Source organism: Pholis gunnellus (genome assembly GCF_910591455.1).
Source record: "Pholis gunnellus genome assembly, chromosome: 14".
Lineage (NCBI taxonomy): Eukaryota > Metazoa > Chordata > Actinopteri > Perciformes > Pholidae > Pholis > Pholis gunnellus.
Window position 1 is genome coordinate 22,579,578 of NC_136541.1, and position 288,358 is coordinate 22,867,935.

Here is a 288,358-nt window from a genome sequence, read left to right on the forward strand (position 1 = left end):
TCTGTCAGCTCCATGTGGATGTGCACAGGTGCTCTTTCCACTTCAACTGCAAACGGATTGCTGAGCAGTTCAAATTTAAATTGCTGAGCTGCAAAGTCGGCAAATCGCGAGTGAACTCTGTTCCAAGTGCGCCCAGTTATCAGCAACATGCGCAGTCGGAAACACAGCGGTGGAGACTTTTACTGCATCACACATGTTTGTGATCACACGACTGTGATCCCTGAAGCTGGAGGTTTAGCTCAGTGAGATGCTTCGTTATGTTGCACAAAAAGCCAGCTCACATCGCCACGTTTCGTCCCGGAGCTCTGTGGTGTGGCGGGCCAGTTATGATAAACAATGATATGTTCTGGCGGGCCGTTGTACCGAGGGCCGGATATATGCTGACAATTTAATGACAAGTCTCTCAATGTGTTGATCCTTACGAGGCTTTTCATCTGGGTTAGAATGTTGTCCAGGGCCCAGTTCAGAGTCTGCATTTTTCCTTTTCAAATATTTCTCCATCGCTGTTCATCTTGTCACCGCAACCTCTCCCGCGCGTCACTCAGTGTGGCTTTGTCGCACAAAGGCAGTAAAACTGCCTGTGCCAAAGCACACTGACTGTAATCCTGCGGGCTTAATTGTTGGAATGCTAGAAATACAGAAATGGGAGACTACCTGTCTGAAAAATGTTGTAGCCCGAAAGCATTTAAACTGCACTGCTGAAAACCCTTCTAGTTGAAATGTTTAACTATGGTGTCTGTAGCTGAAAGTATGAGGAAGAAGAAGGCTTTGAAAGTTGAAGAAGTTTAAGAGGATTTAAAGATTTTCTCCATAGATATCCCATTCAAAAAATTTAAAAACTTAATATTTCAAAAGATTTAAAGATTACAAATGTGAAAAGTCATAGCACCCTTCTCCTGAAAGAGCTGAATATTTTAATAGTCGAACGGTTTCTGTAGCTTAAAAAAATGTCAGCAGTAGTGATATTTGTTGTAGTAGTAGTAGTTGTAGTTGTAGTAGAAGTATTAGTAGCATTAGAATAAGTACTAGTTGTAGCAGTAGTGATATTTGTAGTAGCAGTAGTAGTTGTAGTAGAAGTATTATTAGTAGTAGAAGTATTAGTAATTAGAAGTAGTAGTATCAGTAGTCGTAGTAATAGCTGTAGTAGTGGTCGTAGTAGTTAAAATAACAGTAGTATTAGTAGAAAAAGTAGTAGTAAAAGTAATAGCAGTATTTGAAGTAGTAGTAATACCAGTAGTACTAGTAGTAGTTGTACTAATAGCCGTAGTAGTAATAGTATTGATAGTAGCAGTAATAGTGGTAGTAGTAGTACCAGCTGCAGGAGTAATAGTAGCAGTATTAGTACCAGGAGTTGCAGTACTAACAGTAGTAGTAGCAGCAGTAGTTGTATATCAACAGTAGTAGTAGCAGCAGCAGGTGTAGTCGTAAAAGCAGTAGTAGTCTCAATGTTGTTGCAAGTATAAAGCAGACAGTGACCTCATTACAAAATTGTTTTATTTGTTTACATTTATAATTACCATTTTGTGAATTAACAATTTTGAAGTAATTTACTCAGTAATTAGTATCAGCAGCAATAAATTACAAGAAATCATATCACGACAAACAGACAAGCCTAATATATTGATCATACATGAATAGAAATCACTATATTTCAAAGAGGGAAAAAATAGTAAATACAGAAACGTGCACAACTAGTTGGTAATATGTTCTGTATGCATAAATATTGTGGAATGGAAAGATTGTCTTACTGGCAATGTCAAAAAATCTTGTCTTTGCATATTTAACTGTCCAAGCAAGGATGACTTGTTTATTGAACTGCATTCATCTGAAATCAATTAATTTAAATGAATTGATCATAATTGAAGTGAATTAAAACTCTCTCTGCAAAAAGCCTTAAGGTTTTCCCCAAAGATCTCAGAACATAGAGGCACTTTGGCAGACCAGAACAAACGTAAAGGGCCTTTTGGCTGCACTTTGGTGGTCAATGCACTAACAAATGCATGTAGAAAGAGGAGAGATTCTTCAAAACCCTCTCAATCAAATTTGACTGAAAAAAACAAATGAGTTTTAAGACAGAATTGAACCCAACATTTACTATCCCCTTTAGTAAAGATTCATGGATGAATAGTAAAGGGATACATCGTTGTAGTTGGTAAATGACACAATTTTACATATTTCATGCCTAAAAAACTCATCATAGCAAGAGCGACAACTTTGTCAATACAGACCTTTCTGTACATTAGGCCCTTTGTTATATATTGCTAAACAAATATATCACAATTTCAATGGTTTACAATATTGTTCATTTCCTACAATCAAAGGCTTTTCACATCGTGTTTAGACCTTAATACTCCCAGTAGTTCAAGACTTCAATTTCCAGTAGCCCTGGACGGCCAGTCTTGTCAACATTGTCATTTAAATGATCCCAACATGAAGCTCAGTTTACTGAGCCTCACTGAAACGCTGGGTTTTCCTTAATTGTAAAGAACATTTGGTTAGAGTCACTAGTTTGACTCAAGGTTAGCAGACGAGCTTGGGAAGATTTGTTTTCCAATTCAATCTTTTGACAAGGCTCTTTGAACCAAGTCATGTGTTTTAGACATTCTGAAGACAATACCTCCAGCTTGGATTCCACAGTCTGACATTTTAACACTGGGCTTACATACAGGACTGTCTCAGAAAATTAGAATATTGTGATAAAGTTCTTTATTTTGTGTAATGCAATTAAAAAAACAAAAATGTCATGCATTCTGGATTCATTACAAATCAACTGAAATATTGCAAGCCTTTTATTCTTTTAATATTGCTGATTATGGCTTACAGCTTAAGAAAACTCAAATATCCTATCTCTAAATATTAGAATATCATGAAAAAGTATACTAGTAGGGTATTCAACTAATCACTTGAATCGTCTAATTAACTCGAAACACCTGCAAGGGTTTCCTGAGCCTTGAAAAACACTCAGCTTGGTTCAGTAAACTAAATCACACGTATGGGGATTATCACAATATTCTAATTTTCTGAGACAGTCCTGTATATGTATTTTCAATAGGGTTTAGATTACCCTAAGGCTAGGTATACACATGTGAAACACCTTGAATATACCTACCAGCTGAAACCCCATACCAATGACTCATGACATGAGGATAAAAATATGTCCTTTCCGCCAGGTTAATTAGTTCATATGCATGTAGCAATTGAAGTAACTGACACATTTTCATCCTTAATCTTTCATATATCTGTTAGAAAAGTGATTAATAGGAAAAGGGAAGGATGACATGAATAAATAAATACAATAAAATAATGTAAAAGATATAAATTGTGTTGAAACATAAAATAAACATACATTGTTGGACCAAATAAGGTAGAGATAAAACAAACAAAATAAACAGGTGTCCAGTTGTTTTGAGAGACAGTCATTCTGTCCATGTGTCAGTAGTGTATGTTGCTGTTTGTTGAATCTGTCTGTTCTTAACACAAACCAAACTGTGAACAGAGCTCAGTGTCAGTGTGATAATATAAAGAGCTGAAACATTATGACCTTTGACCTGTCCAGTGGCTGTAGAAGCACTTTTTTTGCTGTGGCCAAAGAGAGATATTGTACTATGGAAGTAACAAAAAGTGTTACCTTTACAGCTTGTTTAGGGAGGAGCTTGATGCTGGACAAAGGAGGAACTGTCACTGTGACAGTGATGACTGACTGATGATGGATCTGCAGCAGTTTGGTTCCCTGCAGCCGTACGTACACCTGATCACTTGCTTAAGGATCAACTGTAGTTAGTCTCTACTGAACTGAACTGTGCACAGCAATGGATGCACAGATGGTGATGTTGAGGAAGGAGGACGAAGCTGGTCCTGAAAAGAGAAAACAAAAAGTTATTGTAATAAACTGAAGACTGAAACAAAACATGTTAAAAAGTTACATAATTCACAATAATCAAATGCCTTGAATTCTGCTGCAGGGCAGGACAACATGTATATCCAGTGCCATTTCACACAGAGAAGTTTAGGAAGGCTGCATGATGTTCAGCTTCTTCTGTATCTGCTTCGGGAAGACATTCTTAATGTAAACCAGTGTAATATTAGTTTAGTAATAGCAAAATCATAATTCATGTGTGTGAACTTACACTTCAGAGATCGCAAGGAGTCACAGTGATGGTCTGCAATCAGAGACAGAAAGGAGGGGGATAGGAGGAGGAGAGGGAGGGTGAGAGAGATTTAGTTAAGGTGGTGAAAATGACTTGTTTTATATTAGCAATAACCCGTTAATTAGCTTACTGGTTTGTTGTCAGTTAATAGAGAAATGAACAGGGGACATTTCCAGTGTCCTGTGGGACTTTACTTTATAACTACCATGTATAGCAGCTAACGGCGAGAGAGAAATGTTTATTTCATCCAGTTTGAATTGTGCCATGAATTACACATGTTTGTGAATTTAATATTTATTTTGCAAGTCAAGAAAGTCTCAGATAGTCATACATTTGTCGTATCATTTAGTTTTGTGTGAAACCGATCAGTGTGCTACAACTCTGGTCATATGTCAGCCGCACGGCTATTACCTTGGCTAGCTAGCTCGCTAGGTAACTTAGCTATATCCATCCACACATGTACCTTATCTTACATGACGTGTTTTATCCTGTTACTGTTCTTATCAGCCGCGAAGCAGAGAACTTGTTCATGCAAGTACAGTCTTCCACTTGAACAGTTTGAAAACAAAATGCTATTTTCTTGACTTACAAATTAATCTTTTAAATTCACAAACATCATATGTGCAATTCATTCAGAAAATTCCGTAATCGCGGCCGCTCATGTACCGGGTTTGTATAAAGGTAATACAGTAGTCCAAGAATATAAGATATGAGTTTACAGATCAATACAAAGCCTCCTCTTCATTCTGGAGGTTGGATGATGGCATTTTTGTTACACCTACAGTCTATGAGCATGTCAATGAGTTAAACTCGTCTTTTTAATTCTTCACGGTTCATTTAGTTTGTTCGCCCTCTGACGTGTCTGAGAATAATGCAGCACACAGCACAGAGTATAAACAGCACCATTCATGCTACGAGCTAACGCTACAGCGCGAAGCGAGAGTATAGGTGCCATATTCAACCGGACAGAGCCTGACTTCGCTATTCTGTATGACAAACGTTAGCGTTAGCAGCTATGCTAGCGTTAGCACTTCGCTAGTATTAGCAAGTTAACAATAAAGTTTTACTTTGGTTCACCGGGAAAATGTTTGCTCTTCTTGCTAAGTTTGAATCCTGTTTCAGTTAGAAACCACTTGTAATGTCATTGTCAAATGTGAAAGCTTCATTTTTCACGTTGAGAATTGAAAAATAAACTCAGCTACTTACCACTCAGGACTCAAGAGCACAATGTAGAACAGGGGTGTCCAAACTTTTTTCAAAGAGGGCCAGATTTGATAATGTGAAGATGCCCAAAGGCCAACAGTCCCTGCTGACATTATTTTAAACAATACAAGTTGCCTATACATACACTATTATTTAATAATTATATTTTCAATGACACAGCAGGGATAATTTTATTTTAAATATGATCTTTAAAATGTAGCATTCTGGTGTACTCTGAGAAGAAAATTAAGTGATAAGACATTTACTTTAAGCAAAAAACTAATTTATTATTCAGTTATTAATCAGTATTTCAGCTCTGGTTGAACAGCTGGATAGTTTTTTTCAATCTATTATTATTATTAACCTTTTATGTAGACAAAATCCATTGAGAACGAGGTCTCATTTTCAAAAGTTTGTCATTTAAAAACAAAGATAGCAAGAGTAGCGAGAACCATCGCCTGTACAAATAAAGTGATTAGTTTTCATTGAACCCCGTTACTGTATTAACTTCCACTGTTACTGTAAAGCTGTTAGAATTGTGGCCTATCTTCTATTTGCAAATAATATGCATTCAATCCAGTTTAATTATTTAAATTAGAATGAAGAGTAAAGTAATAGCTGTGATCTATACACACCTCTGCATTAGCAACCCGCTGAAATGAAGATACAGGCACCTTAACCCTCTCTATCATTACTTCAGGGCCCTGTTGGGACCGGAAGTACCCTGGCTGTGGTCATCACAGTGAACAGTGTCTGGGAGTGTGATGAGAGGGCACGTGAGCCCTTGTTACTGTAGTTCATCTCCTTGGAGCAGAGGCAGCATTTAGCATACCCTGCCTTGTCAATATTTCTAAAACACTGCGACAGCAGGAAGCTGTACTCACGTCTGTTTAGAGTAGACCTCCACCTTTATCCAAGCCCAGCTCCACCTTTATCCAGGCCCAGCTCCTTCACATCTCAGCCCTGCATCAAGCTGCGCTACACAAACAGCGTCCTCTCCCTGAAGCTCTTTGACCTCATCATCTCATCAGTATCTGGGCCTCATCATCGTGGTCTTAAAAGTTATTGTCACCACGAAATCATCCTCATTCTACTTTGAGTTAAGAAAAACAACCTGCCAGCAGATCCGCCGGTGTTCCGGTTTAACGTTAACGAGTGACCGCGTGAACTGAACCGGGCATGTTTCATCGCGTTACGTTTTTTTCCCTCCTAAATCGCGATAATGACGAATGTTAACAAACAAAGTTCCGCATGCAGTGGACGTTATCCTTAACCGAGCAAGTCTGAACTGTAACGGAGGGAAAGACGGTGTAGACATCTTAACGCTGATTGGCCAAGACTCGACACATCAAAGATGTTTTATTGCGAAGATCACGTCATCACCTTTTTTCCTCGTCACAATCCAATCTGAGAAACGCTGGCTGGCCAGATGAACCCCCCCCCCCCTAAAGAGAAAACATCTACGGATCACGTGGATGATATATTTTCATTCAAAACGGCTAATTTCGCTGAAAAGCAACAAGTTTGCAGGTATGCATTTGACTCGTGGGCCCGCGAAAAAGACCGCTGCTGTGTGGCCAAGTTATCTTGGATTTGCTTCGCTTTTCTAGCACGGTCGCTCTCTGATAGCTTGTTGATTAGCATGTTTTTTCTCGTAGTGTCTCTTTACATTATATCACTTAAACAAGGCAACAGTCTCATGACAAACTAGGCAGACACAGTTGTTTCGGTTTTCGGTGAAAAACTATGAAAGCGGCGGCCCTTGGTATCGACTTTCCTTATTTTACTTGCCGTAGCCATGACAGTTGAAGGGTCAGAGACAATTAAAAAAAGCCAGACAGTTACAGAGTGGTGCTGCCACCATGAGGTGAAAAGAGGAATTGCATGTTGAATTTGTATGATTTATTCATTCCGTTTTGACTGTGCTGGCGGGCCATAAATAATGCATTTTAAGACAGAAGGCGCAGGCCGTATAAAATCTGACCTCGGGCCGTGATTGGCCCGCGGGCCGGACTTTGGACATGCCTGATGTAGAAGGTCTGGCTTGTTGCATAGTGAGGGAAAGATGAGGCGTTTAAGGGTACTTGGAGATTCAAGTGTGTAACTAAAAATGTATACATCGTGTATTTTATTTTTCACACAAAATGTACACAAAGTATCACAGTTAAATTTATATACTTTCGCTCTGGGTTTATAATATCTAATATTCACCTAATCACTGCTTCTACTTGACTCAGCAGTTTGAGGTGGATTATCTTTTAGAAGAATTTGGGGAATTCTTTCAATTTTTTTTACTGTTTATAGAGTCAAACCTTATATTGTTTTAGGCCCTAGATTCATTAACACACAGCTGAGAGGAAAATATTGTACTTTTACTGCACTACCTTTGTCCAACATCTTCACTTTCTTTTCAAATTAAAAAGCATTCAACTGTACTGCAGAAAACCCTTCTAGTTGAAATATCTAACTGGCAGACATGGAAGCTAAGCTGTGTTATCTAAAGAAGCTAAGAGCTGAATTACAATGCAGGAAAAGCTTGAAACTAAACAATTTTACTGTCAAAGTAATAGTAGTAAAAGTAGTAGTAGTAGTAGAAGTAGAACTATTGGTATTAGTAGCAGTATTTGTACCAGAAGTTGTTGTAGTAGCAGCAGTAGTAGTATATCAACAGTAGTAGTAGTAGCAGCAGTAGCATGTGTTGTAGTAGTTGTTGAGTAGTAGTACTAGTACACGGTCACGCAATACTTCCCAGTGTGTTATCCTTTTTAAATAAACAGCATGCATTTATGTCTCAACTCTGACAGATGTACTGGTTTTCCAAACATCTGTAACAGTAATTAACATCTGTGTATTAGTGACTGCAATCTACTAAAGCAAATGTTCCATAACTTAAAGCAGTCAAACTGCATTGCACTTGAATATTCCACATTCCATGCCTATATAAACATAGGTGTAACACATTGATAATCAGATGTCCATTGTTTTTAATTCTTACGCTCCCTAGTATTTTGCATTATATAGGATAAGTGTATCATCATTGATGACAATAAACAAATACTGTATAACTCCCAATATGTACATGATGAACATAAGTTATAAGTTGCTGTCATTGGCTCTTTGTCTCTCTCTTTGAGGATTTGTTTGACTGTTTTTTCAGTTTTGTCTCCATGTAAAGGCTGCAGGCACAGGTGTTTCAGCTAATTAGTGAAGTTCATAAACACACAAGCATACACACACACACACATGACTTGGAAATATTCAGGCAAAGATTGTTAGAACTCCTGTCTGTCTCGATGTCATTCTGTCTCTATCTCTTTTTCTGTCTGTGTCCCTCAGATAGAGATACACAGAAAGAGCGAGAGAGAGAGTGTGTGAGTGAGCGAGTGTGGGAGAGGGATATTGAGGGAGAAAGACAGATGGCCTGAGTAAGTGGGATAGGGAGACAGACAGAGAGAGAGAAAACAGAGAGAGAGAGGGTGAGACAGACAGAGAGCCAGAGGGAGAGAAGGAGAGACAGAACAATCTTTGCCTGAATATTTCCAAGTCATGTGTGTGTGCGTGTGTGTGTGCATGCTTGTGTGTTTATCAACACTAATGAGCTGAAACACCTGTGCCTCAAGCCTATACATTGAGTCAAAACTGTGAAAAAACGGGTCAAACAAATCTTCAAAGAGAGAGAGACAAAGAGCCAATCACAGTACGATTTGTACATGTCTGCCCTCTGGTTGCTATGTCCAACATTGTGGACTGCGGACACACAAACAAGAAAAAATATATAATAAAATAAAGCACTAAATATGAATTAAAAATCTATGAAATACGCATTTTAGATATGGAAACTGAAAAGAAAGAAGAAGAAAAAAAAATGTAATAACAAAGTGATATGACAACGGAGCTCGCGACAATCTGACAGTGGAGACAAACAATAGCCCCAGTGGCGGGAAGACGCTAGTGCTGTCCATCCGAAATCACGAGAGGTAGGTTGCGTTTTTCCTATAAAAATTTGTGTTGTATTATAATAACTGTTATATTGCTAATTTCGACTTATGGTATGAAACGCTGGCACTTATGAGGTTCCACTATCTTTATGTTTTTAAAAAGCCTTACTATTTTAAAACCCTTCTTGGCTAACTTATCAAACTTGGTCAAATGTATGAAGCTATAAGTGAAATGACTCAAAGTATGTCTATAAAGGAAGCTATACGAGTTTAAAAGTGTTGTGAAGAGAGTTATTTTAATATAGAGAAGACAAAAAGCGGTTTAACGTTCGTTCAGGGCCACCATAAAACAGTAGTCATCAAAAAATGCATAGCCTAAAATGAACAAACAATGAATACACAGACCTATTTAATAATGAATACATGTTATAGAAAATAAAGAAATGTCCATACAGCAAAGGCTTTCTGTAATTTGTCTATGTCTTTTTATTCATTTCAGAATGGCACTTCACAAATTATTGTCCTCCAAGCCCGAAGGTCCCTATTCGAAGCCACCGCCACTCCACATTCGCGTTATGGCGGTAAAGGACCAGCCCAGGGTGCTGAGCTGGGAGTTCAGTGATGGGAAGGCCAAAGCGGCTTCAATAAAAAACAACTCCGTTATGGTCATTTCTGACGGCCACTCGATAAGCAAAGTTACCTTGTACGAGAAGTACAGCACGAAAGTGAAGGAGGGGGGTTCGTACGTAGTCGCCCCCCTCCATTATAGCGAGAGACTGAAGGAAGAAATACAACTGACACTATGGAAAACGTGAGATTTAAACGCTTTGATTGGTTTTTATGTGTTTTAGCGTCGAGACGTTTAGCTAAAGCTAACGTTTTGAGCTAGCTAAGATAACGTTTAGCTAGCTTAAAATAAGTTTTTTTAAGCTAGCTAAACTTCTATCGGTTCTGCCATGAACACTCCCTCACTGAAACAAAAAACTAATAAAACTAATTCATATCATCATAAATATGATTCATATCATCATAAACATTGTAGAAGATGCTGTTTTTTACTGTAATGATACACACTGGCTAATGGATCAGGTAGACTACAGTACTGTACTGACTCAGTTCATCTAGTCATTATAAATACATTAAAATCACTGCCTGACTTACTATAATGTTTTATCATATTATTATATGTCTTTTATCAAATAATTCTTATCACAAATTCATGTCAACCAGCTCCAAATAATTAATTGTTGGAATGCATTCCAACAATCTTGATATCTTGTATACTTTTTGAACTGTCCCATTTTAACTTTTATGATTTTTTCAGTCCTTTTCTGCCTTTATAATGGGTGTGTATTGCGCAGCTTAGAGTGCGCGATGTCACCGCTAGAGTAAAGAGCAGCTTCAGATTCTTGTGAAAAAAATATTTGTCTTTTGCCTTCGACTCCACAACTTTCACTCTTCATATATATTTTTTGGATTTTACAGTAGCTAATCCTGTTCTTCTCGTTAAAAAGTGATTGTGGAATCCCACAGATTTACACATTTGGCAGAAAATGACTTAATTGAGAGGAAAACCAACTTTCTGCTCCATAGAGAGCAATGTTAAATCTGACCACTCATTTCTCAAAGAAAACAGACGGTACCAGTTTTGTATATTGCGCTGGAGCTCACATTTTTAACACCACAAACATAAAAAACACATCAGCGCGTTCGGCAGAGTCTTATCTTAGTCTTAACACACGCGCACATACACTTCTCTCCCTCTATCTCTGTGTGCGTCTCTCATTCAGTCATTCATGTCTTGGATACTTTTAGAGGACCCCCCCCACACACACACTTATTCTAATGCTACTAATACTTCTACTACTTATAATACTTCTACTACAACTACAACTTCTACTACTACTACAACAAATATCGCTACTGCTGACATTTTTTAAGCCACAGAAACCGTTCAAATATTAAAATGTTCAGCTCTTTCAGGAGAGGAGTGATATGATTTTTCATATTTGTAAGCTTTAAACTTTGAATTATTCAGCTTTTTGCAATCTTTTTTTAATTGGATATCTATGGAGAAAATCTTCAAATCCTCTTAAACTTCAACTTTCAAAGCCTTCTTCTTTCTCATACTTTCAGCTACAGACACCATAGTTAAACATTTCAACTAGAAGGGTTTTCAGCAGTGCAGTTTAAATGCTTTCAGGCTACAACATTTTTCAGACAGGTAGTCTCCCATTTCTGTATTTTCAGCAATTTGTAATCTTTAAACTTTTTGAATTATTAAGCTTTTTGCAATTTTTTTTTTTAATTGGATATCTATTTTCAGCAATGTTTTTGCAATTCATTTCAGCTTTCAGCATTCCAACGCATTTTCAGCAGGAAATGCATTTTCTATTTTCCAAAGGCTTCTCAAACAAAGATGTATATGTCCAGTACAGAAATGACGGGAGCCATTTGTGGACTGTCAATCCAAGAGTATGAATCTAAAATGCAGAAAAGAGAGTAGCACTATCTCAATTGAACCTGAACGACACTACCAGTAACATCGGCGTGTGTGTATATTGCGACGTCTTCAGGCAGTAGAAGCCACACTGTCAAAATTTTTTGCGAAATGTTCTAGTTTAATTCTACTGTTTTAAATTAACTGTCATTATTGCGCTACCTACTGCCACCCACCGGCATGGAAGAGTATTATTACTTAGCCAGCCACTATATTGCAGCTCAGACGCTCAACAATGGTATTTGCACCAACAAAATAATATTGTTTTGGACTCATTAAGTGAAATTGGACATTTTCTCACGGCACACTGGTGTGCCGCGGCACAGCGGTTGAAAATCACTGATGTAGAGCACGATGCCTCCACGCTGGCTCCACAGAGACATATGAGCCGAGATATTTTGTAGTTCTTTACCAACAGCTATGTCACTGAGCTGGATGCAGGATTTACAACAGATGTTACAGCAGGAAAACTCTGCTATTTGGGTCAAATATAGCTCGCACTGAGGAACTGGCAAATTAATCTTTTAACAACAAAAAATCCAGTATTTGGAACATGAACAAACCATTTACAGTAATCATAATTTGTGCAACCGATGTATATGTTCAGACTTTTTTTGCAGTATGCTGCGTCAATGTTCAGCGAGGGGTGGAACTTTCCAAAGTTGTCAAGTAGAGATAATAAGAACCATGACGTTCAGGTTTGAATGTATTAAACAGCAGCTCTCTCTCTCTCCTAAATGGAAAAGGACTGCTCTTCTAACACACTGCCATTCTCAGTGTGGACACCAGGTGGACAGCTTTCTGTGTGCTTCCCGCGTTACATCATGTGCGAAGGCAGCGGGAATGAAGCAGCGGGAAGCTGAAGGGGATGGGGTTTACTGTGTCGGGCGAAGGGGAGGGAGGGAAAGGTAATGATTATTTGATATTTCTTCTCTCTTTCTCACACACAGACACTCTAAGAGACGCCGTCTCCCTTTTTTCCATCTTCTCAGCCGCTATCATTTCTCTCCGTGGGGATCTCATTGTCAATTCCTCCCAAGACTCATAATTGCTTCGCCGGGCCTCTCCACGTAATGGCCCCATACCGAGTAATCCTGAGCACCGGGGCCTGTGCTATGCCTATGACTAAAGATTACTTTATTGATCCCTCCCTCTCTCCCCCCATTCCCTCTCTCTGTATCTCGATCTCATCTCTCCACTTTTTCATGCCCAGAAGTAATTTCCTCACTGTTGTCCACTCCTGTTTCCTACCACTGGGTTCACATGACCCCATGCAGCGCAAAGCGCGAGGGCGGGGGGGATGGGGCCCGATGATCGATGCTTTGCTTTTTCTTCGCCGTGGCTGACTCAAATGGCTAAAGGTTTCTAGTTCTGTGAAGCAGCTGCAGAATCTCCAATCAATGTAGGTGGTGAAGCAGATAACGAAAAAGGTTGAAGATAATGAGGTGACATGTTTGTTTGGATATAGAAGGCCGTTGTAGTGCTCAGGGAGGGAGGAACAAAGAGGAAGAGCTCAGCACGAGCCGGAGCTGGATTGACAACCTGATTGCGTCAGAGCTGAGGATCCCCTCGACATCGGGGTCGATGTCTAGATCGCTGCCCACTCCCGCTTTCTGTGCGGCATCCGCTGGACGCCCCTCAGAAACCCATTTCACAGTCAGTTTAACAGCCCACTCCAGCAGGAAATATTCATACACTCGTTTCCCTCCGAAACCGCAATCTCTTCAGGGGGAAATTGAAGCTCAGATTCTCTGGAAAATGAAGTTCATATTTCTTTTGTTTATTGTGGAGAGACAGAGGAAAGTCATAAAAATGACTATATCATGTTCTCGGAGTGAGTGCGCGTGGGACAATATCTGTTTTCTGTTCCGGGCCAGCAGTAATCCAACAGGCGATTCCTCTTTCATTTTCTGTTTTACTGCGAGGCCATAAACAGCACAGTATATTACATGCAATGCTGAGCAAAGGGGGGAGGGGGGCGCAAATTACACAAGTTCTGAATCTGAAAATGTGGGAAAAAAAACAAAAATGGATCTTCACAGGGGGAATAACACACGGACATCTTATGTATGAGGAAGCGGAGCCGAGCAGGACAGTTAACCACAATAAAAGGGACATTTATCAAAATGAAAGAGGGCTGTGGCGGCTGATAAACGCAGGCGTTTCATTCATCTGGACTGGGGGCCATTTGTTACTGACTTGTGCGGTGACTTATACAGTTGTAACTTTAGATTCAACAAATATAAACCGAAGGTGGTCGTTGAGTGGAAGTTTTTTACCTGCTCTTCTTGTCTATGAATTAGAAAATAATCTATATCTCAAATAAAAATGTCCTCATCCTCCATTTTATTGTATTGTGTGGGCTGACTTACTAACTTTTCATTATTTTCTCAATAAAATCAAAATGTTATAGGGTGGATGCTTTATGTTTTTATCGACACAAAAGGGATTAGATTGCCGTGGTTTAAGTTTTTCAGCCATTAAAAGAGACATGCAAAAGTTATTTCTAATCTAGTTTTTAATGCGGTTGCCTGATGTTAGATGACCTGAAATGAAGAACAGCTGGTTATATTTTTTTATTGCATGCACTAAAAAACTGTGTGCTGGGATAAGTTCTGGGCCCTTTCACAGAATATGTGGGGATGGATGGGTGCAAGGCTCATGGATGATGGATGGGTCGATGAATGATGGAAGGGTCGATGAATGATGGAAGGGTAGATGGATGTCTGGATGTATGGTGGATGGGTGTGTGGATGGATAGATGGATGATGAGTAGATTGAGGGATGGGTGGATGATGGATGGATCGATAGATGGTTTGGTGGATAGGTGGGTGGGTAGATGGATGGATGAATAGATGGATGGGTGGATGATCAACAGATAGATGGATGGTTCGGTGGATGGATGGATGAATGATGGATAGGTGGATGGATGGATGAGTAGATTGATAGGTCGATGGATGGATTGATCGATTGGTAGATGGATGGATTGATCGATTGGTGGATGGATGATGGATGGATGCAATAAAACAAAAAGAACAGTGGTGTTGACATCTGCTGTATTGCATTAATAGCAAAGAAAACACTCAAGTAGTCAACCAGTCAAACACCAAGGACAAAATAAAGACACTCACCCAAAGGAAACACCATTCAAATACCAAGTGGGAATAATTTATCCAGAGTAAACTCTGTGACATAGTTCAGTCTGCTGCCACACTTCCATGGTACACTCATCACTGCAGTATACATCCAACAAACCCTTGTTAACAATGAGACGACTATTGAAAGCTGTGCTGACACCTGCTGCTGTTAATGCAAGCTTTCAAAAGACTCCACCTCCACCACAGTATCCACCTGTAGGATGTGAGTCTACGTTCCCAGAGGGGGAAGTTAGTATTATAACTCCCTGCTGTATTTAACTCAGTGTTTACTCAGAGGGTGATGAGGTCAGAGTTTAGACCATGTACTTATTCTACATTCACACATTAATCTATTTCATGTGAGTTGGCAGACTGAAATACAATGGTGGAAATTAAAAGGATGTTTTGACAACCAAAATTAGTTTTACACCACTTGCACACATCTAAATCTATACCACGTTGTTAAGATTAAATTATTACTCATTTCAAAAAAGTCTTAACATACTAACAAAATGTGTTTGTCATTCTTTTAAAAAGCATGTTTCCATAAATACATGGTTTATTATAGCCAGAAGCTTTAAAACAGACATCGTCAGATTTCAACTTTCCGACAGTCCTTGAACACATTGCATGCGACAAACACGTCTGTCAGATAAAAGCCACCAAATCGAAGCTTAAAATTGTGTTATTTTATCAAAAACACGTTATTCTTCTTGTGTCGTTTAAAATAAACTGTTGCACATCCTGTACAAGAACGGTGAATTCTGCACTCCTTAGCACAACTGGGAAGCCATGATTGACACTTGAAACACTCTTAGAAACTCCGTCTGACCTGCAGGCTGCTGTACACGGGGCTGTGAAGGCGGACTAGTCAACCTGATGACGTCTCTTTTTAAAACACGTACAAATTCACATATTTATTCAACAATTATTTTTTTTAATCATAGAGAAAAACAATTACATATTTTAAGCTTAACCACAGATTGTATTTCAGGCCTCTGACCAAAAACCCATTCAAAGAACACATTAAATGGAGGAAACCTGAAGAGTAAAAATGGTTTTAGGACTCATTCCTGGAGCACTCTATACTGCTGCTGTGCCAGTCAATCCCACCATGCTACGTGTGGTGATCTTGTATGTGTGTGTTGTGAATACACCACATATTAGAGGCTGCAGAGTTATCTGGATATTATTCAGATGGATTACATTTTCATGTACAGACTGTCGTCCACACTGGATGAGTTAGCACTTTGCATACCCTCCACTTCACCTTCTCCCGCAATGATAGAAACGTGGGTGGGGGGGGGGGGGGGGGGGGGGGGGTTTATCTGTCAAGTTGTGCTGTTGTATGTGCTTTTCTGTACTTTTGAAAGTGGCACAATCAGCTGTCCCAGACAGCTTGCAACGTGCGGACAACAGAGGAGAGGGAAGCTGCTGTCGTGTCAGATGAGGCTCGTGGTACGGTAACTGCATGGATGTGGGCAAAAAAAGATGAGTAAGATCCAGCTATGTAATTATTGTGTGTTACTAAGTGTTTGCAATTTCCGCTACTTTAACCTTCTACTCCCGTATTTCATGGGGACATACTTTTATTCCACTACATTTACTTGACACCTATAGTTTTCAGATTAAAGGCTAAAACACAGGGGGCGTGACCAATAAATGACACGGAAATGTAAAATACTAACCTGAGAAAATTCTGCATCAAAGCCAGTGGCGGATGATCCATAGAGGGCCATGGGGCCTGGCCCCACCTTGAGCCCCGAAAAAAAAAAAAAAATCCTGCGCTTTTAAATTTGAAGGGGATTTTGTATGCAGCCTGTCTGCTCGTCATCTCCGCTTGTGTGCACGTCTGAGAACGCCCACCGAGGTGGGCCTATGAAGCAGTTTAGCCAATTGCTGATTAAAGATATAAATGAGTGACATACAATTTAGCCAATCGGCGTCCTCAAATAGATTCAGAGTGGGGCCAAATCGTTTTGGCCCCACTAGCTGCACTTTCTCGTCAGGAGAAGTCTCTACAGGCGAGCGTGAGCGCCAGCGCGAGCACTACTCCTCCAAGACCCGTCTGAGAGGAGAAGTTTGAGGAGAGGCCAAAGAGCTGATCCCATATCAGCCTGACCTCACAGTCAGACAGCAGACTAGCGGGAAAGGGAAGCAGAACATGAAGCTTCTCTACTAGCTGCACCAGACAGGTTTGGCTAGCTGGATGCAGTCATGCTAACAACTTATTTAGCTTTTTAAAACACCGGGGACAGATCCAGCACGGACAGTTAGGGAGTGAGGGATGAGGAGGTAAGGAAACATGAGAACACCAGGGCACACATGAGAACTCTGTCAAGCTACATATTAGGCAAAGTGAACATCTTTTCTTCTACATAGTTTCATGACAACTTGGTCATGGAGGCATCAACATTTAATTGAGATGGTAAATTAAAAGTGAAAACTCATCATAGCTTATATCTATAAGCGTGTGTTTTATAGTATACTGAATATTATATGATATATATTATACTGTGTGTGTGTGTATATATGTATGTGTATATGTGTATATATATATATATATATATTATACTGAATTCCCTGTGAGGGTGACTAAAACAAGATATCCTGACGTGTTTATCAAAGTGTCATTTACTGCTTTTTTGTGTTGGAATAAATGTTGAATATTTAACTGCAAAGTAGTAATGCATGTTTGATACCTTCATTGTTTTGCATTAAATCATACTGGGATGTTTGCTGAAATTGATTGGATGGCCCTACCTAGAACATTTTCCACCAGCCGCCACTGATCAAAGCTGTTCATAATGCCAGCGATGGAAATTTGCCACAGTTGCAGAACTTGATCAATAAAGGGTTTGAATGGATTCACACAGGCAAAGGAAAAACTAGCAGGATCCTGGTGACCCAGAGCAGGAGTCTGTCTGAGGTCATTTTTCTTTATCCCAGAGGGAGCTCAAATTCACTCAGTAATGCAGTGTAAATAAACATGGAATGAAAAATAAGGACATTTCTGTTCCCTTGTAAATGGAGCCACATTTCTAAGGAACATGCATTTGTGGGATGAGCAGCAGAGCTGAGTATGTGGGTTGCGGCCATGAAAAATTTGCCAAATCTTCTCTGCCAATGCTAACAGCTTATTTTGCCATTGACTCTTGTTTGGTGGATTGGATGATTGAAGTCTGAAGAAACAAGACTTATTGGCAATTTAACAATTTATTCATTTAAGAAACGGGAGCCTCAGTAGCGTGTGGAAGAAGCATACATAGCCACAACAGCCTGGCACCTCCTCCTCATGCTGGTCGCCAGCCTGCTCACACACTGCTGTGGGATAGCATCCCATTCTTCAAAAAGCATTTGTCGCAAGTCAACCAACGTGGTTGTGTTGGTCACTCTGGCATGAACAGCACGCCCAAGCTGATCCCACAAGTGTTCAATGGGGTTGAGGTCAGGACTGCTGGCAGGCCATTCCATCCTCTCCACTCCCAAATTCTGAAGGTAGTCTCTGACTGCAGCTGACTGACTTTCTGTTGAAGACACTATGGCGTTAGTATTAAACAGCGGATTGTATATTTTCACCTTTTCTGTTTCAACAGTTTTTGTAAATTGAGGAAAAATGTGTGTTGACAGCACATACAGCAACCGTCATTCTCAGACATATTGATGCTACACCATCACAGCTCATCTCTGCATGCTATAAGCTCTATACATTTTGCCGTCGTTCAGCGGTTTGTTGTATTTTTATTGAATTGCGCCCAGAGGCATTCTGGTCTACTGCCATTGATAACGCATTGGAAACAGGAAATGAAGGTTCCAGACCAAAAGACAACATCCGCCAGAGTGAAGAAAGGCTCAATCGTAGTGGTCTCTTATCGGTCACAAACACCTAGCAAAGTCATCTCTAATGTAAACCTTGTGCTCACCACGATCACCGCTCCCTATCACAGAGGAGACAATACAAATATGACCTTTGTAGTCTCCTATTCAGTAATGAGACCTCATTTCTATGTGCAATGTATCCATCTAGTGTTGCAGGGATGCTATTAACGGGTGAAATCTGATGTGCCATCAATCCCTTGTGTGAGGTAGGGATGTTCTGATCAAGTTTGTTTGGCCTGACCATTAAAGATCTGAGTCATTTAATTTTGCATACCTGCCGATACAGTGTTATCTCAGGTACTTATATTTGCTTGCATTATTGATATTGATGCATACTTGGCACTCCTTGTTTTTCTCAAGCCGCATAATCCAACTAAAGTTTCTAGTTCAGAATGATAACATTTCTAAACATTTCTAAAATCAAAGATATGACATGAGTGGGGGATTTACTGGGAGAATGTGACTCTAGAAATGTGACTCTTGAAATTGTCGTGAAGCATTCAGGTCGATTATTTCAGTAGAGAAATCACTTTGTTAGCGTTGTAACTACAGAAATACTTGGGGGCGAATCACCAAAGAATGGATTGCGGCTACTGATACCACCCTGAATTGTGCATTGCTTGCAACCGCTGCCTCAAAGTCCAATTCACAAAAGACATTGCACTAATGATACTACAGCTTAAACACGCCTATAAAATTTCACTGCTGAGCACAATTTAAGTCTGATCGCAATTATCCATGTGGCAAAATATAACTGTTGCCTTTGAATCAAGAACATAGTAGGCCGAACAATGGCAATGTTAAGAAGTTCTAATTGTGAGCTAAAGGTCCTCACTGAGGAGGTGCAGAAGCCTTCCTCGAAACTTCAGGCAAGGAAATTAAACGTGACAGAGAAGAGAGAGGCTATTAGCACCGATTGTTGTCAATTGGACTGTTTTTGCAATACGGTTCATATGCATAGAAAGGGGACGGATTTGCACCACATGTCTGCATATAACCTCATTTAATTATGTGCAAATAGCACAAGAGCATCAGGATGCTATTTGCTTGGAAGCGCATCTTCATACAACAACCTATCCTTCTACAACATATCCTCCTACAACAACGTATCCTCATACAACAACGTATCCTCGTGCAACAACGTATCCTCGTGCAACAACGTATCCTCAAACAACAACGTATCCTCGTGCAACAACGTATCCTCGTGCAACAATGTATCCTCAAACAACAACGTATCCTCATACAACAACGTATCGTCATACAACAACGTATCCTCAGACAACGTATCCTCATACGACAACGTATCCTCATACAACAATGTATCCTCAAACAACAACGTATCCTCATACAACAACGTATCCTCATACAACAACGTATCCTCAGACAACGTATCCTCATACGACAATGTATCCTCATACGACAACGTATCCTCATACGACAACGTATCCTCAAACAACAACGTATCCTCAGACAACGTATCCTCATACGACAACGTATCCTCAAACAACAACGTATCCTCAGACAACGTATCTCCTCATACGACAACGTATCCTCATACAACAACGTATCCTCAAACAACAACGTATCCTCAAACAACAACGTATCCTCATACAACGTATCCTCATACAACAACGTATCCTCATACAACGTATCCTCATACAACAACGTATCCTCATACAACAACGTATCCTCAGACAACGTATCCTCATACGACAACGTATCCTCATACAACAACGTATCCTCACACAACAACGTATCCTCATACAACATATCTTCCTACGACAACGTATCCTCATACAACATATCTTCCTACGACAACGTATCCTCATACAACAACGTATCCTCATACAACAACGTATCCTCAGACAACGTATCCTCATACGACAACGTATCCTCATACAACAACGTATCCTCAAACAACGTATCCTCACACAACAACGTATCCTCATACAACAACGTATCCTCATACAACAACGTATCCTCAGACAACGTATCCTCATACGACAACGTATCCTCATACGACAACGTATCCTCATACAACAACGTATCCTCATACAACATATCTTCCTACGACAACGTATCCTCATACAACAACGTATCCTCATACAACATATCTTCCTACGACAACGTATCCTCATACAACATATCTTCCTACAACAACGTATCCTCAAAACAACAACATATCCTCATACAACAACGTATCCTCATACAACAACGTATCCTCATACAACAACGTATCCTCAGACAACGTATCCTCATACGACAACTTATCCTCATACAACAACGTATCCTCACACAACAACGTATCCTCATACAACATATCTTCCTACGACAACGTATCCTCATACAACAACGTATCCTCATACAACGTATCCTCATACGACAACGTATCCTCATACAACAACGTATCCTCAAACAACGTATCCTCACACAACAACGTATCCTCATACAACAACGTATCCTCATACAACAACGTATCCTCAGACAACGTATCCTCATACGACAACGTATCCTCATACGACAACGTATCCTCATACAACAACGTATCCTCATACAACATATCTTCCTACGACAACGTATCCTCATACAACAACGTATCCTCATACAACATATCTTCCTACGACAACGTATCCTCATACAACATATCTTCCTACAACAACGTATCCTCAAAACAACAACATATCCTCATACAACAACGTATCCTGATACAACATATCTTCCTACAACAACATATCCTCCTACAATGACGTATCGTAATCCAATAACGCATCCTCATACAACAACATAAAGATTTGTAGATAACATAAAAACATTTCATGGGATATCTGTGAATTACGAGGCATTCCTTTTCGTAGGTTTAGCTATGAATGCTGGATGAAACCATCCTGGGCAGTGCAGTTAGGGCTGCGTTTCAACCAATGCTTGTGCTTTTTTCATATTTGTGCAGGTTTAGCGGCCACAAAAACTGGGCAATCTTATTGGGAGTATGCCCCCCAGGTCTACAGTTGTACAGTGGTGTTTTACAGAGTGGAGCCTCTTCCGCTCTTGCAGAGATCCCACAAACCCAACTGACAAGTTTTATTTTGGCCCGTTATCAAGCTACTCACAGCATTAATGTTTATTAGCGACATCTGATACCGTCTGCTCCCAGCAACATTTGTCACTTCAACCGGTGAATGTGACAGTCAGCGGCGGCTGAAAAGGAGAAGCAACACAGGCAGGGTGAGGACAAAACTCAGTAGAATACAGTAAAGAAATGATCAAGAAAGGTTTCTTTTTGCCAATATTGATCCATTGAAATATGTCCTGAAGGGCCCGAATACAGATCCTTAGGATATTAGTTATCAGGTATAAATCCTGCTGAAGCTATTTCCCTCCATGGTTGCCTCTTGATGCTGCAGAGGAAACACAAGCAGAGAGCCCGGTGCCAATCCAATAAAAGATCCAGTTACTTTTATCTCGAAAGGAACCATTTCTGTCCTGAGACAAATGAGCTATCTTTCAAAAGTTTGATTCTCTTCCAGCCACACTATGTTTTCACTGATCCTTTGAGCTCTACTTTCTCATAACAATTTAGTTTTTATAAAATCATGTGTAATGCACTTTTTTTTAAATTTCACTGCGAACATAATCAAAACAGGACCATGTTAAAAATGAGTATGAGAAAAGATAACTATCATGATGTCTAATAAGCCTTAGCTAATCTACAAGTATTAGGGTTCATATATATACAAAATACATGTAAAACAATTATAGTGTTGACATTTAATGCGTGTTTATCTTCACATCTTGACCCAAACAATAAGGTGACCAGAGAAGTTTGCAGTAGGTATCATTGTTGGTGCCTACATCTTGCAAAGGAAGAAGCCACTTCATTTAGCTGAATGTACACAGTGTTTTCCTGTCATCGTGGCTTTTACATACAGTGTGGGTGACTGTGGTTCAGAAGGTGGAGCGGGTCGTCCCTCAATCAGAAGATCGATCCCCGGCTCCTCCAGTCCATGTTGATGTGTCCTTGAGCAAGACACTTAACCCCAAGTTGCTCCTGAAGGCTGTGCCATCAGTGAGTGATATGTAGTGTAAAAAGCATTTTGAATGGTCGGAAGACTAGAAAGGCACTATACAAGTACAAGTCCATATTTCCTATTTGTATGTTTAGTTTTATCAGGTTCATCTCTGCTCTTTAACATTTTATTTGACTCTATTTTTGCTCAACTATCTCTGCGAATTATATTTTAATCCAAACCGATCTTTCTTTAATGTTGAAAAGAAAACAAACCGATTCAGGCAGCAGCATATAAAGACAATGCACTTGACAACAACACAAACTAGACTCATCATCTCTCTCTCTCTCTCTCTCTCTCTCTCTCTCTCTCTCTCTCTCTCTCTCTCTCTCTCTCTCTCTCTCTCTCTCTCTCTCTCTCTCTCTCTCTCTCTCTCTCTCTCTCTCGCAACTTGCTGCCACTGCTGCCCGAGAAGCGGCGGCAAGCTCAGAGATTGATTCCATACATTCTTCATCCAAACAGCCCCCAATGTTCCCCGTGGCAAAATGCAGCCAGCACGCAGCACCCTCACAGTAATACCCTGAGAAAGACGGATCATCAGACAAAAAACCTCACTGAGGGCAACTTGCTCCAGCTGACAGCTCTCCCCTCAGGAGGCTCCACTCACTCACTGTTGCTCCCGTCCTGTTACAGAATCTCAGCTGTCCGCTTTAATGTTATTGTGCATTACAATCCCTCTCTGGTTCAGATTCCTCTCCTACTATTTCTTCCAGCAGTGAAGCATCCATTCTGTTTTCCCCCAAAGCATGTTTTACAATGATCTTTTCTTCACATCAGATCACTGACATTGTAGACTGCTAATGTACAGAAGCAGTGGAACGACAACTGGTCTGAATCAGGTGGCAACAGTGACGTGAAGCTTTGTTCATACTATGCCAGAAAATAACGTAATCACGGACGGCGCACGGATCAAGTCATTGCAAGATCATGCATTTAATACTTTACTTGTTTCTTTACAGGGTTTGTATGAAGGCAATAAAATAGTCCATGAATATGAAATATGAGTTCACAGATAATTACAATCCTTCCTCGTCATTGTGGAGGTTTATGGCTTTTTACGGGTTACACCTACATGAGTTACAACCGTTGTCATTTTGATTCTTCACAGTTTTCTTTGTTCGCTCTCTGGCGTTTCAGAGAAGAATGCAGCGCACAGCGCATTGAGCATAAACGCCTCCGTTCATGCTGGGAGCTCATGCTACTCGCCAAGAGTGAGTATAAACAAAGCTTAAGGTAGTTACATCGGGCCCAAAGCTAGTTATTAGTTAGGAAATGCGCACACCGTGGGCTGGCGTCTTGTTCATAAAAAGGCCAAAAGAAACTCATTTAGGGAGACATGCTACCTTCTCCCCTTCTTTTCTTTCTGCCTCTTACAGGTTTGTCCTTTCACCTCGTCACATGATCAAATAGAGACTTGACATTGGACAACATCAACATACATATTGCCTAGCCATAATCATTGTCTATCTGTTTATGACAAAAATTCTCGTGAAAATAAATGATTTATTTCATTGTCCTCTTCTCTCACTTGACTTAGATCTTATAAATTCAGACTTTTCTCCCCTCGCAGTAGATCTATATGGCCCTCCTGATCTTTGGCACTTTAATCAATAGCTGTGAGCACACACAAGCCTCTCCCAAAGACAGAAACTAGAGATCCAAAAATCTCTTGGTAACAGCACCAGTAAACAAACCCTGGAGCCGCTTCACTGGCAATTAAGGGGGACAGGCTTTGTGGGTAAAACTGAGCCTTGTTTTTTTTTCCAGTTCTAATCTGTAGAAGAAAGTTGTTAACAAGCACAGGAATTGATCCAAGAACAAACAGGAATGGCATTATTCTGCATGTGCAATATAAGTATGTGATCCACAGTCTTATAGAGTACAGTGCGTGTTCATAGCAGAGATATGGGCAGGTACATTCCTGCTTTCTTTCTTCAAGCCCTCTAAATTCTCGGCTAATGATCGTAGAAACAGAGAAAGTCATCTCGGTTATGTCAGAGTTAAACCATCTTAAAGGAATGGACCTTTGTCTCACGCTGAGCTCCCACCTGGAAATTGATTGCAAAGAAGAATTTTAAAATACCAAATCGTTGCTATCCCCGGGGGTGAACACATTAAAAGTCTGTACCTGCTGTGATTTTGTTCACTGTCCATTTTAAGTATTAGACATTAAAAAGCCGCAATAATGAAGTGTTTCACTTGTACCTTCAGGCTATTAATGGCTAATCAAAGAGGCCACATGCAGGGCTGCACGCACGCACGCACACACACAAATGAGTACTGATTCATTTGTACTTACACAGGATGCAAAAAGGAAGATTGAAAAGGAAACTACAAACCTTATTCCAACAGAATGAAGCTTAAAGAAGGTTCAATGACGAAACTATCTTCACGGCAGGCACGGTGACAGTATTTAAATTCTGGATTGGCCAAATTAATTTCGACCTTTTAATAACACAAGTTAATACTGTTTTCTTTTGATGTTTTTTGTTACTGGTAGTCTGGCAAAAACAAAAGTGACTGATACCATGCAGTGGAAGGCGGCTAGCGCGTCTGATTGATTATAACTGTTTTTGAATTTGAAGAGTTAGCTTATTATTTACCCTCCACACTTTGTAGGCTATTAATTCAAGCAGCTCATGCAGCTATATTGCTCAAAGTGGGGGAAAATGAATGATATCCATCATGTATATATTTTGCTTTGGATTGTTGAAAATACCATCTTGTTTGGAGGATCTAGCTCGATTAGTACTTGGTTACCATAAATCGATTGCAAAAAAACAAATCTTAAAATGACCGTTGATGTATTTATATCCAGTTCTCAATGATAGGTACGGAGTCCGTATTGTGACGCCACATCAATGGCCTGTTGTGATTGGGCCAGACTAATTAAATGTTGTGTTTTACTTTACTTTTTTTTAGGAAAGGGAAACAATTTTGTATTCTTTTTGTACTTAAATGTTAATTCTCATCAGAGTTTAGAAAATATATGTTTTCCCAATCATAGGGGCCAGTTATACAAGTGGGTGGGCTTTGGCATTGGCCCACACATAATGTCGTGCCTGTTTCAGTGTTCCTCTATTTGTTTACTTTCTTTCTCTTTCTAAACCATTCAGATGTTGCCATGAGCCCTGTGAGCCAATCATCTTGTTGCTTTCACACTGTACTGTATAACGGTCTCTCTTTTCTGCAGCTGTCAGCTGGCTTTTCAGTGTCACTGCGTGGTGACCCTCCTCCACCGATATAATATCTGTCATACCCCTGACTTGTAAAGGCCTTAACTTTCACACACTGAAAGCACATCAGAAGGGTTTAAATTGCAAGACGAAAAAAAGCGGACAACTCGAAGACGTGGTAGCAATCTGACGATCACCGTGTAGCCCCGCCCTAAAGCATCCCCTGCTTTATGATCTGTTTGACTCTAAATTGACCATAATTTACTAAATGAACATCATGCTGTATTGAAGAAGACTTGAAACTAGAGCTTGAGACCATAAACTCATGTTTACAATGTTTACTGAGGTAATAAATCAAGAGAGAAGTAGAGTCATTTTCTCATAGACTTCTATACAACCAGAGGAATCGCCCCCTGGTGGACACTAGAGAGAATGTAAGTAAGTTATAGGCACTTCTGCATTGGCTTCACTTTTCAGATGCAGAAGATGCAGCCTAACCTAACCCACCAGATACTTTATTACACAGAACCATCCAACAAGCTCTCACTGGAAACTGTTTGGAAAAGGGCAGTTGCAAAAAATATGTGGCAGGTGATTGGATGAACAATCTGTCAATCAAACTCTTAACATAGCAGATTGGGAGAGTATCCATTGAGAAAAGTTTTCAGAGCCGTTCTTTGCTCTTCTTTCAATGAAGATAGAACTGATACTTTTGAAACATCTACGCTGCTTTTTTTTGTCACGAACAGTTGCCCTTCTGACAGTAGCTCCTAACAGTATGCTGATATGTCCATTTTGTGGCTTATCTGAGAATATTGCATTACTTGAAGCCTGTTCAGATAGATTTCCATGTGATCCTGGGATTATCGTGTTATACTGTGACATCGTGAGAATCTAGCTGCTGTAAAGGTAAATTGCCGCTTTGCGGGTAACAAAAGAATACTTTATCTACTGCAATCTAATTAAAGATAGTGTTGCTGCTAATAGGTCCCACATCTATTCATATATGTGTACTTAAAGTAATATTTACAATACACAAGTTTGTTCAGTGTCATGTTTATTGGCAACATTTTACAATTGGGGGAACCAGTGCCCATGGGCCTTTCTCTGAGCTCATTAAAAGCTATGAAAAATGGATGGATGGCTGGCAGTTGATTAATTGAACAAAATCTTCTAATTTCTACACAGGTGATGACCTGAAAATAATTAGTTTTGTAAAAGAATCACTATTATAAAGTGTCAAGTCAGAACCAGATAAATATTAAACAGTAAAATGCATTTCATTGTCATTAAATGGAATGCTCCACCAAAAGCACTGAATTCATTCAACCACCTTCAGTGGTATGTATTCATTTTGTTGTCAGTCGGTGGTGCTGTTTTCTTCATTCTGACTCATGGTTGGTGTCACTGATAATAATGTTTTCTCAATTCTCCCTTTAATTCCAAACAAACTGCTGTTCCTGCCACGGGATCATTTCTGTGCAGCAGAGGATGTGTCACGGAAGAACTCAGCATCTCGATGGGATCTGGGACCTTCTTGTTTTACATAATACTGTTTCTTCTGACATTTTCTTTTTTTGAGACTCAGGAGTTGTTTTTGTAAACACATCCGAAACATCACTTGTAGCAAACTGAAGTTTTTAGAAGTGTTTCAAAGACACAAAAGGTGACTGTCAGGTTTTGTAGAGTGTTTTGGGTATTGACATTTTCAAGCTGTCAGTATCTGCAGCAGACTGCTGTCATTGTACTATGAAACAATCCCTAAAGCAATGAGAGTAAGAATTAAAATGGGTGCGAAACAGAGGGGGATCTTCACTTCATAGTGATTTAGGCGGGAACGTTATAGGCCAGGCCTGTATTAATCTTTGATTACTCATTTCAATCTTCATTTTTTGATGAACCATTTTAAGGTGGTGTCTGTGATTCTAACCAAATACACTTATTGTCAAATTCCAAGAAAATCTCCTCACGGTACGTCCATTAGTAGAGGTGCGAGCTTTCCTCTTATGACAGCAAGTGGGAGATCAAAAGGTTTTTGACCTCAGTGAAATAGTTGTTCTTGAAAGGAAAAACGCCAACAGATATGGATAGAAGCAGGACACTAGATTAAAACATGTTGTGAATTTGGTGATGATTACATCTATCATTTTTTTCAGTAAACTTTTGAACTGAGACAATTACAGAGACAAGGACAGAGCGTTGTGGCGGTGTGTGTTTTTAAATACTTAAACAGAACAAGCTTATAAATTATTAATATTATTATTATTATTATTATTATGTGATTGGCAAATCGGCCAATCACAGGCTGTGTTAGGTTCAAATACATCCCGTAAAACTTAAATTCTGACGAAAATTAGCCATATTTTACAGGTTTTTATACAGCCCGGGCTCTCAAAATGATGCCAAACTGCTGTATTAGATAGATTGAACACTATTAGTGATAAAAGAAGTGAAATAAATAGTTATATAGTATTTAAAAGTACAATAAAACAGCTATATCGACTGCTTCCAAAATAGGAATTGACGTTGGCTGACCTCAGCCGACCTGTACACCTGTACACTCTATCAAAGCCAATTTTTTTTTAAAAGGACTGCTGACATGTTGTGATATGATTTGAGAGAGTTTAAGCCTTGGTCTGCATCATTTCAAATCAATAAAAGTATGTTTTCTTTCAGGCGAACCTGAAATTTCTTTATTTGAGCTGTGTGTTATATTCATTCAGCATTAATTAGTAACATATACACTGATATGTACATATATAAAAAAAAACTATCACAAGTGTTAGTGTTATAATTCCATTGAAATTATTCAAACAGACCTTGTAGTTAGCGAGATAAGCCCCTTTCAGCAGAGGTCTCAAAATAAAAAAAAATAGGCTTTTATTTCCGTTTCAATTTTTATCAAAATGAACAGAAACAAAGGGCCACACTTGGTTGGAGTAGTTTGGTAATCCACTGTTGGTAATGTAGACATGTATATGTGTGTGTGTAAGCCGAATGGATACCATATGCGTAAGAGTATCATAGCAGTTGATTAAATATTAGTATTGATTGAGAAGTGCTTGGTTATCAACTGTGATAATACTGCATTAGGAAATAATAAAAAGAAGGAGCAGAAGGATATCTATACGAGTTCTATTTCTGGGGACTGTTAGATGAAAACGTTGACTGTTCCCGTGTGCAATATATCCATTCTTTTTCTCAAGCTGAATTATTTTAACACTGCCAGGAAACAGTGATGTTGTGTGTGGGATTGTGAGCTGGGAACCCACTGTATCATACCCTGGAGTAAAAAACTGACAGGCTTAGTGTACTGTATAGTTTCACGTCTCTATCTCTTCCCTTTTCTCTTTCTTTGACCTTTCATTATTTCCTCGACCGAGGTATTTTCCACTTCCTGTCACCTGTCTCTTATTCTGGAAATGCTGATATATGGATATGTCCTGTAGGTATTTGGGTAAACAAGCTTTGAACGCCTTCAGAGAGGCAATGAGTTTTGAGGCTTGAAAGGGTGACTTTTTTTAAAGACGGCCGTCAGTTTGTGACTCAGACTTTTTTGAGGGTGTCCAAAGATTTTTTTTGGCTTTCATGAAAGCGTTTCAGCCTCTGCAGTGCATTGACAGCAGTCTCTGCCAGCATTTGTTTTCAGTGCCAGTGTAATTCTTCACAGAAGCAGAGGAAGTCTTTCAGAAGCACATGAAAGCTATTTCATTTATTTCCACAAGCTGCAGTAAGAGAAGGAAGGAGTCATTTATTAGAACCCATGGAAGTTGTTGTTGACAGTTAAAATAGTTTAACAGGAGACAACGAACTGTAATTATGAGGTATTTATAACAGGATATGTTTCATTCCCTTGTTGTTATGATTCCTCAAGGATTTTTACAGGACGGCTACCAAACCTGGAGCAGACAGGGAATGGAGTCAGACAGTTTTTAGTGTCTGGGACAGTGATTTTCAAAGGGGGGCATGGAGATCTTCATTTACTCTTAATATGTGCAACGACTGTCAGATACACTGTACTTTGGAGGAAAGTGACTAATAGTTTACACTACAGCCATCTCTATTAGAAACTCATTTCAATATAGAACAGAAAATATTCTTTTTAAAGAATTTCCCCAGAATATTACTGGAAATGTGCTTTTTAAATTGTTTTTAAAGCAATTGCCAAGCAAGGACTTGCATCCTTTTATGTGGACGCATCACTGTTAAAAGGCACTTCAGTACATCTAAAAGTAAGCAGGACCGCTCATACGGCCTAAAGCTCAGCACTGAATCTCATTACGTACAGTGAGTTGGTGGTCCAAGCTGTCATGCCTACACATACATTACAAAAACATTCTGTCATATGGTCAAAGGAGCAATATGTAATACCTGGACACATGTACCAAATAATTGGGGGGCAGCATTTAACCTCCACTACTGGGTCGATATATGTGTGTATATATTACATTACATTACATTACATTACAGCAGGGGTGGGCCATCAGGGCCTGCAAAGCCTTCTCTGCTGGCCTAAACAGAATCAAAGTTATAGCTATTTTATAATTTAATAATTTTTCCCATTATCTTATTTTCTCATTGCACAGCTACTGTGTTCTTCAGTTGCTCTGCTTCCAGTGCAGCTTGTTTTAAGTAGAGCTTTTATCCAATCAGATTTCACCTCTGTGTCTCCAGGTAGAAGAGAGGCCCCAGGCCTGCAGACTCACCAGTGAATCCATGTGCAGGTTAAGTGAATGGCGACGATATTGTTGATTGGCATAGTGTTCAACCAATCAGATCTTTAGTTTGAGATTCTTAGACGCTCCAGAGCGGCCTGCAGGCCTACAGCTACGTCAGCATTAGCAGCAGCGCTGCAGTGAGATTCTGTGCTGTGATTGGTCAGTGGGCGAGCATGTGACTGTCTTGAAACGAAACTTACAGCAGAGGCTTAGTTGGAGTAGTAAGAGTTAATATTGAAAGATATGAATGAAATGATATTTTTTGCATTTTGCTTTGTGTAGATTTTTTATTTCTTTTTACCTAGCTTTGTTTTTTAACACTCAATGGCTGAAGGAGGAGAAACGGATTTGTGAGTTGGGATTTAACCGTGGGATTAATCTTTGTCAACAAAGAAAAGAGGATGTGATCAGCATTTGGTAAGTCAACTGGTTCGTTTTTTTACATCTAATATCTGAATGGCCCTTGAGTGTGTAGCAGAATGCGTGTTACTGCTGTTGTTTTCCCGTTAAGCTAGTTAGCCTAGCCTCCCGGAACATTTGCAGAGACTCAGCTGTTTTTTGTTATGGTTCTTTTTGTTCCGGTTCAGAGGTCACACAGACCGCTGTCTCCTAGTGAGTGCAGGAAACATTATATTTCCTAAAATTTAAGCTTCTGTGTTTTCCAAATGCACTAGTATTATTCAAACGTATTGTTCGGTTTGTAAGCCTCGTACCAAACGGTTTAATACAAATACGTGACGTTATATAGTTACAGCCCAAGAAACGAATAATAACCGGAGCTGTGGCGCCATCATGTGGTCATAAGGTGGTATTTCAGCAGTGAAGGCCCAGGTATAAAATGCACGGCCCGCCACTGCATTACAGTCATTTAGCTGACGCTTTTATCCAAAGCGAGTTACATTCAGATGCTATGATACCGTACCGATACCAATTTTTGGGGTTAAGTGTCTTGCTCAAGGACACATCGACATGCAACCAGTGGTGCCGGAGCCGGGGTTTGAACCAAACTGTAGCGATTCAAGGCCGTTAATGTAACCAGCTGTCATCTATATTAGTTTTTGGCTGAAAATATCCTTTCTGTGGATGTTGTAATAACCATTTTACACATCAGGCAAAATATAAAAATATAGTAACTACATTAATTACATTTTTCAACCATACTTTATACACCATTTATTTTTATGTTGATGTATGATGTACATCTGTGTGGTTTTGCTCTTTGTAAGTTATTTTAATTTTTAAGGGTCAAAACAGAATACATTCATGATTAATGTAAAAATTATTATTTAATATTATTTAGCTTATTTACTGTGACAAAAGCAAAACTCAAATGTAGAGAGCCACAGTTAGAGATACAGGAAAACACAAAATGTCGGAGGAGTTTCCTCTGGCTCCCAGATTCAGTTCAAATTTAGCATCTATAAGTGATTGAATGTTCTGTTTTTCTCTCTCGCAGTTGCTGACAAGCCCTAATACCAATGTATACATTAGTTTGACTACAATCCTGCCATGTTGTACAGTAGCTCTGATGGAGGAACTCTCTGGTGTAGTGAAAGATCTGAAGTGTATCGGGTCATCAGAGAACCATTTGTCCAATTCAGTGGGATATCACAGGGTATGCATTGACCGAAATGAGCTGTTGTACACGGGGTGTACGTATCTGTGATTCAGTGCTGCACAGACCCATTGCCACTGCTGGCTGTGTTTGTAAGCAGCCTGCATTGTGCTCACAAGTTGGCAGACACACTTTCACTTCCATTACGGGCGTATTAAAGCATGTTTGGTCCATGAAGAACATGTTAAGGAGTCTGTGTCACTCTAGAGCCGCTAGCTGGAAACAGCTGTTTGAACGCGCCTACCTTGCTGATTAGGAATGATTTTATGTGAGTGCTCTAAGAAATGTATTATTTAAATAGCCTGATGTTGTTATTCACAATCAACATTTTCCGAGGCTATTGTGTATTCATCCTGGCACCGGGCCTGTATTTGTCAGGACTGGGAGCGTAGAGTGATGGATATTTACTGAAATGGATTTAAGGGGATGTTATTTACAACCTTATGTCACATTATTAATTTTACAATTTCTTGAGATCCCTTTAAACTGCACCATCAATTGATAAAGTGAACACACACACATTTTAATTGCTCCTCAATTAATTTGCTGTAACAACCATTGTATGATGTTAGATAGCTCAACACTGGGGACTTATTTACCACCACCTCCAGCAGTTTCAGGTTGGGCATCAGCCCCGTGGGGAAGATTGTGAGGGAGAACTGTGACAAAAAAAATCTAGCAGCAGATGCCAGCTCCAACAGAGGAGATCTGAAATTACACAGCATAGATTTCCAATGAGAGATGGAGCCACCCCCTGTCCATTTCTGCCCTGTTCCTCTCTCATGTTGCAGATGTATGTGTGTCCCGCAGGTTTTGCCATAATTTCTTCACTGCTTCAACCAACGGCATACAAAAGCAGGCTAATTATTGGCTGGCTACATGCAAACCGCTACATAGTGTGAAGAATTTAAGTATTATTAGTAGAATTTATAGCACCTGTGGACAGGTGTTGTAAATTAGCATTTTGCTACAAACACTTAACACAGTGCATCTGGGCTTTGTGCATAAATGTATGTTACAATAATTCTAATGCTACTGTGATGTCCATATCAAATAAAATAAACATAACGTAACATAACATCCCACCTCAAGTGGTGAATAAAAGTGTCACAATAATAAAAGGTCAAAATATGTTAGAGTCACAATATATTTACGAAAGAATGAATTATGTTTGTAATATGTTTACATAAAGGATATTATATGTTACAGTATATTTACACATTGAATGTATTAAAACCATAAAAGCATAGTCACTGGAGGACAAACACTGAAGAATAGCCTTGAGGGAAAGTTAGGGATAATTCAAAGCGAGGCTTTTCAGAGACAGATGAGGAGAAGCAGAGACGGGAATGCAGAGACTGCCGTAAAACAACAGGAGAGGACTCCTGGGAGAGGCCATGCGGCCGCAGAGCAGAGGCGACGACAGAGGGAACCTAGCCACAGAAATGACCAGCGGATCGATGAAGGAGGGGTCAGAGCGATTACAAGCCAATCACTGACCCCAGAGGACATCCTTTGTGTTTTGCGACAGGTTTCGGACGCTTTCCGTCCATCAAAGAACATAAAAAGAATGTTTGAAAGAGCGTGCTTGAGATCACGGCAGTTTAATTTTTCAGAACCCGACTAATGGGTCAGCCCTGTGAGTGAAGCTTGCACGTGGTCTCTGCTCTCGAGAACATGACCATGCATGGTGTATTTTAGTTTGCATTTGTTAGCGTCAGTTTGTATTTGTTACCTTCGTGGTTGCAGTTTTATCTGCTATCATTTTTATTAAATTACTTTTTTGACTTTAAATTGGATCCAGTTCGTTTTTGGTCAGACTTCATTGCTGAAAGTTTTGAGGCCTGCTCCTTCTCCTGAAGTTTTCCAGCCTCCACAATAGGCCACTACTGGCATAAAACACCGGGGTTGAATTGCAGAGTAGGTAATGTAGGCACCAGGTTGACAAAAAAAGACTATATATATATATATATATATATATATATATATATACATACACACACACACACACACAGTATATTTATATATATACATACATATATATATATTTTTAAACCGTCCATTAAGAATCCAACAATGTCCAGGGCAGGACCCCAGAGACCAGGACTCTGGAATCACGTTTTCTCGGTTGACCAGCACATAATTCAAGCACACCCACAATTTTTCACCACTTATTTTGGCGCCACAACCGTAAATCTTCAGCTTCACCTTTGCTGCCTGTTTCAAATTCCTCTACACCTTATGGAAATTATTGTTAACAGGACTAAATGTGCATAAAAATGCACAAAGGTTTTGGGTTAGAAAGCAGCACTAAATTTCAGGCTCACCGGTGCGACCAATGAAAATGTTCAGTCGCACCTGACAGATTGGTCAGCAGACAATGATTGCTCTCATCAGCGGGCTAATGTGAGATTCTTTGAGTCTCTGGGACAAAAAACTATTTAGAGCCATTGCTGCAGCAGTTGCACGTTTGTGTATTTGTGCAAGGAGCCGTGTCTCTTTGGGTGATCCTCAGTTTGTGCACTACTTTGATATGAATTTCAAACAAGTCATCTGGATTCCCAATGAGAGTAGTACTTAAAAGGCACTGTCCATAAACCCCAAAGGGGCCAACCACGTGAAATAAAGAAAAAAAGACTGAGGGCTCCTAAAATGTGCAAGGATGAATTATTTAATTAGTTAAAGGGCAGTATGACATCAGTATAATCTGGAAAGTGGAACTTGAAAATAAAAAACAGGATCGAGCAGATAAAGGAGAGGTGGTGTAGCTGGCCAGCTGGCATCAAACCGAACAGTTTGACAAGCAGCAGCATGATGGGAGACCTTGGAGTCTGTAGAAAAGCAGTGAACTATGTCAAGGGGGGGTCAGAGGGCGAAACAGGCACATGAAGGTCGTACCAAGGACCATTTCTTCCTTCTAACATCTCTGTTTTCGACATGTCAAAAAGAGATTTAGAAATGATTTTATTCCCTTTTTCCCTGATCTTTTTACTGTCCGACCCTATGTTTCAACCTTAAACATCAAAGGAATATCAACTAAGACAGTGTAACAACTATCTTTACATCAGAATTTGATTTTGAGATTTACAGTTTAACTTACTGAGATAAAAAGCTGACGGCCATGATAATTTGGATTTGTCATTTGAAAATTACTGGTATATGACTTAACTTATTTCCAATAAGCTCACAAAACACACATTCTCAATCCCAACCGGCCGAATACCACAGCTTGGTCACCGGCCCTCCTCTTCAAGCTATGACGCTCTAGGTACCCGTCTAGCATCAGTTTGATCAGTTACTGCGCGTTACATGCATAGCGTCTTTTCAAAATAAACTTCCAACATAGCTTTGCTTAGTTTCTAGGTTTATTTACACAACAAAACTACTTGGTTAGGTTTATGAAAAGATTGTGGTTTGGGTTTAATAGTAATAAAGATACGTACTTAACATTAAATGTTTAACGCAGTGTTTGATTAAGTCAACGTTGACTTCTGGTTGAGGATTGGCCAGGCGTCCATGCTCCTATGCCCTGACCAATGGGCTATCATGATCCTAACTAGTCAATACCCAACTTTAACCAATCGTCTCTACCTCAACCAGCTGTTGAGTCTTGCAAAAAAATGCAGTGGGATTCATAAATATGTGCAAAGGACATGCAGACAGATTTTATTGTTGGATGAGACCCTTTTCTATCCAACATTTATTGTAGTTCTATTATTTATTTCCCCAACATGATACAACCTACAATGTACACTTGAGGCCTGTGTTGGAATTGGTGAGGCAATTTAGATATGAAAAATAAAAAAATGTAACCAATGTCACATTGGATGCATGAACAGAAAAACAACAAAAAATGACTTTCAATCCAATTATCAGCCTAAACTAAGCTCATCACCCACCTAGCACACACAACACACACACAGAGCATGCCCCTGCTTGTCAGAAGGCTAGTGGCAGTACAAAGAGCCCTATGAAACATCAAGTGGTGACTTCCACACTAGCTCAGGGGTTACATTTCTGACCTTGGAGGAGCTCTTAGACGCTTCCTTTTCTTCTAGAATATCACTGACAGCTTCTGCTCTTTTCTTCTCCCCTCTGCTGTCTCCTCACTTTATGAATCACAAAGCCCAGCCCTGATTGTGGAATATGCTTTCACACATCAATGATTTCTCTTCCGTCTAAGCTCTGTCACAGTTCTTTCCTGTTTCTCACTCGTCAATCTCTCTTTCTCTGCATCTCTTTGACTGCGAAAAAAAGAATGGTAGCTGGGATCAGAACAGACAAGAAGGAAATGTACGTCCGGGAAAAGTTAGGTCTTTGAGTCTGGTGGAAATTATTTCTCAGAACTGATGACCGGCAGTAAAAAATGCACTTTAAAACAAGGCAGCTCATTTCATCAAGTTTTGATGGCTTTCCTCCACTTGATTGAATGAGATACTTGAGTTTTAAGTATTTCCATAACCACCTGATGGAATTAACAGAGTGAGCAATCTCATTTTGAAGCACATTTGGTAGTCCATTTTTATAAATAATTCCCACATGACATGGGATGATTCACTTTAAAGCACTTTAGTTATGCTGGTAGTTCGTCAATAGATAGCAGAACTCTGACCCCACTCACTTGAACATGGTTTTCATAGATGAGGTCTTCCACTCTGGGATGAAGTGTTGTTCCTGAGAATCTTTTGTAAACTGTGCCAAAAAAAATTATCAGTTTGGTATAAATTCATAGCATGTTATATTTATGACTCCGCTAGACTGCTTTATCTACATTATCTCATTGCATTTTTTAATAGGTATACAATGCTGGACGTGTCCCAAACAAGACCAAGACGCAACCTCTAAATAACCACCTTTTTCACCCTAGCTACCACAATGGAGACCTTAAAAGGGAACTGCATCGATTTTAGACACCAAATTGTGTTTAAGTGTTGAGGACAGTGGCGGGCCGTCAGGGCCTGCAAAGCCTTCTCTGCTGGCCTAAACAGAATCACAAATTTATAGCTATTTTATAATTTAATATTTTTTCTTAAATACATTTAATTTTTTCTTATATGTATTATAATTTATACAAATATTTTTCCCATTATCTTATTTTCTCATTGCACAGCTACTGTGCTCCTCAGTTGCTCTGCTTCCAGTGCAGCTTGTTTTAAGTAGAGCTTTTATCCAATCAGATTTCACCTCTGTGTCTCTAGTAAGAAGAGAGGCCCCAGCCTGCAGACTCACCCAGTGCTGGCATATGCAGTTTAAGTTGAATGGGGACGATATTGTTGATTCAACCAATCAGATCTTTAGTTTGGGATTCATGGCCCCACCAGAGCGGTTTGCAGGCCAAGTTACGTCAGCTCAGAGTCCAGATGCCAGCAAGGTGCAGAGTGTGCTGTGATTGGTCAGTGGGCGGGCACGTGACTATGTGCCCGCGAAACATGATTGCTAGCAGAGCTTTGTAGCAGACAGAGTTCAAGTGGAAATATTTGAAAGACATTTTACCTAGCTTTGTTTTTTTAATATGAAATGGCGGAAGGAGGAGAAACGGATTTAGTGGCGGAGTTACTGGGAACGCTTTTCTCAAGAAGGACATTTCTGAACAAACTGGACAGTAAGAAATTACCCCACAGCTAGCAGCCCTGACCCAGCCAGGAAAAGGATTTGTATGCAGCGTCAGAAGCGTTGCACATGTTATGGCTGGGAATGCGTTTCATTTTAACTGAGCGTCGGTACTTTTGGAGAGACTCGAGTGGATCTACAACTCACAACCGCGGCCCGCCCTTCGCCGGTCCACGGCCGAAGACGACCACCGAACGCGGTCGAAGGCGACCACCGAACTGCGGCGGAAAACGGAACACCGACCCGCGGCGGATCCGGTTGGACTTCTTACTGGAACTGATGTACTGGGATTAAACTCTTTGTCAGCATAGACAGCATTTGGTAAGTGAACTTCGTTTGTTTACCTCTACTGTTCATTTGTCGTTTTTATGAATAATATTTGAATGGCTCGTGCTCGTGTGGTGGAATGCGTGGATCCGCTGCAGGTCTGCTGGATTGATTTGTTGCTTTGTTGTCATATGAATATATGCGACTGCTCTTGTGAGTTTGTCATTGTGTTACATTGATATGGACTATATTGTCCGTTAATGACGCAGCGTATAATATGTGCTCGTATTCATGTATCTGCACATTTATTTCATTTGTCAAATGTTGCAGTGTTATGTGAATATGCGGCTTTTACACGAAACAAATAATAACCCGTAGCTGTGACGTCATAATGAGGTTATTAGAAGTGGAGAACAGCACTGAAGGCCCAGGTATAAAATCCACGGCCCGCCACTGGTTGAGGAGAACTACTGCATATGTGAAGCAGGCTTGAATTCGTAATAGCTGTGACCACATTCTACCAATCAGTGTTTATTATCTACGCCATTCATTTACATGAATTACTACGAGCAACCAGGCATACATTCAGCTGAAAGTCACCAGTTAACATGGCGTGAAGTGAATCACCTGTTGATCTGTTAAAGACGGACACAATCTTCCTGCTGTGGACTGAGGTAACATTTGCCCACTGGCAACTTTTGTAAACTATTTTCATTATGTAAATAAGGAACATTTCCAATATTTCTGAATTACATAGGAAAGATTACTGAATAAACACTTTCCCATAAAACAATACGTCGCACCAGGATGTAAGACTGAACAGCATCTCTTATGCTATGACATGAAAATACAAAAGACGGATTGCTTTTTTCCTCGTCCCATGGATCGGCACATCTGGTGATTTGTTAGCATGTTAGCACTCACATCCCCTACAATGGTTGAGCAACATCGACAATCGACATTGACGACGTTCCAACTCTTTGCTCATTTTTTGATTAGCCGGGAGTTAGGCTGTGTCGTCAGTGCTAAGATGGCGACGGCCGGAGCCACCCACTTTGAGATCCGCAACGGCCCTTTAGAAACCTATGGGTGACTTCACCAAGACATTGTCCATATACACAGTCTATGGTATTCTCCTGAGGGAGAAATCTATTTTTTTATACACTCATGTTCTCCATGTGCATGATTGCACCTCAGTTAGTTCACTGTAAGGATGGATTGATATTCAATTCATTGCTGCCGGCCTTTTTGTGTCTGAAAGTCAAAAGGTCTAAAACATTAGGATGGAACAATGACTGAATCAGAGTGCTGATGACAACATAAGACCACCAAACTTTTCTTTAATGTAATTTTCTTTACTATCTAATTTGAAATGCAACCATGCCATGGTTCTTTATGAGAAACATGGATCTAAAAGACCTGCGTGGCGTTTTGAACCTCAACTGACACAACTCTCTAAGACTCTAAGGCTCTTGTTTGTGGTTCTTGGGCAACCAGCCATCATTTTATGATATGCAATTGTGCATTTCATTTGGCACTTAGCACAGTATCAATAAACGTTTTCAGTCCATAAATACAGTCCCTTGTGACTGTGACTTCACATGACTACTTCTCTAACTTATAACTTTTGTCTGAATTTCTGGGGACCTCAATTGACCTCACAAAATGAAGAATGTATTGCATACAAAGTGAGGTTGATGAAGCTATTTGAACTTTCATATGCATCAGGAGTTTTTCCATCAACAGCAGGACTTTGGCCATGCAGCTGATTGCTGACCCAGAAGTATTTGTGGTGGACCAGCAAGCTACATGCCAGCCAATTCCCTGCTGGTAACCTTCAGCATGCAGCCAATGTGCTGTTCACTGTTTTATTTTTTTAAGGTCTCCAAGGAAAGTTGTGTTGCTGATCAATTCTTTTATATCTAGAATGTCTGATGAATGTATAATTTAACTTTTTATTAATGTACAGAGACATTTTATTGTGCTCAGGGAATACAGAGAATGTGATGATTGAATGTTGCCTTTGTATTAGAAAAGATTCTGTTCCATGCTTCCTCCACAGAACACTTGCTAAAAATAAGATTGACATGACCACCAAGTTTCCTCCAGTACAATGTTTTTACGGGCCATGTGTCTGCAACAGATTTTTGCTGCGAAACAAAACAATAACCAAGTGTAGATGTATTACAGGATGGCACTGTAGTCCAAAATCACAGACCTGCAATATATCCTAGCTTTGTAAAACGTTTTTTCAGAACTAGGTCAGAGAGGTGTTTAAATGCACTGTGTTATGTGTACATATCGGTCCCCTCATCTTTATCCTCTACATGCTTTCCCTTGATCACATCATACGCCACCATGGCCTCCATTTCAACTTTTATGCTGACGACACCCAACTCTACATCTCCACCAAATCCATTACTGCTGCCACTCACTCCACCCTCATAAGGACATGGATTTGTTGTACACTATCCAAAATAAGTCATTGACAAGTAAGTCTTGAGTCTATGAAGTCAACAAATCCCAAGCCAAGTTCAAGGCCTAAACTTTGCTTCTAAACTTTGTCTTAATGCGCCCTTCACGAAATTTAACACCATGTTGATTCTTTTAACAGAGTTGCAGTTACATAGTGTAGTAAATTAAAACAAATTATTTGAAAGCCATTGACATATTTATATATTATTTAAATTAACTTTATACCATTGAACCACAAAATTAACAGGTTGTGTAATTGTGTAATTGTCTGCTGACAGATTGATCAAAGTATATACGTTGTCAGCAAAATGAAGAGTTGATTTGCCTCTGTACTTCATTTTGAAGAAAACCCATGCTCATTTTCAGGTTCATTCTTGTATTTTAGCTTTCTATTAGAACATGTTTACATGTTATTTTTTCATACTTTCTATCTGAATTTATCTTGTGTGTCTATGTGTGTAAGATCTGTTGTTGTGCTGTAAGGTTGTCCCTGACTAAGAATTGAAATAGTCAAAACTGATTGGTGATGTCTTGCCTATCGTCAACACAGAGACAGACAAACAACACAGTTTCTAAGCCTGCATGCCTTTTGCTCCTTAGAACTGTTGTTGATGAAGACATGTTAAATGTTTAACACACGTGCATTCAGTTGGATACCGGTTGCAACTATTTGTACTACGTGTGTGTGTCTGTGCGTGTGTTCCTTTGCGTTACATCCTGTTGCTAAGCTTTGATTAAGACCTTCCATCCCCCAACCTTGTACCAACAGACACTTGGCAAACATCCTGTGAGAGTACAAACTTTTACATCTCCTACATCCTTAAAACTCCTCAGAGACACCTCAAAGATTTCTGGACCTTTTGTTCTGAGCTTCAAAATGAGCCGTACTCATTAACAGAAGTCTCGTTGCTGGTCCTCTCTGCTCCATGTGCAATAGCCTGAAACAGATTGTGGAGATTTTAATTTTATTTCATTATTTTCAAGACAGCTGTGCAAGCCTCCTCCCTACTCCATGTCCTCAGGAAATTGTGATGGTGAGTTAATTCCCTGTGCATTCCCATTTTCTGCTTGCTCCCTTGTTTCTGACAATAGTAGCTCTGTGTTGCTCTTCACAGTCTTGGTTTCCCAGGTCTCATTCTTCCTTTAAGTCTTAATTCCGTTCCTTCTGCAACTCTTTCGCTTTCGCTCCCTCACAATTTTTGTTAATAAATCTACATAAAATAAACATTTCTACACACTGGTCCAAGAGTATTGAATATATACAGTATATATGTATCCACAGGAGGTCACATTTGTAATTTGTCGCACAATTTACATGGTCCGGAGTCAATGTTTCAATGGAAGGGATTTTCCCCTGGTATAGGAAATTATACTGTATTATAATCTGTCATTTTTTCCCCAAAGCCCTTTATCGATGCAAACTCTGCTGCCTGAATGGAGAGGGTGTGGACAACCACATACAGTTTTCCAGCCTAACTCAAAACCCATCCAATTCAATAAAACCCAAAACCCCGGCAAATGTTGACAAAAGCAGACCAAATTTCATCTACCAGCCCAATGCTTTTTTTCAAAGCCCATCTTTTTTAAAAGACCAATTGGAAAGAAACCTGCCCAATCTGGCAACACTGGCCACATGTCTCCTCTTACCAAGAGTAAGCAGTTCTACCCATATACTCTGACACACACACACACACAGAGGTTTACACTATCCGCCCAGATTCCACAAACCCTTTTATACAAACCAACCAGCAGGAATTTCTAGAGCTGTGAGAAGAACATGATCCCGCACTGGCTTCCCAATCCTCATTCTTTCCTCTTTCCTTTCCTAATAATCAAGCGTTATCTCTGCCGTGTCCAGTTTAGAGTAATATGGAGAGTACCCAAATGGCCATCCCTATCTCCTATTAATTATACTCCAACCACTTTGCATTAGCAATTTCGATTCAGTGGCAACATTATTAAGTGCTCATGCAATAAGTAGGGTGGCATTAATAAGTGCAGTGCAAAGCAGAGGAAGTTGAGCATATTGTCATATGGATAAGAACAAGAAAATATGAATGCGGTTGCCAAGGTTAAGAATAAACTATCAAGCTGAACTTTTAAGTCAACTTGGACGAGAAGTCACGACAGTGCTCGGAAAAGATGGAAGTTACAGTCCATGACAACTGGCCAAACTCCATCTGCTGATGAAGATCATGACATGATCAAAAGTTCCAGAACAACTGCTAAAATGGTCTTTGGGGTAAGATTATTTTGTCAAAATAATCTTCTCAACTGGGCGGCTTAAACTCACTTCCCCTAAGGAATTAAAAAGAAAAATCAGCAATGACAAACATTTTTAAAAAACTCAAAAATGTTATAAAAATATAATTTTTTAAATTATTACTATGAAGTTGGGGAGTTTGTTTTTGCTGCCCATTGCTGGTATTTTAATGCATTATTTTAGTAGATGCCAGCCCTGTGGCAGCAATGTGTGTCTGTGTGTGTGTGTGTGTGTGTGTGTGGAAGCTGACAGGCGTGACGCTGATGTGTAGAAGCCTGAAGAAATGACTGGGGTGAATGTTCCCTCCACAAACTGAGCTCCCCCACTTGATGAACAATTATCATTCATTACCGCTAGCTGACAGCCTCCCTCTCTCTCGCTCCTACCTTTGCTAACACACCGTTTCTTCACCCCCACCTCCCTCTCCAACTCTTTTCGTAGATGTCCTTCAGCAATCGGCATGGAGCTGTCATCCTGTCAGCCCTCCGTCAGCCTATCGATTCGCCTATCTTTGCCCGACCATGGACAAATGCTTACATGCCAATTCCTCTCTGTTTTCTCCCGCACTTTCCCTCTCCCCCAAACCCTTCTCTCTCCCCCTCTAAGTGACTTGTTCTTTAGCTCTAAGTAGTTTTGGCAGGGGGGGTAAATAATCCATTCTAAACTTTATTTCAGGGTGACAAGAAATATTGCTCTTTCAGACTGAGGTAAAAGGTGGTGTGCCAGTAGCGTTTAGAAAGACTGATAAGGTGGGCAGTGTGGTGTTGCAGATACTCAGAAGTGATCTTCCCATGGCTCAGGGAAAACATAGCCAGATATTCAGACTGAAAGGCCGTTTGGTTTCCACTCATTACTCTTGCTGACTTTGACTTTATGTTCGCCATTTGATGTGGGAGGATTTGACTTTGTCCCAAACCAATCACTAATATGCAACCACTCTGATATTGTTTTCCTTCGACACTGAGGGTGTTAGCTAAAATAGAGTTAGCGTAACTTAAGAAAGTTTCATAGACAGACAGTAGATAGGTTATTAGATTTCTGTGATAGGACTTCCCTTTACCTGGCTCAAGATCTCACAAGACTGACAGCCAGGCTGATCTGAAGGCACTTGGGCAATGCATTGTGAGGCAGTTGATAATGTACTGTAAGCTCTCGTCTCATATTTAGAAATGTTCTATTTTCTCTACATCCAGAAATGTATAATATAGTATACATTTCTTGTGTACACAAAATCTACATACTATACAGTGTAAATGCACTACATTATCCAATATTTGACTACTAATATTCTAGGTCATCCTTAGTATGAATGGAATGTTGGCATGCAATTTTGGACAAAGCAGCTGTGTGGTTGTGTTATTACAATTCATTTGGTGGGGTACAGAAGTATAAACATTTCATAGCAATCCATCGGATAGCTGTTGAGACATTTCACCATAAAAACTAAATATCAATCTTATGGTACTACAGGTGAAGTCAGGGGGATCACCAAAAGTCTTATGGATTCATCCATATACAGTGGGTACGGAAAGTATTCAGACCCCTTTAAAATTTTCACTCTTTGTTTCATTGCAGCCATTTGCTAAAATCAAAAAAGTTCATTTTATTTCTCATTAATGTACACTCAGCACCCCATCTTGACAGAAAAAAACAGAAATGTAGAAATTTATTAAAAAAGAAAAACTGAAATATCACATGGTCATAAGTATTCAGACCTTTTGCTCAGTATTGAGTAGAAACACCCTTTTGAGCTAGTACAGCCATGAGTCTTCTTGGGAATGATGCAACAAGTTTTTCACACCTGGATTTGGGGATCCTCTGCCATTCTTCTTTGCAGATCCTCTCCAGTTCCGTCAGGTTGGATGGTGAACGTTGGTGGACAGCCATTTTCAGGTCTCTCCGGAAATGCTCAAACGGTCAGGGCTCTGGCTGGGCCAGTCAAGAATGGTCACAGAGTTGTTCCGAAGCCACTCCTTTGTTATTTTAGCTGTGTGCTTAGGGTCATTGACTTGTTGGAAGGTGAACCTTCGGCCCAGTCTGAGGTCCAGAGCACCCTGGAAGAGGTTTTCTTCCAGGATATCTCTGTACTTGGCCGCATTCATCTTTCCTTCAATTGCAACCAGTCGTCCTGTCCCTGCAGCTGAAAAACACCCCCATAGCATGATGCTGCCACCACCATGTTTCACTGTTGGGATTGTATTGGACAGGTGATGAGCAGTGCCTGGTTCTCTCCACACATACCGCTTAGAATTAACGCCAAAAGGTTCAATCTTGGTCTCATCAGACCAGAGAATCTTATTTCTCATAGTCTGGGAGTCCTTCATGTGTTTTTTGGCAAACTCTATGCGGGCTTTCATATGTCTTGCACTGAGGAGAGGCTTCCGTCGGGCCACTCTGCCATAAGCCCTGACTGGTGGAGGGCTGCAGTGATAGTTGACTTTGTGGAACTTTCTCCCATCTCCCTACTGCATCTCTGGAGCTCAGCCACAGTGATCTTTGGGTTCTTCTTTACCTCTCTCACCAAGGCTCTTCTCCCACGATTGCTCAGTTTGGCTGGACGGCCAGGTCTAGGAAGAGTTCTGGTCGTCCCAAACTCCTTCCATTTAAGGATTATGGAGGCCACTGTGCTCTTAGGAACCTTGAGTGCTGCAGAAATTCTTTTGTAACCTTGGCCAGATCTGTGCCTTGCCACAATTCTGTCTCTGAGCTCCTTGGGCAGTTCCTTCAACCTCATGATTCTCATTTGCTCTGACATGCACTGTGAGCTGTAAGGTCTTATATAGACAGGTGTGTGCCTTTCCTAATCAAGTCCAATCAGTTTAATTAAACACAGCTGGACTCCAATGAAGGAGTAGAACCATCTCAAGGAGGATCAGAAGAAATGGACAGCATGTGAGTTAAATATGAGTGTCACAGCAAAGGGTCTGAATACTTATGACCATGTGATATTTCAGTTTTTCTTTTTTAATAAATTTGCAAAAATTTCTACATTTCTGTTTTTTTCTGTCAAGATGGGGTGCTGAGTGTACATTAAGGAGAAATAAAATGAACTTTTTTGATTTTAGCAAATGGCTGCAATGAAACAAAGAGTGAAACATTTAAAGGGGTCTGAATACTTTCCGTACCCACTGTACATCCAATAGTAGTTGAGATATTTCAAACTGGACCACAGTTGCGGATCGACCAATCATTGAGAAAACTCTACTGCGTTGGGGGGAGATTGCATCAGGTACAAGTTGCAATTTGTAACTCGAGAAAGTAATTACTGTCAAAAATGACTTTGCCTGTCTCAATGATTGCGAGGTTAACAGTAGAATTCGTTCACAATAAAATCAGGGATGTGTACTTAGACATGGTCGGCAACCACAGTTCATTGCCAGATGACATTGCTTTACAACTCTATTTTGTTTCACTGAGTGCTGTTGTTAGTGTGGGCACTGCCTTGGCAATGTAACACAACTGAGGCAGGACTTCATCTTTTTCAAGCAACAATACCAAACAATCAATCGCTCAACATGATTTGAGATATATGCTCTAACTTAGAGGTCAGGAACCAGGCTATGGATAACTAACATCAGTGGAAAAATAATAGCAGGGAAATGGAATTTAGAGGCTTTGAAAATTAGATCCACTTTTCTGGCCAGTTCAATTGTAACTGTACTTGAATAAGAATAAACAGCAATATTTTTTTCTATATGTGAATTTATCTAACTTTTTATTTAGTTGCCACAGTTATCACCCCTCTGGATAGATTTACTTTTGAGTTCAATACCTTTGAGTCAAGCATTTGTCCGATTTAGCCTTCCCCTCCTACACTTTATAGGTCAGGGGTTTTTAAACATTTATCACCTTGCCCTTATCCACACTCACACACTCACACGTGGCCTAGTCATATGGGGATCCGAGAGAAGGTGGACTGACTAAAACCTGACTTCATTTGTATTCTATAATGTTTTCGCACAGTGGTTGCTTTTCAGATGACATGACAATGGGGAAGAGAAAATGTGAGAACTGCAGCGTTTTGAGTGTAGACTTTTCTCTCTGAGCCTTTTAATAAGTTAAAGCAACAGAAACAGTTTTTCTTTGTGCTGTTTGGGATGGCAGCATATATATATATATATGTATTTAAGGTGGTTTCCCATCTCCTTGAAAAGTAATATCCTTCATATTTACATGTTGGATTTTAGAACTCTGGGAGCTCTGGTATGTTAGAGGGGATGAAATATCTTTTCAGTATGGATTAACCCATGGGTGACCAACTGCAGCCCATTTTCAAGTGGCCCATGGTGAATTTTGAAAAAAAATAAAGTATTATATTGTTAGAAGACGCCATGAAACTAAATATGGCTTCTTTATACACTGGCACATGGGGGTCTTCATAGTCTAAAAACACTGATTTACTTGCAGTGTAACCAGCTGAAAACTACTTATTTACTATTGTTTGACCCGTGACTCCTTGCATTTTTCTTTATATGGCCTACAATCAAAAGAGTGTGGCCACGTCTGGATTAACCTATAGATTATAGATGTGAAGTGGGAAGAGTTATTTTGGGTCTTGTAGGTTCCAATAGTAGAAATCCCACAAAAAACTTCTTTCCATCTGATTACAGGGCAAATTGTGGACAACATTTCCAAGAAATCAGCAATAGAAAATGTGAATGAATGCACATTTCCATCCACTACTGTAAATATTAGAGGTTGTAGTCATCGACATAAAGAGTTGGTGGTGCTAATTCTCCTGTTGGGGACCATTAAACCACTGCAAAAGAAGAGCACCAGTCAAACCTCAAATGATTGAAAACAATGTGGAAAACATGATGGAAATATGACATCTGTTTGTTTCCTGGATTAATTTAGTAGGGTTACAGTCTCCTCATCGCTTCACGCGGATCCAGATGCTTTCATCATTTATTCAATAAGTCTGTTCGTCCCATTTAATTTGACCGATACATCAACTTTTTCATCAAAAGTTTAATAAAAACGTTTCCACTCAGATCTGACTAGTGAATGGAATGCAGTTAATGAGATGTGACTGGCCATTTGACACTTTCCAGCGCTTGAATTAACACGAAACTCTCCCAGTTGAATCATCAGAAAAAAAGATGAGCAACTGCAATGGGAAATGTCAAAGGAGTTAAACCAACTCTCAAGGTGCATTTTAACTAAAAACATCCAATCACAGAACTTTTCATTCATGATAGATGGTTGATTGGTGGATAAAGATTATACTTTTTAGAAAACTTAAATTTCAATGTAATAATTGCACTTGCAATGTCAAGGTCAATTTGAGATGAAATTGTCAAATATGGGGCTTTGGTTTTCTTGTCATCTCCAACAACAAAGCATTCTGAACTCCCCATCACTCTGACTGGCTTCTTCATCATAACAGAGGCCGAGGCTCATGGGCATCATAATATTTAGAGCCATCTATCTAGACAAACGGACATAACACCATTTATCAGAAACAAAGCAGAAATTACATAAACGTATAGACCCCTACGTTTTATGTTGTTGAGTAATATTAAAGATATCAATACAAAAAAATGTGGAATAGCAATTCAGTGTTGGTCAAAAATACATCCAGAACAGTCAAAAGCTCATAGGAATTCAATATACAATCATATCAGAGAAAACAAAAACATTTTCAGATTTTAGTAGCTAAGCAGTGTATGGTGGGTATTTTTGCTTAATAAATGATATGAACGGATAATACATATTCAAAACTGTTAATTCATTTCGTGATTTATTGTCCATAATCACCATAACATTTGATATATTTCCCCATGAAAGAGTGCCACACATTTTTCAAAGCGATAATTAGTATGACAGGAACTATGCTAACAGATGCTAATGCATCCCCCCCCCCCCCCCAGTGACTGGGCCCGTTTCCCTCAGCAGTCCACTCGCTCTGCCCAACAGGATAAACTGTCCCGTTCTGTTGTATGCCACCCGCTTCTGTCCAGGCTCTCGCTCAAACGACAGGATCGCTATCACAAGGGACAGCTACTTCCGCTGGGGAATGCATGTCAGCCAGCCTGCGAGCCTCTCTGCCTGTCTCAATTTGTCATCCCTTCATTGTCTTTCTCTTACTTTATGCTACCCAACATACTCTCTCCGTCACTCATTCTCTCACTGTGTGGTGGATGAAAAGCAATGGATTGGCTGCTAGGAACGAAAGCGGTAACAAAAAGGGAAAGTCTCAAAGGAATGCAGGGTCCCGGAAGATGACAAACTTAATCTTTCCTGTTGCTGTGTATTTATTGTAGGTTCCAATGAATCATCACTTCCCAATAACCTCTGGCTTTCAATACTGTAGAGAGCACTGTATGTTCTTCTCAGTGATTTCAGACAGGTGTATCATTTAGGGAACTCAAGAAGTAAAATCAGCTGCTGTATAATCAGTATGGTTTCTGTGGTTGCCATGGACACAGTATCAGTCGCAGCAATAAGTTGGAGAAAGTTAAACTATCATCAACTCTGATTGAAGGAATTAGACAGGGTGTGATGTAGTCCTGGCTGGTTAAAGACGCATTCAAACCACTGAGACTCGCGGGATGGCCCACTATCCTGGACAAGATTCTTCTCTTCAGGAAGCTGTTGTGGGCTCAGCCTCCCTCAGCTTCAAAGCTAGTGAATATACTGTACGGTACCATCCGTGCCATGCTAGCTTTTCAGGAATGGGGCTGAATAATGCTCCGAAGTTTGGCTACATTTGGAGGGAAAACACATGGCGATCTTCGAAGGATTCCCTTGACTTCTCACCTCAAGATAAATGAATGCAAATGGGTCCAGTTTGTACCCACGAGTCTCCCCTTTACATAATTGCTCCCTGAATGATAATCCCATACACTGCCAACAGGCAGTTGTTTGCATGCAGTATAAATGTGTTATTTCGCCAATTCTAAAAGTGTTTTATTTGAATATTTCTGCACACTGGGGTCCTGAAACAGCCTTGGACTTGCATTCATTGGGTATGACTGGAAAGCTGAGACTTGTTTGTCCAATGAGCCCAATTAAACGTATGTGTTATGCTATTAGTCCAATAGTCCAAAGGTTTTTGATACCAAATCCCAGCATGGATTTTTCTTTGGTGCTCATGAAGTTCTTGCTGTCTTAATATGGTATTTTGGAGGGATTTTTAAAATCCTTTTTTATCCTTTATCGAGTGGTAAAAATATGTTAAATTTAGCACCAAATCTCTGTAACAAATGTATCAACACAAACATTGCTGCAACAACTTATGATACATTATAGCGCATGAGAATGACTGTCATATACTTCCATCATAATGTTATAAACCCTTTTACATGTTTAACATTTTTTTTAATTTCTTATTTTTTTAATTTCTTATTCATAAACTAGAACAACTTGACAAATAAATCTTCCGGTTCCCAGCTTTCATATGATGTACACCAGTACTATGTGGCATATACTGTTCTCCACGTGTTCTCCCACTAAAGATCTCCCTGTCCCATGCTATAAAAAGACAAAACAGGTCCGTCAGGTTCTCAAATGGTTAAGAGAATGGGAAGAGCCACAAGTGTTCACAGACAAGCGCCCCAGCACTTGTTATAAAGGTCAGCCTGCTGGCAAAATGCAAGACAGAGCCAAACCAGCTGCTCAGACACCAGCTGATGCCAATCCTGAAATCAGCCATGTCAAACTTATTATTATTATTATTATTATTATTATTATTATAATACTTAGTTATTATATGGTGAAGTGAAATAAAAACATCTCTCCTGATTTATATCAGGACGTTTTCCACATCTCTTGGGATATAGACAACCTGTGGCGGCTGCAACTAGCCAGACCATCAACCAGGCATAGTGAAGGTGCAGTTTCACTGTTTTTTAAATTATGATGAGAGAAATGAAGACACTTGTTTTGACTGACTTTATATTTCTAGATTTAGTGCACGCAATCAGATAATGTTGAGTTAGGGTTGATAAAAGTGTTAACTTTCCTGTCAGTGTTTTGCAGCCGACCAGCTGCATCACACCTCCCTAAATAGATTAGCCTGGACAATGGACTGTACCATTCTACAACAGCAAGAGGGTTGTTGTCAGGAGCCTTTACATCTGCACCACAGTGGAGGAATGTCTTCACATCCCTGTAATTAACTATGGACTGGCCAGCATAGTGTATATCATGCAGTCAGGAGATGGGGAGGCAGTGTCCCTTGTTCAGAAGAGCACTCACTATGTTGTTTTAAACTAAGTTCTGTTTAATTACGTTGTACTTAGACTTTAGTGCAATTATGTGAAGTTTATATAGTTATTCTGATTTGTCACTTTGGCTTGATTTTGTTACCCATCCTAATTATTGTAAATACTTTGGGTGAATAAAATCCCTATTTTTCCCACTTTACCTGCTCTCCCAGCTGTGTACCCTGGTCCCTCACACAACCCTCTTTAAGTCTACAAACTCCTTTAACTTAACAGAGACCAATACTTTCCTTTTATAGGTCATTCTGCAATGTCGGCCCTTCTACCGTCTATTGTAAAACACCAGGCCAACACCTGTCCTGAAATAGTGTTAACATCTGGACCAAAAAAAACTATATATATATATATATGTGGCCTGATTAAAAGGATGAGACCAGCCACTAAGATACATTTCTTTTTCATGTGGGTCTTTTATTTCCCCCGACTGCACTCTTGGAGCACAGCGTTAATTTGTCAAATTTTGAAGGTACAGAACAATTGACAGCAAAATGAAACAATTGCTTTTTACTCAATTAGGATTGAATGACAACTGGAAACAACACAAAATTCGAAAGCTACATAGAAAACAGCAGTAGTGGCTTCCTCCTGTTAAGCAGAAACAAAGAACCTCTGCGTCTGTCTCATGCTGTTCAACTCTCTGAGATATGTAGGTCTGATTGACCTTTGTTGTGTTTTTTCTGTAATTGCCACCCTCATGCCTACTGGAGAGTAGTCATATGTTAGTGTATACATGGTTAACGGATGCAATGTGTAAGATCTGGAAAGTAAAAAAAAAAAATTAGCAACAGGATGTGAAGAGGTTACAGTGTTGCATGCTAACCAGCTAGCTGCTGCCCGTCCTGTCTTGTAATACCACTTGTACCTGTAGAGGAGATAGTGAGTCACTGAAGCGTCCAGTCTGTCCTCGGTCCAACATTAGAGGACGAAGACGTAGAGCTGCCCCGAGGGCTCTTCAATCACGTTGAACTTTCAGCAAACTTTCTGTTGATGCCGATACAGAGGTTAGACCCGGCGCATCAGCGGCCCGCTGTGGACTCCCGGTGCCGCGGTTTTTGCTAGCTAAATCAGAGCCGCCAACTAAAGCTTCACACCACGGAGTCACCGCAAACGATCAAACGTACACGGACTGTAAAGCCCACAGTTAGTGTCACAACCACACGGATGGCTAATGGAAACTATAGGCATTGATGTCTGTAAATTTAGATTGTATATGTAGTAGGTTGGAAATGCTACAGGGTTAATTTGTATTAAAACAGACCCCCCCCACACACTTTTTGTTAATAATTGAACTGTTCTAACTCTTCAGACTTTATATCAAGGTAATACACGATCACGTCAGTAGATGGCGCTTTGGTGCTGCTGTGGATCCATTAGAGACGAACGTAGCTACAGGCTCCGCTCATGCGCAGCTCAGAATTAAACTAGCTCTGGCCTGAGCGTGATGCTAACATCGATCCCGTCTCTGTATTAATCCACAGGTATTCTAAACTTGTTTCTGTCTGTAACATGGGTTGTGATCGAATGTAAATACAGTTAAATGTTTTGTAATGTTGTAACCTGATTAGAGATGTGTGATAAATGTAGTTAGCTATATTTTGTAGTTAATTGTTCTGACGAACGTTGTAATGCTACCTAGCTAGTTCCGTCCGTGAACTTCAGTGTTACACCGTGGTTGTTACATGTTAGTAGGACTGGAGGTGGAATATATTTGTATTTGTTCACACCATGTCAAAGTAAATTGTGAAATGTTATGATCTGCAAGGCAGCTCAGAATTAAACTAGCTCTGGCCTGAGCGTGATGCTAACATCGATCCCGTCTCTGTATTAATCCACAGTGAGATCAGTTGGCTACACAGTGCTCCCTAGCCTGTGTAACCTTTGCTGCCGGTCCAGATTTCCCCTAGGTCTGGTGCCGGTAACATATAGATAGATAGGTAGGGGTGAAATGCTGCCCCATATTTCTTTAAAGTATGTGGCTAGACATTACACAGTGCACCTTTATGGTAAGGGGAAGATTGCTTTCAAGGTTTAAAGAAAGCAACATTGAATGTTTATGGGAAATGTGAGACAATCCATCCTTTCCATTATGGAAGACTGTGACCAATCACACTTTGTTCAGCTAAAATGAGAAAAAAAAGCATTGAGCACAGCAAGTACTTCAGGTCCAAGGGTGCTGGCAACTGCCAGATAAACACGTAAGCAGAACATTGTTCATAAAATACATATCCTCAAAAATATTTTGAACAGGTCGAGTATGAGGTTTCCTTCAACGCAGGAGGTCGCTTAGGAGGAAAACATACTGTAAAGGGGTCGCAGTGAACACTAAACAGTCGTCGTTTTTCTGTTGAGGACAGTCTTCAGTAATGGCCCTAAACCCTGTACACAGAAAAGAGGAGGTTAAAAAAAAGTCTGTATTCCCAAATACAGACTTGTATTTGGGAATACAGGCGTACAAATTGTGGACTCTTTGGCACATGAAAAGCCTGTGCAGTAAGCCCGGTAAGATACCCCATGGGCCAGCCAAAACACAAAAATAAGGAGCTCTAAATGATGTCCCCAGCCTTGATTCCTCTCCTGGAGCGAAATGGTCAGAAGGCCGTTGAACGCCTCTCTTGACACCCTAAAGCAGGTCTTCAACAGGGAGTATATATATATATATATATATATATATATATATATATATATATATATATATATATATATAGATAGTAAACTACTACAGATGTGTGTATGTACAATACAAATGACAAATATACAGACACATTAAAAGTCACAAACTAACAGTTTTGTCTTTATATATGACAGTGAAACACAGCCAATTAGCGCTGATTGTAAGAGAATGTTCTTATTGATATAAGAATTTGACATCTGCAGCTGTTTGCACTTAATCATGTCATGATTAAAGCAGTTAAATTGGATGACGCCTACATTCAAGATAAAAACATAGAGGAATGAATCAATGAGGAATGTGGAATGTGGTCAGAGCGGCGCCGTACGAGGCGCTACACAAACGGTGAATGGCAGAAAGTTTGAACGTGCATCTGATCATCCTAAATAACTTCAATTTATGAAGACAAAAGGACCAGTTACATGTCTAGAGTCCTGCTGTGGTTTGAGATTCTTCCAGCTGTGTGTACCGTCTCGTTTACGTCACGGGTGCAGAAAAGACTTTCGCAAAGGATACACTGGTGTTTCCTCGCTTGTACGTAGCTCCTTCAGCAGGCCTCCTCCATCCTGAATCCTAGCGTTGCAATTTAGGAATTGGGAAGGCCTTCAAGATGGAGTAGGGAGATTGATTTCAGGGTCACAAGCTGGAGGAGCAAGGAGACGAGGAGGCAGATAATTGGGAAATGAGTAAGTCCTCCTGCTGGTCTATTTTTCTCTATGCGTGGCAATCTAATCCATAAAAACTACATAGAACGAGTACCTGTTTGCAACCAGCTCATCAAGTGCACCTGCCTCTCTTGTCGTATATTTATACTGGCTTCATAATCACTTGTTGCCAGATTGTTGTTTCTCCCTCGGTAGAAGGTAGAAACAAGTGTGGATTTAATGTGTCACATATGCAGTTCACATGTGCGTGAAAAAACAACATGAAAAACACATGACCAAAAATCACATGAGATTTCACTTTACATAACCGTTCACATGGTGTTTTTCAAATGTGACCTTTCTTTAAGGGCGACGCTACATAAGAGAGACAATACAAATCTGCCATTATCGAAGTGTTAATATGATTTATTTGACCGTGTTTGGTTAACTAGAAGGATGTTTGAACATATATTTTTGGGGATGACAAATAATTTCTCCCTGTGTGGTTTGTCTTCAGAATGCTGACAAAGAGAGGTCTACTGCAACAGCAGTGAATTTGTAATGTGACCTTGTCTCTTCATGGTTGGAGGTAATGAATGAGTTTGCCAAGTGAGTCTTGGGAAAGCAGCATGAGAAATACATTATTTCTGTTTATTTTATTTTTTGTCGTGTGAAACTGACGAGCTGTATCAGGATTCGTCCATGATGCCGCTGTTGATACAGTTCTAATCAACCACCTTTTTATGAGAACGACTCAGTTTGCCTCTGCCAAGGTCAAACAAGCTCCCAACTTTGCATTTCAATGTCCGCCTTCCGTCTCACACCGTCTCCAAACATGAATCATTCCTCCTGAATACATTTGTATTAACGGTATTTGCATGTAATTTCAAACCTTGAAGTCTACACTGTTATTGATGAATATGTTAAATGACCCTCAGGTACCAGAGCGCGCACACGCGTGCCATTCAATTTCACCAATTCTACCTCATTAATTCAAACAGTCCAACTTCCTAAACATCATAAATCACAGTGAGACTAGCAGCCCAACCCCTCTCACCTTTCCTCTCCCTCCCACTTTTTTCCCTCAACCATATCTTCCCTCCATCGCTCTCTCTGTGATTTGCTACCTTTTCAATCCCTCTCTCTTTCCCCCCTACGCTTCTTTGGGAGGTCCACAAAGTTTTGCAGTATGCAGTCTAAATAGCGCTCTGATGGATTAGCTGTCTGCCACAGGCCTGAAGATTAGCCCAAGGGCAAACCCACTCCTGTTTCCTGGGTGCCACGCCGAAGATGAATAACTGTTTATTAACCCGATGCAGAGTGACTCCTTCCCCACCTCATTATGGCGTCGGGGAATGAAAATAAATAAATAAAAAGGGCCGCCGAAGTTGGCCAACGTGTCTCTCTCTCTCTCTGTCTCTCTCTCTCTCTCTGTCTCTCTCTCTCTCTCTCTCTCTCTCTGTCTCTCTCTCTCTCTCTCTGTCTCTCTCTCTCTCTCTCTCGCTTTCTGCAGCAGATAAACCAGCAGCCTGATGGAATGTGACAGTGTGCGTTCGGTTCTTGTTTGTTCCCTGACAACTCAGGAAATTGGCTTTTCATCTTACAAAAAAACACTGCACTCCGTATATTAGAGGACATTCATCTTATTATGAGGGGCCGGAGGTAATTGGAAGTTTATGCATTCATTTCCGTGTCAACGCAACCAGGGCATTGTAGACTTTCGTAGCGTTTTTTTTGGTCACAATAGTAAATTGTAGAAAAGCCGTCGGCGTGATTTTCATGAAACTTGGTGGAAGAACCCATAAGATTTCAGATCTGATCTGAATCCTGTGGCTCTCATTAATCTTGTTAACATTGCGAGCCCAATGCCCCCTTAGCATCGCCCCTGGGCCGTGATATCGTGCCATCCAACATCCAATAAAAGACGAGTTGGTTGGGTGGGTGGGTTTAGGCATGAGGAGTGGTATTGGTTACGACATAAAATCAGGCTAAGCCTATCAGAGGCAGAGTAGGGCGGTTCATGCCTTTTTGCCATAGTATGAAAATAGGACGGCGAACAGGGAAAGTCCGATGTCATTATGGTTACTATGCATAATAATAAGGGCCTTCAAAATAATTTCCGTTTGTTTTTAGGATAATGGGTTGTCGGACAAATGGTATTTCTGTCCAATGGGGTATTTTTCAGACTATTGGGGTTCAGAATAACACGCCATTGGAAGAATTACATGGCAAGGAAAGGAGAAATATGGACTTGCCACTAAAATATCTAGAGCTGCCATAGTCGAGACCACTTAATATTATGCCCCGTGGTAGTGGGCATCAGCTGCAGGGGAGAGGTCTGTGGGAGTGGTTTAGGGGAACAGTGTCAGGGTTAATTGGCACAGCTGTAACCTGTTGCTAATTATCCCTCATTCCTTTAAGCAGTAGCAGGCTGGCGCTCAGGTGGCCGGTGACACACAGAGAGAGGACAGCGAGAGCGAAACACCAGCCCGTGAGGAGCGGACTGAATTGTGGACGCTGGACTGCGTGCGCTCCGAGGAGCCGGGCAGCGTGAGAGAGTGCACAGCAGTTTACATTTTCTGTTTGGAATAAAGTAAGTTTGTGTGAACATTGGCTGCTGTAAAGTGTGTTTGTGTTGAAGAGGACCCGCGAGTAGCAGTGAGACGGCTACATTATGTTTTTCTTATTTCTAGTTACTTCCACTCCTCGCCTGTGTGATTGTTTATTTTTAAAGTTTGCAAAAGATTCATGTCATGGTTAAAGGAAGGAAGGAAGGAAGGAAGGATGGATAAGCACTCACAGCTGTGCGACATGTATGAAGCTGGAACCAGCAGTGGGAAACAGCAAGCCTTGCTCGCTACAAACTTCAAAAGTATGCCTACACTGTCAAAACTGGGATTGGTGTTAATTAATATCTCCTCAATAAATAATAGTAACCTTTACATAATAAAAAAGACTATGTGAAGTTTGGAATTATATTGAGCTGAATTCAACAAATTTCAATAATTTATTAATTACATTTTACTTAATTTTGTTTGAATAAAATCAGCTGTGAATCACTGAGTAGACTTTAATTATATTTTATCAGTAAAGTCAAAGATGCAGTGAAAATGATGAATTTTACTCATTGGGAGGTCTTTGTTTTTACTCAACTTACACTTCCGCCCATCATATTTTGGCCACATGGACATCTTCTGCCACATGTTGCAGCGGCTACCATTTCCCCAAAGGTAAGACCTGTTTTAATTATGCTCTTTAGAGATACCACCTCATCTACTTTTACGAACTGTCATGGACTCTGACCGAGTTTCGTGGTTTCCACCCATCCCCCACCTTAACAAGCTAAGTTAGGTTCGCTAAGAAGCAGCAGAAGGTAGAGACCGCATTAAGGTAAATGCACAAATTTAGGAACAAACATTCTTGCTCCCAAAGGTAAGTAATGAGGCATACGAGTTATATTAACATCACTGCATTTCGTTTTCTCAAGTAATGTTAACCTAACATGCTGTTAAAAGCAGTAAGGTTAGACCATTCGGTTTTAACGGTACCGTGAATTTCTGGAGAATAGTCAGTGAAACAAATAAACAAGGAGCGCTATTTCACCTTTCTTTATTTTAAATGTGACGTTATATTCTGCTAAAGTCTCGTATTGTGTTTTGTGCAGGCTTTGGTCGGTGTTGAGCTAACGTTAACCCAAGTTCACCTTCGTTAGCAGTCGCGCAGTCTCCGTTCACGGTACTAAGATGCTGCAGCAGGAGATTCAGATCAGTGTTCCTGCAGTGACGATGCAATAAGATCAAGAAAATAATGGACCTCTTTGACCATTACTATGGACCGATAAACAGATGTTCTCTGATTATCCTCATGACACCTGGATGTAGTGGCTTACATCTGATAAATTGATGTCTCCAATTCACTTGGAACTATTTCTACCTCAGTTAGCCATGTTTAGTGTCCTCTGTACTTCAATTCATACAAGTTAACATTTGGTTAGGTGGAGGAAAGTTTTAGGGATAGTATAACACAATATAAATGATACTCTTTGCATATATATTATACCTGTTTGACAAAATATTTACATTATCAATGCATATTTTTGTGGTAATTTATTTAGTATGGAAATGTTTGGTTTGGTAAAGGAAACAGGAACAAGACAGAGTTGTGCCACTTTTCAGCTTCTTATGGTTACAAGTTTTCATTTGCTGCATGAATGTTTGGTACTTTCCTGACTGAAATGTGCATGGTAAACTTTCCAAAATGCTTAAAATATTGTCTGATACCTGAGTGCCAATGTTAGTAAGTCTGTAGTCCTGCGATTTTCATCATAAGTGGACAGGCAAATGTAAACTTTTAGTGTTTGTGTAGTTTTAATATGTTCCCTGCTTTGTGTGTTTGTGTAATATATGAATCTATCCAATTGAGTTAAAGCTAATAGGTCTTTTTTCCCCCAGGTGCATCAACAATCTTTGACTGAAATTTATCAACAGGTATGTATCATACTTTTATGCAATACATACTATGCTGTGATACCACATTTCACACACAGTACATGTTGTGTAAACAGTTTGTTCTGCAATACAAAATGTGATTATTACTATTACTACTTTTTGTATCAACTTTTGCTGGTTAAAAAGCTGTTTTTATATTTGGATTGTCAGTGATGTTCAAAATAAGCAGTTCCAACCTGGATTTGAAATTAAAGCAGCAGAAAATAGAGAAGTACTGATCACAAATGTCTCATAAACATGCAATTAAGTGATGATGACACATTGTGTTGTGGTTTTGTGGGAGTTCATGTGGCATGCACTATTTATTTTCTGGGACCAATGGCTTCCTGGTGTCACAGCTGGTTCCCTGGAATTAATGATCAGAAGTGTTTCACTAGGCTGGACACTGAGACATAATATCAAGGATCCTTGATATACATATATTTTTTAACAGTAATAAAAGTCACCTAGTTTCAGATCAGTGGATGACTTTTTACTCATGTTTACTTTTGTTATTTCAGGCTCCAAGCAACCTAAGCATCAACATGACCCGAGATGCTGTCATTCGGTGTTTGATGGTGTACCTTGGGGAATCTCCAGATCAACTCTTAAAAGAGTATGATGTAAGTTAAAGTACATGTTGAAATATAAAGAAAGTGATCTCTCGCTCATCTCTACCTGCTGTCTTAGGATGGTCAAATCACGAAATACAATCCTAACTTTATTTCTCCCAGTAATTTGTTGTCTCATTGAGTCATGTAAATAATCATTGTCCTCTGTAAATAGGGTGCATAATGTGCAACAGCTACAGCTACAGGTTTTCTTGTCCAAAGGGATGAAAGTAATTTGGGAGACGTTCAATTAGGACCTCATCTTTTGACTGTACAGTACGTAATACACAATGTTCTTTCTATTTCAGCATGCTGATGAAGACAGTGTGTCGCAGGACCTTGCTGTACAACGCATGAGAATCTACACCATCAAGACTAATACGTCAGAGGGTCCCGACGACATCGGTATCATGGTAGAGGGCACACTTCTGGGGCTGGACTGCTCAAAAGTTGTCCCCAAAAGTGAACAGCCTCAAGAACAAGTTACTAGCTTCTGAAAAGTGAATTAAGTCACTGTTAAAACTGTCCTATGTGGTTACTTTCAACTCGTTGTTCAATACTCAAGTTAGAAAAGAAAAAAGAATTGCAGTTTGAAAACGTCGTGTTCGACATTGAATTGCATTTGTTTCAGTTTTATTTTTCTTATAGCCCTTTTCACTATTTATTTTTAGACATTTTGCACATGGAAAATGTTTGATAAGCATGTTTAAACAAATTTGCACAAATAAATGTTTACCTGCTGAACTGTATATGTATGGTGATCTGTTGGTCCAAGTCATGTTTACTGTGGCACCAAGATGGCATAGTATTGAGTGAATTAGACTTTTTTTTGAGGCAACAAAGTGACAATCAATATTATTGAATAGATTTAAAGCAGTGGGAATGTGTTGAATTAAGTAACAATGTGCTAAAATGTGAATTGATATAATTTATTTTATTTAGTGAATCCAACTCAATTTCACCCAGATAATTAATAAATATGAATTAATTATAATATATATATATTTTATATATATTATAATAATAATATATATAATATATTATTATTTATTCAATACTTTTTACTCAAAGTTGTAGTACTTAAAATCTAATCCATTATATTACGTGTCACTTTGTTGCCTCAATTTTATTAAGTAGCTATTGTTCAGAGTTTTTGCAGTGTACCAGCACCTCTAAAGCAACAGCAGCGCTGTGTGTTGAGCCTGAAGCCAGGTTTCCATGTTATGAAGGCAACTTGTTGCTGCAGACCAAACAAGAGCCCTGTGCTACGGAGCAGCATTTGAGATGAGCGAGGTCATTTAAAGGTGAACCCTGGTTTTACAGACCTACGGTGGTAGATTGCATGGTAATTAATGCTGCACACCTAACCTGTTCTGGAGCAGTCTCAAATATAATACAGAGCGTTGGATCATACTAAAAGTGTATTACATTATAGAAATAGGGAGATATGCAGACCATGATTTTGAAAATATTTTATATGAGAACATCTGGTGCCCAAATGCAGCACTGAATACAGGGAAGCAGATACAATAGTTTGTATGTGCGCTAGGTACTTCCACTGTAGTTAGTGCCTTTGATGTAAAAGTACCCTGAACATGCCGAGTTTGACATTTCAACCAATGTTAGGAAAAGCACAAGTCCAGATTGTAAAACCAGAGAGCTCTTTGTTTAGTTTTGTTACGTGAATGAATGGCTGAGAGGTATGTGCTTACGAGTACATTGTTTACATCTTGTAATACATATTGATATGTTCTTGATCACTTTGTGTTTTGTCTTTTTTGCCTTTTCTGTTGAGAAGATAACTGAGACTTTTGTCGGTTTTAAGGCACTGATGGCCTTTCAATGTCATTCGTTAATGCTAATTAATCATGAATTGCAATATTAATACGAGTCTATAAAGCATATACTAACATAATCCATTAGTGCATATCTATATCATCATATGTATAAATGTATGAATAATGTACATCTAAATAAGTTCTTAATCATTTACTTACACTTTATAAATTATTAATCTACTGCAACTATTTCATAATTGATTTGTAATATATATATAATACTAATTTTACAAATGGGGAATCCATCATTTATATAATATGAAAACACAATCATAACACATAATAGACGAGCTTATTAATCAAGAATAGAACATTTAGAACTGCGTTTATGAATTGCATACTAATAAGTGTTAATGTAGGAACAATGTTATATAAATGATAAATAAGTGTTTAATCACACTTAACTAATGCTTCATAGCGTGTAGTTATTATAAAGTGTTACATTTTAGTGGCTGAGTTTAGGGGTCCAAGAGGGTTTTTTGTAGCACTCATTCAGTTGCTTATGTCTGTAAAATGTTAAGTCATTTGGACGTACGGGCTGAGGGGGCTTGCCTTTCCATCTTCTAGTGGGTGCTAGCGACCCATAAAAATGTTATGGGACCCATAAAATAGACAATTGTTCACCAGTCCTGATATGCAAGCCACATTTTTAGATTTTTGGGATATGATAAAGGCAATTAATTTGAGTGAAAAATAATAATAATTCATTCAGTTCCAATAGGGAGAAAACATAATTCAATGTAAAATCAGACAGCCAGCACCCCTTACAGCCAGAATGAAATAATCCTCTGTTTAATAACCACATGTGTGCGCCACTGCGATGATTCAACTGTGAAATTAGCAATCCAACGAGGCTTCTTAGATCGAATAGTCGTCTATTTGGGGTTTGCTGTGCCATACTCGCGTGATGTTGCAGGACCTTTTTCCCCCTTTTGGCAGATGATGATCCTGAATCTGTGATCAGCATTGTTTGCTTCCCTGTTGACATCCGCACGGTGCTTGTTGTTATGGTCGATGTGCTGACATTATCAGGTGAGCGTAAAGTTTCTTGTCTATCCTTTACTCAGGTGAACTGCCCTGGATATGAACAAACTAATATAACATTTGTTTCTTAATAAGACAGAGCCTTCTCCTCTTCACCTCTAATACAAAATAATAAAATCAGCAGCTGTGGAAACACTGATATAATCAGTTTAGTATTATTATTAATAATAAAACGAGCCGTCGCCCTAACTCTGATTATTAGGGAGACTGTGGCTAAGTGGAGAGCAGGGCCGTCCTTCAATCAGAGGATCAGTGGTTCGAGCTCCGGATTCGCTAGTCGCATGTCGATGTGTCCTTGAGCAAGACACTTGACCCCAAAATTGCTCCCGTAGCTGTTCTACGGTGTGATAGGATCAGAAATGTAAGTCACTGTGGATAAAAGCGTCTGCTAAATGACTGTAATGTATTAATATTATTACTACACCAAATAATCAAATTTAAACCAAATCAAATGTAATTTGTTGAGAAAATAACATCATGGTGAACAGATGCTGTTTCTGTGAGGTGGAGGATTTACATCAAGCTGAGGAGAGAAGCTTGTGGTCCCATCTGCAAACCACCATGACATGTTGACTGGAGTTCTCCTGCCTTCTTAATGGGCTCCTCTTTATATGTTTCTGACGCTAAGCTGCCAGGATTCCCCAAGGCCAAGGGCAACTTAGCAAGCTAAGCTTTTATGAAGTGTTTAAACTGACCCTTAAGATGTCGATGTCCCTGCTTTATTATACAGTCTTACTGTTGTTCATACTGAGATTTAAAGGGAGACATACAGAACACACGGGTGCCAGTTCATTAGGGATACCAAGCTAAATCTGATGCAGTTCGATGGAAAGCAGTCTTGCAGTAAATCCTACCTTCATTAAAGTTGTAATTATCAGCATTTTAGTTTGACAATGTTTTAAAAAAAAAAGGTGTTTATTCAACTGTATGGTCTGTACATTACAACACAGATCAACAGCAACACAAATTACAGCCTGTGAAATGGACGCATGTGTGTTAGCCAGGTGCACCTCATAAAAAGGCAGCAGTTCTGTTATTTGATTCAGACATTTTTTCATGTGATAGGGTAGGGAGCCCGTGATACATTGTTGTTATATGTCTAAGAAAAGTGTCACATATCTACACACGCAAAACTCATTCCCACAGCCCGGCCCGAACACAAGGGGCACGCAGGAGGGGCGGGGTCGTGTTTTCAACCTGCTACACTGTCTCTTTGTGGCATGTGGGTCCGTGCCAGCTTCACTGTGTGCATGGTTACGTTTTGCTGCTATATTAACTGGTACTGAATTAATTAACCAGATTGCTAAAATTAATCTGATTTTATTTATTAATGTGAAATGTAAAAAAAGAAATCACTGGATGAGTCAAACAAATAAAAAAAACAGGACTTTAGTCCAGAAAACATCTGTGTCCCATGTAGAACTAGATGTACAGTCATTTTGTCACTCGCTAGTGAGTCATTGGTCAAAGTTGACGTCTTTTAGAAAAAGTGGTTTAATTTTCATCTAAAACCTATCTTCCTGAAGTTTAAAAAAAAGACACTATGCACAATATATATATATATATATATATATATATATATATATATATATATATATACTGTATATTGACACACTACCTGATGACGCGTAGGGCCACTGGTCAAACTGCAATATTTGACGCATTGGTGTGAGAACGTCTGTGCCGTCACTGCACTTCAGCCTATTAATTAGCCTCATTTATTCATTAGTTTGAGTCAAATTTCTAAAAGGGGCCAATGATGAAGCAATGATTATCTGTACTTTTGAGTTTTGAGAGATTTTGTGTTGATTAAACTTCCATTTTAATGTGATGTTTAATGAACCGTGAAGGCGCTACATGCTAGAAACTGCTCTGTTTGTCCTCCACCGGCACACACTTGCATTGCACTATTTTCTTAGTAAATCTGACCCTGTATCTCTGCTCACACGGCGAGGACAACGGGAAAAATCTGACCATGAGCTGCAAACAAAGCACACATGTTATACCAGTGAGGATTAAAAGCAAACAAGGACGAGGATCCCAAATAGATAAACCACTTTGTTTTTACTGAAGCAAGCTGAGCACAGAAGAACTGCAGGAAATGACATACAAGGTTTACTGACTTTCAGTGAGAAATTAGTGGAGTAAATGTAGAATCATATCAAGTATCATCCTGGTAAGTTGGCAGCTCTCAGGAGTACCATCGCTGCCCTACAGAAACCTTGTAGCTCCAGTCGCCGCGGTAACCAGCAGCTGACATTGGACCCACAAGTAAAGAAAAAATCTAAATAGTTTCATTGACCTGAGACTAAACCAAACCATTGAAAAATCTTTTTAAAACCGTAATGAGATCCACCAGGTTCAATCAGTTGCTGAGTGTTTGTCTAATTGGAGATTTTGCAGAAGAATTACAGTATGCGAGTCCTGGCGTCGAGTGTGACTAGTGACTCAAAGTTTCACAACACCAAATCAGAACAAATCGCTGCAGAAAGTGTCTGGCATTTACATGGAAAAACAAGCTACAATACCACATATTGTGGAGAATGTGTCTGTCTGTCTTGGTAGAAATATTGAAATATAAAAAGCAAAATACAGGAAATCAAACACGGAAACTAAATGTGCTTCTTATCTTAACATTGACTCTCCATATAAGGCATGAGTTTGTTTTTGTTATAAACATTTTTTTGGTCTTTGCACTCAGTTATCTAAAAAGCAATGTGCACTTGTCCACACCTGGGGTTAGATGGAGCGTTATTTACAGCGCTGTTTCCTCAGACCTTTTTGTTTCCACATCAGAAGAGTTAAAAAAAATAACTCAACACTTAAGATAGTTTGCAATTCAGTTTGCCAATGTGTTCACCTTCTTTTGGTATAGACACGCCACCAAGGACAGAACATCACTAACGGGCTTCTCACTCGGATGTTAAGCATAGATACTGTACTTACACGTTTTCAAATGCCAGATAAAATGGAAGGCGGGGATTAAAAAGAAATATTCAAAGACAGTAACAGGGTTCAGGATTATCAAATTTTAAACTGTTAAGCATAACATAAGTCATTCACCACATATATAATATTATCTTGTTTTTCCCCTTCCCACGAGATTGTTCTGTAGCCAAAGAAAATAGGGATAGAAAAGGGAAATCTTCTCTTCCACTTACTCATTTTTGAAGACCCCTTAAGAGTTTCTCTTTACATATCAAAACCCCCTTTATCTTTGCAAGGCAGATGTCTTAGGTTTACTTAATGACGTCGGCTCTCTGAGGTTCTAAATAAAAAAAAAAAAACTGTCTGTGTGTGGGAGTCTCTTAACTTAATCCAGTCGTACAGTTTGCCAAAAGCAGGGCAGTAATAGCAAAAGTAAGCCTCCGGGCTAGAACTTCTGAAAGAGTCCAAGTATCAGCTGTTCTCTCAAAAGTCCACAACATCACTCCACTGTTCATCAAGGGGCTCTGGTAGCAATTTCTGACAGAAATATGACAACAGAAATCCTGCCAAGTGTAACTGTAAGAAAAGCTCAGCAATCAGCCTTCAGAGTTGGATGTTCTATTAATCCAGAAGCTTTGGGTCCAAGTGGATCATTCTGTTGAACCTCCCCTGTTTAGTCCAGCAGCAACTCCACTTTCTAGCATCACTTCCGGAACCTGACCTGTATGCTAAGATAGCTAGCTGCAAAGCTGGGCCAGCTCAGGTTCAGGAGAGGCATTGGGAAGCTTGGAGTTGAAGATCTGCAGAGAGTCCTTGATGCGTGCCACCTCTCCGGCGGACAGCTTGAGCCGGTGGCGCAACAGACAAGAGAACAGGTCCAGGGGCTGCGGCGCTGGCGGAGACAGCCGATTAATCCGGTCCCTCATCTCCAACAACATTAGAAAGGCAGCGTCCTGCGTACCCTGCGTGTAAGGGTAGTCCAGCTGGAGGATGAGATCCTTGATGCCCTCGGGGTCAAAGTGCAGGCTGTATCCGAACACTTTTAGCGTGTTGATCTTCATGTACCCGAGGTTGGACGTCTGGTCGTCCAGGTCTAACGGCTCATAGAAGAGAGTTTCGTTCACTGTCGGATCATCTGTGAGTATGCGGCTTCGCAGGTAGATGTGCACCGTTTCAAAGAAGGACTTCCATGTGTTGCCCATGGTCAGTGTCCAGTTGTAACACTGTGCCGTGACGACGGCATCCAGTCGAGTTCTCTCCCAGTCGGGGAAGTCAGGCTGGTTTACTGGCATGAACCAGCTCTCTGAGTGACTTCCCCCAAAAGGATTGACATAAATCGCAGGGACGGGCTCCAGTGTCGAATTCTTAGTCAAGCATATCTGGAAAGAAATGCCCATCAGCATGTGGATGAGGTTGGACTTATTTTTGTTACTCTTGAGGGTCAGCAACATTCTCTTCCTCCAGGCGGGGTTGAACCAACTCCCCAGGCGGACGTCATTGCTGATGTAAATGGCGTGCACCTCGATTCTGCTGTCCAGTCGCTGAAGCAGGTACTTCACCTGGAGAGAGATTTTAGAAATGTGAGATCACATTCACTCTTACAGGTAGACAGATAATAATAGACAGATCACTAAGTATGCTTTCAACATGTAGTCTCTTTTAATGGAACTGTGGTGCGGTTGTCAATGCAGTAATCGTATTCTTGTGTGGACCAAAAAAACAAGTCTGAGAGCACTTAGAGGTAGTCTTGGACCGTTTTTTTAGGGAACCCTAGTGCGGTTCCATTGCATTGAGAACATAACCCGACAGAATCGCAGCAATTGAACCAAAGCATGCGTTTATTGGAACTCAGGTGTGGGTTGGTAGCACAGTTGTGAATGCAATAACTGTTGTGATCAGAATACAAATGGTCCTAACAGCTTGCGAGTGGTGGTCTCGAGCCCCTTTCAAGCAAACATTTGTGAGGCTCGATTGCATTGCTAACATAATTGGACATAATTGCCGGAAGTGAACCAAAATGTTCACAAACTCTGGTGTGGTTCAACGCCTGGTGTGATCCTTTTGGGCAGTTGATAAGGCAGTAATCGTACTCTGGTGCAGATCAAAACAACCATTCCGAGATCGCTTGTGTGAGGTTTGTTAGAGAACCCTAGAGCGGATTGATTGAACCTGATCCGACCCAATTGCAGGAAGTCAATTTCAAACACAGGCCTGCATGCAGGGGCATTTTTTAAGATGGACACGACAGGTTAACATGAGAGAAAGACGTTGTAGAATACGCTAAATGAGGGCCACAAAAATAGTGACGTTTTTTATAATGTAATTTAAGATATATTGGAGCAAGTGAAATTGAGAAAAAAAGCCATTCACTGCATAGAAGTGACAGCTCTCGAGACAAGAAAGATGAATTCACTCCATCATACACGCCCCTCAAGCCAATTAAAATGGTTATTTGCTCCGATTTAAATTTTTGGACTATGAAACCAAACCGGACTAAATGAACGAACCAAAAGTATTGATTTCACTCTCAATCAGACAACCCAAACTGGACTAAGGCTTGTAAAGCCACCGTACACATTGTGTGTATGTGTGTGTGGGTGTAAACTCTACAGATCTATATTTGAAACTCTCTTACAGCTGTTATTAGAGTTATATGTTTGTGTCGAGGCATTAATACAGCGTAATAATAGACGTTTGAGGATCTAAGGAACACATATTAGAAGCTTTGAGAACCTCAGCATCCGGCATGTCCAAGTCAAAGTTCAGGTAGTGGTCCAGGGAAGCGGCGATGCTCGGCCGGCAGGAGCCTAGATGGAGGAGGTTGCCGTGGTGACAGGCTCCGCAGCGGGTCGCGTTGTCGGCGGCGCAGGAAGAGCAGGAGGTGGAGGAGGTGCCCACGACGCAGGGAACGGCTCCCTGGCAGGTGGGCTGCTCCGCGGGGCAGCTACAGCTCTTCACCTCCTCGGAGAAGGAGCCCTGCACGCCGTGCTCATTGCAGTAGAGCAGAGACTGAGCCCTGCTCAACCAAAACCCGACAGGCCTGCAGAGGAGGGAGAGAAAATAACACAGTGATGTGTTGTGTATACAGTACAGTATATTCAAGGAGAGAATACACCAAGCTGACAATGAGTGTTTCACTGCCCTGATTGGTTGATCGTTCCAGTCTGTTTCACATTCTGACCACATGATGTTTAAAGTTAAAGGAACACTTTTAAAGCTTTCAATATTTTGAATTTGGACTGCAGTGCCAGTTCTAAACTCTAGCTGTCTGCGTTCAATATGATATCCTTTAACTGAGACTATTAATAAGTTATATTTGTGGCTTGTTCGAGCCGTTAACGACATGTTGTGTGTGTGTGTGTGTGTGTGTGTGTGTGTCACAGATGTGTGGGAGAAACTCTGTCTGTGTGCACTGCTACTGAAATGTCTCCCCGATCTCCAACCGCACCCTAGCCTGGTTCCAGGTCTATGAATTGCTTCCATACCACGAAGACTCTTTTCAGCCATACAAGCAGGCAGGATTAAGAATAGGGATGTTACGGCGTCCTGGTGGCCTAGAGGTCGTAGCAGGCGGAACCTCCGGTTCTGAAAAGTGTAGCCAATGCATAAGTGCCTCACACTTGCATCCTCTCTACTGGCCATCAGGGGGCGACTATTCTGGTTGCAAAAAGAAGTCTGATTGTGTAGAAGTCGAGGAGAAAATGTATACTTCTCACTTGATTTATTATCTCTGTACAAACCAAGATGGCGACGGCCAAAACGCCTAACTCGAAGCCTCAAAATAGCAGTCCACAACGACTACATCCTTGTCTTATGTACAGGCTATATGGGTTGAAGGCACTGCAAATGTAGAGCGATGTGGAAATCATCTTCCTGTGCCAGAAACATGAAGTGTTGCTGTTAGTTGACAACAATCTGTATGGCTTAATTTAAAGTAATAGTTTCCCTTCTTTCTGAAATGAAATGAAAAGATCGATACCAATCTATGTCTGGAGCTGGGAGGCAACCAGTCCAGTGTTTCAAAGACTAGACACAGGAGGTCCATCTATTATTATAATATAAGCTGACCACAACCTCTACAGCGCACTCATTAACACACTCTATCTTGTTTGTTCAATCTGTACACAAACAGTTATATCAAATCATCAATTTGTTGTTTAAAGGATAGGCTCAAATGTTTTAAGTCTTAATGTCTTAAGACAACAGTAAGGTGCACAGCTGTTCTGTATATACTGGCCGTGAAGAGAGCCCTGAATAAAGCCACAACGTTTATAAAGTATATATGCTGTATATTCAGTTAGATTTATGATTAGGTTTTTGAGGGATGAATTATGCTCCAGGAAGCTGTAAAAACAGATGTTCTGAGCACAATTACCAGTAAGTGTTCCGTCTCCAGGCTGTGGTTGGAAACTTTACATCTTTCTTTTTATTCTTTATTTGGCATTACGTCACCGTTTGAAAAGAGAGACACTGAAATGCAATACACCCAGTCACTGTATTGACTGGGTGACTTGTAATCGAATTCTAATAAAATTAATGTCGCAACAGAAAAACTAGTCTAATAACTTGTTTTTTAGTGTATTCATGTCACTACAAATCCATAGATAAAAAGGAAATATGCAGTAAACAGTAACAACTTGTATTGAATTTCTCTTTATTTTTGTTTGAGTTGTTTTTGTTTTGGTGTTTTACATCTTTAAAACAAAATGTCCTCACTCATTTGTTAATAAGTTCTCAATATGTTCTGTACCTCATTGCAAAATGCTATTTTCATTGTTATGGGGGGGGGGGGGTGGCGCCCTTCCCCCATTTTACATCCCATGTGCTTCTTCCATTCGCTCACCCCGCCGTCTTTTAAATTCTTCTTTTTAGAGGCACAAAGTTAGTTAAACACCAACGTTAAAGGGGCAACGTTTATGAAAAAGCTTTGATAACTGTCTTATAGGAGGATTTGTCTATAGACCACACTGAAAATGTCATTTGCCGTCCATAGTACTTCAAAATTGGAGTTTATCCGTGGCAATTTGACACCTGTTTTTCCGTTTATAGAAGGGTGAGTGTTTGGTATGACTGCAGCGAGAGATGAAAATGCAGACATACATAAATTACCATTCACTTTGGCACGGTAACAGCAGCAACAAGTTCAGACTGGAAATTGGCTCAGCAGAGAGATTCTATCCCCGGGCTAAGTTCAGGAAATCACACACAACATTGCTCAAATGCTCCAGCAATTCCTACCCCTCAGGCCTATGTAAATAGAAAAAAAAAGAATGATGATAAAACAAATGGGTTTGTGCAGTAGGAAGCGGTGGAGCTGTGGTGGCCCCTGATAACGTCTTGTTGCTTGTACGGTCTGTGTTACGACTCCTGAGTGACGGGGGTGAGACAGAGAGAGAGGAAAAGACGACAAAAAGGTGACTGAAGACAGAACGTGAGGCAGAGGGAAATAGAAGTTCGCTGTAAGCAAATGCCGGGCTGTCAGTCCGGGAGAGGACTTGATTACAGCGTGCCACAATAACGCGTACCTTACCACACAAAGGCCTCCACCAACCGGTAACTACACCCTTCATCCCTCTCCCTCTCTTAGTCTCCAATCCGCCGTCATATCTCTCTTCCACATTCTCTTACTCTCCGTCCTCCCTCGTCTCACCTGCTTTTTCACTTTCCCCATCGGCGCGGCAACAAACCTGCCACGGAACGACGGGTGAGTGAAGCTTGCGAGGGTGTTTTTGCTCAGATGAGTCAACCGCGGCTGTAGAATTGACTCCGGCAAAGGAAGTCAGTCAGCCTTTCAAATTATTAGTAGGTGGTGGTTTCAACAACAGCCTTGCTCTTTCTCTTTGTCAGTGCAGCTGCAGTGGCAGCGCGGTATGTTTCCAAACATGTGCACGTTTGTGCATTAAGAACATCTTGACCAGTATTGCGAGGAATTACAACCAAAGTGGAAGTGAATGTTGATGGTGTTTGTACGTTCTCTTGAACGATATTGTCCTGCTGACAGGGGCATCAAGACACAATGCACTTCTACCTGTGTCTTCCTAAACTACACTAATTTCTGATGATGAACAAGTTAGTTTTATGGTTTGACAGTGCTATGGTCTGGTTAGGTTTAGGCCCCCAAAAAACCCCAAACATTTTGAATGTTCGGAAACATCATGGTTTGGTCGCTACTTCAGAAATATGGCTGAGCAAATTGAAGTAGTTGCACCATAATATGATTCTTACCATAAAAGACTGTGGCTAATACTGGAAGTTATTAGTAATCGTCTAATCTGTCTTTCTGAATTATTTGATGTCTTCATTTTTTACTCACATTTATACTCCTTACATATCTATAAGTTTCGCTGTCAATAAAACAAGATATTTTAACAGGTACCCGTACGAATGAAATAACGAAAGAGGATTTGTATCTGAGCCTCACTGAGTCTAATTAGTCTTTAAAAGCATGAGATTCTGTATATAATGGTCGGTCCAGATGTCCCTAGTTTCTGTTCTTCAGTTCCCTGTCTTCTGTCCAGTCTCAAGAAGTGCCAGGCTTCAATATCAGATCATGAGGAAAATATAACACCCGTGGTACATTGGTGTATTTACAGTCTCTAAACTGATATTTCTGATGTCAAATGTTGATAATTCCTTTTGCATGAAGTTTCTTCGAGGCCATTCCATCTGGGAGTGTCACTGGTCATTGATGCAGATGATTCATTCAGGTGCATGCAGGCTACAGCTATCTAGATAGTGTTGCTACTACTCTGTCATGCCCAATGGTTTTACACAGTTAGGATGTTTCTACAACATGTTGACAGCAGAGACAGCCCAAAGCTGAAGCCAAAATGCCAGCAATCTACAAATACATGTTCTGGATGGAAATCGGCTTAAAGGGAGCAATTGTGTACCCCACTGGCATGTTTCCCACCTTTCCCGTGTGTATCACCTTTGGGGGTTTTAGCCAAATTCAAAGCTGAGCTCTTTCCCGATAGATGGCTCCGGGTTTTCCCCAGTGTGCCTCACATGAGGTGGGCTGTTAGAGAGCCTACAGCTGTGATGAATCGGCACAAAGCAGCCTCGAAAACTCCTAGTAATAATAAATGATGTCTTCGGTTCATTGTTTTGTTTGTCAGCAGGATTACAGAAAAATGACTGGCCCCATTTTCATTAAACTTGGTGTGTACGGCCGAGAAAGATTCAATTACATGTTGGAGCGAATCTGAATCACGGGGCGGATGCTCCCACTATATTACAGTTATGGAAACGGCCTTGGTGGAGGCCTGCGCTCTACGAGTGCCTTTGTAGTTGGGTTTGATTCCTGTTCGTGTATTAGTGGGTTACCTCTCTCTGGGCAGACTGATGCGAGGGTGTTTGGGGCAGCGTTTGCTCAGGGTGAACAGTTTCCTGACGACCTTCTGGGCTTTGCCCAGGACCAGGGCGGTGCTGGACTCCAGCTGGGCGTAGCGCTTCTGGAGGGACAAGTCGGCTGCCCAGAACTTGGCGACCGTGGACACGTTCAAGAACCGGTCGGTGGGCAAGCGCTTCAGCAGGGCTTTGAATTCATCTGCAGGAAGTTCAAGGGGGACAGAAAGGGAAGGTGGAGAAAGAGAAAATAGAACAAATTAAGATGAGCTCTCGTCATTTCGATGTTAACAATACCCCTTCTGAGAAAACCCAGATGACATCGATCTACATGGTTTTCTAAGAACGAGTGGAATTTTGATAAATTGTTATCTTTTGCCATTTTATACTGAATAGGTGTGTATGAGGTGCTTTTATTTTACCTACTGTGAGAAAATTTTTGCTTTTATTTCAAATGAAAACTCCCCATGTTTTAAATGTAAGAGCCCTGAGCTATTGTTTGAAAAAGAAGAAAATGTTCCAGGCTTTACTTGCCTCATGCTGTTCTGAAAATGTTCAAAATGTTCTGTCCCTGATGGGTACCTTAGACAGAACAGCACTTACTCTGTAGTACCAGACACATGGACATCTACTGCCCCAGCCAAACCGAAGAGAGACATTCAAACGGTGATCAAATCAAATGGATAATATTTCTGTGTGTCTGTGTGTGCTGAATCTCCTCCATAAAAAAAGACCATTTGAGTAAATTACACTGAGAATAACACCGGCGCAGAAGACACAGCTCGTACCCCGCGCTGGGTTTGCCAAGAGCGTTCCGGTGTTCAGATCATTGGAGTTCCATTATGAACCAGAGGGCAAATATTATCCCAGTATGAAACCTCTGGGAAACTGGAAACCTATTATTTTCTTTTTCTCCCAAAGCCAGCTAAGTGAGACCTTCTAGGATTGTTCTGGGACTGCTAAAGAATCCCATTCCCATGCGCTGTTGTTGGCTGGGAGACAGGGAGGTAAATCTGCAGCCAAGCCGACCCGAGCTGAGCCCAACTGATGAGACTCAAGCCTATTACAGTGTCCGGTGATCCACGGTCACACGACGGTCCGTCTCTCTCCGGCCTTCTCGGCCTCTGTTTCTCTTCCGGACGATAGCGAGTCGGGGTTGAGAAACATTTATTCACTTGATATGAAAGTATGGTGAAAGAATACACACATTTATTAAAACGTTAAATAGTATCTGTTGTTATATTTTAAGACACTAAACAGTTATTTTAACTAATTACTCAAGATCTTCCTCGTTGCCAGTGTTTTGGTACATTTTGTAACAAGAAAAAAAAATAAGTTGAATGAAATCTTAAGTAAAGAGGAAAGAATAAAACACCAAAGTATGGGTTACATTTTGTACTACCTTGTCATCATTTCCACTGTGGAGTCGGTTTCTGCATCTCTTGTTACTCCCTCATCTCTCTCTAAAGCCTCTCTGTACGGACCTGAGGCTGAATTAGTAGGGCAACATTAATTTTATCGTTCTGTTTGCTGGCTGCATTCCTCAGATGGTCTGCTTTTACTGTTTGTGTCATGTCACCTCTACTGATCTTAACAAAGCATTAAAAGCTACACTGAGCTGAGCGTGCAGAGTTCATTGTTTGAAGGACAAAAAAAAGCAAGCACAGTGTACAAACGCCTCCGTTTTAGAGGTCAGACGTCCAAATGCATGCCATGGGAAAGTTGCTGAATATACTTTTGATCCACCAGAACAGCTGCTGTTAGAGACGGAAGATGCTTCAGATCTGAGTGGAAATCATTAGGTACAGAAGTGGATGAATATAAAATGAGGAAGGAGCTATAAAAATATTGCGCAATAGAAATATTGCGCAATACACTTTACTTCCTGACACTAAAGTTAACACATATTTTTGTAATTTGATTGATAGCTAAATGCAAGTTTTTATAAAGCAAATAACTCTGTTTAAATCATATCTACAAGCCTTTCAGCCCAGGACTTTTCTTCAACATGTGTCTTTGATGTTGATTTCTGAGCATTTATTCCTCTGACCACATGAGGCATTTAGACTGCAGTATATAGTAGCCCACACATTATTACCATGCACTCGTTTTTTAATCTCAGGTTATTCCATTGGGCAATAAGATCAGATCAACCACACACTCAAAAGCAAAACCTCTGATTGACCGACAAGTCAGGACCACAGAACCCATCATGAGTTAGATTTATCATCATGGATTTATTTAACAAAGTGTCCAAAAAGACACTGCTGGATTGCAAAGCTCATGAAAGTGAGACTCTGCATGGGAGCGACTCACTTATAGCCGGGATGAGAGCTATCAGAGTTATTAAGAATATCGTATACGGCACACTTTGACCTACAAGTTGTATATTGGTGTATTTGTATTTTTGCATTGTAAAGCAGATTTGTCTGTTTTGATGGGAGACATGCAGCAGCCGTAAATAAATCAGTGCACGTTATGACAAAATCTTAATATTATAAATTGGCACGTCGAACGGGTTGCCGATCATTTCTAGTAACTTCATCAAACAGTTGCATTGTTGATGTGCTTGTGAACACAAACGATGGAATTAATTGCTGCAGCTGTAGGAGTCGCTGAAACCATAAAGAATGTCGCCATTACTGTTCCCTCCTGTAAATATGGAAATACAGCCTGTTATCCACAGCTACTTTGTTTTAATATGGCTGCCGAGACGCCAGGTAACCTCATCTCAAACCCTCTTATGAGTAATAGAGTTATCTCATTACAATACCCCATGTGTTCTGTTTCAAAGTTGGTTTTTTTCCTCACATGCACAGAGACATGCAGTGAGTCAATGTGACCATTCCCCTCCATCAGTGATGAACGCAGAGTGGCACATTCATACACATCCACCAACCACCTCCCCCCTATTCCTTGTTCTCTCTCTCTCTCGCTCTCTCTCTCAGAAGTAATCATTAGCGCTGCCATCACGCTGGAGGAATTTGTCTGTCTGTTTTTCTCCCTTTCCTGACATTTATGACTCTGTGTCCCAAATTTATGGACAATTTGGCTCACTCCAAATCCATCAGATAAAGAGGCCATTTTTTTTTTCCCCACCATAACGGGTGACCACGCTGCCCTGAAATCTCCATCTCTGTGCTGAGTTAGTGATTCATGACATCATCAAGCGGAGGCGACAGCTAAGTGACTGGCTGTGCTGAGGCCTGTTCATTTAACTCCTCACAAGTCGGGATTTGAAGAGGCATTTACAGCGTAGTGGAGAAAGAAGTCGACCAAAGTCAACTGCTGTTTGGTTTTAGCCAAGCCAGTAGTGTGGCTCTAGAGATAATAAGGGCGGCTAGTCTGCCCATCTCTTTGGTCCAGAAGCAGGTTTAACTATTGGAAAACCGATGTAACAGACACTTATGTCCCACACCAATTCCTCATTTTGCCTGAACAGGCTCTGCCCTGTCGCTCAAGTTGGACATTAGAGGAAAATAACTTTTCATACGATATTATACGACCACACTGAGATGGTTTATGACCAAATCTCGTACCACTGTCATTTCAGTGCATAATTGTTTATGAATTTATGAGTTCAGGCCCACAGACGGCACTCTCGTCCTCTTGAAGGATTTTCGACCAATTACGGAAGATATTTCTGGAAAAAGTCTTTAGAGGATTATTAGCTAATCTGAAAAGAAAAAGCTTAGTTTATTAAGAAGCAACTGTAATGAAGTGCTTTTTGTGATGAATCACTCACTACTGAATGAAAAAGTTTTTTACCTGATTCTTTTTGACACGATTCACAACTACAAATGTTTGACAATCCAGACAGACACTCTGAACATTTACACCTTTCAGGATGTACTATACGTGCACATATACACACACACACACACACACCTACACACACACACACACACACACACACACACACTTGGGATTTGTACAATTCAACATAAATAAAAATATCAAATATATTAATATTCAAATATTCTAAATGTTGTCATTTTATTCTGTTACTGTCATCTGTAGTGGTTGTTTGCATGAAAAGACACAATTCAAATGATTGAAAAGATTGTATTGTTTTTATTAAATGTCTGGGTGGGGCATTGTTAGTTTGAATGACGCATAATCAGCTTAGAATTATGACCTGTTTAACTTCCTAACACATCATGACAAAGTTATAATTTACCTCTCGCCCACTAATGTTTACTGAGTAGTTCTTCATCATAACTTGTGTTAAGCAGAGACCTTATTTCAGGCATCTACACAAACCATTTGAGACGAGGGAAACGTTTTAGGACTCGTCCTGCAGCACATTTAAACAACACAGATATCAAAACATGCCGTTTCCTTCCTGTTTCCTTCTCATGCTTCAAAACTATTTTGTCCACAGATTTTCTGACAGTGTCGGTTTGGATCACAAGGATGGAGGCCTCAGTGGAGCTTATTGGGAGCTGGCATTCTGTCTGATGTGAATTCTGAGCTTGCCTCGTCGTACTAACGTTCACCTTCCTTTATAGGGATAATGTTAATCTTCAAGTGCACATATTTAGTTGCCAGACTGAGGTTTGTGCTTACTGAATCGTATTATATTGCAGCATCAGACACTCTCATCTCTGTATGCTTTGAAAAAAAACATGTCTCTCTTTCAGTTTCTTCTTCTATATTTTTTTTATGCTGTGTATAATTAAAATATTCTGCGACATTTACACAAATAAGCTCTAACCCCTTTCATACGCTCACTGTCAGCGTCACTGTCATAGATGGAATTAGAATTGATGGGTTTTACAACTACCTGTCATATGAGCACCGCTACCTGGAACATCTCCTTTCTCTTAAGACGATTCTTGTATTTTCTTCTCTGTGCAGTGGCCCTGTCTGCCAGTCACATCTCACATCCTCTCATTAAATCCCACATGATTCCTCGCAACAACAACTTCAATAATCGCCCTTCTTCCCCCCGCTCCTTTAACTCAGTTGCAAACATGACAGACAATAAGGTTGGAGTTGGGATGTCTGCAGGCGAGCACTGAGACGCCCCCCCCCCCCCCCCCCCCCCCCCCCCCCCCCCCAATCCGCAGTGACGGCGGCTGGGGGAGACAGAGCGGAAAACAGAGGGTCCAGAGCTGTCGAGTGAGCTGCTATCTCCATCACTTCAAAGTGTCTGTGCCACATTAAACGCACCATCCATCATACGGCGCTGACACTGCTCCTCACACAATAGTTAGCGGGAGGATTTTGTTTCTGGCAGTCTCTCTACAGAGCCCCTGTGTTAAAGAGGAGACTCAGAGAGCTCTGATCCATCTCTCAGAACACTGACTCAATACTTTAAAAACACTTTACTTACCATGAATCCTTTAAGTCAATTTGTTCATTTGTATCATTCATATACAGTATATATAGTTTTTTTTTATTGTTTTTAATTTATAGACAAAGCTGAACAGTGTGTAAATGTTAAAAGCGTCCATTGTCACACATCCAAAAAACTAAACACAACAAGCAAAAATAGTGTGTATATATATATATATATATATATATATATATATATATATATATATATTCTTTTTTTTAAATATATGCTGAAAAGTGTAAATGTTCAGAGTGTCCATTTTTACACATCTGTATCTGTGAATCCTGTCAAAAAGCTTAAAAAGAAGAGTAGAAACTCTTTTTTCATTCAGTAGTGAGTGATTCATCACAATACGCACTTAATTACATTTGCTCCTCAATAAACTAAACTAAGCTTTCTGTTTTGGGATTAGTCTATAATACCCTAAAGACTTGCAGTTTTTCCAGACACATCTTTCATAATTAGTTGAAAATCCTTCAAGAGAACGACAGCGCTGTCTGCGCTTGACTTGGGCTGAACTCATAAATTCATAAGCAACTATAGACTGAACTATTTATTATTAACAGCATATTATTAAAGTTTGAATCTATCCCTGTAGAGGCGTAGGCTTTGGGTGATTTATCAAACATGCTACAGCTGTGTTTTATCATGTTTATTAGAAAGAAGAACATATAAACCCACACGATAACAGTAACGGTGCAGGAAGTGGCTTGTGTAGTAATGCTCTTTTTATAAATCCACTCATTTCATATTTGACTAAACTTTGTTTTGGTGTGTTAAACCTACATTTGGAGCTAGATTACATTTGAAATCCCAGCAGCACAAACTTCAGAGCCTCTACATCAGTGTTGCCTCTGAATATGACCTGACTGACTCTTTTTCAGTCATAGATCAAGTGCTGGCCTCAATTTGAGCGTTGTATTTTTAGAACACCATGCTCCAAATGCAGAATGTGGTCAGTGCATTTACATAGAGAACATTAATAGAGGTTGTTGGAGGGAAGCGGTGGGAGGAAAAGTTCATGCTTTCCACAGGGTAGCAGAGTAGCTCAGTAAAGATGTCCGACTTGCCTTCGTGGTTGTATTGATGCGTTTATTACATCCCATGTATTTGCTTTATGATGGATTAAGTTTCCACTTTTAAAGGCTGCAAACATCAGTATGCTTCCGTCTTTTTCACCTTTGATGTTTGCAGTTCTATATCCGCGGCATATTGCCTCCGCTTAGTGATTTTAATAGACAAAGCACTCAAAGCAGCAGACTCACTAGATCTGCTTCAAGAGGTGATTTTGTCATTTCACATAGGTCAAGCTCGTTTAGCAAATCTACATTCTCTGTGAAGGCAGCTCACTCGTGGAATGCTCTGCCACCACACATACGCGCACAAAACACGCACAAAACATTCAAGCATAACCTTAAAGAATGGCTTGTTGCCAATCAGGTATGGGAGCATTGATGTGCTCTCTGTCCTGTCTGCTTGTTTCGCCTATATGTGCATTTGCCTTGTTCAGTGTTGCTATTTTCCATTTTTTTGCTGTGTATGTTATGTGCTTCAGTGTTATACTGTGTGTGTGCTTGTACTGTAGGAGGGTTTGTTCTGCCTGACGCATGCTGCAGCCTGTTATGTCTGCTCTGCTATAATGGCGTACACTTTTCTTTTGCTGTGTATTGGTTTTGTCTATACTATTGCTGTCCGTTTGTCTATGAATTTTAATTCCGTTGCCATTTGATATTTTGTTATTTTAGGCTGCCTTGAAACATCTGCAGATGGAAATGAGCCTCTCTGGCTAACTCTGGCTCACTTACAGTTCTACTGTTGATTGGTGTGCATTGTCCCTGCAAAATAAATAAACAAACAAACAAACAAACAATATGCACGAAGAACCACTTTTTGCCGTTTCTAGGTAATTCCATGATCCTGAGTTCATATATTGTTGGAAGAGGTGGGACAAGTTTGTTGTCCGCTCCTCAGCTTTGCTAGAGGCTACATTAGCCCCTACTAGCATCTTTTTTTACGCTGCTATCACAATATACCCCAATCTCCGAACTTAACTCTCTGCCTTCCATTTGCATTGTGGGTAATGCTGGCGTCTGGTCGAGACTGGGTAGAAGATATATCTAGTTCTGCTGCATCAATTTTGATCTTTTTTATTTTTAAACTGCCCATAGAGAGTCACACAGTATTGTCCTTGAGGAGTGCACTCCCCTTTAGAGCACACTTGTGTGGGACATTTCTTTGACTTCGGCACCTCTGAGTGGAAGCATTAAAAAGACACCTAAGCAGACAGCAGGGTACACAACTACTGACCATGGATTGGCAGACAACATCCCATTCACTGTCATTTTACCACAAACAAAATGCTTGCTAGTCACTATAATCACACTGAGAGTTATTGGCAGACCAACTCTATCTAAGTAACACTACTTCTACCTCAGTGAAAGTAAAGTGGTCTTCTCGCTGTCCTGCAATGCCAGCCCCCGTCCCCCAATGAGCCCTGAGGACACTGTGTACCAACAGCTCTCATTCAAATTCTTCACCCAGGTCACTAAGCTCCAGCTTTCAGTGGAATACAAATGGACCAAATGACAGCCCAATTCCCTTCACTGTCAGGCGTGGCTGCTGGGGGGGTCCTAAGCTGAGGAATCGTAACTTTGGGCAACTGAAACCCACAAAGGACAACGTACCTTTTCACCAGCGTAGCATCGGCCTGAATGGAACTGAAGTGTGTCTCATTAAAGCCTTTCGTGTCAATATCACACACACACACACGCAAAATCTCAACGTTTGTGAGGGATTTAGACGTCTCAAACACATCTCCACGGCGTTTCATTTTCAAAGCCATCGCCTCAGTGAGAAATGGGGGAAGCAATGCTATCAGGATGTGTGCTCTTATTGGCCTATGGTGGGTGATTGTAACATGAGGAAAAAAATGCTCCAGCGTCATACCTTCAGCCTCCACCGAGTCATAAAGAGGACCGCCGTTTTCCCTTCACTTTCAAGGTTGGTGAGGGGGCATAAAAGCTTCGTCTTGAAGTAGAAGGCAGAGCAAAATGTAGAAATAGTTTAAGAGAGGAGGTTTGAAAGCCAGAGTGAGGATCACACCAGCCAGTGTGGCATCCTTGTGGGGTTTAGAAATGCACAAACAGGCTGGTTACAGCTCCTCTTTGTTGAGGAATGACTTGATTTGTTTGCACACATTAGGGAAAATGTTACTTTCATTATGCAAGTTGCATATTTGCAGTCGTTAAGTCGTATAAGAGCGCCGCTCGCACTAAATCACACACACCCAATACTTTCACAGGACTAAGAGGTGCTGTTATTCCAGTCCCTGTGAAATGGTGCTATGTTAATTCTGCTAACACACTGAATGTGAAGCTCAGTAGAAGCATCCGGAGCCCGACAGCCTGTTTATACAGTGCGTCAAATGTCTACACTGACTGCGAGGCTTATTTCACAATCCCAACCTGATTATGCAAATCTGTCTGGTGCCTTCGATAATTATTGTCAGTGTCAGTGAGTGTGTGCATCTGGGTGGGTTTGCTTGTGACTTTATGAGCATGTGTGTGCTAGGGTTGACAAAGGTTCAGAATTCACATTAATTCCAAGTTTACCAGGAAGACTTAACACATTTTGCCCTCAGGGATCTAGCGGAACTATTTCTGATTTAATAACTGTACTTTTTATCATCATCAATTACAAATGTGTCCATGCAGCTTCTATCCGTGCTGTCCCTGAAAACGTAGCTTACACAGCAGATTGAGTATCGCGATGTGGACTTGATCACGCACGAATGGGGGAATCAAATATCACACAAAAATCCGGCTTAAGTAATTTGTCTGTGACCAGTAGTCCAGAGCACGGACCAATCAGCATGCTGTGAGGAGCTACTGGCAGCGAGGGGCGTGGCTTGGGGGTGTGTGAGAACACTGTTTGTTCTTCACTTCACTTAACTCCTGAACAAGTTAGCATAGATGCTACAATAGCATTACTTCTATCAGAACTGGAGAGTATTTCTTTATTGAAAGAAGAACATAGAATGCTTTTAATCAATGAAAAGTATGATTTTTCTCCTCTCCCAACTGGGTTTGTTAAGCATTCGATTGACGGATGCATCCAATCACCTGCCAAGACTCATTTTGTGCCTGCTCTTTCAAAGAATATTTCCAACGGCGGCTTCTCGGATGGTTCTCATCAATATGAAGAGTCCAGTTAAGTTAAGAAGATACAGTACTAACCATCAAACAAGAGGAAGTAAGCAAGAATAAGTGATTGTATGAGACACATAACAATAAGTAAAGATTGGTCGGTCGGTCAGTTGCTCGGTACTGTTTTAAAGAAGGAACCACACAAAGAGTAATGCAAAAGCAAAGTCCCAAACACACGTACGAACATAAAAGTAAAAAAGCAAAGTCCCTTTTAAACTGTGATACTGGTGTTCATAGTTCATAATTATACTTCTGGCTCAGTGCAATAGGTCAATTCTAAAGTCCAGTTCGGAGTGCAATACCTCATCAGTCTCACTGATGTAAATGGCTGTATCATAATTCAGTTCTATACAAACAAAAGCAAGGCTCAAACTAAATATGAATTTATTCAGTCTATTCCCTAAAATGTTTAGTAAAAAATCTTCCACAGGCACTGGGAACTGGTTTAAGGATGAATAAAGTCCCACTCAGAGCCCAGTTGTATGGGGGTTGAAGTCAGAGCGAATGATTCTGGGAACATGACCACAATCAATACCAAACTCAAAAAGGCCCAAACTTACATTGACCAGGTACCCTGCAGAAATAAAAAAGAAATCAAGTTTAAAGGCACAATGGATAGGATTTCCCCCCTAAAAAAAGTGTCAATAATCACTTTAGACCGACTAGAAGTGTGCGGCGGTGTATTTCCTTATCTTAGTTTCCTTAAAAAAATATATTGACCTGATGCCTGATTGTATCACATCCAGGAGGAGGCTGTGGAAATTGGCGGACAAAGCGGCAAAAAAACCGCAAATGTTAAGCCGGGGAAGAGGGGTTAACATTAAAATACATTAGGTATATACATTCAATACATATCACAGCAATATGTAACACTGATATTATTTTAAACATAATATAAGTGTTAACAGTGTTGGATGATCAAGAATAACATCTTTTCAGTTGTTAATAAAAGCATTGCATTAGAACCACTTCATATATACACAACTCGTTAAATTGTTCATTTATTATTCCCAGCCCTGTGAATCTTAAGTTCATCACTTTGCTAGCTTTTCCCCCTCATGACTCATCAAGAAAACACACAGCATAAACAAAAAAAGAATCTCCTTTCAACCAATCCACCTTCACTGGAAACCAACACAGTAAGCCTGAGGACCTCCGTAGCGTCCTTCAACTTCTTGTCTTGCATGAGTGAAAACCACGACTCCTGTTCCTCACCGGGGCACTGTGTTATCCTCCGGGTCAAATCCAGCTGCTCTCAGCTGGAACAAACACCTCAGGAGGCCACCGTTCTTTTAGCATAGCTGTTTGAAGATGAACTCCCTCCCGGACTCCTGCCCAGAGATCAGAAATGGATAATGGATTTAGGCTATTACCGAGGTGGGGGCGTTGATATCCAGCAAGCTATTTTCAAGTTGCTTCCACCTGAGGGGAAAAAAACCCTCTCACTATTTCATTTAACTGTGGAGAGGGCTTACAGAGCACATATGCTCTTTACAGCAACGTCCCGCTTCACAATGGCACGGTGACGAGCGGAAATGGCTGACTGGCGCAGTCGGACTTCGGGAGCTGCCCATTAAAAACCACAGCTCTTCTACCGTCGGCTCCAGCTGAGGCGCTGCAGCCGAACTGCCGGAGGTTGCTCAAGGACATTCTGACAGCATTTGCTAAAAGAACAGGAGGACGTCATTCTTACTTCCACTGTCATACACCATGATGGAGGTGTTGTCTGTATCGCTACCGGCAGAGTATAGGGTGTCGCCGTGGGGGGGGGGGAGTAAATTGGAGGCTATTTGGATGAAGGATGTGGGAAATCACTGTCAGGCAACACTGAGTTCTGTGATATAGACAATTCCATGCGTGTTTTACATTCAAGTCGTAAGCTACTTAAATACCAACACTTCAGACGATGCTGGCATTTGTTTTAAAGAGACGTCTTTTATGTGTGCAAGGTTGACATCTTTGATTCAAACTGCATAAGTAGCTCCAAAACAAAATCAATCTGTTTCCCCAGAAAGAACGGAGAGTAATTTAAATGTCACTGTTTTTATCGCAAGTCAGCCACAAGAATGATTTTCACAGTGCAGAGGAAACAGCCTGTGCTTGGGCTGTGTGCTATTTCATCTATTTCAAAATGAAAACATATACTCCTCACTATGCTTCAAACCGCTGCTGAAAAACCCCTTTCCAACAATGGAAGCAGCAGGCTGCGTTCAACTTTTTCTGGAAATTTTGGAAACCGACAATCACACCTACTTGTGTGCAGATCAATTTTCTCTCACTCTCATTTTACACACATTTGTAGTTTGTACAGCAGATGGACAAGTAAGGAAAGATCAGGGCAACAAGTTTGTCAATGGTCCAGTTCCAATCCGACCCTCTTCCACTGCGTTTGTGAGTTTGCGTGGAGGCTCCACCATATTAACTGCCATCGCAAACCAATTAGAGAAGAGTGAAAATGGGCTAAAAAAAACTCAAACAGAAAGTCTACATCGATGCAGCGTTAACCAGATGACCCTACTGACCACTTGCAACGGCGATTTGTGTTCATCATGGACTACCCGTACAAACATTTACTCATAAACTGCTCAAACTAAAATGGACATTTAATGTTGTAACACAAGACGCGAACACATTAAAGGTTACATTGTATTTAGTATATCAAATATGCTCTGCTCTAGTGTAGAAAATTGTGGAACTTTTAATTTGACAATAAAGTGTTGTATATTTACAGGAACTCATGCAAAAACCAGGCAGCTCATTAACATTAGAGTTAAAAACGAGAAGCTGTATACAAAAAGAAATAAAAAATGCCACTTAAGCCGATTGGGAGTATTTGTTTTCTCCATATGTGACAATTGCCGCTCCCGAAAGATGCTGATACAAAACCATGGTTTCATGAAACTTCCTTTTTCCGCCAGAGGGAAAAGCTTGTCCTGGAGCTCGCCATGTGGGACAGATGTATCGCCTGTAGTTGTGGTCAGTTGTACAAACTAGTTGGTTTGAAGCACACTGAGGCCTGAAGTCACGTTACCGATTACTCAGCCTCGCTCCATCAAGGTGCCTTAAAAACAAACAAAAATGTCACATCTTTGTAAATGAGACAATGTGGCTATTTTAACCCTGTGTTTCAAACATTTTAAAACTCAGACTGAATACAGTTTAGTTGTATGGGAATGTTACTTTGTAGCAGACAGGGTTGACACTCATTACCAAAATAAGGAACCACATGCCTGACCAGCACTGTCTGGGTATCATGGTACAACAAACGATCAGCTCCATAAATCACAGCCTATGTGTGCTGTCAACAGCGGAGGCGTTAGTCATTACTCCTTTGACTCTCTTTACCTTTATGAGCGTACCTGCTCTGTTATTCCATTACTCAATTCATCATCTATTTTACTTCCTGTCTCTTATTGTTATTTGCTTGTTTATGTTTGCTCTTTAATGGTTTATTCTTTTTTTAATCTGCCACCCTTAGCCAACAATATGCAGTATTCAATCAGGCACGCAACCACAGTCATTTTAACAGCATGCATTGCGCATCAGTGAATTGCAATCATTTCTGTTGCTCTGCTCGCCCAAAGGAATCTGGAGATTGCGCCTTTACTTTCTTTTTAGCCGTAATGAGGATTTTACCGTAGGTCTGTTGGGTTCTGCTCATCAGCTTGTGAGCAAACCCTGCAGCAGCCTCCCCATTATTAATAAAGGATAAATGGAGGACAGGTGCACGATGGCGAACCCCTACTTAACCGGTGTAAGGCATTCCTTAACATGCAGACCTCAGACATTAAGGGGGAGCCATTCCGGGGTCTGATGGCTTTGCCTAATAAGGGGGCATTAACCTTCAATGCTCCCAAGGTCTCGGATAGCAAAAGGAACCCAGATGGGCCGGCGCCGCGTTTGCCTGCAGACAGATGGGTTTTAACGGTGCACCCGCTCAAGCTGCAAATGATCCCGAGTTAGAGCAGCACTCTGTTTATGTTTTTTACACCTTTTACATTATCGCTGAGGTTCCTTTATGTGTGAAGGTTATGAAGCCAAATGGATAAGTAGGCGATCCGTGTTGTCAGTGATTTACGAGAACGGCATCACCAAAAATGATTTACAGTTGGAGCCACTTTACATGCTAATATTTGGATTTTTACAAACTACACTTTCAATATTGAAATAAGACCTGCCATATGTTCAGGTAAAGCAACTGGAAACCCAATCGTCAAATCCATCTCCAGCAACAAACAAGAAGATTTCACCCAGTGCTCTTCTCCCTTGTCATTTATATTTCATTCAACAATGCGACAGGACTCTAGGGATTGCATTGTCAACTAGTTGTTTGCACATTATACATCTGCCTGGTCGATAGTCACAATATATTGTGCAGACATTCATTGTCCCCAGAAGATGAATCCCCTTATTATTCATCCAGCCCCACTGTGAGGTGTTTGATGTTGCTTATGTCTCAACATGTGAAATGTCTCTACAACTATTGGATAGACTACCATGCAATCTGGTGCATCACATTCATGTTCCCCATGGGATGAATTGCAATAAGTGCGGCTTACCCCTGGCTTTGCGTTTAGCGCCATAATCAGGTCAAAATGACGTTGCCATGTATCATGTATTGACGTTCTTATTTTCAATATAAATTGTAGGCCTCCTTTAAAAACACATAACTGCATGTCTGTCTGTCTGTCCTGAAACACGGATCCATCATCGGTTGCTCATCCTGATGTTTCTTCTCTTTTCCCTTATTCCCTGTGCTTGTGAACATTTGGGTATCTGGAGTGCCTACCAACCTACAAACTTTGAAATACGACAACCCAGTCAGTTTTTTGTGGGTCTGCCTAGACCCGAAAACGTGTTTCAACGTTCAGATCTGGCTCCCCGTCCTATGTCACATGCAAACTCATCTTCTGAGTATCCATAATTGAGTATCTCCACCAATGGCTTGACACCTTCCTTTGTAAAGATGCGCCATATTTTTGTCGCAAGCCAATCAGAGCGGACTGTACTTTTTCGAGAGTGGGTCTTAAAGAGACAGGCGCTAAAACGGATTCAGACAAAGGGTGAACACAGCTATATTCAAACAGACAGTATGAGACAAATAATGTATTTTTTTTACATTTAAGCCTGTAAACATGTTCAAGTAGAAACCCGAAATACAAGCAAGTACCTGAAAATTAGCATAATATGTCCCCTTTAAAACAAATGAATTAAGGATAGAGGGTGCAGATTATGAAGCTCTTTAGACTGTATGAATAAGTAGGCGTCAATAGTTTTATTTTCAACGCTGCCACTTCTAAAATCTGCCATGCATTAATTCAAGCCTTTGGGAGAAAGTAATCCGGTTAATCTTGCAACTAAATTAACTCAAAATATTACATCATGTTTCAATTTTTTTCTTATCGACATAAAGACCTATCTGCAGTGTTTCCTTTCCCCTCCCTTGTGTTTCAAGTGTTCTCTGAAGCACGCTCTTCCTGAAGTGACTCGACACGCCGAATAATATGACTTCCTCCTCTTTCTGCCTGAAGGAGAGCCATTTTGTTTTTCAATCCTTGAGAGCGTTCACCTTGTGATTACATGTTGTGCTTTTTGAAACTGACTATACTTAAACACACAAAGTGAAATCACTCCCTCGCTCACACTTTGTAGTTTATATTTGATGTTTTTTGTTATCCTCTATCTGTTGCTTGATAGCAAAGCTTTTACAGAATGCTCTTGAAACCCCAGCAACCCCCCCACAGTCAAAGACGTGGAAGTATCAAAAGACGCTAATGCAGTCACAGTTTGCCTCTGCGAAAACACTCACAGGGTGCTGACACAATAATCACCCTCTTGGTGACATAACTCATCCTCTTTATGATGGTCAATGATATGGCGATTGAAGTGTTGACAGCCTGAATGTGCACATGCAATCCCGAGATGCCAAATTGAGCCTCGGATCAAAGCGTCTATTTCCTGCCGAGCAGACGGTGTCCTGTGGCAAGCGTGTCAGTAATTACAGGTGAGAACGTCTCTCCTCAACGAATTGCTTGTACGAGTAATAGATCCTTGTTCTCTTAGTGCAGCAGGAGCAGAGCAGCTTCTCCTGTCTGAGATGTTTTTTGGGCCCAGGGAAAAGTAAAGGTGGCCGGTGTTTGCATGAGGCTTAGGCTGCACCAAGCTCACCTGTGTTTGGGCAAAAGGGAATCGTTTTGTTCCTCACTGGAGGGGACGATTTAAAGCGATTGGCCGAGATACGGGTCGCTGTCATGAATTTGGCCAGCAGTCACTCGGAGGCCAAACTTGTGCCGGAGAATTGAAACAGACTTTCCTCCCTCCTCCCCACGCTTAACCTTTCAACACAGAAGGGAAATAATTAAAAGTTCCAAATGAAGAGCCCCATTGTGAATTTATGAATAGCAAATTCGGTCCTAATCATCTCCGACCAATAAGGTGTCAACTGCAAAAAGTGAGTGATGAGGGGTCGTAAATGTCTGATGTCATCTGGTGTGAAATGAAAAGGTGATCATCGTCCCATCATGAGGACTTGTGTCTGCTGACTGGCCCTGGCTGAGTTACCGGCTGATGTAAACAGATATAAAGTGGTTAATGAATCGGCTGCTTCGTTAATGAAATCACAGCTTAACTGAGTGACTGAGACACTAATTGTTTAAGCTGTCTTTATAATGGGTTTCGGCTCGAGATGGAACAGGCGGTGAATGTAGATGACTCGTTGGAGAGTCTGCTCCTCATGCTAAAGCTACTTCGAGATACTTTGAACTGCTTATGTAACCGTCTTAATATCATACTGATACCTCTATGACAGTGGTTCTCACCCAGGGCCCCTTGAGGGAGTTTCAGGGGGTCCCCAGAAAATGGAGAATGTTTCATTTTCACTATTCAATTCACAAAAGAAGTGAGCCAAATGTGAGTTATAACAGTGACTATTTTCATTTCTACAAAGTTATCTCCTTATCTGTTTTGACAGCTATAGAGTTGTTATCATAATCATATGTTTCCCCTACCATGTTATCGGGGGGAGGCCCCCATATCTACACTACAAATCTGAGCAATAGGAACACACTGTGCAATACAAATACCCTGTCTGTATATATAATATTTTAGTATTTTAGTTCTTTAGTTATACTTAGTTACTGTGGATTTTGTACTTTTTGACAAAAGTCGTATCTTATCTTATCTAACATCTAAAATCTTGAACCCTGAAGCAATATCTTATCAAATCAGGGGTCTGACACGAAAAAAGCTTGAGAACCACAGCTCTATATGATCTACAGCTCTATATGATCTACAGCTCTATATGATCTACAGCTCTATATGATCTACATAGGTAAACAAGATATTCTTGTAATTGAGTTCAATGAAGCGATTGACCGGCAGCCGGAGCTCCAGCAGAGAGTAACTTCATTTCTAACTTGAGTTACGTAATAAACTTATTTGAACCCAAACTGTGATGTGATGTTTGTTATATTTGTAGTAAGACGTAATCAAGAATGCAGTTCAATTGTATGGGAACATGATTTTTAGTAGGCCGTATTGTAGAGGTGCATGATTCAAAGTAGTTGCTTAGGGAGACAACTACTTACAACTTATCAGGCTAGAGGGCTACTCTGTATTATGAGAACTATAGATCTGAGCCTGTGTCTCTGAATAAATGGCATCTTTTTGAAATATGACTAAAGGTGTGTGTCCCTGTCTGACTCTCGAACTCTTCACCTCATAAAAGTCCATTCCAAAAAAAGAAAAAGCTGTGAAGTCTCGTTTAATGAGCACCTCATTAACTGGGAGGCCTGTCTGCATGGCCACAGTTGACTCACACACAAACACACACACACACATGCACACCGATGCAAAAACACTTGCGCAATTACACAAGGTTGCACACACACACACACACACACACATTTGACAGGCTGTGTGTGTCTGTGTTCTAATTGAGTCTCCAGAGATTCCTGTTGGCACATGGCACCAGAAAAGTCTCGGTCCAGCCAGTGAGGCCAGCAGATAGAAACACACGGCGGCAACGGCAAGAGGTACAACACACTCTCTACGTAAGGGTTGCTTTACAGAAGAATTCCCCGACTCCGCCAGCCGGAGTTTGGTCTGATTAATTTGACCAGTCCATCTTGACTATTATTCTTTTAGTCCATCCATTATAGGTCGCAAAGTTAGACGGCTGTTGCAAATGATGCGCAATTCATCGTTCCATCAGCGGCCGCGATCTATTTCATGTGAAATTGCCCTTCAGTGTGTTATCTTTTATTCATTTACAAATGACTTATGAGTAAGATAACATTTTAATAGCGTAACATTTTATTAAAACACTGAACTGCTAATTTTTGGGAGCACTTGGCGACAGCAGTTGATAAGGCAAACACTTTTTCCTATTTACACATCTGGCAGCAGACAAAGAGCAACAATTAGATGTGTTTCTAGCCACCCGATCAATGTGACTCCAATATCCATTCTACTTCTGCTCTGGCTTGGTCTCCACCAACTCCTGTGGAAATGATCAGGTAACTCTGCTTGCTGGGCGGTGGTACGGCCGCATGTGTTCCCTGTGCTGTTGTACCTTTTCTCTTTCTAGGAGCTCTGCCCAGCTATGCTGCATTGCTCACTGAGGTGCATCTGGCCTTGGAAGGAAGTGCTTGAAAAGCTCCTGAACCAGCAGCAGAAGAGAGGGGCCTCTGGTGGATGGACTGCTACAATTGATTCATTGTTAATATCAAATGATTAATTGGTGCAGCTGTAAGTGCAACATGACAAAAATGATAACATTTAAATAAATATCCATTCATAATCCTGTTTACATAACTAGCGTAGACATAATAATTATGTCGGAGCTCAGAATCCTCTGTCACCTGTGCCTGCTTCTCTTGCCTTACTAAATCCTCACTTTGCTGTCCCAGCATCCATCAGCAGCACGAAACAAACCCCTTTGTTAAGTTCAAAGCGCATGTTCACCAGTTATCAACCTCATGGTTTAATCTCACGGGTTTAGATCTCCGTCCGACTGCGAGGTCGAGCTATTCATGGCTCGGTGTAGCGGTGAGAGATTTCAGCCAACTCGCACCATCGTAAGTCCCCAACTGCTTCTGTTAAATGATGCATCCCCATGGCACCTCTATGCCAGCGTCTTAGTTCCGCTCCACGGAGGTCATCTCCAGGAAGTGAGCCGGGCGAAGCGATAAGAGAGTGTTCATTACACCCCCCAACACTAGAGGAAAGGATGGCACCTTCTCCTCTTATCTCTATCTTCAAGATGAGGGTGAGTTTTTCCTCAAGACTTGAGGAGTAGGGATGAAGAGTATAAATGTACAGGCTGTGTGCATTCTCGTGTTAGTGGAGGTGTGTCCAACAGCAAAGAGTCTCCTCTTATCCCCTGCTGTGAAAGAAAATAAAGTCTCAGGCTGCTTTAAAAGAGCTTGATTTACTGTAAAACAAATCTAAAAGTACGGCCCTGTCACTTCAACCTTAAATGAGGAAGAGCCTGAGATACCGAGAAATAAAAAATAACTTGACTCTCCCGTCTCTCCTCCGTTTGATCATCTCTCTTTTCGCTTGTCATTTCCTCCCCTTCCCTTTTAATATTCCGCACTTGCCTTTCGGTGAATAAGACTTTTTTACTTATTCACCTCCTCCGTCTTCGCATTCCTACTCTCCTCCTCCCCAATACTCCTTTTTTATGATTTCCCTTCCTCCATCCCCTCCGCTCTCTCCTCCTCGTCTGCTCCCCCCCTCCCTATAATCTTGTCTCTTTCCCCTCTTTACTTTCATGTCCTCTCCTCTCCACTTGCCCCTCTCTCTCTCTCTTCCTTGATTTACTCTCCTCCCCTAGTCCGTCTAATCCTTTTTCTCCTCTACATGTGTTGAAGGATTAATAGCTACCGGGTTATGCCTTGCAGTGCCACGGTGTCGTCACCTCCTCTCACCCGGAGCAACGTCCTGAGACGAACTGCTGGCTGCTGCCTATTTGTCAGCCTGTGGCTCGTGCCCTTGGGCTATTTATAGGCCCGGGGTGTGATAAGAAAGGAAAAAGGGAATATTGAGCGCCACTGATGAGCTGCTGTCTTTTTATGGGAACATTTTTTTTGCTTCTGTTTTCCTTCACTTTAGGCTATTTTGTTAATGCCAAAAAAACAATGTCCGTCACTCCAGAGTACATCTCCGCCTCTATCTTTCTCTAAAATCCTCCATCCTCTCCATCCCCCCCCGCCAAACCTCCTCCACAGACATCTGTGCTGGTTAGCCAGTGCCAGCGGTCAAGTCTTCTGGGGGTTCATCCTTTTTTCCACCGCAACACACAGACGAAAGAAATGTGACTGCCCACTCTTTCTGTCCTCCTCCTCGTCCTCTTCCCTCCTCAGCCTTTTTCCTTCTATGCCTTCACTTGTGTTGCTGTGATGAAGAGTTTTTATCAGCTGGGAGTCGAGGGAGCTGTCGAGGCAAGACGTTCGACTACAGATAGATACAACCGCTGACCTCTGAAGTCAGACACAAGGAAGCGAACGTCAAATAAGAAAGATGAAGGGAGATTACGTAAAAGAGATTTTTTAAAAAGCAAAAGGGGAAAATGAAATACACTCATTGTAGAAAAAAATAAGATTGTTTTTTAATCAGTCGGAGTTTTTTTTTACCAGTTTGAGCATATGAATATAATTTTGTACTTTTTCCAACAGATTTGAATTGTGATATCCATTCATAAATATGTATTAGAATTCAATTGAAACTATGTAATGAACCAAATATATTTTTTATTCACAAGCTAAATGTCAGCAACAAAAATCGACAATTTTACATTAAAACCCAATTTCAGCGTTTTGACAGTCTAGATTTATGTTTGTATGTTTATCTGAAAGTCCCTGAATATTAATACTGAGCAAATGCTTCTCATACAACACCTGGCCTAGCAGAAAACTAGCAACACTTTTACATTAGACAACTTTAGCATACCATTCTATCAGAAGAAAAGGGTTATCTCCTTTGTTATGGAAGGAATAACTGCTGCTCAACATGACCTATTCACCAACAGGCAGTAGGCCATTTGAGGGGTGTGCCAAACCCCTTGTTAGCATGACCTCGATGCATCCCCGCTTTGATCCCGGCACATCCGTGATGCTGAAGAAGCAGACGGATTTGTAATAGCAACTAGTCCCGCTAAGTTTCATTAAAACAATTATGATTCCAATACCAAAACCAGCACCCTGTAGGTGATACTGATACCAAGAGAGTAGCTGCGGCAGTAGTGGACCAATCATAGGTGGCATTAAATAGAAGAATGCTTGTGGTGATTGGCTGCCAGCAAAACCCTACAAATAACCTTTTATTTCTTGATACGGGCAAAGAAATTGTAGATTGCAGGAATCGTTTGACAGAAGTTTCTTTCCTACTTGGTACTGGGTTACTTTGGTTGAGAATATATAAACATTACAGGACCAATAGTCAGGGGCTAGGTTTAGCAACTCATTTAGCATGCTATCATGACCATACACGCAGCTAAAGTCAAATATCCTCAGACAAACACAATCCCAAAAGAACTGTCATAATGTGAGTATGGTTCTCTCAGAGTGAGAGAGTAGGTATGAAGAAACAAATAAACAGATGGAGGGTGTATTTAGTATGGTTAATGGTTTTCATTAAACACATTTTAAGTTTAATCAAAAACGTATTTTATTGAAGCATCATCAACGCTTTCCTGAGCTCATGCCATCGTCTCTTTTTTCATATCGTCAACTAATCCATTTTCTGGTGGATACATATTCACAGCATTTATTCATTTACAAGATGTGTGATTTAGACATTTCCCAATATTCATCTTTATTGGTCGAAATAAAAATAAATCTGTATGTTATTCTAGTGACTGGGAAAAGTGTGTTGGTAGAAGTCCACGTGAGTCCATCATCAAACAGACACGCACATCCACACTGCGCGTACTGCCTAATCCTCCATTGACCGGCCCCTTTAAATGCTTTTTCTCCGCTGCCGGTTCCTATCGCAACTCTCCAACAGTGACCAGCAGCTGCTCTCTGTTTGCAGGAGGGGTCGAAGCAAGTGAGCCAGAGAGGGAGACGCTACCTGCCAAACTTACTGACTGAATTTTAGACTGAGATCACAATCATCTGAATAAACTTCAGTTCCACAATAATCAAACCGGTTGTCAACATCAGCAAAACAAAAACCAAGACCACTTAGCAATCTAAGTTACACCAAATAAATGTACAATATGAAAGAACAAACATACTGTAGTTTATACTCAACTTGCCTAATTAGCTGTGCAGATAAACGGTGGAGCATCTGGATATTAGACGCGGGTGAAGCAACGTCACATGTAGACTGGCTGTACTCTATGGCTATGAGATTTAGTTTTTTTTCACGTCTGACTGTAAAGCTTGCCTTGGTGGTTGTGTTACAAGAAAGGTCAGGGAGTCACCAAAATATCATGAATCCTCTGAGGGAGAGGAATATACACAGTAAATGTCATGGAGCACTTTAAATTACCAGGTACGTCAGAGACCGAAGTGTTGGTTGAAGAGAAACATTGCCTTCCCAGTGGAGATACGAGGGATCACCAAAATGATTAGGTGCCATCCTCTGGAGACCATGAATATCATTTAATGGTAATGCGGCCTGTAGGATGTTTTGTTTCGGACCAATGGTCTTCTCATGGAAGAGGTACAGTTATCTACAAGTTCATCAATCCATATAAAGGTAGCACAGTGTCAGTTTCAGTTTATTACTATTTGGGTCTTGTTTTTGTTGTAGAATTGGTCATAATTCCCATAACTAAAGTAATTGCTGAGATCTGGGAACACAGCAACCCTGTTACAAAAAAGTCCGATGGGGCAAGAATCATGAGCAGTTAGACAGTTAAACAGTTCATCTTTAACAGTCATATCCAAAGACGTGGGTCGCAGAAGATTTTATTAGTATACATTTGGAGAATGTATTCCATCGTCTTTTATTCAACATTTATATCTGGAGTACACATTGAAGTCACATGAGGGAGCCTGAATGTTTGTATTGTTCTGATAATAATAACCTATAACAATGTGAAGTTGAGATTTATAAGAGATAACTCTTCAAAATAGCTGTTTTATCTATTCAGAAATTGAAATGTCAGGAATGTATATTTACGCATACATTTTTACAGTCAAGATTCATAGAGAAGGTCTGTTGTGAATTGGGTCGCGATGGTTTGTCATTTTAAAGAAGTGGGTGTTCTGAGGAAAAGTTTGGGAAACACTAGTCTGAACCACTTCGTTTGGAGGTTTGATGGGAAGGTAACATTTCTTTATTGCAAAGGAAAACTGTGGCCATACAAACACAGTAAGTACCGTAGCTTGAATCCTAACCAGGGTTTTTAAACGGTGATGATTTTTTTACGACAGAGTTTGGGTGAACCAAGTTGACTTTCTTTCTCTTTTTTAAAAGACATTTTGTGTAACCTGTCTGCTCAATGTGTCTGCTCATGGTTTCTGCCTTGTTAAGACGGCTTTTTTTTTAGCAATGTTGCTGCATTCCCAGTCATTCACCTCAGCAGTTAAACTGTTCAGTATAATGCAAATGCATAATGTCCACAAATATGAGATTCATTAAGGGTGATCAGAAGAACACCATCTTAAGCCTCTATGGCAACAGATGTATTCATTCAGTGCCAACAGGCAGACTGCTCACTGCCTCCAGAAAAGTTTTGTTTATATAATCAATTCACAATGGACTGATCAGAAATACAGAGTTCAAGTGTGGTACTCCTTTGTCATCATCAGTAACCCACCCACAGACTGCTGAGTAACTACAGAGCTGTCAATAACAGTGTGCATGCCGTGTGCCGTATTTGATACAGCGCCTCTGACTATAAATATATATATATATATATATATATATATATATATAAGTGCTGGGCAAGTTAACGCATTACTATCGCGTTAACACATGAATTAATTAACGCCGACAATTATTTTATCGCGCGTTAACGCAGGTTTTTATTAATTATTATTTTGAAAGTCCGTTGCACACTGGCAGCGGGGGAGGAAGTCTTGAGCAGACTATGTTGGATGCAACGTGTGGGGGAAGTATAGAGAAACAGAAGCAAGACAAGCTAACAAATGGCATAGCAGAGTGGATAGCTGCAGATTAGTGTTGAGGAAGATGTCGGTCTGAGGAACGTTCTCAAGGTGCGTTCGCGTCGCGTTTGGTGTGAACGCACCTTTAGGATCGCAACAAATGACGACACGTATGAGCCTCAAGACGCACCATCACAAGAAGAACACACGAGTTGTATTAAAGGAGAGGACTACAAAAGCGACAGCTTTACAATGAGCACCAGCTGTTGCTCTCACTGGAGACTACAGGACATCTCTGGGTCACCTTCATCACCTCTGAGTTACACAGTGATGAAGAGTAGAGCTGCATTCACATGAAGACACAACACACACATTGTGATGAAACGTGCTGAAACATTTTATTCCTGTTGCACAGCAGTGGAACGTTTCACATGACGTCACACACTGAGCACAGATAGTGAAGAGATAGAACTGCTACTGTGTAAAGAGAATACTGCTGTTAAAAAGAACCTGATTTGTTTAAAGTGTTTGCAAACCAAATGTTATTGCACTTGTGTTCATATAGCAGTACTTTTAAAATACAAGTGCACAATACACTACTTTTGAATTCATTACTGAACTTTGCGCATAACAATGCGATTAATCGTGATTAATCGCAAAACAATCATGCGTTTAATCGCGATAAATAATTGTAATCGTTGCCCAGCACTAATATGTATATATATACTGTATATATATATACACTACCGTTCAAAAGTTTGGGGTCACCCAGACAATTTCGTGTAAATTTTCAGTTTCTTCGCAATTTCTCGCATGGAATAGCTTCATTTCTAAGAACAAGAATAGACGGCGAGTTTCACATGAAAGTTCTCTTTTTCTGGCCATGTTGAGAGTATAATCCAACCCACAAATGTGATGCTCCAGATACTCAACTAGCTCAAAGGAAGGCCAGTTTTATACCTTCTCTCACCAGCAGAACTGTTTTCAGCTGTGCTAACATATTTGCACAAGGGTTTTCTAATCATCAATTAGTCTTCTAAGGCCATTAGAACACTGGAGTGATAGTTGCTGGAAATGGGCCTCTATACACCTATGTAGATATTTCATTAAACACCAGATGTTTCCACCTAGAATAGTCATTAACCACATTAACAATGTATAGAGTGTATTTCTGATTCATTTAATGTTATCTTCATTGAAAGAAACAGTGCTTTTCTTTGAGAAATAAGGACATTTCTAAGTGACCCCAAACTTTTGAACGCTAGTGTATATACAACGCTTTTAACTTATCTGGATTTTTTCTCTATCAGTCAGTAATTGCCAGTATTCCTTTGTGATCTTTGATGTGATTCTCCAGCCGCTCAAGCCTGGCAATAGAAGAAACCTAATCTTTTAGCACTCAGTGGCTGAATAACAACATGATGGGGTGAGGGCGACCTTCACCGAAGGCTTCATGAAATCCATTAGAAGTGAATTCATATTTGAAACATATGTGTGTGTGTGTGTGTGTGTGTGTGTGTGTGTGTGTGTGTGTGCGTTTGCACTGATGCATTGATGGGAACTCTTCACTCAGAGGTGAGCTTGGCCACCAGCGGTATGTTGTCAAAAATAACAGTTTTTAGAATACTGTTATTTAGAATAACAGTTTTTAGAATAACAATGTTTTTTTTTCACAAATGATATTGCAAACCCTGATTACAGCTATGTTTGGAGAGAAATACTAACTGCAGTATATGTGTGACACGTGAGCTACATGAGTGACTAAGAAGTCAAATATGAGACGCAACCAGCGGGAAATTCAAATTGCCCTCAGATAATGAACGTCTATGAATGTTTGTAATAGAGTTTGAATGGCTGTTTACAATTATGCCCCCCCCCCTTTTTTGGATTCTTCTGTTGCTCATCATTCTCACGACTGGTTATTGTCCACACTAGGAAAAACCGCCCAGCCTGCCTGTGAGGTGAGAAAGATTGCACCCAAGAAGCCAAGACATTTTGCTCCCTTCACACTCCACATCCTCACTGGAACATCGATTATCATCATTATCCATCCTACACACGGCGGAGAGTCACAGCAAACCAAAGCACTTGTCATAGTGTTGGAGTCTGACTAAGGCCCTCGCATGTGCTTTTAAACAAAGGAGCATATGTTGGCCTGATGTTTAACAAGAGGCCTGATCCTGGTCGATGGACACTCAGGATCTAAGGACTGCGCCACACCTCAGAGTTCCAGTCTAACTTAATACTGGTCCCTCATTGGCTGTTTGCATATCGTTTTACGCCTTTTTGCATTTCATTTAATGACAAGTCGCTACCGTGAAACGCGTGCCGTTATGTTTAGGCTACAGTCTAAGGTGATAGGCGCAGTGAGGTTTATTGAGGCAACAAAACCATTTGTCAACATCATGGTTGGGCTTAAAAGAAAGACGTAAACTATGCAAAACAATTATCTTAACTTTATATCAGTTACCATGGAATTGTATGAGTGATATTGTCATACATATGTTTTTACAGTGCAACTTCCAGTTTAATATTTGTAGAATAACAAAGGCACAACCTCTTTACCTCCAAGTACTAAGGCGGATCAGCCCGATGTCATCATGGTCTCTGTTCAGCTTTCAACACACATGTTGTTGCCACTGGCCATTTGTTTGAGAATGATAGCAGAGAAATTCTTCCTGCAAATAGCAATTATGGATGTGCAGCCAACCCCAAGTGTCTGTTCGCTGTTCAGCATTTCACTGCTGAAATGAACCAGAGGCCCTAAGGGCCAAAGTTGTCAAGATTTCAATGCGTGAGGAAACTTGGAACTTTTCATCTTATTTCTGTCTACAGGAATCACACGGAGCATAATACATATGTATTTTTTTATCTTTCCAACACTTTCTGCATTGGGAAAGATTGGCTCTGGTGGTTCCTCTTTATACAAATGGATATAGCGATCACCTAAACAAATATCAGCATATTTCTACGTTGTCTGGCTGGTCAAAAATGCTGCGACAATCAGCTGAAGGCATTCCTCTAAATGTATCATCGCACATCAGTCTGTCTGAATCCCTGCAGGTCCTAAAGAGTGTACTGTGTATGTGTCTATTATGGGCTATTTCCTCTTTTTTTTTGATTATTGCAAAATGTACGTTTACGCTGATGATACTATTTTATTCTGCAGACACCCCACACCCCATGCGCTGGTCCATTATGAGTTTTTGGGCTGTTTTGCTTCCATGACATGATGTATTTTAGACTACTGGAAAGAAAACAGTCCATCTCTATTCTACTACACTTTGTCTTTTTGTGTTTGTAGATTTGTCATCCAAAAAATAGGATTATATGACGACTACTTTGTATATTGAAACATAACACTAGTTTCATAGTGATATTTATTAGTTTTTGTTTTACCCTCTTGACTTCAGTGACATGTAGCCTCTTGCAAAATGTATGGAATGTTACAATACACATTTTCTTAGACTCTTGAGCCAGAAATCTCCACTTCAGTAGCAACTACACACACCAAACTGTGCAGTTCCATTCATCTCCATATTCTAAAGGTTTTCACAGAGGAGTTTGTTTGTATATCATTGAAAGCCTAATTTATATTTTATATATATTTTATTCCTAAAAACAGGGCAAAATTGTATTTTCTGATTAATTGAGTGATTAAAATACATTCATAATTCCCTCTGTGAAATCGTTTGTCTCTAACACGTCAATAAAATGAAAAAAGTTTCTTCAAAAAAGAATTTTGAAACTGGCTTTATCCAAGGTTCCGATTTCTGGCCAGGAAATGAATGCAAATTAGTAGATATTTAATAAGAGAATGCCTCATTTACATATCAAAAGAAAACATGTCTGGAAAAAAATGATTGCCTGAATTGGGAAAGTTTCACAGCAATATCTATTAGTTCAATTTATTCCCGTATTCACCTGTAATGTATCGCCTTAACTAGCAAGAACCTACATCTCACTTTTCAATCCACTTCGAGAATTAGTGCAGGATAAAAATAGAACTAAATCCAGGCCCACTCTCACTGCCCACACTTTTAACTTTGAAAGAGTCACATGAATAAGCTTGGCACCTGATACAAAGCCAGTGGCCCAAGCCTGGTTTTTAGATACAGAAAGAGAACCAGCTTCCCAGAATTTTGAAGTAACGTTTTCTGGATTAGGAAGATGCCATTTACAGAGATGTCCCCATTCTGATTTCCTTAGATTCACTTTACTATTCCACTCTTGGGTTCTTCAGTGGAACAACACTTATGATTGTCTCCCCATGTAGGTAGATCGTCCAGTTAACCAACCGTAAATAAGCAAGTTATTCAGATTTCATCTATTAGTGGAACTGTTTAAGTGCTCTAATCCTGTACAACAGTCGGTAATCCTATTTTAATTTCTTTCTCCCTTTAATGCCTATTTCCCCTTCAGTATATCTCATTGTAAAATATACAGCGAACACCATTTTTCTCACTATATGTTGATTACAATGCTATTAAAATCAATTTTCTTTCAGAGCAGCAGATCACACATTTCAGACATTTTCCTGCCTTTTACATAACAGATTAGAACTGTTAAGGGACTGATTGCAGAACTTCCTTTTGATTTACATTGTGACTCATCAATGCAGAAATCTTATTTACAATAATCCGTCCTTGTCCGTCAGTCTCACTGAAAAAAAAGATTCTGAAAAAAGATGAAGTGATTGAAGCTTGGTGCGACATCATCTAAGTGGTATATCCAGGTAAATGAATCAGTGCTGATGTAAAGGCTTTAACGCTTTAGTGTCTGGCAAGATGGACACGTTGGACTTTAATGAAACCCTTAATCCAGAGTATCAGCACATGCTTGTTTGCTTCCACTCAAAAGCTACTACAAGACACAATGTTAATAACTGCTACAACAAAAACATGCAGGAAAAAAGATTCGGTTGAGGGATTCCTGCGAAAAAAAGAAGGATGAACAGACAAAGGGAAAAAAAGAAAAAAGACAAAGGAAAAAAAAGAAGAAATGAAGCAGAAGCAAAGACGACTGTCCGTGCCAAACGCAATCCTTCTGTGAAATAAAAGAAGAAAACTAAATGAGAAGGTAGAGGAAGTGTTGCCAAATCTTGAGCTGAGGCGAAATCCATCCCTGGGACGAAAATAATCCTTCCTTCTTTTGTTGTGTTAACAAGTCCAGGAAGTGCGTGTGCTACACGTACGCCCTGAGACAGCGTGCTTCATGGCGGCAATAGAGATGGAAATGGGCAGAGATTCAAAGCAGCGGGCTCCTGATAGCGTTGAAGGGAATCCATGCCAGGACTGTTTGTAGGTGGTACCAAGTATCAAACAGATTCCTGTTAGCTTGCAGGGATTCTTTTTAATTAACACAATGGAGGAAGAGAGACAATTAGACCATTTGTACTGCATCGCTAAACTACACGATGCAGGCCGCTTCTACCAAAAGAAAACAACTTTAGTAATATTCAGTTATGCTGTTTTGAGAAATCCATCTCAAAGATTCCCCCTGACCACAATACAATGCAGGTGAATGCAATTTAATAGAGACTATTAGTTCAGGAGAAAGTAGTTCCATTAAAGACGGTTTCACTCACAATAACATCGTCAGTGCTGTGAATGCCACCAGTGAAATTCCATTGACCTTCACTGTATTGAAGCAGAAATCTCAAAGTGCAGATATTTCAAAACCTTGACAAATAATACTCAAACTGTCTGCATGACAAGATACCAACATACAAAATATACTGTTTTTGTGATTTTGGAGCAACACTCCAAAGCAATTACTTGACTAAGATGTATTTGATTGAGAATTATTGATCATGCAAATTAACCATGCCCTTGCTTTACCCAGGCGCTAGAATTTCTTTTTAGCATTGTACGTTTTTTCCAAACCACCGCAAACATTAAATGTCAGAGTTTTAAAATCAAAAATAGGTTTCATAATTATGTTTCAGCCTCGTATCACGCCAGCAGAAAGGCACAATTCCAGGTGCATCGGTTAGGTTTAGGCAACAAAATGACTTCTTCAACATCATGGCTTGTGTTCAAATTGTCACGTAAAAACGTAATGTAACAACGTCGATACCATGAATAAATGAGAACAGCCCACTTTCCGAAGTTTTCAGAAACATACAATGCCAACATGTTTTTCTGGAGGCTGGGCTGCCTTGATTAATGCTCATTTGTATTTTAATTGCTAAGGGTGACAATTGCTACAGTGTTGTGTGGACATAGTGGTAATAATCAGGCTCTTAAAACTAGATTGCTATATACAGTATATATATATATATATATATATATATATATATGTTATATTACAAACAAACAAACAAACAAGCAAAGAAATAAAAAATAACCCTAACCTGCCAGTGGGCACGTGGGTTTTAAGAATGTTGGTTGAGTTTAGGCACAATATCTATTTGACTATGATTAAGAAAGATCATCAGAGGCACCTTAATATTACTTGAGGCCCTGGGGCTATGGATGTTAAACACTCAATGTTCTCTCAATCAGTGGGTTGAGAATTTGCAGTTATTATTGTTCAGCCGTACAATGGCAGGAAAACCCCTGATGTCACATTTCTCTTAAACTTGTGTCTAGTGAGGCTCTTGGTACTTGGGGCTTACTGGGATTCAACCCCGGTAAGCCCCAAGTACCAAGAGCCTTACTAGACACAAGCATTAGAGCACTGTTGAAGATCATGGTCATGGTTAACAGAAACTAACTTTGAATGAACAGCAGTCGCCAGTGTTTCGTCACCTTTGCTTCTGAGAGACAACACTCAACACTTGTATGGCCACGAGGTCTTTCTGAGGTAAACGCTGGTCTTTTGTGCATACTAACCAGTGAACGCTGTTGTATTGTGACACAAGTTCTAAAGGCAGCTCCAGACCCAGTTTGAAATATTCTTCATCCTCTCCATCCTCTTCCATGGACGAACAGACGGCCAGTTGTGATGAGTATTATGGTGTATTTCAGTTTGACAAAATAAAAAATGTAACTTTGTTTGTATAGCATATATACCGGAGCCCTGGTGAGGAAAACCATGGGATGAATCTGTTCTTATACTAAGCCTTCATATTATTCTGCTGCCATGCAACCATGCAGAGCAAATACTGAACGTATTGATTCCCAGTAGATGCGGTTTGTGCCAATACGGGGCTATCATTAGATAAGTGTCTATACATCCTGCCACGGTGACGTCTGTGTGAGAGAGTCGCAAAAAAACAAGCGTGATTTGCTTAATTAAATGTTGTACTTTGCTGCCTGGTCTGACTAGCTGGCCTAATGGTCACATTAATGCACTGCTTCTTCTTCTTCTTCCTCTTCTGGACTAAATTGGTTCAGCCAGCAAAGCACAACCAATTAACGCTGTGTGACTGTCCTTGTGAAGTGCAGCAGCTGCCTGGTCGTCTTCTTAACGATGTCATGTCGATATATAGTGAAAATAAGTGTTTCAATATTAGTGTGCTAATGAACAGGACTGGACAACATGCAGCTGCCCTAAAGCTGTGCTGCTAAACAAAGAGTCTACAGCCACATGCTGAGGCTACATCGCTCATTATAAAGAACACTGGATGGATAAAGGTTAAGGTTGAAAGTTGATCTGCTGTAAATAAATACATGTTTACTTCTTTGATGGTGGTGGTTTCAGACAATGCAAACAAATGGATGCTGACCAGGTAATGTTTAGGTTAGCCTGTTGGCATGCTAATATTTGGAATGGAAATAAGCTCTGAAGAGAGAGTGATAGAAATATTTCACTTTAACCTACAAGTACTGTGTCTTTTAAATAATATTTTAGTGAATATGCCTACATACATTTATATTAAAAAAATAGAAAAGGGGTAAAAGAAAAAGCTTTACTCTACGATACTGCCTTTAAAAGAAAATGGTGAATGTAATAATCAACAACCATTGACAAATATACAAAAACACAACAACTAAAGAACTGCAACTCTGGTGGATCACACATTGTCCTGATTGTTAATGCTTTACATTTAATGGTATATCTTTCCCTCCCTTGACCAACATGAAGCGAACACAGCGGAAGATGAAAGTCTCTTTTTTGAAAATGACTCTGGGGTTTCTTCCTCTTTCCTCGCTCTGTCTCTCTCTCAGCGGGGAGTTAACGCTGCCTCCTCCCCACCCTCGGAGCAGGGAATTGAACCTCAATTACCGAGAGCTCCGTCTTATGTTTCATGTATGAGTGACCTCATTAGTCACTTACAGCCTCTCCTCACCCTCCGCGACTCGTGTGGTGGCCGAGAACTCGCATTCCCCACACCAGCCAAGCTATGATATTTGAAAGATCCAGCTTAATGGCTTGGTTGTTGGGTGAAATGTGTTATTAATATGGTAATTCAAACTAACCCCTATCAGAATACCATTATACCATAGGCTCTTAAATTTGGCACTTCCACCTGCGAGTCAGTGTAGAGTTGCATCACCTGTGATGACTCAGGTCGGTTAATTAACTTCTGAGGTCTCACTTTTGGATGAGGACTTAGCCCAGGTCAGTGCAACGCTGCTGATCGGTCCTATGTTTATTTTAACTTAATGTGACTCACGTATTATACTTACTCCATTATTTACCCACCTACACTGTCCTGCTGCCTGAAATACTCACTGGAGCAACAAATGAGTAATAATCCGCAGCTGAAAATAGTCCCCAACAAATGAACTATTTACTTCTGTTTGAGTAACTTTTGATAAAAACTTTTTTAATAAATGAAACTCTGTATGTGTTCATCTTTAACAAGGGGGAAAGACAGTGTTTGTTTCCTTCACTCGCCACTCCCCTCGTGAACAATGATTGTGTTTCTGTTCAAACGCACACACAAACACACATACACACTGGCTGGAATATTATAGATCCGAGATGTAACTGAAAGACGGGAAGCACTCTGAGAAAAATTACAAATCATTCTGCTACTTCAGCGACAGACACAGAGCCATGGTCGGGGCCATAGATTCTAACTTTCACAAACCTCAGTCGGATAAAGGATCAATGAGTCAGGCAGACTGGACTAACATATTCTGCCGCTGCACTCTCTCTGTTACTCGGGGGTGGAGGGGGGGGCAGGTTAACAAGGGGTCTCCATCACCACCGGAGGCTTTAACGTTAGCATGGAAGGGCTTGTGGTAAGACACTGACTTTTAAAAAAAAATATATATATAATGTCCGTGCTCAGTCTGTTACACCACATAAAGAAACTTTGTATTACCTGTGTTCCCCAATCTCACAAAACCAAAGGTGCGATGTTCCATACGCAACTTATTCACACATTCCCAGGACATCTTGACTCCCACATGAGATCCATCCAAAAAGACAAGTAAAGAACACCCTCGCAGGGAGAAAGAGAGCTCTCGTGATTTGTGTGTGTATATATGTGTGTGTGTGTGTGTGTGTGTGTGTGTGTGTGTGTGTGTGTGTGTGTGTGTGTGTGTGTGTGTGTGTGTGTGTGTGTGTGTGTGTGTAGCGTTGGGTCTTTAGTTGAGGAAACAGTGAGTGGCTGAGGTTTGAGGGTATTATCCTCCTCTTTCCTCTCACGTGCATAGACACACAAAATGGTTTAGTCTCTTCCTCGTCCTCCTTCTGTCTCACCGACACACGCGTGGACAATCTCTATCGCACCGCACACGCTCTCCTTGGAGTACTATCCCCCACTCCCTTCACCACAATACATGTATCAGCCCATCCCAGCAGATGAGATGCAGCCCAACTTCCCCGGCGACCCCAGAAGCCCAAAAAAACCAGTGTGAAAAAGAGAGAAGACACATATATGAGAGAGAGAGAGAGAGAGAGAGAGAGAGAGAGAGGCTCTGAAAGTCAAACCGTATTTGCCGTGTAGATTACCTTCCTCTCATATCTTTGCATTCATTCATTCGTGAGCGTAAGTGGATTGTGTGCGTTCCTTCACGTTAGATGAAACTTGATGTGCTGGATACATGCCTGTGGGTGGACAGTGTGTGTGCCTGTCTTGTCCTTGCGCGCGCGTGACTAACCGAAGAGATATTTTTAGCTCGTTAATCAAACAAATGTGCCTCTGAAAGTACTAAAAGGACTCTTTTTTTTTTTTTTTTCTTCTATTTCTTTCACGACAAACAGCAAAAAGTTAAGCTACTGACGAAAAACATAACGTCAGCGGGATAAGTAAAAGGACTTGCAATTATGTGTTTTCCCCCCTCGCTTTTCAATAGCGAGTGCATCTTTATAAAGATTTAATTTGCAGCAAAAAAAGCAACTTTGCAAAGTCAGGTGCTGTCAAAATGATGTGAATGCACAGAAATGCTGTTTACCCCCGTAATGTCACTCGCTGAGCAATTTTTGAATATGGCGGCGCACACACACGGTTTCCTGGATTCTGCAGGGAACACACACACACACACAGTGTTTAAGAGAAGCTGCCAGAAACCTGTCTCCAATTAAATCCTGCCTACACCTTCCAAGTCATTAAGACTGGTGATGTGTTGAGATGTAGAAACAACACACACGCCAAAGTTACACCTGAATTGTTCTGCATCATCACACACACATGTGACTCTTCTCGTCTCTTTGTGGTGAATGGTTTTGATGGAGCAGCCTGGCGAGGTGGAAAACCAGACTGGACACGTGATGGGGCCTCCGTCACTGTGGCTCAGCATGCTAACACAGAACTTCCACACAGCTCTAAACTTTGTCACAGTACAGTATTATGTTGAATAATTCAGCAGCTTATAACAGGCCAGATCCCATAGAGCAATAATAGAAGTCAAAGGTTTTGTGTGTTTGCAGAAGGAATCGTTGAGACAATAGTGAATCCACATTCAACTTGTCCTTCCTTATCACACTACTGTGAAGTTATCGTTTTAATTTCACAGAAGTGGAAAAAGCCTCCACACTGGCTCTGCATACATTCAAGTTGAAATAGAATACAATTATCCTCAAGTTTCTTTTATAAAAAGAAATTGTAAAAAATCCTCGTCTTCCAAATGAAACGTTGAATTCATCAGCAGTCATGTCCAATCGCTGCACACCTTACTTGGTGTGAACGGTGTGTGTTTGAACAACCAGTACACACACTGCTGAGTGCATCGCCACCGCTCAGACAGCCCGGTGAGTTTATTTTAGTTTATGGCAACGTATGAAATTTATTACAAAACTTCTTTGTACATTGCTACATGGTCTTGCTTTAAATGTTGGCCACAACACTGAAATGTTTCATGCCTCCTTTTATACTGGAGATATATAATTATAGCTCTACTATAGCTACAGATTATTTACAACATTGATATTCACAGCGTATTATTACGGGAACATCATCATTTCTAATTCAGCACAAGTAAGTGTAGCTTCACATTTTGTGTTTAGTTTATTTCCCCAAATATGAGAACATTGTAAATGGGAGAAGTGTGGCACATTTGGCGTGTTTTATTATTATTCGGGCCGGTTCAGCTCATCCTTTTTACTCTTCTACCCGGCATCTTATATTTTGAATACTTGTATTTCTCTTTCTTTCTCACTCGTATCTTTTACCTGGGCTACTGCCAGTGTAGCCCGTGGTGCTTTCTAAGTTATGCGTGATGTCCTACGTAATTGCACGTCAGAGTTTCGGGGGTCAGTGTGTCTAAGTGGAGGTAGTCGTGGTCAGGCTAGCCTACTGCTAAATGTAAGTCGGGTGAAGTTGATGTAGAACACACACACACAAAAGTCGTAAACGAACTTGTAGTGGTCGGCAGAGTTTTTTTTTTTTGTAATTTTTTATTTTTAGACAGTAGCTCAGGTTACAGAGTATACATTCACACCAGCATATATGGCGTCCACAATTTTTCTAATTTGGGTAACTGTACAATTTGGGAGAGTGTACACAAATAAAAACATCAGTCATGGTCGGGGGGCTTGAGAGAGAATGAGATAGAGGTCAAAGAGGCTTGCTCAGCTAAAGCAACGTTACAAGGTCATACATACTTTATTCCACAAAATCAGTTCGTAAGGGTTTTATGTATCTCACCCACTTGTCCCAGAGTTGAACAAACACATTTCTCTGAAGGCGAAGGGAATAGGTGATTCTTTCCATTACATAGATGTCGTTTACGACATCTATCCACTCCTGGATGGTGGGGGGCTCAGGAAGCAACCAGCGCCTTGTGAGCGCTTTTTTACAAGCTGTTATTAAAATGCCAAACAGGTATTCATCTGGACGCCCTGCTTGGAAATCAAATCTTCCCAAGAATAATGTAGAAAATTGTAGGGGTATGTCAGTGTCAATTATGCTTCTTAATGTTTTATGAAACTCTGTCCAGAAAGGTTTTATCACTGGACACTCCCAAAATACATGCCAGTGATTTGCTTCCCGAGCCCCACACCGTCTCCAACATGTAGCATCCCCTGCAGCAAAGCGGGCCTTCTGCTTCGGTGTGATAAAGAAACGGATAACACACTTCCACGCAAATTCCCGCCACACATGAGAATTGGTGCATTTCCATTGAAATGCACACACTTCTAACCAGTCCTCATTTGATATTGAGAGGTTACCCTCTCTTTCCCATTTTTCCTTAACATATCCTGCAGTGTGGGATTTTTTTGTCATAAGGCCTTTGTAGGATCTAGAGATAATTCCCTTTTTTGAATCATTTTGGTAGGCACCAAGAAATAATCTCAGTATTGGGTCATCAAGGTCTGTTGTATTTCTAATGTTATGTTCAAAATGGTTGCGTATCTGGAGGTATCTGTAAAAATCTGATTTTTCAAGAGAATATTTTTTCCTCAGGTGTTCAAAGTCCTTTAGTTGTCCCTTTTCTGTCAGGGAGTAGAATGTTGTTATACCTTTTGAGATCCAGGACTTAAATCTATGATCCATTTCATTTGGTTTGAACCCCGGATCATAGGCACACCATTGAAGTATTTGTAGTTTATGATCTAGTTTATATTCTCCTCTTATCGCTTTCCAGATTTTTAGATGGAATTTAATCCATGGGTTTTGTAAATTGTCTATAAGTTTTCCCAAGTTTTTGTGGGCCAATACTGCTTGAATTGGGGGATCATTCATAATAGAGAGTTCAACATCTTTCCACCTGGCACAATACATTGGGTTACACATGTTGATTAAGGGTTTGACCTGGACAGCATAGAAGTAATCCCTGAAATTGGGTAGAGACATTCCTCCTTCCTCTTTTGGGAGTTGTAGAGTTTTAAATTTAATCCTTGGTTTTTTTCCTTGCCAGATAAATCTTGAAATAATTTTATCCAATTCAGAGAATTGTTTTGGGGGAATTTCTACAGGAAGTGCTTGAAATAAGAACAGACATCGTGGAAGAATATTCATCTTTACAGACTCAATTCTATGGCTTAGTCCGAGGAAAGAAATCGAGTTCCATCGATGTATATCATCTTTAATTTTTGTTAAGAGGGGGGTGTAATTTATCTCTGCCAATGTTGAGATGTTTTTCGGTAGGTGTAATCCTAGGTATTTCAGAGAGTTCTGGTCCCAGTTAAAGGGAAATTTATCTTCAATGTTTTTAGGAGGTGTACAGTTAAAAGTCAAGATTTGTGTTTTTTGGAGATTTAGTTTATATCCTGCATATCTACCAAATATTTTTAGAAGGTTCATTAATTCAGAAAAGGAGTTAGGGGGGGTACTTAGGTAAATCAAGACATCGTCAGCATACAGGGCCACCTTGTGGTCTGATCCATTTATACAAATGCCTTTGATGCTTTCTGTCTGTCTTATCCATTGCGCCAGAGGCTCTATATAAAGAGCAAAAAGCAGTGGAGAGATTGGACATCCCTGTCTTGTTCCGCGCTCTAGTGTAATGGTCTCTGAGAGATACCCATTTATTTTTATCCAGGCCGATGGTTTAGTATATAGTGTACGAATGCCTTTAATAAAATTGTTGTGCATGCCAAATCTTTCAAGGACTTTATATAAGAAAGGCCAGCTCACTGAATCGAAGGCCTTCTCAGCATCCAGACTGACTAGGTAGGCTTCAAGATTATTCTGTTGGATGTGGTTCAGTATGTGCAGCGATCGCCTGATGTTATCGTGAGTTTGTCTTTGTGAAATAAAGCCAGTCTGGTCATTATGTACAAGTTGTGGAAGGATATTTTCCAGTCTTTTCGCAAGGATGGCTGTGTATAATTTGTAGTCAACATTCAGCACTGAGATTGGTCTGTAAGATCCACATTCCACTTTATCTTTTCCTTCCTTGTGGATAACAGAGATCACTGCCTCGCTCCACGATGGAGGCATTTTGGCATCGTTTAAAGTTACATTGCAGGCCCTAAGAAGGCTTGGTAGTAGCTCAAAACGGAATGTCTTGTACCACTCTGAAGGGAGGCCATCTGGACCGGGTGACTTATTTGCTTTAAGCCTGGAGATGGCGCTGTTCAGTTCTGTCTCAGTTACCGCTGCTGTTAATATCTGATTTTGTTCTTCTGATAAAACAGGGAGGTTGAGGGAATTGAGGAATTCGCTAATTTGTTGTTCGCCCTCTAGTTGTGGTTGTGTATATAGAGATTTGTAGTACTTTTTAAAGGCATTTTGTAATTCATCTTGCTTATAATGTATAGTTTTAGAAACTGGATCCCTTATTTTGTATATTGTGTTATCCGCTCGTTGTTTTTGCAGCTTTCTCGCCAGAAGTTTTGTTGATTTTGAGCCTGACTCATAATATTTCTGTTTTGTAAATATCATTTTTTTTTCAATTTCCTGTGAGTATAATAGATTTATTTCGTTCCTGACTTTCTTCATTTTTGTCAACAAATTTGTCTTTTGTTCTCTTTTATGCTGTATCTCCAGATCTTTTAATTCTTTATTAAGGTTTAGTAGTCGTAATTGTTTTTGTTTCTTTTCATGGGCACAGAAAGATATGATTCTCCCCCTGATGACTGCTTTTAAGGCGTCCCATACTATCGCTGAATCGACCTCCCCGTTATCATTTTCTTCCAGAAATATTTTTATTTCCTTTCTCATTTGGGTCTTAAATTGTGGGTTGTTTAAGATACTTGTGTTTAACCTCCACAGTGTTTTTCCTACCTTATCGCTAATATGCACCGTGCAGGACAGAGGTGCATGATCAGATAAGTCAATACTTCCAATATCACAGCTGTGCATTCTGTGGCGATCTCTCTTTAGCACAAAGAAATAGTCTATCCTTGAGTATGTATCATGGGGGCATGAGTAGAAAGTATAGTCGCGGCCTGATGGGTAGAAGTCTCTCCATAGATCTAATATGCCCAGTTCTGCCATTAGGACATTCATTTTTCTATGCAACGATGTCATGGTGACATTTTTTGATGAGTCTAGTTTTGGATTAAGACGGATATTCCAATCTCCACCACATATGACGATTCCTGGGGCTCCTATCATTAAATCAAATGTCTTTCTGTAAAAACCAAAGTCACTTCCAGGGGGGGCATAAATGTTACATAAAGTTATTGTAACACCATCTATTTTTCCAGAGACTATTATGTATCTCCCCTCCTTGTCTGTTACCATTGAAGTTAATTCAAATGATACTTTTTGTGATATTAAAATTGCTACGCCTCTCCTACGGCCTGATTTATAAGATGAATAATATACCCTTGAAAATCCCATTCTCTTTAATTTTTCATGTTCTGATGGGGTGAGGTGTGTCTCTTGTAAGAGCACAACATTTGCCTTTTCCTTTTTCATTTTTGACAGTATTTTACTTCTCTTAGCTGGGTTTAAAATCCCTTTTACATTAAATGAAATGACCTTAAGGACGCTCTTATTCATAGTTTCAGACATCGATCATCACAGATGGAACCTCTCCCAATATCCCTAATAACATAAAGGTTGTACACTGAAAACATCTCTCCCAAGAAACAAACACAGAACAAAGAACGTGAAACAGCTTTTAACGGAACATCACCGAAACGGTTTAGAACAGCTGTTTCTGATGTAGAGGCTCGTTTCAAATGAGCCTTAGAGGACTTTATAAAGTCAAAGCCCCCATAAGGGAAAGTCCCACGTCGCGTCAGAGGTGGGGCCCTAAAGTGTGGCCGCATGTTAGCCAAAATCCACACTAAGAAATAAAAATAATCCATGGATAACAAGCTAATTAACAAGTCCCGACTGCTTTAATTAACCAGAAAATAGAGCTGTAGGAACGGTCGCTTATTTAGAGCGCCAGGGCAGTCCTCCGGGCAAACAACTAAAATCTATCACCCAGGAGTCTGTTACAACTTATCTGCGTCTCTGTGGAGAATCATCAGTGTCCTGTAGTGGGGGATCGCCTTCGGAATTCCTGGAGTTTATCCTTGTATCGAGAGTGGTGGGGGTTTTCGGGTTGTGTGCAGCCGTCCGCTGCACCGGGTTCCTGGTCGTCACTCCGGTCTTGTCGTTTCCCGGCCACCTGCCAGGTAGACAGGAGCCGGATCTCCTCTTGGTCCGGAGCAGCGGAGGACCTCACCACCGTCACTGGAAATCCTCATGAGGCCATGTCTCTCGTTGCATCTGCAGCATCCTGGTACAGCCGAGTGCCATCCTCGTAGAAGACCCGCATCCTTGCGGGATACGGTGTCTGAAACTTGATTCGTTTTTCTTTCAGTACTTTTTTGGCTTCGGTGTGTTCACCGCGTTTCTTCAGCACTTCGGGGGGGAAGTCATGGTCAACGTAGAAGCGAGCATTGTTGTAAGAGACTTCTTTTTTTTGCCATGCTCTCCGGAGCACTTCTTCCTTCATCCGGAAACTCCCGAACTTGACCACTATCAATCGGGGCTTTGCCTGCGGCCCGCTGGGCTTTGGTGCCAGTGCTCGGTGTGCCCGTTCTATTCTGAGGTCTCTGTCACGGGGGAGGTCGAGCGCGGTTTTTAGCAGGTTATCGAGAAAACCAGCCATATCGGTACCCTCTTTATCTTCGGGTATTCCGTAAATCCTTAAATTATCCCTAAGCGCTCGGCCTTCCTGGTCTATCAGCCTGGCTTCCAGATTAGCTTGGCGCTGCATTAGCCGCTTAATTAGCGTTGATGTTGCTTGAAGCACAGACTCAGTTTCCTCTATTCTCCCCTCTGCCTCGTCCAGTCTGTTGTTTGCTCTCTTCAATTCTTGTTTAATGTCTGTGAGTTGAACCCGGTTATCTTTTCTGAAGTCTCGAAGTTCATTGAGAATGCTCCGCAGGCTAGCTTCGGAGTTATCTTCGTCACGTGCGCCCGGGCCCGGAGAGCCGCCTCGGCTGTCTTGTCCCAGTTCGGGATCATATTCAATCATGTTTGTTGTCGTCCTACTTCTAGTAATAGCCCCTTTCTCCATTATTAAACACAAGTTGCACTGGTATTGGTAAAACTACCGTTTTGTTGGGGTTATATCACAAAACCGTCGGGGAGCTCGAGAATTAAGCTGTCATCCTCTCAGTGGCGGAACCGGAAGCCTCTGGTCGGCAGAGTTTTTAAGGAACCTAATTTAGCATCCTACATGGTCTATTTATAAAACTATTGTGTTCTCCGACCCTGTCACAACCAGCCCATTCCACTGGGAATCTTCCTGTTTCTTCTGATTACCCACTTGGTCGCTGTCAACCACATGTTGTTATCAGAGATATGTTGGATTCACTTCAGTTGCTTGTTCATTTAGAGCAGGGGTCCCCAAACTTTTTCCTGTGAGGGCCACATCACTGAACATATCGTTTGACCTAGGGCCGCACGATTATGGGGGGGGGTGCTACGTGCGTGCTACTCGCAGGGTGCGCGCATGACAGCTCTCATCTCGTTCGCCCCCTGGTGGTTGGCTGATTCAGGAAGCGTTTGATTTGATATGTAGCACAGCACGTATTTTAAATGTTAATATCGCAGACGATCATGCTGAAAAAAAATCATAATGCGTCTCTGGTATTGTTCAGGGGGCCAGACCAAATGCGGGCCGTAGTTTGGGGACCACTGATTTAGAGCTTACTTGACAAAGCAACCCAGTCAAAATGAAGAGAATTAACTGATAAGACAATGTCACCCCCACCCTGATCATTAGGTGTAGATAAAGGGGAACAACAGCCCAGAGTTCTCACCACACAACACCAAAAGACCCCTCAGAGACTCCAGAAAAAACATGTACAATATAACACATTTAATATGTGTCTTGATGAAGAAAAATCAGCAGCAACTGTGCTGTAATCCAGGTAGGTTATCATCACACGTTATCCATGACTGCACCTTATTCATCAGTAAATATCACAAGTAATCATGAACATAGTCGGAACACTTCACAGGTACACGCTGCGTGAACAAATTGTTGTTGAGAATGAACTGCATCCAGCTTGGAGCTATAAATCATCAACATCCCACCTGTCACATCTGGAACTGATCAGTCTCACACCAGAGTGTCAGTCCAGCTGTCCAGAGCTCCTCTCGTCTTTACTGTACCACAGTCAGTACATCCTCATCCTGTCTCAACACTGAGCCAAACAGCACTTCCATGTGGTAATAATCACATAATCACAATATCAAAGAAGTTTAAAGAAATGTAATTATGGGTTGATTCAAAGGAATGAAGACATTTTGGTCCAGCGGCTCTCAGAGAAGTTATTGATTGAAGGGTTTATTGGAAAAGCTTGTTTTAAAAGGTTAAAACTTTGGAGAACATTTCGACTAAAACTTAACTGTTTAATTTATGAAACCCCAAAAACATATGTTAAAAACTTCAAAAACATTGTGGTGTGGTATTTAAGAGCTGATGGACTGTGTTAAACTGTAAGCAATCAGCTCATTAGATCTGATGAACCGTTCAGGGCTCTTCAGGCTTCTTTGCTCTCGTTAGAATTACTGCTGGTATCTGGATTCAACATTCTTAGGCCGAGGACACTTGCCAGGTCTTTTACCGCCTGGAAAACTCAAGGCCTGTCTATCAGGCACTTGGTGTCTACTCTTGAGCCAGCTTTCAAGGTCACAAAGCCAGGTAGCGTCTGTTGTTGCCAAGCGACCACAACCCGCTAACCGTATCATTGACCAACCCTGTCAACCCATACAACTACACTACACGCTCAATGACATTACAAGGGACATGTATTTTCTGCTGGATTGTGGACACGTGTTTGAAACACGTGGTTAACATTATAAATTATACAAAACAAAACAAAATTGTGACAAAACTTCACAGATAGGTTTGGTAAAAAAAAACATAATGGTTTGGCTTAAAATACAAAATTGAAACAAAAGAAAAAAGCAACAAAAGTACTCGGTTCACAAACAGCAGTCTCCTGTGTAAAAGCCCTGTGTTTATTATAACCCGTCCACCAGCCTGACCCCCTCCCAACGAGGACCTCCGCATTTGAAATTCATTTGTGAAAATTCAAAAGCAAACGTAATCCACGACAAAATACGTTCCCTTCAAAATCTAATTCAAAAGGCCTTTTTAGTCAGAGATCCATAAGCATCTGCTGTGTTCCAAAAGTTTGATTTATGTTCATCTCAGGGTGCTACCGCCTTTCATGCATCTACATTGACAACATTAGATCTGAGTGCACAAAAAGCCCTTACTGGTCCAAATATTTTACAACCAACCTCTGGGATTTCCAACTCATAACCCACTTTATAAGGCACACTTCCCTTTCCCTTGCTTTTTTGCTAAATGTATTCACATAAAAAAAATCCATTGTCGGTACAAGCTGCTGAGGTCTCTTTCATTCACACAAGACACATTAGCCAATGTGTTGAATTAGAAAACATTGCGCTTTTTTCACCATCCAGTGGTAGTGTCAAGAACAAAACGTGGCAAACAGTAAAGCTAAAAGCAACACATACTCAGGGAATGTCTTGTGTTTCTACAGAATTTATGCCATCAGTATAATTTGAGAGCGCGACATACCATCCTGTTTTAGCTAGAACACATAGAAAAATAAAGCAGTTAATACTGTTAGCTTAGCTTAGCTTAGCAGAGCTTCGGCAGGTATAGAAGAGGCAAAGGGTGACAGAATAGGAGATGTGAACGAGAGGTGTGCAAGTAGTAGTAGTAGTACTCCTATTTCTGTATTACTGTATCATGTCTACTACCTCTTTGAGATGCACACTCTCAATTTCTCCATTTCTTTGCAAATAACATTGGCGTTTCGAGTTGACGAGTTGTTGGTTGAAAGTGTTTGTCACTGTTTCACGCACTTAAACAGAAGCTGATTCCAAACGCCCTCATCACAAGCGGAGTTTCATACATCGTTCCAGCCCGTACCTGATTCCATGAACTCTTGGTTGAAGCTGTCCCAGGCGTTTCTGCTCTTTTTCAGGTTCTCCTCCATGACCTTGATGTCAGCGAAGGGACAGTTGCACTCTGGGAAACGGGGCGAGCACCGGCACCAGCAGTCGTTGTTGCGGCAGAGCAGCTCGCCCTCCGAGTTACACGCCACATAGCTGAGGGCTGCCTCCACAAAACGCCCCCGCAGGAACTGTGGCAGGACATCTTGCAAGCCTGAAAAAAGAGAGAGAGGAACACATGGTAAGGTATTACTTCAATTTCAAAATAATTGTTTACAAGCTTTACTCACATGCTTTCACACGTTATCTTTGGAGGGCTGAAAGGAGAAATGTGGAGAATGTGGAGCGCCATTTTTAGCCTTTTAACATAAAATGAGGACATTTTTGTTGATACATTAAAGAACATTGTGAATCTTTTGCGTAGCATATTTACTAAGCATACAATTTCTCACAGGATTGTAAATACAGATTAACATAACATCATTTTTAACATGCTTTTGTTTATGCTGGCTTGCTAACATGTCACACTTGAAAGAACAGAGCCATTGTTGGCGTTATCAGCAACACCTGTGGTTTTCCTACTCTGCCATTTCCAAAATGTCTGCTTTGAAAAAATGCCTATTGGCAAAGTTTGCACGACATTGATCTGTTGAAAAATGGTGCCTAAGAGCCAATATGACTACACAGACTGGCCCTTTAAACAGGATGCTTTCTATTTTCAACTTGCATGAATTTTTAGAGATGTGGCAATCAGGAGACACTCTTAAAGCACCGGTGGATATTTGGGTTTCGTCAGGTGAATCCATCCCTCGCACAATCAAACACCTGCCACTATCCATCTATATTTTATATATATATATATATATACACTACCGTTCAAAAGTTTGGGGTCACTTAGAAATGTCCTTATTTCTCAAAGAAAAGCACTGTTTCTTTCAATGAAGATAACATTAAATTAATCAGAAATACACTCTATACATTGTTAATGTGGTTAATGACTATTCTAGGTGGAAATGTCTGGTGTTTAATGAAATATCTACATAGGTGTATAGAGGCCCATTTCCAGCAACTATCACTCCAGTGTTCTAATGGCCTTAGAAGACTAATTGATGATTAGAAAACCCTTGTGCAAATATGTTAGCACAGCTGAAAACAGTTATGCTGGTGAGAGAAGCTATAAAACGAAAGTTACGGATGTAACTACGGTTCTATGAATCCTTACTGACCGCCAGAGGCAGTGTTTAACACTGGATATCTTCTGTCTCGCGCATGCGCAGGTCGAATATTTATATCAACAAAGTCACCTGTGACCTCGGATGACCCCCGTCGTCTATAAGTTCCGGTGTCATTCCGAGTTCAGTCCTTTTTCATCTTCTCGCTACGCAGGTTAGCTACCATGGTAGCATAAGCTTAAACAAAGATGTGTCTACGATCAAGACATATTGGAGCTTGTCGCTGTAGCCTTGTGACCACCGGTCGGAGTTGCGGATCTCTCGCCCTCCAAAGGCTGCGACAAGCTGTCCCTCTTAGGAGGGAGTGGCGTTTTGTCGCCGTTCGGACCATTGAGCCCCGGACTGGTGGACGCCCCTATCATCGGTCATCACCAGTCTGATAAGGGCCACCGATGTCGTGAAGACAGCAATCGGTGAGATTGATTAACATTGTTTTCTATAACAGTTGTTCGTTTTCAATGGTTGGCAGAGCGCTTCCGCTCTAGCTAATCGAGTGGCATACCGACGAGAGCGTAGAATATACGCTGTCAGCCCGCCCTTCACAGATACGGCTATCACAGTTAGCAGTGTCCTCGCTCAGGCTAACTTGATGAGATGCTAGTTCTACTAGATCGGCATTAGCATTGTGTACACTGATTTTGTAACATTACGGCTATCACAGTTAGCAGAGTGTTTCCGCTCAGGCAAACTTGGTGAGAGACTAGTTCCACTAGATCGACATTGACACTGTGTCCATTGAGATTTAATTTGACATCTGACAGATTTCACAGTTAGCACAGTGACATTGGCAATAAACGGTTTCAGATTTGTGATTCTGATTCTGATGAGGACCCGACCCACGGAGTCAAACAGGAATAAATTCCCAAGCTACGCGAAACACTGTTTGTCTCCACCTCCTCTAACAGCGGGGGTAACATCCCACTTTCAACTTCTCTTCCATGATTTAAATTCTTTAAAAAAAAAGAGCTATGCTAAGTGCAGTGCCACCGTCTCATGACTATTAAACCAAATCAAAAGCCCATGTGTGATCTTAAAAGCGCGTCGTCATTCGTTGGGAACCAGCAGGAGGCTTTTTAATTCTGAACCCGTCATTTGGTCCGTGTCTGTCTGTCCGTCTCTAATCACCAAGAAGCTCCCTCTCTCCTCACTCTGACTTTCAACAGCCAAGTCAATCCAGCTATGAATATGCATGTCTCTTCTCCAGTGTTTACTCTCTCAATGGCTTGGAAAGCAATGTAATTAGTCACATTTTTCCTCTTCCATGCTTTGGCAGGTGCTTTGAGGTTTTTGTGTGAGTGTGTGTGTGTGTGTGTACACGAGTTGTAAACCTGGCAGGGCATTCTTCAGTTTGGGAGACAGCTAAATAACACTCTTCCCAACATCAATCGCTATCCAACTTCCCGTGTCTCTCTTCCACCTCGCTGTTTGTTGAGCCGTCTTTCTACTTCTCCTGTTTCTCTCTATTTTTCCTTCAGTTACAATCACTCTGTCACTCTGTAGAAAGTACAGGTGGTCATTTTCCCAGTCAAATGCTTCTGGGTTTCTAAGGGCTTATACTGTGTCCTCTTTGCTACAGCCGTGGTGGTAGCAGTAGCAGTAAAAGTAGTTCCTTGTTGTTAAGAGTCTTTTTGAGTATACGGTGACATACAGCACTGAGAAGAACTGATTCAGTTTGTTTGCTCCTCCTGAGCACATAACCTTTTTTGTTATTTAAATGTTCCCAAGATCATCCAATGTGATTCATTTATATTAAAACTTTTTTTTCCCCTTTGTATGACTGGTGACTTCAAGCATGACTGAAAGCGTGGCTGTATTCCAAGTATTTACAGACACAGTGAACTTTGTGAGAGAGATGTCCTTTAGCTCTCAACCAAAAGGCCTCGCTGTGATGGATTGAAATGGGTGGTATTGTTGTTTCATTGAAATGAGCGGGAGGTCACTTCTAAGTATTGTGTTTATCATTTATTAAATGGGCAGCTCAAATCAAGAATCACTCTGCATTTTAGAACAAAACGAATGTGTTGTCATGGTTGCTTAACAACAGGGTCCCAGGGGGGCATCACTTCCACCAACAGGGAGCAATGCAATTTATATTGTACGGCCCAAAACCACAAATAACAAATTTGCATCAGAGGGCTTTACAATCAGGTTAAAGATATATAGTAACAATAGTAGCTGCTCAAATCCTGCTAAAAAATTCCCTTTAGAGTTAACTTCTCTGGTGGAGTGCATTGAGCACAGAAAGACCCAGCTGCTGAATGACTCGCAGCGCTTCGTGAAGAGGAGGTTCCGCTCTGTGACCCAGAATGTGCAAACAAGTAGGAGCGCAGCAGAAACACACTAACCACCACCTCATCAGCACCACAATCTGTTGCAGGTCTTGACACCAGAGAGATTATGGCCGTAAGTGAAACCTCTCCAACTATTGGCAACTTAACCTCAATGATCGGAGAAAGAAGAGCAACACACCTCCACCCAAAACAGGCAGTTATCCAAGTCAACCTACTGACGCTGGACGCTTTCTCAATAGTTGCACAATAAATGGCAACACACAAATAATGTGAATGAAGAGCCAAATAATAAAGTTGACATAACGCTAGCATGTGATGAAAAAATAAATATGCTAGTCGCTAGCGTACGTTCCATAGCAACCGTCTCAGTATGTGCAGCCAGCACAGAGGGTCTATTTTATTGTGAACATTACTATTTATTTATGAAAAATAACATTTATACCCTGGCCTGTCTTGAGCTATTGTTTCAGTATAATATGTTATTGTAAATTAAATATATTAACAACTATGAGAGTGAAAAGTTCCGCAACACTTCTGGACCAGCTTTGGTTTGATGTTACAAGGTGTCGCTCAATCTGTCTTCTTCCTTTTGAATATTTTTTGGAACAGTATTCAAGCCCCAGTAGTTAACATAGCAGTTGTGTCGTTATCTTAGATAATTAATTAGGAGACACTCTGCTCTGTGTGTACATCAAGGTGTGTGGGACAGAGCGAAACACTTGTCAATGTCTCCTCTTCTCAGCTTGCCCGACAAGCCGATCAATTTCCAACTTGACGGGTGTATGCTGACCCGAGTAAAGTCAAGTTTATTTATGTAGCACATTTAAAAGCAACAGGCGTAGACACAAAGTGCTTCCCAGTAGAGGCCGTTAGGTTATTACCTGCCTCAATACAGATATCCACAAAATAAAGACATAAATGTAATATAAATAAATAAAAGGTGTAATACAATAAAACAATAAAAGAAAAGTTAAAATGTACAGTAGATTAGAAACCAGTAAGAGGACATTAGAAATAAAAAAAAAACAAAAGTGCAGTGTTGAGTGATCTACTGGACACATTTATGAGCAGTGTGACATGAACACACTGTGCAGAGAGGGGACCCTGAACTGAAACACTGCTGAACGGCATGCTGGGTACAGCTCGCTCCCCGCCGTTGCTCGTGTGAGCTTTTGACGCATACACTCTGCGCTGCACAAGAAATATAAAAAAAAAAAATCTGCTTTGCTTTGCAAATGTTTTAGGAAGAGGAAATGCATAATGCATGAAGTCACAGGGTGACTTTAAATCAACTGCATATTTCCTCTTCTGGTTCCCAACCAACGAGAGTATATTAACTGAGATCAGGACTGCTTATGTATTTCATAGGATGTAGAGCTGAGTGCTGCACATAGAAGGACACGGTGATGAAGAAAACATTCTCCTTAACTCACCCATTATTACGCCTCCAGGTTGCTACCTTTCATTGTATTCCAGTCTGATTTATAGCCTATTTTAACTTGAACTATAATCAATCTAACATGGGTGTCGTTTTATTAATTACATACCGCTCTGTGGAGGCAGTATTAAGACACTCATTTAATCACTCAATGAATCAATCAATCACCGATCCTCCATGCGGCCACGTTGCGAGCGCGGAGGTGCGGACTCGCGAGCAGGACTCCGAGGCGGAGCAGTTAAAAGAGATCAATCGCTTCCTTGGTAAAAGTTCAATGAAGAGTTCGGCGACAGGTGATCTGTCAGCGGGGGCAAAGAAAGCAGGCGAAGAGGGGAGGCGGGAGAAACGGAGAACAGGCTGTGGTCAGGGAGAGGGAGGCAGAAAACGTGAGGCTGGAATGCCAAGACTGCATAATGCATTAGGTGACTGGGGAACGAGGGCTGGTGTGTGTGTAGAGGAGATAATGAGGGAATGGGGAACAGGTCTGCTGGTGAGTGAGGGGTTCAAGAGATCCGATGCATGAACCAGGGGAAGTCCTGGAGGTAAATAAGTCCCCGTTACTAGGGTGCCACATTATGGACAAGCTGTGCTGAGTGGTGTACAATTATCTACTTTTACTTTACTCTTCTTTGCTACTTTTGACAACAATGTCTATGAGTTTGCTAAGAACCTCAGCAGTTCTCAGCTGCCTAACGTGGTGAAGAAGTAACTAAGATAAGGACGGGTCCTTCCAAGTCTAGTTGCACGTCACCATTTCTAGTAGGATTATGGATTCATCGAAACAATATAAACCGATTCAAAACATGTACTTTTCAAAAAAAGAATTTAAAACATTATTATTATAATTTCTAAATGAATATGTTCTCCTTTGCCAATTCTAACACATTGTTCAAACTCTGCAGCAACTAAATAAAACTCATCAAGACCATCTTGGTTGGCCTAATCATTCTAGTCCAACAACCACCAACTCTGGTTCAGTGGAAATAAAGCCTTCATTTATTGGTTTGAATGTGAACATATTCTGGTTTTAAATTAGGCCTTATAGATCTAAAATAAGTGAAGGTTCAGAAAATGGATTGGCAATGTCTCACTTCAAATTCCTTTTTTAGTTTACTAGCGTATTTCCCCTCTTTCCAAATCTTGGACAGGATATGCTTATGCTGTGCATAGGATTGTGTGTTTGAGCGTAGATGATGCACACATGCATTCTCGCCTCTAAACAAAGGACTCAGTCCTCTGTAGAATTCGAAGGATGCCCGACATTGTCATTCGAATTGTATGACGAGGCATCCTTGAGATTCAGCTGTTGTGCGATCCTTCCTTGACCTCAGCACAAATTAACTCAATCAGCAAACTGTTACCCTGAAATATGACGTTAGCTGCTCTAACTCAGGCAACCAAATGACCACAAAGTAAGCATCATCACGTAGGCGTCACAGACGTAGCATGTATAAAGTATCGGCTAACCGCGTTAGCTGGTGACTCTCAGCGATGTGGTTGCTCGTAGGGACGGCACTGACAGAACACGTAGCGTTATAGTACATTTTAAATAAATACCCATCAATGTTTATTATCTATCTGATGATAGGAAAGAAGTTAAGAGATTATGGATGAAATTATAGTTCGTGTTTTTTCTTCCAGTTCCTACCATGAATTTCAGGGCCTGTCTGTGTCTCCTTCTGACGGAGGCTTTCCTTCCTTCCAGCCACATATTTGGATCATCCCAGTAGACCAGAAATAACAGACCCACGGTCCTCTCTCGCTCTATCTCTCAATCTCCAGCAGAGACCATTTTGGGCAATTTAAGGCTTTTAAGCCTCCCTCTCGACCACCGCCCCCCTGTTGTCAGCGTGTGTCCGAGTGCTCGGTCCACTCCTGCCGGAATGCGCTCCCTGCTGTAGAGGCTTTGCTGCTGCTGGTACCCTTGGAGGGTGCTCCTGCTCTCAGAGCCTCTGGCTCTGGCGGCGACTCAGCTTCAATACACGGTAGAGTAGACGGGCTGGCACTGATGATGCTGTATCACACATACTGTGCTGTCTCTCTTTATACTTATCTTTATGCCTGCCTGTCTTTTATTCTCTCTTCCCTTCTGGCTGTCACTTGAATTTCCTGCAGACTTGCTGCAAAGAAGGAAATGCTCATTTTTTCAGCCGGGGGGTTCCGGGGGCTGTTTTGTGTTCTTTCGCAGACATTCAGCCACATGGCGGGCCAGTGCAAAATGCAGGGCAGTAAGGTTGGGAATAAATGGATTTGCGTGTGAAAAGGGTAAAATGCCTCCATAGTCCCAAGTGCTCTTTCAGAGGATGAAGTTTCATCTTACACTCCACATCTACCTTTCTAAATCTCTCCCTCACATTAAACAACCTTTACATTTGAGACCCACGTTTAGGGCCGTGATGTCACAGGAGTCACCGACGGAGCCATTTATATGCCGTGTTACACAGTGACAGGTGGTGTGCTGAGAATTTGTTTCAGTGACTGCCCAGTGTTGAGCCCGAGCAGTGGGAGGCACTTGACAGACCTCTCGCCCTGCAGGAGTTCACAAGTGTCGTACAGCATCTGTCCCTAGGCCCTGCTGCCGCTATTGATGGAATTCCAGCAGAGTTCTAAAGGCACATTTGGGGTGCTGTGACGGGGGGGGGGGGGGGTTGTTAGAGGTTTTCCTGGAGTCCCTCTGAGAAGGCCACCGAGCAGCTGTCAGCAGGCAATGGTGTCATTTCTGACTTGAAAGCAGGGCCTGCAGATTCATTGTTGTGCTTTCATTAATAAACCTTTTGTGGCTAATACACAGAGAACCTACTTTGACAGTGTAATACACTGAAAGCATGTCTATATTGTGCTCCAGGGACATCTATTATACACGCATATTTCCGTCACCGGGAACAGACTGAGTTGGAATTGAAGGGGAACGTTTGCTTGTATTTAAAACGGACTATAACTGTGTGTAGATACTGTATGTTTACATACTTTTCATGAATTTATTAAGTTGGAGAGGGGTTTCAATTTTGAGGGAAACGGTTTTGCATTCAGGCGATCGTGTTATGGTCGCGGTCGTGATGGATTGAGTCATCCTTCTGCAGGTCTGCACAGGTTTTCAGTGTTACATTTACTCGATATGCAGAGACAGTGCGAGTGTGAGCCGTGGTCAAACACAGATGGAGGGTTTTACAAACGTAACAAGTACATTGTGAATGATGTGCAAGCCTTCAGCAGGTCCTTGGGACAGCGCCTCGTCAATAAGGCGAATATCAGAGGGTGTCCATAAGATGATGGACACATTCAAGGATTCTTGCCATTATAGCTGGTGGTTACAGGTGAGGACAGATGCCATGGAAGTACTTTTTACAGCAGAATGCGGAAAAGGGAATAGGAAGGGAATAGGGGATAAGATTACAGCCGCATTATCAAATAGTAGTGGTTTTTGCAAAAGTCCGTTGAGGGTAGAATCCTGGCTACAAGTAAAGCAACTGCCACTGACGCCCCGGCATCAGTTCTTTGTGCTGTAGACCCTGAAATTACCAGTAAAGGTCTCAGAGGACGACTAAAGTGGCCATTTTGTACCTGCCAGTGTAAAGGCGAGATTAAGGTCTGGTGGACTTACAATGTGAGTTTTATTTCTTCCAGCCACAGGTGGAATAAAGCTTTTTGTTTTAGCTTCACATCTGTGGCTCGGACAATTCTGCACCTCGCAATTTACATCTAATGGCAATGTTCAGTGCCTATGTAGGAAGTAGTGTGCCCTGTATGTATGGAGTAATGTGGAAAGTAAAGGTATGAAGGTAGGAGTTTTAGACGGGTATTCATGCAGGAAAATATGTCTGCCTCCTGTCATTTACCCTCCGCTACATTACCATGGAGCCCACACTATCACTAACTGCACTCCCTGAATAAATGATATATCATTTGTGACAGTGAGGTGGAAAGGCCTGCTGTGGACAGTGAAAGATAGGAGTGAGAGGCAAGGCCTTGTGTTCCCCAGAGAGCTGGATACATGCATTGCACGAAAACAAGCAAAGACAAGAGGCTATGTACAGTGCCAGAGCCTGTAGGAACAGCTCAATGATGGACTTTTGAGTAATGTGTGGTGAAGGTGGAATGAAAATGATGCTGGATGTTAAAGAAAAAACTTAAAGTTATTACCACCTCTCCCATTTGTCTCTGTTCATATCAGCCTTCCCCCAAAATCTATATTCTGCTTTCTTGCCTCCTTCTCTCATCACAGGAACCACAGGAGGGCGATGAAGTAAGAGTCCACACTGAGATGTTGCACCAATCCTGAGTCTCACTCCTTGGGTTTCCTGGGCAACACATTTCCTGGCCCATGCCGATCGTCAATCCTCTATTCCATCCTCTGTTCATCCCCTTGCACTTATTCAATCTCACTTTTTTCATTCCTAAGTTTCCGACCTTCTCTCATCGCCCCTCCGCTTTACATGCCGTTCCAAGGAACTCATTTGCATACGTAAAACGACATGGTGTGTAAGTGGACAGTGTGCTCAACAAAGTAATGGCTGAGATGTGGTTTTCAAAGGGGGCTGAATCTCTGTGTCCTCTCGTACACTCAGAGCAGCAACTAAGACACTGTGGACTACGCTCTGTACAGATGAATGAGACCGACAGGATGGACATCAATTTACATTCTGATCTTTTCAATCTTGTAGTTTTAAAGTTTATTATTTATCCTGATGTAATCATTTTTACACTCGAGTTTCAGAGGTAACCACTATCAGTTCTCTAAACATGAATGTGTGAGACAGTAAAAGTCGCATGTATATTTCCTGGGGTTCCTTTAGCATCTGTTTGGAGCTTGATGGGCTTTCAACTAACTCCAAAGTAAACCCATCCGCGTCATTGTTAGAAGACGTAGTATAAAGAGCGAGAAAGTCCTCTTAGGGCGGGTGGGACGGGGAGGTTTGATGGGTAAAACAAACAGACTTTTGCTGAGGAGGCGTGTGAAACCAAGAGTCAACGCTGACTTATTTTACCGTAGTTTTGTTACGGAACTTCTATTCCTAACTAACTCCAGTTACGTAACAAACGTAGCCTACTTATTTCACGTAACAAAAATAATCATTATCACCCAAACCACGACCTTTTCTAAAACCCGACTAAGTACTTTTGTCACGTTAGCAAACCTAAAAACCAAGTAAACCTACGTTGGAAGTCTTTTTTGAGAAGACACTTTGCATTGAGCAGAAGCCACCCATGAAACGTCCAAAACTGATGCTAGAGGGGTACAAAGAGTGAGATAGTTTCAAGCTTAGAGCCACCGACCAAGCGCCGGTATTCAACGTCGGATTAAGGAAGTGTTGGCATGACCATCACAGTATGTCTCTCTGTATAATGTCATGTTTTGAAATGGCAATAATTCAATGATAATCACAAGACAGACACTGGCTAATGTTTGCAGAGTGAATAAATAATTTAAAAGGATGGATCTGGGTAGCCGAGGGAGCTGCTTATTTTCCAACACATTGCCGAATGAACGACGTCACTGCGGGTCCGAGGAAACCTTCTGTCAGGAGTAGCCAAGCTGTTCATTCTGACATTCACCGATGAGCCACATGTTGGGCACTGATACTGTATTCTCAGAGTCGGTCTTTCCATGAGTGCACTTGCCTCTGGGTGGAGTTTGTCCTCTGTAACCCTTTGTCCACACAGAGCATTGCGGTGAGAGCGGGGGTCGTTGGTTTTGTGAAAGAAGATTATGTAAACTGAAAGCTTAATCTAACTGGTGCATTTTGTGTCTCTGTTATGCGTTTTTAGCGGCCTGGACTCTCGATGTGTTGTGCACTCATACTCAAGCACACCACCCACACTCAAACACACTCACAACAGAGCTGCTCGACAAATAACCCGAAGAGGAACCATAAAACGCCTCGCAAAAAAAACGACACAAATGATAATGACTTTGTGACTCCACTTCAAAGCATGACTCTGAAGTCAAGGCTGAGGTCACGCTGTTTTTTGACAATCACTAATGAGGGAAGGATGGCCACTGTTGGCACCGAAGCAGTGGTCTTCAACTCGCAGAGGCACGCAAACACCCAGGCAAAGCTGAAAGGTACACGACACACACAGACACACAATCAGAGTCAGAGAGCAGAGAGAGGGAGGACAGAGGAGCGTTGAGGCATTCGGGGAATAGAAAACACAAAGAGACGTTTTCTACTCGGCAGGACAATGTACGGCTCTGAGATTCAGTTTCTATATCACCATCAAATGATGCAACACGTTTCTGTCCTTAACTCTGATACGGTAGCTTTTTCTTTTTCCGTCATGATTTATCAGCAGTGGAGAGGCTGAACACACAAAGGGGCTGTGAAGTGAGAGTGCTTCATCCTCCTACAATGGAGAGCTTTACATGAAGGGATTGAGGCTTTTATGCACTTAATTTGATCGCTATTAATTTGCACGCCAGTATGTTATTTCAAACTGATTTTTTTTTCATGAGTACTTTTACATAAAATCTGAATATTATTACACACACACACACACACACACACACACACACACACACACACACACACACACACACACCTCTGTAGCTGCAAGTCTCAGTCCAATGATAGACTTTATATCTGGCTGCACTGCACTGTTTGCACACATTTTAAATTGTATTACTTTAGTAACGTTCTTATTCCTTTTGTGTACTTTTGTGTTGTATATTGTTTGTCGTTGTTGTTCGTGCTGCTGGCTGGCTGAGGGCTACCGAATGGAATTTGGTTGTATCACTACAATCACAATAAAAACCTCTTTATCTTATCTCTTATCTTTACAAAGACATACTGTAAATACTGCGTATCTGTTTACTAGAGGGAACTACAATTATTTTGCTAAAAGAAACTCAATAGAATAGCTCGCAGCAGCTCAGGCTGTAAAATAATTGACCTCAGACCGACTGCCAGATGCTTCTCTGGGTCAATAGGATCCTTGTAGTTGGTTCTCTGCCTGCATGAATCTATTCAAATCTGTTATTGAGAAAATGTCGGAAATGACCATCCCTGCCAGTATGAATAGTTGTGATGCAAAATATTGAAAGGCCTTTACTTGGAACAGAGCCACATATACAACGGTTACATTTGTATGTATCCTCCCACAGAGATACGCTCTTTAAAATAGCTTTACACCCATTCCTTAATAATTGATTGCACTAGGCACCTGAATACTGATTTTATATAGCCCTACGAGCCACAAACAACCTGCATGACCTAATTGTTGTTGATTGGGCAACTGGGATCAGAGCTCTGAAATTCCAGTCAAATGGAACCCATCAGTTTAATTGGCTGGAATGAGAGGATTAAGTTCACCCTCGGACATTGCAGTGGTTCTCCAATCCCATTACAAAATCAACATAAAGCAAACGCATCATGAATCACACCATTAGTAAATAGAAGGAATCTTCAGCTCTGTAAGGGGGCGACTGTGGCTAAGTGGAGAGCAGGGTCGTCCTTCAATCAGAGAATCGGCGGTTTGATTCCCGGCTCCGCCGGTCGCACGTCGATGTGTCCTTGAGCAAGACACTTAACCCCAAAATTGCTCCTGTAGCTGTGCCGACGGTGTCTGAATGAGTTAGTCTGATAGGCAGGTGGCACTTAGCCCCTGCCTATCAGTGTATGAATGGGTGAATGATGACATGTAGTGTTAAAGCGTTTTGAGTGGTTGGAAAGACTAGAAAAGCTCTACACAAGTACAGAGCACAATACAAACCATATATAGACCGTGCATATACATATAGTGCATTTAGGAAATTGAATTTCAGCAAAGAGTTACAGTTAATCTACAACCAATGCCTGAACATACCCACACATATATATATATATATATATATATATATATATATATATATATATATATATATATATCTTCCCTAGGACTGGACCTGACAAAGGAGATTTCTAAACTCATTGTTCTTGAACTACAAATACAGATATAGATTATTTATAGCTCAATGTAATACTTTGACTGTCCTTAAAATCTATTTTCTTAGCCAGCCTCTTAATGTGAAAAACCACACTATTATTTGTCAATTTTTGAAACACAACAGTTGTTTAACATAAGAGAGTCCATATTGGTGCTTTTCCCTCTCTCTGGTTGAACGTGGATGGGCTTTTGCTGGAAAAAGGTCTGATAGCTGCATGGAAACACCTCCAGATATCAAGAGGTGTTTCCATGCAGCTATCAGACCTTTACAACTGAAGAACAGGAATACAATCAGTATCATCCTCCGTTCATCTTATAGCGTAACATCCTGTACTGTAGTCTACAACATGATCAAGTCTTTGATCTCCATGACCGCCTCTCTTATTAGTCAAGGGCCACTTTTGTTTTAATCTAACTTCATGTTTAACCATTCCTTCTCTATTCGTGTCACTGTACAGCACATTGTCGAGAGCTGTGCTATTAATATGTTCTTATTGTTTTGGGTCCTCCACACCACTGCGGTGTGAAATTGTTCTTTTTTTCCACCGGCACTGAACAATCTGTAACGCTGCGGGGGAATGCTGAGTTGAGAGATCATTTTCTGTGAGCTCTTCTCTACCAGTGCAACACATTCTTAGACAACGGTTAGTATGATATCTTACGGAGAGTTATTTTGTTCTTTTTCTACAACTATCCAGCAGCAACAGAGATCAGTGTTTAGGCATAAGAAAAGATTGGGGCTTGGGTAAAAATAACTAAGGAAGTGGCATTACTTAAAAACAGAAGATGAAAAATAACATTTGTGTTCAAATAACTATGGTACTGGTGTTCCAGAAGTACAGAGTAAGTACAGAGTAAGTCAACGTGTTGGTTAAGAGAACCACAGAAATGGCGTTACTTAGCTATGGAAGTTAAGTGACAAATAAGTCAGTTTTGGGGTTAAAATATCTATAGAAATGGTGTGACTTAAGAACAGAATGTACGTGACATAAAAGTCAACGTTTGGGTAAACATAACTATGGAAGTTATGTAACAAATTGGGTTGAAATAACTACAGAATGGAGTTACTTTGAACTGAAGTTACGTGACTAATTATTCAACATTGACTGCAGGGTTTCACACATGAGCGGGGGTCTCCTGGTTGAATATCTGGTGCTTTTAAGACCCACCCATCCAACCCAACTCGCTAGACCTCCTTTACTACGACACCCTCCCTGGCTCACGTTTATGTAGAATACATACAAGCTGATTGTGTGGTTTGTACCTGAAATACAGTACAGAATGATAACAGCCTGAGCACTGACTGTCACATCATATATGGTTTGACACCATGTTATTACAGACATGTTGATACATGCAGTCTTAACTTCAGTTTTAAATGTTTTCAGGTGCGTCATGGGGGTCTCCCAGAACATTTTCTGGAGGTGTTATTTCCTTAATAAATGTATAAAACACATTCATACATAGAAAAGAAAAACTCTCAAGGCCTTATCCAAGACAGGATTTGAACAAAGAGCCGTTATTATTTTTCTCACTTTGTTTGATGGCGCACCGCAGCCAGATCCCATGCTGATAATACTCATCACTTCAGAAGCACAGGGCACGTCGACTGCATTCCAACCACACTGTTACCTTTGGCTGTACAATGGCAAAGCAAATTACACTTCAGTTTTGGAGAAATCTGAAGTGTAGCCACTGTGAAGTGGGGGCTCAATGAAACGTGACACCTCACACTCGGGCTTAGGACGGTCCCAAGGACCAACTGAAATGAAATGACGAGAAAGTTTGGTCCCCCTTTGACTCCTTTTTTGGAGGAGGTTACAGATCAGTGCTTGTGATTATTCTCTTAAGGCTGGGTGGCCGGGGAGCATAATGCTATTGAGATATTCTCTCCTTTGGTTTATGCTCTTTTAATATTTGTGTCCATTAGACAGTCTGCCCACAAGCCTGTAATGTTCTGGTATGTGCTAAAAAAGTCTTGATCATCATTTCAGAAGTAGAAGTAATATCTGCTAATGGATTATTAACACATATAGGGACATAGAAATGATATTTGCTTCGCTTCATGTAATAGAAAATGGTGACGAGCTGGTTAGACACCCCTGAAAACTAAAAACGCTGACCCCATTGAAAATCCAAGGAAATGGCCCTGTGATGTAAAGTTGAAGCGAGCACAGAATGATGTTGGCATGTAGTGTGAACCGGAGGCAGGATAAGACTGAACATAAGGGGTACCAGACTGAATCTACTTTAAGAGGTTGTTTTCAGGTATGTTTTAAAACATAAACTCAATGTCTTATTAAATATGGCTTTTCCCTGACTCAAATATCCTGAATTTATGATTATGCCAAAAGTCCATTCTTAGTGTAATACATGTATACACTGCAGAGATTTTTAAATATTTATTTATTCTATTTTATTGAAAAATAGGTAGATACAACCAGTCAAACTAAACCAAACAGGAAGGACAAACGCGTTAATAAAATCCTTATTAATAAAACAAATAACACTAACCTTTTTAGAGATATAAGGTGAGATGTATGAGTGTGTTTGACTCTAAATGGACCATCATTTACTAAATGAACATCATGCTGTATTGAAGAAGACTTGAAACTAGAGATTGAGACCATAAACTCATGTTTACAATGTTTACTGAGGTAATAAATCAAGAGAGAAGTAGAGTCATAATTCATTTTAATTATAACCAAACTGTGTGGCCGTGAACCGACTGAAACGTCAGCTCCTTTCTAATGCCATTTGTGTTCTCATTTGGTAGCCTGACGGACCGGTGAGGGGGGTCGGTTGGCGGTTTCATTAGGATCCAAGCAGACCTGCTGATGCAGACGTGGCACAATACATCAGACGCTGTCCAGTAGGCACAGCCTCATTTCCCAGATCACCAACGTTGGCTGTCAATGCTTTGAAATAGCCATGCCAATGACTGCTCCTTACTGTAACCTTAAAGTTGATCCTTTATTCATATCTATTCACTCCGCCCACAGCTTTCACACCTGTGCTCCAATCCTTATGAAAGATTTCACCCTTAGTGTGGTGATTATTTTATACTTGTATCATGGTAATGAATAACAAATATACCACTCTGCTCGTAATAGATCTTGAGGAGTGAAATGTAGACATGAGTTGGTAGATGGGAAAAAAACCTTTCACCTTTCAAAAAATACCTATATAAAATAAATGAATAAAAGTTGCGACAAAAAAAAAACCCCACATTCATCCATAAAAGGGTAAAAATAAATGCAGAGGAATTACATGATTCATTGTTGAGATGAATGTGAATGTGGGCCCGGCTGACACTGTGACACTGGTTTGTTTTCCACAAAGTAAATAGTTAGACTATACTGTATGTATTGCTGCAAAACTGAAAACATTAAACAGAATAGTGCCGTGGGGTTGCAAAGTCAACAGGAAAAGTGCACTCAGCAGATAACGATCTCTGCTCGGCGTGTCTCCCTCCGCTCCCAAACAAAGGGAGCTCAATCTCACTCCAATGTGACAAAAACAAGGACTTCTTCATTTTGTGTCGGGCCTTACTTTATTGGATCATAAAATATCGGAGGATTTTATTTAATATAAAACATAGAAATACATATAAAAAGATTTAATCTGCAGAAAGAAAAGAGGCCAAACTTTTCTACGGATGTCATTTTTTGAGCCACGACAAAGGCCAAAATGTTGCGCTTGTTCTTAGCCGAGCAGAACGCAGAACTTCTTATACACTTTGTATTTTTAATGGTATGTTGTTGAAATTCAGTCGAGTTATTTTACTCTCTCTTTCTTCACTCCTATTGCTATTCTATTTTGAGCTGGTGTCAGTGTTACTTCTTCTACACTCTTATCCCCCTACTGTCTGTATATTGTTGATATTTTTACCCCGATCCTTTCTTTCTTTTTCCTCTCTTGTAATCTTTGATCACTCTCTGGCAACCAAATTTCCTTCGGGATTAATTAAGCACTTGGTGATCTCTTGCCAGCCGGTCAATAAATGTGAATAACTGCAACCATGATAGATACGGTCATATATGTGCACGAAACAAATATTAACCTGATTAGAGCATTTGCATGCAAGATTAGCCGTGGACAGACAAACGGATGTACACATGACCGAGCGCATGATCTCCCCACAGGTTTACGCCTGTTTTTTAAGCCAAGAATGTTGCCCAGCCTTCTTTTTGCGGCCCGATAGAATGTCAACTTTTATTTAACACAAAGTGCTTGTCCACGGATTTCCTCTATAGTTTTCCTTCTGCACCGAGTGTTCCAGGTGCAGTTGGAAGGGGGTCAGGGAGGGGTCAGCGTGGCTGGATACGGTCCATCTACAGCTCGGCAAGACAACAGTTTTCCCCGTGAGACTGAGAGCCGGTCAGGCAGAACAGACATATAAACTACTGCAGCGTAAAGTAAAGGGTCATCCCGGGCCAACTACTACACACAGGAGGTCAGAGGCTTGGCAGGGTGGAGGATGGAGGTGGCTGCAATGTGTTGTCAAATCCTTCTGCAGACCTTTTTCTTCAAGGATGTGTGTGGATGTGTGTGCGTGCACAGATTTAAGATGAACATACCTGAGAGATGGTGCATGTGTGAAAGTGTGTGTGTGTGTGTGTGTGTTGCCTTACCCTTTAGGTGGATCTTGTTTTCCGGGCTGTGCACCAACACCGAGCTAACCGAATCCAAGCTGTCATAGTTACTGCAGCCGAGAGGGCCCGTCCTTGTCTCAGTTACCTAGGAAACAGAGGAAGGACAGATCTATTTAAAATACATGTTGCTGTTGCTGTATCGCTTTTTTTCAATACAATGCCACATTAGCGGTGAATAAGGCAGATGTTTGTTTCCCGTTTCTGGCAGTCACGCACACGGCTTCTGGCAGGCGGACGCAGGCGGGAGGACAGGATGTGAGGCCTCTTGACAGCGGGGAGAGAGCTAACACCATCTTTTGCCTCGAACCCACAGCTGCAGCTGCCTCACAGAGAGTGGTGGGGAGGGGGAGAGAGAGGCACAGGTGTTTGTGAGGGAGGGCTTCAACTTTGAAGAGACTCATAGGAAAGGTTGAGCTAAGTCGAGTGCCTTGTTCGGATAATGACCGGTGATGCACGTGCGCGTGTGTGTGTGTGTGTGTGTGTGTGTGTGTGTGTGTGTGTGTGTGTGTGTGTGTGTGGCTTTCATGCAGTATTTGTTATTTTACTGATCAATAAGAGAAAACAAGTATAACATCATTTTTTGTATAAATCATAACCGTGGAGAAAAAACATGACTTGTTTATGACCCAAGTGCAGATTTAGCCCCTCTGACCCGAGCTCCTCCCATTCTATTTGCATTGTATGTATCCTGCCCTTAAAGACTTATGGCGCTCAAATAGCAGATTACATACAGCAGGTGAAGGACATTGTATTTTGACTAGAATCCCTGTAACTAACAAGTGCTCAGACTACCATGTCTCCATGCTAGTCTGAGCACTTGCTCCGTGGTACATATTACCATCTTTGCAATGGGCATCAGGGTATTTCCCAAGGTGGTAATCCAGCCTTGCTGGCAGGTGTGCTGCACACCCAAAACATAGCTCTGCTCTACAGTTTAAGTCAATAAGTCCTCCAAATTTAACATCAAAATACTTCCTTCGTCCATGCCCATGCAGCTCGCTCTAACTGGTGAAACAGAGAGAACTGCACAGCATCCTTTAAAAATGGAGGGTTGATTTGAAGGAGACTTCCCATCATGTCGGGGCGGTCTGGACCCTCACCTAAACCATTCTTTTAGAACTATGAGGTCCCCTCTTTACCTTTACACATTTTCTACTGTCATCAGGCTGAGTCAGGCCACCTGTGCCTCGTTAGGCTCAGGGTGGAGCCATCAGTTAGCTGAAGTTAATCAAGATAAGGTAAGAAGGTATGAATTGAAATAGATTGTAAGCAGGTTTATGTGCTTGTCTCTGTAGTGGTGATGTTGACTAATTGTGACTTTCCCTTTCTCTTACAAGTTTCATTGTAGTCACTGGCAATCTGAAGCTTAAGAGGAAGGGGAGGGCCCAGTAGTCTCCTCCTCTCCCTTCATCGATTTACCTCACCCCCGTGCAGTGGTTCAGTCCAATTAGGGTGAGGCCAGGTGGGGTATATAAAGCCACTTAGGCATTGAGTGAGGGAGAGTGGTTATTGGTGGCAGCTCACAGTGAGGCTGCTGCTGCTGCTGCTGCTGCTGCTGCTGCTGCTGCTGCTGCTGCTGCTGCTGCTGCTGCTGCTGCTCCTTGTTAATCATTCTGGGACTTCTGTTCCTCGCCTCTGTGTGATTGTTGGTTAATAAAACCACCGATTTATTTTTTTTGCACAGACTTCCAGATGAGCCATTCTTCTCAAAAGCTTCACTAAAGTCATTTATTTCCTTACAAGAGATGAATACTGAGCATAATGTCCTTTTTTTTCAAATATTCATGTTCAGTTTTTAAGAGAAAGTGACACGAAATGCTAAATCGCTAACTGTTAAATATTCTAGGAGATTGTATGTTTTTTCAAGTACACTACAACCAAGGTAAAGTCAGAGTGGCTCAATGAAGAATTGATTGATTCTTTTTAAGGAAGGTCTAATACCCCTCAATCTAAAACCCATCGGTGTGACAACGATACGCCTGTTGTGGTCAATATGTTCCGGTGTAGCTAGTAGCTATCCGGATTATGGCTATGGCCATGATTTGAGACCAGATTGTTTCAATACAGATAAATAAATGGTCTTCAAACAATAGCTGATGGGTTTCGAGATTGCATTGGCCAGTTGCAGTGTGTGTGTGTAATTGCACACTATAAAATCTGTTTCCTACAGATTCTGCATTCATAAGCAAATATCTGTAGAGAAGAATAACATTTCTGTACTTAATTCAACACTGTAACGATGTCCCGACTAAGAGTTTATAGTCAGATTGGTCAAGTCCTGCCTATTATTGAATCATGTTTTCAGTTTTGTGTTCATTGATCAGCCTCTCTTTAAGCTTTTTTCGTATGCTGCTTGGTTGTCTTTGTTGTATATGCCCTAATTCCTTGTGTTGTTATTTCACCTTTCTGAGGCTGTTGCCAAGATGCTGCTTCGATGGTCCCGCAAATTTGGATAGTGCAACTTAGTCTGCAAGTTGATTTATTCATGCTCACTAAGGAGACTGATTGAAAGCAAATCAGTTGTTTCAAAATTTGTATTAACAGTGTCAATAATAGGCTGATATTGAAATCGAAATAGGCTATATATGTCATGATTTATTGGGATAAAACCAGTATTCAGCACCTCCAAATAGCCAGAATATAATAAACCATTGTTTCACAACTACATTTTCCCGCTACTGCGGGGATTCCCCTGTGAGATTTTCAGCAGGATCAGACTTCTTAGATTAAATAGTTTACTATTTGCGGCTACCCCAACTGCTGTCTTCATGCTGTCTCTCTTACATTTACTATCCTTTACCATTTAGCCTCTTTGTATGGAGGAAACAAAGAAGGGAGGCGCTCACTTACACTTTTGTCTCAGTAGGAACAAAATTCTGTATTTTCTCCCACAAGAATGACTAAAACCCCCCAGCTGAAGAGGTGCCCCTGACATTTCCGCCATTAGGCTCAATTACAAAATAATTATTGCCCACACATCACAGACAGCAGTAGTGCTTCATACATGCAATGAAAAATATGATAATTGAGGCGACACAATGATGAGAGAAGCGTAGAGAAGAGAGACAAAGTGCAGACACTTGGGAGGGACTGAAATGTTCAAAGATCAAGCCGGAGACAAAAAAAAGTCAAAAGACCAGAGAAAGAAAAACGAACGTCCAGAATAAATGAGGACGCAAAAAATAGTTAATTTCCAGAGTGAGGCTTCTGGCCAAGCCATTCTCCAGCTTAATCACGCAATTTGGAAAATAATGCTGCCCGTGTGAATTTGCCGTCCTCAAAATAGCCTTGTGTCTCACATCTTCACACTCTGCCTTGCATTAAGATTGCATCTATTATCCAAAGAAATGGAAGTCAGCCTTCAAGGCGCTGCAAAATGAGGAATCTCTCAAATATCGCTGAGATGTAGTCAAAGATAAGCCAGACATAAAGGCGAGAAGCAATGGGTGATTAGTGGAGGGGAAAGAGACGCTTTGGGTTGTTGTTGTTCGAGATGTGGGCGCAGATAATCTCTGCTATTAATAATGAAAAAGACTCAACTGTTGCATCTCATTCCTGTTTTTGTTTTGACTGTGGAACAAAATCAGCTCTCTGTTCAAGTTAAATTCAGCCTTCTACAAGTGTGTTCAGATTGAATTGAAAGGGAATTTCTGAGTCAATGCAAAGATGCAAGTGGATGCTAACAGGCGCATATTCTCTTTGAGTGTTGCTAATTAAAATGCAAACGTAGAAAATGTTTCAACTGGAGTGAAACATTTTGTCCTTAAGTCGTATGATTCATAGAAAAAAAACGAGAGCTCTCTGGAGAAAAACTATCCCACAATGTAAATTGCAAGCATAGACTGTAAGAAGTAGACGTAGTCACCGTGACATCACCCATTTGTTTGTAGACTACGGTTTGTGACTGTGACAAGGTCAAAGTTGTAAGAGGAAAAACTATGCTGCGGTAGCAACCTGTCAATCCCAGTAGCCCCGCCCTAAAGCATACCCTGCTTTATGGTCTGTTTGACTCTAAATGGACCATCGTTTACTAAATGAACATCATGCTGTATTGAAGAAGACTTGAAACTAGAGATTGAGACCATAAACTCATGTTTACAATGTTTACTGAGGTAATAAATCAAGAGAGAAGTAGAGTCATTTTCTCATAGACTTCTATACAACCAGAGGAGTCGCCCCTGCTGGTCAGGAGAGAGAATGCACGTATAAGGCACTTCTGCTTTGGCTTCAAGACTGGAGGTTATTGTCTGGTTGCTAACTAGCTACAGCTAACCTCTTAACCTTTGGTTCATTAGGGAGCAAGTAGACATGGACTGCAAATTGCTGTCTGAATACACCTTTCCAGATGAACATCGATCCTTATTTTAATAAGGACGTTACATGTATTAAAGTATTTTTGTTGCCTGAATTTAACCAAGTAATTCAAACATTTATTTTAACCATACACTGTATAAAACATGGACATAGTCTCTGTGATATCACCTATATATTTCAGAAGAGCTACAGACTGTGGATGGAGCGGAGGCGGGGCCAAATGAACCCTGGGTGCTAAAACACGGCCACCAAGCTTGAAGCTACTACGCTAGCTGGGGCTAACCAGGATTAACAATAACCCCTGTGTCCTGAGTCTCTTGTTTGTCAGTTGGTACCGGTGCTAAAATGTATATATAAGATAGATAAAATCAATACCTTTATTTGTCTGATTTGATTGAAGAATCCTAAAGCACTTCAATTAATGTATTCATGATTAATTGTCACATGAAATCATATAAGGAATCGCTACAACTCCAGTGAAAATCAATCCCGTCAGCTCCTTTTGACTTGTGCGTTACCTTTAATGTTCTCCACTATAAAGCACACGCCTCCTCCATTCTTCTTGGCAGAGGCCTCTGTTCTGTCAGATGGCATAAGAACAGAGAGTCGTGGTTGAATGGCCCCGTCCTGTATTTCAGGATTTGGACAAATTTTACGGACATTACAGTTCCTGATATCCTATTGAAAAAAGACAGACGTGACCGAGCAGCAGCCCATCATCGTCCGCACATTGGTCAGTGGGATGAAAAAAGATCCTGCCCTCAATTATGTATAGCTAGGCCTTAATGTATTTTAAATGTGTGAGTTATATAAAAATGTAAATCCCCTTCAGTAGTAATGAACGGAGATATTAGCTGAGGAGACCCAAACCGTGTTTGGAACCAGGCTGTGGACATGCTTATTCCTGCTGTCAAGTTGGGCATTTTTACGTGGGGGTCTAAGGGGATTGACTCACTTTTGGAGCCAGCCTCAAGTGGCCATTTGAGGAACTTCGATTTTTGGATTCATTTTACAGCCTCGGGAAGTTGCTGCAACTCAATCCATGACCTTTCGTAAACTTTTAATAAGACATCAAACAACACCAAAACAACTTGTCTCACAGTAGTTATGTTCAACATTGAACACCCGTTCTCCAGCTTTAAAGCAGCACAGACAGTCTGTCAATGTGTTCTGGTGTCTGCAGACAGGACAACATTTTGCCGTAGCAACACAGTGATGCTGATGTTTTTGGACAGAATCACTGCAGCTAACACAACTCCAGCCACACACTGTGCAGCACAAAGTTTGATTATGGCCAAATGGTATGTGACAAGTCCCGATTGATCTATTTTCTAATGAAAAAACAATTCTCCACCCAAAATTCAGTACTACTGTTACGCAAGAATTCCATTTATATGTTTCCACTATTATTTCATCCCTGTTTAATAGTGTTGATTCTGATGGTTATCAAAAGTTCTATCCCTGTAGTCTGCACTTTATACTTGACTTTCTTTGTTTGCAGAACCCACAACAGCTTCGGAGCTGATAGCTTTGAGCTGTGTAACACCGAATACATGCTGGGCTTGTTTGTAACTCATGCAAGCAACTTCAATGATAACGCGCCTGAGAGCTGCCACCCCCGTCTCTGCCTTTGTTGAAAACTCCCAAGAGCCCTTCACTGAGTGAATGTTTCAACCTGGGCCATTTAGGGTTTTTAAATGTTTATTCAACAATGTGCATTATTCAAACGCAGTAGAGGTGGTGTTTGTTTTCTTATTACCCTGAAAACTGCTTCTTATTTGATGAATTCCTCTGCCTTTTACACAAGAATTATGATTATTGATCTAACACATTTATATTATTTACATCCTTATGTCAATGTAACCACTTTATCAATGCACTATGTATCAAACGATTGCCCTCATCTTGCCTTCCCTTTTTAAGTTAAAACGTGTGGATTTGAATGGGCTCCTTCATCTGAGTCTGAAGGCCCAGCACCACAAAAAGCTCTCGACCACATCATTAGGGGCCCAACAGCAGGTCTGTGCACAAGGACTCCCTAATAGGTTAATCCAGCCATGTTTTTATTTGATATAATGAAAAATAAGTAATGTTACAAGCAGTGACATTTATAGAATCAGGCAGGTGTTAGGTACGCCACAATGCATTGCAAACTATTCAGCCGTAAACTCAATTTATAATCTCTATAAACAGATATCTGCATATGAATGCAGAATCTGGCAATGGAAATCGTCGTGGTTTCCATTTGCAGTGGGAGTAGTAATGGCCAATCACGTTTGATCTTTGGTTTCATGCAGGTAAACTGTTGGTGTGCAGAGCAAAAGAGGTGAAACACATTGGTTCCAAGATAACATTTTGGCCAATCGGTTATGGTTTGATGACCACACCTGTCAACACATTGTACAATACCACCTTTAACTCTGATCCCAGTAATTATTGTATTATTGAATAAACCCAACAATGTAAAAAAACACTGTGTAAAGGTAAAGATGGCTGAGCTGTCATATTTAATAGATCGGACAGGTGTACCTCGTGACGTGGCCACTGTGTATATGTTTTTAATTGTCAACAAATGTTTAAAAAAGAAGACACAAACAAACACGTATTATCTGTGCATCTAAAGCCTGGTATGTCTTATTCCTAGGCTCCATGAAACATGTTCCTTTATTACCATGGAGACACAAGTCTATTTTGACTCAATCCCACGTGCACTGCTGCTGCTGTAAATACTCACGAGTCAAATGTGTATTGATCCGCAGCTGAAAATAGTCCCCCCCAAAAAAACTCTTGTTCCACCTGTTTGAGTAATGTTTGCAAAAAGCCACAGTACCCAGCTGTTTTAGGACATTACTTACTCATTTAAAGATGAAAATATACTTTCATGGGATAAGCATGACATTGACAAAAAATATAGAAAAAATATAGAATTTTACCTAATGCTTCAGAATTTTACCTAATGCTTCAGAATTTTACCTAATGCTTCAGAATTTTACCTAATGCTTCAGAAACGTTTGCAAATGTACGGGTTTTATTTTGGTTTTCTTTTTTCTCAATTTAGCTCAATTTGACTTTTTCACATCCCAAAGAAAAACTGACAGATGACTACCCAGAAGTCCCTTCTCCTGTTATATGACATCCTCAAACATCATTTTTGACATCCCAAAGAATAATGGGACATTTAAGTTGCAGTGAAGGTGTTGAGATTCAGAACTGAAATCATTTTTCAGTTCTATAAAGCTTTGATTTAGTTTTTTAACATCACTGTATATTGGTAATAAAAAAAGTATTTCACTACAACATGATGAGGTGTTATAGAAGAGAAAAGTTTGCCCGCTGATGTTGGCTCTTGAAAGCGGCAGCGCGGCGGTAAAAAGACTTGCGTCACACACAGCCAGTTCTTCTCTTTTCCAAACAGCAAATTTCACACAGGTGTTACAGAGGCTCTTTGTTTTCTCACGAAGCTGGAGCCTCAAATAGATGCGTGACTGAGGGAACCTGCGAGTTATTGCCGGAGATAAAGATAATGTATTTCACTCCCACCTCCTACGCGGCACTGCAGCGACACAGAGCCCAGAGGCGTACATGGACACAGGTCAAGTACATCCCACTCAGTGTTGCTTTCCTCTTGGGTGATGAGTTGATCTGGCAGAACACGGACGCAGCAGGTGGCTCACATGGCAGAGATCCTCATTTAGCAGAGACATGCAAAGGATGCTCCTCTCTAAAGTGGGAGTGGTGGCATGTTTGTGCACTTGTAAGTGTGTGTGTGTGTGTGTATGTGTGTGTGTGTGTGTGTGTGTGTGTGTGTGTGTGTGTGGGCGAGCGGGTGTGTAAAATCACTTGGCGTTTGAAATGCAATTGCTGGAAAATGGGACTATTTACCTGAACTGAAGCTGCTTTATTTCTGTCAAAATTGACGGGTTATCAGGTTCATAGGTGCCATTTTAGCTTTTTCGTCATTTGTTAAGGTCATATTGAATTATTAATACCCATGAGACTGAAAAAAATAAGGTAAAATAAACATATATTTGAATCTATAAACACATATGTTTGGTATAATCGTATCTTAAAGTGTTAAGGAATTGAATTGTTTCGTGAAAATCCGTTTTGTTGCATTACATCATTGATATGCAAATCTATGCAGCCACATACACACACAAATTTGATTATTTTGTCATAAGGGGGAACTGAGATGAAAAATATAATTTTCATCCCTTGTACATGCCCCTCAGCATGTTCATTTATTAATTTGCTCCGCTTTAATTTGCGCACTGTTAAAACCGCACCGGACTAAATAGAAAACAAACCAAAAGTATGAATTTCCCTCTGATTCAGACGAGCCAAACTAGACTATGGTCAAAGCGCCCTTAATGATCTCAGTCAGGATGCATTTTGAGACCAGTTAGTGAACACACAAACAGAAAGGTTGAAGATATAAGACAGTTCACCATTTTAACATGTTTCTCTAATTGTGGGAGGCAATCTAACACAAAACTGTACTTCCAAAACTTGTTCAATGCACATTAATCTTCAAATTCAACATGTTAACTTCTGACAAGGGCAAAGCCTTGGAGGAAAAGCAAACTAGCGGTGCATGTTGGCAAACACAATTGCAATTAATCAAATTACCACAGTAAGTAATTGCCACAGAGAAAAACTGGAGCCATGAGGGGTCCGGGGCCCGGGGCTTTGGTCTGTTGGAAGGCTGAGGTGGAAGTGGATCCTCATAATGTCATAACGGCTCAACATGAAATTCAAATTCAATATCAATTTGACATAGAAATGATAGTGCCTTGGATTCTTCCATCTTGTTTGCAGTTGTTGTGGCCCTTTACTCCAAAGAGCCACATTATTCATTTACTGTGATTAAAAGCACCACTTATTGCTTATTGTAACAAAGACAAAAGCCAATTTCTTTTTGCAGGCTGCAGACCCCTGGAGGTTAACACAAAAACAATTTTCATCAACTGTTGATTTGCTCTTTAACTAAATCCCAAAACGAGGTGCTACACAGGGCCACTTGATTAACTCCTAATGCCGGATCCACCTTAACTGATACATTTATTTTGTGTTGCAATTTTCTTAGAAAATGTGGAACTGTAAAAATCATGTCTGACAATTTGACATACAGTAGACCTGGGACTTTAGGGCCCTGGGGAGTTTTGGGATCCAGGTCAGTTGGCTGGTGTGTAATGGTTCATTTTCTGACTTAAAGTGAGGAACTTTGAATGGTTATGAAACAGTCTCAATTTAATACCGACAACTGTATATAACCTACGTCAGTAAAGAAAACCATCAGAGAGAAGATTGTCTATTTCAATATAATTATTCCTAATGATGAGAACAGGACGTACTGCAAGAAGAAGAACGAGGTGAAGTAATAATACCTGTTCCACCTTAACTGATGAAAATGTGCAATTATTATAATCATAACTATTTGACATATAGTACACATGTGACCTTTTGGGCCCTTTGGGATGTTTATAATGTTTCATTTCTATGTTAACTAGATGTATTGTTATTGCATGATTTGCATTTACTTTAAGGATATCCCTACTATTGCCTTCTACTTAAATACCATTGATATCATAAATCCTTTTTGCAAACACAGCTCCACACAGACCAAACTGAAGAATCGGACAAATTGTCAGTGACTGACTGAAGTCAGGCTGGTAAATATGCACCAGAAACAGTGTTGAGCTGCATTTTACAAAGTGTATTTCACAAAATGTCACTGGATGGATTGAAACCAGACTAATTGATGTGGTAAACTGATCTTATTGGTCGCTTGCTATTCACTTATTTATTCACAATTGTTGCCTTCTTTGCAAAAGATAAGGGATTGCTTCAGTGTCACTCACTCGCTTCCCCCACAAACACAAATGTATCAAATTTATAACAAAGATTTTAGTTCCTAATTAATTCAGGCTGAGTAGATAATGTGTGTCTGTGGCCTCATGCTGAAGCTGTTATGAGAAGCAGCATGCTTTAAATTGTGTTACTTTTGCTTGCATATCAAAGTGGTGGTTGTCTGTGATAAGGCTTGCCAATGAATATAAAATCTGTATTGCTCAGAGTTTCTCTCTGCAGCAAACTTCCTTTTTACTTCCTTTTAAATGTCACGTTTTCACACTGATCAAACTTCTCTCCAGGTAAAAAGCAATTTCCAGAAAGTCCGGGAGGCCTATTTGTGTTCTTGGTTACTCACATGTAGAACCATTTCAAGGCATCGTGAGAAAAAACAGTGTCGAGCAATCAAGTGTTTTCATATTGGAATTGACTCTTGGCAACGGAAACGGTTGATCTCACCTGTGCATATACAGCGAGCGAGGCGCGTACGGAGAAGGAGGCGCACAAGGTAAACGCAAAATGTTGACACTCTGCATTTACTCATCAGATTCACTATTTAAGTTGCAGCATGGAAGCACAGTCCACCCACCCACACACCTGCTGTCATGGCACGAGCGCCAACAGATCTGCTCTGAAAAAAATGTAGCGGTTTGATTTGCTTTGCTTCTAGTTGTCGAGAGGAGGGAAAAAAAGAAGGTGAAACCAGGCACAGGAGATAATAGGATGTATTTGTTCTGTGTTCTTGGAGGGGATATCCAACATTAATCCGTTCCTCTTTGCAATCAAAGATGAACAGAGCTAAAGCTTGGTGATGGGTTTCGGGTGAATGACGACTCACCGTGTCAAGGTGGGTGGAGTGTTGTGTGCAGAGGGTATACAGAATGAACCACGAGTCCTTTTAGAACTGACTTCCGTGCAAAAAAAAAAAGCTGTTGAAACACTTTAAAATCTAAAATCAATGCCACTTTGTGCTATAAATCCAGCAGCTGATGACCAGGTATTTTTAACCCCCATGTGCACATGCACGCCTACAGGAGAGCACACACCAGCCTGTAACTCAGTCCAGATGGCATACAGTCAAGTACAGTATGCATAAATACACTCTTGCCCCCAACTGGGACTTTAAAGAAACTTGACACTTGCCTCACTTTAGTGCCTCTGTGGGTTGCAGTGTGTTTCTAATCCAGCCTGCCATCAACAAAAAAAAAAAGAATGTTCTCTCGCTCTCTCGCTCTCAGCTGAGCAATGATGCACCTTGGAAATAATATTTTAAAAGATTGTTTGTGTGCATACTGTGAGAGCGAGGTGAGCGGGGCTATTTGTTACAGGCACAGCACAGACTGATATGTCCAAAGGGGACAGTTTTATAAGAGCTTCTACCTTGAAGTGTGGCTGTTTGTGGACCTGAAGAACTGCAAACTCAAAGTCTGCGTACAGCAAATAAACTGTATTTTCCCCGGTGCTTTATACCGAAACGGACACTTTCTAGCTCGGCTTGACCGTGTAGAATACATATCTGGACATGCTGCCTAATGTCAGGAGGCTTAGTCGCTCGTCTCGTGCATGTGCACGGTACCTTGATGGCAGAGGTGGCAATCTGGAGGTGGTGCAGTCGCCTCAGGGTGCTCTCTCGATCTGTGAAGTAGGAAGCGGCGAGCTGATGGAGCAGCTCCAGAGACACCACTGAGCTGTTGCTGTTACCCTCCGACTTCTTGTTCAGCTTCTGCTTGTCCAGGAAAATGGTCAAAGACTCCTCTCCTGTGGAATAAATAATCAGTCAATAAATCTGGTTAGTTTTTAAGTCACCGAATCTCTATTTTTTTTAATGATTGTCTTATTGAAAAATGTATTGTTTTTTTATTGACGACCGACGTGCCGCGTCATCTCGTTAACGGGAGAATTACTAAAGGGTCACTTTCATTAAAACAATTCACAATGCAGGGCAGCAGGCTGACATTCTGCTTTTGACATTTCCTTGGTAAAACCATTTCTTTGTGGTTTGTCTGATGCAGATTATTTGCTTCGCTCACTGTCATCAGACGCATAGAGACAGACACCTACGGGCAATTAAGAGTACTCAATCAACCTAAGCTGCCTTTCTTTGGACTGTGGGAGGAAGCCGGTGAACCGGGAGAGAACACACCCTGACACGGGGAGAAGCCACCACACCACCATGCAGCCCTGTTTAATAGGGTTATAATACATCATGTCTTAAAACAAAAACTTCCAAGTGTTGTTGATCAATGCCAGGCCCTACGCTATTACCTAAATAGCTACTGGCATTTCAAACATTCTAAAAAAAGTCCGAGCAGGCACAGCTCTGTCGGCTTTTTTGCTGAAAATTCTCCAAACTCCCACCCTCTGAAGTATCCAACACACAATCTTTATTTGAGCTTCAAAGCAGCATTTGAAAGTGGAGGATTAGACATAGCTGAAGCTAGCATTTTAGCTAATCTTTGGACATATCATTTTGTAATTTAACTGACATCAGCCACAAATTAGCAGAAGCAGGCTAATGCAAATAAATTAACGCAAATGGCTGCTTGAGTGAAATTCTCTTACAATTCCAAAGCGTATCCCAGTGGTACTCTCATTGTTGGTTGTCTTATTACCTTTTTGTCATCTAAAACAGGGAATTTAAGACGTCCTTTGAATGTGAGGCATGCTAACTCCAATTCACCTCACTTCGCGCTAAAAGAACTATTTTATTGACTGCACCTACACTGGAAGTGTGTAACTGAGTGAACTTGCCACTGTGTCTTGCTAATCAAAGACAGTGAGACTTTCCTATTCCTTAACAAAGCACACCATTACCTATGGATGTTAAAAGTCACGGTGAGGCAGAGGGACTGAGAATTTAAAGCCATTCAGAGAATCACTGAGAGAGTAAATGGACAACCTTAGCTGGGTTGAAAGCCTTGGGCTTTGGGATAATTGTGACACTTAGACTGTGTCTGAAATCACTCCCTATTCACTATGCAGTGCACCCGCTCCCATAGATTATGAGCATCCACTTTTATGATCAAAACCTTCCACAGTGGAAAAAAAAGGTCCAAGGCATGTACACTACTTCCAGCTAAGAATCCAACAATATAATTATAAGTCTACTAAAGATGAAAAATGTCTATTGATCAGCTCAACGGCTGTCTTTGATGGTACAAAATGACTATGATTAGTAAGTGTTGAAGCCTGAATCTGCTTAACTCTGTTACTCTACTGTTATTTTATAGGGAGTAGCAGGTGACAACCTCCAGTTCTAAAAAGTGAAGCCAATGTGTAAGAGCCTTAAAGCTGCATTCTCTCTAATGGCCATCAGGGGGCGACTCCTCTGGTTGTATAGAAGTCTATGAGAAAATGACTCTACTTCTCTCTTGATTTATTACCTCAGCAAATATTGAAAATGTTTACTGAGGTTTCTCAGGCCTGGTCGCTACCGCATTCCTACACAGTCCAAAAATGTTCAGGTTCGTTCACTGGTTGCAAAAAACAAGATGGCGACGGCCAAAATACAGAACTCGGGGCTTCAAAACCGCAGTCCACAACGTCACGACGGCTATTTCCACTTCTTATATGCAGTAGTGACTACGAGAACGAGAGGGATTTCGGGGCACAGCCTCAGAAAAGCTGAGTTTGAGAAGCTAAATATGTTAAATGATGACAAAATGACCAATAACGATTATGAATGTATAATAATATATAAGCTATTATTGCTAAGCATGTTTTATTTCATGTTTATTTCATTTATTATTGTTTTTAGTCATCAAGGCAATTATTCACTTCAAAACAGCAAAATATACTTCACAGCTGAATGTAACCACAACTGGTGAGATGGCCATATGAAAGCAGGCAAAAAAGAACAAAAGGGAAAAGAAAACTTAGATTGGGGATCAGTGTGCATTCGCTCAGCCACGGTCTAATCAGCATGCAGACAGGCTCAGCCCATTTAGAGGAGGCCTTTAATTACATATAGAATCTAACTATCAGTCTGGTGCTGCATTCATCTCTATCCTCTGTCTCCCACGCTGATGCTCCACTGCATACATCCAGTGATAAGTCGGTCTCTTTTTTTGTGATGATTTCTGCATTGGGAGTGCGTAGCTCGGTGTAGCTCGCCGAAAAATACGTGGTATTGTGCTAGAACTTGGTAGTTTATATATTACTTTGTGCATAATTGTGTTTTGAGTGAGTAAAATGACTTTTTTTGTATTTTTTCTCAGAATCTCGTCGTTAAGTAGGTATATAGCATGTGGGTAAAATTCATTATATTCGTTCCGGAAAAGTGATTTATATCACGCTCTTCTTCTTCTTGGGCGTCGCTCGGGATTAAAAGGTTAAAAAAAAGACTACGAATGGGTTAAAACTCGAAGAGAAAAAAATGGACAACACCCAAAGCGGACAACGCAGTGGTAGCAACCTGTCGATCCCAATGTAGCCCCGCCCCTAAAGCATACCCTGCTTTATGGTCTGTTTGACTCTAAATGGACCATCATTTACTAAATGAACATCATGCTGTATTGAAGAAGACTTGAAACTAGAGATTGAGACCATAAACTCATGTTTACAATGTTTACTGAGGTAATAAATCAAGAGAGAAGTAGAGTCATTTTCTCATAGACTTCTATACAACCAGAGGAGTCGCCCCCTGGTGGACATTAGAGAGAATGCAGCTTTAAGGCACCTACGCATTGCTGCTTGGTACCCTGGCCTTTTAAATCTCTGCTGCTGAAATGTTTATACTCACAATCAATGTTAAAAGTCCCTTTTATAAAAAACCCAGCCGACTGTACTCGGGCTACTATGAGATGACGAGGATGAGCAGTGTATCAATACTGTATCATGAGGTCGTCACTTTTAACGCCACAAAGGTCTCAGTCCTGTTTTGTGGAGGGCACACGATCGATACAGCTCGTGATTCTGTTTTGTGAGTTACTTTTCTCCTCTGAGATCAAGGCTAAAAAGGAATCCAATAAAAAGAAACCTATGCTGAGAAATGGGTCAATTTAATCCCTCTTCTGCTTCGTGAGGCTCTTGTAGCTGCACACAATGTTCATCAGAAGAAAGGATGAGTGGAAAATTACTGTGGAAAACGGCCTTGGTTGAATGCTGCAGGTGCAAGGTGTTGTACTGTTGCAATTGCTGCTTTTCACCCTTTCCCTTGAAAAAGAACCCAGTGAGCACATATATCCCACACTTCTGCAGCAGTGCACTTACATAGGCTATAACTCCTCTGAGACGTATAATGAGCAGCTCCTCTATTTTTGGTGCATCCCGACATTTTCATAACCCCGAGAATAAAGGCGAGTGTGTCACCTCACCTCCCAGGGTAGCAGAGACCAGGAAGTGGGTCCCGTATTTCTTGATGAGGTTCTCGTTGATTTGCTGCAGGGTCGGCCGTCGCCCCAGTAACCGCAGGTTGCGCAGGAACTCCGGCGCTAAGGGCAGCGAAGATTTGAGGAAATCTCTCTTCTCTGTTGCCAGACTGTTCACCTTCCAGTGGCTGAACTCCCTGAAATTATGAAGATGTTACAAAGTGAGTACACACTCAAGTTCAAATCTCAAGTAGGAGGGAGAGCCTAACGTCACATATAAACACATTCAAACAAAGAGGCTGAAAAGGTACTTCAGTGAAAAATAAAAAGGAGGCGCTACATTTGTGCCATAACATGAATGGGTCCGTTTACGCTGGTCACTTTCAGTGTGTTGTATGAGGAGATAATCCACATATATGCATCTCCGGTAGCTGCAATCTTTCTTGGTTTTAAATGAAAATCAGGGTGGGCCCAGGGGGTGGTTATGCACTCTGTAGGGTAACATCCCCAAAAATCTGACAAAGAATAACTTATTTAATTTAGCAGTGTAGCCAGTAACAACTATATATTAATGAAGAAAGAATGCCTGAATGCTTGGTCTGGATGGGCTACATGGACTAAAAGCTATTGAACGAGATATCCCATTGCGATTCAATGCATGAAGTGGCTAAATGTAAAGTATGTCAATGTTGCTTCTTTTTGCTATTGCTCTTTTTGAGTTGTAAGAACAGTGCTATCCTTCCCTTTTGTGCTGTAAAGATCCCACCCAGTGGCTGTTACTTTGCAAAAGCCACTGGAGACTGTCCGTATCCTCAGTGGTGGTCTTTTTTGTTCACATTTATTTCAATGACTTCTCAATGTGGTAATAATTAAACTGTTAGATTAGATTTTTTTTTTTTTTGCTGGTAATATAATTGGTATCAATATCTTTAGATCAGTCACTGCCATATAAAGTGATAATCAAAATGTCACATTAAATTCAATCAAGTGAAATGCTTGTAAAAGCAGCACTATCTGATATTTTAATGTGAAATATGGGTCAACTCCCTGAAATTTGGTGAAAGGTGTTGCTCATCAACAAACCCACAAACAATGTTCACCCACCTCTGCAGTTCCCTGCGGCTCTACAGAGCTCTTTGGCGTCTTTGAGCTCGTTATTTTTGGTTTTATAGCTCGCAATATTGTGATCCAGTTCCACAGCTGTCTTGAATTGTTTTCCAGCAGCAACAAGCAGCTATTTTCAGTAAAAAAGCTCTTGTAAACCCACTGTGCACTACCTGCCCAGCACCAAACGGCAGACAGAGTCAGCAAATAGCTGGTGAACATAATTTAGCACGTAGCAGCTAAAAAGCCAAATATTTTTCTCAGTGGAGACCAAAACGGAGTTCAAAGGAGAATGAATATTGTACCTAATTCCTTGCGTGGCTCGAAGTACAACTGGAAATGAATGATAACATTGCTCTGTGTTTGCTAATCAATGGGTGCATTATGTGTAAATAGGCAACTTCCTGCCAATGCATTTGTCATGTTGCCCCAATCGTCCTAAAACAAAAAAACAGTCAGATATATGCAATATTGATCAATCACTCAATGTAATAATGTGCAGAAACCAAACAAAAATGCATTATGTGGACAACACTGACTGACTCCAAAACTTAAAAGAGCTATTGTAGAAATGCAGGGCATATGTATAATTGAGGTATTGACTCCACACAGCTCTCAATATGATGACGGCTGAGTCCGCAGCTAACTGTGCTAATAGCGCCAACAGTGCAAAACACTGCAACATTGCTGACAGAGCTAATATTGTTTACCTAAGGGTGGACGGGTGCACCTAAGCTAGCGAGTTATATCATATCCTCTCGTCACATGACCAAAGAGAGACTTGACATTCGACGACATGCATATTACACAGCAATCATCATTGCATATCTGTATATGACAAAAATAACATTTTGTTGTAGTTTATTATTTATTTTTAGTTTATGATTCATATATTATGTAAAATAAACATATACTTATGTTATAGATTGCTACTGACTATTTTACCCAAAAGATTAAAAACATGATGGAAATGGCTTGGCCGTTTCAATGTAATACATAGTAAATTGTACAATTACCCTAATAAATCACTACTTTGAACACAATTAATTTATGAGATACAAATTAAAATCTGCCAAAGCATCTATATGCTCTCAGTCCAATGAGTCCTATGGTGACATTAATCTCAATAAACAATTCCTATACATCTTTATTTAATTTTTTTGCTGTAATTTTCAACAAAACATACTCTGCACCGTCGTTTCTGACTCATACATAAGTAAACAGTGTATTTATTCATGGCTATTTTTAGCTGCAGATTTGGCGCTCTACTGAATATTCATTGCACCAACACAGTGTACTGTATGTTCATGGTTATGAAGGAACAGTGTGGCTCATTGATGTGTTTTCAGTAGATTTCTGGCACAGAGAAATAATCTACAACAGGCTTTAAAAACGTGTTAGTATGATCAATTGAATGTTGGTTTTGGTGTGTTTTCAGAGGATTTGTTGACAACAAGTTACATATGAAACATAAAACCGCAGCATCCTATCTATGTGAACTGACTGTTCCTGGTCACGGTACGTGATACTGTGGAGCTGAGTGACATTTAAATGACTACATCTCTACTGCACCGCTTCCTTAGCTGTTCAAATGTCAGGCGATAGCAAAGACCTCATTTCAAATCACCTGGTCAACAGAATAGTGACAGAGAGCGGGAGAGAAAGACAGATGAGTCCAGAAAATGTGTCCATTTCAAGTAGCAGATAATCACTGCACCACTTCACTCCTGCCACGGAGGAACCCCAAGGAATGTGAAGATTATGCAAATACCAGCAAAAAAAGTACAGATCCACCTCATGTGCATACATTTGCTGGCAAAACAAGAGGCGTTGAATATTAGGACATTATGTATGCACTCTCTCTGAGCAACATACCAGTGGTGACACTGTGATTTCCCATGAGTAGAATTGTCCCCAACACACATACACACAAAAAATACACAGAGGGAGGTACACGTACTGTATCATTGTTTGTTACAGTGCCTGTTTGCGGTCAATAGTTTACTATTACCAACAACAAAATACTGTAATTATGCTGTTGACTGCATTATGACAACACAAGGAGACATACAATAGTGCCTTAATAATACACACTAGATATGCATGGGTCATTCAGATGGCACCATTGTAAAGACAAGCAATGGGCTGTAATTAGTTTGTACTAGCTGCGTTGCATATTAGTCTTCAAAGAAAAACTTAGATTTCTAACCGTTTAGCACAAACTATGACAAAGCTTTCCTCAGAAGAAAGGGCCCCCCTGGGTGCATATGGTCAGACTAGTGCTTCATTAGGAGGTTCATTCTCACATTATGCACCAATTAATGTTTGTAGCCCAGCCATAGTCACAGTGCAACTTGTATCATTAACTCTGGCCACATTTTTTTTTCTTTTTTTTTTTCACCAAAGCAGGGCAACTCAGGGAAACTGATTTTGAGGGCACAGTGCGGAGCTGTCAGCGGAACGTGTAAAAAGATAATTGGACCGAAAACACACGAGGGGCTAGAGCAGCGTTTGCTTTCTCAACGCCTATCTGTGTGGCCATTACTTCATCCGAACCATCTCGCATGCTGTAAATATCTATTTAAGTGATTATCCCCAAAGTTATTGGATTTCAAATGTAATGCCACAATACAACAAACACATAATGTTATAAGTAAAAGTCCTTCAATAAACATTTTGCCATGAAACTATAGAAATGATATAGCAAAATATACTACTACTTTATTAGTGACACCGGTGGCCGTTAAGAGAACTGCAGTCAGCATCTAGCTGCTGGCACTTGAGAGAGCATCCTGGCATCGGCCAAAACAGTGACGTGACATTAAATTACATATATCATGTTTAGAATAACGTTACCATCTGTAATGCTCCAATATTTCATTTGGATCATAGACTCTATGATACTAACTAGTTTGCCAAATGCAATTTACTTTCTCAGCTAATGTTAGATCCATGCCAAGCAGCTAAATTGCAGCTAGCTGGCTAACCTTAGCTTAGATTAGGCCTTGCATTGCTCTCGGCTAGCGCAATTGTTAGTTACACAGTCATGACGATAACTTGTGAAGTAATTTGGAAAGCTAGCCAACTAACATATCCACTCGTATGTTGCTAGCAATAACGTTAGCAAGAAAGCAAAGTAGAAGGCCGAGTCTCGGCACGGCACCTAGGAGTACACATCCCTTTGATTTTCCAGGCAAAACTGTCCCGATTCCTTTCCATAGAAATAAGCCTGGAATTTACATTATTGTCACGATAAATCAGTGAATGTTGGCTGAGTAAATGGGTTGAAAAGCTGTTTAATAATGTTCTATAATGTTGTGAAACCTCACATTCACATAACAATTACAATATGCTGAGAAAAGGCCTGTGCAGACTTTAGGGGCAGCTGTGGCTCATGAGGGCTTCTCAGCAGCCCACTGCTCCCAATATACTTGGGATGGATTAAATGCAGTGGTTAAATTTCATATATATGTACCTAATGTATAATGACGATTATAATAAAGTTTAAGTTTCTGGATTTTGTTATTTATGAACACTTTATTAGTTATTATCCTTATAATGACAACCACATTTGCAATAATATACTTGTTGATTCAGTTAAAAAAGTCTGCAGGAATCTGAAAAGTAACAATAGCTGTTAGAAAAATGTTATTGAGGAAAAGTATTGTTTGCCTGGATATAGAATCAAACAGAAATATTCACAGGCCAAGACGGTCGAGCAGTTATAGTCCGAATAGTATTTAGTTTTGAGTAAGTAATAATTAGTTACTTGGACACTTAAATAAAAACAATACATTGCAAAATGTAGTTGTTAGTATTCATTTCTCTTTTAATGGTCATGTACATTGTGTATGCCATGAGTTCTTGCAACAATTACTACTGCAGTGGACCTTAATGATGATTGCTGATGACCCATGTTCCATTTTGTTTTAAAACATAGATTGATGAAAAGTATCACACATATACACAAAATACTGTGAGTGCAAGTGCACATTCCTGGATTACCTTGTAACATGAGCGGCTTAATTCTTCTGTTTACCTTCAATCACTGTGATGGATGATAAAATGATTGACTTTGTGATGACTTTGTGATGAAACCCTGTCTCATATTATAAACTGCTGAGTAGCATTTGGTGGTTGATAAGCCATCAAACTCAGCTAATTGCCTTTTTGTTTATAATAGGGTGTTAAAAGAGAGCTTTATTATTATTATTATTATTAAAACTCTCCCTCACGTAAGGACATTTCCCCTTTCAGCACTACAGCAATTTTTACTTGAGTTTCTTTTTTACATCTGTGAAAACAGGTGTTGTTGTTGCAATACTCATTTCAGCCATAAGAGGCTGAAGAACACTACCCCATTTCTTCCAGGTGAGTTGGTGCTAACACACAATAAATGTACCTTGTGTTGCGTGGAGAAATTTATGGAAGCCCATTTCCACAAGCAAAATAAAATAAAAAATCCACCTGAAAAAAATAAAATAAAATCCACCCCAAAAAAATTATATATATATCCACCCAGAAAAAAAAAAAAAACGATTATGTTTTTTGTTGTTTTTGCATGTCGTATTTGTTCCGTAAAAAAGTAAAAAAAAATTAAAAAAGATTATGATGTTTTTTTTTTGCCGGAAAAAATACGACACGCTATTCTACACAAGGTAACTATTACTGGTGACTTTTGTAAATGTTAGATGTTATATATCATTATAAGTATTAATATGTAGAATTGCATGTCATTTTCATGGAAAGACTGGCGAGGGGATGAAGGGACCTGTGAGGAGATCGTCACTGAAGCGCATGCGCACTTCTTTTACTAGCAAAAAAAAACCCATCATAATCTTTTTTTTTTTTCTGGGTGGATATTTTTATTTTTTATTTTTTTGGGGTGGATTTTTTATTTTCTTTTGCTGCAGGGATGGGCTTCCATAGAAATTAAAACTCACCTGAGGGAAAAGGTGAATGCTTCTAGTCCTGTTTACAACATGCAGTAGTGGTGCAGTACAGCCTCTTGTGGCCGAAGTAAGTATTACAACAACAAACACTTACAAATAGACCATGAAAGAAAAAAAAATAATCACAGATGGAAAAAAGATAAAGTAACTATGACCCTGGCTAAACAGTTTATCTTTCACGTCTTAAGTCATTGATCCCCAAAATGTTTTTTCTCACTTGTGTCTCAGGGCTTCCGTTGTATCTGTTGTCTTATGATCAATGTCTCACTGAGTTGTACCGCATATTATCACGCTTCCAGATTGGGCCTCGCCATATTAAAAACAGAGCTGTCTATACGTTCAACAGCTCTCAATTATGGTATTTAGTTAATACTAAAATACGAACAAAATAAAAAGGTGAGATATAACAACTGGACTGAAAATCCCCTCAAAAATAAATAAATGGCATTAAAACAAAATACATTTGCATATCCAAATGATGGCAGTGAGATGCTCCCTCTTTTTTGTTCTTTAGTGTCCAAACTTCATTGGGAGCTTGAATATGACTCAGCTGTGTCGAAGGCAGTGGAGAAGACCCACTCCTGCCATATGAGTAATAACTGTGATGTTTTCCAAGGACACCTCCTCCATCTACAGTTTAATGCATTTTTCATACCTGCCAGTTTACCCTTTTATTACAGTCGATCCAAGAAATCTTACTCAATCCAGGCTGATAACTTCATCATCTCTCAAGATTCGCTTCCAGAGCGTAGCCCCCCCCCCCCCCGGCTCATTGTTGCTCGCAGCTTTATCGGCACCAACCCTGATGATTGCTGCAAACATACACCTGCTTGTTTTTCAAAATTAAGTTGGACACAATAGCAGGGAGATGATTGCTATCTGTCGTGGTCTGTTAGAAACCAATGGGTCTGAAAGGTAGACCACTTTATATGAAGCTTATGCCGTAATATTTTCTCTGAGACTATGCCAGTCAGTTTTTAGCAATATTTGTATTGTACTGTATTAAACTGAAAGGGAATTATAGCAACCCTGATCATCAAGTGTTGATCCAGCAATTGAGTTTTGGATTTATATAAAGTAGTGAGACTTGATAAAGGCAGATTTTCCTTCTGCAGAATTTCTATGTAAAGATATTATGGAATTCATAAGCGAACAGATTCAGAGATAACATTTGTATGGGCGAATAATAGAATAATGATAATTGTATTGTTCCTGTCATGAGTAGCTACATTTACACATAACGCAAATATTATGCAGCTGGAAAATGTCATACATTTTTATTTCACAACCATGTCGATTTTTCTGAGCTTTGCACTGGGATTAAAGGTTGATTTACTAAAGTAATGAAAACAACAAGGAGGCTCTGTAGTCAGAAACCAAGACTGCAAACTTTACAACTCCTTTCAAATTTGACAAAGGCAGCGCAGACCAGATCCACTTACGTTCTTACCTTTCAAAATAAAAGCCCTAGATATATTTAGTATTATGTAGTTTATTTGTCACGCCCCCGGTGTGTAAACGCCCTAAAGTGTCGTACTCCTCTCTAAATAGCTATGAACTTGCTGAGTACCATTCTACCTTAATTGTTTCATTTTGAATCATAGAAAAGCACAACACGATCTCACCACCTACTCCATCTGTTGTTCAGAGACTCCAGTGATTATATTTATAATTTTACCGACTCAACATCTCATCCTACACTATGCCCAAACTCCTTCTCACAAACCAGCGACCTACAGTCACTCAGCAGGGTCTGCAGAACAGCGTGCATTCTCTGTGTTCAATATTTTATTCAGTGCAAAACACCAAGCAAGCAGCATGAGAAACAAGACCGAAAAAGTCGAATAAATGAAATTACATTTATTGTTTTTTTACGACTCTGAGGGGAGAGAAACCAGCCAAAGTCAATCCAACTGTGCTGCTTGGAACCGATATAGCTGTTCTAAATCCAGCAGCAGTTACATGACAAATATTCCCAGCAAAAGGTCAATCTCATTTGAATATAGCAAACTACAACAATTATACTGCAGCTATCACACGCATCAGCAGGCATTAGTTTCTAGCTTAGTCCGGGACGGCGGCCCGTAGCTGCACACTGATTAACTGGAGCTGATGTAGACTGATGTGTGTTTTCTGAGCCGCTCCACGGTGACTGAGCACGGCCGAGGAGAGCTGACGGCGACTGGGCCGGAGACGCATAGGGGAGCAGTGCATCATTTGCTTCGCTCTCAAAGAGTTAACGGTGAGACCGTCGGCTGACTATTTGGCTAATGATGATAGATGGTGTTAATTAAAAGGTTTTAGCACTGCGCTGATTGCACCTGCAGCTCCGGCGCTTGGTTCCGCTGAAGCAGAGGGAATTTATTTGTATTTTAGTTTTTGGAACAGGGAAAAAAAGAAGAAGAAAACCCTGCCTATGCAGACATTTCCCTTGGATGCTCCTCCTGGCAGAATGTTGGAAAAATAACAGCAGGACGTTATTAGTTGTCAGATTCAGAGAGATCAATGAACGGCTATCAGGTTGAATGTATTTACCAAACTCTTCACATGGGTGCAGCTGCTAGGAGCGGGGATCCACTGAGAGGGCTTCCTGTGGTGTTCTACTGTATGTGTGTGTGAGCACAGATTCTGTGTTCCTTTACACTCAGTGCCAGGGACGTGCGGTCATCGGAGGCAGAGCCTCGCTGTCATCATGAAAAGTAAAAAACAAATAATGATAAAACAAATAATATTTCTCTACTGATCTGTGCTATAAATGTAATTTCTGTATTATTTCAATAATTTTAAGCATTTTTATAGTCAAAATCGCTGAATTTGCGCATGTCCTGGGAGGAGTAGTTCCGTTACTCTTCTTCTACACTTCTCTTCTTCTTCTTCTTATATTTTGCTTTGACCGCAAACATTGAATATTAAATATCTAAACTTTAACAATTCTCAAAAAACAGGGAAATATGACCAAATCAACATCAATCCAACGTCAAACAGGTAAAATAAACCTTTGTTGTTCACTTGTTGTTCTCTTTATAAATCCGTGGTTCTTACACAGATTATCGTGGGATCTCGCGATTTTTGCGAGTGGCGCCCGCGAGCGCTCTGCTTCTGAAACAGGTCGGTGGGGCAGGTCGCAAATGCCTCACCAGCCACGAACCTCACCGCACGTCACTGCTCAGTGCAGTACATAATGTGTACCACTGGGCCTCATTTATGAAACATACAAATGCACACTTTGAAATCACTTGTCAAAACCATGTTAAGCACTTGTAATTATATTTTGAAAACTGCTGTATAAATACAATAATAATAACAATAATATTTAATTATTATTATTTAATTATTATTTAATTATTATTATAATTATTATTATGTTGTTGAGAAACTTCAAGACATTTAATGTATGATTTGGTCTTTTCGTCATAATTGTCCAAGACGATTTGTTCCTGTTTAATAAAAAACATGTTTAATTACCCGCACCTATGTAAAATGAGTCACTTTCTTTTTTGCAGGGATGTTATAATAAAATATATATATATATATAATAATAATAATAATAATAATAATAATATATATAATGTGTGTGTCTCTTCAGTCACACACACACATTATATACTGTGGCAAGGCCCCCGATCCCAGAGCTTTTGACACATTCAGGGCATCACAAACAAGCTGTGAACAACCACTTTGACTTATCATCACCTTTTTACCAGATATAGTGAACTTACGGTTGTCCATTTACACATTGAACAGGCAACCAGTTTTGTCTTGATGAATTTTAGTTCATTATCTCTTTCATCTTTATTTTTGGTCTCCACCGACCAAGAGAATGACCCGTCTCTTGAGATGCTAAATGCTCCCTTCACCTGTATAAAGCTCCTACAGCTGCAGATTCAGACGATGATTCATAGTCACATTGTTCATTATAAATAACTTCTATTTCAGCTTCCAGACATGTGATGTAGGTGTGGATTCAGCAGCAGAAAGGCCTGTGGTGCACCAATGCCTACCTGGCAGGCTGTGGGCACAGCGTCTCTATACGTCAGTCACACTGCTGCTCAATCATCCATCCATCCAAACATCCATGCACAATCCTGTTCTCAGCAACTGGCTCTCCTGTGAATCTGTGAATCCCCGAGTTTCTTTTCCATTATCACCATTCGCATTTTTATGATTGTTAAAATAAAGAGAAATATATAACAGGTTTTCAGGGAAGGGAGACAAGTTAAATGAGGTTGAGTGGTCCATAAAACAATAGGAGACAAAGAGAAGGTGAGAGAAAGTGGAAGTTCAGTTGCACTCCTGCACTCTTCCCCACAGCACACCACAAGTTCTGAGCTCGGAGTCATGATGAGAGGTTTGTGGTGATGAAAGCGAGCCGAGCTGCGACTTAATAATGAGCAGTTTCACCTGAATCCGGTACAGTCGCACCTGTTAATGACAAGTGGCCCACATACTGTTTCCGACTAGCTGGCGGGGTTGGTGGAGCGCACAACCCTTCAAGATTCTCCGGGAGAATCGTGCTTCGGTGCTCTCAACCCTAATCCTCGGTGGGAATGAGCCTTGTTTTGCGAGGAGGGGTGATATTTTCTAACCGATTCATTCAAAGTCTTTTTTGTGTTGTGCTCAGGGGAACCGCGGTTACTGCAGCACAGAAGATACCAAAAACTGCAAGAAGTGGGAAGTGACAGGGACACTGTTGCAAGTGATTACAACACACTGATAGGAAAGAAAATCAGCAGATTTTTCGTCAACCTAAACCCACAGTAATCTGGGATGTTTGCTGCTGTCTCCTTGTCCAGGTATGACTCTTTTCACGCAGTGTTTGTCACTGAGAGTGGGATTGCAATAGTGTTCACTAGAATTATAAATACATTTTAAATTCAAAATATATCGAGCAATCGGATAGCTCTCCATTCTTACGTGAGTGCTCTGATTAATAAATATACTCTTGAAACAATATTTGTTGTTGCTATTAAGCCTTCTTTAAGCTATAGCTTAACAATGCACATTTTCACAACATGTGTCACCACTGCAAGGACTGGAATGTGAGGTCGGCAGTCAGATCAGGCCCTTTAGATCAGATTGAATTTCCATGCCTTGTGTTTGGTGTTTTATCTTACCAACACATTTGAATGTAGCTACTGTACATGTCGGCCTACCTGAGAGTTTGGTTTTGCATTTAATGTAAACCACACCACTGCATGTATTTTAGAACACTTAATCCCCTTTTCCACCAATCAGCCATTGTTATCGATTTGTGTTGTTTATGAAATGTTCATTTGCAGAGGCACCGGAAATCTACATTGTGTTCTTTTTTACCAAGCGAACAAGCAAGCTAGCACTTATTTATTTATGGATTAGAGAATTATACACTCTTATTATTAACTGTGTGAAAAAGAATGGAAATCAACGGCTGCCTGGGAAATGTAAAACTGCATATCGCATTCGAAAATGGTCGAATTACACATCATTTGTATTTGAGGAGCTAAGAGATGTAAACACAATCGGGATAGTCATTTAAAATCAGGCTGGGCAGCACCGAAAAGGATTCATTTAATCTAAGATTAGTTCTAATCAGAGTTTAGCAAAATTTTGTTTAAAATGAGTAAATCCGGATAAAAAATGAAGACGACAGTAAGGACAACAGACAGTAAGGGGGGGAGGGGGGGAGACTGCCTGGTGGTCCAATCTTCCTGTTCAGCTCCAGAATGTCAAAAACCAGCAGCAGCATCATTAAGCTCAACTGGGTTCAGTCCTTAATTAACTTTCTTTGAGGAACTTGATTATTTTTGCTCAGTTCATTTCAAATCAGGCATTTTAAAAAGTTAATTCTCCTCAAATTAAATTTAGGTTTAACATAAAACTCTGGAGTAAAAACTAAACTGACGTTTAAAGAACGGTTTAGATTGAATGTTTTGAAATTATAAACTAGTTTATATTAATCCATGTTGGTGCAACCCTGCCCAAGGGAGAGGTTGGCGGGGTTGTTTCTATGGACGACATTGGTTGCTGATGAACTTTACTTTACCCTTTTGTCAGGTGTCAAAGGTTAAATGTTACAGTATATTCACTTCATTATCAGTGATGCTTTCATAATCTTGTCCTTGTTGATGAAGAGCTCTTCGACACTTCTTGGAGGCTACAGAACATGACCTATCTGGATGATTAATTCACATCTGTCACATCACGCAGGAACATCTGGAAGAAGCCTGACGGGTTCCGACTTTTTAAGAGCTAGATGTCACTGTTTGAATCCCCATTTTCTTCACGGATGTAGGAGCCGGTTGAAGCGCTAAAATGTGAACTGCTCTTAAGATAAAATCCTTCTAAACAGTCAGACTGACGTCCCCACTTTTAGGAGTCCATGTTCATGTGCATTGCTTCTGAACCTCAAAATTGCCAGGTAACATTTGTCAAACTGTCATGTCAAACACTCAATCAAAGGTTATCACTCCCCGGTGGTCTAAATAAATGAAGTTCTGGTGCTCCAGGGCTGCTTTACTTCTTCAGCCCCGAGAGCAGGAGTTCATTCTCTTACCCTGGGACCTGAGTTCATTAAAACTCCCTCCTGTCTTTTGGGAGCCCACTAGAAATAGACCCTCCACCCAGCCTGGAGGGTGGAAGCCAGCGCATGAGTTTTTAATGATGTCTGAGTTGCTCCCACCAGAGTCATTATACGTCTCCTGAAAGGGATTAAATTGGAGGCTGACTACTCGGGACCCCAAACGGGGATCCTGTTATGACAGCTAATGGCAGCTGTGACATGAAGGGAACGCTACAGATTATTTTATCATTTTAGGATAGATTCAGTAGTATTTTTAGGTGAGCGCAGTAAAGTTTGTTGAGTGAGATTGAAGTAGGGGTTTTATATCACGCAGGGGAAGTCAATCCAATTTGAATGTGTGGTAATGTTAAATTTGCACGGTGTGTCCTAAATCTGTACGAGGCATCACCTGCCTACTTACCAGGCTGGTGTATCTAGGTTGAGTGTCTCTGTCAGCTATTTTCAAAATTTGTCACGCTTCAGCTGAATCTTGTTGGCTTAAGATGCCACGCTTCATACAATATATTATGTCAATGAGGCTGCTGGGATTTTACATGATTGCAGGAAATTGGAGGAGCCATTTTTTCTTGCGGGCTCCAGTAAGTGCGATGTATACAACTTTATGAGGCTTTTTAGTTGAAACTTTAATTTGAAGGTTGAGAAGTATTGAAATTGTAATTATATAAGTACAAAAAAATAAGTATTTGATAACATTGATCAAATATACTGAAAATGGTTTCAGAGGGAAATGTTCTACTTTTTTATTGTAAAATTAACTGACAGATACTGTTATGAGTTTCTTTTTACATACAGTATATATTATATTAGCATATAAAGTATGGTGCAATGTTGCACAGTAAATCCAACCATCCAAAATGATATATGAGAGTCATGGTCTTAGGTTTGGTTTAGTTTGTTTCCTGTTTTATTTTTAAGATCCCTCCTTCCTGTGTTTGGTTTTACTTCCTGCCTTTGTCTTTCTACCGCCTGTTTTTTCTTGTCTTGTCTTTTGCATGTGTCGAGAACCATCCATCCGATCTTCACACTCAGCGGGTGTATTGCTCGGAACCCAAGGACATGCAGTGTCAAAGTTGTTGCAGTTTCGACACATTCAATATTAATAAACTTTGAATAAACAAGCGATATTGCTCCGTGCAGCAGGGGGAGGCGGGGCTTCAGGGCTCTGAACAGGCACTAGCAATAATACTAACAGGGCGACTCTTCCCACATTGAGAGTACTTAATTACTTCAATTTGCTATCAGGTTACTTTGCAGGTCTGTAAATTCTGAATCACTTGCTAATTAGTTTCTTGGAAAGACTCATAATTTGGCACTTATTGTGGGTAAAACAGACAGTGTTTAATCAACATTCTTCATTATTTCCAAGTATTTATTCAGTTCAAAAGAGGAAGATGTAGAAGATTAAGTAGACGAGTAGAATTAAACAAACAAGACGCTTTAACAAAAAGCTGGTAGCAAAAAAACAAACTGAAATCTGAGCAAATCAGGGCGGGGCAGATAATCACCACGGCTGGAAACAAAGAAAGGCTTACAACAGGAAATGTAGTTACTTTGTCCACATGACGACCCCCCCCCCCCCCCCCCCCCCCCCCCCCCCCCCACACACACACACACAACACATCTGTAACAATAAGTGATGTACCATGGGTGAGCTCAAATGCTTTTCTTTGAATTTGTGAAAAGGCTGTAGGCCTATTAAGTGCTCTTTCAGTAAAGGAGCTAAGTTCTTATTCCACAACCCACATAACCTTTGGAATTACATGTTGAGGTCATACACTAATCTAACCGGTCAGTGTTATAGGTGGATGTGACATAATAGTAAAAATGGGGCATTTTCAAAAAACTTACAGTATAATAAGGACTGGAAAATGTTGAGGTTGAGTTCATGTATATAGAACAGATACAGTATAAGTTAGATGGATGTGTTAGGGAACATTCATGTGTGTATCCTTTCTCCTTGTAAAAATGTATATGTTGTATACAAGAATAACAGTTTTATCCAAAGTACACAACATTATAAATAGTAGAACTATAGCAATTTACTCTCAAGCTGCTGAAGTGCAAGTTTCTTATATTGGCTGAAAAGGCAGAAAATAATATAATAGACTGCAGCGGCGTGGTCTTGTACACTATCTTCATTTCTGATTTTTTTGACTCTGAAACCATAAAGGCTTGACATGGTGTTGATTCAATCGTGCCGAGCTTATTCCAGCGTTGCTTTCAGAGAAGCTTTCTTAACACATTCTGCAGAGGAGGACCTAAAAAAAAAAGAAAGTGAACCCAGAGGATGCATGACGTGCTCCGACTCTGCTCACCAACCTACCTGCCTTCCTGTATTAGTATCATACTGGAGAAATCAAGGAGCTGAACGCCTCACTTTCCCTGTTAAATTTCTCGTAGCTATTTCGAGTGCCGCAGCCAATCTCCCCGCATGTGTGCGTGCGTGTGACAGGAGGCTGATGTGTCCTATTTCCCTTCAAAACAAAAAAACCCACCAAAAAAATAGGTTTTGAGTTTATTAATATTTGTAACCACTCCTCCAGTCCCCAAAAGAGAGATGAGGTCTACCACTGCAGCATTAGATACCCTTGTCTGCATTGAAATGAATTTATTTCAAATGAGAAGGCTTCAATTTGATTGTTTCTCAGGCAGAATAATTGCTCTGAAAGAAACTGAGATTAAATATCTTGCGTGTCTTTGACATGAAAAGTGCCCTGCCACTGTTCATTTGTTGAGATACCCTCTGTCTGTCACCGTGGGGTACTTTCTGCGGCTTTCCAGAAGCACATTTCTAAAAAGGCACAGCTACGTATATGGGTAGTTGCATTATTCATAACTACTACTGCAAGGGGAGATTACTTATTGATGTGCATAGGTATCCCCAAATCAGAAGGTGAGAACGTTTTTAAAGTTCTTAAAGTAATGGAATGAATGTACTACAGTGTGGTTACATAGTTTGCGGACACATTAATGAAATATTTGGAGAAAATACATGACCAATTAGCACCAGATTCCGTTTCCCATGTGGTTAATAGCTTTACGGATGAACTGGTAAACTACTGACTGGGATATATTTGAGAAGCAGCTTCTTTGTCAGGCCACTCTTCATCACTGTCTTTGTGCCTCACTGGGTGCTTTATTTTCAGTGTCTGCAGTAGGGGTGTAACACAAAGCTACTTTCTGTATGTTTATTTCACAAAAACAACTATATATATGACTTATATCTGAAGTGGACAGGGCCTTATGTTGGAAGTCATCTAGATTTGCTTTATTGTCTGTATTTAATTGTTTTCTACTGCCATTTCAGCCTAGTCTCACTCCAAGGACGTCAGAGATGCTTGGGAAATGGCCCCTGGCGCCTTGATACCGACGCACAAGGCACCCTTTAGGGTCTGTATGAGACGCACTGGACACAAGACTTTTACTTCAAGGATGAGTGTTCATGTCCCTCAAATGTTAACAATGTTTACGTTGTGTAACAAGAACTGGCGGACTGGCCATTGGGAGTTCAGAAAGAGTCCTGAACGGTCGATCGATTCCAGGCCGAACCAGTGGGTGGTCATGGAGGCTTTCTTTTCATTTTGTGATGTCAGTAGTGTCTATATGTGGCGTGGCGTGGCCAGGCTCATATTGCAGAATTGTTATTGCATCAAAACAAAAACGTGGTAAAAACGTATCTATTAAAGAGGACATTTTTCTGTTCATATCTTGAGTAATGTATGGTGATGTATTAGTTTACAGCCCTACAGCCTAACTATTTCACTATAGTCCACTTCTTGTGCCCTCACTTCTTCTTCTCTCTTCTGCCTCTGTGCCACATAAACATATCCTGTTAGAAAACCTCAATTGCTTCATCAGGAAATAATTCAGCCTGCCAACAAAAGCAAAACAGAGACGTCCGTTTCTCTTATTTTGTAATCGGGACAATTTCAGCCAAATAAGATCTGGCATTGTGAGAGACACCTGCCCCCCCACCACCAATGTGACCTCCACCACCACCAATTCCCACCCAGCACTTAGTGAATAGAGACTGAACCTCAGAATTATAATTCAAATTGACTGAATGAAAAAACAGAGTGCACTAGTAGCAAGCGTACAAATGCGTGTTTTTCCATTTCCTACTGTATTGCCCAGGAGGCTTTTCCCCACGGACAATCTGCAGAATCAAAAGGAATGGCTTTGTTTGTGCTATTATTTTTATTTTCTTCCAGCTGGGATGAAATAATTGACTCAGTACGTGTTAAAACACAGATCCGGTGGCACTTATTATGGCTGTGAGCTGTTGACTATGTCCTGGTGTGATGCCACTTTGCCTGCACATTCACATAGTGCACACATGTCTTGTGCGCACATGTGGGCATGAAGACCAATTACAATCCAATCCCGGTGCATGCGTATGGGGTGAAGATGGACTGCTGCCCCTTAGTCCCAAAAGGACTTCTCAAATATAATGGTTATTAGAAGCAGATGATGGCAGTCCTGATGAATACAGCGCCCTTCTAACAGGAGGCAACTGCTCTTATATTATTAATTCCAATTTGACACAGTGCTCGCTGCAATATGTTGTGTAAAGCAACCAACCAGGTTCAGAGTGAGATCAGTTGATCTTTGGCTATGCTTTAGTGAAGGAAAAGCAAGAAATTACTTAGTTAAAGCAACACTACTCAATATTATTTTATTTCAACAATAAATAAAAGGACAAATGAAAATGAACTATGATCCAACTCTACAACTCTACAGACCTTATCAAAGCTCTAAACTTGTGGTTTTGATTTGAAGTACAACTGCTGTTTTTGGTTCAATCTCAGAGCCCTCAAACACTTTGTTTCCAGCAGCGGAGGGCAGAAGTTTACAACAAAAAAGCTCTATAACCCAAGTACACAAAACCTGCCTGCAGGACTAAAGAGCAGACACAGTAAGCAGCTAGTTAGAAAGAAAGTTGTCTTTCAACTAAAGAGCCAGATGTTTTTTTCAAACATTGGTGGACCAAAACAAAGGACACAGCCAATATTGGACTTACGGGTAACCTGAAACACAAACATTGCAACATGTCTCTTCACAAATAACTTCATTCTTGGCGCTAGCATGTTAGCCAATAGATGGAAAACGGGCAAAGAAGTATTTAAAAAAAAAAAAAAAGAGGTATGTTAATTAACAAACAGTTTTCTATTAACACAGCAAGCAGACAAAAAGGAACATTAGCATTCCTTTTGGAGTCAGAGGTGTGTTTCTTGCTGCCTTACATCCAATAATCACTCTCTTTCTAGCTCTGTTTTGGTCTCCACCAACTCCTGAGGAAGAAATATTTGTTTAACTTAACAACTAAACAACACAAAAATACGAAATACTTGCCTGCGAATATTTTGCATCAAAATTGTTTATAACGTCAACTATGCAAATTTGTGACAGTTGCAACACTTTTCAATCAATTACAAAAAACTACAGAATTTTGTAGTCTGTCTGGTAATTAGTGTATAGCCTAAGCTACTGTAAGCTATTTCATTGAGTTTCCTTTTAGCAAAATGCTCTAAGTGAATCCGAGTCCCCTCTGGTAGATAGTTATGCAGTGTATATGGCTAGGGCTTTTATTGTGAAAGCTCAGAATAGAGGAAGTGGATCTGGTTTTTCCCTGCCTTTGTAATGATTGAAAATGTGCCTTAAGGGTTGAGAACGTACTGCTTAAAAGAAAGAAAAAAAGTAATCTGTATTTTCAGTTCACCTTAAGCTAGGGATATTAATAGACATTGTCGACTTTCTAGTGTTTATAATTGTAGTTTTCTGTGTATAGTTTAATACTTGGAGATCATGTATTGTGATCAAATGGTGTATAAAACATAACATTAGTTGCAGAATGCTATCCATTGAATTTTAGGCTACATTTGAGTGTATGAAACTCTGACGGAGCCACATCAGACCACCACAAATCAACACTGACCACACTTCAACAGTATCTATATTTGTTTTGGCATCGCCGCGTAGCATTTTTACCTAATTACATTATCATACTGCATTTGCATGCAGCCGTTGCTCTGCAGCTCTAGCGGACCAAATCCGTGCCAGGAAGTGCACCTTGCAGTGTCCTAGAAGCCTTAAAAAGTCTGTGCCGTGGCAGTTTGCTTGCTTCCATTAGTTTGCCAGTTCCCAGTGTGCTAAACATTAGGCTTACTGCCAAACAACACAATGTGATAGAACTAACTGGTTCTTAGCACAACCTGGCCACCGTCTGCTCTTATCCATATGGTCAATTTGTCTTCCACTCTCACACTGAAGGGAAAACAAATGAGCACACACACACACACACACACACACACACACACACACACACACACACACACACACACACACACACACACACACACACACACACACACACACACACTTCCATCACTTTCTAACCCTTTCCAGAAACGACACTGCCCTTCTAACTCTTTTTTTTTTTGTTCACACCAATCATTATTTTTCTTGTTAATTCACCTCCTCCCTGTCTTTTATCTCCCTTTTTTTTCTCTCGCTCTCGCTCGTCCAGGTAATATTTGGAAGCGTGTTCAGCCCTTTGGTTGCCTCCATGTCTAGTTGTCTGGAGAAACTCTTTTGCTGCAGTCAATTGTTAAGTAAGCCGTTTGGCTTCCGCTATCTCCACCGGGGAGTTTATTCCGCCCAGAGATTTGTCCGTGGATCATGGGAAAGAGGGATATGCTTGAACAAACAAAACAGACTGCTGCAAAAAGCATGATCTCAGCAATAACTTAAGGCCATACATGAAATGGGGAGAAGAGTCAGGGTTTTATTTTTCTGGACAGTGAAAGCAGACACCTTGGTTGTTTTTTGAGGGTAACTTAAAAAAAATACAATTACAATTTATTCTGCAGTTATTGTATATAAATCATAATCATGATGATTACATCTAAATTTGTGTAAAAACTGATGTCAGTGGAATCGTGCCTTTATGTATTTTTGAGCCAGATCATGAGTCATCCTGCCTCAAGACACAGCAGGGAGCAGAAACCTGTCAACCTGCTTGTATAACACTGCTCAAATAACATCAGATGCCAACGTACATGGCACCAATGTGAAATACCCAACTGGGGTTTGTCATGAAGCAGAAAAAAGAGCATAATTCTGCTCTACTTAACAGAACCGCAGTACATTTGTTAAAGGCCGAGGCCAAGGCATTATGCTGAAACATGATCTGTAGGGTTTTCAGAAAGTGTGAGAGAATAAAACGAGGAAAATGTTGCTGGATGAGAGACAGAAATGGAGACGGACGAGAGGCAGCCAAATCAAAACTGGCGACTGACCATGTAAAAAGATAACGTTAGTGGTTAATGATGCGCACAGACTCAACATGTACTGATCCTCCACCTCCAACCATTCAACAGCACACAGAACAGAACATTGGCATTTAGTTTTTCCTGGCTTTCTCAAATGGACAGCTCGAAAAACTTTGGGTTTTCAGTTCAGTCATGCGTAGGGGTCTCTAATTTGCATATAACCATCCTAATCATGAGCCAGGACGTGCAGAGCTGCCTCTAAGGAAGTAATGCACCATAGAATAAAGAGCAACAAAGTCCACGTAGGGTGGAGGTCGGGTCCATCAAACACAAGTTTCACCCTGGAGGCCACTGTTAATGTCCCGCGTGAAACCAACAGTCAACAGCGACTTATTGTATCGTATTTTTGTTAAGTCTGTAACGTACTTAACTAACATCATCAATGTTAGTTATGTAACAAACATACTTATTTCAACCCAAACCAAAATCAAACACGGGACTTTCACCCAGCAGGCTGCTGTTAAGGTCCCGTATCAAACCCAAAGTAAATGGTAACTATTTATTTTCACATGTTATGTAACGTAATCGACTTAAGTTACTGAAGAAACCTACTTATTTTAAACCAAACAAACAAAAGGCTTTCAAACAGAAGACCAGTGTTCGAGACCCAATGTTTCGTGTGGGACATGTTTTCCGTTACATTGCTTACGTTTTACTATGTTTACGTACTTATTTTAAGCCCAACCATGATGTTTTTCCTAAATCTAACTAAGTGTCACCCAGGAGACCGCTGTTCCTTACCCATGTGAAACCAAGTCAACGTGGACTTATTATACTTAGATAAGTTTGAAGTTAAGTAACAAAACTAAGTCCAGTTTGGTTTAAATCATGCTTATTTTACATGACAAATACACTTATTTTAACCCAAACCACGACTTTTCTGAAGCGTAATCAAGTACTTTTTGTTTGGGAGTAAAAACTGTTTTTTCTGTGAATGAGAAAGTCTATTTTGAAAAGACACTATGCATGTAACGAGAGGAAACTGACACGCCATCCCTGACACGTCCAACACTGATGCTAGAGGGGAAACTACAGCGTTAGAATTTGAAGCGTAGTAGGGCAACTGACCAAGAGTCAGTTTTTGACAAGTTGGGAGTGAGAATGTGTTCATTCAACATGTGATTGCAATTCAAACAGTCGTCAGAGATGGGTGTGTAGAGGATACACAATGGCATGACCCCCATCCCTTGAGGTGATTACAAGTTTGGTGGCAATATTAATTACAAGAAGGGGATGCCAGCACACACTTTACAACAAATTCTCCTGAAAAGGTGTTCATAAAGCGTCCATTCTTACTTTCTCACCTTTTACCAGAAGTTGGTGTTAAAGTTGGATTGTTAGTTTTGGAGAGATAAAGAAATTGTCCGACTCAGCCAACTAGGATGTCAGAAATGAAGATGTGGTTATCATTTGATCACATCAAGAACTTCGTCGCATAAAGAATAAACACACCCCAGTGATTTGCATTACAGGACAGTGCTACTAATGACATTCACTACAGCCACACTCTATGACAGTGATGCATAAAACAGGCCACATATTAGTCCCATAAATTACTGAGGGAAAGGAACATTCCTGTCCGACCTTTGTCCACTGGCATAGAGATTTGAATTTATAAATCAGATAAATGGATCTTAGCAAAAGTTAAATCAGGAAGACTCATTACATATGAAGGCAAATCACTGTCAAAATCCGAGACCGCAAATGAGATCCATGCGCTCGCGTAATTTACTTTGACGAGCGCTTTTATATCACTCCGCGAGCAAAATTCACTCTCGCGCGAGCAAAAGTTGCTCGAGAAGCTTAAACCTGTTCGCTCGCGAAACTTTATTCTGCCCGCTATCGAGTAGTTTTTCTTTTTGACAGTAAGTGGGCGGACCCAGTCTCCATTGTATCTCTACATCTAATTGGTTACAATGCTCATCTTTGGATAAACCGGATATCACTGAAACAGACGTCAGTTACAAACAAAACTAAAAAAAGATCATGTGAGTTTGATGTATGCCACTTTTGGTTACTTGCCTTTAACAATTACCCCTGTCATTTTCTTTTTAATTAAAGTAAAAGGTTTCTTTAAATTGATTGTTATTCATGGTCACTCGTCTATAAAGTCAAACCCAGTCCAACCTAGTTTCTTGTAGAAAGACCAGCAGGATGCAGGGTCGGTGTACAGCAGGCTAGATAAAGGTGTTTAACCTAAATCACACTTACATGGTTTACATGGTCTGTGTGAAGCTCATTTTGTGAATGTGAAACGTGTTCAAATGTCCCTGTATGCCGACCCGGACACCCAAAAATAAATTTATATATATATATATAGTTATACAAATGTGCTATCTACATAGTAGACTGTAAACAAAGCCTCTCACATGACTTTAAATAAAAAGAAATGTAGCCATTACAACACTAGGTCATTTGTCTCAAGTGTTTGAAATCAGCCCTATCCATCCTCATTGTTTTACAATTCCAATTACAGTGCGGCATTGCACTAATTACCACTCTATGTGGGACATGGAATATGTTCTTTCACTGTCCAGTTCACCTTTTAACAACATCCCTTGTCAACTTACAGTATGTGTACTACATGAAGGGAGACGTTCATGTGACTTCACACAGTCTTAAGAAATCCACAAAGACAATGTGAACATATTTCTACAGTACACTTGTAGCCCTGCAATTATAAGAAAGAGTGTATGAGAAAACCTATTATCTGCATGTTGTTCGTGAGCTCGGTCAAAGTTGTATTCATGCCTGCCGCACAGCTGCATTTGTCCCGTTTGTGAGGATGTCGGTTTCTGCAGGAACAACATGTGTTCGCCTGTCTTGATAACAGCAGTGATAGAAGTGATTTTAATATTATATCTAGATTAAGAAAGTTGATTAAATAGGTTTACTCCTAGTCCTAAAATGAGGACGAAAAATGTGTCACTCTCAGAGTTTTTGGCTTCTCTGAGACTCTGAAAATCAGCTCGAACGTGAATGTGAGCAGCTCGCTCATCAAAATTTCACCAAACTCAGCTGATCAGATTGACTGAATCTTTGAAACCTGTCCGCTCTCCGGCGATGTGTTTGCTGGAGAAAGCTGCAGAGAGAGAGGACACGGGGAGAGAAGTCGACTGTGTGCTGCTGTGCTTATCTGAGTTAGTGTGTGTGTGTGTGTGTGTGTGTGTGTGTGTGTGTGTGTGTGTGTGTGTGAGGGTGGTGGTGGTTAGGTGCTTTATTCAGAAAACCTAATCTTTTGATGATGGAAAAAGAGGAAAATATTGCCTGGATTTCCATCCCATCAGTGTTGTATCTAACGTAATCTTCTTTGACGGAAAGCTCTTTTTGATGTTTTATTGTCTGTGTAGCTCCGCGTTCTTTTCCTTCACATCCCTCTCTCTCTCTCTCTCTCTCTCTCTCTCTCTCTCTCTCTCTCTCTCTCTCTCTCTCTCTCTCAGGCACACACACACACACACACACACACACAGAGCAGGAAGCTGAGGGTGTAAATGTGTGTTAAGAATGTGTATGTGTGCGAGTGTGTGGCCTGATTGTTCTCAAAGGGACTTTGTAAAGGACATCTTCACATTTTGCACTAGGCACTGGGAATCAGTGCATCAAAACTAGGAAATGCAGTTTCCAGTCCTCTCTTTGGACTCGCTCTCACTCACTCGTACGTTCTGTGCACCTTCTGATTAGTCAGTGTGCGGCTAAATGCCGGCCGGGAGACGTGTTTGCAAAGCAGGCACGTCGGCCTCTTTCCAATTTTCTGTTTTGGCTTGTGAGCAGCAAAGTTGGTTAAAGCGAAACAAAGAATGCGTTTAAGAAAGATTATTGCACATTTAAATGCAGTTGCTGTATTTTGGGGAAGCCTAAACTCATAACAACTATTTGAATTTGGTCACATTCCAGCAGCTGCCAATCTGTGTATTTGATCACATTGCCATTCTAGTACTGACTGTTAAATATTATGAAGTAACACGTATATATTTCCATCTGAGAAGTGACCTTCTCTTCTAGTGTTTGTTCAAAGCTGGACTGCTGCGTTTTGTACCAGCTGAAGGTGAGAGACTGCCTTTTGGCTTGAGTCTAAATACAGTGCATTGCAATAATCTAACCGAGATGAAATGAAAGCATTGATGACCTTCTCAAGATCAAGTCGACAGAGAAGGGACCTGAATATGAAAGGTCACACCCAGGTTCCTGGCTGAGGGTTTAACATTTGTAGAAAGGAAAGCCGAGATGGTTTTGTAGAACAGGGATTGATATTGGACCGAAGATAAATATTTCTGATGGTAAAAGGACTTGTACTTGTACAGCGCTTTTCTAGTCTTCTGACCACTTCAAAGCTCTCTAACACTACATGTCATCATTCACACCTATTCATACACTGATGGCAGGGGCTACCATGCAAGGTGCCACCTGCCCATCAGGCAGTGGTGTATAAAGTACCCAAAAGCCATACTTGAGTAAAAGTAAAGATACCTTACTGGAAAACGACTCCAGTAAAAGTGAAAGTCACCTATTAAAATACTACTTGAGTAAAAGTCTTAAAGTATCTGATATTTACTGTACTTAAGTATCAAAAGTAGTTTTCTGATATTAAATGTACTTAAGTATTGAAAGTAAAAGTACAAGTACATGCTGTTAATAAAAAAGCAAAGGGTCAGAATTTTGAGAATTATGAAGTTTATTCTTTTAAGTGCTGTGGCCACCATGACCAAGGACAAGGAGTTGTGTTGAAAATAATGGGGTTGGCTGTGATCCATCCAGGAGCAACAATGTTCAACATCATATATTGTACATAAGTATACTTTTGCATCTACTATGAACTATGGGCCTGATTTGAACACAACAGGCAAAGGTTTTGCTCAAACTGAATCTGCAATTAGTCGACTGCTACCATCATAACTCGATCTGATCATCCACAAAATGACTCAAATATCAAAACATGATCAATACTAAAGTATTACAAAACGTAATGCGGCGCTCTCGTTAGCTAACTAGTGCTGCAGTGATTATAGCTATGATGACTCAAATCAACAACATCTCACAACTGTCAACACTTCCTCAGCTCACTAACTCGCTAGCGATCTGTCTACTACACTAATTGTCTCATTTGATTTACGATAGCTAGCGAACGTTAGCCTAACATACATGTATAGCTAAATTAGAAGATCAGACACCTGTCCCCCCCCCCCCCAAAGATATACTCTGTCGGAAACACTGCTAGATATCTGAACAGGTTTATGATCGTTATGATAACTAAACATTAACGTTGCGGCTCATGGGATTCATCTTAATTTACCTCAATGTGTTTCCTGTGGTTGGATGGGGAGTTTTTGAATGCCAATATTTCAGTAGCTTCGGGTAAGCATAAGAGGCACTTCATCCGGTACAAAGAATCTTTCACTCAAACATAAGAAAACATTTCTCGCAAATATTGCCACGGTGTTGGTCTTCGTCACCACCGTCGTTTGTTGCGGGAGCAGCAGGTGCTTCCATTTCTGCTTCCATCATGAAATCAGTCATCGTAGAGTGGAATTCTACTCATGTAGTCGCTCGCTAGCTAGCATCCTGGGCATCACTGGAATCAAAAAACCGCGGCTTTGAGAGCACTTGTTTGCAGTTGCGCATTAACGTGATTAACCAATGATTTAACTTGCAAGCTAGGTCCACTGATTCACCAAACCTGCTTGCTTGCAGTCTGTGTTCCACCACAGTCCCCGACGTTGGTCTCATGATTCATTTTTTTTCTAAAGATAGATTTTATTTTGTAGCGAGTAACGAAGGTTTCAGGGGAAATGTATCGGAGTCAAAGTATCAGTTTTCTTTGCAAAATGTAGTGAAGTAAAAGTAAAAGTCAACAGAAATATAAATAGTAAAGTAAAGTACAGATATCCAAAAAAACGACTTAAGTACAGTAACGAAGTATTTCTACTTCGTTACTATACACCACTGCCATCAGGACTCTAACCAATCACTCATGCCCATTCACAGGGAGCAATTTGGGGTCAAGCGTCTCGCCCAAGGACACATCGACATGGACCAGCAGAGCTGGGGATCAAACCGCTTATCCTCTGATTGAAGGACGACCCTGCTCTACCACTGAACCACAGTCGCCCCAAGCCGCCTGATGATCAGTAACTCGAGGCTGCAGGTTTGCACATGGTTAACGTTGTGAAACGATGGTGGTTAACGTTGTAATACGTGGTTCAGGTTCTGGCGGTTAGGTACAGGCAACAAAACCACTTGGTTACGGTTCGAAAACAGATCATGGTTTGGCTTAAAATAACGTAACCTCAGAGGTGGTGTCATGTGATTCAGTGGCGTAGCACCACGTCTGACAATGTGAGACCAGGTACTGAGACCGGGACTGGTGCAGTGCAGAAGACACACTTAGCTCTGAGGTATTAGAAGAAGTAGGCTATGCATTCATATTTCAGACACAGGTCACATTTGCTTAATACCTGATGTCCTGTGAACTCACACTTAAGTCCTCGAGATTGCAAGTGTGGGTATTGGGACAGACCCTTGGTCTATGGAGAGACGGGGAGATGTTTTAGGACTGGAGTGATGTTATCATGGTAACAGGAGCCAGTACAGAGGCAAGTTCTGGACAAACTGAAGTTTGTATAAGACTTTGGAGGATGCCCCATAAGAAGCCTACAGCGGTAGTTCAGAGAGGAGAAATGGACTATGCTGTAGCAGTGGTTTGTTCCATTGTAACTGCAGTGTAATCTGCAAAAAAGCGAGCTACAAACTTTCCAGAGGCACCTTTTGAAACTCGATAGGTTTTCAGTGGACTGTTCCTTTTAAATCTCCAGCTCTTTGTGTACTTAGTAAGCAGAGGAACTCGAGGCATTTTATCAGTTAAGACATTTACTGTGAGTTATTTCTTGGTTTTGAATTGGATAGAGGCCAAATGGAAAGGCACACAGATTCATGCATACAGACACACACCCACACACTCATCTCTCACTCAGTCTTCCAGAAAGATTTTGTTTTGACAGCTTTGGCTTTGCATTCCATTTTTAAAAGCCAAGCCTCTTCTTGATGGCTTGTATTAAAGGTTAATGCGAAATCTCGCTCTCGGAGAGCCTTAAATCAATTTGTAGTTATTCACTTTTCTAAGGACAGGACAAGGTCTCTTTTATATTCACCTGCTGCTTTACGGACACTTTATTTCACACAATCGCTGTAATACTTGACTCATTATGGCCATCTCTCCCTGAGCGCAATAGGTTAATACATGACACGAGTCCCTGATGTAGCACTGCTTTCCTTTTTCTTAACTGTTACTTCTGGGGATGAGCAGTTGTTGATAATCTTGTCATCTTTTTTTGTATACAATCAGAGCCGTGCACAGTGTAATCACAGTAGCTTAAAACCAAGCAGAAACCAGGAGCATTCTGCCTTCTTGTCTTGTTCTTTCCAATACATGTATGGATATGTGTCTCTCTCTCTTTTTCTTTGTTTAGGCTGCAGTATGGGATTTGTCTCTGTGATCTCTTTATCTCTCCCTCTGTTGGTGTTTAAAGAAGCTCTGTATATAACTGCTAACAATGGCAACAGTGCTGACAGAGCTAACAGTGCTAACCTGGGGAGGGGGCGTCACGAGACGGTGTTATCAGGATCAGTTCATTTCTAGAGTGACATTTTTGTGGGGATGGTTTGAATTTGAAAACAAAGGTTCAAAACAAAATGAGCTGAGAATGGGTCGGACGTCAGGTCACAGTTACCTTGACCTTTGACCTCTAAATTCTAATCAGGTCGTACCTGAGTCCAGGTGGACATTGGTGCCAAACTTCAATAAATCCCCTGTTATTGAGATATCGCTTTCACAGGAATGATGGATGGACAGACAACCTGATAACAGAATATGCAGACCAATGATAATACACGCAGCAGTTTGTGCTTCTTTTGTTGCACACCTTTATGCAATAGAGAGATTAACATATCAAACAGCAACTGCAAAGACACTGTGTTTGTGTGTGGCAGGGAGTATCTGACCCACATTTGTGCTATGTCCTTTAGTGAGAGTTATGTTGGTCAGCCACACACACCAACGGACACACAGTCACACACACACACACACACAAACCCAGTGTGCCCGACAGCCAAGTGTTCCCCGCTACACAGGCTCTTTCCTCCTGACTGTTTCCATCACAGAGCCACAGGCCTGTTTCTAACCCGCTGCTCTGTTCCCGCTAAGCCTTCTATGTTGTGGGCCGCAGGAAAAGGCCAGGCGCCCTCCCACCCCATCCTGTGTGTCTCATCAGCAGCCAATCTTCCTCAAGTCCCCCATAAGTAGAGATAAGTAGGAAATTAGGCAGAGCCCCCGTCTGTGTCTCTATAAGAACTGCTTGACGGGTCGTCTTTGTTGCCTCAGAAAGATGGAAATTGAAAATAGTGTGATTGTTCCGTGCTGTGCGGTGTTCTTCCACTTCCAAATCCACCCAGAGGAGGCTCTTCACAGGTTATGTAATGTTTGATTGGGTAAACAACTACTTTTGAGGGATTCGTTTGGGTAGATGAGATTGCATTTGTCAAGATGGTATGCAGTGTCCAACATCACAATAAAAATTCATAAAATAAATTAGCCCGCTTTATAAAGACACAATAGAAAATAAGTGTTTTATTAATTTTTTTTGGGAACCAATTAATACCAGCGGGACCTGAAACCCTATTGAATTAGTAGATTGTTTGGTTGCTAGGATGTTTGAAGCACAAGGTTTCCAAAGATTGTTAAATGATAGCCAAAGATTAGGGCTTTAACTAATGATTACATGCATTATTTCTTTTAATTAACTAATTAATAGTATAGACTACATATTTCTCAAAAAATAGTAAAATCACAAGATCCGTCTTTGAATATTTGAGGGTTTGGACAGTTATTCGGTTGAATTGTCATATAAAACAGAGCAAAGCAGCAACTTTCAGCCTCTTTTGTTTGGTAATTGACTCGAACAATTGCAGATTCATTTTCTATCAGTCAACTGATTATTTAACAATCTAATGAATCAAATATCATTTCAGCTCTACAGCAGATATTAGGAAGAGCACTTGGTCTAAACTCTTGGTCTCATTGATCTAACTCATAGAAAGAGGAAGAGACTAATCATCCTCTGCCTGTAGACCCCGTAGAGGCTCCGTAAAGAGTCCTGATGGATACAAGACTCCAGTTTGGAAACTTCTGAGCTAAGTTACTTATTCTTGTTGAACACATTTACATGAGCAAAGTCAGTGCTGCATTTGAGGAACGGATGCTGTTGTATTCTCACAAATCTGTGAAGAATTTGCAAATAACTAAGAAGCTTCATCACGCTATTTGATGGTGGTGATGATGATGATGATGATAATGATGATGATGATGATGATGATGATGATGATGATGATGATGGGGTGGTTGGACTGAGGAGTGTCTTGAATCATGCCTAATAAGTCTGGTCATGAAAGCTATTATTGTGAAACAACGACAAATTTGTAATTTCTGAGCCAAATGTTTTACGTGTTTCCATCTGGTTTCTTTTTTTCTCTTGACACAGCTTTTATATCCAGATGTGATAATACGCCGTCTGTGTGCTGGTCTGCACTACCAAACACACCTCCCCCATCCTGCTGAAGCAACGTGATTGGCTCCTGTCTCATGTTAGAATATATATAAGTATCCATTTGTTAGAAATGTGAAGAATGCATTCGCTGCACACTTTTTTTCATAACGTAGCTTTGATTTATGTCAATGCTATACAAATGGACTGCCCTCCAACCTTGACTTCTCCACAGCCTATAGCCATGAGAGAGAAGATGAAAAGGGCAAAGGTCACAACCCATCCGTTGGTAGTTCTCCAGCTTGTTTGAGGCTGACGTCAACGACAAGACTAAAGAATTGAACGGGTCAGGGTTAGCACAGGGAAACGTGGCTAACATGCACTCCCATCTCCATTACCCCTTATTAAAAAGCTAATGAGAGCAGCCATTTGCTGCTCTCGCTCTGTGGAAAACTAATGCAGAGAAAAGACTGCCGGCGCTTATTTTCCCCTAATGATCATCACATATCAATAAAGTCACAGGAGTGTAATTAGAAACACAAGGGAGATGCTTTTTACACGTGAAGGAGACAATGTGTTGTTTTCTTCTCAGTGACTATGCGACGTCGCCGTACTCGCCTCTTGCCTAAGATTAGCATGAGGCGCAAAATAAGTATGATTATAATTACGGTCTAATTGCAACATTATGGGTTTGATCCAGACCGCCAGTTCCTTCATTCAAGCATCCATTGTTCTATCGTGTACGCTATCACCACCATCACTGATCACATATTGGAAAATGTTCATGAAATTATGTTTCATCATTAGTCCCCTCAGAATTACACTGACTAGCATTTCTGTTACAGCACGGAAAATGTTTATTATTTCATATTGTAAGTCACAACCAAGGGTATTTTTTGAAAAAAAAATTACTTTCAAAATGATTAAAAAATAAAGAGAATTGATCGGCTTTCAATTAAATATGGACTTGATATAAGGTCTGAGGATCTGGATCCGAAGCCTTAAACCAGATTTTTGTTGAAGTCATTTCCTTCTGGCCTGGCACTGTGTCCTTGAAGCCCATGTTGTCAGGCCCCCGCTGGCCTTGTTTCACTGCCACTGTCATTGTTTTCATACAAATTGGGAGGAAGTGTGCCAGTTTTCTCGAGGAATACTTTGAGTGGGACGCGTTGGCTGAAATGTGCGGGTGCTTTGTTGTCGTGGGTAGCGGGGGATGCAGCAATCAAATCAGAAGCAAAAAAGCAATCCCAGCATATTAGGAATGCACTTACAAAGCACATACACGAAGAGGGTGGCCATGAATCTCTGATGGCGAGGGAGGAAGAGATGAGAGGCAGCAGTCATTTCTGACATAACAGGTCGCGGCTTAGCTGTGACCTGATCGCATCTCAAATGGAGGCACTTCCTTTTTGCTTTTAGGACTTCATTTAGTGACGAGTGACCTCATTCAGCATCCCTGTTGTACTGGTTACTTAGTAACTCAGAGCAACTTTATTTCCAAGAAAAACCAGCTGCTAAAAGAAAAAGAAGTCTGCGTCAACATGTCATTAGAGAGAAAGGGGCTTCGTCTGTCAGTAACAGCTTCACCTGCCATACGACAAAACTGCACAAGCAATTATGTTTCTGGCAAATATTTTGTTCAGGTTAGCTTCCAATAATATAAGGAGGTCGGGATGGATGGGCTCAATAACATCTTTCATGAACTGAAACATAAGGTTAGACACCTCCTTTCCCAAACACAATCATCTTCACACAGTCTCAGTAATCGTTGAAGCACGAATGTGCAGACACAATGATGCCTCCTCAATTCATTTCTGAGTTACAATTACTAAACACAAAAGATCACAAATACATCTTTATGTATTGTAGTGGTTCAGTCCAGTGAGGGAGGGGCCAGGTGGGGTACATAAAGCCACTTACACATTGAGTGGTTGTAGTTTCAGCTGGCTGTGAGGCTGCGCTTCATTTTCCAGTTTATTGGCTTTTTGTTAATATTCTCAGTGCTTTTGTTCTTCTCCTGGGTTTCATTGTGTTTATTAGTAAAAATGAGTCAACATCTTTGTCTCTATTCCCCTCCAGCGCCAGATAACCTTACTATAGTCCATCCATTCATTTATGTAGAATTACTACCAGTAATGCTGCAATGCTAAATCTATTGTCGGTGTTTGGGTTACTCTTCGGTACTATACAGCTGTTCTTGCACTTCCTTGTGTAGTTGTGATGCTTGCATCGGATTAATAAAGTTCATCGTATTTAATCTGAGAAACAGTACAAAATAGTATAAATGTGGGATTTAACTTCAGATTCAGGACTACAAATAACCCCCCCTCATATGATCATATTTCAATAAATGCTGAGCTTTTGCTGTCTGGTTGCGTGCAAACATTCATGTACCGCATTGATCAAGTGGCAGTTGCATTAAATGAGCGTTAAAAAAAAAGAAAAAAAAGAAAGTTGAACCTGACGACTCGCACACAGAGAGGAAGCATTACAATGCTAAAGCAGAGTTAATTCAGCCACAGCTGACACAAACACAAATGCTCCATGTCAGTGCTACCTTACAATGTCCTAGCGAGTAAATTGCATTTTTGTTTTCTGGCTGTAAGAATAAAAAATAGTTTCTTTGTTTGTTATTTTGCCAAAAAAAAAAAGAAAAAGTAAAAGCAATGAGCAGAAAGCAAAGAGGAAGAGTTTGCCATGTTTTCTCAGCTTGCCGTGATCACACAAGTGTCCCGCAGCCAAAAGCAGAGTGCTATCACAATCTGTCCCACTTTTGTCACGGAACCTTCACCTGTCATTTCACACTACGCCCCCCCGTCATCCGTAAGTGATGCTGTCATTTCCATTCCACTCAAGTTTAGGTGGAAAGAAAGAAGGGGGAGTTTGTTTTTTAAGTGAAAGAAACACCTCAAGTTAGAGAGTGAACAGACTGCAAGTAGAAGGAGTCGGTCATTTATGCCCATAAGTGACGGTTAAGAGTGACCAGAGGAGCAGCGAGACAGCCACCAGCTGAAAGCACAGTTTCAAAACAGACCATCAGCTCTCTCTCTTTTTCCTGAATATAAGTTAACAAAAGGCAGGGAGAAATATTCCCAGATAATTAGATCGTATAGCTCTCTACATTTCTGACAAAACAAACGCCTGCGACAACTTTCAAGAGAATCTATTTTTAAAGAGCTCACAGAGGAGCGGGGGTTAAAAACCATTATATATGTATTTCCAAGTAGAGGAAATGGAAAATTCTGATTGCAGCCTTAGCGGTGTATATCTATCACATTTTTGGTATTCAATTTGGGAAATGATAATGGTGACAGGGGCCAGCATGAACTCTGGACCCGGCTGCATTATTTATACACTTCACACACCGTTGTCTTTCCAGCAGGGAAAGTGTTTGGCCCAGAAAAATGGAGGCCCTGCAGGTTCCAACCCAAGATTTGCAATATTATTATTATTAATAACTTAAAGGTTATATCAGCTGTTTTCATTTCCTCTGCAACAAGATCGGAAAAGATGTCAGTAAATGATGAATTCGGATTATTTTCAGACTATTCCTGGTTTTGCTTTCTTCTTTTTTTCACACGGATACATTTGAAAATACATTGTGTACTTTGTTTTTGGTCTTCTGTTCGCACTGAGCTGAAAATGTAGCTTTTAAAAAGCGCTCTGCAGAGCGGATGTTTTATCCTGTTCAAGGGCTGTGTGTCACAAAAACTTCATTTCAAACTGACTGTTACTCCGTTATCACAAACGTGCAAATTGTAAGTTGAGCTGTACAGGTGATCCCAGTGAGCATGGAGCAGACAGAATGGATGTTAAACCCGCTGAGTCACCAGAATATCCGTCTCAAGATGTTGGCTGTGATGCACCGTTTATGTTGTTTTTCGACCATGTTGTCTATAAATCTAGTCTTAAAATATTTTTTATGAATCAACTCTTTTTATCCAAACTCATTTCTTCATATAATTATAAATGAAACAAGAAAAAGAACATGCTATATAATAAGCATCATATATATAAATCCAATACAAGTGTTTTTGTGAGGGGAGAAACAAATTAAATGAATTAATACATTTATATTAATACTAGTGAGTAAATACAAATAAATTGAAATTCATTGAAATACAATCTAACACCTATCAATACTGACCAGATGCACAGCTTTTGTTGTTTGTCGACAAAAACCACATTTAGCCGCCTTCCTTTAGTTCAGACATGTCAGTGTGAGCGTCTGGAGATTATTATAACAGCCTGAACATGTTTGTGTGCTATTTAAAAAGCAGCAGCTCAGTGTGGATGGACTGTTCTGATATAGTCCTGTTCTATCTCAAAGCCAGCACAATATACACTGGCCCCTTCCTCACTTCCTCACCACACCCATGGCCGAACTCCATCTTCATCTTGATCTCAACTTCACACCTGTGGTTCATCAAGTTTCGTGACTGCAACCTGCAGGGCTGGGATGTTGTCGTGGTGACGAAATCAAAACCGTTTCCCGGGTAGTTCCCGTTTCAGAAGGTGTCTCCCGGAGCACATTATGCCACGATAACACACACAGAGACTTACAAGGAGGAAAACAATACCAGCGCTGCTGGAAAAACATATCATAAATCCTCCTTATTAGTGTATTATCACAAATATGAAATTAAATCATCCATATATATACACTACCGTTCAAAAGTTTGGGGTCACCCAGACAATTTCGTGACAATTTTCAGTTTCTTCGCAATTTCTCGCATGGAATAGCTTCATTTCTAAGAACAAGAATAGACGGCGAGTTTCACATGAAAGTTCTCTTTTTCTGGCCATGTTGAGAGTATAATCCAACCCACAAATGTGATGCTCCAGATACTCAACTAGCTCAAAGGAAGGCCAGTTTTATAGCTTCTCTCACCAGCATAACTGTTTTCAGCTGTGCTAACATATTTGCACAAGGGTTTTCTAATCATCAATTAGTCTTCTAAGGCCATTAGAACACTGGAGTGATAGTTCCTGGAAATGGGCCTCTATACACCTATGTAGATATTTCATTAAAAACCAGACGTTTCCACCTAGAATAGTCATTAACCACATTAACAATGTATAGAGTGTATTTCTGATTAATTTAATGTTATCTTCATTGAAAGAAACAGTGCTTTTCTTTGAGAAATAAGGACATTTCTAAGTGACCCCAAACTTTTGAACGGTAGTGTATATATATATATATATACACATATATTCATCTTCTTCTTTATTATAACGTTTGGAATTACATCCTGTTTGAATTAAAAATATAAACGGAGAAATGGTTTCCAACACAAAGTCCACTTGATCAGTTAAGCTAATGTGAGTTTCACAGGTTAGAATGTAGTGGAGTTTGAGTTCTGAGCAGTCGCCTGAGATTAGTGAACGCTGCATGTATGGACAGTCATGATTATTTAAGGCATATTTTACATCACAAGTTGTAATTCTCGCTCATAAAATGCTCTTTCAACTGGTTCAGCCCCCCCACACACACACACACATACACACACACACTGATCCCGCTGAGCTCAGAACAGACAGACTCAGCAAAAAGTCTGAGAGCCTGGAGTAAAAAATATCACAACCTAGACTAGTTTCACAGCTCTACTATGCGCCCGCTGCTCAAAATGAACAAGTGCTTCTCTTTTATCTCTTCACAGATTTCAAGTATTTAAAGCTGACTTTAATCCCAGACACAATACATTCAGCATTTCCTCTGATCCCTGTCTGGTCGCTCTTTACTTAAAGGTTCTCGACTCTCAATGCATTTTAAGTTGTTAAATTAGGAAGGATCTTGTGAAGCGCAGTAGCAGTATGAGCTCACTCTAAAATCTATTTCTATTTTCCCTAAAATGACTTTTTATTTATTGTTTTATTCATTCATATATTACTACATGATACAAAGTCATTTATTCAAACAATATAAATACTACAATACCAGTATTTTTAGTGAGGGGAAGAACAAATACAAAATATTATTAATATGAACAGTATCATTTTATTTATGATAATAATAATAATAGTCAAAAAATATTTATTAAAATACTAATCATAATCAAAGTAAGGGAAATAAATATGAAATAATTCTGCAATTCAAATTAAAAGGTAGATAGAAAAGAAAGTATACTATAGAATATGTCATCATAATAGTTTGGCTTACTCTGCTTGATGAGAAAAAAAAGAAGTAAAGTAAAACACAGTTTCACACCAAATGAAGACTAAATCCAGCACAAACAATCCAATTCATTAGCTCATGGAAGTTTCACGTCTCGCCTTCCATTCTCCTTAAGCACTGGAAGTAAACAGGATAGCTCTCCCACAAGTCCTTCCTCCACTCCAATTCCAATTCAAGCAGCTGAAATATGTTGAGTGGAACTATTACAGCAGCTTGAATTGAATTTCAAGCCATCCATCAAATTTTAATCCAGACGAGCTGTATTTCACAATATTGCATGTTTGGATAAAAAGTGATACATCTTTTCATTAAACGCTCTCATACACTAAGGGGCTTGATGGAATGTTAGTGCTGCATTATTGAAAAAAAATGAAAAACACACAAAAAAACAGACCTCTATGTATTTACAAAGGTAAAGCTGAATAGATACATATATTGACCTCCGGCGATTGTTTCTGTGCATGTTAATCATCTTGTTATGTGGCAATATTTTTTACTCAGTGATGTTTGCTTCAATAATACTTGGCTGCTCAACATCAAATAGGAATATTAAATTATCTGTGCCCTTATGTATACTTAGAGTGTTCACTTTTATCTCTGCCAGGAGAGAGTGAGATAGGACGTGTGTGTGTGTGTGTGTGTGTGTGTGTGTGTGCATCTCTGTCTCTGTCCAGGACTTTAGCTAACAGCTGACAGCTAATGGAACTACCCAGCTGACTGCATCGCCACTGCCAAAAGTGGCTCTGCCGCCAGGAGAGTTATTTGCTGCCTTTTCATTGGGCATCAACGTCGTGTATACATGCATATTGTGAATGTTCTTGAAGCCGAAATAAACGCTTCAAGTGGCGATTACGCCCATAAAACGGAGCTGAGATGTGAACCTTAGTGGAGCCGATGCAGACATCTGCAAAGATTAAAATATCTGTTATGTGAGACGTGCAAGTGAAAAAACAGATGATACAGATGCAGTCTAGACGAGGGGTTTGCGTTCGTGTGTTGGTTGCAGACACACCTGGAAATCCGTATTCCTTACATGCATACAATCCTTTTTTCACAATAAACTTCAAACATAGGTTTACTTAGTTTCAAGACTTACTTAAGCAACAAAACTACATGGTTTAAGAAAAGAATGTGGTTTGGGTTAAAATGAGTATGTTTGTTGTGTACAATAACTATGCTTTTTAGATTAGCAGTGTTTGTAAAATCTGTTAGTTAAGCTACAAAATGAATAGCGGACTCATGGTTGAAAGTCCCTGTCTGTGTCCATCCATTCTAACCTCCCATCAGATCTACTTTGACTTTCTCGCTAATTTAACTAGGCCCGTTGCTCTGGGCATCTCATAGTGACGCGGATGGGTTTACATTGGAGTTAGTTGAAAGTCCAGTGCGTCGGATACAGACAGTAAAGGGCCACTGACCAAGCTGCTGCGGATACTGCTCTTCCAGGTTGGCAGAGTATATCAATTTCTACATATCTGACAGTGAATACGTCCGTGACTTTTAAGATAATCTATTTGTAAGACCTCTTGAAGGGGAGGGGAAGTTAAAACTCTTAATACATATATTCCAAGAAGAGGAAATGAAAATTCCAAATTGCAGCCACAGGGTATGTAGCGTATATCTATCACATTGGATATTACATTTGGAATAATAATAATGGTGAAAGAGACCAGCATTAAATCTGGACTGCAGCTGACGAGATGGACACTGATACAAATCTTTGACTATATCTATGTGGGAAGTACACCACTACACCACCGCAAAAGTGTCCATTTTACTCTTCTTCTCTCTAATCTATCCTTCTTTTTCTTTTTTACTTGTTGAATACTGCTACTACAGTTAAAACTCTTCAGGCCTCTAAGAACTATTGAAACTGAACAAGAGAAGAGAAAATCCAGCTCTCACAGCACATTCACGTTCAATATGCGACAAAAGGTTGCAAGTAGACGTTTCACGATACTCAATTTTACACATGAAGGTCAGTCACTAGGAGTACTACTCAGCCTGTTAAGAAAGGCTGTACAATGTTTTCTGTGTGTCAAGTTGGAGGAAAAAAACCCTTCTCTAATCATATCGGCATTATCTATGTTTGAGATTTAACGCTTTTTTAACAAAAAAAATGGAGGCATGGGGTTTGAAAGACGTGGGCATTTTTTGGGCATGGAAGGTCAACAAATTTCATTTTTTTAAATCTAGGATTCAGTGTACTTTTTCAGAAGCACTTACGAGTATGGGCAGGTAGCCAGAGACATAAGTGAGAGCACACCCTTTTCCTCACACTGGTTGATCAGTGTGATTGGTTTTAAATCCTGCTACACAAAGTCTCTTTCTTTCTTCTTCTCTCCGACACACACATACATTCCTATATTACCAACAGTGGACCACCAAGCTACTCCAATCAAGTGTGGACCTGCTGTTTCTGGTCATTTAGAAGAAAAAAATGTAATACAACATTTACTTTTTAGGTCTTTTCATGCACATGCACACACATACGCATGCACACTGACCCCTCTCACCTGTAAATCTTGTATCTGGTAGAAAATCCCTGCTGGAACCTCTCTCTGAACTCTGTGTACTCCGGACATCTGTGGAAAGGTCCCTTCTCCGACAGCAGCCAGTCCAGCTGCCCCCCACTCTGCCTTGTGTTGAAGCCCCATGCTGAAGAGCTGGACGGAGACGATGAGGAAGAAGATGAGGAGGACGAGGAGGATGAAAGGGAACCGTGGAGCACCTTCCCACCGCTCACCCCGCTGCCCACATGTTCAGCTCGGGCGGTCCACGGCAGCCATAGCAACACCCACGGCAACCATAGAAGCATCAAGGAGGAAGCTGGCCATCTAGCAAGGCAGGCGGAGCCATGGGAGCACCTCTCTTTTCTCATTGGCCAAGGAGTCGCCATGGTCCAGGTGGTGATGTACTAGGGCACCTAGGACCGGCATTTCTTCTGACAGTCACCTCCCACTGGCCTGAACAACAAGACAAACAAATTGGGCGTTACTTACATGATGAAACATTTAAATTGAGTCTCAGTCATTGATGGAAACTTCTGTCCACATATTGTGATTACAGTCCAGAATAATGAAGGCAGCACAATGTTCCCGATAGTGGTGGTCATAAAAAATAACATCAATCATAGCGTCTTTATGTCTGCTCTAAATGTGCATATGAAGGGTATTCTATCTGCATGTCAGAGCAAACATAATTATTGTTATCAATGTTTGAGCATTAACTACATGCACAAATTAGGCCCCTGTTACACTTACCATTTAGTGTTTCATATCTGGTTAAATCCAGAGTAGCTTTCATTCACTTTTATGTACACTACATTTATCTATTAGATTTGGTCCGGTGTACGAGCTTAAGCCAGTTTGATTTCACACAAACTGGCTGAAGCGGCAGACATAACACATTCTGACATATTAAAAGAGACGTTGATTGTGAGAGCTTTTTAATGTGACTTAAAATACAATCTCAAATGGGTTGCTTCCATTCTAAGCTGGGAGAACCATATATGTGCCCGAGGAAAATCAGTAGATGTCCTCTCTTTAACAATGATCTTCATATTCAACATAAGTGCTGTTTGGATCCGGTCCACTTAAGTTTAGGGAGGTTGTTTAGTGACAATGGACCCAAAGTACATAAACTAGGTGTGCAAGGAATATCTTGGATTATGATCAGCCTTTTATTTTCAAGAATAACACACCATAAAGTCTCTACTTCAAGACATTCTCATAAGAAATGAGTAAGTGTAACAGGACTATCCGCCCATTTCCAGTGAATCTAGTCGGGGTCCAATATACTCTAATATTATTTTATATTGTATTTGTCTGGTTAAGAGTTGATTTTATATGACCTCATTAAAAGCATCCGAATGATTGAAAGGTATTAGGAAGGTAAATAGTAACACATTGAAGTTTGAATTGGCACAGAATGAATTGGGGCAGCTCATAGCTCATCACTTGCGAGTGCTATCTGCTCCGTCTCAAGGTTCCATTCACAAAAGATATTGCGTTAATGATATTACGGCGCATGAAGAGTTCAAATTGCCTTTTTTGCATCCGATTATCCATGTGACACAATTTAAATGTTCACTTTGAGCTGAGAACACAGTAAGCAGAACAATTGAGAGAGAAAAAATGAAATGTTCAAACTGTGAGCCGCAGGTCTTGACTGACAAGGTGCCGAGGCTTTCCTCTAAATTTCAATCAAGAAATTAAAAAATGACCAAGAGAAAATGTATTTGGGATTACCTTCAGACTGTAAAAGAAGATGTCATGATTTGAAGCGGAGGACAAAAGGAAAGACTTTATTCAAAGCTGCCATGATCACTGGAAAGGCATGACACCCGTTATAAATGTGCTTCAGGTACCAGCAACACTCTGAAGATGCTAATAATTTCACTGCAACTATGTGTGGCTATTCACGCTGATCTTTGTGTATTTGCAATTTGCAATGAGTCTCACTCATCAGTTTTGCACCAAATGTCTGCATATTAAATATGTGCAAATATTACGGCAGCACCGAGGCGCTATTTGCTTGGTGGGGCAGTTGGGGGTGCATTTCACCCTTGTCTTATTTTTGGTAAAGGGTAAATGGACTGTACTTGTATCTTTTTTTGTCTCTTTTCTAGTCTTCCGACCACTCAAAGCGCTTTAACTCTACATGTCATCATTCCACCATTCACACCCATTCATACACTGATGACAGGGGCAACCATGCAAGGTGCCACCTGCCCATCAGGACTATCTAACATTCATACAACATTCACACACCGTTGGCAAGTGTCTTGCCCAAGGACACATTGACATGGACTAGCGGAGCCGGGGATCGACTGCCAATCCTCTGATTGAAGGACGACCCTGCTCTAGCACTGACCCACAGTCGCAGGTTTAACGGCCGCAAAATCTGCACAATCCTTTTTTGGTGAATTCGCCCACCAGTGTAAGACGTGCACTAAAGCGACAAGACTGCTTTCAGTTTCTTGATGCTTTGTGTGTTTGGACAGGGATGTCATCACCCGTCTCCATTCCACACCAAACACATCGGCACAAATCACACCGCGGCTCAAGTGTGAATCCTCCGCGTCCAACACCTAAACTTCCGGCTGTTTGTATTTAGTCGATGCAGACATACACACACATTGTATTCACACTTTCCTTGAGGTGACACTTCTGAAGACTTTACAGTGCCCTTTAGAAAAGTCGAGGCTTGCCCCTCATTTCACAGGATTGCTGGGTGGAGTCTTCAGGGACAAGTCAGTATATCAGAACGGATATGTAAAGCGGCGCACAGGAGGCTTTAAGTGGATTGGGATCCTGAGTATTCCCTGTTTATCGTACAAACAAATTAGAGAATTAATTTCAGGTGGATAAATGCAGGCTCAGACATGAAAAAAACAATACTCAGGGCACTGCATTTTTAATTTTCGCTCACTGCACCGAGAGATTACTGCTGTTTGAAAAGGCAATTAGTGAAGTCATCTGTCAAACGAATGTATTTATGCAACTAAAAGCCGGATGAGAACTTGATGAATGGGACGGGATGCTGATGCAGTTTCCGTGTACTGTACAGGCCCAAAGGTAAAGCTGGTGCAAATTAAAAATGTGCTGCGTGCTGGATATCTAGTTTCTCTGTCTGTTTTGCCCTTCGAGGAGGGGCTAAAATCATATACTGTGAAATAAAACATCCACCCATTCCACGCATATAAGCCTGGTTAATATAAAAAAAAGAAAATGTTGAATGTTTTCTTTTTTTGAATATTATAAAATCCCTAAAAATGTGTCCTATGATACTGAAAAGAGTGTTTACAGGTAATACTACGTATACGTAACATATAAACTTACATTTGGATTTGTAAAAATGAACAAATTCACAAGCGCTGCATTTAGACAATTTGGAAAGCATGCTTCAATCATGTTGTATTGAAGAAGACTTGAAACTAGAGAATAAAATCTTAAACTCATGTTTACAATGTTTACTGAGGTAATAAATCAAGAGAGGACCAACCAGAGGAGTCGCCCCCTGGTGGACATTAGAGAGAATTTAAGATTTAGGTTTTAAGAAACTTCCGCATTGGCTTCACTCGGCCGAACGCCTGGACCCACAAAAAAACAGGATAAAAATGTTGTTTCTGAGACATACAGTTCATAAAGTTCATTGCTATAGTGCCACCATCTGGCAAAATGACCATCTGGGTCCAGAGCAATACAGCCACTCAGTCAATCAGATGGATGATTCTCGAGATAGTCAAAGGACATACGCATACTCACAGACAGTAAGATTCCTTCCTTCATAGTCAGGAGCAGTATATTTGTATATGTGAGGCAGCTTAAACACGTTGGAATTGGTATTGATTCCGAGGAGAATTCCTGCCCTGCTTTTCCCACTCTGCGGAGCTGTGAGATTTGCCTTTCAAATGGAGCTCTGGAACTCCTTTAAAAAACACCACCCCTCTCAGAAATAAGTGATCCCCCATAACTGCCAAGCATCCCTCTCCCCTGAGTCTCCCCCGCTAATTATAAAATGCATAAAACATGCGGCGCATGCCAGCGAGACAATGGGGGGGGGGGGGGGGGAGATATTGTGAATTCTTAGACCTGACATTTAATGTTCGCCTTGCATTATTCACACACCCTTTGCGTATTTACCCTTCTCCCTCTCTCTCTGGGGGGGGGGAAGCGCGGATGTGAGATAAAAGAAAATGCACTAACATCTCAAATCCATATTGGTAGAGGGAGAGTGTGGGGGGGGGGGGGGTCGTCCAGGTGGAATGGAAAAGTCGACCACGTGTCGCGTTTAAACAACATCTCGGAGAGTCAAGGGGGAGCGGGCTCATGTTTTATTGGATTTTTTTTCTTTTCTTCCGTCGTCTTGACCGGGCTTAGTGAGCAAAGAGCGAGTAGTTGTACTCTGTTTGCACAAAGAGGGAGAAGGGTGGCGGGAAGGGGAGGGGGGGAAATGAGAAACATGGTAAGCTTGGAACGGTGATGAAAAAACAAGGGGGAGGGAGGGGGGGGGCACAGATTGACAGCATGTTGAGCTGGACAAAAAACGGGCCTCTTGTTAGAATACAGCTCAGTCTTTCCCGTCGCTCGAACTTCCCATCCGGCCGCTGGGTGACCAAAAGAGACCGAGGTGACGGCGGTTCCGCCTCCTGACTCATGGGGACGCCGGTGTCCTACCTTTTTATTTTTATTTTTTTTATCTTCTCCGAGTCAAAAATACCCTGCGAGAACGTGACACCTGCAGCAGAATCCATCAGCTCGCTATCGAGTGCTGCAATTATAGCAGCTGGGAATCCTTTATTAGATCAGACACGCGTGTGTATCACGTCCGTGTGTCACTGCGGACACGTGTATCTGCACATATGCTGCAGAGGCACCTGGTCGGCCCTTGGCAAACATCAGACGGGGGGGTCTATCAGCATTAGAGGCCAGCTGTATTCCTCAACCCCAGCGTGCTCACTTGCTCACCTCTCGGCTATTATGCGAGTCAGCATGCAGCAATAGCCGACCAGCTGAACACCTGCTCTTGCCCAGTAATTCAGGATCACACTGGGGGGGGGGGGGGGGGGAGAACAGAGAGAGCTGGACAAAAGCGAGCGGAGGGGGATTGATGCTAACGGGACGGGATGACACTCGAGGAGAGACAAACAGGGAGGTTAAGGGGGAGAGACGGATGAAACCAAAGGCAGAGACAAAGGAGACAGGGATAGAACGGCTACATCTACACATGATAGGGGCTTCAGCTGGGGGGTGAAGAGCAAACGCTGGCTGAAGTGCATGAAGTGGAAACAAGAATTCTCAGCTTGGACCGTTGGTGGAAAGGACCCGTAGCTCAGATACTACAGGTGAATATGGTAACAACTTTAATAGATGCCACCGTGAAACAATAATATGAATGTGTATATTAATACGTACATTGACATGACATTACGATTGATTCCACTAATCTGAAAGACCACAAACTGTTTTATGGAAGCATAATACCCAAAGATGTCTGCATGAAGCGTCTCGCTCAACATTCAGTTGTAAGGTTTATTTAATTAATTTACTTCATACATGTCAGTCATTGCCATGAGAGCGCCAAAGCGTCTCCACTCCTAGTCAAATCTCTACAGGGCACCTTCAGCCTGTCCTGTTACTACGGTGGTGACCTCATGCTGCATTAGCAGGTATAACCAAAAGTCCCACCAGTAAAGTCATCACTCGTTAAGTAATCTCTCTGTGGATCCCATTCAATCAAACCATCCTCCTCTCTATACTGTAAGTAGTAAACCTGTGATTAGAGCAACAACTAGTCAATGCATTGATAGGTCGATTGACTGAAAATGAATCTATTCAGTTAACTGACTCATCACTGCAGTAATATCTTCAGGCTTTGGACTGATGGTCGGCCAAAACAAGACTGAAGGCACCATTTAGCTTTTTATAACGTTTTATAGATTAAACAGTTGAATCAATTAATAATCTGGAGAGCAATTGATTATCTTTAAGTTGCAGCCGTATTTAAGATTGATCTCTATCATTTTACTGTACCAGAAAAAAATAACTTCAAATCCAACCGCAACGCCAAATGAGCCGTAAAGTTCCCCACTTCTGACGCCCTTGATGGAACCACACCCACCTCTGAACTCTTCCTTCATTGTGACCTCAACTACACACCTGTAAAGTGTTGTGTGCTTTTCGTTGGGTTCAAAATACATGTAAGCACCTGGCAAAGTACTAAAAACCTCCTCTGCGTTAGTTCCTGCTACAGCAGGTGTCTCCAGAACCACATGTTGCCATGACGACACACACACACAATGACACACACACACACAGTCACTAGGTGAGAACAATACCAACCACACGCTGTCGCAGCAGGTAAAGACACATTCTCAAGCTCCTTTAAGTGTAAAAATCTATTTATTTCCGTCCCCGATAGAAAGGACGGAATGATCTCCAAATGTTGGCAGCATTCTTTCTTTGAGCAAACCAGAAGGGAGGACGGCTGATGGGCGTTGATCTACATGTGTCTATGTGCACATGTGGATTTATTTCCTGGATCCTGACATCTTAAAACCCTGGAACATCCTCGCTCTTAGCTGCCGTGTACGCCAGCTTTCATAAGCAATGTAATCATCTTGGCAGAAAGTGATATGTGCGGAGGTCGTTTAAGAAATACCGATACGCCGTTTCAAGAAGTCATCAGCAGAATGAATAGAACAATAAAACATGGTTAATGCTCCGATGTGTTTTCGTTCAGACAAGTCTCATAATTCAGTCTCATTATCTCTAATAATTTAACTGCAACTATTCTGAAATACATTTTGGGATGGAAAGTCTTTGCCACACTCAGGGATGCACCACCCGGCGTCTCTTTACTGACCTCTGCATCAAATTAAGCCACTTCATCTGATCTCCGTCTTTAATTGCTTGCAGGGTGTTTTTTTGTTCTGGCTGGCGGACACGTTTCAAAGCTACTTGTTGACGAATCCCCCCATCATCATTAAAGCAGGGAAAGGATGGCTTTTAGCCGGCAATATTTCATGAGGCCTTCTCCAATCTCTAAACTCTCTTTGACGATTAGGAATCCGAGGCTGCGCCCACTAAACTGGCCTCCATGAAAAAACTAAAAAAGTGTTAATCTTTCCCCTTCCGCTACATTGTTAAGGATGAAAAATAAAAGAGTATTGCAATTGAAAAGTGTGACTGGATTAATCAGCTGTGGACAATAGAAAGGGGCATGAGAGAGCATCTGATTAAAAAAGAAAAGAAAAAAGAAAAAGAGAAACATGTAATTGCCTTTTCGTCAGCCTCGGAAGGCCTACAGCTTGAATCGTTTTTTAAACAAGCAGGTGTTAGAAAACTCACCCATCTCAAAAACACACACACACATACAAGCATGACCGATTGCGAAGCAGCAGAGCGGCAGCGTACTGCCGATAATGTTGGGAGGCACACTCTGATGTGTTTTTGGTTGGGAGCTGGAACCCCACCAATTTCTATGCTGTGCTGGCTCTGTGAGTGTGTGAGTGTGTGTTCACATCCCTGTGCAGCACATGCTACATCCATGTGTGTTACTGTCTCATCAGTGTGCACTCTGGTCATCCTCCAGCTAGACAAACAAGCAGCCATATGGTCAATTAAGGCCCATCAATACCTCTGCTAACATCTTTACCGGCTGATAATTAAGAAAAGCACAGCCTGTCAGCAGCTCGCTCTGCTGAGAATCATATTATCCCACCTCACGTACCCCACCCACTGATTTTTTTTTAAGACCTTGCTTGACTTATTACACAGTATAAGTCATTGTTTGGGCATCATTAGCTGTGTTACAATTATGTATTTACTGTCTCAAATTAGCAGGCTAATAAAAAGATTTTTCATAAGTTCACCAGGAGAAATCATGACACAAAAACAATAATTCATAATGTGAAATAGGCACTGTTTTGTAGTTTGGGTTTTGGTCTCAACTTGGTCTGGAGCCAAGACAGACTTAAATGGTTTTGATTACAAACCTCATGCTACTGCTGTGGGAACATTTTTTTAATGTATCTAAAAATTGTGTAAACACTTATAAAAAATGCTATTTTGTTGTCTAAAACTACTATGAGTAACATTCATTTTGCGTTGATTTTGGCTGTATTAGATCAGAGCACAGTCATGTTACTGCAGCAGGGTCTGTCAGTCTGCCGGGTCTAGTGAAATACGGCCTGGGCCTCCAGGAGCATGGTGTCAGTGTTGGCTCCAAGCGGGGACCGACGAATCAGCGAGGTGAAGCTCTGCTCCTGGAGGAGGAGGAGACGCTGCTGCTGGGCAACGAGCTCTCCTCCCGCCAGAAAGGTTGAATGTGGCAGCAAAGCCGGATCTGGGTAGATCTGCATTGAGCCGATTCCTGCTGGAGGCCCCCCCATTCTTACATGGGTGTCGCAGCCTAGCCCATATGTGTAGAAACTAAAGTTTTATTAGTACAAATAGATCCATTAATAAATTGCTAATCACAGGAGACACAGACATTAAAAAAGGACTATCTGGGAATCTGTAACCAGTCACTGAACACACTTTAAATGCACCACACAATGCATGACCTTCGAAGCGAAGTATGGCTTGAGTTCCGGTCTTGGTTTTTTCCTCCAAAACTTTTTGTTATAAATCCGGACTGAAAGCTAGAGACTTTTTGATAAGCATATTAATCCTGCTCCTGTCACTGGCAGCAATGCTGTTACTGCAACAGTATAAAACAAGGCACTGGTCACAATCCATATTTCATAATGAGACTGTTACGTATGACGTCCCCATGTAGGTTATCAGCCGGAGTGAGACAGAAGCAGAGGCCCAATCACAGACAAGCATTCCCCAATGACTGGCGTGTTACAGCCTCATTCATTAAATCCTCTGGGAAGTTGTTGACAGGTACTGGAGTAAAGCTTTAATAATTAATGAAAAACTAGTCGGCCGGGGGCTTGAAAACGCAATCAGTTGCAAGTTGCTGATTACCTGCCTCAAACCGGCATCAAGAATCAGGGGAACAGTCTAATATCGATCAGTTATGTCCAAAAATAACTTTCCTCTAAATGTATGGATGACAGTGTAGAAGGGCTTCTGTAAAGCACTTCTTGCATCTCGAGGCATTGCGCACATCGGATTACTTCAGGATCAGCTTTGTTAAAATGGTATTTTCATGCATGTGTGGTGGTGTTAGTTCAAATTCCAGGAAGAGACATGGTCGTTTTACCAAGGTGTCATTGCAGCATCAACGTTTTTAGGCTAATTTCTAATACTTCTCTCATAATTCAGATTTTTTTGAATTATGAATTATGAATGATTCCACTGACAGACAACCTTTTCAATGTTTTCATTGTTGGTTAGTTTCACCAGATGGTCTTTACGTAACCAGGGTTTCCATTCTACAATGTAATTGCCGATGCCAGCTACAGATGTTTGAGTGGTTAGAGTCCTGCAGATGTTCTGTTCTGTTTTTAAAAAAGAACAACATATTTTACATCTGGGCTCAAATTAAATTTTTCTTCAAATTTCAGTCAAAGGTAAGCACTGAAACATATTGTATGTGGGCCTAACTACCAACTTCTAAAAATAAATCAGTTAGTCCTCTTCACTTTATTTCCTCTCTCCTTCTTCCATCACGGCACCATCTCCCAGCTTTTCTACCCCTTGTCCCTCCCCCTCTCCTCACCCCCCCCTCGTTCATTTTTCTCCATCTTTGAGTCCGATAATTACACAAGCTGCTCACTAAGTCAAGCAGCCCCATGCAGTCCCTATATGCACACTGCAACATCTCCTTTATTAGTTGCTAGTTTAATCCCTTACAAATAGGCCCACACAGAATCCACTGGGCCTCAGTTGATATTCTGCAGGCGGCAGCAGAAAGGACCGTAGGGCATGGGAGTAACTCAAATTACACCGTACCATACTGCTGTATAGGCTCACCTGAGGCTCTGTTTGGAATATACATGAGATTCACTTCAGCCAATCTATCTGTTTGCATGAACAATCTGCTTTCCTGAAGTCATGGCAATGATGCAGAGTGGTCACTCATGACACATTTTAGAAACCACTTAAGTCGGGGTGCTAGGGGAAATTGCCTGGAGAAAAAAAAAAGCAAATGAAACCACAAAAGATGCAAAATGGGAATGAGAGCTGACAAATACTGTCTGTCAAGTACTCACAAATACATTAATGCTTAATTTGAATTCAAACCTAAAGCTGCACTAATCCATTTGTTTGTATTCATGTGAAACTTGCAGAAACAAACCCACAGAATTATCCCTTTATTTTTAAGTTACCCGTAGCTTTAGCAACTTTCAGCACTTTTTTTTTGTTTTTAAATCCGCACACTTTACTCTTATTGATCTCATTTGAGCTTGAATGTACCTATAAAGACTTGAACAAAAGCGTCTGCCACAGGCAATTTCTTGTTACCTGCCCTGTAGAGGGACAAAGTTTGCCGTTAGCTAACCACAGTGTAGCATTTAGCAGCTAAAAGTGCAGATATTTTTCTCCGGGGTTGGTGGAGACCAAAACAGAACTAAAAGAAAAGTGAATATTTGTGAGCTGGCCAGACACGTCTTGACATGGATGCTATGTGTCTGTTTATGTTTAAATAGCCATAATAACTTTACAATATGAAGTTGCCGTTGTTTGTTGTTTCTCATTTAAACTCGATGTAAGCTAACATGGTTCGCTAGCTACCTTGAAGTTGGCTGAAAGAGATACCCTCAGTATGCTAACTGCCTTCGAAACTACTTTCCCAGTGCACAGGCTCGCAGAAGAGAAATATAATGAAGCTAAATTAAAATGTCGTGACATACATAGCACTATCATAGCTGCTAATTACTCTTGCTAAATTCAGTGCTGGCTGCATCCACACAACAGACAGTGAGCTCTCAAACAATGTTAACAAGCTCTTAGCGGAACCGTCAACAGCTGAGTAAAAACTTTCCAACCAGTTGGCGCATGGTTGAGCAAGTAACGGGGTCCCTTGTGGGACCATTATGCTTACCAGTCTGGCCACGTAGGCGAATAGGGCAGCCATGTAAGTAGCACTGGTCTAAATGTAACTGTAGTGATTAATCCCACTATTACACAGACAAAAGGGCTTTGACCGAAAACACTAACGAACCACAATGTCATTGCGATAAAACGCACGTTATGCTGGACAAGCTGATTCCGAACATATTCAGTAACACAAATAGAAACCACATCTTCAACCGTACACGTCTATTAATGCTTATGGTAGCTTTTGTAGATACACAGCTGTTTGAGTGAGTGTACATTGCCTACAGATTGTAGTTGTAGGCTGCAGAGGAGCTACGTAGAGAGATGAATACCTTCTAACTAGGCAGCCATTGCCATATGAAATTAGGATGATATTGGAGTCAAGGGGTTAGTTTTCAATCCGTAGATGAATTTGCTGATCGATTTTGTGCAATCATATGCTTTTGTTATTGCACTGATGATTGCTGGCACATTTCATGTCAGTTTGAAGGTGGATTGATTTTGGAGGTGCTTCAAATTCCCATTAATATTGATCCCCTTGCGTTGTTTAAAAGCCGCTGTGATGGTGTCGATCTAATAATATTTTCATCTGCCTCTGATACTGCAATTCGTGACAAGTGACAGCAGCCCCAGCGTTGACCGGCAGCGTCCATTAATCAGCCGTGTAGTCACTTATGCCATCTGCCGATACTGCTAAGTTGACAATAGAAACCATTATTGGGTAGAATTAAGCCATAGCCGAGAGCCCATAGCATTTTAAAGAAAATCCATCACCAACCAAACAGCTGAATATTTACCGCTTGATGGTCACTTACAGTCATTGGAAGCTTCTTGATAGTCTGACAAACATAAAGTACAAGCCAAACTAACAACCACAGGGCAGTGTGCTGGATATTTAGCTACTCAAATAAATCCACGCCACATGCTTCATCATTCCAAACTATGAAACTAGAATAAAGCTCCTCCGGCAGTTGTTTCCTCGACAAATGATGACTCTCACATGTGATCCCTGTGCTTTTTGTGGAAGTATTCTGTAGGCCAGCCACAACCAAAGGCTGCCAAAGCACTGTCATCAACAAATCCATGATGCTTTTTATACAATCGGTACTAGTGTTACAATTAATGGGACTGATGGAACAGTTAGCACTACCGACTGGGTATCTTGGTTCATGTCAAAAGAATACTCTAAAGGAACAGTTGGCTGTTAAATGAGCTGGCTTAAGCTCTGATGGCCTATCAGAGCATTGCCAGGCAGGCCATATGTGGGCTAATGGGCCAACCGTGGTGTTACAATGAGTCCAGTGATAAAGGTGGTCAATGTTCCCACTTGCCAAATCACTCTGATCCACATAGACAAACCTGGAAATGGAGGTGGACTAATTCTAATTCCAACAGCACATTCTGTATCAGCTCTGCATAACCTTATCTCAATTTCTTTGGAAAGCAGTCATTTTGGGCTGCTGTGCCCAGACACTGGACACACGCAGCCAATACTTGATGTGAATAAGAATAAGGAGCTGATAAAGAGGGAGAGATTTGCATGATTCAGGGGAACGTGACTTTCCACCAGTAAATTGGGATTAATGTGTTTTAAAAGAAAAGGCTGGGATTTAAGAAGACCCATCCTACAGGAAGCCACAGCCAGTGGTGGAAGAACATTTACTCAAGTACTTTATCCATAAATACAAATTTGAGATACTTGAGTATGTTGATTTTCTGCTACTTTGTACTTCCAATGCAATACATTTGAGTAGAAATGATTGTACATTTTAAGCATTGTTCTAGGGATGAGGTTGGTCTGACAGCTAGTAGGTCGGTCCTTTGGTCCAGACTGAAATATCTCAATAGCCATTAGATTAATTTGGATGAAGATTTGATCCCTAACGATGTATCCTACTGACTGCCTCTAGCACCACCATGAGGTTGAATGTTTAAAAAAAAGAAAGTCTAGATAGCTATTGTCATTAGATTTACTTTCCTTTAAATTGTACTTCCCCTGTAGTGCCATCAATCAGGTCAACATTTTAATGTGTCCAATACTTTGATAAAGAACCTAATACCAGCTAAACGAATGAAATTCCCATCATCCTCAGTTGCAGTTCATGTTGAGTGCTTATTAGCAAATGTTGCAATACCAACATGCTCGACTAAGATGTTTCACCAAAAAAATATTTGCGTATTTATTCTGACTGACCTTTTTAACGTTCTGCTGCATGATGGGAACCTGTTTATTGTTTACTGCTGGATCTCAAGTGCATTATGAGCTGACATTTCCTTACACATAATGGATCTGTTTCTAAATGAGCTTGACTTTATGGTGTTTTGGTCACACTTGCGCTGACAGGGGCTAAGCCATCCCTTTTAAGGCCGTTTCACAAGGTAAGTAATGGCCAAACCCGGAACTCATTCATCTTCAATAAGTGGGGAGCAGGCAGGTGGAGAGCCACGGGCCGCCTGGCAGCCTATACAGGCAAGCAAGCTTGTTCTAAAACCGTCATGTTTATGCTCATTCAGCGCTCTCCCACACAGCTGCTGAGCCAGAGTTTAATCTTACAGTTTCTTTGCTTGACCTATGAAATGACACCTCAATCACGGAGAAGGTTAATAACATACAGGATAATAGCCACGTTTAGCTGTGCCGTGTCTTTTCATTCAATTATACAAGCTTAATTGTCCTCTCACTTATGGCAAATACATGATGACCATCAGCTAATGTAAAAACATGAAAAGCTCTCGCTAGAGTCAGTGATTGGAATCCTTTCTGAAACTCAGAGGCACAGACAAAAACTGAGCCTCATTATGACTTTGTCACACCACTAAGTCATCATGATTGTTGGATGATTCTTCAAAACTTTTCGTAACATTTTTTCCACCAACAACATCTGATCATGGCAACGACAGCATGGTTAGGGTCACAGTAAAGACCAATTAGATAATGAAACAGTTTTACGGGACTTGAGGACAGAAATCCTGGAGGTTACTGCGCCTGGCAATATATCATTTTTACACTTTGGTCTTTACACAAACATTAGGATAAAAGTTTTAAGTTTAAGCTAAACTTAACAGCTGGTGGCTAGTGATCCATATTCACTGTACAGACATGAGAGTAGTTAACATGTTCTCACAACACTACTCTCGGAGCCTTAAAAGAACTAAAGGAGTATTCAGACATTCACTAAACTAGGCTGTACATGTCACCTAACTACCACTGTATTAAATGCACTGACAACTAGTCATGATCTTCTTACTTAAAGTGGGAATCTTGAAGATTTTGGTAAAAACTAAATGTCTGTTAGTCATTATCTATCAGCAAAGGTGGTCATTTATACCATATCATAGTTTGAGCCTATGGCCATCTGAGGAAAGTATTGCAATATTTATATATTTGCAGTATTATGAAGTGGGTGCCTGTGGTGACATTCCCGGAAAGAAATGCTGTATTAGAGTTTTGCTTCATTCTATACACACCAAAAATGGAACTGTTCACCCAATTCTGAAAAAGTGAATATGATATTTTGAACACAGCCAAAGACAAGTCCTTGGTTTTCTTTCAAATAGAAACTCTAAATCAACCAGGACTGAAATCTCAAGGATTGCCTCTTAGTAAGGCAGCAAACCAGTTAATTGTGCATATTTTCTAAAGGGATTCCATAAGACTAGGCCAAAGAAAAGAAAAACCAGGAGAGAGAACAAGGCATGAACGGCAAACAAAACGGGCAGTGAGGTTCTGTTCAGGCTGCGTCACACAGAGTAGAGTGCCGACATTGACAGTATCTGATTGCACGCTAACTGATGAGGTTGCAAGAACAATGCCTGTCTCATTAAACACTGTTTACAGCTTTCTGTAACAAAGAATTAACTTTAAGATCCTGCTGTTGGTTTATAAAGCACTGAATGGTTTAGGGCCAAAATACATCTCTGATCTGCTGCAACCTTATGAACCATCCCGACCCCTTAGGTGGTCTGGGACCGGTCTACTTCCTGTTCCCAGAGTCAGAACTAAACATGGAGAAGCAGCGTTCAGTTGTTCTGCTCCACATCTCTGGAACAAAGTCCCAGAAAGCTGCAGGTCTGCTGAGACCCTCAGCTCCTTTAAATCAAGATTGAAGACTTTTCTGTTTGCTGCTGCCTTTAATTCAACCACATTCAAGGATATTAATAAATTGCCTACATTCCTGCATTTTACTACTGTATTTTATTTCTTACACTGTTTTTAATGTTTTAATGACTGTGTTTAATGTTTCAATCAATGTTCTTAATTGTTTTTAAATCTCCTTTTCTTTTGCCTTATGTTTTAATGGTTTTATGTGAAGCACTTTGAATTGCCTTGTTGTTGAAATGTGCTATACAAATAAACTAGCCTTGCCTTCTGAGGAGTGCAAAAGTACACGTGGATTATGGTCTGAATAGACAAAAATAGGTGTCCCAGGGCTGACATCAACATCAAAGTGCTGAAGAACCGAAATTAATACCAGTGCTATCCCCAATCACTAAACTACCAGCTGTGTGCTTTTGTAAAAAGAATTCACTGGTTTATATACCGTCATCTCATCCAGCTGCTTTGACACTGCACCAGCATCACAATACCTGCATAGAAGCTGGAGGATCGGTCAGACAAACACTGGACCTTCACCCAGGAGACTGTGTCCCGTGTGAAACCAAATTTAAATGTTGACTTTACGCTTGTTGTGTACATTTTTACCCTTGTTACGTAACTTTACATAAGAAAGTCTGGTAAGGGTGGTTGCTATTTATTTATGGTAGTTACAGTTATTATGTCACGTTGTGGCTTTTCCTTTTTATTCACGGTAGTTCGATGTCACTGATGTTAGGTCACTTTGTTAAGTTATTATTTTAACACAAACAATGATCCTTTTTAGTTATGTTTGTCATAAAAAGTCTGGTGATGGCAGTTATTTACTGTTGTTACATTGCTATGCTACGGTGTTGCGCTATGTTGCGTTGTTATTTTACCACTAACACAATCCTTTTTCTACCCTTAACGAATAGCTTGGTTGCCTAAACCTAACCAATGGTTTCACAACGTTAACCACTTGGCATTGTGCGTTTCTGCAAGCAGGGTAGAAGGCTGATGAAAAACAAATTTATGATAAGGATCTTTGGTTCAGAAACATCAACATTCAACGTATCTTGAAGAAACATGCAATGCTCACATTTGAGTGATACTACAAGCTAGGACACCTTGCAGTGTCCAACCCCTGTCAAGTGTCAACTGCTTCATACCAATTTTACCATGGCTCAGACAGCATGGGTCTACAGATGGCATCTTGCTTGATGTCTTTATCCATCCTCCCAATAACACAGGGATAAATCCTAGCTTTGGGTATGATCATTGTCTTCTATATCAAATAGTTCCTGGGCCGAGACAGTGTGTGGTGTTCTCCTTACTAAGCGTGTGGGGCCAGACCAGTCACCATTGGTAAACATTACATTCTGTTTTCATTACGTTGGTATTTTCTGAAGACATTTCTGATTTGTTTTCTATATTTTGACGCGGCCAGACAAATATCTGATCCTTTCATCGTACTCATAAGGGCCACATAGCATTCACTCTAGTACTCCTTCTAGTTCTTTTATCATTAGGAGAAAAAAAGGTTTGATGTGGAACCTCGATACATCTTTTTGTTCAGAACACTCCATCCTCTCCAATAACCTCTACATCCAAGTGCTTTTGATAAACAGTGGAGCATCTGCTGCATAATTCAGAGGTCCTAAAACTTCCTCTCTGGACCAAAATGAAAAATGTAATCCCATCCCGTGGGGCCGATGCTGCCTCATTATTCATTGCCACCAGGTGTCATGTTGGAACCCCAGCAGAGTGCAGGGCCGTGAAATATTGTATGTCCCAGCACATGGTTTAAGAGAGAATAGGGCAGAATCCAGTGCATGTGTGGGCAGCGTTGTTTTAATTCTGTGTGGGCCGTGCCAGTCAGCAGAGGCAGGCATTGTGCTAGCTGCTCCGTCACCATGGGGGGATGAGCGTGACAGGGCAGGAACCCTTATGACCCTGTCATCACACAAACAAGTTCCTCATTGTAACTGCATCGCTTCCAGTGGTGACGGGTAATCAAGGCCAATTCTGAGGACATCGTCTCATCTCTCCAGCAGAGCAGCGCATGTTGACACATGTGTCACTTGCGCTTTAAGCCGAGCACTTCAGCCGCAATGCAATCAGCTAGTGTTTGCTGGTGGGCGAAAGCTGAAAAAAAGAAATGAATAAAATCACAACCGTGGACCGTTTTCAAAGAAAATCATCCACGAAAATTTCTCAGGGGAGCATGTGTTTCTATTTGGACCTTATTAAAACTGTGCAAATTGAATCTGGTGAGCCACAAGCAGTGGAATTTGAATTCCTTAAACTAGCATTTTGGTGAATCAATGAAATAAGCAACTCAAGGCCTTTTTACAGGGTGGCTCAATTTGTTCAAGATGCATCAGAGTTACCCTTTGAGAAGGAAGTACCTCCCCCCCACATACAAAAAAAGAAGAAGAAAAAAAGAGAGAGATGCTCTTGGCCCACGGTGAAAGAGAAGGCTTGATTGAAGGCGTATTCCCCCTTCCAACATCATCAGCAGCAACCTGCCTCCATTTACAGGAATGCATTAGCAGCTTAGCGTCAGTCCATTGAAATGTGTTTAAGAAGTCTCCTCATTTGTAACAGATGTACTGTAGTCTCCTGGGTCTCAGTGGGTATGGACAACTCACACACACACACATACACTCTCACACACACGCCTCCCACTGCATCACAGATAGATTGAGAGCTATTTCTTAATGATCCCTTCCCCCAGGATTCTTATAGAAAACCATTTAGTTAGCAGCAGTGCTCCTCAATAAAGCCAGAAGAGGTCTTGTAATTGCTTCACCAGGCCACAGCGGTAATGCTTCATTTGGCTGAGCGGTAAACTGCAGCAGTAGCATCTTAAAAATGGCCCATCATGCACCTGCGCTCCACTGGAACAACGGTGGTCGTTTTTAACCTTTCCCACATCGCATCACACCGTTCTAATCCGGTCAATTGAAACACAAACGTGTCAGTTAAGTGCTTCCCCGATCATCAGTAACTACTGAAAAAATGATCAGTACACGTGTAAGGCTGCTATTAACAATGTCAGCCATGATAGACATATGTTATTCCACAGCCCCGTGTCATTCTTTACACTTGCGATCCTCTCCAAGCTTGATTTGCCACACAGTTCATTATCACTCTTAACAGACATCATTCAGCTTGGCCCTTGTGAATATGGAGCGTTATCTTTCCGCAATCTTCACCTTGAGGAGAATCTACGGTAAACCATTTAGCAGCACTGTTCTGTTCTTCAAGCATGGTTGGATTAACGCTGGGGAGCCCCAGTAACATCGGAGCCCCAAGGAGCGTCCAATTATCAGGGGAAGAGCAACACGCAGGGCTAAGAATGAGCTCAAAGCTGAGAGTCATTGTTTCTGGCAAAATGCATGATTCCCGTTTAGCTCCTTGAATAAAGCATTACAGCCCTCCTGTCTCAAGTGAAAAATCAATGCTGAAGAGCTAGAGGTCCCTGTTCAGTAACATTTGTAATGAGTTTGCGTTGAGTTTGAGTTTGACGTTTTGGTGACTACATGGATGGTGTTTGTGGCCTGTTCCAGTTCAGTGAAATCCAAAAGGAATTTAAGGCCTTCTGAGCTTTGCAGATTTATCAGAACTGTAAACTTTTGAGAAGATTTACTGAAGTACTGCATTTGAATAAAATATTTCCATTTTATGCTACTTTATACTTCTACTTCATTACTTTTCCTCTTGGGATGAACTGAGGATGAAGTGTTCCTTCATGTGTTGATTATTAACTTCTTAAGCTAAATAAACTCTTTAACAAGCCTCTTGGATCAGCTGGAAAATGCAGAGTCACAAAGCTGAAAACATGGCTGTATTTCTGAGCTCATGAAAAGAGTTTTTAGAGATTTGTGGTTCTCGCAGGACAGCGACGCTACACACACATATGTACACGATGCATTGCTGTAGATGCAGCATACACATTAATGCAGCAGTAATATTTACATTTTCAATACTATAATAATACAATCATTTTACATAATTAAGGGTTTGAATGCTGGACTTGTAGTGGAGTTTATTCACAGTGTGGTAGTAGTAGTTTTACCCAAATAAATGATCTGAATACTTCCTCCACCACTGCATTATGCTAAACCTGTATTTTAAACATCCATACACTACTGTTACCTCATGAAATATTCATCCATATCAATGCGTTACAAGAAAGATTAATCTAACTGGAATTTCTAATGAGGTGGGGCTTCTTTATGTGTTGTATTTCCATTGCACACTATGTCCATTATTACAGTGGTAATACCCAGGAGAATGGTCTGTTCATTTCTGTTTCCTGTGGTTAAAACAGATGCAGCACCAGAGTACTCATAATGACGTGCAGAACATCCTCAAGGGTAGAAAGGCATTTACACATCGGTTCCTCGTGTGTAGGGAGGCTGCAAAGCAGAATGTCTGGCGTCAACGAGCGAAGTGTAAGAGCAACCAACAGATTGCATCACTTGATACACCCCGCCGTCCCAGCAGAAAGTTCAGAGAGCTAATTAATAGCGGCAAAGTCATTTCTTGTATCAGTTCATAATCAGCACAATCGAGGAACCTTCGCTTTGAGCTGCAAAAAAAAAGAAAAGAAATCTATGTGATGAGCAAGATCTTTGGAGAAATACCAAACAAGTTGGTGTCTATGGTCTGAAGCAAAATCATGCTGGACAAAATGTACTCATGAGGTGTGGTCAACAGCATGGTGGACAGGACCGTTTATACGTGCATAGTTCCTGTTTCCAAAATACATCTGTGATCTGCTGCTACCTTATGAACCATCCCGACCCCTTAGGTGGTCTGGGACCGGTCTACTTCCTGTTCCCAGAGTCAGAACTAAACATGGAGAAGCAGCGTTCAGTTGTTCTGCTCCACATCTCTGGAACAAAGTCCCAGAAAGCTGCAGGTCTGCTGAGACCCTCAGCTCCTTTAAATCAAGATTGAAGACTTTTCTGTTTGCTGCTGCCTTTAATTGAACCACATTCAAGGATATGAATCAATGTCCTGCATTTTACTACTGTATTATATTTCTTACACTGTTTTTTGTGTTTTAATGACTGTTTTTAATGTTTCAATCAATGTTCTTAATTGTTTTTAAATCTCCTTTTCTTTTGCCTTATGTTTTAATGGTTTTATGTGAAGCACTTTGAATTGCCTTGTTGTTGAAATGTGCTATACAAATAAACTAGCCTTGCCTTCTGTTGGTTTCTGACTTAGCCTCTACTCCCTGCCTGGATTTGTTTGCCACCTGTGCCTGTCTTCAGTCAAGGCTTAGCCTCTTAGACCTTTACCTTGTGTCCTGCGTTTGAGGCTCTGTTCAGCCCAGAACCGGAGCACACAAGAAGAGCTAAGAACTCATGTAGAATTGTGATTGATTTATAATTATAATTGATATATCATTTTATCTAACAGAAATGCAATGTAGTTTCTATTCACTACTTGATTGTTAATTTAGTAAAATTAGCTTTTTTGTTGACATGTTTATGTGGCTACAATTGTGTGTGGACCCCAAAAAGAAAAGCCAATACCTTTGCTGGTGGTAATGGGGATCCCAATAAAGAAAAGGAAAGGAAATATACAGTATATGGGGCGACTGTGGCGAAGTGGATAGCAGGGCCGTCTTTCAATCAGAGGCGGTTCGATCCCCGGTTCAGGCTCCACTAGTCGCATGTTGATGTGACCTTGAGCAAGACACTTAACCCCAAAATTGCTCCCGTAGCTGTGCCGTAGAATTGTGATATAATCTGAATTGCAAGTCGCTTTGGATAAAAGCGTCTGCTAAATGACTGTAATGTAATGTATATACAGGACTGTCTCAGAAAATTTGAATATTGTGATAAAGTTCTTTATTTTGTGTAATGCAATTAAAAAAACAAAAATGTCATGCATTCTGGATTCATTACAAATCAACTGAAATATTGCAAGCCTTTTATTCTTTTAATATTGCTGATTATGGCTTACAGCTTAAGAAAACTCAAATATCCTATCTCTAAATATTAGAATATCATGAAAAAGTATACTAGTAGGGTATTCAACTAATCACTTGAATCGTCTAATTAACTCGAAACACCTGCAAGGGTTTCCTGAGCCTTGAAAAACACTCAGCTTGGTTCAGTAAACTAAATCACACGTATGGGGATTATCACAATATTCTAATTTTCTGAGACAGTCCTGTATATATCTTTTACAAGAGGGTTCTGGCCAAGATGGCTGATAGCATGTAGTTTCACACAAGCACCTCATAAAAACACATAACAGTGAAAAGTTTCAAAAACATAAACAAATGTCACATAAACGAGACGACCGACTTAAAGCGGCAGATTGTAACCATCAAAGAATTTTCAAATATAACCAAAATATGATCACGATCCTCCCTTAAATATTATATGATATTGGAGCATTTTTAGATTTTCCTTGTCAATCAGACTGAACTGTGGAGCGAAACAAAAGGAGGCGGATCACTCAAATGTGTCTCGCCTCATTCCACAAAGAAACGAATGGGAAGGGAAATCTTGGTCTCTTTCACACCTCTAAGGCAGATGGTCCAAACCAAGAGGAAATAATAATAGACATCATCCATTCAGCCTTACCGTTGTGTTCATGTCAGCCAATTTTCTTGTTAGTGAGGGGTTATTTAGTTCCCTCTGCCCTAAACAATGAGCGGCGAGTGATGCATCCACCATTTTCAGTCAACACAGGAGCTGAGCTGGCAGGAACTTAATGTTTATCACATTGATCGAAGAATTATAATCACTATAATGAGATTAGCCTGCACAGCTGCATCAATCTCATCCAGACTCACAGGAAGATGACCACTAAACTGTGGTTGGATATTATGACAGAAACATCTGGGAGGAAACAGCCGTCAGTGGAAATGAAACCATACCTCTTTCAATCACTACACAGATCTGAAATGTGGGCAGCTAGCCAGAGGTCTGGTTACTAACATCTAATTCCAGTAACTCCTGCAGCACGTTGCTGAACCTTACGTGTTTCAGAAAGACATTAGTGATTTTGAGCATTATTGGTCGAGACTACTGGACCTCATCTATCCTAATTAGTGACAATAAAACTGGACAAAAAGGACTTGTACTGTAATAATTAAAGGGGGAAGCCGATCGGACCAAGTTTTTTTGTTCTGGTTCTTCAGTCTGCTCCAAACTCCAATTCACAGCTTTTTACACCGGCCTAAAGGAACCAAGCTACACAGGTTGGGTGTGAAAGCACCCTGACAGGGCCTACGCATGAATCATGGCAACACACACATAGCTATTCTAGTTGTACTGCACAAAACTATTCTGGTTCTACTCAGGCCCGGCACCAGGAGGCGTCTTAAGAGGCAATCAGTGGCATTTTCGCCCCCTCCGTTTAAGCTTTGTGTATCTACAGAAAAATTGCAAAAAAAAAACATTATTGGCCGAGAAACACGTGACTATCGCTTAGCTGATGTTTCAGCACCACGGACAGCGCACTGACTCACAGCTAACATCGCTGCCCGTAGAGCTGAAACCGAGCGGGAGAGATCCATAGACAGACGGACTGAACACACAAGCCACAAATGGTTGTTTCTACGCTCCTCCCCTTGCTCAATTAAACAGAGACAAATGTTCATATATATTCAAAAAATATGTTGCGCTCTGCTTGTACCTTGACGACGCATTATGGAATTAACACCCAAGATTTCATTTTAGGAGAAATCATATATTTAGTAAAAAAGCAACAGTTTGTGTCCTTCGTTTGTGACATATTAAGATCCACTGAAGCCTTCGCTTAGAGCGAGAGTTAGACTCAAGGTTGAGCTAAACATTCCATACCACTGCTGCTTGAAAAAAAAAGAGTCATATTTCTAAACAACCTTGCCTGTCTGTGTCATTTCTTTTCCATAATTTCACCATTCATGTGCGCCAGACTTTGTCATTGCTTCGGAACGTCTTGTGGATCTTTTAATGTGACGGCACCCGGGAGACATAATGATACCCGAGGTGTTCTTTCCCGTGATTGCAGGCAAGATGGTGACAAGGTCAGACACGAAACAGTGTCATCAGAGATCTTTTCAGTATTTTCAGAGCTGGATATCAGACTGCAGCTACAAGTCGCATTATGGACTTTAAAATGACTTCACACACTTGTAACTTGTTTCCACTCACGCAGCCATAATGCATGAGTGCACTCTTTCACCCCTCGCTTTAACTCTGTGGTGTATGAGATTTAGATGGAGCGAGGTGGGAGGATGTGTGGGTGAGAGGTGAAGGGTTAACAGAGGGGATCAATGGCAATGCATCAGCCAACATATCTCTAAACGACTCCGACCACTATTTACAAAAAAATCACTGGCAACACATTCAAAGGGCCGACACTCATTGACTTTCTACTTGTATGTAGGTGAGTGTGTGTAGGCATGTGCATTTATAATTCCCGTCCCACGAGAGTTCCCCACCACTTCTCCAACAATTAGTTTAATGGAGCGTTGCTCTAGTTTCTGGGTTGAAGGAGTCAATACATCGACGTCCCGCGGACATAAAGCGTCAGTGCAGCCACTCATATCGCCACGGAAACTCTGCGACACACTTTGAACCACTCGGAACGTACACAAAAATCCACTATTACAGCTGGGTGCTGCCTGGGAGCTGGCACATTGGGGAGAAAGATTTACGAGTGTTGGAGACAAACAAGACTCTCCAAAGCAGAAGATGCAACACATGCAAGTGATCCAAAGACGTGATACTACTGCTGCCTTATACTTATTGTATATATATCCACCCATATGTATGTTCATTACATTGAGCTTACAATCAGTTTTCTTTCTTTACTTCATTCAGGGAAAACAAATTTTATATTAAATTGCAATGGAGTTATTTCGGGATGAAACAATGGGTCATTCCACTCTGGCTATATGAGGGTGCTGAATGCTTGTTCCTCCCAATAAATCATGACCTATAGCTTATTTTGTTTAAAATATCAGAACATTTCCATCAAGCTCTTCAGTGTGTGTGAATAAATCAACACGTAGACGAAAGGCCTTTAGTCACCAGGAGTGTGACAAATAAACAACACAATGCTAATTACCTGCTGGCGTATATTGCCTGTGTGAACAGTTACACAGTGTATACTGTATGTCTAGGGATTTTATTGTGAAAAGTAAAAACAATAGGAGTGGGTGTGGTATACTGTACGTGCCGCGGTCAAGGTTGAAAGAAGTAACAAAGATTTGGGCTAGCTATTCCCTATTAGACATGCTTTTCAAATAAATAAAAATCAGTTCAATTAAGTTCAATTAGCAAAACAGAATCCATTACCAGGCTGAATTCTCACAGGGTTGACAATCGCAATACTAAACCCTAACTGTCCGACAACACCAGATACTTTAATTCAAATAAGACCAGCCTCCTTAAGTGGTGGCATCGAGTGTAAATGCAACAGAATGGGCTGATAATTCAGAAGAGCAACAACACAATATATGAAAAGCACACTCCTTCAATCTTGTGTACAAACCTTGAGAGGCAGGTGCAGCTGAAAGCTATTGCGAAGAAAAGATTCTACACAATCCAAAAGGTCTTTAAGAGAACATATTACAAACACAAAGACAAAAAGACAAGGATATGTTGTAATAGGAGCCAATCATAAATGAAGGGAAGAATTTCAGCTATAAAAGCAGGATGAAAAGTAAATACAATATAATAATCTATGTTAAATTGAATGACCTGTTGAGTTTTCTTACTTTTCTTATTGCTACAGAAAAGACGTAAAACATCAAAGATATTTTGCTCAAATGTGCTCTTGGCAAATATGTCTTCATCTGAATGCTCAGCACTTTTCCAGTTCAAAAGAGATTACCCCAAAGCAAGCTGAGATACTGTCAACAGAAGACATCTGTGGAGATGCACCTTATCTCACCCTTTTTCTTTCTGACACTGGAAATGAGAGTTTATTGAAAGTGTGCGCCGCAGTATTCACGTCACATCTCAAAAGCAATGCGGGCAGAGTTTGGACGAGTTTGGACGTTCGTGCCCCGATTTCGAAGCTAAAGAAAGGGGAAAAACAACTACATTTAGATTTCCTTTAATCTTGCCACTCACATTTGTGCTCTTATTCCTACAAATGCTTTAGAAAACTGACACGCAAGCAAGTTTGTTTACCCATTCAGCTTGACTGCCTCGCTTCTTCGCCTCTGCTGTCTGGGGTGCGGGTTCACATGAGGTGTGTGTGCAAGCTTTTGTCACGGTCTTGTTCCTCTCGGCCCCTCAGGTTACAATGTGCATCCACTCAGTCCTGCTGTTGCAGATGTTTCTGAGGTCTGTTAAAGGTTTGTATTCTTACACAACTGTCTAAAACACATACGAGACACACAAGAGGGATAATTTAGGTCATAAGCAAAGTATATTTGGAGAGCCTATCCATCCATTATCTTCTGGATCCATCCAATAAATCCTGCATTTAACCCTGAAGCGCTCCCAGACCAGACGAGGTATACAATTTCTCCAGTTTTTTCTGGATCTATCCTGAAGCCTCCTCCCACATGGATGTGCCCGGGAAAGCACTAAAGGGAGGATTCCAGGAGGCATCCTGATCAGATTGCCTGAACCACCTAAGCTAGCCCATTTCGACGCAAAGGAGCAGCAGCTCTACTCCGAGCTCCCTCCGGGTGATTGAGCTCCTCCCCCTATCTCTAAGGCTGAGCCCAGCAACCCTACGGAGGAAGCTCATTTCGGCCACTTGTATCTGCAATCTCATTCTTTCTATCACACACTAAAGCTCATGACCATAGGTGAGGGTCTCAACGTAGAGGAATTGGTAAATTGAGAGCTTTGCGTTCTGGCTCAGCTCCTGCTTTAACATAATGGTCTGGTGCAACACCTGCATCACCCAACTTCCTGTCTATTTCACCCTCCATTTTACCCTCCTCCCTCCTGAATAAGACCCTGAGATACTTGAACTCCCTGACTTCTGTTTGGGGAGTTTTCACACTTAGTTTGTATGCCCTGGTTGAAATCAGTTTATGAGTTTGTAAACTTGGAGAGATTTCCCCTTTGGTTCGGTTTTCCTTTCACACAGAGGAAAATCCAAACAAAATGGCCTCACTACAAACCACTTGAGAATGTTTGAGCATGTAAGTAAGTAAGTAAGTAAGTATGTAAGTAAGTAAAAAAGCACTTTTCACAGATATTAGTCACAAAGTGAGTAACAGGAGTATGTGTCTGGGGGCGGGAGCAAGAACGTGAATACAGGAAGATCATCATGGATTGGACATGAAGGATGTAGTCCAGGTCACCAAACCACAGGGAATTTGTTTTTCACTTCTCCTGAGCTTCCACTATAATGAAGGGCGCGTCTTTCACTTTCCTCCACTCAAGGGTCTCTGTACAGTTGTTTCTGTCCACACCCGTCTTCACACCTGCCCAAATGAATTGCACCAAGGGAAGGGGGAAAACGCATCAGAGTCCGATTTAACCAAACTAAAAAGCGCAGGTGTGAAAACACCCTTAAAGATGTGAAACCAAACTGATTCTGAAGATGCATTGTAATACCTAAAGACTCATTCAATAGATATTTCAGACAATTTGATCCAAAAAAATCATGATGAACCCACATAGAACTATCACCCACCTCTGCAGTCAACAGAAGAAAGGAGCAATCTAAAGTCTTCCAGCTCTTTGCCTTTGTCTCATGGCCTGCACCGTTACTGTCTTTGTTCACTCTCATCAACCTTGTTTACAGCAAGAGCACACAGCTGTTTTCTGCAAAACAAAGCTCTGATAATCCCACTGTGCAAGACCTGCCCAGCACCAAACATCAGACAGACAGGTTTAGCATCTACATATTGAACATGGTGTAGACTTAGCATCTGGAGAGGCACATATTTTCATCAGGAGTGGGTGGAGAAAAAAGAGAATAATGGATTTTCATCTGGCAGATGGCTATAGCAGATGAACACTTTACTTTGTCTGCTGGATGCTTAAATTAGCAACTGTTTGCTAACATGTTCATCATAGCAACGTTATAAGGTGATAGTCTGTCAGTGTCATGGTTAATGCATGTTATGCCTCCTCCAAGTGGCCCACAAAATAAATAAATGTAGGTTTTAAATGTTTGTGTATTTGGCAACACTGTGATTACAGGTGGGAGTGAGTTTTAGAAATACAATAGGCTACTCTAGTTCCCACAAAGTGACACGTTTTAAACACTTGCGAAAACAAACATGTTGAGTACGAAGAGCAACAGAAAAATAGCGACTCGTGTATCTGTTTACAGCACAACAACGAAAGAGGATCAAGAGGATTCATCATGTCGTCTTGTTGTTTTAATAAAAGAGACAAGACGATAGAGAAGAGTCAGCAATGTCGTCTGCTACAGTAATAGTGAATTCATAATAGAATGTTACATTATGAGAAATGCGTGCATGCAGACCAAGACCAGTACATGCATGCAACATTTCCTGCGAATCCCTTGCGCGTTGCTTTCACAGGCTGTTATTATTATCCAAGCAAAACTGTGACACCAACAAAGTGAGTTTGCCTTCAAGTTACTTATCAGTCGACAACCTTTCAAAATTCTGGGAGGATTTTTCAACATTGGACATATCTGCTGACATTAGGGCTTCTAATCTTGTTAGATCTCCTGGAATGTGTGATTCCAATCAGAACAACAGTGCATGTCAGCGTGCCGGGCTGCATCTGCAGTCTCTGTAATCCTACACACTCCAAAGGACAGTTCAAGACCCCGTAGATGTCCGCAAACATCCGACATGTTTGATATTCGCAGGACTGTGCAGGAATTGATTGTTGTGGTTATGATTGAATCTGGACTGTAAATGTCTCTGAAATGTTCGGGCCAAGTTATCATCTGCTCGTTGACTGCGGTTTACTGTCGCGCTCACACTGGTGCTTTCTCTTTCTTTTGTGGAGCTCTCTTCCTGTCCCCTTCCCTCTTCGTCCACGTTAAGCCCAAATATTAATTCTGTTTCACATGATCACATGGATATCTGTTTTGATATTATGGCAGGTGGCCGGATATTGATGAGCCTGTTCTTTCTCTCTGCGTTTGTTACCTTTGTTCATACTGTTTCTTTATTACAGATTGCTGCAGGGATGTTGCCCTGGCCAATAGGAAGTTTCCATCGGATTTTGGATCACTGCAATATTATCTTTGTGGCAAATAAAAATACTGAAGCGTTTTGTTTCGTTCTGTCAAATAATATTCACAAATTAACACCAATTTTATGACTTTTTAAGTGTAACTTGAATCGCCGCAAGAAAAAAGCTAATGCAAGGCTATAAACAAACTACACCACCGTCGCCTGGCTTCACTTCACCACTAAGCTTGATGTGTTCACCATGATGACGATTATTGTCCCATCTCAGTAGTCTCATTTAGCCACTTGTGAATATTGAAGCTTTTATGTGCCTTAAAAAGGAGGTTTCTAACAAGTGTGGTATATACTGACTTACTTTATGTATTTGAACAGGAGATTCAAATCAAAAGCTTGTGTTAACCACAGACCTTTCAGGCATCTAACCTTAAAAAAACATTCAAAAAAACATTGAATTTGAGAAGAGGGATGTGAAAGTGCAAAAACGCTGACTCATCCCGGCTTTTCAGACTCATTCCTGCAGAACTCTATTATCTTATCTGTTAACCTCAACACCTTCTGAGAGCAGAAGAACATTATTGGTCAGACAACTTTGTGGCGAGCACATTAATACCAACAGGCTTTTGTATCTCTATGTGTTAGCATTGATAATGAAACACATTATTTAAACACATTACTGCTCTGTGAGAAAAAGCCTGACTTGGAAATATTGAAATGTTGTTAATGGTTTGAATTAGATGCAAATTGCTCTAATTTATCCTCAGACCATTTATAGCTGTGAGGAAGATGGCAGAGTGTCTCTGTGGGCGAGAAGGAAACTAAGCTTTTCATATTGGAGGTGACGTTAAATCTATCGCTGTGTGTCCCAGTGCAAGAGCAGTGTTTTAGTGGATCTTGGTTGTCTTCTTTCACTCTTACTGCTGACATCCTGTATGTATATGGTATATGTGCTGTGGGCACAATTACTAGCAACGAACTAGTCTGGCCTTTTATCTCAAAGGGTTTAGTGGTTTAATAAAATGCACGATGTGGCATATAGAGTCAAACTGTCCCTCATTGAAGTTTCATTTGCCACCATAGTTTCCTACTATTTTCTTTCTAGAATATGTTTTATTTAGACAGACAATAGTAACTAATGGTAGGAAATGAGCAGTAGAAATGGACTCAATGTCCACTTACTAGCTTTTTTCTCAACTCCACTCTGTTTGCTCCACAAACTATGCTGAGCAAGAACATGACATGTGGTTAAGAGCTCAGTCAGGCAACCTTGAGTTACAAATTATTTTTGCACTATTTTGCTGTTTAGCATGAAAAAAACCAACTGTTTCCAAGGTCAAGAATGAAGGTTCACCCTCTATGATAGCAACCGTCATTCGAATGAATCATGAATGTTCATGCAAAATGTCATGGCAATTCATCCAATATGTGTTGAGTCTGGACTACAGTGGTGGACTTACCAACATACTGCCATCGCCCGCTGCTAGCATGGCTAAATGTGTGCTGGCCCCTATTGGCTGCCGATAGCTTAGCTTTGCAAATGTTAATGTTTGCAAAGGAGAAATCCAAGAGTGGGCCCATTGGAAAGGGGTGACTTAGCTCAAAGCCTAATTAGAAATGTATTATGTTTTATAATAGTTTAACCAATCAGTATATTGGTGAACCCAAAATGCATGCTCCTCTGATCACAGTATCAGCTGCAGGGAGATCAGCATTGGGCAAACCGATTGAAATAATGTTTAATTCAAAGAATTCAATTTTAAATGCAACAGACTTCGTCCAAGGTCCAAAATTAATATTAATAAGGTAATTTTCTTTGTACCGTACCTTGTCAGAGATAGACTCTGACAGTAAAGTCTTGAATTAATTCTAATACACCGCAATTTTCAGGGAAGTTCAGCAGAAAGATGAAAAGGAAGCGGATACTGAAAAGTTCTTCAAAAGCTGACCAAAAAAAAAGCTAAATAGAAAGAACAAGTTAGAGTCAGCAAGAAGTTGTTGCATTGCAACAACTTAAACCAACGAAACTGAAAAAACATTGGCCCGTAAATATATCTACTCATAAATGATCATTGACACTTATGCCATGATTAAACCAGCAACATTCCCAACAGATCTGGGGTCCTGGGCTCCCTGATGAACTGGTGTGGCCACATCATTGGTTAGCAGTACTGGTTTGGCTTCATTCACTTGCATTAAGGAACATAACGAGTCACTACTAAGTATTTTCCACTCTGGCTTGAGCAGTATGTCCCAAGCTTACAGAGTCCTGTTACTATTTGATTTTTGATCAATAACACAAGTACGGCCTTTTTCTTCTTTGGGGTTGCACGTTGTTGATAGATATCATAGCAGTACTTCTGCATGGTGCTCTGGATTAATAACACACGGGCTGGCTGCATGACTACAGTGTAATGTAAGGCTGAAAATGCTTCTTTAGGGAAGTCATTTATTTCTGTGGTCTGTAAAAGTTACTCGATTCTGCCTGTCAGGACCGTCGGCACCTCTGCAGTGTTTGCATGTGTGTGCTGAGTACACAATGCCGTTTCCACTCTTCACCTTTTGAGGAGGAAAACTATTGTGTGGCTGCTCGTGGGGGCCTTATCGGAAATCGGTGAGAGGCTGCTTTTCTGCATCGCAGACAAGAGGAAGAGAGAAATTGATCACCTAAACTATTCCCTGGCCCCAGATTTAAGCAGCTCTAAGAGGTTTTATTTTTATATTTTTTTGTCAAAGCTGCTCATTTCCCACCATGCAAACATCGTAACTTCTCCCCAAGCTCTTTAGAATTGCTGGAGCTATTTGACGATTCATTTTCCCCAAAGTGATACGGTTGTAAAGTGGCTGTGTACATGGGCTTTCATTCCACCCCTAATAACACAGAACTGAGCTGAACTGAGCAGAGATGAGATGAGAGAAACAGATTGGGAGCCATCGAGCTTGGTGATGGCCTCACAGATAACATGGATGCGATGTTAAGGAGGGGGCATTGCTGAGTAAAATCAGGTCAGTCGGACTAGAATGGACAGAGAATGTTCCAGTTTAGTTATGGAGCTGTTAACTATATCCACTGCACACGTTTCATTTCTCACACCTCAGATCATGCACATGAAATACAGATATTAAATCAACATGCTGATTTGCCAAAAGCACATTTTGTGGATTTACAAAACCAGTACATTCTTATCCTGACCCTCTTTCCTGCACAGACGTGTTGTGAACTCTTTGTTTCAACTCGGTGAATACGTGGTCGTGAGTAGGTGTGCATTCGTGAGATTTGATCATTAGACAGCCTCAAATATGAGGCTACCAGTTCTGCTTCCATGTGGGAGATCATCATCACAGGGTCCTTAAATGAGTTTTATCCGCCATCGTGACAGGAGTTAGCTGCTGCCTGATTTAACTTGATACAGCTCTCTTGCTTTAGCTGTGTAGTTGGCTGTCTCTCTGTAACAGAGAGGACAGTCGTCTTCTGGTTTGTTTGTTCTGCCTTATTGTGAGTGCAAACATTCGTTTCTTGGGGGATTTGGTTGACTTCATTGCTTGTCCAACAGGTTTGGACCACTCTTGAATTTTGTCTGAGAAAATCTGATAATTAAATGTGAATGTTTCCCTTAAATCACTTGTGCAATTAGGAACAACCCTGTTCGTATGAGTGCTATGAGTTACTGTGAGAACCTACTTACCATGTAAGGGCCTTTTGTGAATAGATAAGCTGTATTTGTGTGTCACTTTTTGCCTTCAATGAGTCAGAACAAGTACAAAGACATCCTCTGTCAGAAACAAGAGACGAGTAGAGCATCTTCACATATGCGCTCAAAATGCCTTTAACTGCTCCGAAACCTTTTATGTTGAATTGTTTTCACATAGGAGCTTCCAAGATTTCCTATTTTTCTCACCATCTCAGTTTTCTTTTCTCTTGCTAAAGTGAAAATCCCTCTCAAACTTGGTCCACCTCTCCTGCCCATTTCCCCCTTATTCAAAAATGTATTCCTCTTTTTCGTCTCTTCCTCCCATCTCCCACTCTCTGTTTTCAGCGACTCTGCTAACAACACATGGGGCAGCTGAATTCAGACGGTACACTACCCTCTACCTCCCCTCTCACTTCAATTCAACTCTGGGGGAAGAGGCTGAAGAGACCATTAAAACTTCTTAGGTTAGACGGATCAATACACAGCCAGAGAGCTGTTATGGTATTTTGCCCCAAAAGAGAGAGGAAGCACAGGTGTGTGACAAAGGTAAGGCAGGTTGAGAGAGGCTTCTTCTGGATGAAAGAGACTTTCAACACAAAGTGTAGATAGAGATTGATGGGAGAAGTTGCCCCCGAATTTAGCTTTTAGATTGGTATCTATCATCATACACTCCAGGGAAATTAAACTTGTTCAGCACATACTGTACAGTGCTTGACCTCATGAGAGCAGAGTTCTCAGTAAGTAGTGATGTGAACGGAGAAGGATGTGGAAGATGACACTTCAAGAGCAGCATTCATTTTCTTCATATCTCAAAACGCAAATGTTTTCTTGCAATGCTATTCATTAGTATTGTTTCTCAAAGGAAGCACTTAATGACGACAAAAGGCAACATAGTTGATTTAAATAGGGCTGCACTGAAATCCATTGCTCTTCAGTTGACCACTGCTCACAGCAATCTGCTCTGCAGACTGGTTGCACGCTCTTGAAACCTTTAAAATCAAAAAAAATGTTTCATTCAAGCAGCAGCGGCCTTTCATCTACAAAGCGGTGATTCCTATTTATGCATGTAGTGGTGTCATGGGCCGGGGAATTCCCTTAACCGTTCTCTTAATTGTACTCATTTTTGTTCTGCAATGTCCCTTCAGTGTCTCCCTGCACAGCGTGTCATCTACAGTTTTTAAGTAACACATTTGGTGGAATATTTCATTACTATTGGGGGAAAATAAAGTCCTGTGTGTAGAAATCTTTACATCATTATAGAATCTTTAGAATTATTCTGTTGACATACCTTTTTGTTTATAGAAGAAAACCCTCATATCCATGATATAGAAATTGGTGCAATCTATATGTTTTGACTATTTGAGTGTCTGGAGGGAATTCTCTGGATAGAGAGCTCACTTGCTACAACTCAGGAGGTTTATGGGTTAGTTAGTTCCCTTCAGTGATCATTCCTGCACTACAATTTAAAGGTCTAAAGGTTAAATGTCTTGAATCTAGGAATGTGTACAAAACAATATGCTGATGATACCATTATGTATTGCTCTTCCTCATTGTTTTTACAAACACCTGAATTCCTGCAGTCTGTTTAATATGTTGCCCGGTCAAATACAGACACGTTCAAAACGTTAACCTTTCCTGAAATTTCCTCTTTAAGAAATAAATATTGTTACTACCTCCATTGGCTGCATCGGCCAAATACCTGAGAACTATCTTCACTTCATCACTGGGACGAACAACATAAAAAGGGCACCAGCTGGTTTGTCTTACAAACTAATGTACTTTGTATGATAGTAATTAGTGTCCTACGCTGTATGTTGGCAGAAGTGCTGACTGATTGACTTTAGTCTATGAATGTGTCCTTGGGCTGGTCCATCCTTACTTGTGTGATGTAAGCAGATGCCCAAAAATCAAAACCTAAATGGCCTGTGTTCCCATATTGCCTCTACCAGCTGGAATGAGAGGTTAAGTCAATTTGAAACAATTTGATGAATCGTTTAAATCTTGGTTAGTTTCTATTTCTCATTCTAGTTAAAGTTAGAATAGAGAACTTTCGTTCTGTGGGTCTGTGGGCTGGAGAAGCTGCATGACTTCATCTGCTTTTTGTCATATAGAGGCATCAGTATTGTCCTCCTCTCTTTATGTTGTCCGTATCGTAGTTACTGTCTTGACAGTGCTGTGTTTTAATGTGGCCTTCTCTCTTGAGAAAGCATTTCATGTCTATGAGACTTTTACCTGGTTAGATCAAATAAACACAAGAAAAGAAGTCCGTGCTGTTTACCAATGTTGCATAAAGCGCAGCACATTCATAAGTTAGTTTGGATTCATACAAGCACAAATGCATTTTCAATGTTTTCTAGGGCTTGGGTGTGCACTATTTCCAGCCCTGTCAAACTGTGGTGTTAAATAATTATGAGCAGGTGGGTTGGGTGCTGAACCTTGGAGCACAGTGCAGAGCAGCACTGTCATGCCAACTACTGGCCCCCAGGGTAAGAGACGAGACGAGAGAGGAGGCACTGCAGAGAGGACACCGAGTCACCTAGTGGTGTCTTGTATGATGTTTACACAAAATATAAAGATGCAAAAAAGTATGTCGGACAGACCTGAGAAGAGGTGATTATATTAATTACTGCCAGAGGGGGGCTTTGAGGTAATAATGTTGAGCTTTCTTTTTTGGCCAATGTCACTTCTCTCAGTGTAGGAACGGCTCTGTGATGCTGGGAGCACAGCGCCCCTGGCAACACTGCCATGCCAACTCCAATCATGTGTCCCGCTTCGCTACAAAACAGCTGAGTCCCCCGGGAGGATGAAGCCAGCAGCTAACGAGAAACAAACACCTCTCTGTTCTTGATGCTCAGTGAGGGTTGGCCACAGAGAGAGAGAGAGAGAGAGAGAGAGAGAGAGAGAGAAAGGCAGGGGGGGGGGGGGGGGTAACGAGAGAGCAAACCAAAAAAGAGCTTCATTTGCTGGCTGCTCTCTGTGAAGCAAGAGGCCAGGGATACAACTAGCCTGATGCAGCTGTACTTTATTGTTATCTTGCTATTTGCTTGTTACTTCTCCACAGGGTCTCTTTAAATGTGAAAGAACACATTTAGGAAGCTACTGCTCAGTCCATAGTGATGGAAAGTATTGAAATCCAATTAAAATAAATGATTTATTTGTGATACTACTGCTTAAAGCTGCATTACTCACTGATGAAGTGAGTTTGCAGCACATCATTTAAAAACATCATGTGCCATATGTGTGTTGGGGAGTCGTGGTCTGATCTTGTATTTCCATGAGTGCTTTGCAGAAATACCACAGCAATTAGTGCTAAGCTTAAGTCTTCAAAGAGTCTCAAATGAATCCAATAACAGTGAGTAGTTATCAATGGTTTTTAAAAATCTATATGTCATAGGAATGAATAATCTGATGAAAGTGATTGTGTCAGAGAGACTGGCCAATTTAAGCAGGAGAAAACTTTACTCCACAACGGCTGTATCACTGAGCATTAATGGCCGCAGTGATTACTGAACTCGCCTTTAATGAAAGCTGTTACTCTCCAGCTCTGCTCCACTGCACAGAGGCCATGATTAGACATGGAAGTTAGAAAAGAGGAAACGGCCTCGCTCCTTCTCTGTTTAATGTGGCTCCCGAGGGGTAGAAGTTTGAAATTCATTTCCTAAATTTAGAAAAAAAGTTTGTGAAAAAAGTCTATCAGAAGATAATGGTGGCAACGGCCGCATCCCGTCTTTTCTGTATCCGTCAGTCGCCTCGCTCGCGCTGACTCTCTTTGTATTCCTCTTTCCTCCTTCGTCTCTCTGTTCTGTCTGGCTCCGGACATCTCTCTCATTCTCTCGCTCTCACAAAACTCGCTTCCCTCTCGCCCTCCGAATCTATATCCACGGGCATTCTCGGTATCTTCTTTTGAGCTTCACAGCAAATAGAGGAGCAACATCATGAGGGGTTAAAAGGGTTATCCAGTTCTGTACCGCTAAAAGGCAAAGTCCGTCTCGTCCATCATGGTAGTCAGTGTCTGACAGAAATGTTTTTTACTGACAGATAAGATGAGCCAAACTAAGCACGTATCATATCCACTTTTATAGGATATATAATGTTTCTTTTTTATACTGTTTCTACATGGTCGGCATTATTCATAAAAGGAATAATCATTTTCATATTTCTACCCTTTCTGCTTTGTGACACCACAAGATATAAAGAAGTGATGCCTTCAGTCAGTAACAGGACGTTTTGATTTCCCCTCATGGGTGCTGATGATGCCGAGTGACACTCACCAAAACTGTGCAATCGATGTGAATGAATCCATGTTTACTCCTCAGAGTACGTATGTAAAAAGACATTGAACCAACAAACTGCTCTCATGCCCAACTTGGTTGGTCAGTGCTCCCCTGTGTTGGTATGTGACGCTCAGGGCTTTCAACGAGCTCCATTGTAAACCCAGCGATAGATTATTAGAAAGTCAGAGACATGGATGTGATAGAATGAGCATAGGGTCAAAGATGCACAGGATCTTCACCCAGGAGACCGCTGTTCGCGTCCTGGTTGAACATAATCTAAGATTGACTTATTTTACTTCACTTTTGTTGTGTAGCTTCATTACTTAGTTACTCTAGTTGCATTACTTCCATACTCATTGTAAGTAACAAAGGTAGTTATTTTAATCCAAACAACAATCACCACATTTATATATATCTTGTGGTACAAATATAAAGTCTGTACAAAGATTACTGTCTTTTCCTCTGAAAAACTAAAGAGAGTGAAATAAATGTAATAATCAACAACCTTTGATTATATATAACATGTCAATGACAGAGTTCATTGTTCCAAGTTGATTTTGACCTATTTTACCTTTTTTTTTCAAATCAGACACAATTATAATAGCAACATTTTCTTTGCTCGTTCACCTTAACCTTACATTTAAAGCACCTTCAATGAATCTATAAATAAAGCCAACACAGTTTAGGAGAACAAGCCTAAAACAAGATGCTCACTGGAATTATTGATTTATTTTTTTCCCGTTGTAATAATTGTTTTCTCTTCAAGGTCCTTGGGCTCAATAAGATGCCTTGCCGCCGTGTGCGACAAGGTCTCGGAAAAGTGATGTTGAATGTTGAAAAGCAGCCCTCAGAGGAGAAGAAGCCCCCCGTTCACAGCTCTTAGTCCCTCCAAAGTTACATCCCTGAGCCCATCGATCAGCTCCCACGATTGGCTCATCCAATAAGCCCCTCCTGGGCCGATGACCCATCGTTCTGTTCTTCACACCTAGGCCAGCCAGCTTCGTTCCAACCCCCGCTGGCAGACACCTCCTTACATTCTTGGGGCCAGTTCCTTTGTTTAATTCGCCAAACCCCCGCTTCCAGTACACTCCTCACACCTTCCTCTTACAGTATGAAATGACCTCTGATGATGAAATGACTTCTTGGTTTAAACTCTTACAAGTAAACACACTGTAACATATAATATCCAGCACTAGGAATGCTCTAAAACTTAAATCCCTCACACTGGCAGTTAAAATGTTTGAACTAAAGATCATAATTACAAATTAAATAATACTATACATAGTTTATAAGGGCTGTGATATTAGAATGGAAGCATTATTTTAACATGCAATGTCTGGCCTACCTAGCTGATAGACGCTGTTTTTCCAATTACATATTTTACTACAATAAATCAATTAGTTCAGTGTTGTTTAATTTGTATGACAAATAACGGTGCAAATGTAGAGGAAAATGGAACATGATTTTCATAAAAACTGGGAAGTCATTACATGAAAATGAAATAGTGCTGAAGGCCATAGTCAGGATAAAGACATGAGACATTAAGATTATGGTGAAATACTTTAAGTGCCATAAATAAGTAGAAATGAGTTAACAGACTGGTAAATAGGGTAAAATAAGGCCAATAAACAAACAGTAAATCTAGGCCATCTGGCTGCAGGTGCAAAGATTTGATGGACGAGCTCTAGGGGCAGAACCAGTTAACCTGAAAACCAATTTACAATCCCCGTACCAGAGTCCCTGGCCTTGTTACAGGTGTGCACGCAAACAAAATGGAACAACAGGAACGGCACCGAGCTGCCGATATTAGGACCTGAGGAGATCTGCTGATGTCTTTACTCTGGTGATTTCAAAATACGAACGTTGGTTTATGAAGTGCTGAATGGGACAGGTCTGCTTTCTGTCCCCTATGGGTCAAGACTGTAACTTGTATTTTAAACATATATATCGTTTGTAGAACGATTTGAATGACTTTTAAATGTTTTGAATTTGTAAAGCTCTTTGAATTCCCTTGATGTTAAATGTGATGTATAAATAAATGTGTCTCTTCTGAACTAGTCACATCTGTATCTGTTCATACGACTCTGACAGATGACTTTCTATCGCTCGCTAATTTCAATGCATTTTGAAGTAGTTGATTATTGATGCTTGTTATCCATGAATCTTCTGTAGAACAATGTATAAGTCGTCATATATGGCAGCTTGGTAAGTGGCCCTACGCTTCAAACTATGATACTCTATGTGGGTGTAGTTAAGTTAGAAGTCATATGAGGTAGTATTAAGAGCGACTAAGTGTGCATATGGTGAGGTTTGGGTGGATGGTTGGGTCATAACACAGGACTTTCACCCAGGAGACTGTGAAATCAAAAGTCCATGTTGCCTGATTTTAAGTTAAGTAACCTGCGTCGCGTATGTAACGTAGCCTCCTTAACTACGTAACAAAAGTACATATTTTAACTCAAACCATGATCTTTACCTAACCCAAGTAGTTTTGTTGCCTAAACCATACCAAGGAACCGGAAGTACATCTTTGTTTTTGAGAGAAAGTGTCTTATGTAATTAAATTGTGCAAAACTGAAGCTGGAGGTGAACATAGAGTGTCATAGTTGTAGTGTAGGACCACTGACCAGCTGACGTATTTGACAAGTTCTGAGGGAGAACGTGATGTGTATGCATATGTATGAATCAAAAAAATAATATATGTTGTTATACAGTTTTACAAAAAACATATGGACCCTAAAAATATTCCAATTCTTACATAAAATCTAATAAAAAAAACTCTAGAGGGAAAAACACTGATATACTGATCCCTCCATGAGGTGATGAGCCTTGGAATGACTACCAGAGAAACATCAGAAAAAATAAATCATATTCTTTTATTTTTTTGAATATTGACGCTTGTCTCAATATCAGTAATTTGCTCCATCAGCTCTATGCAGAAATCCCTGTAATTATCAATATTCCGTTAGTGCTGTCCACAGCACTCAAATCCAAAACTTACTCTTATAATCATCACAATTTCAGCCATTAGAGCCGATATGTATAGAAAAGCCAGAATCCATGTGACCATATTATGCGTTGACTCAATGAACATGCCTTATGCAACCAAATAAAAAGTTCCCGGATTACCCTATCCAGCTCCCATAATGCATCTATGCCTGGGCCCTGCCGTGGACCAGCTGTTCCTTTCAGTGGGCTGCATCTGTATACGATCCTATTGTATTTCCATGCCACTTAAGCTGATGGGAAAATATGTTCTGAAAATGACGTTAATTATTTTAGGTGGCCCTTAGCGAAGCGGTGGAGTTATCACATTGGATAGTCGTTTCCAGTGAGGATGGGCATCATCAGCAGTATATTACCCGGCTCATCAGGGTGGGTTTCAGTGCAGGACTGCTGACAAAGCCTCCGCCAGAAATAGCTCATGACTTGCAATTCAGACCGGACGAGAGCGGAGATTATTTTAGGATAACATGATGTGACTGTCTCGCTCTGATGTCAAAAGGATATGGACCTGTGCAGCCTGATGATGAGACATGACCAAACACGTTGGACTTGAATGTTAACATGTTATATTCAAGGTGGTTCCTTCACTGACAGAAGAACACAAGTAGTTGCTACTACTCAATTTAACATCTGTGTCCTTTTTTTATTGGCCGAATCTGAGAGCAATGACAGAGATTTCCCCTTGGTCTCCACCTTCGCTGATGGTCAAATGTGTGACAATGTGCCGGACCTCTACTTGACCGGCTAGCTAAGCTTAGCTTAGCTTAGCTTAGCTTTAACAGACGCTGTAGAGACAATGGGCAGCGGCAGAACAGGGGACATGGAGAATGTAAATTAGGACTTGAAAACTGCTCGTAGAAATACCACCACTGTATTTCTACGGCTACGGCTCTCAGTTGCACGTTTTCAATCTTTATGTTGGGGTCGGGGGATGAATATGACATTGCCTTGTTATTTGGGGACATTTTGTACCAGGAAACATCATAGATCTCGCACAGATTATTGGGGAGACTAGACATCATTTTTGTATTATTTCTTCGGTAAAAGGCAGATATGTATGGAAGCCCTGTGAGGGCTGTGTTCATGACTTGAAAAATAAACATTTTTTTAGTTAATTTAGTGTTAAAGTAGTAAAACATACATCATTGGTATGTTCATGGCAGCACCAGACAACTGTCTTCCTTCACAGCGTTATATTAAAACCTCCAGAACTGTCTGTGTCAGGATCTCTGTTCATTTGTCATGGGGTTTAGGGTTAAGTTGAGCGTGTCACTGCTGTCACATCTTATTAAAAGTGTGTGCCAGTTTTGGCAGATAGGAGTTCAGATGTTTGGTATATTCTGATCCAAACAGGTCTGCCTGATATGATACATATGCAAATGCATTAAATCAAATATGAAATCATGTGTTTACCGCCGTTTCCCACTTTTATGATATTACGGTTGCAGTTTAGTTTTTCCACAGATAAATAGTTTTCAGAAGAACATCAGAATCAACAGGGAGATATTTGTATGTCTATAACACCAGCACCTCTCTTTGCTTTTCATGCCCATTTTGCAGCACTCAAGCTCCAGCAGCATCGTGCCACCAAATGGCAGGTCAGGGTGAAATAAACACACGACAGAGAGATCCTGAGAGTGTTTGTTCAGCCCGTCACATGTACTCAGCCTGGTGTTCAGAACTGTGGGGTTGATAGGTCCCCTGTTATCCATCCATCCTTCATTATACAGCAGCATCTGCCACTGTAGCTTATCCTTCCCAGAAGTCCTCTGTGACAGTTGACTCTCATGTGTTGTTGTTTTTTTGCTTCAGGTAACACGATTCTAACACTGAGCTTACTTGTTTGGAGCTATGAGGTGTCAGGCTTGACAACTTCATTGCAAGTGTAAAAATACTTTTTTTTCCCCTTTAAAATGTGGAGGTGGGAACAACACATCACGGGTTTATTCTGGAAATAACACCTAAAACAGAACCATCTGTTGAGTAGAAGAACCATGTTGACAATGTCATTGTGGAGTAAACTGAATGTACGTGTTTATAGATGTACTTATTGTTGGAGAGCAGACCTTCACCCAAGGCCAACCCCCTAAATGGGTTCTTATCTGGCACACGCGTCATCTTTCCACCAAGTTTGCTGAAAATCTGGCCTGTAGTTTTTCTGTAATTCTGCTGACAAACCGAATCAAAATCATAACCCCCTTGGCGGAGGTAATTGGACCACCTTTACAATTTTCAATGACTGTTGTCAATGACAGAAACCATTCTTTCAGCTAGCTTTTTGATATTTTCTGAGCCTTTTATCGGCTGAAAGCTCAACCAAATCAAATCAGAAGCTAAAAGGGCTCTTGAAGAGTGCGGACCTCCACCAAGGCCGTGCCCTATCTCGCCATGTTAACCAAAGTGAACAATAATTTGAGTATTCGCCCCGTGAATCGGATCTGCTCCAAAATGTAATGGGTTCTTCCTTGACACCTGCTACACCCTTTCCCCTAGTTTCATGAAAAGCAGGCAAGTAGTTTTTTTCTGAAATCCTGCAGACAAACACAAAGAAAACAAAGTGAAAACATCAGCTCCTTGGTGGATATAAAGAAAGTAAAGTTTGCTATATTGCTTCCTTACTGTAAGCAACACTAAGTTCAATAAAAACATACCCTAACAGGGAATATTGAGTATAAGAAACTGGAGACCAACATATCCTCCAGACACTCACTCTCAGGAAGCCAATTTAATGTATTGATTATCTTTGTGCTATTTTACTATCACGCTTCAACATGAGAGGATACAGTTGTGGAGGAAAGTGCAGGGAAAGCATCGAGGTTGTAGCTGTGTAACATTAGACACATTGATTATGGTGGAAGACAAACACACAAACTCTTTGTGGCTTTGGTTTATGTATCACCCCTAAAGTGCTTCATGTGCACTGCAGTACAGTATGTCAAGTGCTTCAGCCTTCTACAGGCTGCAAAGTGAAACTGTGAAATGATGCACAGAATTCTTCAGGTGCAACTCTTCCCATTGGTTACCTTTAATAAGAAGTGCACTAGAACACAATCTCCTCTATGCAACCCTGTCCCATGCTAAATGACTTTTTATACTATGAATTATCTTTACCCAAGATGTTTAGGAGATATTTCATACCAGGAAGTGTGCGCTTTGGACCGGGGTTTGCATTCCACTTGATTTCTGTTTGGGACACAGCGCCTGGTTCGGGAAAGATCAGGGCTTCGGGTAATGATTGAAAAAGAATCTTGTCTTGCACATTAAATCAACAATTGATGTTTTTAATTATTAACTAAGACAACAATATTTCCCTTACTCTCTACATAACCATAGGAATGTTCATTTGTTGCATGTTTATTGAATGTATGTGATAAATTGTAAAATGTTAGTGAATGCTAAATGAATACATCAATAAAATGTTAACTGTGCAATACAAATTCTGCTCATAGCAACTACATCAGGATCCAACGTTTGATACTGTAGACGTGTAAATAAACTTTCAACGTGCGTTTACTTAGTTTTTAGGTTTATTTGGTTTGGTTTAGGTAATAAAACTACTTGGTTTGGTTTAGACAGCAAGAGTACTTGGTTTAGGAAATGATTGTGGTTCTGGTTAAAATAGCTGTTTGTTGTATTAAATGAGTACGCTTGTAATGCAAGTTACACCAGCGTGAGTTATGTTCTAAGTAACATCAAAAAACAAGGTCAAATAAGTCAACAATGATCATCAGTTTACCACAGACCAATTACTTGTTTCATTTGATTGATTTATTATCTGTATTTGAAGAGTTGTAAGTGACAACTGGTTTGAAATATATGTTTTTACAAATAAAGTCTGGTATTTCACCAGTCTACATGTACTGCATGTTAATTCATCTCATGAGATAAACCACAAGGTTCACATTGGTCTTTCATTTCAACTACATACGCTTATATCATGTGAATGCATCCCATTCATGACATGTATATATACATGTATATGCAACATATTGATGAGAGAAGGATGCTGCGTGTCACTGATAATGCAGTTCGGTCTTCTGTGCATGCTTTTGCATAAAATATGTCAACTGATCATAGAAGTGATTTTTCAGCAGCTCTAGTCTACAGCTGGCTGCTTATTTAATTTTAATGATGCTACTATATCTCCGCAGAGACTTAAATGGCAGCAGATAGATCCAGCTTTAGATTAAAAGGTTCACCTTCATACTTGGAGTAATGTTAGCTGGCTTATTTTCAGAAGCAAGTTTATTACCGGTCTCCTCATTATATATTGTGTGAGGTGACCAGTGCAACACAATAAATCCTACTAGTCCAGTGTCCGCATATTTCCTGTGCTGGCTTTTGCCAAGGACAATAAATTGGCCCAGTATAGTTTTAATAAATGATAATATCCTAAAAGAGTGTTTGGTCCTTACAGCACCACAGAATGTGTTGGGTTAAGATATCAAACTATCTCTTCTCTCATCTGGGCTCACAACCTTCCAGCAGTGACATGCAGAATACACACTGCTCCAGATGTCAAGAAGTGTGTGTGTGTGTGTGTGTGTGTGTGTGTGTGTGTGTGTGTGTATGTTAAGGTGCATTTTAAAGCCGCTTCGTGTCTTTCCTTATCTTAAATGCACTTCTGAAAGGTGGTTTTCAGCCTCCAGGTGTTATCTTACATCTGTCCGTCTCATCTTATTAAAGTCAGATATGCACTCAGATGTATTCACATATCTCAAGTTAAAACACTGCACGTTTCCACACATCTTATACCTGACAGGCAGGGCTCGCGTGACATTTGTTTTGAATATCTGGGCTCTCAGAGTGCACCGTGGGAAAATGTGATGGATGGCAGCGGCCGCAGCGCACGACGGGGAAAGGTGATGGATGACCGCGATGACAGCGGCCACGCCTTTTTAAGTTTCGCCCCGAGAACGGCACCAAAAGCGCGGTGATGAATGGTTTTACTTTATGGAACTTGATGGGGCGCTACAGTCGAAATGTTACACAGAAGAAAAAGTTATTCTTCTGTATTAATACGAGGTGGATTCTCTAAACACCGCAATGCGTCCTCTCTGTCCAGCTGACAGGAAAGAAAAATATTTTCCTTATTTATTATTATTACTATTGTTAAATATGCTCTGTTCTTGCAAGAAGACTCCCTATATCTATCACAGTCTGCGATGTCGCATGAATTATAGGGTTTGGGTTTTGACTGGAAGTGTCCTCAAATATGGACTGACATCACCTCTGTCATAAAATGTAGCTCCTCTTAATTCACTATTAATTCATTAATCTACACACAATACATTCTACCTTTGCGGATTACATCTCATTAACCATTGCTGGCATTTATTTGTGTCTCATTTCTAAAAATGAAGTTAAGAAATAGATTAAAACCCTCTCTTTGCATGTGAACTTTAGCACGGAATGACTATTTAGTTGTTTTAAAGGGATACACACCCGATTCTGCATGAATGTCATGTAATATCTATTGCTCATACCACTTGACATACAATATATTTATATGTGATACTATTTACAGTACATATGGAGGCGTATGCATGCTTCAAATGTTTGTGGTGAGAAGATTAAGCACGTAGGATGTAGTAGAATTGTTTCACAGGTGAAGTTAAAAGTAGTTCTCTTTAGTTGATGAAACAGCTTGGAATTCATTTCTCAAACTAAAGCAATCATATTGACAGAAAGACATTTCCATGACCATTAATCCAAAAAGGGGCCATTGGCGATGAATCTTGTAGTATAACTACACATTACTATAAGGTGATGTAACTAATCTGTAACACATCAGCATATATATGTAAGGATATGATTGCATACGCTTCATCTTTTTTTTGTATTTTCTATTTATATATATTCTGATGTTTATTTTTTGTTTATTGGTTACTGCTGTAAAAATGATACAAATTGTTCCGCACAAACAGTAGTGGCACAGAACATATGAGCTTTCTGCTTCGGCCAAACAGCCCAGTGCATCTTGAGCACAGCGACTTTCCTCATGGCTGCCTGTCTCCCCTCCAGAAGTAGATTCTCATTCATTTTGGCCGGCCTCCGATAAACAGGCCATGTTGCACAATACACATGGCAGAGTTTGCTCCTGGCCAAAACTGACAGATTCCAAACAAACAAAACATTCAATGCGCAAAACAATAAGACCGTCAATGTTTGACACTTTCTGTTCACACTCCATCTCCCTCCATCTCCCTCCATCTGCTCGGCCTGAGTTGACTCTACGTTACCTCGGATGTACAGTACACCCTCGACCAATAAGTAACCTCGAAAACAAACCATAAAAGGAAACATCACGCACGTCCCAACGCGCTAAACCACATAAATGCTTACACATCTCTTCCACCCTCCTGCTTCCCCTGCCATCTGATTTATTCATGGGGGCTGATTAGGCTGCAAGGCCAACGTAAGCCGGTTGCATCATTGTGCGGGTAAATTGCTGTTAGTCGGAGATGCTTCCCAGATTTACAGCTCCTTAATGGGGCGAAATTGGAGGAGCGATGGTCGGTTTAATTAAGTTAGCTAAAAGAGCTGAGGAGCAGCTTCCAGGGCACTGATGTGTGCATGCAGTGAGAGCAGGACGGGGCTGACTGATGAAGGGTGGCTAGGTGTGTGTTTACATGTGTTTACCATTATTTATTCAGGGAGTGTGTACTGAGCACTTTACTCCTTTTTCCAGCCTGCCTTTGTCACAGTCACACAGAGTCACATATCCCCACCTGGGAGCCGCCAGGACAGCACAGTTCTCTGCTGAGCCTCTGCCAGAGAAATTGGGCATCAAGGCAATATTACGCTGCAAGCCATGAGTGTTTTTGGCATCATTCTTCTCAGGAATACATACATACAACATGAATGTACTTGAATCTGATTTCTTAAGACACCTGGGTCCAGCAGAAAGTCCTGAACAAATACAAATCCAATTTCCACTCTCTTTCAGCTCGGTTTTTGGCCTCCACCACCTCCTGAAAGAAATATCTGGATCTTGAGCTGCTTAATACTCCACTATGCTCACCAGCTAGTGCACAGTTTGACTTTGGAGCTTCTTCCTCGGAAAACAGCTGCTTGCTGCAGCCCAAAATGCCATGAGAGCAGAGAGTCAACCTGCTCAGTAAAGCTGCAGCCGGAGAGCTAAATGAGCTGAAAAGTCACTATAGAGCTCCATGAAGACAAAGGGGTCGCTGTAGTGATGAACCCACACAGAATCACCACCTGATTCTGCAGCTCCCCTTGACAGTGGTTTCAATAATCTGCCTAAAATGTTTGTCCACAAGGTCTATGATTGTGGGACCACTTGGTGCTTGGCTCTCAAGACTTTTCTGAAGTAAAGTTGCCATGTTAGCGAATACTTAGTGAGAATGTACTCTTGTTAGATCATAACTGGTAGAAATGATGGCCAGAACAATTAAAATGACAAAACTGAAAACAAAACTGGAATTATCTGTTCACGTCTGGTAGAATAGCCTAGGATAAGAAGAAGAAAGCTAAGCTAGCTGAAGCTTTGTGAACAGTGAAGTAACTACACTCATCTATATTCTTCCTGCAGGCTTTCAACTGTCATTGTCTTTACTTCCTGAACTAAACTTAAATCAAAGTTGACGTGCATGTGCGTGTGAGTCTCCCTGTGAGTGCACGTTTGCCTCCATTTTAACCCAGCCATTACATAATTCCCTGCAGACCAGCTATTTTGCTTTTATTTTCCTGGTAGTTTCTGGAGCCATCCTGCTGTGAGTCTTCTGTGAAAAGCAGAGGGCAAAAGCACCCTGAGGAGCTGCTCAGCTGCTCACTATTATTGCCTATTAAAGACAATGAAGCTGGGACACTGGTGGCATAATGAACCAAGGCCTATAGAGTATACCCAGCATATGTGATTCATAGCATTCAATATCATTAATGGCACATATTGGCTCCTATTATTTCCTGTTCGACGCTCAACAGCTTCTCTGAATTGTACACACATATGGTAAAAATATCACTATTACCCATTGGAAGCAGTGCACAAAAATATACTTTTTATACACTACATGCAAATGAGTTGTATTTCAATGTAGAGCTTCCAGCTGCGAGTGAGAAATCATCCCATATCGCAAATCACCGCGGTTGTTGTCATTGTCAGCTGCCCTTTTAGAGTTTTTTTGTTTTTGTTGTAAACGCACAAAAGCTTTCTGCTTTCTGCTGTTCGCATGCAGTTCCTACCTAAATGTCTTGTGTGTATCCTTAATGTGAAAAGTGTCAAATCCATTTCCTTCCTCTTTTGAAATTGAGCGATTTTTGGGATATTTCAAATCCTACATGGTTTCCGTCATAGACTGTATATAAAAATGGACGTTGCCCTCCTGATGTCACCCATTGGTTTGTGGACTAACCTTTTGAAGCCTTGAGTTCAGCATTTAGTCCGTCGCCATCTTGTTTTTTTTGCAACCAGTGAATGGAAGCGACCCTATTTGGACTGTGGAGAAGTGACGTAGAGATGCCGTATATGTCTCAGGTAGAGACAGACCTGTCAATCACCGTGTAGCCCCGCCCTAAAGCATACCCTGCTTTATGGTCTGTTTGACTCTAAATGGACCATCATTTACTAAATGAACATCATGCTGTATTGAAGAAGACTTGAAACTAGAGATGGAGACCATAAACTCATGTTTACAATGTTTACTGAGGTAATAAATCAAGAGAGAAGTAGAGTCATTTTCTCATAGACTTCTATACAACCAGAGGAGTCGCCCCCTGGTGGTCACTAGAGAGAATGCAGGCTTTAAACACTTCATTTCTCAGACCCGGAGTTTGTTTTGATCCATGTTTACTTGCTAGCAATTTTTTGCAGTCTTTGCAGAGGCATTGCTACACTACTTTATATGTTATCGCCCCCCTTCTGTAGATCAGTGGAATAGCAAGAAGTACGTATCACAAATCTGCGTCACTTCACACAAATGCTTGCACACGTGCATGAGCCCAAATCATGATGTTTTACTAAACCTTACCAAGTAGTGTTTTTGCTTTTTGGTTTGGTTTAGTTTCACAACTGTTTAAAACTGCGACCATAATCCGGGGGAATATACATTCCCCTTGAATCTTAATTGAGAATAAAGTTTAGTAGTAAGGGAATCAATTTCGATGACAGGGTAGAATTGTGGGAGATGGCTGTAATATTGTTTTAGACATTTTAAAACTGTTTATTCAGCACCAATAATGATGTTTAATTAAAAATCACGGATAAAATGAAACTTAATTTTTGAAGGCCCTCCATATATTTACACACTGGATAGCTAGCTCCACTACTCCCCTGATACAAACTTCAATTTCTACTCCTTCAAAAAACCCAAGTAACTTTGTAATTTTTTGCCGCTTCTTTTTCACTCAATGATGGAGAAGAGGTTTTATTCATTAGATTAAATAACTGCAGGCAAGAGAAGATAATGTACCGAAGACACAGAATACAATACAAGTGTTGTAGTTCTTTTTTTAAAAGCGCCCGTTGCAAATATCTAAAAACGAGACACATCAACATCCATCTCGCCCCATCTGGGTTCGTCCTTCTCCGGCAGGTCGATGAAAAGTCCAGCGGTTCTGATGGAATCAGCCAGTTGATTTCAAAATGAATCTGCATCTGCTTTGTGCTCCTTTGTGAGGTTACAAAAGATGTGATTTATTAGTCTGACACGCTCCCTGGCTGCTTCGAGACTCCGAACACACCTCCTTTATCTTTCCCCGATTAAAGCCCTGAAATTGCAATCAGAGAAACAGACACACCCAGAGCGGTAAGAGCGAAGGCACAAAGCATTGTACAATAATTTATATTTCATCTCTTATTCATTAACTTACTCAACCTCAGATTTAGAACCTCATCAACCCCCGGTTTTTCCGTCAAGGTGCATGTGTGAGTAAGTGTGTGTGTATGGAAGTCCATATGAGAGAAAAGAGGCCAGCGTAACACAAACCCATTAATGCCTCAGGGCTTATCTATTAACCAAGAACAATCTCAATGACCTTTCTGTCTTCGCTAATTTCACACAATGGCCTGACCTTTTAGCAAGTCCTAGACGCGGGGCTAGTTAAGGATCTTTACCAGCAACAATGGCGCTTTATCCCCCCACGCCGACAACAAAGAGGGCTGTAATTGTCTCCTCCATTATTACCGACCCAGCCTCTTCCTCGTCTCATTCTCTGCATGTGAAAAGTTAGTATTGAAATTATTCATTTTTCAGCTTATTGTGATTAAAGAAAACCATGCCCGTTTGTAAATAATCTACATTGAGCTCTTTGCTGTTGGAGAATCAGTCGTATTGAGGCGTTGCCTTCTTTCAGCATCAGAGGGTGGCACTCATAGTGGGGGGGTGTGCCCGTCAACAATTTACGTTTGTTCTTGTGGAGAATTACAGTATTAAGAAGCATTATTTAGTAGAATTTATAGCACCCCTAGTGGTGAATAAAATCGTCACAATGATGAGAATGTAAATTATGTTAAGAGTCACAATATATTTACTTATGGAATGTAATATAGGTTTACAGGATGTTTACTTATAGAAGATATAATATGTTTGCAATAAGTTTACTTGTAGGAGTCTTTAACATAATCATTGGAAGTATTGAACCAAAGTATAGTCACATAGGTTAGGGGGTTCTGAGCCATGAGGCAGAGAGATCAAAGGGGAGATAGGGTCAGTGAGGAATGCAGAGGACAGGCTCTTCACGACCATATAAGGGAATAGGTCGAGGACCAGAGACATCAAAGGGGACATCAAAGGGGACACAGAGGAGCTGGAAAGATGACCAACAGAGCAGGAGGAGTCCGGACGACTTCAACCAAACACTGAGCTGATAACTGGCCAAAGCCATTAGGGGTTTATTGTATTTCGGCCAATCACAGAGGCTGATACTGGACATTTAAACATTCGGACAGAGACTTTTAAATATAGGATAGTTGCAGAGAGTTTTGGGTTCTGTTCGCGCCGTTACCACTCGGGAGTTGACCAGCTGGGCTGGCCAATTAGGTGGGGCAAGTGAGGACTCAGCCCCAAGGGACATATTGATATCGATAGAGTAATTCTGTCTGCAACTGTTCTAGCTTCTCATGTTAATTAAATACTTTTTGATTGTAAGCCGGATCCAGTTCATTTTTGGTGGGACTTTGCTGCAGAAAGTTAGCAGCAGCAGAAGTCCAGCGGCCTGGCTCTCCCCTGAAAAGGTCTCCCCTCGACATTCTTTAGCGTTTGAAAATTTCACAAATGAACGTGTTATATCTCTTTTGTCCATTAAAAAAAGACTGAATTGTCAAAACGACAAGTTGCCACTTTTATGCTAAGCTAGGCTAACGGCCGCTGTTCGCATTTAACTTGAAATTGTGCTATTTTTAATTACTTTGTAGTTCTCTTTGGTCCCATTTTAAAGAGGAATCTGGAAGGCCTTGACATGATTATTTAGGTATTAAATACAAATATTATCTCATCTTTCTTTTTTGTGAAAGATTGGATCATTTTGTCTCTTCGTACCTCAAACAGGTATTGTCTCCACCAGGCCTGTGGGTAGATCATGCGTCGGTTGTGGGTTTGTGTATGTGCATCTGTCTGTCTGTCCACAGCTAATCTCGCATTCCACTGGACCCGTCGGCCTGATATGTTTTGTGCACATTTATGACTGTAGCTCAAGGACCTCTCGTTGCGGTGCTTCAGACTTTTTGAAAAACGTATTTCATTGACTGTTTTATAATATGACGCACCTGGAGGGGATCTACAACTGCATTCTATCTGCATTCTACTTGAGTCACTTTCCTATTTTAAATCATGTAAGATGTTTAGAGTAAGGGGTCGCCATGGTTTCATTTTCTCATATGTTTTGAAACTATAACAGTAAGATAAAACCAGCACAGTAAGAAGTAAATGTTTCACCACCTTCTTTCTTTAGTTTAGGAGGTGTTTGTAAACTGTTGTCTGAAGAAGGGTAAAAAGTTATTTTCTTTCAATTTGTGGCATTACACAGAGTTTGTTTGAGCATGTCGGCGCGCCGCGTTTTGTCTTCTTTACTTTCCCTGACAATCTAGTCATTTGATTTCCCTCAGCGGCTTCTTTAGGGCAACAGAATGGAGGCTTAAGGATGAGCATAAACTGAGCCCCCTTTTTCCTCCATGGCTTCATTTAATTGACTAATCTGTTGTGCCCTGCCCATGAGCGCAGTAAGCCAGTTGTCGACTCAAAGAGGGCCCCTCACTTCAGATAAATGAGAGGAAAAAAATAAAAAACATCCGAGACCGGAGCCGGATTTTCGCCCCGAACAGAGAGAGGGAAGAGGCTTGTGAATTCTATTAAGATGTATGAGACGACAGTTGCCAAAGCCATTTAATCGCGCTTCCGTTCTGCTTAATCCTAGCCCCAATAGATGTGTGCCTGTAGGTGAAGCAGACGGGGAGATGATGAGTCATAGCCAGCCAGAAGAGAAAACTGGGAAAGCAAAAAAAAAAGATATATATATACTGTATATATATATATATCGTCTTGCAGAAATCAGGTGACAAGAGCATTAGTCAATTTGCCCGTAAAAAACGCTCCTCTTTGTTGCGGGTTGTCATGTGAAATATGTGCGCAGGCACAAAGGTTGCACAAGTGGGTGTTGGACATGGGGGGCCCTAAATTTAGACGCTGAACCCTTCTGTCACCTCTCTCACACACTCTCTGTCACCATCTCTTTCACCACCTCTTTATTTCACAGGCTTATCTGTCTTCTCTCCCTTCACTCGCTATTATCAGCAACATAAAACTGGGTACATAAATCGAGCTACGGACCTTTTAGAGTGGCAACCGCGTGTAGCCATACATTTGCATGATGGACAGGGGAGGAAGTCTTGAAGGTTTCATGTGGTGGAAATGCAAAAAAAACAAAAAACAGGTTTGTGCTCCTGTGTGTTTCCCGTTTGGATTCGGATGGAGGAGCTACTTAACTAGATGTATCACATTTGTATCCTGCTGCCTTCACGTTGGTGCAGGATTTCATTAACTGAAAGGCTTTCTTACAGTATTAAGCTTTTTATTTTTGATGCTGATTTAAACACATTAAACTGGTTGGACATTGCTCAATTATACAATTCGATTTCCACTTTTTAAGCAGCATTTAACAATATTAACATTAACAGTATATGTTAATATTATTATACTGTTATATTAACAGTGGATCAATGTGGGAGGTGTCACTCATAGACAATTATTGGTTTCCCTAAACTCCAACTCAATATTTTGGTTCTACAGCTGGTAAGGTTACTCTTTTAGTTCATTCCCTTTTATATATATTTAATAAGACTCAATCTTGTAGGAATTCTAACCAGCCGCGACATCAACTGAGGTCCTATTTTTCAAGATATTTCTGTCCTTCCATGGACAGATTACGGTCGTGAAACTTTACAGGTGTGCAGTTGAGATTAAAAGGAAGGCCCAACTTTACACCTTTGGTTAGATTTGGCCTACTTGGAAATAAATCGGGTTGTGATTCATTGGTTACTCATCAACCAATTTCTTTTTTCATTAAAATACTCACTCAGCACACTGACTAAGTTAGCGCCTAGCTAGCTATAAAAGCGCTGCATTCAGCAGCTAAAACGTCGTACTCTCTCTGTTTTTTACTCTCATAGCAACAAATGTGACGTCACATGAATGCTGCTGTCTGCTGGATGTAGATATAGGTTTGCTGGTGTAGTAGGTTGGAAATACTACCCGTTTAGTTTTTATTAAAACAGACAACCACCCTATTTTATGTTAATAGTTGAACTATTCTCACGCTCTTCACAGACACCAGAAACTGCCGCAGAACTGCCACCTACTTGCTCTCCACTGTTGTACTGTGCATGCTGGGAACTATTGTACCCAAAAACAAAAGTTCTTCACCTGGCAGCTGTTTCCAATCAAAAACTCTCGACTGTGATGAAACTACAAAATTCGTCATTGTTGATCACGTGTTTGCACTTTATCAATGATGTTTTAGTCCTCGGGACCTTAGATTAGATAACCACACTGGCATCATATAAATAAATATAGCCGGGGAGTATATCTCAAGGTCAGGAAAGTACCAGAAATAGAGCCCAGAGGCTGTAAATAATTATTATTTCATAATCTGATAAAGATCTACTAATCATATATGCATCTCTACTAAGTGTACAGAGTGTCAGCTCTGCTCTCCATACATAGGCTACACACTGTGCCCTTCCCTTCTGTAACATGATAATCTCTGACATGAGACCTCAGTAAACAGGCTCACCGCTCCATGGACTAGAAGAGATTGCTGGAACTACGGCTCCGTCGTGCCCAGCCAGTCTACTGTTAAATACAGTGAAGCAGACAGATCAGCGTGGGTGGGTCACTGTCAGTGTCAATAAGATCCCGTTATTAATACACAATAACCAGCCGTCTGCTTTGTGAATAAGCACGCATGTGTGGGAGGGGTTAAACTGTACAAATCTACATTAGAAATATATATTTTTAAAGTTACTGGAGATGTGTCTTTCATCTCTGGTTCTTCTATTTGGTTATTAGCTGGGCTAATTCTAATTTTATTCCAGCATCAATAGGTTGGTGAAAGTTATTCTGGGAAAAGAAAAACTATCTGGTGTTGCAGTACAAAGGTTGGCTGATTTTAAGTGCAGTGGCCAAAAAAGTTATTTCGAAAACAATTTGAAATCAATAGGAATAATCACAAATGGGAAATATGACACAGCAAAGGATAATACATATCAGTAAGAGGTCAAATGAAAAGCAAGACAAAACTACAGTCAAATTAAAACACAAATAAAGCAGGACAATAGATGAAACCAAAACAACACATATCAATACAAAAAATACAAACAAAATAGAAAAGTCTATACAAATGGGTTTTAAGAAGTGATTTTGATTCTGCGAGCCGCATCTCCTCAGACAGGTCGTTCCAAAGCTCACCTGCCCTGATGGCTGAAACAAGCTCATCTTTAGTTTTGCACCTCATCTGTGGAACAGCCAGAAGGGCCCCGCTTGAGGATCTAAGGCTACAAGCTGGCTCATAAGGGGTGAAACATTTCTGCTACATATCTTGGGGCCGGACCCAGACGTGCTTTAAAAGTGATCAAAAATCAATTCTAAATCAAACAGGAAGCCAATAGAGTGCTCAGCAAGCAATCCCTCTTTAAATGTACACTATTAGCTGTGCAATAGTAATAACACATACAGTATGTTTCACCAAAGCTCTTTTCAATTCAAAGGCAGGAATATTATCCTCAGGGGTCGCAAAAGACACCCAGATGATTCTTCCCAGAGGAAGTCCTTTGTGAGGTTTACACGGGAAAACAGACTCGGCATCAGTTCAAGCAGCATTTATGTAACAATGTAATGAATGTGTGATGTAGCAAACAGTTTGACCTGCTAGGATTATGACAAGACTTAAAAAAACGATGTGGTTCTGTTAGAGAGAAGCGGAAACACGGAGAAATGAATTACACCAACATGTTGGTCCACATTCCTGTCTATTCAGTGTAGTTGTACATCTCGTTTCCAATCACTCCATTTACTTTGGTGCGTTTCTCCTCCAGTCTTGATTGAGTGCCCCGGCCCTATTAGTTTCACCTGTCCATCGTTAGCCCTGCACTCGCCAGACCCAACCGTCACTATTTCTACCAGTTCATCTTCGTTGCAGCACAGTTTCATTTGCCTGTTGTTTGGACTCTGACAGTTAAAGTTTAACAAAGTAAAAGACATAAAAAATAATGGTGTGAAGCCATTTCTGTTCGCAGTCAGGAACTTTTTAAACATTCATTGACATCATCCAATCTCCACAATATGGCTTGAAAATATCCTCTGTGATGCCCTAATGGCATTGCACCGACAGATTTGTGATATTCTAAACCTAATCTGTGTGGCAGAGACATGCAATTGTGTTTTTGTGGCCAACACAGGGAAACAGGAAGTCAGTAAACCCTCTGTGTTGCTTTGCTGGACAAATTCTGTCCGCTATCAACATTAAACGGGATCGTCGCTAATCGTCATATTTTGCCACCTGGAGAGAAGCCTCAGCCTTTTGCGTAGTAGCTTTAGGTAGAAGGTTTGTGCAAAGGTAATGTTGTGAAATTGTATCGGTTAGGTTGGGCGACAAAACCAGAAAGCTATGGACGTAATGTAACTCACTCAACTTTTGGTTTCACACAGGAAACGAACGCTGGTCCCCTGAGTCAAGTCGTGTGTTTTGTTTTGTTTTTTGCGCTAAAGCGTGACATGTGCATCGGCATCAAGATGCCGAGTGCCACTGCGCCGGTATTTGGCGGCCTGGGGGGTGAGACCAGGCTGCAACATTCAAACAAGAAGTCCCTCTTCAGGTCACCATCGGGCCAAAAGTCCAATCCCTTGACCTGGAGAGCTTTGGACAAACTTCATTTTTCATTGAGACATTTAAAAAACAAAGTATGTTTGGTGTCTTGGTAGCAAACCATGACACATGTGACAGGAAGTGTCTTTGGGATTTGTCAGTAAAACTCATAAGTAAAAGTATATTTTTGAATGTGAAGCACGTTTGAGTCCAGAAGCAACAAGCTTCCAGGATGTATATTTGTTATCTGACTTTGATAATTATCTATGCGTATCTTCTTTATTTGTGAAATGGTTCCATTTAGGCGGAGACAGTGATGATTGCAAAAACAAAAACATCTAATTTGTCAGTCTGTGACATTGATTTGATTTGATGAAATACTTTTATCATTTTGTTAATGATGTTAGTTTTATTTGTTAATGTCTCTGTCATCATAAAATTGATTCAATTTGTGTTTTAAATGTTAAGTTTTAACAGAAGTCACTATCAAACAAAAAGCATTTTAATCATGAAGATAGTTTGTGTTACTTTTTTAGACACTCCAGCAAAAAAGTAAAAAAAAAAAGACAAAGGCAATAATACAAATTCCCCCTCACCTTCCCAGGACTGGGGATTTCAAGTGCATCAGTGTATCTCTGACGTGCTTGCCAGCAGTCTGGGCACATCTCCCTCACACTGAGGAAGGACATCTAGTCTGTGGAAGATTTCCATACCTGCCCACCCGCCTCCGGTAATCTGAAGTACATCACACATCTGGCCGAGCTTTATTTCAAGAGATAAGCGAGTGACAGAGCTGGAGATAGCGCTAATCCCAGAGTGGCGTTGGGTCGAAATGAGTGGCCACTGCACAACGACAAAGTAACGAAAGGGCCCGGGGCCACGGCAAAGCCGTACTGAAATAGAGGAGGGAGGGAGAGAGGGGGTACAGGGAGGGAGATAAAAAGAGAAGTGGCTGGGAGAGCAAGCAGAACATTGATAGATGAGGACAAGAGGAGACGTGATAAAGAGAAGTTAGGACTGTAGACATGTCCACTGGAGGGATGTGTCCGGCATTATTACAGCCATATAATATACTGTACCGCTATGGAACACTCACCATGGGCATCCTAAACCTCGCCAGGTGTCCTCATGATTACTTGCTATTGTGATACAAATACTGCAGCATATCCTGCAAACCATACATCAAATGTGTCCCCGCCCTGAGAAATTACATCTCTGACCATCTTCTGGTCCAAGGCTGCTTTTGTGAATATGTCATTATCTGTCCTAAAATGCAAATGACTATATCAATGGTTGTATGGTTAAGGTTTGGCTCGGTTTGGGCAAATAATGACTGTATTCACGTTCAGGAGAGACTGTCTAAAAGCTGCATGAACACAGTTTTTGGCCACTTGGGAGCGGCACTACGAGATGAAAACACAATATCTTATTCAGCAAATGATGCAAAGGTGCACGACACGGCCACAGTGGTGCCATTGAAGCTGTTTTTACATAAATGTTTAGGGCCACTTGGGGACGATGGCACGGCACAATATTGATATATTATTAATTTATAGAGTTGTTGGAAGGAAAGGAAGCACTGAGGCACCTTTCCTTAGCATTCGACCAGTTCTTATCATGGCTATTTCTTACTTATACTTAAGTGTCATTTCTGAAACAAAAGTCTATTCGACCGCAGCCTTTGTGTGTGGGGCTGCTTTTTGTTTGCAGGTACTGGAGGTGGGCGTGGCAGAGGGTCATCAGCAAAATGGCAACACCTGGAGCCAGTGCTGCTTTAACAAAAACCTGTTTGGGTCATTTGCTGGCTCTCTACTCAGTGAGGCGTCCATTTGGTGTTGTGGTCAAGATTGGTTGTGTTCATCTCCCTCTTTTGACACGACCATGCTGCCCCGTTTGTAACAGATTCAACCAACTCCTGAGGAAAATGTTCACCAGCTAGTCCCTAACTTTGTCTCATTGGTTGCTGGACAGGTAGTGTAAACCAGGTGATAGCTTTATGTGGGGTTTTCACTACTTGTGACACCTCTTTAACAATATACATAGTCATCTGACCCATTGTTCATATCAAAATATACTTTAGTGCAGCTTTAATACAACACAAATATTGTGATCAGGGTTAAAAACAAACAGACTGTTGTTTGTAGAAAACTTGCTCACAGAGGTTTCCAATGTCACAAGCTGACCCACCCATCCAACCTGACCACCTCCAGACGAACACATGCAGCACTATAATAACAATATGATGTCAGTTTTATTTTATGCTATTGTTGTATTTTTGAAAACCAAAATGATGAACGCAGTGAAGACAAAGCAGCACAATACAATTTACACAACGCACAAGATAACTTGAGGATGGGGAGCGATGACAAAGAAAACAATGCTCACATTAATTGCTTTAAGAACAGCCATAGCAATAACTTAATTTTCCCATTACATTTTAATATCCCTGCCAAGCATGTCATGATAATAAAATCCACTTATGCCCCAACGCAATTTCATACTAGGTGAGAACATTTTAGTTTCCAATTACAAGAACATCGTAGATAAGCAGGAATTATAATGAGATTATTTTCCAAATGGGGGGGGGGGGGCTAAATGATATAGAAAACACAATTCACTGGTTGTTGCCTTTATCATAGCAACAGTGCTTCTCCACCCACCAGATTGTGAGTGCAGCCCCAGTTACAGCAGTCTGGCTGTGATGACAAGGACGAGGAATGACAAATCTCTTCAGGGCGACGTCTCTCTGACAAACCTGAATAAAATGTTTGACTAAAGTGTCAAATATTTGAACTCCTCCAACCGCCTGACGTGCTCTTGATCTCTCTCACCAGACAGTCTCCAAAGTGTACACGACACCCTGGTAGAAAGATAATGGAAGAAAAGACAATTCTTTCTTTTTCTTTTTCCATCTATCTCGCTGTTATGTGGAAGCTGCTATGAACTCGTTGAATTACACAGCAAGCGGATGCAATTCACTTTTTGGGGTTTCCGCACGCGTTATCTTAAATATAACAAAATAATACAAAAGCACAAGACAGATCCCACCCTCTAAATGTCATCAAATTATTGGTAGGGATCTCCCAAAATCTGATACTTGGGTGCCAAAATTTAGAAAACGTGACAATACTACAGTACTGCAGGTACCAGGGATCGAAGCTCAATGCTGCTCAGTGAACAACACATCCGTGTTGAAATCAGCAGGACAGCTACTCAAAGTTGGCCGCTACCAGCCGGTTTGTGGCATGGTCCTGTTTGGCTAAATAACGGAGCTAATGGCTGACGTACGGAGGTTGCATTGAGTTACATTGTGATGCGTTCAAGCTTTGTTCAGCAAAAATGAGTATTGAACATTAACATGACGTGTAAAAATGTAATCTTGTAAAATGAAGTTTCTGAGGCGGATCACTGGTGTCGACTACTAAATGCCTGATATTGTGACGAGCCTGACTGGCGGTTTACAATCTCAGGTAGATGGACTGATTGTGAAGAGGAGTCATTTGACTCTGAAAGAAATCGGCACCGTCAATCATCCACCAACACTGCTTTTGTTGTTGTTGTTGTTGTTGTTGTTGTTGTTGTTTACACAAACCAGCTGCATTCACCTCATCCATCCTCAGCATCTGCTGCTAGGAGACAGTTGATTCTGTTATTTCTCCTTGGATTATTTACGAGACAAAAACATCTTGTTTCGCTGCCGTATCCTAAAGCGCCCCCGCCCTGTATCATTTGTTCACCGAAGCTTTGTCTTGTGTTGTCTTTGTTCCAGAGTCATGGATGGGCTGACCTCCTATTGTGAGCATTTATAGCCAGAACCTTTTGAGAACACTCACAATTAGAGCCTGACTCACAATGCAGACACAGATTTTTGATCTTAAAGAATTTGAATAAAAAAATCTCATGATTGAATCAGCCATCTGCATTTTTCAACATTTAGGAGATAAAACATTTTGATCAGGACTTGTAATGAGTAGAAAAAAATAGATTTGTCTGTGTTAATGGGGCAAAGATTTTTGTTGAGCCCCTATTGACTCCTATTATACTCTGCATTACTTTTGATAAAGAAGATAATTCTAAATCGATTATTTAATAAACAGGAAATTATTGAAATTATTCATGAATCTTTTTCATTTGGATGATCGCTTAAGTCGTTTTTAAAGCAAAAATGACCTAAATCCAACAACACAGATGTGAATATTTTCTGGTTTTCTTAGTGTATGATATGTGCATAGACATAAAATAAGTGTGCACCTAAAATGACCATCAGACTCATGACACACGGACCATTTTCTTCTTCGTGAATCAGAATCATTCTAACTTGACAATCTTGTGTCTCGCTATTTGCAATTAGCAAACTGTCAGTTTCACAGTTAAATAAATTTGGCCAATGCATTAGTGAATCAATGGTTTAAATATTGTTTTCTAAAGTCTTTTTTTAATGAAAGTGGTTTTAATATGAGACGCATTTTCAACATGTTTTACATTTTCTAAAGTTTGAACAAATTCAGGTAAGGGAATATTGATGAATCCGGGATTTGTGCGTAGAAACGTTTGTACAAACCGCGTTAGCCTGATTTGTTCACTGTTCACTGTTTGTGAAAGAGGCTCAGCGTCATTGGTTGTACTTCGGACGATTGAAGTAATTTATGTTACTGTGATTGGCCTTAATCACTTTTTGATTGTATGTGCTCAATATATTGATTAACCAATCACTAAAGAAAACAAATGACACACTAACTGATTGCTAAAATAATCATTAGTTGCACATTTTGGCCAACGTGAAAGAAACTACACCCAGCACTCCGTACTCTGCGCAGTGTTACTAATACGATGAATCCATCAACTTCCATCAGTTATTTATGATGCCTTAACAGTCCCGCGTAACCACATACATCACTACTCCATTTTTAATTAGCACTGAATGGCTTGTGTCACAATGACGGAGAAGGGGTTGGGATTATTAATGGGGTGGTGGCGACGGTAGCCATGGAGCTGTCCACCCCTCCCACCCCCAATGCATCAATTCACCATTCAGCGTGAATGCTGCAGCAGCTCTGTGCTTCCTCACTTCTATCAGCTGCACTTCATGACTGTCAAAAGATGAGGAACAAGTGGGTTTTATTTTTGTTGAGATACAGGGCAACAGCAACATTGTATTTAGTTAAAATAAAAAGTTGGGGCTAAAGCAGTTGCTACATCTGTGGGAGTTTTATTTGAACATGCAATTTCTTTCCACAGCTGTCAAGTTACTGTCTTGTATTTCAATTTGTTTTGCCACCCCACACTTGACAGTTGACAATGTCCGCCAGAAGAGTCCTTTTGTGACTGGCTGAAAAGATGACTTTTTTTTCAGAGATACAAGGAATCGGCGGGTTATTCATGTAATGTTTACGAGGTGAAATTACAATAGAGGGAGAGCTTTACAAAAGTGTCGACAGCTCAGCCGTGTGTTGCGTAAGCCTGTGCGTGAACACATCAGAGCACAACTTGATAGCTCAATTATCGAGCCCAGCTCACTTCCAGCAGCGTCATGGAAGCGTGGAAATGCACGAGGAGGAGAAAATGAATGAATTTCTTTTTGTGTATTTGTCAAGAAAAGGAAGCCACACCCTTTACACCTATTTTGTTTGCTGTAGAAGAAAAAAAAACTAGCAAGTAATCAAAATAAGTTTGGAGCTCCCTTTTCTGCCGGGAAGAAAAAAGTGTGTCATCACTGCTGCATCAGCTCAAATCCAACGGCAGCCCCGGCTTCTTTAAAAAACAGTTTTTTCCTCTACTCTCTCAACCCTGTGATTTTCCAAGAATATCAGAATGCTAATCACATTACCTTGTGGGTGTGTATGTGAGAATGCGTACGGGTTTGTGTGTGTTCTCTTCCTTTGGTTGAATGATGAATATGCCTGTTCTGTGTGTGTGTGTGTGTGTGTGTGTGTGCCAAAAGTCAGTGTGCTTAAATACAATATTCAAACACTCCCATTACATCAGGGAAATATTAAAAGCTCCTCCGTAACCGATGCTCCCTGCTTCACCAACTGTTCTGGCTTACATAGACTGAGAACTGGGCTTAATCATCAGATGGGGAGAGATTCCCTTCAGAGCTGCCAGGTGAACTCAAACCCCAGCGTCGCATTTCGCTTCCCGGTCCCTCAAGCGAGGATTGATATTTAATGCATACGTGTGCCGGCTGGGAGTGATGGACGGGGAACGAGAGCTGAAGTTGATGTTCGGCTGGCGAAAATGCAAAGCCGTCGAAACAGAGAGAAAAAGAGAGAGAAAGAGAGAAAGAGGTGGAGGGAGAAAGGTGACGGCGCAAAGGTGAGGTGGCAGAGGATAAAGACGTGGTGCATAAACTTTATTTATGAGGGGAAAAAAAGGAAATTGATACAGTGGCAAGGAGCAATCGCAAAAATGGTATGTGCTATAAGTCTTATTATTTATCATTCTCTGAATTTGTTATAGTAAAATGAGGGTTGTCAGATGGCTCATATAATAATTACATTTTTCCAAAATCCAGCCCAAGTTAAAGCTAAAACTACTTCATAACGGATCAATTCAACAATAGTTTCCTGCATTTTTGTGGTGAATCGTGACATACATTTGACCTAAAGGCCGGAACATACCACAAAGTTCTGTGTGCTTAAAAAACAAGTGCCAGAAAGATTGGTAGACGTAGGTACCACTACAACAATCTCACTCCCAAATCATTAAAAGAACTGTGCTTGGTCCGTGGCCTACGCTTCAAACTGTGACGCTTTAGGTGCCCTGCTCACACCAGTTTTGGACGTGTCAGGTGTCATTACACAAATAGTATCTTTTCAAAAAAATGTCCATGTTCACAGGAAACGTACAGTTTCTGCTTGTTATATGCATACAGTGTCTTTTCAAAATAAACTTCCAACGTAGGTTTACTTGGTTAGGTTTAAACAACAAAAGTTTTTGGTCCGGTTTAGGAAAGAATCGTGGATTGGGTCAACATAAGTACATTTGTTTCATAAAACGAGTACACTTGTTATGAATATGTATGCAGAGATAGTTAAATACATAAGTTGTGTAACATAAGTAAGGTCAATTAAGCTGAACATTGACACAGGACATTAACAGGGGTCTCATGGGTGAAAGTCCTGTGAACATTTGATGACCCATTAAACCCGGCCCTCTTCCCTACATTGGAGTTAATTGAAGGCCTGGTGTTTGACGAGTTGGGACTTGTGTTGGTTTACCACTCACAGGGCTAAAGTGAACTCCTTTTTGCCAGCGAGTTAACGGCAAACCATAACCAACCGCTGACATATTGTACCATCAACTCATGTCTTTGTGATGCCTCTTCCGCTCCATTAGAATAAGGTTCAAGAAAAGCTGTAATGTAATACAATAATAGGCAATACCATACCTTTCTCTGTTTTGGACTCTGGATCTGTATCAAAAATCTGCATTATTAAGATTAATGATTAATTGGCCAATGGCACAAATCCACGGGTCCTAGAGACACCCCTGGTGAATGGGGTAAATAATCTAACTAATAGATATCACCATGACAGTTCATGAGTTAATTACTTACACTAACACGATCATTTTTTGTATCACAAGTTTTCTGAAAATTTTGAAATATGCAAATACACTGTAAATATACCCTCTGTAAAAACCTTCAAAATCTAGTGAGGAATGAAACTGGAAAGGTTTGGTGTATGTAAGAGCTACTGAAGCGGAGAGTCTGAGAAAAAACTCATTTAGAGAAATCGGTTAGTGAAACAAAAAAATATTTAAATCCTAAAAGATACCAGCATGAAACGTCCCCAGTCGTGGAGAACTTCACGTACAAACTGATAACACAACCATTCTGTGTTGAGTTTATTCAGATGATTTAAGTGGTGGATGAATATTTAGCAGTAATAACACGACCATAAATCTCATCCATATGTCAAGGCCTTTACACAGGAGGATGCACTCAGCAGAGTATTCATAACCATAGACATCATGTTGAGGAACCTGTAATGTATACATCTTTCCAACAAGCACGGGAGCCGTGACACGTTTGCCCAGTGAAACATCTACAGTGTTTTCTTAATGACGACACCGGCCGTATCTCATGCCCGACAGGCCTGAGGTGTTTTGTATTTTTTTTGGGTACACGCTACGATATCTGTCCCGAAATGTGTTGTCTGAGAGCGCGCCGGTGTCACCACATAGCTGCGTCATGTCGTATCTCACCCGAGCGTTGCCGTCGCCAGGCTCATAATGTAACGTCTCCCATCATGCAGCGGGTGTCTCAAAGCCTCATTCTGTGGCATGCTACATTGTACTATGCCTCAGGGGTAGAAGTATGCTGAGACATGGTGCAATCTAGTCTTTGGAAGCCGGCTTTTCTGAGCACTTTTTTTGACTGGAAATCTGAAATATTCAGTTCACCTGTTTGACATAAATACTATTATTTAAAAGACCATGACTTTATGTGGGTTGCAGCCTTTGCTTTCATCCACTTCCTTTAATTGAATCCTGTAGCCCTCATTCATAGGGTCATTTTTATTTCTTTTCATCTCATACACTGAATTCTTAAATGGACCTGTAATGCATATTTCACAGTTTACCCGACAATGAACCAGGCATTTCGTTCAATTTGCCCACATTAGGGTAAACTGCGGGTTTGCAGAAGTCATCCGATGAAAGCTCTCAGAGAGGAAAAGCGTCCACTGGATAAAGACATAAAGACACCTCGTTGTGCTGCTGTTTTTTGAACGCTGGCATTTGAAGCAACAGCCCATTGTTCATCAATCTTAGGCGAGTAAACATTGTAAACACGAGTTTCTTCTTCGCTACAGCATGATGTTCATTTAGTAAAGCAGGGTATGCTTTAGGGTGGGGCTACACAGTGATTGACAGGTCTCTAGTTTTTTTCGTCTTCAAACTTTTTGCCTCTCACGGGTTGTTTTCACTTCATTAAGTGAATTGTAATATATTTTTTTTTCGCCCAAAAATATCTTATTCAGCGTTCGTTTGTATTTCGCTCCACCTTCTTGTGTCACTCCTGGTTACAAAAAAACAAGGAGACGACAAATTTGCTGAGCTTTAACACTACATGTCATTCACCCATTCGTACACAGAAGGCCACCATGCAAGGAGCCACCTGCCCATCAACACTAACTAACGTTCAGCCTAGGGGAGCAACTTTTGGGGTTAATTGTCTTGCCCAAGGACACATCGACATGGACTGGAGGAGCCGGGAATCGAAGCCGCCGATCTTCAGATTGGAGGACGACTGAGCCACAGCCTGCTCTAACGGGGTTTTTACGAAATTTGTCAGGTCATCCAATCAACTGCAGTAAAACCTAAAAGCAGAACAAGAACTGTAACTTACTAATACGGTCATAGTGGAGCTGCTCAGATTGCCGGTCTCTCAGCTACTCCTCATCCATGTGGTCACAGTCAAATTGATTTTTGCATTGCTGGAGTCTGGCAGCACATGAGGCCCATTTCATACATCCCACTGTTGTTCCCACTGAAGGCTGGCCGAGTCAAAATGCTATCCATTTAAGAAGTCCATTTTTTTTTTGAAAGTGTGATATTTTAAAGCAGCCGAAGTGGTTTTTCTCATACAACTTCCTCAAAATGTACATCAGGAGCAGCTCTTCGTCACCATGCGTCAGTACGGCCGGTATGTGCCCTAGATCTAACTTTGCATGTTTTGTCTTTTCTCACCAAGAATAAATGATACTCGTTGAAACATTTCATCCATGCTACTTCTTTTGGCAACTTCTATGTCTTTGTCAGGTTTGGTGGGATCGGTCAGTATTTGTCACCACTGTTTTATGGCGCTTGTCGGAGCATTGTCACCGTTACTGAGGTAATAAATCAGTAAGTCATTTTCTAGACTTGAAGCTGTTGTGCAATCAATCCTGCAGTTTTACTTTTCCAATTTCCCCAATAAACAATCTGGTCTGAAGTGTTAGACCCCTTCCTGTATCCTCCTGTAAAGTATCCAGCTGAATTCCTGTTGTGTATTTTTATAGACTTCTTAACTATCAGACTTTAGAAGAACCAGAGGTCCTGCCTTGTTCCATTTCAGAAATGCTGGTATCTTAATAGAAGCCTTTATTGTGCCATAAAGAACCATTTTCTCAAATAGACTGTATAGTACTGTATAAGCTGCATGAATTGCTTTAAATCAATCATTATTAAATAGCTTTCAACACATGTTCTTATATGCAGTTTATTAATCTTATATATGCAACTATACAACCCTTCTTTTTCTGTGATGTAGAAAATGTGCAAACTGTCTCAAATCAACATCCTTTGTCCATCAACAATGAACAGGCAGTGTTTTTTCACAGTGTGGTGATCCTTTGTGTTTTCTGAATGAACTGTGTGGCTGTATATGTAGGCACTGATACGATAGTCACAAACACATCTTCATTTATACACAACCACACATAGCCAACGAAGCAGCCTGCAAAACCTTTAGTGGTTTTATGAAACATGCCGGTGGCACCATAAACCTTTCTACGTGGGAGCATAGGCAACTGGAAAGTGAACCGCAACCAAGCTGCAGCATTTTTGTGAAGCATCCATCCAAGTTAGAGGTTTTTGTCAAAAAGTAACCCAGCGTAGCACCAGCAGACGTTTCCAGGGAACTGTTTTGGATTTTTATGTTTGGATGCAGAGTTACTTCATTAAGGCTGCAAGAGCTGTGTGATTGGTGAGAATGGAGACGCCTGTGTTTTCAATTCTAGCGGAGAAAGGCTCAGATATCTCCTCCGTTTCTGTCCGAGGCATCTAGCAGAGCCAATTACGCTGCAAATCTTCTGTGCAGCGTGACCGCCACTCTCTCACAGGACGTAAACACGCCGAATGCACACAGTCATTCTCCTACTCTGCAATGAGACAAGGCCAAATAGTCAGTCCAATTATGTAAATGCACAGGTAGCACACCTACTGTATCTCACAAGGTAAATGTAGTAATGCAAACAAACACAGTGCAGCCTGATCACATACATTTGTCTGGTGTTGCTATGAATCAAAACCTACATAACCACTTCCTTCAAGTGAGCTTATACAGTACTACATGTAAAACTTTGTAAAAATCGTATCAAAACTGAGCTACTATTGAAATGTATTGAAATTGCTTTGAGTCCCGGTGTACCCGATCATTTAAAAATACACGCTGCACGTATTGCTTTTGATTTATCTGTGACAGTTCTGGCTTCTGGCTACACCGCTGTACTGCTTGTGCACTCCGCTTCTCAAAGATTACGTGTCAATCAAATCTCTAAATCCAATGCGATCCCTTTATTTTTTGTGATTTTCTGTTGATGAAAATGAAGTGTCTCAAATTTTGTTTTCCTCCGTGCAACTATTCTATTTGAGTCCGCACCCTCACTCTGCTGCCTCACGTATTGAACGCATCGCCTTCTGTGTAGTGGAGTGTTGAAAATCTTTCCTGAGCTGGAGGTTGGGTTGATTTTGTGTTTTATCAATAAGCAATAGAGGGAGACACTCGGGCAGGTAAAAGTGCTGAACACATGCCGGGCCAAACAAGATCTCTGCGTGACACTGACGACGGCCTAATGTCAATTCTTATGGCAAATACATGAATCCATATTTCATCGGGGGGGGGGGGGTGTCCAGATTTGTGTGTCAACAGCAGCCATTGTGGAAGCCCCCGTCTCCTCTGCACTCTCAGCACCGCTGCTTAACTCCTTGACAAACGGCATCATTTATCATTCGTCCAATATTGAGTTCTGCCGTGGAGCATCTTATGATTGACCCCGGAGAGATGAAATTACACCTCAATACGAAGAAACGAGTAACGGCCCGACGTGGTGCATGAATCTGAGCAGCGACATACATTTCCCATCAAACAAACTTCAGTGTCCTCTTTAAAAAAAAATGACGTCCTGTTTTTGTGTGTGTGTACATTTGTGTCCTCAGAGTCCCATTGTTCAGCCCATTGGTCACGTTGCTCGCTTTCAATCACCTCATCAACTTTAACACACCCTCTGTGAGTTGATTCGCCCATCGGCCCGGTCAAGGAGACGCGCGCACGCACATTTGATTTGCTCATTACTTCGGTCAAGGAGATACACACGTACCCTCCGCCGCATGCACGCATGAATCTCACCTGATCGCTTACACAAACCTCGCGCTGCTGGCAGCGCCCTTCAGAGGACGCACACGTCTTCATGTTTTCAACAAGCTCCCCTGCGTTGGAGCGTTTGATCGATAGGTAATCCCTGATGGAGACGGCCCCAAAAGAAGGTCACTGGATCCCCGCCAGACGCCAAGGGGAGGACAGGTAATGATAAACATCCGTCTTTGAGTTCAGGGGGGCAAACAAGGTGACAGAAAAAGCACCGGGGCTTTATGATGTGTTGTGATGTGCGGTGTGTTTTATAAGCTGCTGCTATCCGATCCTTATTACCTTCTCAGACGGCAAAAGCAGCTGTGCTCTGAGTGATTTATTTCTGTTCAGTGTTTCTCAGCGTCGGGTTGCAGTCAAATGTTGTCATGCATTGTGTTTCAATGGATCAGTGCATCATTGTCAGAAAGATTGAAATAGCACCTTGGTGTCATGGCCAATACAAGCTAAATGACAAATAAAGCAGCTAACCTTCTAGACAAAATCTAGCTTTTTCCTTTAATGTATATAAAGGCATTGTACAATCGGCATTCAGTCCAGGGCCAAATGATCGTAATCGTCACCGGTATTATCGGCTCCAGCTCCTATCGGCAGTGGCACCTGGGCAGAGGAGCAAATGCCCACCAGCTCTTTCTTTGTCATCTTGGCCACGAATTCTGTCCGATTCCGTCCAATCTGCCATCAGACATCGTTCCAAATCATTTGGCACCGAGTTTGAAGGAGCGACTGAATAAGTAACCGATTATTTATAAATTGTGGGGCTTTCCCATTTTGTGCTGTAAAGCAAGCCAGTAGATTTCCTTTTCTCCAATTTCTTGATGTAGTGGCAAACAATGGGATCAGGTTAAAAATGCTGTACCATTTACTTGTTTTGAGCTGTAAAGCAATTTGATACTGTACTTCTGTTGTTTTTGACCATTTGAGGGCAAGCAACCAGATCTGGTCCAGCACTTAGGAGCCTCATGCTGTTTACTTACTAAAGCAAATTTCATGGAAAACAATGGGATTGGGTCAAACCTTTCTGAACCTCATTTGTGCTGTAAAGCAATACAGCAGATTCCGTTTACAGTTCAGTGGCAAACAATATAAAACCCTGCAATGTAGCAATGAGATTAATGAAGTTAGAATCAATTACTGTTAAGACTTTTGTTTTCCATATTTAGTTAACTCAAAACACATTATTCTCACATTAACACTTGATCGATTAACTGCTGTTATCAATTATGATTGATTTAAATATGGGTAGTCACAATTGGATTGACAAAGGGAAAGAAAATCTAAATTTGAGCTTGAAGTGGCCCCTTTTCATAGATTGATTTCTGTTAATGTAGATTCAATTTGTTTGAGGAAATGATTCCTCAAACGGTCACATGTCCAATTTGAATCTACTGTTGAGTTGAAGATACGACTCGCTGCATTTACTAGATGTTGGTGTTTAACAAGTTAGTATTATAACAGATTATTTTTCTGACTTTTTTCAGTTTATTTTTGGAATGAGTGCAGACCTTAAAGTAAAGAAAAAATAAATGCCGCATCACAACTGAATGACTCAGGGTTTCACCGAGTCACAGCTGACAATGGCTCCCACTTTCCAATTACATGCGGGAAACTCTATAATACAGAGCAGAGACCACGAGATGGTCACACTCTGCTTCACTGTACTATGAAACCGGCCAGTGGTGGGGAATTTAATCTATAAGGAGCATTTCAATTTTCCCACCATTAGTTTTCCGGAGATTTTAATTAAGCATAAGCCATTAATCTCCATTTTTGCCCATTCCTCTGCTGTCCCTCTTTACACTCAGTAAAACACACTCACAGCTCAGTCAGTGTGCTGCATGAAAACCAGCATGCAGAGGATATGCAAACAAAATCCTTCGCTGCATTAGTTTCAGTGCACACATCTGATTTAGTGTCAATATTATGGGCGGTGTGGTTTCACTGCACTAAATATACGACACCATTGTGATCTGCAAATGCCTGCACAACGGTGTGGTTATTTTTCACTCTTTGATAAGACAAAAAAGATGGTTAATAAGATGCAAAGCTGGACTTATGAATGATTTTGTTTGCATATCTGGCCATTTCAAATTCTCATTGACATTTGTAAAACGCTATAAGCAAGACATTCTACTGAGACACCTTACTGTGGACTTGCTCTACAGTATGTGGTGTGGCTAACTTTACATGTTTTTGGCTCAGGATAGTATTGTTTTTTCATCATCACTGTTTATTCAATAATTTAGCTTGTTGTGGCTTTTAATACATTCATGGGTTACACATCACAGCCAACAATTAAATATGAATATTTCCTATTAGGGAGGTGATTTTGGTTTCCATGCTTCTGAAATAGATCTAATGTTTCAGATGCCCGTTTAGCTCGAAGTAGGAGAATCCATAAAGATTTCACTGACATCCTTTATTGTTGGTAAATCTATTCCACCATGTTAGTCTTCCATCTGCTCTGACAGGAGTCTCAGCCCAGATCTTCTTTACTGAATGAGAACAATACGTACTGAACAGTTCAGCTGTAACATTTCATAATCCCATATATTCCTGAGACATAAAAATCTGAATAAAAATAAATAAATGTACCGCTATAAGCAGGACGGGAAGATGAACCCATCTTCTAGCTCACTATACCTTAAATGGTTAAACTTGGCAGCCTGTGAGAAAGAGAAGATACCATATTAAGTGCTGTCAAACTGATGCGCCACAGATTAAGATTTATTTGAGTCCTCTTAAATAAATGTGCATCAAACTTGTATTGAATTTGTATTTTGTGCGTTGTACAGCCTCATTCCTCTTTGTAACAATAGCAGGACGCCGTCTCGTGAATAATGCGCATCCCGTCTCCGACCGAGCCTTCGTAATACTGATGTTTTTTCCAATTATCTCACAAACTGTAATTCTCCGGTGCTGCAGTTCGGGCTGGAAGTTATTAAAAATAAAAACATGAGGGGGATGGGGGACGGTTTGATTCAGAGGCTTTATTTTCTCATTCTGGGCCAGTAACAGAGTTTAATATGATATTGCTCTCAATCTTGGGAGCAAATCTTCTCTCTCATAAAAAATCAATACCGTGCTATCTTTTCTTCTTTTTTCCGCCACGCTTTTAATTCTCTTTCTCTGTCGCAACCTCTTGCTGCTCCTCTACATCCTGTTGTCCTCTTTCCGACTGTGAAGACGGGGAGTAATGGCCATGGCACTTCAATGGGAACTACTCTCTCTCTGCGGTGTAATCACACCAGCTGACCCCTTCCTCCTATCTCCTCCCTGAGTAATGGGGTCCAGCCTGAGCTCTCTGGTGACCTGTGGGGCCCCCTCGGCCCTCCCTTTCCCTTCTGCCTCTCTCTCTCTCTCTCTCTCTCTCTCTCTCTCGGTGGCCAATTAAAAAGCAGAGACAGCGGTGACAGCGGTGACAGCGGGCCCCCGCTGGCGCGAGTGATTGGACGAGCCCCGGCCTGCTCCCAGCACCTCGTTGCGAGTCGGAGGCTCGTCCGTCTCCTTTGATCCCCACCGACTACCCCGTGTCCAATAAATCATTTTCTCAGCGAGCGGGGGCCTCTTTGACCGAGGCAATCAAGAAATTCCACTTTATCTGCCGCCGATATCAAAGCCAGCTTTGCCGTTAAACATTAAACGGTGATTTTGAGATGACCCCGGGATAGGGCCGGGCCGTTTGGTGAGCAGATGTGATTCATTGTGTGTGTGTGTGTGTGTGTGTGTGTGTGAGAGAGAGAGACACACACAGGACAGTGCAATCACACAGAGGGAAACACATCCAGCTACACCTGCTCCACTGAGATTAGTTGTCATTTTACAGCATTTTAAGGGAATTCTAGATTACACCCCTCCCAATACGTAGAGCAATGCTGGAAGTATCCACAACGGTAAAGTGTCTGTAGATCCAACAGAGGGAGCAGCTGGCCCAGGAAGAGCACCCCCGTTCCTGCCATGTCCTCCCAGAGGCCTCAGTCACTTCACCTTCCTCTTGAGGGGACCAAGGAAGGAGATGACAGTCATGGTGGATTCCTGATAATAACTTGCATGTGATAGATACGAGGGACTGTGTTCCAACATGTCATTCTTGCTATTTGGTAGAGAAGATGTAGTAGCATTTGTATTCTTAACCAAACTATGAACCAAAGGCATGCTAGCCATGTATATTATACATTGGGTGTTGGGGGAGGGGGGTCTTTAAAGGGGACTTATCATGCTCATTTTCAAGTTCATACTTGTGTTTTGGGTTTCTATTACATGTAAAAACCTGTTTACATGCTTTAATGTTCAGAAAACACATTCTTTTTCCTCAGACTGTCTGTATATACCTGTATTCTGCATATTTTGAGAAATGTAACTTAAAATAAAGTACTTAATTTTGGAAAAATTAATTAAACTGAATTATCCTGCAGGTTTAAATTCAGTTTATTCAGGTGTAAAGTGACGCCACCCAAAACCCACAATATTATATTCTTATCTTCTAATAATACATGTGTGTGCATCGACTAAATCTGTGGTTATTAAGCCACGTGTTTCAGCTCTATTCCTCTCTGTTAACATCATTGTTGGACAGTGAACTAATGTGTTAGGATTCTGATCATATTGGCCTCTCTGTGAGTGGGTACGTTTGCTTAAAGAAGTTCTTTGTCTCGTAGTGGTGCTTCCCATCACCACGTTTAATAATTGCCACATTCTCTGAAGAAATGAGTCATTCTGGTTTTAAACTGTCCATGGAAAGAATTGACATATAAGAGTCTGTCCATTCTTAGTTAAAGAGCCTGGTCCCTCTGGTCTCTCTGACTCACGTCAGAGAAGGCTTGGAAATATTTTCTACTGAAGAAATAATCCAGAGAAATACACGTCTGGTTATGTGAATCAATCAGAGTAGACTTCATTTCTTTATTTTTTTGTGTGAAAGTTTTATTTAATTTTCACACATTCACGTAGAATGGGTGAAAGTATATTTGTACAATTGATTAACATGTAAACACAAGTTTAGAATGAAATTAAATAAAGTGAAAGTATTGGGGATAATGGGGATCATTTGAATGCTATCTGCATGGAGAGATACCACAAGAAGAATATATTTGTTCTTTATTTGAGTGAACTGAGCCTTTAAAATCCCAGGCGATGCTGTAATTTGAGGTTTAACAACTTTATTAATGTGATGCATGTCGTAGTATCTGTAGTGTGTCTAATGAGAAATCACTGATGGGAAAGGCAGATAATTAAAAATTCTGCGATAACTTTATTATGAGGAATTTGAATTTATCCTGAGCAGTTCAGTTCATGTGAACCGATACAGAGGCAGTGTTATTCATAAATAAACATTTATAGTAAATACCCCAAAGAGCACATTTGATGCTATGTAACTGTACAGGAAAACGGAAAAGTGAATTTCAATTAATTTCATGTGACCTTTTCTTTTTACATGCAGATAGAAGAGGACGTCTGATTACCATAACTCCATATAACTTATAACTTGTAATGCTGCTCATTATGTTTTGTACTATGAATGCCATATACAGATTGTTAGCTTTAAGGTTGCTTTTTCTTTTCCTATAAATAGATGCCACAAAAAGAGGACTGTTAGAGAATAAAACCGTTATGAAGGAAAATGTCTCTAACAGCCGCTCCAGTCACCAATGACCCAGCTTTCAATGAGTCTTGGCTGGAATGAAAACTGACCTCCAGGCACCTTCGATGCTGTGACGAAACCTTTCATGGCCGTCGGTAGACAATTATTCCGTGGCTTTTTATTGGGCATCAACCTCACGTTCACACATGTATTGTTGAAAAATAGACTTGAAGCTCCAAGTCACGGTGCCGCCAGTGAGACGGAGCTGTGACGCAGACATCTGTATAAACTGAGAGCGTATCCGTTTCACAGAAAAACTGATACGCTTGCAGTCCAGACGGAGGGTAATTATTCATATTCGTGTGGCGGCACATTCAGGGACATGTGTTGCATACTAGCTCAGGCTCTAAATGCTGTAGTATGGCACTGGTCAATGCTGTGCACCGGTACTCTAAAAAAGTAACCAAACCACACCACACCACCATAAATCTCACAACAGTGAAACATATTTATATTTTAAAGACCCTCTGATGGAAGAACACATTGTGTGAAAACCGAGCAACAAACCCCATCACTTCAGACCACTGAGAGCCGCAGCCACAGCCAACGCAAACACAACTCTGCTCTCTCTCTTCAAACAGGGGTGCCATGACCTCTCTATCCATCACACTGAATTTACCATGCACACACACACACACACACACACAGCCTTTATCCAAACACTTTAACGTTGATTATTTGGCCACTAGGCACAGATGAATGCACATTTGCACACAAGCATTTATGAGCCACTGCGTTTGCCCCCACCTGTGTTTACAGATGTAAACACATGTACGCAACACACACAGTCACCCGATTAAACGCACACCCAAACATGTGAGCTACATCAGCCCCCCCCCCATGCTTGGATCCCTCCCAGTCAATAGCAGCAAATCCCCCTCACAGCTTTTAATCAGATGGCCGACTACTGGAGCTTAGCTAATGAATGTTCTGGGATAATATAATCTCAATAATCTCTATGAAGCCTCTAATTGAACCATATGCTAAATGTGATGTATGACTCCATCAGGAGCTGATGTCTCCTTTTATGCGATGCCGTTAGTGACCTTGACTGGCTTAGCGTGTCACTGTCGAGGCGAGGGTCCAATCCTGTTAAAGCTATTCAGCGGAGCTGGCACGTCGCTGCCGACTGCAGCATCAGCGGAGGCGCCAAGTTGAAAATGACACGTCAAACTTGGACCGACTTCTGATACTCAGCAAGTACAGAGCAGAGATTTCCTCGTGTGGTGGGTCCACCGTGATGTCTTAAACACAGCACATAGTGTGATTAACCTGCATCTGCCGGAGGGCTTTGACCTATTTATTCTATAATTAGATTTTATTCAATCAACTTCAATGTTACCTTCCAGTAAAATGTTGGAAAATAAAGGAGCTTTTATCCAAAGCAACTTACTTGACTTACTCAAACGCATACATATTAGGAGGTTGAGGACACAGTGTCCATGTTGTCATCCGTCATTGCATTCTGACCAACTGTTAACAAATAATAATAATAAATAATTCAATTTATAATAATACAAATAAGAGATTGGATTGGAGAAGCTGGAATTTAGGAAATCTTTGGCTTATTTGATGAATTCAAGTGCATGGGTTCGGTTTCAGACGTGAATTATTAAAGCATGATTCAGTTGAACTGATCCAGAACTGAGACTGAGATAATGTTGTATGTTTACATCCCACAATCCCAAAATCAAAGTATGTGTGAGAAGGTGGCCTTCCTCCCTTTTCACTTGGCCCTGTTCCCAAACTCTTTGTTTTTGTGTCTGCGTAGTTATTTTTAGGGCTGGGTGATCTGGCGTGATTAAAAAAATTAAAAACAAATAACAGGATAACATGCTGACAGGAAGTGTACTCTGACCAAAGCAGTTGCCCTAGCAACACAACGTCAAGGAAAAGCATCACTTTTAGGATTATAATAACTGTTGGACTGCACGCTGCTCCGACAACCAGCACGAGAGGCTAAAACCCAGGGTAGCTCTGTGTCGAGTGCTGGAGACAGCCTCATGTATTCTATACTATGGAACATTTCCTTTGACATAGGAGACGTGTTTCTTTAATAGTCCACATCCTTCCTGTGGCCGAGCTTTGCTTTCTAGTTGTGGAGCTGCTCTGAGCTGCTCTTCAGCTGCACACATCTCAAGTATCTGCCTGTATTTCTTCCCTTAACTGCTTTATTATTTATAAATATTGATTGAGATCAAAAGTCTCATTCCTAATTCACCCTTTAAAGATAAGATGTGCACACACACACACACACACACACAGGGGAGTATCTCCCCAGAATAAAATTTCATGATATTCATGCCCCCGGATTGAAAATCAGTGTTGTTGATTTTTGTGTTGTCAAATGTGATGTTGAATTCACATGAGCACCTCTAAACAGAAAACTTGAGTAATTTCAAAGGCACACGTTGGGTTAGTTTGCCAAAATGAAGGGGCAGAAGGAGGGGGGGGGGGGGGGGTATTAGCCCTCATTTTGAATGTTTTCTCATGAATTAAATATGTAATCAGGCATGCAAACCGAGCCAGACTAATTTGGGACTTTGAACTTGGCTGAAACCAGAGCCAATAAAAACAAGTAAAAATGCCTCTTCAACGAATACATTTGCATGATTTGAGGCTCGCTTGTTTAGGGAACATATTTATTTTCTTTCACTTGACTTTCAGTTCAGTGAAATGTCACGTTTCCCTGTAACAACAAAAGAGAGGCTGATAAACCGTTTTACACAGGGATTATGATGAACACAAAGCCTCTGCTGCGTTGTGCACAAACACATCCTGCTCTTAAATGGCTGGCTGATCATATTTCTTATTTATTTTGAATCATTGTGATTCACAAAAAGGCAAACTGATGCTTTCAAAACATAATTTAACACTAATGTATATCCATGCGCTAATATTGAGGATGCATTAAAATGTTACTGTAAAGCTGTACTAGTATGTCAAATAATAATAATGCTGTGTTAGCAAGGGGTCCCCTAGGCTTAATGTTATTCTTTGTATACCTCTGGACTTTTTACTGCCTCCTGTTGGCCTCTGTGCACTACATAACACCAATGAAAGTAGGAGATCTCTTCTTTTCAGGTTCCTAACATATGTAACCACGATTGCAGTGAGTGAATGGGCAGGAAGGCCATCATGGCGTCTTCCCAGATGTTCTCCGCAAAGCCGACAGACTGATTCGGCAGCCTGATAGGTTTTTAATGAGCGCATCCGGCCGTTCCACTTCGTCCCACTCTGAGGCGACCCACTCGATCTGAAGGGAATGAGGCCGATGTTCGGCCGTAAAATGTATTCCAGGGACGAACCAGTATCTTACTGATGGGACCAGGTGAGGCAGTGATCCGTTCCTTCCCATGGTTGGCAAATTCTCTGCCCGCCATGCATGATGTAAAACAGCATGAATATAAAATAATGCATATGCAGCTATACTCTCACTTCTTCACTTCCATCTCTCTCCACCCCTTTCTCCTCTTTATGGAACTCACTCCCACACCAAAGAGGACTGACTGAATGCCTGCGCAAGCACCGAGCACCTGAATCCTAATAAAGTGGGTCAGGAAAGTATACAATTGGTACGTTTCTGCAGCATAACCTGTTTAAGGCTTTAGGCAGGTTGTGAGAGAGAGAGAGAGAGAGAGAGAGAGAGAGAGAGAGAGAGAGAGAGGGTGGTTAAATCTCCTTCAGTGGCAGTAAAAAATCAATGGTGGAAGGGGCTTTGGATGTCAGAGCCAATGAATCTGGATGATTTAGTTCAATATGCAGATCAACGCCGCAACTGATAATCATTGCGTTTCTCGCCACTAAATGTCGTTCCCAATCATCATCAGGAAGTGGAGGAGAGGCAGGAGATTAGGTGACAGAGGGAGACTCACAGGCAGTCATCCGACGTCGTAGTGCGTGGATAAGGCATGAATAATGCACCGCTCGAGCGCTCAGAGAGTTTGGTGTTCCTTAATGTTCCTTCTTCCAGCGTCTGACAGGGACCTGGATGACAAGTTCTAGACCTCAACATCACTTATGCATGACTCAAAAGTAACAATGCACTGCATTTTAAACCACAGGAAAACAGTAAGCATGGCTGAATGGCATTGTTTGTCTTTTCTGCACAGAGAATGTGTTTGCTGCTTTGCATCGACAGCAGTTTACTCATTGGGGATGGCTGGGAGAATTGGGTGGTGTGAAAGAGCAAAACCTTGAGAGTTTAATCAAAGGAAAAAGAAAAAAGTATCTGTTCTATTTCTGGGAAGTATAGTTAGGCAGACTGCTCTCATGAACAGCTTTCCTACAAAAAGTAATGCACTATAATTCGTGTACAACCCATGTGAGCTAGGACAGGTGATGTATGATAAAAAGTGTGTCCTCTGTCAAAAAAAAAGAAAAGAAAAAAGTCATCGTTGACTTATTTGTCACTCAACATCCGTAGCTAATCCGGTTATTTCAACCCAGACGTAGCTTCTGTATTTTCCTCATCCCAACCAAGTAGTTCTGTCACCTAACACCACAGGGGCCTGGGTAAGCAGACTAACTGCTCCTGCTGCTGATCATTCTTAGGAAAACGTAACAAAATCACTCTGCCAACAAAGACATTAAAAGTTATCTTGGTATACAAGTAGAAAGTACGTTTTTATCATCTCTTTGTATACATCGTCATCGAAGGGGTATGAAAGTGGATTTCATCCTAATGTGGGGGTCCAGCAGTTAGAAAAGATGAAAAGAAAATGGTTCTGTGATTATTTTTCAGATCTGAAAACCTGTGACGATTGTCATCAATTCCACGATAATCTAAGCGGGACATTCTAAAAGTGAAATGTTCCTGGCAGTTCCACGTTGCAGCTGTCAATGGCAACACCGTGTCACAACGAAGAAGACAAAGTGTTCATTTTGCAAATATTTTGTGCTTGACCTTCCCGAAACAATTTCCTGGTGGGAAAGACGGACCACTCCCTCAACCGATTGTCCAAAGACAAACTCATTAATGAGACGGACATTTTTCTACACAACTCAACAGCTTAGTCCATAAGAATATTCGGAAGCGGCTTAAAAAGAAAAGAAATCCTCAGTGGATTAAATAATCTGTTTTTTTCTTTTTTTTCTTCTATGCAGCGGTAAAAAGGCTATTAATCCCCCAAACCCCCACACACACACACACACACACACACACACACACACACACACACACACACACACACACACACACACATCACTCTTGTCCACCCCCTGTGTAGATTGAAATGTCAGCTACCTCTACAGTCCGTGTTGGATAAATGTACATATGGGAAACAATGGAGTGTTTCCACCGCTCGCTCGGGCCAATCCTCCTCATCCCCCCTTACTACAGCTGCAGTGGGGATGCATGAGGCTTCTGCTTAAGAGCGGGCACACACTTTGATGTACAAAGAGAAAGGGAAACGGGGCAGAGAGGAGAGAAAGAAGGAGTTTGCACAGCCTTTCATGTCGTTCCCTCCCAACTCTTTTGCCTTGAACAAGCCACTGAAGCCATGCAGGCACATCTCCAAGGTTTCACCGCGACAGGATTGTCAGCGCTGCAGATTGGAGCGGCGGTGGTGTTGATGGTTAGGGCTATTGTTTCATCTTTTTTTTCTTTTTCTTTTACCCAGAGGCGCTCTTTCTAATGACTCTGAGTTTTCTTTATGTTTTCTGTTTTTGTGGCAAATCTCTTGGATAAGAAGTTCAGAGAGCTCAGTTTACCAGCTGCTGGCAGCGCTGATTTATAGGTCAGTGCTATTAAAGAAGACATGTGCATTGACAGTACAGCCACCTTTAATTGGAGTTTATGTCTAGCTTTATCAAAGAATAGGGATGGGCTGCTGCTGAAATCATTACATTAATGAATAGGGTCATCCTCATGAAGATCATTGAGAACCATCTGCAATAATGGATTCATTGTTTCAGCCATTTATAAAGCAATGATATCAAACTTTATCTGGTTCCAGTGTCTTCAATCTGAGCATTTGCAGCTTCTAATGTTTAATGGGACTGAAAACTGAAGACATGTGAGTCTTGGTCAAATAGCTGTGTGTGTTTTGGACAAATCAAGCAATGTGACGATGCCAACTTGGGCTCTGGGAACCTCTGATGGTCATTTTTCACTTTTCAAAATTTGACATAGTAGATGTTAATAAGGTCAGTCCACCAAATGAATGTAAAGCCGGGTTCCAACATGGTGGAAAGCCCAAAACCAAAAGACTGGAGGCTATTGGGGACAGTACAGAAATGATTATCTTATCTCATTTTATAAAAAATAAAAAACAAAACCCAACCATATCTTATTTATATTTCTACTGGACCCTCCCCTTGACAAAATGCAAAATCAACAAAACATCATTAACCACTCTTTTCCAGCCTCCAGCTCTGCGGCTGCTGATGGACTTCAACACAACCCTCCCCACCCTGAATTACAACAAACAGCCTAAAAATAAATATGAATTCGATCAGATGATGTCAGAACCCGACATGTGTGAGATCAGACGTCTGCCTGTCCATCACAATTAAAGTAATGAGGACGTTCCCTCTGGACAGCCGGCCCACAGCCTCCCACCAGCACAGAGATGACTGAGCCTGAGATAACAAAAAGACCCCATCCCCTCCCGGTACAGCGGCAGTCCTGCTGATCAGCGAGACCGACGGGCGGGATCAGCACCTCGGACAGCGATCGTGATTCACATTGTGCGGAATGTGATGACAGCTGCTCCTGAAAGGCAGGTACTCACAGAAGCCACTCTTTCCCTGTACGTTACAACAAACTAAACACAAAAACGTTTTGTGATCCTCAAGCGTGACCGCTTTCTGTCCCTACTTTGCCATGTGCACTGATACTGAATTATGGTCGTTAATAACAAAATGTCTGGTCCAGCACTTTATGGCAAGAAAGTAGCAAACAACATACATACATAATTAATCATACTAAAACATGATACGCTTTTAAAATATATCAGACATTATGTAATGTGCCATGCCAACATAGACAATTTCACCCAATATAAATATGCCATTCATTGGCTCTTACCAGTGTAATAATTTGTATTGACTGAATGATAACTAAGCTAAGATTTACTCATCCCCAGATGAGAAATTCAGATCCCAGTAGCCACCAAACTAGGCCGATAGGTTCATTGATTTCCCAGTCTGCTCCCTGTGAGTGCTGCTTTTTGATGGAGCGGATGTTTGACAGAGCAGACAAATTATCTCTCTGATGTTTGGGTTAAATAACACTTAAAATGGATTTGCATTACAGTCCTGACTGAGGGCATTTCCCACCTAGCATCATCCGATATGGTATCTGATAGCGTTTTTCTGAGAAGATGTGTCCGGCCGTCCCCCATAATCAAACCAATTAGGCCATGAGCATCCGAGTCGCAGAGCCAGAAAAGGTTTGCGCGGTGTGTTTTGGATCGGCAGCTGGAGACCGGGAGGTTAACTTTTTCCTGCTGCTGTCAGTAAATGGTTAAAGTCACTACTCACCAAACTGTAAACGGCCACAGTCAATATGTTTTATTGCATACTGCACGAAGTGCATCATATTATATTTAAACTTTGCGTCACACATTTAACTTTACTTTAGTTTGGCTCTCTGTTACAGAACTTTCATACTTTTTTTCTCCCTTTAAAGCGGTTTGTTTCTGAAGCGAAGTTCAAAGAGGACAGAAGGTGTCCTCTGCTGTCCAGACTGTAAAGCCCCCTGAGGCAAATTTGGGATGTTCAACCATATAAATAAAATTGACTTGACTTGGCTTGACTGACTCTAATGACCCCACAAAGCAATATCAAAAATAATGTGAAATCGATGGTCACGAACCAAAATGCATCTACCGATGCACTGTGAGCTGGATGGAAACTGTTCACAGTGAGGTCCATAGATCATCCACAGCACAGATGTTGCTGCTATGTTTTATTTAAATGTATCTTTTTCAATTATGTGGGCTTCACAAACAAAATGACATTCATCTCAGGCAGAAACGTAAGAGATGGATATCCAAAAGAAACCTGGACAGATAAAAACAACTTCAATAACAAATACTATCTGCATTGTTAGATATCAATGGTTGCAGGAAAACGGATCCAAAATGATTTGTGACAGGTTCAAGTCATTGGAAAAGTTGTAATCATAAGCCTAACAAACGGTTACCCACTTTTTATTGTCACGTATGGTTTGATGAAGTCTTTATTAAATGATGAGCCTCGTTCAATTTATATGACAACATTGTCATTTTGCAGAAAACAGGTTAGTTAATTTATGGAATAATTAGATCTGTTTTTATATTGTTGATTTGACTGAAACCTATAATCTGACAAGAGTTAACCTTCAGTGAAAAGTGAAGCCAATGCTTCATGTGTTAAAGCTGCACTCTTTCTAGTGTCCACCAGGGGGCGACTCCTCTGGTTGTATAGAAGTCTATGAGAAAATGACTCTACTTCTCTCTTGATTTATTACCTCAGTAAACATTGTAAACATGAGTTTATGGTCTCAATCTCTAGTTTCAAGTCTTCTTCAATACAACATGATGTTCATTTAGTAAATGATGGTCCATTTAAAGTCAAACAGACCGGGCGGGGCTACCTTGTGATTGACAGGTCTCTACCACGGTGTTGTTGTCTTAAAAATGTTAACCCTTTCAGAGTGAGTTCTCAGTTCATCAAAGAAAAATCACCCAAAAATGTCTTATTCGGCTGTGCTTAGCTCAGCACTTCTGGTTTAAAAAAAAGACAAGGTGACCCCCAAAAACCAAGATGGCAACTGACAAAAAAAGAAGTGGTCATTCCACTCAGTCAGTGTGGGTAAAGAACCGGCAGCAGAGCAGCAGAACTCGCATCGGTTCAGTCATCGACGGCTTCAACAAACCATATTAGTGCACAGAGATACAGCAGTACTGTCCCTCCGTCAATCAATAATCAATTATTCCAGTTCCACATTGGACGAGAACGCCTTTCTGATCCAGCTTGAGTATAGTGCTTAAAGATTTTTCACTACCAAATACATATAAATACTGTACATAAAAACATCATGTGGGCCAATCAATACCTTTAGATTGGCTGGTGAGCGGTTCATAAAAGGCAGAACATAGAAGCTTTGAAGTAAACGCATACAGAGGAGGTTGGGAGGAGCCTTATTTTCCAGGTTGAACTTTTATACTCTGCTGTGCTTTGTGCCTGGATTCTTTTCATGCCAGTGCTTTTCTTTCCTAGAAAGTGACCACAATGACTAAAAACACATTATATTTCAATACAAGCCATAATAACTTCTGACAATATATTTTGTCTCAGTCTATATCAGTATCATATATCAGTCTATATCTATATCAGTCTCGTATGGAATCTCAAGCATTAAATATAACATTTATTACTTATTCATAATTGAATAAATAATCCGATGACTAAATTGCCAAATACAAACACTGTGTGCCTGACTAACTTCAGAACATACCTAACAACAGAAACAGCCAATCTCTGCATGACGTGATGTTCTCCCACACAACACACCGTTTTTTAACCGGGTCACAAGCAACCATGACAACTCTGAAAACCAACTGACAAAAACACTTGACCGAAAGACTATCACCATTGCCATGTAGTACAAAAGTACAATTTTATAATACAATTCTGACATTTTTTAACGTTTTGCAGACGCTTGCCTGCACCTCCCACACTGAGTCAGGGCTTGATGTGGAAGCAGGGCAGTGAGGGCAAATACCAGAGGGGACTGTGTTGAACAATGCGGACGTAGCAAGTTTGGTGAAAAAGTCTTCTCAGTCAGAGCCGCCCGCTACAGGAGAAATCCTCCTATCAAATTAAGAGAGAGCACTAATTACATAACCTTTAAACAAAAACTAAAGAGGTGGCTTAACACCATGAGTCATACATCATACTACCTCATCTCTGGCACTGCCGTTACATGATCTCATTGTCTTCATACTCCATATAACTGATACTTAGTATTGTATGGCGTTGTGCTGTACTGTAGTGCCTGCTGAAGCATCGCACTGATAACATTAGGCCACTAATTTGTTATAACCTGCCCGGGGACCACAGCTGAAAATTAGCTCATTAGCTAACTCTGGCACATTTATATTGAGGTGGAAACTGAAATGTTGATTAATGTGCACTTTTCTTGTTTAATGAATTAATTACTAAATGAATGGATGAATAAATACCAGAGATTCAATCACACAGTTATAAAAGGAGAGATGGCTAATCCTCATTTTCAGCTCCGAAATGTGAATGTTTCCTTAATAAATGACTCAGTAGATCAAAGGAGTAGTTGGACATTTTGGAAAATGCGTCCTTACCAAGAGTGAGATGATCCCACTGTCGTGTATGTGCGTTAAATATAAAAGGCTAAATAGAGACAGCAGACGGTTAACTTAGCTTAGCACTAGCTTAGCACAAACACTGGAAACAAGAGAAAAACAACTAGCCTGGCTAATCTTTTTTGTGGTTTCTTGTCCTTGTCTTGTCTTTAAAGCAAAGCTAACCAGTGTTAGCTTCATCTTTAGTGCACAGACATGAGAGTGCTATTGTTATTTCAATCTCTGCGAGAAAGTAAACGACTCTATTCCTCAAAACATGTTGAGCAATTTATTTAAACAATTATGAAAACTGTCAATTAGTTTTCAGCCACAGATTGATCGCTGATTGACTGCTGTGGTTCTACAGTCACTGATGAGATGGATATTCTCTCAACCAGCCCAGGAAAATAAAACCCATTGTTAACCACTGCATAGCCTCCTACACACACCATAGACGGAGCACTCTGTACATTTGTGAAGAACTTCAATTATGCTGCGATGGTTCCACAGCCTGACTTGAACTTTAAAAGCCTGTACAGAGTTTATCTTGAAAAGCACAGCCCGCATGCTGAGGGATGAGACCGCTGGCCAATCTGAAAGCCCCTCTATTATGTATCAATCGCTGAAAAGGCTGCATTTTCAATATCTCCCCATGTCCTTGCAGTGTGAAGGGCACATCCATATCGTATAGCACTAGTCAATCTCTAAAGAGCACACATTTACATTTATATACACGCATTTAGCTGATGCACTCTCCTGCGGAGTGACTCGCAATGAAGAGCAACAGTGGCTTCCGCTCTGACCTCTGCGTTGTAAGAAGCGGGGCAAAGGTCGGGAGACGGAGCGCCCTGAGGATGCAGACCTTGGACGACGCTGTTGTGAGAGAATGTGAGGGGAAAATAAGTGGGAGAAATGAAAGCAAATAAGAGAGGTCGAAGGAATTTCTCTTTTTTAGAAAAGGACAACACTGAAGCAGGGATATTCTCTTTTCTGTCACTGAGTGTGCTTTCACTGGTACTTTGCAATTGATCTCCATGTGAATGTATTACTGGGACGGCAGAATATTTCAGAAGCTACAGCTGCTTCCAGTAGACTCCGGTAGAAATTAAGCCACCTTTCCTTTTCATTTTCGGGAAGTCATTAAACCTGAAGCCACGCTCTTGGGAAGAGGATAAAAAAAAGGCTTAATGAAAACACAGATGCCGCCTTGCTTTGAAAACAATTTTTTAAGTGAAAGTGCCAGAAATATCTGCAAAATTATACAACATCACTGAGAATAATGAAACTGACATCTTTAAGAGGTCCTTTCTGGAGTCGTTAGCTGTGAAATGTGTCTGTTGAGGCCCATCTACTTCAGCTGAGGGATACTAGCATATAAAGTCATTTTCATACAGAGGAATGTACATGCACATTTATATTAATGGTTCTAAAAGTTCAGACTGGGGACCACCCAGGGCCTTTACTTGGAATTCCACAGGGCCCTGAGCAAAATGAAAAGTACTGATTTCACTCCTTTGCCGAGATGTTCCTGCGCTGAGAGAATGTGTAAACATAAGCGGTGAATTATGGGTTTTATTCCTCCTACTGCGGATATCATCCTAGAAACTGACAGCTTTATGTGTCTGAACCACGGCAACAAGCAGCAACAAAAGCTACATTAGAACTCATCTTCCCTCCTACTCAGTGTTGTCTAATGCTGTCTGCGGTCTCATGTAGGGATGGGCGATAATCTAATAAACATGCCAGGCGTGATGGAAGTGCGCTGTGATGCATTTGTATTGAGGGGCTGAGAGGATTATAAAAAGAGGCGTTCTTATGTGTGAAACTTTTCAGATTTATTTCCTCTCCAAATAGTCTCAAATAGGACTTTAAAAAAACACCTCTGTAAACCTCTCTTTCTGTAACTTCTTTTCCCAGCTAGTATTAAAACGTTCATTGCGTATGTGAATGTCTTCCAGTTTTTTAGCAAATGCTACCAGAACAGGAGGAAATAGAGCATTTGTAAGGGACTATTTTAAACGGTGGATGAATACATATTTGGTGCTCTAGTGAGTATTTGGGGCAGCACGAAGGTGTATGTGTGATTGAGTCAGAAGAAACTAAAGTGTGTTTGCATGTGTGTTCATGCTAATGAAGGAGCATATCACCCGGTGCCACAGTGTGGCTCATTAAGGTGTTTTTGGGACAACAATGGAGCTCTGTGACACAGATAAATAAGATATATCTCATGTATTGTACACACATATTGTTTTTATTGAATATTTTTGTTTTGTTCTCAATGTGTGAATAGTTTTCTTGTATGTATTCCATATCAGTGGACACATCTTCAATGCATTTAACAATTGTATCAAATGTTCCATACGATAAGATATTCTAAGTAAAAGGGCACGTTTCTCATTTTAGGTTTGTAGAGTAGACTACGTGTTAACAGAAAGCCTGGGTTTGACACATGGAGTTTGAAAGACAGGCCAGACAGAGAGGATCAAACACGGAGAGGCTATTGGTTACATTACATTGAATCTTTTTTGGAGTTTGACAAATACAAGGGAAAAAAAGAAAGGATATCTTGGCCTTTGCTGCATTGATCTTTAACACTCTTTTCTTAAACTGTTTCTCGTCCTACCTATGGAAGTGTAATACTAAATCACTGGTGTTCCCTTTTAATATCCTGCTATTGATTTCAGCCATATCGCCCAGCCCTAATCTCATGCATATGTACTTCACAGGGGAGGCCCTTTTTTATTTTCAGTCAAATTTGACTGTAAATCCATCCTATAATGGACATCATCAACACCAAACACTCACTGGTTCGGGCATTAAATATTCCCCTTGTCCTGTCATGATGTGAGCACAGATGTACACTGCCATTTACCCTAAATTGTGTCATTAGAACTCTGTGTCATGTACTCAGCCTTTCATTGAAATGCCCTTAGTGCTGTGTATTTCATGGAAACGCCCAATGTGTCCCTCACTTCATTTAAATGTATACAATGAGAATGGACAGAGGAGAGCGTATCTACTTTCACAGGGTCCTATGTTATCAGGGTTCTTTTGTTCCCAGAGTCCTATGTTGCCTGGGTCCAATGTTCCCAGAGTCCTATGTTCCCAGGGTCCTATGTTCCCAGAGTCCTATGTTCCCAGGGTCCTATGTTCCCAGGGTCCTATGTTCCCAGGGTCCTATGTTCCCAGGGTCCAATGTTCCCAGGGTCCTATGTTCCCAGGGTCCTATGTTCCCAGGGTCCAATGTTCCCAGAGTCCTATGTTCCCAGGGTCCTATGTTCCCAGGGTCCTATGTTCCCAGAGTCCTATGTTCCCAGGGTCCAATGTTCCCAGAGTCATATGTTCCCAGGGTCCTATGTTCCCAGAGTCATATGTTCCCAGGGTCCTATGTTCCCAGGGTCCAATGTTCCCAGGGTCCTATGTTCCCAGGGTCCTATGTTCCCAGAGTCCTATGTTCCCAGGGTCCTATGTTCCCAGGGTCCTATGTTCCCAGGGTCCTATGTTCCCAGAGTCCTATGTTCCCAGGGTCCTATGTTCCCAGGGTCCTATGTTCCCAGGGTCCTATGTTCCCATGGCGCTATGATCCAAGAGTCCTATGTTCTTAATGTTCTGTGGTCCTGTTACCCGGGTCCTATGTTTAATATTCTCTTCACACACATTAAGTCAACTTTTAAAAAGGTATGTTGTCACAGACTCATTTCCTCAGGGCCTCATGTTCAACACCAGGCTATGGTCCCTGTAGTTAGTTCCCTGAACAGCCCTCATCAAATTAAGCGAATAGAGCTGGGGAACATCTTTATCAGGTTCCTATTGTGTACTGTGTAGAGCTTAGGAACCAGCCCGGTCCCATTCCCGGGTAGCTCAAAGACGTACTTATTTCAACTTAAACTGCTATTGTTTCCTAAACCGAACAAAGTAGTTCTGTTGCATAGACCTAAATGGAGTCAAGGGGTACCCTGTGCGTTAAAAAGTGCCGTCTGTAAATGACGAGTACGGAATGACAACAGGTTGTCGGAACACAGGACCCTGGGAAAGCACAAATGTAAACCTGGGGTACATAGCCCCTTTTTTATGTTTCCATTATGTGCCATATTAATCTGGGGAACATAGTAAAGTGTTGTCATACCCTCCAGGTGCATGTGAGTGAACCTAAGGATTTGAGTTGGGTTTCCACTCATTGTTCCTCTTCTCCTTCCTCCACCATGATTTGTTTGACAGGACTTTTCTCCCACTCCGGGTCTCTACAGTGGGGGTGTTAAGTGTAAATCTAAAGGCAGCAGCTCCTCCTCTCACAGGATTTCTTCCGGGCCACATACAGTGGTCTCTCGACAAAGTAGCTGACAGGTAAATGTTGTGCTTACATGGTTCAGTGAATTTGTGAGAAATTGCGCCGTGCGTAGACGGCATTCTGGGTGACTGATGGAGCAACGACATCACACACACACACACACACACAGTCGAAGAGAGACACACCGAGAGGAGAGAGAGGCAGGCGGGCAGGAAAATATCCATTGGTGAGGAGACCGCAGGAGCAGACACACACACACACACGCACGCACGTTGGTGAGATGAAGCAAAGCGCAGGTTGAAGGAAAAGTCCGATTCAGCTCGTTTCTACTATACAATGATGGGAGCAGGAGTCGATTGTGGTTTTGCACACACACACACACACACACACACACACACACGGTAGAGGGAAAACGCCACATGTTGCAAAGTTACGTATGCCAAGACACAATCATTTAGCACACACACACACACACACACACACACACTCACACACAACCCAGCATCTGCACTGCTATTTAAAAAAAAAAAAAACTTAAATGCATAAAATGAAAAAAAAAAACCTGTGTGAAATGATGCTGACGTCTCAAGACCCACGTGTGACCCCCGATATGTATTTGCACGTGCACCCTCTTTGCACAACACATATTGACGGGAAGGCTTTGACGAGGAAACGGGCGAACCCGATCCCCGTTAATTCATATCGTCAGCTCTCCCTCTCTCTCGACCCCCCTTCAGATCATCGATCATGCGTCACGACTTTTTGAGCGCCGCCACACCGCAACTAACCGTACGAGCCCCGCATATGTGCGCACCGACCCGGGAGTGGGGGCTGGCTGCGCGTAAATACAAAATGTGCGCGCTAGGCACAAAAAAACGCACAGCACCGCACTCTTTGTACCCTTTTTTATATTGAATTCCCCTCCCGCGTGGGACACGCAAACTCACCCAGGGTGCGAACGCAGGTCCTCCCCGTGCGTCTCCTGGTGTGTGTCCGTGTATCCAGTCAAATAAAAACTAAAAGAAGTGGAGAGTGAATGGCAAAAAAGGGCGCTAACGAACAAGTGGACGACAGCCAAGCGCCACCGACTTCCCTCCTTCTTCTCTTCACCTCTCCACCCTCCTCTCTCGCTCTCGCTTTTTCTCTCTCTCTCTCTCTCTCTCTCTCTCGGCTTCCCTCACTCTCCCCCTCTTCCCCGGGGCAGGCTGGGCAGTAATAATCCAGACATTGTCCTCTTCATCAACACACGATGGGAATGGAAAGACTCCGTTTCGCGTCGCGAGGCACGAGTTGCGAGTTTGGAGGAATGTTCTCCTCTCTGACCGGAGACGCTGCTCTGCGTATTCCCGCCTTCAGAACCAAGTCCACGGTCTGACGAAGCTCCGAATTAAGATGTTGAGTCAAACCTGGGGTTGAAATGTGGCAAAACCTGAGAAGTGTTTGCTTTGAGGGTGACTGAAAAACAACAACTGACGAGAACCGGAGAAATAAATCCTAGGAAGATATGCTCTTCTCTCACTTCCTTCACCGGACCCCAAACAACAGAAAAGAACTCTCCCTTCAGAGGGATCCTAGCTCACCTGCGGCAGATGCGCGCAGGTATCCACAAACTGGCACCCTGCTCCTCCTCCTCTTCCTCTTCCGCCCCTCCCTATGTGTGTTTTTATTCCGCGTTTTTACTCCCGGTCTGCTGGGTCTCTCCGCGCCACGGTCATCACTCAGTGTCAAGCCCGGCGTTTTGTTTCTCCAAGTAGCTCAGGGAAGCGTCTCTTTCCACCAGCGCTCTCCGCTACTCTCCCTCCCTCCCCTCACGCATCTCTTCAACCAACTCCGTCCATCCTCCCGGTGTGAAGCCACACCCACCGGCAGTGATTGGCTGAAAACCGCAGAGAAGGAGGAGAGGGAGGGAAGAAAGGAGGAGCGCGCTGTGATGATGCGCGCTGAGGAGATGGAGAGAGAGAGAGAGAGGTGGAGGAGGAATGAAAGGATGGAGGGAGAAGACGGAGGAAGATAGACCTGAGATGAAACCGAGGATGAGGATGGAGAGGGAGATGAGAGAAGTGGTATGAAAGAGGAGTTAAAGATTAGGGAGAGAAAAAACTGTTTTCATGAGTGTGTGTAAGAAGGGGGGAGGGGGGGGGCTCTCTGTGTTTAAGCCCAAAGGGACAGTCTGGCTAATGAAAGTGAAAATAATTCTCTCCTTTTTTTTGTTATCCTCTCATTCACTCCCAGTGCTTTGGCCAAATTCTGTCCGCCGCGAATCTGCTTTGACTCCCAGAAAAACTGAATTCATACAGACAATGTGTCCAATTACCGGGCAGAGTCATACGCCTCCATGTGTCCGCACGCTTCTCTTTAGAAAGATCTGTTGTGCGAGTGTGTGTCAGTTAAGCAGCTTCCTCGGAGTTGAACGTGCTGCCCTGGGGCGTCAGGAAGGGAACGTTAGTAACGGCCCCTGAGCCGCATCCATAATGGGAGCAAATGAGGTGGGCCCCGGATATTGCGATTCTTCGTGGCACACGTTAGCAGGAGTGAGGGCGTGGGGGGTTTACACAAAATCACTCTGCAGGCTTTTGATTGATGGCGGCACTCCGGGGAGTGTTTCAATATGAACTTGGTTAACTCGGGGGACACGTGAAGCGTTCATCAGGAGTGTGAGATGCTCGCCGGCAAGCTAGGCGGCTTTTTATTTGGAGAGGCACAGGGAACGTCCTCCGCCCGGAGCAGCAGATTCCTATTTGCAGCTATTTATATTAATATACGGCTCGCATCACTCCCTCAAATCAAAGGATCAGTGCCCTGACTGCTGCTAGTCGCTCCTAGAGCGTCAGGGGTCAAAGGGTGTAGAGGACGTAGAATGTTGTGCACATAGCCTTATGGGGTAAGAGTGAAGCCATTGGGAAGTGCCTTAAACCAACATTCTCTCTGATGAATAAAGCCAAATCTTAAAATAATATAAAGGTAGTCTGTGATGGAAAAAAATATGCTAGCTGCTAGAGTATAGCAACCGCCTCAAGGCAACCATCGAGGTGTTATTGTGCACATTATTATTCATTAAGTAAAAACAATGCAAGTAAAATGTGTCTGACTTTCATAAAGCCATTATTGACGGCAAGTTAAAGTTTTATGAAGTAGATGATAAACGTTATTTTGTAACAGATGCTAGCTAACTGGTAATCACACACTATACCTTGATGCTCACCATCTGTTAAGAATGTAAAATAAGTTCATTTTCTGGCTTTAGGAATTAATGTTAATGTGAATTATTCATTAAATAGACCTTTTCTTCACAGCAGACATTTTGACTGAGTAAGAAAAACACAGGTGTAACCGATGATGGCTGTTCCAGACACTCTTCAATTAATCCAACCTGTGCTTTGCTTGCTGTGAAGTGTCAACATGAGGTGTGGAAAGGTTCTATGGTAGCAAAGTTTGAGGCCGTAACTCACAGATTACGTTTTACTCCTTCACTGATTCTCTTTAGGTACTGTGAATTCTCAAACACGTAATTTGTGTCAACTTGAAACCAACATTTATTTGAGCCAGGCTTGTATCTGAGACGGAAATATGTTTGTAAATCCTTCTGTTTTTTATTTGATCATATTCCCTATTTTCTGATATGCTCCCGTTTTAATTTGCTAGTAGTGCAAACCCAACACTTTCACACAATCTTCCACTTTGACGTTTTTTCATTGGCTGTTGAGCCGCGGTCACTCCTTCCTCCACAGATGTCTCACATGAGTTCTACACATTAATCCCTCCAAAGTAAAGTAAAAGCATTTGTAAATAATGAGTGACTGAAAACCACACGTCTGTGAAATTGCAGATTGGTTAGTATACAACATCAGTGCTGTTATACTGATTGAATTGTTACTATGGAAATCTACATGAACCTGAATTTACCATGTAGAGTACAGATAACACCCGATTCCAAACCCTGCCTTTGCCATTTAAAAACTTGCTTTCATTTGAGATTTACAGTAACTTTCATGCAGCATTGACTCCCCAAACAGAAAGTCATCACATTCGTATTGAGCATCGAAGTGTGTATAACTTTCTTTTTATGCTGTTGAATCAGCAATATGTCCTCATAACTTAATAACAGCATAGGTCATTTGCCAATGACTCACAAAACGACATAAATGACCGTTCTGTTGAACGTTGTGAAACGGTGACAGTTTTAAACACATGGTTTACGTTGTGTAACAAAACTACTTGGTTAGGAATGGATCATATTTTTTTACAAAATATAGGTACTACGTTAATTATGTGACATCGTACATGAAGTGGTTAGTTACCAACATAGTTGCTTACATAACATTGAATAACTGTTACTTAAAGGTGCTAAATACGAAATTCTATTGCCTCCACATGGCTCTCAACATGGTGACGGCTGAGCCGGGGACTCACAACAAATGGTGCTAATGCGAAACGCATCCACGTGAGTGTGCCACGCTCAGACTGACTTAGTATAAACAGTGAGAATGACTACTTGTTGGGCAGAAGGGGGAGGTAGAATGGGGCAAACAAACACAGGACTTTCATTCAGTCGACCAGTGTTCGTGTCCTAAAGTGTTGGTCTGAAGTTATTGTGAAGTAACGTACGTTTTGTGTTTACATATTTAACTTAGTTTCCATCCTTATTTAAAGCCCAACCATGATGTTTTTCCTAACCGTAACTCAGTGCTTGTGTTGCCTCAACCTAACAGTAGAATGTTTCCATGGTGGTTCCATGCAATGAGCTGTAAAGAGTTTGTGGTCATTTCACGTATTTCTGTGAGATCAGGTTCATTCTCTGCTCAGGTACTTTACTCCACTACATTTTTCATAGTTCATAGTGAAATGCTGCTATTTTAATGCTCAGAATAGCAGAAAGAGAAACGTTGAAAACTCATCGTGTTTCACACAGGACACGAACAGCAGTCTCCTGGGTAAAAGTCCTGTGCATGGTTTAAACACATGTTTAATGTTGTGAACTACGTACTGCATTGTGTTTAGGAAAACAAAACTACCGTGTTGGGTTCAGAAGAAGATTGTGGTTTGGTGTAAAATAAGAAAATATAGTTGCTTGTGAATAAGACTCGCTGCCCAGTATGCGGCCAGCAGAAGGGAAGTTAGTTATATATGGACTGACATCAGAGGAGCAGTCCAGGCCGGTTTGGCAGAGCAATAAATAAATGGATGCCTTGCAGTTTGCAGCTTCAGAGGGACGAGAATATTGGACGGAGTCTCAAGCTTGAACGGGATCAGAGGAGCAGAGAAAAGCAATGTAAATTTAAATTTAAGTTTTCTGTCAAAACATTCACGGCTCAAAAGGAGAGGAACCATTCAGGCGTTGTTTTTGTGTCTGTTTACATGAATACAGGTGCACACACACACACACACACCAGCTCTTGGCAACTTCTGCAAAAACATGTCCTTTTTTTTTTTGCCTCTTACCATTTGCATGCTTTGTTTTTCTTGATGCGTCGGCGATGAATCTGTTCATTAAAAGCACTTTAAATATAGATTAGACTGCGTAAACAGAATTTTAAAAGTACACCTCTCACCCCAGTTTATGTGCACGCACCAGAGCCAAGCCCTCATCGCTGACAGGAAAACATAGGGGAACATTTTATTGGCAGGACGAGCCAGATTAGAGCTAAACCATTTGCATTTTGTAACACTGCAAACGCCTAGTTTGATTTGTTTGAGTCCCCTGAATCGGAGTATGCTAGTGTGGGATCGCTCACTCCTGCTCTTGTCACACCTCCACCCGTCTCGAAACAAATGAGGGATTAAAGCAGAGACGTCTAGAACAGAAGACGGTGATGGGAGAAGAGCAAGAGGATGACAGCGGCTCACTGAAATCCACAGGATATGTATTTCTTTTGTCTCGGGGCTTAGAAAGTACAACACCCACTCAGTGGCTTAGCTTGATCTCTCTTCTTTATTATTATTTGGCTTTTTTTTTTCTTCGGCTGTGTGCTGTGATGTTAAATACTGGACAGCAGGGACATTTACAAAATAAATAAACGACATTATAAAACATTTTTTATTAGAGTTGTCATATACATATACACATACATGAAATGTAACTTCTGCATTTAACCCATCCCTAGCTTATTGGGAGCAGTGAGCTGCTGAGAAGCGCCCGGGGAGCAGTTAGGGGTTCAGTGTCTTGCTCACTTAAATATTATTATGCAGCTGAAGGATCTCCCTCGTGTCTTTTCTTTTTCACATGTGAACATGCAGGGATCTCTGACGGCCGTCATCTCAGATGATTACAAAGACAGATGCCCTTCTGTGCCAAATGCCAAAACCCGAATTGAAGCGGAGATCAAAGAGGATACACGATGAGATAGGTGTCAATTTGTTTTATGTGTTGATGGTAAAATCTGAAAATGTCTCTAAAGACGGACGGAGATTGGCAGATGTGTGACAAGTCAAATCCATATCTAATTTTGAAATGGACTTGTAAAAACACCCAGACAAAGAAGCTGATTCCATGAGCACATACACTGTGGGGATTGGCCATATTGGAAGAATAACAATGACTTCCTGGATTGAACACAATGTCAAAGTGGTGAGTTGTACTGAGAACGTACACATGTCCATTCCTATATTTAACTTCTTTGATGTTGGCTGACAGCCCCCCTACAGGTCTTGACCAATCAGTGGTTTCCTACAGCGACTTTAAGTGCTCATTTGGATCACAATCACGTGAAGGAGAAAGCTGTGGCGACTTGAAGCGATCAATCACGTCGCCGGTAATTTCAGAGTGTTGAGACCCGTGGTGAGTTAGCTGTATGTCTATATCAAATGTGTTTCATAGCTTTTTCTTGTTGTTTAAAATAGCTTTAATCTGCCATTCCTGTGTCTGCGCATGGATGTATGGGATCACCCGCTTCCAGGGATATCAGCCAATTGAATGGACGCTTATTCTCTCCAACCTGCCTGTTTTGTCGGCTTGTTCACTCTCTGTCTCTCGCTCTTTATTTTCAACTGGGTCAGGAAGCCGACGAGGCTAATAACCAACAAGGAATGTCAGACTCGTCCCTCCTCCTGTTTCTGTGAATGTGGTGGTACAAAAGTTAAAGCAGCCATGGGTTTTGTGCTTGGTCAATCGGAGATGGTCAGCTCCTACAAACCTTTATGATCATCAATGATCTTTACCTTCTTGAACTTTTGGAAAATACGGTCATATAGGAGCTTTATGTAGTCCCTGATTCATCTTGTCCAAACCATGGACAATATATGAGAAGTGGACGTAATCAACGTGACTTCATTCACTGGCTTGTGGTATTAAAGCTACAAGTTTAGCATATTGGCCGCCGCCATCTTGGTTTTTGTACATCACCGTTTTGGTTTTTGACCGTTGCCATCTTGTTTTTCTTTGGAACAAGAAGTGACAGAGATAAGTAAAAGCAAACAATGAATAAGACATTGGCGACCAAATTGATACAATTAACTCTCATAAGCTAGGAACACACTGTACACAGGGTAAAGTAGTAAGACTAAAACACTGACAAAACCCAGGCAGCACAACACTATGGTACGTCCTGTCAATCACAAGGTAACCCCGCCCTAAAGCATGACCTGCTTTATGGTCTATTTGACTCTAAATGGACCATAAGTTACTAAATGAACATCATGCTGTATTGAAGAAGACTTGAACCTATTGAAAATCTGACTTATTTTTGCAACCAGAGGAGTCGCCCCCTGATGGTCATCAGAAAGATGTAAACACAACACAAACCATACAACCATAAGATACTTGCCAATAATAAAACAAATACAACAAAGCAAAGACAAAGGGTAAAAACAGCAATAGAAACAATGACATTGCCTGAATTTGCACACAGACAGCTCTTAAATCAGCTCCTATGAAATGTTCAAAAAGAAAGTGGGGAGTCTGTGAACTTTTGAGCTGCAGGCAAATCATCTTTTCACCGTGAGGCTCTGATAGCAAAGACCAGCCTGGGCCTGCGGGCTATGAAATATTTTCACACAGTTGTGAAAACTTTGTGGCACTCAAATAGACACAGACATGCAACACTGACATGATTAATTATAATTTTTTTCTGAAAATGATGGCATTATTTACCGAAACAAACCTGTAACCTTGCGCTACTGGTGGCTGTCACTGAATAAGTTTGCAAAGTCATTGGACAACAAACTCTTCAGCACGGCTCATGAAAAACAACCAAGGTCCTACGATCCTCCTCGCAACAAATGAACAGCTCAAGGTAACGGTCAAGGTTCCAGAAGTATTCAAATCACACCGTCATTTGTAAAAAAATATGGGTCTTACTACAAATCTAGACAGACAACATATCAGTTTGGCGGTAATTTTACTGCAATTGGCTAAAAAAGAGTGGTGATTTAAAAAAAATGTAAAACTGTCATTCATTGTGTCCATAAACGTTTGGGTTAAACGTCACCAGACTGGTGCAAGTCAAGCGGTGAGCAATCTCGGAACTCATAGACTATCAATTATGTCAATGACCAATATTTCTGGGGTTGCGGATATCTGGATATTCGGGCCTTCCATTTGCCTGTCACTGATTACAGGCCGATGAGCAACTTGAAAAGATGAGAGTAGAGTTGTAGAGTAGACCAGATTGTTGATACATCGATACATTTTTTTTAAAAACCTAATAAAAAGCTAAAACCATGCTAGCCAATGGGTTTCCAAAGTTGCTTTTCAGCCAACCTCAACCTCTTTTGCTCACCAAATGGACTGTTTACCCACACTCAACCAAAGCCCACTCACATGTCCATCCATCCATCCCTTGTCTTCCACTTATCCAGGGCCAGAGTGCGGGGGCAGCAGACTTAGCAGGGTATTCCAGATGTCCCTCTCCCCAGCAACGCTTTCCAGCTCTTCCTGAGGACCAGCAACCCTACAAAGGAAGCTTATGACCAGAGGTGAGGGTTGGAATGTAGATGACTTTTAAATAGAGAGTTTTGCCTTCCGGCTCAGCTTCCTCATCACCTCAGTGGTTCAGCCTAGAAATCCTGTTCATGAAAATCAGGATTGATGACAACGGACAACCCTAGCGGAGGCCAACGTGCACCGGAAACATGTTTGACGGACACAGCTCTCACTTTGGTCATACAAGGACCAGATGGCTGGTAGCAATGACCCAGGTACCCCGTATTCCCGCAGTACCCCCGACAAGAGTCCCCGAGGGTCCACAAAACACATGTTGACCACTCACACTTGATTGGTCAATCATACCGGGACTAAAAACAGACTACAAATGGAAACCAAAATACTTTTTCATTGAGAGCTTTGCACTGAGATACAGAAGCTAACAGTTCCACTAGCTTCCTCTGGCTCTATGGGTGCAGTGCTTTGCTATCTCCGATGGTTGGAGCCAGCAACAGGCTAGTTTTCACTATAGTTGGCATTCACTATAATTGGTGGAGAGCTACAATTTGCATGTTCTAATATTTTAATATACTATTTGGGAGGTTTTACTACAGGGTAGTGTTCATTAATTTGGAATAGTAGAGCTACATGGTCTTACATCACCTACTAATCTGTAAAGGAGAGGATACAGCACACTAGCAGCAAATAAAGAAACAGACATGGTAGCAAAAACAATTGCTCCGGGCTGGATGAACAGCAGAAGTTACAATCTATCTATTCCTTCTATGTATTTCCATTGTGTATCAGAGTTATCACCTCATTAAAAATGAGCAATTGTTGCTAAAAAAAAGATGCTCCCCCTAATGAAAGAGGTAGCGTATATACACATAAGAATCACCTGTGAGGAGTAATGTCATGTTTTCACTGCTCCTTCCTGAGTGTGAGTCTACCACAGTGAATACAGTGAAGGAAATGAAGACATGTTTCCTCTCATTACACCAGGAATAGAGCATGATGGTGCACCTGCTTTTCTCTCTCTCTATTCCCTCCCCTTCCAAGGAAGCGGCCCATTAAAAAATAAAGGATCTACAGAATGAGAAATGATAACAAAATATTATTTGATATCTATGTTATATATACAGTATATATATAATATATAATGTTATTAGTCATTTATATGGTAGTGGTTTAAATTTTCTTAGAATTGTTAGGCAGTCAAAAATGTCTTTGGAGATATAGCAGAAATTCTGTTTTTGCCTAAAACCTGCTGAGTGGGCAGAGCTGAGTTTAGATTGAGTCTAGTTAGAGTTAGTTAAAGGCAGGGTTGGTTATCTTCAAACATCTTTTCATTGGAAAAGAGTTGGCAACACTGTTTTTCTGTTTTTGGTTGGATCATTTTAACAATCCAACCCCGCCTTTCAGTTTAGCTTGACTTTATTTTATTTATTTTTTTTTTTTTAATCATATATACGTATGTTATTAGCGCATGGTGTAATCTAGCGCTATCTAGTGACTTTCCAGGCAGGCTTAAGATACTTTCCTTTGAAAATGGTTGGCAACACTGAGCCGCTCTTCGAAGTAGCTTAACACACATGAAGCTATTTCACATCAACAAACAAACTGTTATATAACTTGTATGTGTAATTTATTGCTGGACGTGTCCTTCAGGACAGGCTATGCTACCGATAGCTTCTGGGAAATGTAGTTAAAAGCGTAGCATCATCACCGGTGTGGCCCCGACACTGGCTGTCAAATATATCAACGTGTGAAAATGTGGCCGTTGCTTAATGTGTGTAAAAACAAATGAGTCAGCATCATGTCTGTAATGCAGGCATGTAAACCTGCACGCCATCGAACATTTAGAGAAAATATTTTCTCTTCATTTCTGAGCTGTTTGCATATTTCTGCTGCTTCTCCACTCTGCTCTGGATGCTTTTGTTGATTTAAATCCACTTTGGAGCTAAATTTGATTTAACTAGCACTGTGTACTCCACTTCCACCACCCCCCCTCCCCACACAGACACACACACGCACTAAACTCGGGCTGCCTCAATGTCACGGCAGCGAGGCAAAGACAATTAAGGTGTATAAATATGTAAATACGGTCACGGCAGCTCGGCGCGAGGAACGGCGTAATGACATTTGCTGCCCTCGTTTGGCTATTCCCCAAGACACCTCCAAATTAGAAACCTTAATGACAACCAATAACGCACAGATGGTCAAGCTCTGGGGGCGCACGGCCCTTCTGATGCTCCTTGTGGCATTGCTCTTCATGCCAACGCCACACACACACACACACACACACACACACACACACACATACACACACACACTCACTCACACAAGAGGACGTGCGGATAAACACATGCAAACAGGCAGGCCGGCACTAGCATGCAGAGAAGCAGGGACACAAGCAAGCGTGATGCAGAACACACACAGCGCGCACACACACACACACACACATACTAACATCACCTAGCCAGATGCCACCCGTGCCCATGGGGGTGATCACGGTCGTAACTAGAAGGTCAGGTCTTGGCAGGCCGTTTAAGGCCAGGCGTGGCTCTCCTTCCGTGTGTTTTTTTTCTGAGTGTGTGTGTGTGTGTGTGTGTACAGGGGTTATTGTTTGGTGTCTCAGGTAATATGTCCGGCGAGGCTTTGTGGCAGATGTCGACCATCCGTCTTGCAGGGCTGACGTATAGAAACACTCCCTGTGGTCACATCTCAGGAGAGAGAGGGAGAGTGGATGTGAGGAAATGAGTGTTTGTGTGGAGTTTACACAGAGTAGAGACCAGAGACAGAGAGAGATGCTTTGGCTGGTTTCCTACAGTAATTAGTTCGACCCAGCTATTTGTTCTTCCTACCTCTATTAGATGGGAAAATGTTTCTTCTGGGAGTAAGCAAGTTTTTTACAGAGGGCAAAGCCGTGCAAAGGAAGTAGAAAGATTTGTGACGGTTGCCGGACTCGGGTCAAAGAAGTCCAGAATGTGGATGCATAATGAGTCAGTCAGCTAATGTGTCTGCGCTTGCTGTGTTATATGTTAAACACGTTTGATGCACGGATGATTCATTTTTTTACAAGTGCAGTTTACTTTTTTATCCTATCCAAACTAGGCTTGTGTTGAATGTGAATAATGGATGGATAAGAAGGTGCATGTGTCCTTTTTTGGTATTTACCAACTAAACGTTGTCACTTGAGTCAGTGTCTAACCCCTCACATATTAGTTGTGTAGTTCTACATTTGTGCCACCGGTGTAACAGAAGCTGAGCGTCTTCAATCATGTGTCAATAAAGTTTTACTTTGGAAAAAGAGTTCCACTAAACAGAACTAATGCCCCACGTTGTTTTATTTCTCCATAGTTATTTTCGGGTCAGCACTGGGTATACACGCCAGAATCGCTGTACAATTCTGGCATGAGCATCTTGTTCTTTTGTAGCCATAAGTGACCCTGTTTGGACAAGAGGGAGGAGCAGTGGCTGGGATATGCATTGCGTTAACGCATTAATGAATTAACGCCGACAATTATTTTATCGCGCGTTAATGCAGTTTTTTTATTATTATTAAGCGGACATTTTTAACACAAGAACCTGGCAGCAAGCGGCGAACAGCTGTTTGTGTGGTCTCTTTTTTTTAACAAACATAAAAACATGATGTAGATAGGTTTGCAGTTTTCAAAGTGTTTATTTCAAATTGCATCTATTACACACATGAAGATAAAGTTGTGAACACCGGCTGAATATCTATTATCAGAATCATTATAACTGTATTTTAACTGCTACTGTTGAATTTTGCACATAACAATGCTATTAATCGCACAAAATCATGCGATTAATCATGGTTAAAAATTGTAATCATTGCCCAGCACTAATATATATATATATATATATTAATATATATATATATATATATATTAATATATATATATAT

General features: G+C 40.9%; 1 protein-coding gene across 1 annotated transcript; it reads right to left on the reverse strand.

Moving 5' to 3' along the window:
* Positions 1-66,178: 66,178 nt before the first annotated feature.
* Positions 66,179-188,135, reverse strand: brinp2 (bone morphogenetic protein/retinoic acid inducible neural-specific 2; the record flags this gene model as incomplete). The annotated part of the gene is made up of 8 exons (XM_079172509.1): positions 66,179-67,000; positions 68,175-68,481; positions 72,768-72,990; positions 116,548-116,784; positions 134,089-134,194; positions 145,850-146,031; positions 149,589-149,779; positions 187,753-188,135. 8 exons carry the CDS (start codon positions 188,133-188,135, stop codon positions 66,179-66,181), a joined length of 2,451 nt encoding a protein of 816 aa, XP_079028635.1.
* Between the last annotated feature and the right edge of the window lie 100,223 nt (positions 188,136-288,358).